At 34.3% G+C, this 288,358-nt stretch overlaps 4 protein-coding genes across 4 annotated transcripts; 1 reads left to right on the plus strand and 3 right to left on the minus strand.

Moving 5' to 3' along the window:
• Positions 1-83,587: 83,587 nt before the first annotated feature.
• Positions 83,588-85,957, plus strand: LOC124540873. The gene is made up of 3 exons (XM_047118661.1): positions 83,588-84,033; positions 84,164-84,422; positions 84,637-85,957. Exons 1-3 carry the CDS (start codon positions 83,842-83,844, stop codon positions 85,893-85,895), a joined length of 1,710 nt encoding a protein of 569 aa, XP_046974617.1. The 5' UTR covers positions 83,588-83,841; the 3' UTR covers positions 85,896-85,957.
• LOC124540874 lies at positions 85,940-87,701 on the minus strand. The gene is made up of 2 exons (XM_047118662.1): positions 87,248-87,701; positions 85,940-87,098 (listed from the first exon to the last, which is right to left on the minus strand). The coding sequence occupies exons 1-2, from the start codon at positions 87,373-87,375 to the stop codon at positions 85,940-85,942; spliced, it is 1,287 nt and encodes a 428-aa protein (XP_046974618.1). The 5' UTR covers positions 87,376-87,701.
• Positions 87,702-89,623: 1,922 nt separating this feature from the next.
• Positions 89,624-208,655, minus strand: LOC124540666 (nephrin-like). The gene is made up of 22 exons (XM_047118333.1): positions 208,472-208,655; positions 166,077-166,389; positions 135,981-136,113; positions 127,804-127,917; positions 124,676-124,761; positions 123,530-123,643; positions 121,183-121,304; positions 120,794-120,851; positions 108,500-108,651; positions 104,326-104,470; positions 103,365-103,495; positions 102,037-102,190; positions 99,438-99,532; positions 98,478-98,568; positions 95,406-95,519; positions 94,659-94,771; positions 94,107-94,284; positions 93,406-93,534; positions 92,548-92,637; positions 91,635-92,008; positions 90,801-91,023; positions 89,624-89,715 (listed from the first exon to the last, which is right to left on the minus strand). The coding sequence occupies exons 2-22, from the start codon at positions 166,171-166,173 to the stop codon at positions 89,624-89,626; spliced, it is 2,805 nt and encodes a 934-aa protein (XP_046974289.1). The 5' UTR covers positions 166,174-166,389; positions 208,472-208,655.
• LOC124540667 lies at positions 188,942-189,817 on the minus strand. The gene has a single exon (XM_047118335.1). It carries the CDS (start codon positions 189,815-189,817, stop codon positions 188,942-188,944), a length of 876 nt encoding a protein of 291 aa, XP_046974291.1.
• Positions 208,656-288,358: the final 79,703 nt, after the last annotated feature.

The following is a 288,358-nucleotide window of genomic DNA, read 5'->3' on the forward strand; positions in this document are numbered from 1 at the left end:
AAAATCGTCTAAATTTATTCGTTTTATTTTCTTTTTTCTAGACTTTTGTGGTGAATTAAAAAATGAAGGGACCACGACGTGAAATAGTTGAAGCCGTGGCATTATAAGTAGTAAAATCAACAGCTGAACTAGTAGAAGACAAGGCATCGTCATGCTTCTTTAACACACTTATTGTTCTACGAGACACACTAGTTGCTTTCACAGTTTTCTCTTAAATATTTTAAAAGTGATCTTTGCCTTTCGTCTCATAAATTGATAAACATTACAAATTATTTCCCGACTCTGCCTATTATATAGCTTACCTCGTTTCAACGATGTCATATTAGAAAATATACCACCATTACATTAAATTGTCATGCAGTGTACAAAATGATTCACGCGCGTGCATCCACTTTGCTGTCACGAGTTGAACTGAAACAGGAATCTATAGCGTCCAATAGCATTGAATAGCGCGATAGAGAGCTATTTCTATTGGTTGTAAATCGTAAATAATCGGTTTTATTGAATTTAGCGATACTACTTTTAAATTGTTTCTTATTAAATACGTAAATTTGTAGACTCTATCTACAATTTGTGCTACAATATATTACGTACTTTAAGATTATTTTATCTTTGAATAACTGAAAATTAGGTATCCTAAAATACGAGTATGTTAAGCAAACTTCACGCGGGAGACTCCGCAGAGAAACTCCTGGGAGCTCCTGGAATAAACTAACGTACAAAATGTCCTACATTAGTTTTTACATTGCACTATCTAGTCATAAAGAAGGTGAAATATATGTCGTGTTTCCATCTCAGTACGGAGAATAACTTACACAAGTTACGTTTAGTAGAGAATTTCATCGATTCAGTTCAGGATATAACCAAGTTTGAACTGGAATCTTGTCAAACTTCCTATTTACCAAATTCAGCACAAACCCTACCGAATATCTAAGAAACTTAGTATGATAGAGTTTTATGTTTGTAATCTAAGATATGGTATCTATATTAATATTATAAATGAGAAAGTATGTCTGGCTGTTGCCTCTTTACGTTTTAATCGCTGTACTTGACGTTGCACATGAACTTTGATATAGAGATAATTTGGGTCCCGGTTAAGGAGATAGGCAGTCTTTTTTAATTTTCCCCCGAGAAGGAGGTAATTTTTGTAAGTAATAGAATTTCTAGATCTTAACAAGATTTTTCAAATCTGGGCAAACAACTTAGCTTTAATTTTATGTGTAGCTTGTGGTTATAGTTCACCTGTATATTCAGCATACTTTTCTTCATTGTAAATGCTGAAGTGTGATGAAGTTATGCCACGCCTTGCTTAACAATAATATGTCAAGTATTTAATGTAATTGAAAAAAAAAATAAAATAAAATACAACATAATAAATTGACTGATGAAATAAATACATTTCATTTTCTTGAATCGAAAACAAAATCTTTCAATATGTAAGAGAACTATTACTATATAACTATTTGCTGGTAGTAATGTAAATGAAAAAGGCATGTTTTAATTTACATAACTACGGGCAAAAATATTTTTTTACTTTGATGGAAGTCGTAACCTCAAATAACGTCCAGATTACCCGGCCAGCCTTTGTGTTAAAAATAGTTTTCTAAGCAATTCTGTAGTTGGGCAATACTATAATCAAACGAAACATCGACCCTTTATTGATAGTTTTTGAATATATTTCAAAAAAAATCTTTCTGTACATTTACATACACCGTAGTTCTTATTTTCTGATACTATATCAGTATCAAAGATATAAATTAGTGCACGTCATAAAATCTTAAATGACAAAATCCCTTCGTTTCGTATAAATGCTTATTATTTAAATTTTGAATTGGAAAGCAATCGAATAAATGCCAAATTGCCAAATTTTTCCCACCTATATACTAAAAAATATATTAAGTCTCTCCTAATACACCACACAGGAGATGTTTTTATATCTTCTCCCTGTAATTACATAAACCCACTCAAATGCCTATTTAATGCTTTAAAAGCCCGTAATCTGCAGTTGCAAAATACCAAATGTTGCTATCCGAGAGTAGAATATTTGACGAGAAAAAAAAACACAAAGCTACCATTGGTGAAAAATCCATTTACAATATTGTATTTTTTTTCCGCAACGCTACATTTTTATTAGTCAATAAACTTTCGAAACAAAACATTGGAAAATTGAAGTCCACCAGTCAATTGGTGAACAAAAAAAAATCCATTATCAAGTCAAAGGGAAATGTGTCGATCTACGTCGAACCAATTAAAAATGTATTCGAAAAACCGTCTGCATTTTGATTGATCATGATAGTAGTCGTACTAGTAGCTATGTCAACTGGGATTTAAAATGAAGCCATAAAAATGTTTGTTCATTTCCGTTATCGTTCTAATATCAAATCAAACGAATAATTTGTTTCTATTTTTTTTAATAACAAAAAAGAAAATATATTATACAGCCAAGAAAAGTTGGCTTTTATTTTTAATAATGAATCCTAAAAAATTTCGAGCTATAATACCATCATCATCATCAACAGCCTGTAAAGTTCCCACTACTGGGTTAAGACCTCCTCTCCCTTTGAGGAGAAGATTTGTAACATATCCACCGAGCTGTTCCAAGGCGGGTTGGTAGAATGCACGTGTGGCAGGATTTCGATGAAATTTGACACATGCAGATGTCCTCACGATGTTTTCCTTCATCGTCATCATCCACATCCACAAATTAAGCACATGAATATTCAGTGGTGCTTGCCTGGGTTTGAACCCGTAATCATCGGTTAAGATGCACGCATTCTAACCACTGGGCCATCTCAGCTCAACTACTGAATTTACTATGAGCTCAGTTTTTGCTTCTAATCTCGAAGCGAATTGTGACATGGATAAAGTTATATGAGATATTGTTACAGTCAAAAAACACGTCTAAATTTTGGTACATAGCGTATTTTTAGAGAATAACTTTGCAGATCTCCATCGATCAATCTTCGTGTATCGAGACATCCTAGACATTGACAAAACTCTGACAAAATGACCGAAATTATTCAAGAAAAATATACTGTATAAAGATGATTACAAAACCTCAACGACAATGTATTATACACGACAAGAGCTCGTACTAATTGGACGTACAGTTCTACTAATTGGTAACAATGATATAAATTTATGAATTGTATTGGAGTCAACATCAGTTCTTAAGTCTGGGTTACAATGACAGGGGAATGGCGATAGTGGTGTAAAGCGATATTCATTATAGGGTTCTGGATTACAACTTGACCCGAGTTATAGTACGACACAATTTAGATGTAGCATCGGCAAAATTCGCTTTCCCAAATCATCAATATTTATTTCTTATCGAAAGACTTTTCGTAGTAATACGACAAATCGTTTCTGACATCATTCTAATTTCAAGTCCATAATTTTCGAAATTTTGTTAAAATTTTAATTGAATATTCATTCTGTACTATTATAATATATTCGGAGATTTTTTTCTGATTTATACGATACGAGATCAAAACGGAAATTATTGACCAAGATAACAATATTTCAACCTATCCAAACATTTTTCACGGGGATTACCAATTCAGATGATATTTTGTTTAAGCTATTAACATGTACTATAAACACTTTGGAGAATTGTAATCAAATGAAACCCAAATAACTCGACGATACACGAGCCCCCAAACGTCATACAAGCTGCAGCTTCAATCGTGACGCCTAAGGTATTTGTCATTACCATTAATTATTATGATAATAATAGTGAATTCCTAAATGATGGGGCTAAAACCGGTGATATACTAGAAACTCCTGAGCAAAGAGTTTGATATAAAAAGTTTTTAATATTTCCTATTGCAAGTCATACTTTTTTGTATCTAGAACAGTAAGGAAGAATAGTAAATATGCCCAAAATCAACCAAATAAAAGGAAAACTGTTCGCAATTCAAATACATTCCATTAATGAGGCTACGATTTTCCTTGATCCTATTTCTCTAGTGATTGATTGGCGTCTATCAATAATCGCTGATTGGTCTACACACAGACGCCATTTTGATTTCATTTGCGTCTATTATATATATCAGTGGTGTAACGTAATTACTATAATGACTTGAATACAATTGATTATTGCAGAAGTCGCATACATAAGTATAAAGCTGTAAGTTCCATGTCTGTCGTTTCATCTGGCCGTCCTTCTAAACTAAACCCTAAAACCGATTTTAGTACAATTTCACCAGGAATTGCTAGCGGTACATTTACATTATCCGCGAGTTCTGACTAAATGGTGCGTTATGGAAAAATACTACTTATGATCTTTGGGAAAATTGGCCTTGAGTAGAGCCAAAAGAATGTGTAAATAAAATATTCGCAAAATATCAAACTTATAATTTTATTTAAAAAAAAATCTGTGAATCTCACCAATTTTAGTGCAATTCTTAACCACTAAAATGTGCTATGACCGTCGGATCGAATCGGAAGATCCCGGTGTTGTATTATGTCCATGGGCGATGGTAGTCACTTTCCATCCGGTAAGCTAGGAAGCTTTCCACTTTCCACTTCACTCTCCACTTTGTCTGCTTAACTCTGAATAGCCAAGAGAGTCTCAAAAAGATAGGAGCATCACCGGCATGATTGCTTGCAGGAAGAGATTAAAAAAAACAACATGTTATCTAAATTACATACTTCATTTAACAATTATTATCCGTATCAAGTAAATACGTATACAATTTTTGAAATAAATTAAGATACCATCAAGTATTGTATTAAAACCAATGACAATCTTTAAAATAAATTTATGAAGCTTTCATTTGTAACCGTCAACGATCATATCAAGTTCTATAAAACAGTTTATTACAAACTCAGTTAATCCAATCGTGTGTCTAGACATTTTGTTATAGAAAACGTTCAAACAATTTCCTAGTAATAAATATTGCATCAATAGAAGTGCGTTGTAATAAATTGTTGTAATAACAATTTAGTTATCAGCGTCTGCGCTTCCTAGAGTGTTTGCAGAACAAATTACTCGTGATTTATTGGTATTCATAGCGATTGTGCACTATGTGATTTTATTTCTTATATAATATATTTCCATTTAATCATATCTTAGCCTGACAAAGAACTGATCGCTGCAATATTTATTATATATAATGTCATACTGTTGAGAAAAGATATCTCCTCTATGTGGTTTATGGCTTTGAAGATTTACTTTATAGTGTTTTGGACTAAACTGTATGTCTAGTTAAGTCAAATAAATAAATAAAAAAATATTGGACAACATCACATACATTACTCGGATCCCAATATAAATAGCTAAAGCATTTGTGTTATGGAAAATCAGAAGTAACGACGGTATCACAAACACCCAGACCCATGACAACTTATAAAACTAATTGAATTGTCTTTGTCGACTCTGCTGGGAATCAAACCCTCGGATTGGGGCACCCATGAAAACTGGTGTACACACTACCCGACCACGGAATTCGTCCAAATTGAAAGAATTGCGTCGTGCTCGTGTGTCAATCAATCAATCGATCAACTGTATTAGTTAAATCCAATTATGTCGTGTTTAGGTATCAATCGTTATGGCGATCAACTGCACGGTATAGATATTGGCACAAGCATCGAGTTACATGACTTAAATAGTATAAAAACCAAAACATACATAAGCATTCTTGCCACCATTCCACGCGGTCAAGATTTATACAGTAACTAGTTTTAGTTCATATTTTTATATATTTAAGCATTTAATGTTGTTAATTCTTATGTTAATAAATGTTTATGCCCACAACATAAACTTGTGTGTGAAATAAATAAATAAATAAAAAAAAAAAAAAAAAAATTTCACAGTGATTGATCAAACGGCATGTGTACCAATATGAATTTCTACCTTTATGAGTAAATAAACTGAGTTATTTAGCAATTTTTTTCGTTTAAATTTTAAATATCAAATACCGCAACGACGCAATGTTTCCGTCATTTTGAATTTAGGCTACCATTGACTTTCATTCTAGTCGAATGATTGATTGCTGTATATTTATAGTTGAGATTTTAAAAACAATTTATTTTTGAAAAGAAATGGATAAAAAATGATCCAGAAAATAATCGCGATTCCTGGAATAGGTTGTCAAATTAACAGACCACCATTTTTTAACCAGCACCATCTCGATGTCCGAAAATCCACAACAGCGCGATTTTTAAGACATTTTCTTTCGCACAACCACTGTGGAACGCTGGTTAGCTCTCGCCAACGGTTTATCCAAACCAATATGACTTGGGAACCTTGTCTTAAGAAAAAAATGCACTCTTTCCTTAAAGGCCGGCAACGCACGTGCAAGCCCCTGTGTTACAGATGTCCATGGGCGGTGGAAGTCACTTTCCATCAGGTGAGTCTCCTGTTTATTTGCTCCTATATTGACTCAAAGAAAATGGTGCAATCCAATTGCGGAAAACAGTGAGCTGGTAGATTAGTTACATTAAGAGAGGCCAATGTCTATCACTGGATAACGATCGATTAATGATAATGATGATGATTACTGAGGTGTTTAATTTTATTTATTCCAAACTTTATTCTTAAATTTAGAAAAGAAATTCTGTACGAATTGCATTCGATTATAATATTTAAACATTATTTTCAATACATAACAATTTTCAATACATAACCTGCTTCCAACAAGTCTTATGAAACTCATTATAGAAAATGAGAAGGTAAATTTATGTAAGAATTTAGGGGTACGTTTAATCCCTGAGGAGCGTCGAAGCATTACGGCTGTTTAGAGATCCGTAAAAAAGATTTAAGAAGCACAAACCGCAATAAAAGTCGAATCCATTGAAGTCGGGCGAGATTTTATGGGTAATCATAAATCAAGATGCTATATAGATTTCGAATTCAATCGCTAAATATTTATATAGTATGATACAATATTACCATGAAAGCGTTTCATATAAACTGTTGTTTGTGTAATCATAACACATTTTCAAGGCTTCAGATTTTAAGGTTCTAGATATAAAGTTTTTCAGCTATGTCCAAAATTTGGAACTGATGGCATTTTTCATACCGTTATGCTTTGGAAAGTAAGCAATTTTTGGGTTATGAGTGTGAGTTTGGGTGTGTGTGCAATGGCCAATTTGAAGAAATTTGAAAAATTTTATACAGTAATAATAAAGAACATTTGTTTTCCAATTCACCCAAAACTCAGATGGGGTAATTTCTTCTTCTTTGTTTTTCTATTAGCTATTATTTAGAACTTAATGAATGCCGTCTAATATAAGCACATATGTTGTCCTATTTTGTAAATATAGTTTTCTAATGAAGATTAAAAATTTCCCGAACAATCATTATTTACTTTAATAAATGAAATAGACAAACAAGATTTTTTCAGGCAATCATTTATTCACCCATAATTTAAGGAACATTTTAGGGAACATAATACTTTTCTTCTGGCTTACCCTACCCTTTCCTTTGGCCGTAGAGGGTAATTACTTCCACGGAATGCCAACTATTTAATTTCAAAGAGTTTTTTGTAAATAAACGTTCTATATATTGCATGGATATTTCTCGCACCAAGGAGTGAGGATAGAACTTTTATATAACATAATTCCATATATTTTGGTGGTAGATCACCCTTCGTGCATCCCTCCTCATATAGCCTATCATCAAGCATACTTTGTATTTTTTTTATTCCGAGTTAGAGAGTGAATGGTTAGTGAGTCAGTGTAACTACAGCCATAAAGCACACACTAACTTATTTCCCAAGATTAGTTGCGCATTGGTTATGTAAGGAATGATTTAAATTTCTAATGGCACTCTTCATGGACGGTGGTGGTTACTTACCATCAGGTCACCCTTGTGCACGTTCATCTTTATATTTCATTTTAAAGAATGGTAACAAATTCATTTGTTTATTAGTTTAGAGATGATGTTGTTTTAAATCGCGTTAACTTTTGGACTTTTAAACCTATAAGCGCATTCTTGTAAATGTATAGGCTGACTGATTATTACTAATTAAATAATACGGAAAGTTGCGCGCTATGTTTTATTGAATACGAGTTCGACCACAGATCATAGAAATCTGTCAAACATTAAAGAGGACAATTAGTGACGTACTTATAAACTAGGGATGGGAAAATCGAAATAAAGGGAGCTTTTTCATTATATTTTTAATGATTTATAATCCTTTGAGGTATGACATTGACTGACAGTACGATAAAACATTTTTTTTTAATTTCCCCAACTGTTCCTAAAACGTGTTATTCAGAAAAAAAATGTATTCGATTCTCATTTATCGATTGTCTAAAATTCGAGGACGCGTGGACTTTGAACGGACGCGTTGTTAAATGTTGATTCTGTATCAGATTGGACACATCTGGTCGTTTTTTTGTATCTATAGTGATGTGATCTCCTCGGTTAATATATATCGACATTAAATTTTGTCGCTTTCAACTTGTAAAAATCTTGAAATACAATATTGCTCAAATTATTCTTACAAATATTAGTAATATTCTCGAAATAATCGTTAAATAGAAAATAAATATACAAAATACAAAAATAATAAACGCTCATTCAAAGCTGTTTATATGATATGATATAGATATTATATAAATGTATTTTATAACATATAGTAATCAAGAATACAGCTTTGCAACAGTGATAACATTTTTAGAAAGGGGACGTTGATTCTGGAGTTTGCCCTCCACATTTACCCCCACAAACAAATTTTACCTCTTTATGATATTGGTACAGCTAAAAATAATGCAAAAAAAAATTGACAGTTACTATCGATTTTACTTTTTCAACATTTTGCCAATCCTTAAGAGTAACAATCGATGTTACCAAATATCACATTCTCCGTTTATCTTTTCTTAAAAACGAATTATTCAAATGTATATTTATTTTAAAATTTATAACTGATAAAAAAAATTAAACGTTTATGCCTGGAGTACTATTAAAAAAAAACATTAACTTTTTAACGCGAAATCCAAGGGTTTATTATATTCAAGCGTTAAAATCGGCTCCGAGCGGGTCTCGATTGTGTATTGAAATCGTTGTAAAGGCTGCCTGCCTGCCATTGTGATGTGACGTGTTGAAGGGAGTGAAGTATATTCAAGGTTCACTATTGTGAGTCAAAGATTTTATCTTTGTAACTTATTTGCAGGGAAGCGATACAATATTTAAAATAAGAATTGCTAGTGACCGGCCCCCACTTCTCACTGGTGTTATGTTGCTACAAAATATACATAATGTAATACATACAAACCTACCTCTTGAATCAATCTATATATAAAAAAAAAAAACACATTAAAATCCGTTGCATAATTATAAAGATTTAAGCATGCATATAGTGTAGGACGTCCTCAGGCACGGTGGAGTGACGATATACGCAAGGCGGCAGGCAGGAGCTGGATGCGAGTAGCCGGAGAAAGACCACAGTGGCGTGCACTTGGATAGGCCTATGTCCAGCAGTGGACAAAAACGAGCTGATGATGATGATGATGATGATGAAGCATACATAAGACAGACAGCGGTGAACGACTTTGTTTTATACTATGTAATTATGATGATGATGATAACTGGTGTTGATGTCGTTTTGGACGACGGTCACCACATAGGACGTAGAAAGAGACCATGTAGGATCTAATAGTGCACAAAGAATGTTAGCAGTATTTGCTCGTTGAATCGAAATTTCGATCCTTTGTGGAAAAAACGAACCAGCTTATCACTATTATATATTTAGCACTAAAGCTCCAAGGTAAGCAGCAGTATTTCAACAGTAAACAATAAGTACAAAAATAATTTGTTTGTTTGTATACGAAATAGTTTATTATTTTCCAAAAATATAATCCTATAAATAATTCCTCTAAAAATCGCACGAAACAGTATTATTTGTATAAAGTCATTATTTTTTTTTTTATGAAAACAAATATTCAAAACAATTTCCCTATTGTGAACTAGAAAATCAAATATTTGATATATTTGATGATCATGTTTTGATTTGATTTTTCAATTATTTTCTTTTTGTATTTTTAACCGTGTTGCTTTATAATTGGGACTTTAATGTCCAGTGGTTAGAACACTTGAATCTGTCACGATGATAGGGGATGCAAACCCACTGCACTGATGTTTCATGTGCTTGAATTGTGTTTATATTTCATCACGTATTTGCCTGCATGTGTGGAAGGAAGGAAGGAAAGAGCAGAGATGGCCCAGTGGATAGAAGGCTTGCATCTTAACCGATGATTGCGGGTTCAAACCCAGGCAAGCACCGCTGATTCATGTGCTTAATTTGTCTTTATAATTAATTTCGTGCTCAGCGGTGAAGGAAAACATCGTGACGAAACCTGCATGTGACAAATTTCATAGAAATTCTGCCACATGTGTATTCCACCAACTCGTATTGGAACAGCGTGGTGAAATATGTTCCAAACCTTCTCCTTAAAGGGAGAGGAGGCCTTTAGCCCAGCAGTGGGAATTTACAGGCTGTTGTTGTGGAAGGAATATCTGGCAAGATTGTGGAAGGCATCACATTGATGTATCGTATTGGAATAAGTTCCAAGCTTTTCAGCTTCTTCTTCGGTTATGGCAAATTGTTTTTTTATCAGGATCATGAGCGTGAATGAGTAATGGGTGGTGAGTTGAAGAAGTTCCATACTACAATAATACAGAGGATTGATTTCCAAATACTTTAGACATTGGCCAATAAAGATATATATATATTTATTCGTCCAACTACCAATGCATCACCAACCTTGGCAGTTACAAAGTTATATCAATTGTGCTGTATTTATACTGCTTGTCTTCTTCATTCAACTGATGAAAACATAATAGAATATGTGGGTAGTGGACCTACCTAACCTTGCAAGCAAATCTACGGATACTTTGTCTTAGAATAAATTCATTTTTGCAAGAGCTTCGTAGCCGAACCGTCCAATTCAGTACCATCCATTTATCAGATATTCTATCAACAATCCGTATTTTTTATTCTAGTTGGAAACGCCAGTTAGTGTAATCCCTGGCACAAGAGACATAACATCTTAGCTCACTTGGCGCTGCACCGTGCATTGATGATGTGAGGAATGTATAACATATCCTACTCTAATCCCTATGGAGGATGATGACGACTAACTATCAGATGGAACATTTGGCTGTCCACCTACCTATAGTATAAAAAGATAACCCTACTAAATACAAGAGGCACACTGGCTTAAATATAAGCGAAAGAAAATACAAAACAAATGAAGCCTATTTATTTCCTTCTAACTTTGCCCCAGTAACCATATAAATGAGGCTCAGAGTAATGTGAATGTTGACAGAAGAATGAAAAGACGGTATTGTTTCATTGAATATATTGTTACATTTCATGTGTATTCATGTTTTTAAAAACAATATGTTATTCGAGAACATACTTGGTTCGTATTTGATATACGCGCTTTTGTTTGTTCATATAATTTTGTTTTTGTTACTTCGAATAACTTTTACTGTAAGTAATATTTTATCTGTTTTGATACTATAAATGCGTGTCACAGTTGTGCGTTCACAGATAATTTATGGCAGTTTTGCGTTGACATATGATCTAGATCTAATCAATTGATTTTAAATTTGGAAACCTATCCTTGCCCGTCTTTGAAGTCTCGATAATTCAGCTTCAAAAGTGTAGTTCCACACCCTCTGAGGGTATAATATTGCGATAAAGGATTGTAGAGAAGCGAAGGGGGTGAAGCCGCGGCTTATGCGAATAGTAATGAATGATAATATAATTTTACTTAATGTAAGTGTTTTTACACATTATGTGTAAAGGTAATTAAATATTTTAATAAGGGGTCTACCTAATTGCGAAGCATATATATTGTACGCATGTCAGCGTAAATACGATTAAATTATTTTTTCTCCCCAAATTTTAATGGGACGGGAATCCGAGGCGACCGGATAGAGTTAAGGCAGGATCAACGGCTTTCAGAGCGACTGCGTTATAACGACAGCCAATTTTTCTGAGTTCAGACTACAGAGAAATTCTCGATGGAGCAGATCGATAAATTATTGTGACTAGAGTTTTGTTCAGAATCTCGAAGTCAACTTCCTAACAAGCTATTCTGATGTACTTCAGACAAATTGTTAGTGAGGTATACCCTTTGACTGCGTGGTTGGTTAAGTCTCATATCGCAAAGTCTTGGGTTCAAGCTCCAGGTACGACGGATAAAAAAATATCGGATTTTTCGGTTGAAAATTCTTGAACGGAATTTAATAGTGTACTACCGTTCCTCGGAATGAACGTGATACCATTCTAAGTCTTAATAGTTGCCTGTTGAGTCTAAATTGCTGTGCCATCATCAGAGCGGATTTATGCAGAAATCAGTTACGTCAGCCCTAGGAAATAACGTGTTTTTTTAATTTTCTATCCGCCCCCGCATCCCACGGATGCAATGCTGATACTAAATATACTACAGAATTTTACGACATTTCATCAGAGTCTTCTAAAATTATCAGTGTTTATTTACTATATTGTTCATGTATTACATATAAAAACCTTCGTCACGAATCACTCTATCTACAAAAGAAAACCGCATGAAAATCCATTGCATAATTTTAAAGATCAAAGCATACATAGATACAGACAGCGGTAAGCGACTTTGTTTTATACTACGTAATGATTCTACCTCCACGTAGTTAAACTACGTACTTATTCCACACGAACGAAGCAGTAAAAACTTTTTGGACATTTTATTTGTTTTAAAATAAATAAATAAACAATTAAACCGAAACGCTTTCATGGTTGCTCTCGCAATCGAAAACAATATTCGTACTTCACATTTAGTGTTAAATAATATTCGAAATGAAAAACTCTTTATTTATATTCAAGCAGGATTCCGAGATATCGGAATGAATAAACCATGAAAATCATGAGCTCAATTAAGCATCGCTGAATTTCTATCTGATGTTTTGTATCAGACTCGTGAACGCGTGGGAGGGGAGGGGGTCGTGTCGTAGATTAGATTCGTATTATTTATCTTTTAATAGCACAATTAGAACCAATACGTCTATATAAGATTACTAAATAGATATGTGGCAAAAACTATGAATATATACACATATATTCCTGATATTATTATTTATTGTTTGGTGGTAAGGCTTTGTGCAAACCCGACTGTATTAGTACAAATGAACATGTCTTAGTATTGTTGTTTAAAGAGAAAGTAAGCCAGTGTAACTTCAGATACAAGAGACAACATCTAACATCTTACTTTTTGTGTTTGATAGCGCATTGGTGATCAGTATTTTATTGTTGTAACTATATTTACAAGAATAACTGTATTTATATTTACGATATAATTATGAGACAGCATCACATACGTTACTCTGATTCCAATGTAAGTAGCTAAAGTAATTGTGTTATGGAAAATCAGATGGAACGATATCACAAACACCCAGACCCAAGACGACATACAAAACTAATGATAATCTATATCGACTCAGCCAGGAATCAAACCTGCGACCTCGGAGTGGCATACCCATGAAAACCGGCGTGCACTCCACTCGACCACGGAGGTCGTTAACGTGTTTGAAAAGTGAGTGACCCAGTATAACTACAGGTATATGCGAAAAATACCTTAGCTTTCGTGGTTTTATTGGGGATTAATATTTTACCAGATATGTAAAAATAGATATCGGTCTGAGGATTTTTAAGAGTTACTTACAGGATATAAATACAATACAGGATTACGGAAAAAAAATCAAGGGAATTTGCCTGAAAGAGACCGCACTTTGAAGATTTCGACGAGATTTATGGATCAAATATTATAAGAAAATCAGTTTTCTGCTTAAAGTCAATTTCTTTCAACGTTTTCCTTTTACGGCGTCCACCGAGCTTGCACTGGTTTGAACACGCTACTTTCGTATAAGATGTAAAGCCACTGAGCCATATATTAGATTACATCAAAATGATTTTATGTATTAGAATAATATACCACCAACTTCTAACAAGGACACAAAATTAATTTTAGAGGCGAGATAACTTAGTGGTTAGAACACATATATTTTAACCGACGATTGCGGGTTCAAAGCCAGATAAACATCACTGTATTTTCACGTGTTTATAATACATCTCGAGTTCGATGGCAAAAGAAAACTTAAGGAAAGCCGCATAAGTCTAACATCAAGGAAATTCTGCCATATGTGGAATATGCTCCTAACTTTCTTTTCAAAGGGAGAGAAGGCTTTAACCTAGCATCGGGAAATTCACACGCTGTACATGTCGCTATATTTATTGTAAACTTTTAAATTTACATTATGTAAAGCAAAAGTAAAGTAACAGCCTGTAAATTACCCACTGCTGGGCTAAAGCCTCCTCTCCCATTAAGGAGAGAGTTTGGAACATATTCCACCACGCTGTTCCAATGCGGGTTGGTAAAAGCACATGGGTAGAATTTCGATGAAATAAGACACATGCAGGTTTCCTCAAGATGTTTTCCTTCACCGCTGAGATGAATTATAAACACAAATTAAGCACATATATATAGTGGTGCTTGCCTGGGTTTGAACCCGAAATCATCGATTAAGATGCACGCGTTCTAAGGCCCAAAGACAGATTTCATTAGAAAGAAACAAAATACTATTTACTTCGTCGAAAACAAATTTCGCACGCGAAAATTCAAGAGAGCTTCAAGAGTCCAAACCGCAAATCTTGAGGTGAAGATCGAAATATCGAAACCGTAATTCTTCTTCACGTCACAAGTATACGAACTCACTTTATAAAGTATGGCATGCCAGAAATGATTCGTATAATTTTAAAGAGATTTCATTTAATTTATGCAAACATTTAACCAGCCTCCGTAATTTAAGAACTTTTAATTCCCTATTGTTTTGTTTTTGAAATTTGCATTTACACCGCGACTCTGACAGACGGTACGCTTATGGAATCAACTTTTTCCTTTTCCACCTTTTTAATTTAGACCGTGAAATATTATTGGAATCTAATTGGTCACGACTTTTTAGGAGGTCGTAAGTATAAATAAATTATAAGAAGTTTATGTAATTCCATTTTTTATATAAGAGTCGAGATGACCCAGTGGTTAGAACGCGTGCATCTTAACCGATGATTGCGGGTTCGAACCCAGGCAAGCACCGCTGATTCATGTGCTTAATTTGTCTTTATAATTCATCTCGTGCTCAGTGGTGAAGGAAAACATCTTGAGGAAACCTGCATGTGACAAATTTCATAGAAATTCTGCCACATGTGTATTCCACCAACCCGCATTGGAACAGCGTGGTAGAATATGTTCCAAATCTTCTCCTCAAAGGGAGAGGAGGCCTTTAGCCCAGCAGTGGGAATTTAAAGGCTGTTGTTGTTGTTTATATTATATAGGTAGGTGCATGAGCAAATCTGATGGTAAGTGGTCACCACCGCCGTCAGACATTGACGCTGTAAGAAATATCAAGTCCATCTTTTATATCCTTTCATTCCGGTCGCGTCTGTCTGTCTGTATGTTCGCGATAAACTTCAAAACCAATGAACGGATTTTAATGCGGTTGTCACTTATAGACAAAGGGATGCATAAATAAGTAGGTATTTAATTAATTAAGGTGTTTGTGTCAATAAGTTGAAACAAAATGATAATTGTTAAACACGTCAGAAGAAAGCAACAAAATACAACAACAGTGTATAATCCGATGATATGGTCCTTTTAAATCATACATAAATCAAAAACCGATTTATTCTTTAAAACAGTATAATCAACTATTTCCAAATTCAAAATCTTCAACAATAACCGTCGTGATCTTAATGTGATCTAAGGAACGAGACCGCTATTTAAAAATTGTATTTCGTCACGAAAACAATTCTATTACTCACATTACCAGGTATAACAGTTCCGTCGTGATACATAACTTTTGTGAACTGTCAATTAAGATATTATTTCGTCCGAAAATGTTTTCGTTCAAAGGGACCGATCATATCAAAATAACCTATCTCCAAGATTTACGAACGCTAATCATAGCTGCTTCAATATCAAATCCCATAATTTTCGAATCATCGAGAAATGCGTCACCTCCACGTGAAGTGGTGGGGGAGACTCATCAATACCCAGAGCACCTACCTTATATACCGGAACACCTACTAAAACCAGTTGTATCATGTCCGGCTCTTCTTTGCTGCTGTGACTTACTATAACATCCTGCTCCTTTCTTTAGTAAAATATTTATTTAATCCTGTACTATTTATTACCATACTTAATATTCAATTATTAATCAACAATAAAAATCAATCTGCGCATTTTATCACGAATTTATTTAAATATCATAATAAATTAATTGCCAAGGAAGATTTAATATAAATATAATATGTATTTTAATAAGAATTAAAACTTTTTAACAAATAAACCATAAAAATTTGTTTATATGATGTTAACTGTTGACTTTTATAGGTATTAACAAATAATTAATTTTGTATGTGTAGTGTTTTCTTTTGCTATTTTTAAGCTTAAACTTAAGGCTATATCAGTCCTAAAACTACATATAATTTAAAAATAACATGAAAGTTATATTCTAATCATATCAGTAATTTTGAGGAAATATTAAAAAAAAAAAACAAAACGTACCTCTTTATAATTATATCTATAATATTAGTATGTTAAAACCTTTTTCAAACAACTTCAACTTCATTTGATGTAAATAAGAAAGTAAATTTATATTTCGTCTGTTGGTACTGTCTAAAAATAATCACTTGAAATTATAACGTAGGCCGTGGGCTCTTCCCGGAAGGCCAAATTGGCTGCAGCTCTCGAGGTTTGCCGGTATACTCGAGTATTTTCTCACATCAGCCCTACTTAATACCAAGTAATTGGTTACCAAATTAGGTTCATGAAAATACAGAAACTGTGTTGACCGGGTTGAACTCGCAATATATGTTGATAATATATTCTAAACATTGGGCTGTTACGGTTCATAGGATTTTATCCAATGATGTTTTAGTAAACAGATATGTTATTAACGCGCAAAAAGTGAAGACTAGAAAACGTCCTAATTGGGACGTTTTCCTTTAGTCGTTTTACGTAGTAATACGTTATAATACATCATAATTACGTAGTAATACGTTTGGCGTAATTAAAACATCTAGTTATCCCTTTTACTTATTGTTTTTATCAAGCTATCATTTTTACTTCTAACGAAATGTGAAATTAAACTAAAATAAACGGTCCCCGGCGCGGCACACTTTCTTCTGTTGTTTAGTATGGATATAACATATCTGTTTATTAGAATATCATTGATTTTACCTCTCAAAGTTTCATAATTTAGTATTAATTGTCTGATATTTTAGGCTTAGGTTGGCGGATAAACGAATTAACCTCTTGATGGTAAGTCAACACCGCACATAGATAATGACACTGACAATGTAAGAAATTGTAAACATCTATATCGCTGCCAATCTTAGGAACTAAATTATTATGTCCACTGACTCACTCACCCTTCAATCCGGAACACAACAATACTGTTTGGCAGAAAAATATCTGTTTAGTGGGTGGCTGGGTGGTACCTACCCAAATTGCCTTGCATAAAGCCCTACCATCAAGGGAAATGTGCAATCAATACGAAAGTTAAAACACAGCGCTGATATATAATATATAATAATTAATACTAATTGAATACCTCTTGTAACCAAAACATAATATGTAATTTTCCAAAGCATTTATATAATACAAACAGCGAATCATGCCATCGCGATATAGAAATATCAAAGATTTGACATAACGCCATCTAGTATTCAGAAGTAAAGTCCTTAATTACATGTACTATTTTCAACCGACTTCCAAAAGGAGGAGGTTATCAATTCGTCTGTATTTTTTTTTTTTATGTTTGTTACCTCATAACTTTTCACTGGGTGGACCGATTTGGATAATTTTTTTTTTGTTTGAAAGGTAGTGCTTCCCTGGGGTCCTATTTTTTTTTTTTTTCTGATGATGGTATCCATATGAAAACGACATAAGTCTTAAATTTGCATTATGTATATGCGCGACAAATAGGTGAATAACTGAAAATCACGTTAACCAATTTTGATAATTCTTTTTTTATTATAAAATATATACTTTAAGGGAAATTTGGTGGAAGTTTGGTAAGGTTCTGAGCACAGGATCCATGACAAAGTAACGGAACGGAAGGGAACGGAACAATTTTGAGGAGCACGTTAGCGATACTCAGTCGAATCTTTTATTTATAGGTTATTTGGATATTTGAGTCACCTTCCGTAATGTGGTTATGTTTATGTAATTATCATAGTCGAATATTATAATCAACTAGCTACCCACCCCGGCTTCGCACGGGTGCAATACTGATACTAAATATACTACAGAATTTGTTTATTTACGACATCACATCGCAAACTTCTAAAATTATCAGTGTTTCTTTACTATATTGTTCATGTATTATATACACAAACCTTCCCCTTGAATCACACTATCTTTTAAAAAAAACCGCATCAAAATCCGTTGCGTAGATTTAAAGATATAGGGACAGAGAAAGCGACTTTGTTTTATACTACCACCGGCACCGGCACCGGCTCCAAATATACCAATAACTATAACTACAAGATATAATCGTTAATCGACTTTTAAGTAGTCTAATATTTTTCATTTCATTTAACTTAGGAAGACTCTAAAAAATATGTCGAATACGCAATTATTTTTATTACTTTTTCGTGCATATTCATTGGTTTTAAAATAGTGTTTTGTTTGAAGTCGGTTTTTCTTTTTGTTAAAATTTTTATTTATTTTTAATGTGATTGATGGCAAACGAGCAGGAGGCTCACCTGATGGAAAGTGCCTACCACCGCCCATGGACATCTGCAGCACCAGGGGGCTTGCAGGTGCGCTGCCGGCCTTTGAGGAAGGAGTACGCTCTTTTTTTGAAGGTTTCCATGTCGTATCGGTTCGGAAAAACCGACGGCGAAAGCTGGTTGCACAAAGTGGTTGTACAAGGCAGAAAATAATACTAATATATTTTGTTTTCTTATATCATCATCATCATCCTCATCATATCATTTTTTTTCTTGTAACATATTTTAATGTGTATCATATGGTGTACAATAAAGTATAAATAAATATCAGCCGTAAGATGTCCACTGCTGAACATAGGCCTCTCCTAATGACTTCCACCTAGACCAATCAGTAGCGGCTTGCAGCCTGCGATACCCCGAAATCTTGACCAGATCTTAATATAGATACTTAGTTGACTATTTATTTTAAAATAGAATGACGTTTTATTTGTCGCTGTTTTTGTCGTAAATATATTATTATAATAATAACATTTTAAAATAAAATTATGGAATAGAATGCGGACATTAATAATAAAATGTTTTTAATTAATACGCGGGCAACTTTTTTACAAAATAAGTCCAATTTAAGGTCTCGTGTAGACCCTTGAGCCATTCATAAAAACCTTTAATTAAATTTATGTCAAAGCACTTCCATTTATGATTTATTATTTTTTAAACTGCCAATTTTATTAACTCAAATATTTTCTTAAAAAAACATGATGAACAAGCATGGAGCTATACTTGTTGACTTTCAGGCAGGTTATCTGCACTAATATTACATCTTCATGTTTAAATCACTGAACCAATTAAGATGAAATTTGATATTTAAATAGTTTAAGTAAACTTACATAAAACGAAAGTATGCAATGCCGATGCTAAATACACTACAGAGTTTTTCTTCTTTCTTTACTAAATAGTCCACGTATTATATACATATTTACAAACAAAAACCTTCCTCTCGAACCACTCTATCTATTTGATAAAAACACATCCAAATCCGTTGCGTAATTTTAAAGATATATGTACGCATACATATAGCGATATGCGACTTTGTTTTATACTATGTATTGATGATAAGGTAAATTTAATAGCTATAATAATAAGATATTATTAATGATATAAAATCAAATGACCCAACACCGTATTGGAGACTAGGGTTACTCGCTAACACTTGATTTTAAAAAGAAAAGCACACAAATATATAAACGACCTCCGTGGTCCAGTAGTGTGTACAGTGTACACCGGTTTACATGGCTACGCTACTCCGAGGTCCCGGGTTCAATGCCCGGCAGACTCGATGTAGAAAATCCATTAGTTTTCTTTGTTGTCTTGGGTCTGGTTGTTTGTGGTACCGTTGTTGCTTCTGATTTTCCATAACACAAGTGAATAAAACACCACTCGTTCCCAACACAAAGACAGTTAATTAATTGGAATTTTCCAGTCTTATATATTTTCCTTTGGCAAAAGATATCGTGATTTAGAAAATCAAACTTTTTGAACAACGACATCTATTGACAAATGTTTAAAAATTATACAACAAGTACTTTTCTTACATTGGGATCAGAGTAATGTGCGTGATGTTGTCCAATATTATATTATTATTATTATAAGTGTAATATAGCGTGATAAAGCCCTACATTCCAATTGTATAGGGTTAGGAGTTCGTTGTGTTGTTACGGCAACGTTTTTAAGCTCGTTTTGTAAGAAGAAAATTCTTGAAAACAAAGGATTCTATACAATCGAGATTTTACCAAAGATTTATTTACTGAAGTAAAAGTTCCACTTAAATATTGTAAAAGAAATCTTAGTGCTATCATTTTAAAGTGTAATTTGCGTTGTACTTATAAGTGTTACGAGTTTTTAATTGATTTACAAGTGGCACAATACAGCATTTCACAGTTATTATATTTATCTGTAAAGATGGTCTTCAGAACTATATAATATGGTGTTTGTAAAGTAACGACTTTTAAACTGTTTTTAACAGCCTATATATCGGGGCTGCATGAAATATGATATACAACAACAGCCTGTAAATATCCTACTGCTGGGCTAAGGCCTCGTAACCATTCGGAAAGAAGGTTTGGATCATATTTTACCACGCTGTTCCAATGTGGGTTGGTGGCATACGTATGTGGCAGAATTTCTATGAAATTAGACACATGCATGTTTCCTTACGATGTTTTCACCATCGAGCAAGAGATGAATTATAAACACAAATTAAGCACATGAAAATTGAGCGGTGCTTGCCCGGGTTTGAACCCGCAATCATCGGTTAAGATGCACGCGTTCTAACCACCGGGCCAACGCGTCACCAACCTATGGAACTATGATATTATACTTTGGGCAAGAATTTACACTGAATCCATATGGACATCTGGATGTAATGGACAATACAGTAATTAATAAGGCATTTTATTCAATACGAGATTATACAGACTATAAAAAAGGCGTGGTATCAATACTTATGAACTCCCAGGCAGGATATATTACACACATATATAATTGTATTTAACTAACGTAACTGTATATTTAAATGCTGAAATTTAACTACTAAATTTCTTGCCAGTTCTTCTCTTTAGAATCCGCTTTCCGAACCAGTGGTAGCTTCACTTAATACAGTTTACCAGCTGTGCCCGCGACCTTGTATCCGTTTGAATTTAACAAAAAAAAAATATTATTGTAGTCTCAGTTAGTCCTTGTTATATTGTCAGTGAAATTTCCGTCAAAATCGGTCTAGCCGTTCGATTATCCGTAGCAAAAAGACATACAGACAGACAAAAATTATAAAAAAATGTTATTTTGGTATATGTATCGAGCATACATATGTATATACATTGAGTATAAATGGGTTTTTTGATATTACAAACAGACACTCCTATTTTATTATTTTTATAGATTAAATGACGATCCAAAAGTTCTTGTAAATGCCTTAAAAAAAGTATAATTTGATTTGATTATAACACTAAACAACTTAAATTATAACGCAAGAAAATATTAGCAAGCGTATTTAGGTTAATACTCATACTGAATCGTTAATTGAAACTCGGTCAGATATAAATAATTTAAACGTCTGTTTTGCGGTTTGAACGATGAATAACCTATTGCGGAGGTACATAAAATCTTTTAGCGCATTGATTGTAAATAGATAGATAAAAACTAGACCGCCATCTATAACATTTTTCGTAAAAATAGATAATAAATTGCAAGTAATGTCAGCGTTATCACTATTAGAGGTCTCGTGTATGATACGCCTTTCAAAGTCTGGGGGTAATTCTACTATTAAATTGTTAGTACCACTTGGTGGTAAGGCTTGGTACTTGGCACTCAACAAATCTACTATCGCGAAACAGCGGTACTCAGTATTGTAGTGTTCTGGTTTGAAGGGTGAGTGAGCTTGTGTCACTACAGGCACAAGGATCATAACATCTTAGTTCCCAAGTTTGGTTACGCATTGACAGGAATTAATTAAATACGCAAGGATAGGAATGGTTAATTTTTTCACAGCACTAACTATATCATAAAAAAAAAAATCGAATCGAAAAGTTACCGTTTACCTATCCCTAACGTTTCACTACACTAACCACAAACCGAGAACTAATGGTTCCGTATTAGACCAAACAGGATTGATCCAGTTGGAACGGACAAGAATTGAGGGCGGATCCTTATAAGCTGATGAAAATTATCGGGAACGTATACAACGTTATTGATTCGTAGAATTGCCCAGGTAACAATTTGAATATCGAACAGTGTTAATTTTTTGAGTGACCAATCAAATGGTTATTTCAGTTTTTGATGTTAATCAAATCAAAATATATTTTATTCAGGTCGACATTTACTTTTAAATAGTCATTTAACAACTGTATTAAGTGAAGCTACCGCCGGTTCGATTTCGTTCGTTCGTTTCTACCGAGAAGAACCGGCAAGAAACGGCCAGTTTTAATACAATTATATAATATATATGAAACGGTAAAAATTACTGCGGAATTTTATCATAGAAACGGATACCTTGCCCACAGGAGGATTATATGTGGCTTTCCATTTGACTTACATTATTAAAGGCTGTATCAATAACTTACAGATAACACATTAAACAAATCGTTCTTGAACTTTGCTATACTGTCGTTGATTTTTAATTACAAGTGACTAATAAAACAGTTCCTAAATACAAAACGACATTAACGATACGTTTTTTCAGTATTACGCCTCATATAACGTCTGTAAGCAAGGAAAATTGCATACATAGACAGATTTACACACTAGTATAAAATGTAAATTTTATTTGAATTCTTGGAAGTACCGTCAGCAAAATTAAACGAGTTGAAATTACGCAGTCACTAAGACCGCGAAATCGCCAGCGGCATCGAGGGGCTAATAATTTAGAAGCATAAGAATAATAATTTGAAGAGAGCCTAAAATTAAACCGGAATTTGGGCAAATTAATCATTTATATTGCAGATTAATTCCTCCTTATCACCCAATTAGGAAAACGAGGATAATGCTTTAAACTCACCTTTAGCTATAATATATATTATAACACACGAGGATGCTATGCTTTAATATATATTTTTTTAACACAATTTATGTTAGGTCCAGATATAGCAAGCTTCTTGTAATAATGTTCTAATTTCAAAATACAGTTACTGTGAATTCGACAAGTCTTGCTATACCATAATATACATTCATATATAAATTACTGTAATTATATAAAATTAAATCAATTTTGTTCAAGTAAACTTCACAATGAAGCGTTTTTGAATCGTCGATAATGAAATACTACCACCGTTTCGGAAAGCAGCCTATGGCGAGAAGAAACGACAAGAAACTCGCATAGTTGCTCTTATAAAACATGGAATACCTACTTAGAAATAATCTTTATCTAAAAACTACCACTCTTTAAATTTATCAAGTAACCTTTCCATTTTATTATTAATTGATATAAAAGTATTTGGAAAAAAGGTAATAAATGCCATCTTATGTAACATTTTTATGTAATTGGTTTACCTTATTTTGTGCCGGTCCGTCCCGAATGATTACGCCGTTTATTTCCTGTCCCGACCCCTTTTGATCTTTGTAGAAATTTAATGAGTAATAAAGGAATTTATTTTTATAGTCTTATTTGAAGGTTACTGAAAAAAATGAACTAATGACAAAGCTTGTAAAATTAACATGTCTAGAGATCAATGGTTAGGTGAAGTGAAGATCGTGGTTCAGCAAAGGGAGTTAGCAGTTCCATACGGGTTAGTGGATCGATGAACTAAATAAATGGAGAGTCAGACTTATCTTTTATGGATTGAAATAAATGTCATAAGGATGATGCCTTCTTTGAAGTTGCAGGTTCAATAGATTTGCAAGACTTTTATATAATAATGCAGGAGACCACTTGGTAGTAGAGCTTTGTTCTATCCCGCCTGGGTAGACACCACTTATCAGATATTCTACCGCCAAACAACAGTACTTCGTATCGTTGTGTTCCAGTTTGAAGAGTGAGTGGGCTAGTGCAACTACAGGTAGAAGGGACGTAACATCTTAGTTCCCAAGTTTGGTGGCACATTTGTAATGCAAGGAATGGTCAATATTTCTTACAGCGCCATTGTCTATGGGCGGTAGTGACCATTTACCATCAAGTGGCCCATATGCACTTTCAACCTATACCATAAAATAAATAAAAATGACCTTGTGATACAAGAGCAGCGTTAGCCTTAAAGCTCCTTAAACCTCCACAAGAGAACTGTCAGCCCAACTGTGGGAAATTTTATTTAAATCGTTTATAGTTCAGTTACAACATTTGACCCAAACACGCACATCTTTCGAACTAAGTGATGACTTCTTACATCTCCAAAGTGCTACTAACCTTGAGGTCTAAGAACTTATGTCCCTTGTGCTGTGTTATTCGAATATATCGAGAACAGGAACTCCTCATAATATGTCAATTTAAATGCAATTGTGTAAAAACGCTCGTGTTCTTAATTCATTCAATTAGCTAAATATGGAATTTTTTCGTTCCCCGCTGGGACAGTTCATTGCTGCTACACCTATTTAATATCTTAACAGCCGATAAAAATAATTAACACGAACCATTAATTCATAATTAAACACCGGTCATAAATTAAACATATATATACAAAGCTAATAAAAATACACAAATGAGGTTATAAATTATGAATTAATTAAAATATATAAAACCTTCTTTTTTATTTTTGAGATGACAAGCTATAAAAAATATTAATTATCAGCCAGCGGAACGACCTAACGCCCTCTTCTGATCCTGGCACCCGGATAGACGTGGAATGTAATTTATTATGAAGAACTATGATCCCGTTCTTATCTCATAACAATCTGGATTTAATGGAGGAAAGATTATTATTTATGGCTGTCTAAGTCAAGATTTGTGTTGGCATGATACCTCTCCTACAATTTTTATATTTGGTTTTATGATATAATTACTACATTACACGATTTACAGATAGATTACTAATTGTTATAAAAGGCTAACATTATTATTTTTACAATAACGTAAAATTCATTACAGACAATGAAAATTTTTATGATAAAGGTAGACTAGGAAATGGGTCACCTGATGGTAAGTGGTCACCACCGCCCATAAATAAATTGTAAATGTTATGTCCTTTGTGCTTGTAATGATAGGCTTAATCGCTCTTCAAATCGAGACACAACAAAACTGATTTACCCGTGTAGTGGTAGAATATGTGATAGGTGGGGTGGTACCATCCCTAATGGATTTAAAGTACGTTTTTTTCAATTAGGTTTTACAATTAAATAGCCTGCAAAACTTCCTTTCATTCTAATATTTTCTTAAGAAATTTCGAAACCTATGACATGGTTTTTGTTTTTATTTCATTTCATTTTCACACAGACAATATTTAAAAGATTTCTTTAATATCAAATAATACGGAAAATTTGGTTTTTCAACCATTAATATAAAAATTCTATGTACCCTTGTAAAGACCCAGTTCAATATAGCTAACGATTTTATAATCTCGCATAAAAATCAACAAATTTACTATAACATATATTAATACGCCCACAGCCTTATAATTTAAGGTTGCGTGTAAGCTATATGGTTTAGTATATGCAATGAATATGCGTATTTCACCCCCTTAAATGTGTTTAATGAAGCGAGAGTTGCTATTTTAGGGTTCGGGAATACATTACCGTCAACGCTACATTAGTAGTCAATAAAGACCATTATAATATACGTTATGGCTTATTTTATAGGCATCCATACTGAAAGGTTTGAAGCGACCCGTTCTATTTTTGAAAAAAATGATGATAGTTTTATGAGAGGCTTTTTAGGGTTCCGTGCTCAAAGGTTACAACGGGGCTTTATTACTAAGATTTCGGTGTCTTTCCGTCTGTCTGTCTGTATTTTCACAGATAATGTATATTTGTTTGCCGATACCAAATCGTCGTAGTGTGCGCACATGCTTACATCTGCGTACTGATTAAGCCAACCAAACTATCGGCCGATAAGTCGGTGACCTGCGGGGGCTCCAAAACGTTATAAAATAAATACTTAATGGGGCAATTTACAACGTAGGGTCCTAACCACTAGACGATCACGGATCCATGAGTCGAGATGGCCCAGTGGTAAGAACGCGTGCATCTTAACCGATGATTGCGGGTTCAAACCCAGGCAGGCACCACTGATTCATGTGCTTAATGTGTCTTTATAATTCATCTCGTGCTCAGCGGTGAAGGAAAACATCGTGAGGAAACCTGCATGTGACAAATTTCATAGAAATTCTGCCACATGTGTATTCCACCAACCCGCATTAGAACAGCGTGGTGGAATATGTTCCAAACCTTCTCCTCAAACGGAGAGGAGGCCTATAGCCCAGCAGTGGGTATTTACAGGCTGTTGTTGTTGTTGTTGGGGCAATTTATAATGGTACGGAACTCTTCGTGAATGAGTCCAACTCGCGCTTGGGTGATTTATTTATTTCCGATACTAACTAATATGACTTGATATCAATTATATTGAAGCACAAATATGCGACTTCACCGGCAAACTTCGAATAATTCGTCAAAGTTTAATTACTCTCTCATCTCATCAATAATTATATAATTAATGAACGCATCGAAAACTAATTCATAAAAGACATTTTTAACTTTGCCGTTTAGTAAATTCAAATCGTTTGTAAAAATACATTGGTAGAATAAACATATTATTCGATATAAGATTTTATAGATGACAAAAGTGCGTGGAGTTAATACCTGTTGACTTCCAAGCAGGATATATTAATTTAAATAATTGTATTGAACTACCATGACTTTGTATTTTTTAAATGTTAAAAAAGAATAACTACTGAGTTTCTTGCCGGTTCTTCTCGGCAGAGTCTACTTTCCGAACCGGTGGTAGCTTCACTTAATTGTAAAATGACGAAGTGCTTGTGAAGGCCTACTTGAATACAGTTTATTTTGATTTGATTTGATTTGATTAATTTTCATGCAGACAGACTTCTCTTTAATGTTATAGGGGGGGGGGGGGGACAAATGATTATTAGGATCACCTGATGGAAAGTGTTTGTCAGCGCCCATTGACATCTTCATATAGTAAATGGTGATTACCCCATACACATTAAGGTTGTAAGAAACAGTAATCCTTATCATTGCGAACACAATCCAATCTTGGAAACTAAGATGTTGTGTCCATCCTGTCTGGACCCTTCAAACATGTCTGCTGTTTTGCCGTAGTATATCTGAAAAGTGCATGACCTATCCAGGAGAGCACAAAGCCCTACCCGATAGTTCCTGTGACTGGATACTCTTGGTTATCTTACATTCATAGGATGACGCTCCAAGGAAAAAAAAAGAAAAAAAAAAATTTAATTTCTGATAAAAGCAACACATATCGACAGTTAGGAATTAATGGCATATTACAAAATATGGACCCAAATTTCACCACGGTACTTATTTTTTTTGTATAATAAAAAAAAAAATTAGCGACAGTCCTCGGTTTCGAACGCGTGCAATGCTGATTCTAAATATACTACAGAATGTTTCTTATTACTTTACTATATCGACCAATGACCATGTATTATGTGCACAAATCTTCCTCTCAAACCACTCTATTAAAAAAACCGCCTGAAAACCCGTTGCGTAATTTTAAAGATCAAAGCGTACATAGAGACAGACAGCGTAAGCGACTTTGCTTTATACTCGTATTATATTGGACAATATCACATACATTTCTCTGATCCCAATGTAAGTAGCTGAAGCATTTGTGTTATGGAAAATCAGAAGTAACGACGGTACTACAAACAGACCCAAGACAACATAGAAAAGTAATGAACTATTTCTACATCGGCTAAGAATCGAAACGGAAACCCCGGAGTGACGTACCCATAAAAACCTGTGTACACATTACTCGACCACGGTGGTCGTCAAAATTAATTATTAAAATATTTTAATGAGCCATGTGCAATTTTGCACTCTGAGCTAATTTTAATCGAAGCTCAATTGAACGCAATAATTTGCTCGCTTCATTATTAATGAAATACAGAGCGTCTTTATGTTTTGATGGTATTAACGCGTTACGGCTGAATGTTAAGTGAATTGGGGGTGACGGCGTGCGATAAGCAAATAGTTCACAGCGCTGTTCTTCACTGAAGCTCTTATATGACATACATATATAACGGAGCAGCATGTCCGAACCCGTTTTTTAAAAAAAGGACGTCAGCATTGTTGACGTCACGAGTGTCGGGGCTTCGATCTTTAATCATTCTCGGTGGTAAGAAATAAAACTCAGGAAATAATCCTCTCTGATTTATTCCAATATGAGGCGGTCCGATCGCTCCGACGGCTCGACCAAGCCTGTCGATACCGGCGGGCGCTTGGTCTTTTATAACAAAAATAGGTGGGTAGACTTATTCACTCAACATAACAGCTGTTTACCGACACTAGAATATTTCAGACTAATTTAACATTTCAAACTTCACTAGAAATTATTAATTTAACAATCAAACAGTTTTAAATTATTAAAATAATCATTTCTGGACACGTGTTTTTCTTAAATTCGTGGTTTCGCGCCGACATATATATTTGACATATACATATATAATATTGAAAAAGAGTAACTGGTGAGTTTCTTGGCGGACCTTCTTGGTAGAATCTATGTTCAGAAGCATCATTTTATATAGCTTGTAAAATTATATTTGAATTTTGATTTTATGGTTCATCTATATTAATATTATAAATGTGAAAGTAACTCTGTATGTTTATCTGTCTGTCGTTCATTCACGACCAAACCGCTGAACAGAATTTGATGAATTTTATTACGAAGCAAACTTTATTACTTAGTGGTAGGGCTTTGTGCAAGCCCGCCTGGGTAGGTACCACCCACTCATCAGTAATTCTACCGCTAAACAACAGTATTATTGAGTTTCCGGTTTGAAGGGTGAGTGAGCCAGTGTAACTACAGGCACAAGGGACCTAGCATCTTCCCCAAATTGACGATGTAAGAAATAGTTAATATTTCTAACAGCGTCATTGTCTATGGGCGATGGTGACCACTTAACATCAGGTGGCCCATATGCTCGTCCGCCAACCTATACCATAAAAAAAAACTTGAACTCCAAGAAAGGACATAGGCTACTTTTTAGTGGACACGTGACAACCAACGCCCTAAAACACGAGCGAAGCCGCGCGCAACTACTAGTCGAATGTAAAAGAGTTTCTTGTTTTTTTTTTTTCAGAGAATTTCCTCCAAGACAGTTACATTAATTTTTAAGTAAACTGTACTTAGCCTTACTATTACAACTGAATAATGTATTAACCATTCCATTTCCGTCATAATCAAATTATATGTTAGCTAAACGATAATTATTATTTATCAGTAGAATAATTAATAATAGCTTGATACGAACCCAAATATTATTACTATAAAAAGAAATACTAGCAATTATTATGTCTAACACAAAGTAAAGTAACAACCTGTAAATTTCCCACTGCTGGGATTAGGCCTCCTCTTCCATTAAGGAGAGGGTTTGGAACATATTCCACCACGATATTCCAATGCGGGTTGGTGAAATGCACACGTGGCAGAATTTCAAAGAAATTAGACACATGCAGGTTTTCTCTCGATGTTTTCCTTCACCGCCGAGCACAAGATGAATTATAAACACAAATTAAGCACATATATATAGTGGTGCTTGCCTGGATTTGAATCCGCAATTATCGGTTAAGATGCCCGCGTTCTAACATAGCATTTGACGAAATAATACGTGTAGACTCGAATGTCTATAACGACGTATGTCTCTCACGGACTGAAGTGATGCTTGAAGCAAATTTTTGCCACGGTTGACCCCTAACACGAGTATTCAGAGTATTATATTTTAATACCGGGTATCGCTAGATGCAGGCCGCTACACACTGGTCAAGGTGGAGGACATTGGGAGAGGCCTATGTTCAGCAGTGGACGTTTTACAGCTGACTTGATGACGATGACTGGTCGAGCAGTGTGTACACCGGTTTTCATGAATATGCCACTTCGAGGCCCCAGGTTCGATCCCCGGCCGAGTCGATTTAGAAAAAGTTCGCTAGTTTTCTATGCTGTATAGGGTCTGGTGTTCGTGGTGCCGTCGTTACTTCAGATTTTCCATAACACAAGTGTTTTAGCTAATGTAGCTAACATAGGGATCAGAGTAATGTATGTGATGTTGTCCAATATTTATTTATAAGAATAATATTATATAATTTTTTTTATTAAATTTCAATGAACACTAGCCTTTTTTTGCGAAGTTACTTTTTAAAATTGTAATTTCTTTAATTGCTTGGATACTTTTTTTACTGTCTTCAAGATTTTTGGTAACGGAAGAAATTTGAATGATGATTCAAGAGGAATAATATTCCTCAGAAAAAGAATGTATTCACCATAATATTCACCAGTTCAGTTTCATTCAGAAGTCGAAAATCCAGAGGACTCATGAACCATAAGTTGATATACTTATATTTGTTATAACTTTTTCTATATCTTTTAATATCCGTTTGAGTAACTAGGTAATTGTTAGCAATGATATCTGAAAATTACAACGTAGACTGAAATGGAAAAGATGAAAAATATACCTCGTTTTAGGTTAGGTAAATGCTTGCATGTAGAAAAAGGTCGTGAATATCGTTGACGACCTCCGTGGTCGAGTGGTGTGTACACCGGTTTTCATAGGTACGCAACTCCGAGGTCCCGGGTTCGATTCCCGACCGAGTCAATATAGATTATCATTAGTTTTCTATATTGTTTTGGGTCTGGGTGTTCGTGGTACCGTCGTTACTTCTGATTTTCCAGAACACAAATGCTTTAGCTACTTACATTGGGATCAGAGTAATGTATGTGATGTTGTCTCATATATATATTTATTTATTAATATTCTTCCAAAAAAAATCTTTTTTATTTTAGTACTGCAATGCGGCATGTAGCAACCATGCCTAACATATTATGTACCTATATCACCAAGCAGTAATACTTAGTATTGTATTGCCAGTGTAGCTACAGGCACATGAGACATAACATTTGTTACCAAGGTTAGTGAAATAGCGATGTTTGGTTAACAAAATTACGGTACCCATTTTTTATAATTCGACCATAAAAAATATGCAAACTCAAATATGCGTCTGCATAGGATGATGATGAGTCTTCATCACCATCCTCCTATCAAGTCAGGTATGGTCTTCTTCCATACTTCTATATCCGACGTAATCTCACAAGACTTCTTTCCAGCCATAATATCTTTCACACAATCAATCCATTGTTTCATTGGTCCTCCCCTACCTCGACAAAAAGATTATAATATATGTAAAAGTGAATGTATTATCTATGGAAAAATAAAAATGTCATACCATATAAGAAATCGTAGTAGGGGCGATTTATCTCTTGACGCTCAATAGGATTCATCTTGATCCTATGTGGATACATGTTTCAGTGACTGAAGGGCGCTCTCAACTTTGTCTCCCACTTTTCCATCAAGTAGGGGTCACCTCTGCGACGATCACATTTCATGATAAAACTGTATTTCCTTTTATTTCTACTCATGGTAAATGGGATGTAGAAGTCTTGTTTCAACATTAAATATCTATTGGAACATAATAATAAATATACCCAGTACAAAGAATATTTATTTATTCTTTGTTTACATTACATAGTACAAAATGAAGTCGCTTACGTCCCTATGTATGCTTACAACAACAACATCAGCCTGTAAATTTCCCACTGCTGGGTTAAGGCCATCCTCTCTCTTTGAGAAGAACGTTCGGAACATGTCCACCACGCTGTTCCAATGCGGGTTAGTGGAATACACATGTGGCAGAATCTGTATGAAATTAGACACATGCAAGTTTCCTCACGATGTTTTCCTTCACCGCCGAACACGAGATGATTTATAAACACAAATATGTATGTTTAGATCTTGAAAATTATGAAACGGATTTTGATGTGGTTTTATTAGATAGAGTGTTTAGAGAGGAATGTTTTTATATATCATACATGAACAATATACATAACAAACACCGATAATTTGAGAAGTGTGGGTAAATTCTGTAGTACATTTTAAATTTCTGTATTACGATTCAAATTATTAGTTTGCGCGAGAGAACATCTTGTATTATTTTTTAAAGCTAACGAAACGAAACGACGTTCTAAAATCAATAACACTTTTATGATATCGGATACACTGAAAAAATATGAGTTTATTAAATATTTAATTATAATAAAAGCTAAATATGTGATCACTAATAAGGTCTTTGAGTAAATGTTTTTAGTAGGATATTTACGTATTGGCGTATCTTATAAACTACTTACCCGAAGTTAACTAGTTAGTTATCCTCATAAAATATTTTTTCTAAAAAATAACACCGACTTCAAAGCGATCATTAAAAAGTCATAATATAATTTGATTTACACACGTAATTTGAAATCGGCCGATCGTATGTAAACATTTCTACATTTTGTTTTTCACTCAAAATCGTCCGACTACGTCAAATACGTCCTATTTCAATAAAATTTATACGGTACCACTTCTGGAGCATGATATACCAAATAATAACATAACAAAAGAAATGTTTAGTGAACCTGTACTTCTCTTCATAAAAGCTACGAAGAGGAGTATAAATCCATATATTAATGTTCAAAGAACTATTTCCTAACTCCTAGTAATTGAGGACTTACACCTTCCATCATCAGCTCAGCGGTAGAACATTATGATTGCCAGAAGCAAATGTCAATATAACTTCAGAAAATATGTAAAGCACGGTACATGTGCCTATAAAGTTTGAGGGTTCCCTCAATTTCCCCAGGATCACATCATCAGACTTTGATATCCTCATCATGGTACCATTCCAGGAGTATCTTCTTTCTAACTAAAAAAAAATCATCAAAATCGGGTAAAAAATATAATATATATATATATATATATACCTGTCGAATTGAGAAAACTCCTTTTTTTGAAGTCGCTTAAAAAGCGTTCAAATCGTTTGTTTGTTATAGAACAAAACAACTTTAATGATGTTAAACAAAATTCAATATGGCGGCTAAAAGCCAAAATGTCCTGTATTCAAAAATACAGTTTAAAAATCCTGAATTCCGAATGAAAACAATAACCTAGAAATAATTTAATTATAGATTATAATTTTCTAGCTATAGTCGTTTTTATGACATAAGTTGGCGAAAGAGCATATGCGCCACCTGACAGTAAGTGGTCACCATCACCCATAGACAATGACACTGTAAGAAATATTAACTATTCCTTACATCGTCAATGTGCCACCAACCTGAGGAACTGAGATGTTATGTCCCTTGTGCCTGTAGTTACACTGGCTCACTCACCCTTCAAGCTGGAACACAACAATACTGAGTACTGTTATTTGGCCGTAGAATAACTGATGAGCGGGTGGTACATACCCAGAAGCTTGCATAATGCCCTACCAACAATTAATAGTTCGATGGTTTGTATAAAGAAACTAGATAATATCGTATGCTAATTCTAAATATATACGTTAGTGATTTGCTCTGCGGTTTTGGTATTCATCAAACAATAAATGTTTATCCCGTGCAGTATATTTTACAGACCAGGATTAATGTAACGCTGTGTACTAACATATGCTAACAAGAGTTAGATTAAACAAATACTGATGACGTTGTATCAATGTAATAGATACAGCGATGGTTGTTGATTGTGAATCAAAACGTTCTAATTCTATTTGGGAATGTTGAACGTATTTGTTTTAAATTTAGAACACCGTGGTTCTATTTTTAATTTTGCCAACGGATATTTTCGGATTGACATTATTTTAAAAATAGAAGATAACATTTTTTTTTAATAATGGCAAAGGGTTTTTGTTGAACTAAGATTATTTTAAAAATAGAATGTCCGTAATCATTATAAATGTAAGAAGGGTTTGATTTGAGAACTTATAAAAAGCATTTGAACACTGATAAAAAACAAATTGACAAAAAAAAAATTATTGAAATTAATTACTTAGATTATTTTTTTTTTTTTTTGTTTAATATTATTATAATAAGAAACAATAATGTACCTAAAACCTGATAAGGAATAGACTTCCGAAACTCAGCGAAAGCTAGCTCGGAATTCATAGCTTGTATTAAAAATATAAACAGAACTTGGTTATAATCAATTAAAAAAAATTAGACGATAACGGCGTATCCCAAGACTAGCTAGCACTGCACACGTGTGTGCGCAAACACAGATGCACTTTCTATCCCTCTCATTTTTAAAATCAAATGGTACAGCATATCAAACAAGATCAGAAAGACATTAAGACTGGCACTAAGGGCGTATCGTGCTTTCCAAGTTTGAGTTTGAGTCTAACCTGAGGTTTGAACCCAGGACTTTGAAATGAGCCATATAACAAGTAGACTAATGAGACAGCGACTATCACATTACATAATATACTAGCTGTGCCCTCGATTTCGCGTTTCAATTTAACAAAAAACTAATTATTGCAGGTTAAATTACTGCTTATTACATTAGCTCTATGCCAGTGAAAGTCACATCAAAATCAGTCCAGCCGTTCCAGAGGTTAGCCGGAACAAACAGACAAACAGAAAAGGTCTATTTTAATATCACAAACAGACACTCCAATTTTATTATATGTATAGATGTATGATTTGGACGTATGACGTACTCCCCTATATCTCGCGACGACGGAGTGCTTTGAGGTTAGCTAGTTAGCTAGTGTAACGAACTATTATCCTTCTCCTTTCTTACAAATACACCCATACCTTGTCTCGTGTTCTTCCAGTACGTGAAGACCATGGAAGCTCTACCGTGAAGAAAGTGTCCTCGAGAGTAAGTGCTGCGGTTTCAAGGTCGACAAACCCGCTCTCTATTCTACCCTTCATTATCTCTCTCTCTATTTTTTGTTTTCATGGTATAGATTGGCGGACGAGCATATGGGCCACTCATAGTAAGTGGTCACCATTACCCATAGACAATGACGCTGTAAGAAATATTAACAATTCCTTAAATCGTCAATGCGCCATTAACATTGGGAACTAAGATATTATGTATCTTGTTTCTGTAGTTACACTGGCTCACTCACCCTTCAAACCGGAAAACAACAATATTGAGTATTGTTGTTTAGCGGTAGAACAACCGATGAGTGGGATGTACCTAGACACCCAGACGGGCTTGCACAAAGCCCAAAGTATAATGTTATTTATATCAAAACAATTAATTAGAGTTAACAAAATGGAATAATAACAACTGCAATTTTAATTAAAACGTAAGTTCATTAAATTATTCAAATATTGTTTGCAGTTAAGTGTCATTTATTTGACTTTTAATCACCGGCTCACGTAACTAATGTTAATTATAACACAATATTAGCTTACGAATTATATAAATGATTATTTTAATCCAATATCATTAATTATTTCATTATAACGCCTTTTATAATTAATCCTATTATATATTATGATAATGTTTATGTATAAAACGTTACTTTAATTTATTTAGTATCATATAAATGATAATATAGGCATTTATTAAAACTATAAATACAATTGAATAACATTATTATTTAAAGTAATTTGTAATGATATTTGTTATCCCAATTGTTTGGAATTGAATAGATCATTTAAATATAACACCTCAGCCAGACTTACGTGGAATCGGGGAAGCAGCGAGGGTAATTACAAACGCGCATGTCTGGCTGACAAAATAATAAAATTAGTTGAACAGTGAGATAAATAAAAAAACATTCATTGATTAATCACGAGCCGAGATGGTCTAGTGGTTAAAATGCGTGCATCGTAACCGATGATTGCTGGTTCAAAACCAAGCATGCACCATTGAATATTCATGTACTTAATTTGTGTTAAGAATTCATCGCGTGCTAGCAGTGAAGGAAAACATCGTGAGGAAACATGCATGTTTCTAATTTCATAGAAATTCTGCCATATGTATTGTTGGAATAATACAAAAACTCTCCTCACAATCAATACTTTATCTCTCCTGAAGTGGTTCACGATCCTTCCAATTCGACGATTAAAGTAAGAATGACTATTTCTAGGCTTACTCCTAGCATTAAATGTTTACACGCCCCTCTTCCGACTGTAGCAACATCCGGTTTCGATCCATTTAAATTATTTTTAATTTATTTTAGTCAGAACCGGATGTTGACAATCAACGCAAATTGTAACAACTATTTAAATCGAATTATTTATGCTGATAATACTTTAATACATTAAAACAATAAAATATGATCATATTAAAATAAATATGCTAACAGTATATTCCAACAGCGTGGTGGAACATGTTCCGAAAGCCTTCTTTTCAAAGGGGGAAGAGGCTTTAGCCCAGCAGTGGGAAATTGTTGTTCTTGTTGTTGTTTGTTGTTGTTGGTTAATCATGAAATCTCAGAAACAATTTATAATACCCATAAACTTGAAATTTGGCGGATTTTACTAAATTCCACTTCCACTCACACAGTAAACACGGGTAGTACACCATTCAGCTAGTAAGAGAATAAGCATTAGAATTATTAAAAAAAACTTTAATCTTATGAAAATAAGAATTAAAAACAGTTACCGTACAAATCACAAGCGATAGACAATAATACTAGACTGCTAGTAGCAGTTTCGGTTTGAACTAATGGGCCATCTGATAGAAAGTGGTCACTACCCCCAAAGCAACAGCGCTGTAAGGAATATTAACTATTCCTTACATCACCAATGCGCCAACAAACTTGGGAACTAAGATGCTATGTCCCTTGTGTCTGTAGCTACACTGGCTTACTCTTTTTTAAGATTTAATTTAACAAAATCCACGCTTAAAATAGCTCGTGCCTTTTTCGACATTCTTCTTTAATACATTTGGCGTTTTATATTTTAAACTTTCAACTTTTATGTTGGACCACTGTAAATGTATGAAATACCTTTTTTAACCCATATTCGAGCAAATAAACTATTATTATTATTATTATTAAAAAAAAATGAACAACAGCAGATCTTCGCTGAACTTCAAGATAGTCCTCTGGAAGTCGAGGCCCACACAGATTTTATTAAATTATTTTATATACAACAACAACAACAAACAACAACGGCCTGTAAATTCCCACTGCTGAGCTAAAGGCCTCCTCTCCCTTTGAGGAGAAGGTTTGGAACATATTCCACCACGCTGTTCCAATGCGGGTTGGTGGAATACACATGTGGCAGAATTTCTATGAAATTTCTCACATGCAGGTTTCCTCACGATGTTTTCCTTCACCGTTGAGCACGAGATGAATTATGAAGACAAATTAACCACTTGAATATTCAGTGGTGCTTGCCCGGGTTTGAACCCGCAATCATCGGTTAAGATGCACGCGTTCTAACCACTGGGCCATCTCGACTTATTTTATATAATAAATAGATAAGTGTTATATATATACACATATTTAGTCTCACAAATTGAACGCTTGGGATAAGATAGTAGCTTTTTAATCCTATTAAAAGCTTTAGTGTAATCTAGCGAGGCCCTGCTCTGCGCTCGATCAAAGATAGTCCAGCCTTTGCAACTGTGGCTTATTCACCCTTCAAACCGGAACACAACAATACTGAATACTGCTGTTTAACAGTAGGATATTTAATCATTTTCCAGGCAAAATATATTACATACATATATTATTGTATTGAAGTAACATGACTGGATTTATAAATGTTGAAAAAGAATAACTACTTTTTTTCTTGTCGGATCCTCCCCTTTCCCCTTGTAGAGTATGTTTTCGAACCGGTGGTAGCTTCACTTAATGTTGTTGTTAAATGACGTTTCAAAAGTGCTTGTAGAAGTATACTTGAATAAAATTAATTTTGATTTTGATTTAAAGAATGGTACCCATAGAGGGTAGGTCAAAGTCCTACCACCGAGTCATATCACTACATAGTATAAAACAAAGTCGCTTACTTTGTCCCTATATCCCTTTGTATACTTAAATTTTGAAAACTACGATTTTGATACGGTTTTTTTAATAGATAGAGTGATTCTAGAAACACTGTTAATTTTAGAAGTTTGTAATGTAATTTAATAACCCGTGCGAAGGCGAGACGGGTTGCTTGTATAATAATAATAAAATTAATTATTATTATCATTTATAATTAGCCAATATGAAAGGAGAACATAAATATACATTAAATTCCAAGGTCATTAGTTACTAACGTAAAACGTTCGTGATAGATTCATAATGTCATCATTCAAAAGGGCTTTTAAAAGCCTACTTGAATAAAATATAATATGAATTTGAAACAAGACAATGATTGCAAATTATTTTGGTCATTGTTTTACATTTAATATTGTTACTAGTAACCGCTAACATTCCATTACTGGGCAAATACTTTCTCTGTTTGGAGAAAGTTAAGAGCTTACTCCACTACGCCATTCCAATGCGAGTTAATGAATACCCGTAGCTGATTCAGGTTTCCTCTAGATATTTTCCTCCATCACCAATCATGAGATTAATTTAAAGTACACACGCGCTTTCACCAATTCTTTGGTGTTTACTCCGGGTTTGCCCTCAGAATGATTGGTTAAGATTCTCGTCTCGTATCTACAGGGCCTCAATATACTAATTTATTATCTTATTAAATAAGGAGACACAGCACAATAGCCTGTAAGAGTTGTTTGCTTTCAACCCGCACGTGGGATCCTATGCTACCCGCTGAAAAAACGGATAGGGTAACGCTGATTTTTAGTGATAGATAGATTTTCCGATGTATGCCGTAGATCATACTAGGTACCGATGTGTAAACTCCCCCGCCCCTACTTCATATAGGAAAAAAGGGCGAAAAAACAGCCTTTTATCCACTGAACACAAGTGACAAAAATCCAAAACAGCGCGATTTTCAAGACATTTTCTATCTCGCATAACCACTCTGTGGAACCATATTTCGCTGGTGGTTTTTCCGAACCGATACGATTTGGGAACCTTCCTTAAAGGCCAGCAACGCACCTGCAAGCGCCCCGGTGTTGCAGATGTCCATGGGCGGTGGTAATCACTTTCCATCAGGTAAGCGTGCTGCTCGCTTGCCAAAATAAAGAAAATTTGGGACGAAACATTACAAATTACGCACGTAAAAGCTGATGTATTTGCTCCGGTATGAATCCGCAATATTTGTTTAAGAACCTCGATATCCAACCAGACCATTATAGTCTCATTACTTTTATTAAACAAAGCCTATTACAGATCACCAAACAACATACAATAAGGATAAATAAAGGGACCTTTTATGTCTAGGGATCTGTAACTAAGCGTGCATTAACATTCATTGTGGTTTGTCTAATTCTTTTATCTTATGTTCACCTAGTACTATTAATTGTTTCGGGACGGTTTGTATTTAGCTGTTAAGTATAGTACACAATTTAGTTGTAGCATCGGCAAATTGATTACTGCCGATTTATACAACCAATAGAAGTAGCTCCCTATTGCGCCATTCGACGCTATTCGACGCCATAGATTCTCGAGTCAGTTCAACCCGACAAAGCAAGTGCATGTAAATCAACAAGTCTGTTTGATAAATATATTACGTCATATGATATTACAAGTTATAACGTTTGTGAAAAGATCATATTCGCATAAACTGAAGCAAAAAAAGAACTAAATATTCGTGTGTTATATCAAATTACTTTTTTGTTCCATTTGCTGTCGAAACGCTTCGCCCTTGGAGTAGTGGTGCAAAAAGCTTCATCAAATGTATAACACCTCGCCTCATTGCCTCCACTGGTGAAAGGACGGCTGGTTCGTTTTTTGACCTGGGGATTGGAATTGCGATTCAACGAGGAAATGCTGCTAGCATTCTTGCCACCATTCCACGCCTTCAAGATTTATACAGTAACTAGTTTTAGTTCATATTTGTATATATTTAAGCATTTTTAACTTTATTACATGAGAAATAAATATTGATAATTTGGGATAGCGTACTTAATTCGGATGTGATCGGTTTCACGAGTTTTGCTGATGCTACATCTAAGCTGTGTCGTACTATAATTGTCACGACTTTATTAATTATATTAAAACCTCAATAGCTATCACGGATCAATGAGCTATATAGACTTTCATTTAGGCTTTTCGATAGATACAAATTAACGCTTAGTTGGAGAAGAAATTTAAGGTTCAGTAATGTTCAAAGGTAAACTCTCAAGAGACTTATACCCAGGAGACATGTCCTTTGGTATTCCATCGAATCATTTAGAAATGTTTCTAGAGTGAATAAAATAATCGATTAATAGTTTTTTTTTTTAAGTTCAAGTAAATTATTTCATTATGATAAAGAAAAAAATGTTCTTTGGTGGCAAGCATTCTGGCTAATAAGACAGCTGATAGTAGCGATGGTTCATAATTATGGGTGGTCTTTGTGTCAATTGACTACCACCTCCTATTGACTTTTCTAACACCTTTTGCAGAATACACAGAGTGGTTGTGCGAGGCAAAAATATTTTAATAATTTTTTTTTACATCTAGGTGGAAAATGTAGGTTGATCAAACGTGAACTTTCAATATTTATCAGTGATAACTTTCTGCAATTCTATTTTAATCGGTATTGCCTATTCATCTGAATACCGACAAATTTCAATAATCAATGCTGTCGAAACGCTTGGCCCTTGGAGCAATGGTGCAAATAGCTTCATCAAAAGTATAACACCTCGCCTCATTGCCTCCACTGGTGGCAGGACGGCTGGTTCGTTTTTTGCCCAGAGGATCGGAATTGAGATTAAGCGGGGAAATGCTGCTAGCATTCTTGCCACCATTCCGCGCGGTCAAGATTTATACAGTAACTAGTTTTAGTTCATATTTGTACATATTTAAATAAATAATCAGTTCTGTTACGCTTTGAAGTAAAGCAGACTAAATACTTACTAGATAATTCGTAGTCAAGAAAATATTTCTCTAAGCTGAAATCTTCTTTATAAGCATGTTTATTGCGAACCCATAAATACAGCATCACAAGTATCATTACAGTATATCCGTTCATGGATCCTGTCGCCATTAAAAATCTATTTTCAATGGGACTTAGTATGCGTAAGAGAGGTTTACTATTCATAGTTATTTGAATGGCCGTACCATAATGAGGCTTCATCGATGTCTTATCACCACCAATGAGGTTTTATATTTGATATATAATAATAGTTCGTTTTTTAAAAATAGGAGTTTCTTTGTGAGTGACTCAAACACAACATAGGAGGTTTTCTGAATCTAGAAGACTCGGGAATCTTCAAGAAAAGATACTACTACGGCTACTTATATGTTCTAAGCTAGGAATGCACTTATAAGCCTACAGTTGTTGCAGATGATGACTGACGATTGCGGGTTCAAACCCCGGCAAGCACTACTGAATATACATATGCTTAAATCGTGTTTATAATTGATCTCGTGCTTAGCGGTAATGGAAAACATCGTGAGGAAACTTGCATGTGTCTAATTTCAAAGAAATTCCGCCACATGTGAATCCACCAACCCGCATTGGAACAGCGTGACAGAATATGTTTCAAACATTCTCCTGAAAAGGAAGAGGAAGCCTTAACCCAGCAATGGGAAATTTATAGGCTGTTGTTTAGTGTTGCAGATGTCCATAGTAGTCATATTCAATCAAGCGAGGCTCATTGGCCATATATTCAAATAAAAATTTTGACATATTTAGACATATTTCTATTTACGTATACATCGTTATGTTTATAATATAACTGTTACATGTCCATTTCAATCAATCAATCAAAATAAACTTTATTCAAGTAGGCTATTACAAGCTCTTTTGAATCGTCATATAACAATTAAGTGAAGCTACCACCGGTACGGAAATACATTTATATATGTATGTTATGTTGCCTGGAAGTCAACAGGTATTAATTTGATCAATGAAATTAGAAAAATACATATCCTATAACATCTACGGAAAATTCCCGTTAATTGGTCATAGTCTGATACAGATGCGAATAATAGTTTACATGAAATGTACACAAAGACAAGGTATATTATATTGAAGGTACATTAATATTCACGAATTCAATATGACGCTTATAAGCGGAACCCTATTCAAAGTCAATATATTTTGGGGTCGTAACCATTAAATGTCAAGTCATTACCGATTCACTATGAATATAGACATAGACATAGAGTCGAGATGGCCCAGTGGTTAGAACGCGTGCATCTTAACCAATGACTGCGGGTTCAAACCCAGGCAAGCACCGCTGATTAATGTGCTTAATTTGTCTTTATAATACATCTCGTGCTAAGCGGTGAAGGAAAACATCGTGAGGAAACCTGCATGTGACAAATTTCATAGAAATTCTGCCACATGTGTATTCCACCAACCCGCATTGGGCAATATGAGAGAGAGACCTTTAGCCCAGCAGTGGGAATTTACAGGCTGTTGTTGGTGTTGTATGAATATGTATTAAATGGAACATTGCTTGTTTCTTAAGGTGATTTTTATGACAAAATAAATGTGTATTAATATTGTCGTCATCATCATCAGCCTGTTTTGGTCTATAGCTGGATATAGGCCTCTCCAAGTGCACGCCACTGTAGTCTTTCTCCGGCTACTCGCATCCAGCTCCTGCTCCTCAGACAATATTGCCTGTGTGCTTCCTTCATCTGCAGCACACACGCAATATTGCCTTACAGTTTAGATTAGCTAATATAGATTATGGAATATCTTCAAACTTTAGACATTTGTCGTTAAGGAGGAATCAAAAATCAATATAAACTTCATTCGAGTTGTAAAAGCTTTTTTACAAGCACTTTTGAATCGCTATTTAACAAACTATATTAGGTGAAACTATCACCGGTTCGTAATGAAGATTATACTGAGAAAAAAACGTCAAGAACCTCAGTTTTTTAAATAAAATTATTTATGTGTATAATATATCCTGCCTAGAAATCAACAAGTATTAACTCCACGCTTTTTTATATGTATAATATTTTATTGCATAATATGTCTTCTTTACCGATGTACTTTTTACAAATGTTTTGAATTTATGAAACGGTAAAATTAAAAATGGTTAAGATTTATCTGTGATTTCAAAATAACTGTCCCTTTATAGGTTACTAGGTTATTGGCGAGTGACGAAAACCAAAACCATTGCTACCTAATAATTTAAATAATTTACATCCATAATTCAAATTGTCATTAAATACATTAAAATGTCGGATTTTACAGGATTTCCGTCGCAAACTAAATTCCACGCTAGCGTAGCCGCTAATTCTATTGGTTTACGCGGCACGCCAGTAAAACTTCCGACATATTTCAACCAATTATACACCTCTTCATGATTCCGTCTATTTTCAAAAACAACATGAAAAACGTTCGATACATTTTTTTTTAAATATAAATAATAATAATAATAAGGGGTGTAAGGGAGTCTAATTAGGGGGGATAGACTCCAAGCCAACCTCACCTGCTCGTGGTGCACCCTGCTATAAACTAACGAGGCAATGGCGACCGATCGATGGCGGTATATCCATCAGGGGAACTATCTAAAGCTTTTAGGCGTGAACGTCTTACTAAGGTTTGGATAGTACAACTGGCATCAGCACAGGATGTCGGTTACAGGACGGCGGCGGAAGAGTATAAAGTATACCAACGGCGGCGTCCATGGGCTCAGTTAGGAAGCCTACTGTGCACTCATCAAATTTGGACTAGTATGATGAGTTATCTTCGTCCAAAAGAATAAAACTATGAATAATAATCCTTTAAATAAGCCCCTAGTTCCCGGTAGCTCCATGGGGGATGCCGATGATAGTAGGCTGTTAACCCGTGGCGCCAGGGGCAAGATGAATCTCCGGGTGGGAATCCTTAACTATCAGACGACCGACGCTAGTCTCTCGGACTCCGATACCACTGAATCGATATCGTCGTTATTAGCTACGGATGTTGTGCAGAAGGCAAGCGCCGAAACGTCTGCACCCGCCAAAGCTAGCAAACGTGCACGTAGGAAATGGACAGAACCTATGAATATCTTTATCCTACGCACATATTTCATTCTAACATCCATGGAAACTAATACAAGATCGTACCTTCCCGAACTTCATTCTAGATTCACTGAAAAATTCCCGGATATGCAGGCCAGCAGGCAACATGTAGGAGGCCAGCGCCGGGCTATAGTACGAAATAACTTATTAACTACTGAACAAATTCAAATGATACGTGAAGAGGCGGGTGAATACTTAAAAAAGCATTCTGGCCCGATCAGAAATAACGTAAGCGGTAGCCAAAGAATGCGCTGGGATAACGATTTAAATGAGTTTATTATGAGAAGCTATTACAGAATTACTAAAGTTGAAACAAATAAAACCGCGTACAGACGACTATTACATCAAAGCTTTATTTTAGAATACCCTAACCTTTCTCACGTATCTGAACAACGCGTAGCGGACCAACGTAGAATAATTATAAATAATAAACTTATAAACACCGATAGGCTCCAAGAATTAAAAGATGAAATTGCAATAGAATTAGCGAGTCATATCAATAATAACACAAATCTTTCTGAACGTAACACACCTGTGCAAATATCACAATTACAGAATTTTGCTTTAGATAATACCCAGATAGCAACAGCAGCAACTCCAAACAATTTACTTACTCTTAACCCTATAAGTCCACCGATTATATCTGAAAACACTCAACTACTACATGATGCCAGCCATAACACTGTACAAGATTCTGAACATAGCAACAACTTACAACATTTACCTAATCTAACTAGTGATATGCAAAATCAAATTAAAGATACGTTCTTGCTACTTTTAAATAAATATAAAAACTTAGATCCCACTACTAGACCCAGTATTCCCAAACAAAAGACCTCCAAAAAATTTGCTAGTATAGTACAATATATAAACCTATCCGTTCTCCCTGCTCATATATCACCAGAATCCGATTTTAGTGAAATTCAAAATGCTATATATTGTGGCGGCGTTACAGCTTCTATATGTAATGGATGTAAAATTAGTGATCACCAACCTATACACAGGACAAGGCCTACTCCTAAATGGCAAAAAAGATTGGAGGATAAAGTTGCGGCCCTTAGAATAAAAATTGGAAGACTGACAGAATACATTAACGGTAATACGAGTAGGAAAATAAAACTCGAAGTAGACAAAATTAAAGAAGCTTACAAAATTCATTCACGACATGAAAATGCTAATACAGAACTAACTCACTTTCTCGATACTCTGAAACAAAAACTAACCGCTCTCTGCAATCGCTTACGTAGATATAAAGAAACCACTCTTAGAAAACAACAAAATGGCTTATTTAATAACAATGAGAAATTATTTTATAGAAACCTTAACAGTAATATACAAGATAGTAATGTCGTAACTGTAACAGATATGCCAGAAGCAAAAAAATTACATCAATTTTGGTCTAACATATGGTCTAATACTAAAACACACCATGAAACCGATTGGATTAAACGGGATAGGGAATTATTAGTAGATTTACCTGAAATGAAGTTTGATGAAATTAATATTGATATTCTGAAACAAGTTATAAACAAAACACATAATTGGAAAGCTACTGGATCTGATAAAATACATAACTACTGGTACAAAAAATTTACATATTTACATCCGTTTTTGCTTTGCCATATAAATGCCTTTATTAAAAAACCCGAAATAATGCCTCACTACGTCACATTAGGGTCAACATATATGATATCCAAAGACCGAACTGATTTAAAAAATCCTGCTAAATATAGGCCTATAACTTGTCTCCAGAGCATATATAAGATCATTACATCTTGTCTTAGCCAATTAATTTATAGTCATGTGATTTCACAAAATATCTTAGCGGAACAGCAAAAAGGATGCAGGAAGGGTAGTTTAGGCTGCAAGGAACAGCTGACTATTGATGCAGTTGTTTCTAAGTAAGCAATCACCAAAAAAAGAAATATATACACTATGTACATTGACTATAAGAAAGCGTTTGACTCTGTACCTCATAGCTGGCTCATATACATACTTGAACATTATAAAATTCACCCGCATATTATAGAATTTCTAAAGAATACAATGCTTCATTGGAGAACCATTCTTAAAATGTTTAATGGCAACCATAGTTTAGAAACAGAAATAATAGAAATCCGGCGTGGAATATTCCAGGGCGATGCGTTGAGCCCCCTCTGGTTTTGCTTGGCTTTAAACCCACTATCTACACTTCTTAACAATTCCAATATGGGCTACAGACTTACATACAATAGTGAGGCTTACACTCTTTCACACCTCCTCTACATGGACGACATCAAATTATATGGAAATAGTTTAAGTGAAATAAACAATCTTGCCGATCTTACAGAAAACTTCTCAACAGATATTCATATGGAATTTGGCATAGATAAATGTAGTATACAATCAATTAACAAAGGAAAAATAGAACAAAACTCGTACCGCCTTCAAACAGGTGAAATAATAGAACCCGTAGATGAAGTATCTGGTTATAAATATTTGGGCTTTAATCAAACTAAACAAATCCATGAGAAACAAACAAAGAAAATATTAGAAAAACAATTTAAATCACGATTGCATAAAATACTTAAAACACATCTTAACGCCCGAAACACAATAAAAGCAATAAATACCTTCGTCATTCCAACATTAACATATTCATTTGGCATAATACACTGGTCTAAAAGTAATCTTATTAAGTTCCAACGTCTTATAAACACAACACTCACAAAGTACAGAAAGTACCACCCACGATCCTGTATTGAACGGCTAACGCTACCAACACAAGAAGGTGGTAGAGGCCTTATTGATATTAAAAATCTCCACAACTCACAAGTTACCTCTATCCGAGCATTCTTTCATCACCAAGCCACTAAGATCCCACTCCATTGTGCTGTAGTTCATGCAGACGTAAAACTGACTCCTCTCAATCTAAAAGACAACACAAAACAGAAAAATGAAGCAGTATTCTCCGCACAAGAAAAAATTAATATCTGGCTACAAAAATCACTTCATGGAAGACACCGCCGCGATCTGATGAACCCAATTGTAGACAAGATAGCGTCTAACACGTGGCTCAAACGCGGTGATCTTTTTCCTGAAACAGAGGGTTTCATGATGGCAATCCAGGATCAAATTATACATACCAGAAACTATAGAAAACACATCATCAAAGACCACACACTACAATCAGACCTTTGTCGACACTGCCACAATAGCTCAGAAACTATACAGCACATCACAGGAGCATGTAGTACATTAACACAGACGGACTATAAACATAGACACGATCAAATAGCTGCAATTGTTCACCAATACCTAGCATTCAAATACAAACTTGTCAATGACAAAACTGCTTATTATAAATACAAACCAGACATCATCCTCGAGTCACGTGAATTTAAGCTTTATTGGGATAGGACTGTAATAACTGATAAAACTGTACATTTTAATAGACCGGACATTATGTTACATGATAAGAAAAAGGAGACCGTTTACCTTATAGATATCGCTGTACCAAATACTCATAACATAGCCTCAACTTTCACCGAAAAAATTGCCAAGTATACTGATTTGTCCATCGAAATTAAATCTCAGTGGAAAGTAAAAAACGTAAAAACTATACCCATTATTATTTCATCAACCGGAGTCATTCCTCACTCACTGTTTTCCAGCTTACAAGCACTTGGCATACACAAACTCACTTTTATTTTATTACAGAAAGCAGTCATTCTGAATACATGTAGGATTGTGCGGAAATTTTTATCAAGTGATTAGGTAGTCCGTTTTTGTTTGGATAGAATCCCGCAAAAACGGAGAATATAACCTCGTTAAAACGAGAGCATGAAAAAAGTTAAAAAAATAAATAATAATAATAATAATAATCATTTATTTCAGACCATAATTTACATAGATCCATATAGTGTTAGTAAAAATAAATTAATTAATCTTAATACCTAAATTTGGTTAGTAAGTTCACACAAGCAATTTTACTTAATTATTTATGTATGACATATATAAATAATATGTGACAACATCACATACATTACTCTGATCCCAATGTAAGTAGCTAAAGCACTTGTGTAATGGAAAATCAGAAGTAACGACGGTACCACAAACAGCCAGACCCAAGACAACATAGAAAACTAATGATAATCTACATCGACTAAGCCGGGAATCGAACCCAGGACCTCGGAGTGGCGTACCCATGAAAACCGGTGTAAACACCACTCGACCACGGAGGTCGTCGATCGATATAATGGGCTCGGCAGTCTGCATGTCGATGAATACAAACGATGCACCTTGCGAATCAAGGCGGAAAGGGGAGAAGCGGTCCCACACTGGGGATAGTCTCGGACTCCGAGACGTAAGCGCGTATCTTAGCCTCGCAGAACTCTCGGAGCCATCAGTCAAATGGCTGAAACCCTCCAGTTAGAGAGGGCAGACCACAGACGCATGGGATGTTTGTTAGGCTCGGCAAGTCACAAGCAGAGCTCAGCACCCAAAAAACAAAGGAACAGCGCTTCCAAACTGATGATGCTGTGGACGCACACCGATGTAACCAAGGTGGCAATCGAACAGAGTATAGATATCGTAAAGAATTTTTTGAATAATTATTACCGATATTGTTAATTTTATCATTCACTTACCGGTTTGTCTTTGGAAGAATTTTTAGTATTTTGAAACCTATAATAAGTTTTGTTTTGATTTCATTTTAAAATGCAAATCATATAGCGTAAGATCCCAGGGCCGCCAGACGTCACGTATTTTCTGACGAAGGAAATGTCGACGATTAAGTAGTGTTAGTATGTACTAATAACGCATGCCTACCTGCTAGTTTTCTTAGACGGCCAATTTTCAGATATCAGGTAACCAAGGTACGTAAAAACATTACTTACCTCACGTAAATTCTCCAAGCTGATTTTTACGTATATTTTAGGCAATATATAAGTATATAAGTCAATAAGTCGCAATGCTCCCAGACACTTTGCGTCGGTCGTTTTGCTTTGCAGACGCTTTAAAGCTGCCAAAATAATGACTTAACTTCACGTAAATTCTGATGCTTCATTTTTATGTATGTCCACCAGACAACTATTTTAAAACCTTTTACAAGAAGCCAGATCTATCCAAGGGGCCAATCATCTTCGTCAGAAAATACGTGACGTCTGGCGGCCCTGGGATCTTGGACAAATAGTTTATGTCAAAATTATGAAACATTTTCCAAATGAAATTTTTAATATCAAATAGTATAAGTTCAGTTGGCATTGGAGTTTGTTGACAAAAAAATATTTTAATTTTGATTACGTCTATAATTTTTTTTCTTATACAGCCGTAGTAGTTAGTATCACTCTTAAGCCAGCCAGTAACTTTGAGAGAAATTTGCAAAACCCGTACAGCATTCATTTGGTTGAGAACTAATCTTCAAGTGTTTTGCTTAATACCTTCTGAGTGTTTGGCCATAGCTGACCTCGGTCAGGACAACTTCATCAGTACTTAACTATGCTCAGCGTAGCAAATCTGCAACACAATTTTCGGTAGTGCATAGATATTGTGAGTGGAGTGTTTTAGTTTATAAAATTATGCAGGTAACCTGGCACCTGGTCTAGATTTGCTTCGATGTATTTTTATGCATACTTTTACTTTTTTGTAATGGCACACCTTTCCAACAATATTCAAATGCTTCTCTGCCGAAAGTTTTTCTGAAGAGGATCGGATACGGTAAAGATGATAATATGAGTGATGGTTAATATGGTGGTAATAAAATTCAGCAGATATTTTTAACTTTGCCGTTTCGTAAATTCAAATCGTTAAAAAATACATTGGTAAAAAAGGCATATTATTCGATACATGATTTTGTAGATGATAAAAAAGCGTGGAATTAATACCTGTTGATTTCCAGGCAGGATATATTAGATACATATATAATTGTATTTAATGAATATGATTGTATTTTTGATTGATAGCGGTGAAGGAAAACATCGTGAGAAAACCCTCATGTGTGTAATTTCATCGAAATTTCTTGATGGTAGGGCCTTGTGTAAGCCCGTCTGGGTAGGTACCACCCACTCATCAGTTATTCTACCGCCAAATAACAGTACTCAGTATTGTTGTGTTCCAGTTTGAAGGGTGAGTGTAACTACAGGCACAAGGGACATAACATCTTACCATGAGATGGCCCATGTGCTCGTCCGACAACCTATACCATATAAAATGTGCATTCCACCGACCCGCATTGGAACAGCGTGGTGAAATATGTACCAAACCCTCTCCTTAATGGGAGAGGAGGCCTTAGCCCAGCAATGGGAAATTTACAGCCTGTTACTTTACTTCCGGTCTTATTTAGTTTTATGATTCACTCACTGTTACGTCTTTTCTTATTTAGCCTCCGTATGATAAAACCTTATCTAAATAAAGTATCTTGACTGTCAAATTCGAATCCCAATTTAAAGTACGACTACCATTAAAAACTTTTTACTATTTCTAGTTCGTAGTATAAAAAATACTCCAATTCAACCCACGTGCACTTTACTTGATTTCCACGTGGTTACCAGGTGCAAATTAATTACCGGTGCCCGATGTTGGCGCCGCGCCACACGTACAGGCATGCCGGTGATCCATTCGCGAGTTTTAATTATGCCATTTTTTTGCGGAACAATTGAACAACTACTGCTACTGTTAATTTAATTACGTGTTAATTGAAATGTATATTAGATGAGTACGGTGTTATTTCTTTTTGTAATTGGTAACTAGAAAATCTTAACAACTTAGATCATACGATGCAATAAGGATGCATCACGACCAGTGGGGTAGCTAGGAAGGGCCCCGGTGCATAGAAAAAGAATCGGGCCCTCACCCCCATCCCTCTTTAACTGATATTTACCCTTTAAAATTATAGATATCATATAAGAAATCTTGTGCGGAGGGTCGTGTTTTTCTAGATTCAGAAGCTTAAAGTTTAGTTTAGAGGGCCCCCTGTACTCCGGGGCCCTGGTGCACTGCACCACCTGCCCACGATAGCTACGCCACGACACTGTTGTTTAATAGTATAACACTAAGGTGCCACTTATTTTTTATTTATGCTAACAATTTCGTGCTGGTGTATAAAATTTCAATCCTAAAATAGATAATAAAAAAATAATATGTTTTTTAGTCGACAACCGCAAAATAAAATTTTTAAAATAAAAGGTTTTTAAAATCCATTTTATACTATTTAGTGGAGGCTAAGGAACCCAGTAAAAGTTGTTTTTTATTTTATTTCTTAAAAATTACATATTTAAATAGCGCGTGAAAACGCTACTTGAACAATTATAGGCTGCAATGGGGTCGGTGACGTCACTTGTCTGTATTTTAATCTGTGGTACATATAGAAAGAAAACGAGGTTAAAAAACAAGTGACTTCATCATAAGCCCGGCCAATCAAGAGCGTTTTGTGTCACCTGAAAAACGTTTAAAATAATGCATTTTTAGTATTAATTTCAACTTTCGTTAATAAATATTTTTAAACTCATAATATATACTAAATACAATATTTGCCATTTTATTTTTCGCATTGTCAAATAGCCTATCATAATCGAATTTTTAAAATCGTTCGTTGTATAAATTCTGTAAAATTCAATGATATGACAATGACAGTTCAACGGGCGGGCGGCCATGTTTGACGTTTACGGGTGCGTTCAGAAAGCGTGTTCCAAGTAATAATTTCGTAGAGAAGAAAAGTTTTATTTTACCCGAGTGAAGCCTAGTTTTTATCTAGTATTATTATAATCACATTTACACCAATTATATGATTATAAACAAAAACATAGTCTGTTTTAAATACAGTCCTCTGGGAACTTACCGTTGAGGTTTAATAAAATCATTTTCAATAATAAAAGTTTGAATATAAATTAAGAGAGATATCAACGGAGAAAAATTCTTTCAGAACTTATTTATCAAGATATCCCTCGAGGTGATGAAAAAAAAATAATCTTGGAGACGACAGAGATGAATTGAAGGGAACTAAAAATTAAAACATGCTTCACGTTCAATAAGATAATAATTTGTATGATAATGTAGCAAACATTTTTATTCATCGATACAAGTTTATGTTTCGTGGCTTTCAATGTGTTGCGGGTTCATTCCAAAATCATATATGACAATACTAGTTGTCACCCACTGCTTCACTTGCTCTTTAGGGATTTGAATTAAGCAAAAAAAATCCAATGAATTTGCTCATGAAGCTACTATAGACCCAGCTTCAGATAAACAGGAACATCAAATAATTAACAATAATTAATACGGTTTACGATATTTATTTTTGCAGTTTTCTTTACAATCATCCATTATCTTCCGTAATTAAAGACAGATTTACAATTCCCATGTCAAATTGAATAATATTCTATTTCTACTTTTATTTATAAAAATGTAAAATCAAAAGTATTCATTACATTCATATAATTCTGTGACTGAATATAGCTCAACAGCTAGATGTTATATAACCTGATGATTATTTATAAATATTATTTATAAAGCTTACACTACGATACATTAAACTTCAAATTTTAGCGTTTCAACTCAATAAAACTTGAAGATTACATCTTAGATAAGTATTGTGAGTATCGACCCCAAATCGTACCAACAGTTTGGAAATGCAGGTCCATATAATCCCTTTCTGATTGGTATTCGATGAACGATATCACACACGTAGCTATTATACACAGATTTCTATGCACTAGATTGATCATTGTAAACACCCAATGACGACGCACTATTGAATAGGTAAAACGAATTACGTTCCCTACTAAGATATTCCTCCAATCGTATCCTATTATGCCAGCAAATTCCCTAACATATATGCATAATACCAATTATTTTTATAAATAGTACATTTATAAATCAATATATACATATACTACATACTTCCGCCGGCGGTTTTTCCGAACCGATACGACATGGGAACCTTCAAGAAAAGAGCGTACTCCTTTCTTAAAGGCCGGCAACGCACCTGCAAGCCCCCTGGTGTTGCAGATGTCCATGGGCGGTGGTAGTCACTTTCCATCAGGTGAGCCTCCTGCTCGTTCGCCACTTATCTCATAAAAAACTGTAAAGTAAAGTATAAGTATGTAAAGTCAATGACATAGCCCACCGGATTAGTAAGCGAAGTGGCAGTGGGCTGGCTATTTGTCATAGAACAGACGACCGTTGGGGAAAACGCGTTCTAGAGTGAAGACAGTGTCTCGGCAAACGTAGTGTAGGACGTCCTCAGGTACGGTGGAGTGACGATATACGCAAGGCGGCAGGCAGGAGCTGGATGCGAGTAGCCGGAAAAAGATCACAGTGGCTTGCACTTGGAGAGGCTTATGTCCAGCAGTGGATAAAAACGGGCTGATGATGTGATGTGATAATGATGTGATATACTAGTACTAATTAATATGATAAATCTGAAAGTTTGTGAGGATGGATGTATGTATGTTTGTTTCTTTCACGAAAAATTTACTAAACAGAATTGGATGAAATTTTACAGTAATATAGATTATACAGCAGTGTTATTCTGCTGCATAGGCTACAATTTATAATGATTTTATGTAATTTAATCGATTCGAACTTGACCGCTTTTTTGTTGTCTGTCTAAGTTTATAATACGACAATATAGCGAAAAATAATACGTTAAATTGCAATCATATTTTACGGTTCACAATATTTCGTTAGATTTCAATCTATCTCGTCAGATTGTAATCTAACAAATTTTGTAATCATACGGTGACATATACAAACCTCTAAACCGATAAGGCAGTTGAAAGAAATTATGTAACAATTATTCAAACAGCATCAATTATTCGCAGCGAATGCAAACAATAACATTGTTTCAGTAATTTTAAGCCCTTGGCTAATGTAGTTCGAGCTAATCTTGATATGAAAACTCCTTGATTCGTGGAACGAAATTATTATTTAAAATGTAAAAAAGTAAAGAAACAGCTTGTAAATTACCCACGGCTGGACTAAGGCCTCTTCTGCCATTAAGGACAGGGTTTGGAACGTATTCCACCAAGCTGTTCTAATGCGAGTTGGTGGAATACACATGTGGCAGATTTTCTATGAAATTAGACACATGCAGGTTTCCTCACGATGTTTTCCTTCACCGTCAAGCACGAGATGAATTATAAACACAAATTAATATATATAGTGGTGCTAGACTGCGTTTGAACCACTGGGCCATCTCGGCTCTATAAATACTTTAATATAAATAAAAATAAATAAATTACCTATTATTTACAAAATAAAAATAAAAAACTAGAACATTCTCTTTTTAAAAAAAGATATAACGAGCAAATATAACCGTTGGCAAGTCAAGTCAAGGTCATATTTGGGTCTCCCTTGCTATATATATACATATATATATGTATATCTAGCAAGATAAGACACTCCTTATGCCTGTAGTTACAATGAAACACTCACCCTTCAAACCGCAACACAACAATACTAAGTTTGCTGCTTGACATTGGAATATATGATGAATGGGGTAAGACCTGCGATGGCACATTGTTAGAATGTGTGCATCTTAACCAATGCTTGCGGATTCAAATCCAGGCACGTTATCAAATCAAAATTAACTTTATTCAAGTAGGCTTTTACAAGCACTTTTGAATCGTCATTTTACAATTAAGTGAAGCTACCACCGGTTCGGAAAGTAGATTCTGCCGAGAAAAACCGGTAAGAAACTCAGTAGTTACTCTTTTTTAACATTTAAAAATAATTAATTTTTGTTTATATTTGTGGTCGGCGGTGAAGGGTAACATTTTGAGAAAACCTAAATGTGTATTAGATGTCGCAATTCTGCCATTTATCGTGTATTCCACCAACCCGCATTGGAAAAGCAAGATGAGATATGATCCAAACCTTCTCCTCAAAAGGGAGAAGGGCTTAGCCAAGCAGTGGTAAATTTACAGGCTGTTGTTCGGTGGTACCTACCAAGACGTGCTTGAACAAACCGCTACCACCAAGTAGGATTAGTTATGTTAATATTAACTATTCCTGTTTTAAATATAACAAAACATACATATCACTTGAGTACCTATATTTAGTTTTAAAAATCACATTTTAACATAATACGGTAATAATTATAATCAGTACAAAAGTCTTACCTTTAATTGATTTCGCCATCAACGCTGATCTATTCACTCATTTATTTTAAAATCTTTACCCGTACTACAAATAATATTTTTATTTATCGCCCGCCTTATTGATTTTCTTACATTTGAATAAATGTAGTAAAACTAGTTATCGCCCGCGACTGCGCTCGCGCTTTAGGGGGCGATTGTTATGTGTAAGGCAAAAAGAGTTGCTTATGTCCTTCCTAGGAGTTTAGTTTGCTTTAAATCAAATTTCATCAAATTCGGTTTATTGGTTTGGTCGTCAAAGAGCGACAGATAGACACACAGAGTTAATCTCACATTTATAATATAAGTATGGATTAAAACCATATTTATGTACAAGACATCTTACATCTTATTACACAGCATTTACAATCTGTAACAGATTTCTGCACCTACCTTTCTCATTCCACAGATTATAAAACACAGTTCCCACAGAGTACAGAATAGATATAATTAAAGTTAAAAGCATCCAGTATGCCGACACATCAAATACTCTCTTACCTTTATCTTACTTCATATGGTAAATACTTTCCGGGCTTTTATTACATATAAGGTTACACAGTTTCATTTGAACCCTTTAAAATCTCTCATTCAAGTAGATTATCTTATTTCTAATTATCGTAAAGGTTAATGTTATCTTCCTAAGAATAAAACGTATTATTGTAAGGGCTGAAGTTCATCGAACGAAGCATGTTCCTGCACGAATTTCACTAATAATCACTACATATTATAAAACAAATTCATGTGTGTGTGTCTGTCTGTATGTTCCCCATATACTCCAAAACTAATGAACGGATTTTAATGCGGTTGTCCCTTATAGACAAAGGGATGCATAAATAAGTAGGTATTTAATTAATGAAGGTTTTTGTGTAAATATGTTGAAATAGAACCACAATTGTTAAACACGTCAGAATAAATACTGAACAGATTTTCATGGGTTTTCACTAAAATACAGTGATTCATAGGGAAGATTTAGATTAATAATTTATTATGGTTTTTGTGTAAATAAGTTGAAATAGAACGAAAATTGTTTATCAAATTGAACAAAAAACATAAAAAAATATAAATTAAAGATAAAAATATAAATAAATAATATTACGTACACAAAACAACATATTAAAGCATCGTATGAAAGCGGATAATCGCGCAAACGGTAGCGCGCTTCGTCGCGTTTACGCAAACAAACGCGCAACTTTGCACGATGTAACTATTACATATGAATCAATAGATTTCGCGTTATTTTGCTCATGAATGCGATTTCTTCTGCTACAATGTGCGCCATCCTTAAAGGTAATCTGTCCTTTTAATCTGATAATGCTGTTGTAGTTATCTTAAATTATATTTTACGATGTCGTAAATGATAATTTGTGAGCATATTACATTTTTCTATTAAATTAAGTACAAAGGTATTAGACATTTAGTAATATCAACCATCTGAGTATGTACAGTTAAATCATAAAATAATTATTTTATATACAGATATATTAGGATTTTATGTCCTATATCTTTACATATAAAATCGGCAATTTTTTTCTTAAGACGGCTGAGGCATTTATGAATTGTGTATACCAACCTTGGAAACTAAGATTTGATATCCCTTGAACTTGTAATAGCGCACTTATTCTTCAAACCGAAGTATGGCAATACTTAATATCACTATTTGGTAGAATAATTGGTGGTACCCAATTACTTCTAAAAAGCTCGACAGCCAAATTAAAATTTCCTTTATTTGCTTAACAAAAAATATTCTGTTTTCTATGTACGTATCTCTTCAAAATAATGAATAGCTAATATATAGAACTGTGTGTGATATATGATTATATATCATAACAATTACAAAGGGCATACATCATGTGTACATATATGTAATATAACGTAGACAAATGAGGCGTCATAGTGAACTGACATGTTAATATGTGCTTCCTGACGTTCCGACAACAGTATCTACTAATAATAAACAGATATAAATATATTTATTTACATAACAATTATTAACATTAAGCCCTTAAATATATAAAAAGCGGAAAAAAATGAAGTAAGAAAACCGTTCCAAATATTTATTAAGCAAAAAGCTTCATCAAAAGTATAAGACCTCGCCTCATTGCCTCCACTGGTGACAGGAGGGCTGGTTCGGTTTTTGCCCAGAAGATCGGAATTACGATTCAACGGGGAAATGCTGCTAGTATTCTTGCCACCATTGCACGCGGTCAACATTTATACAGTAACTAGCAAAAGTAGGAAACAAATTCTTATACTGTGTGAATTTTTTTTGATGATTTTTCAAGTGATTGAAGCTCCTTATAGACACTCTGGCATTTTTACATTTAAGCTACGATATAACTTTGTGATAAAGAAAAATTGTTATTGCTTGTTAGGTTATTGATAAAATTTAATGAATTGTTTATTTCAATTTCAATTATCAAGATACAAAGTTAGTATTTATGTAATTGGTATTAATATAAATATTAACTTATACAATATTATTGTTACTAGAACTATTATAATAGTTTTTTTTTATGTGATAGGTGACAAACAAGCAGAAGGCCTGATGGAAAGTGACTACCACCGCCCATGGGCATCTGCAACACCAGGGGCTAGCAGGTGCGTTGCCGGCCTTTGAGGAAGGAGTACGCTTTTTCCTTGAAGATTCCCATGTCGTTCGGTTGGGAAAAACCGCCGGCGAAAGCTGGAAATGTCTTAGAAATCGGACATCGAGGTGGTGAAGGTGAAACTTTGAATTTCGACGAGATGTCTGAAGGTGAAATTCATCAGCCGAGATTAATTCGAACAATTCCTCGTAACATTCCCCATGAAAGATTCGGTTGAAGATGCAGAGATTTTTAGGGTTGAAATGGACTAGATTTAGCCGGCTTCGTTAAGCGAAGACTCGATTTCAAATACAAGATTGAACTAAAAACTAAGAAATTTTTCCACATCGACTCGACGGAAATCGAACCCGGGACGTCGGACTGTTGTACACATGTTAACCACTGCACGCACTGCTCGACCATGGAGGAGATTTAGATTGAAATACTCCCATTGAATTAACGTTTTCAGCGGAAACATAGCATGCGGCTTTTTCCAATTACCTAAATGCCGCGCGATGTATCGAAACCGATGCTGAAAGTTAATTTATTTATATGTCGACCGACATTATTTGCGCTCCTCTAAATATACATGAATCAATTTGATTAATGGCGTTTTGTACGGCGTCGTATGCATGACCAGATGCCCTCGGCCGTTGCTAATAAAATAGTAGAGATTTTTATTTTTAAATACTTATCTTTTCATCTATTGATACTGATATTGTTGGAAATAAACCTTAGTGTTATATGTAGGTAACATTTAAATAAACTACTGGGTTTCGGGCGAAACATTAAATTAAAAAAGAAATTAAATTTCGAATTTATAATAGGTTTTTTTTTATTTTATTGTAAACTGCAAATTACTCGTCTACATTTGGCGCCCAAATTATGAATCCTCTTTTGAATTTAATATAAAAATAATATCGGTTAAGCTACAATAAGAGTTCTTTTTATTTATTTTCATTCAATTATATATATTTACATTTTTAAATGTAAAATACAAACATAAAATATATTTAAAAATATAAAATACAGAGGCCAACCAGTGGCGGGAACAGGGTCCAAGCCACCGGTGGTCAGGGCTCCAGCGAGAGGAACTTCCTCACAATACGCGCCGTGCCGAGGAATACTGCCTTCTGCATCAGGCCCTTGACCCAGCTGCCTAACGAGAGCCTCTTAAGGTGTTGGTCGAGGCTCTTGGCCATTAGGCCATTCGCTGAAACAACTATCGGCACAATAACTGCTGTATCCACATCCCATATGTCGACAACCTCGTGAGCTAAGTCAAGATATTTCAATAAGATTTTATTATTATTAAAATCAAATCCCAGCAATTGAATAAATTAAGCGTATTAATGCGTGTTAGTGGATTCACATATAACAGAAATTCGTTGAAATTAAACACATGCAGGTTTCCTCACTCGACTTAAATTTTAAACACATATCAAGCACATGGGAAGTCAGTGGTGCTTGTCCGGTATTGAACCTGCAATCATCGGTTAAGATGTACGCGCTCTCAGCTCTGGGCCATATCGGCTTCAGTGTTTTATCTGTGAAAGAGCAACAGACATACATACTTATAAATAATAATCTTTTCAGATATTTTTCATATATATCACGTATATAAACGTGATAATCTATTATTGGGTTATCAGGCTGAAACTGATATAGACACTTTTTCTATAGAAGCAGTTTCTTGTCTTAAATAATCAAATCTCAATATACGTGTTCGTCATAGTCATATAAATCTAATTATATATGAGTACCTTCCACCCACGCTCAGTCACATATAAGGGAGGTTGTCTAGCGTCAAGTACCATATTTCCTGTTTAGTTCCCCTGACTATGTATGCTGAATTTTCATGACAATAGGATGACTGATTAAGACTTTATAACAATAGCTATCTATCCCGAGATCACACAGATACCATAATGTAAGGTTATATATAACACAACTTTTAAATTTATGGTCAGAATAATAAAAAATAGTTTCCTTTTTCTAGCTAGGAAAATTCAAGTACTATACATCAAAAATATAATACATGTATATGGTATAACACATATATCTTAAAATGTAATTTATTTTGAACTAGAAATAAAAAAGCACTTTTTCAATGTATAAATATTTTTACTTTTTTTTTAATTTTGCTGGCAACAGAAAATTAAACAACGTAGTTGTTCTTTTTTTAAACTAGCACTTATTTAAACTTTACACAGATTATATTTAGTCTATTATGTTTTTTAAATGTTTTCTTTCAAAACAGGTCAAGTGAGATCGGGTTATAGTCGCGAGGTTAACGCACTATTACGAACACAGACTTACAGTAGATGACAAACACAATTCGACCACACACATGCACACACTTGGAACTACTTTGTTTGTATTTGTATAATTGTGTTGCTTTAAATTGTAAAAACTCTTCTCCAATTGTAACTTGGGTAGTAGGTCGCTTCAAAATAATTCTCTACAACTGATCACGTGGCGCCCGCAGAAGAATTGATAGATTACAACCGGTTGTTTAGTAGTTATTACCGTGTTCTTGTCACTCCAGACAGCATCAAGTGCCACTTATCCCCATTTCACGTGGAGAAATGCGTAAGGCGTTTAAAAGCGGTTCCTACAATCGGTAAGCAATTTTGTTGCTCAAATAGCCGTAGCTATTTTTTTAAATATTTGCTTAGATGTCCGAGCATGATGACGTGACGTCATCGGAGACATAAAGAGAAGACTCAGTTTTATTAACATGCGATATCTAGCCTACTCTAAATCTGTGTATATTATAGAACTATTTTCTGTAGTATTCACAGATAAGAAAAAAATATTACAGTTACCAATTATGGTAATATATATGATTGAAAAGAAGCAAAAATAATAAAATATAATTATGACATTTTACATTAAAAATTTCAGTTATAAAATTAGAAACAAAACTGATAAATTTAAAAGTAAGTACATATAATGGAAGGAAATAAAACATTACTTTCTGTCTGTTCTCGCAGTTGCTTAAAAACTCTCCTGCTGTAAAATAAACCGTTGCGCGTACGTGATTCAATTTACTTTTCAAATAACACTATAATAATAAAAAGATAAAGTGTATGAAAGTTTTTGCTCTTTTAAAGAATAGCCAAGCGAGCGTGCTACGTTCGCATACAATAATAATTAGCAGATTTTTGTAGTGATGAAGTGATAACTTCTTATGGGAGGGTAAGTCGCTTGAAGCGACTCGCTTCGTTACGTAACGCGTTACGGCGCCAGTCTATCTGGCGTCCCTTTCTCTCACGCATACGCCAGCGAAGCCAGGCTCATTCTCTCTCTCTCTAATCCATAGCGCTAACCGTATATCAGAGGGTTTATGTTGTCATCTCTGATAGGCGTCCCGAGATGCACACGTATTTCTTTTAGTGCAAAATATAACAAGCGAATCTTATCTCAGTACAAAATTTGTGTCGTAATAGTTATTTCAAAAATACCCTAATATACAATTAATCACAGACAGACAATGACGATAAACAGATCGAATTTACGGTAGCATTACAATTATTTATCATACAATATTAATCAAGAGACATACTAACTCTACACCTGTATGATCATATCAAATCTTATAGTCGTTGTCTATAGGTGGTGCCTTCAAATACTTATCTTTATTAATAACTAGTAGACGCCCGCGGCTTAGTTCGCGTTTCGGTGGTCGGTTCTCATGTCAGACAAAAAATAGCCTATGTCTTGGAGTTAAATTTTCCTTCACACCAAATTTCATTAAAATCGGTTCATTGTTTTGGTCGTGAAAGACAGACAGACAGAGTTACTTTCACATTTATATTATATAGATATAGTTTTATTGATGGAAGATATTTGAATTACAACACCTATATTTAGATCAAACGTTTTCGAGTATGCAGAGCGGTTAAATCAATCTGTGACGATGTAATTAACACCAAAAAATATTTCTCGTACTGTCTGCATCGACCAGACGCTATGTTTATAGGAAAATATATGTTAAGCGTGAGCCATAAGGGTCATTATAGTATGTGGCAGTGCCGTAAACGTGTACCAGTAACCACTAACTTTGAACTGAAATTATTTTTTGATCTAATTTTTTGTGTATTTTAGTGGTCGCGCTAGTACTTAAACTAGGCCAATCCTGTACTATATACTAACTCCTTTGTAATATCTTTTTTTTTTATGGAATAGGTTGACGGACGAGCATATGGGCCACCTGATGGTAAGTCACCACCACCCATAGATAATGACGCTGTTTGAAATATTAACTATTCTATACATCGTCAATGCACCACCAACCTTGGGAATTAAGATGCTATGTCCCTTGTGCCTGTAATTACACTGGTTATCTTATTTAGTGCTGAGTTAAGGAAATTTCTTCATCACACAGTATAAAACAAAGTGGCTTACCGCTGTCTGTTCCTATGTATGCTTACATCTTTAAAATTACGCAACGGATTTTGATGCTGTTTTTGTTATAGATAGAGTGATTCGAGAAGAAGGTTTTTGGATATCATACATGGACAATATAGTAAAGAAACATGAAAAAATCTGTCGTATATTTAGTATCAGCATTGCACCCTGGCGGGTTGATGGTATATAATAAGTAAATAATAATAAATGTCAATAATAAGTATGCAATGTATTTGATTCTAGAAAAGGTATGTTTTAAGGTACAATTGTTTTGTCCACACCGGTTAAGATGCACTCAGTGTGGACTATAATTGAATATGTTCCAAGCCTTCTCCTCAAAGGGAGAGGAGGCCTTTAGCCCAGCAGTGGGATTTTACAGGCTGTTGTTGTAGTAGTCCACACCTTACAACCACCTAACCGGTACTCATGGTTGCAAATATAATTAAAATTTCCGTTAATTGGAAAATATGTTTAAAGTTTGTTTATTCTATGGAATACAACTTGATCAATAAAAGGCTGAAACTAATCAATGAAAGCAGTAGTACCTTCCATCAATACCAGCATGCCTTGTAGAAATCACTAACATACATAAAACAAAGTCGCTTCATCTGTCCCTATATCCCTTGGTATGCTTAAATCTTCAAAAGTATGCAATGAATTTTAATAGAAAATAAAGTTTTTTTTAATAGATAGAGTGATTTGAGAGAAAGGTTTTTGTATACGGTACATGGACAATTTAGGAAAGAAACACTGATAATATTATAATGTGATGTCGTAAAAAAACAAATTCTGTAGTATATGTAGTATTAGTATTGCATTCGTGCGATGCGATAAGTCGTAATAAAAATACGACATGTTGCAATTTTACTAGAGAAAGTAGTACTAAAGTTACGCTTATTACTTTAAAGTGAAACAAGGTATTGAATGCTTATATCGAGAATAAATTCTACTTTAACACGCCTGGCGCGAAGTTACTAGAGATTCTATAAATACTTATTGCACAAAAATATATTTAAAAAAGAGTAAATTATAGCACTGAAATAGCCTGGTAATTATAATATGACTTAACTCATAAAACACATACATATAACCTCCTCTCAACCACACAGACTTTTTTTTTTTTTTTTTAATACTAAAGTAACCGCTTTTTACTAAATGTATGCTTATGTATACACGGTATATATATATATACGGTATATATACACGGTATAAAAACGTCGTGAGGAAATCTGCATGTGAATCTACTGACCTGCATTGGAGCAGCGTGGTGAAATATGGGCCTAACTTTCACCACAGAGGCAGAGGAGGCTGTAGCCAGCAGTGGAAAATTTACTGTTACTATTATATTTACTTATTAATCAGAATATTACCTCTATAATAACATACACAATAATGCAAGATATAATGTCTGTAAATGTCTGATGCTGGAAAAATCTCTTTTTGTTTTGAAAAGATCTGGGAATGACATAATCCCTTTTTCAACTGGCGCTGTGGGCAAAGCTTACATCTTTTCCAACAGCGTACACTTTAGGGTTCGATATGACGAATTACAAACAAAAATTCAGTTTTGAACCCTTTACTATCATAGTCAAGTTTTAACCACTGTGCCATATCGGTTTCTCAAAGCGATATTCTTCGATAGTTTATCTTAATCAAGACTTTTAAAACTACTCCGGAGCTAACTGTCCCCCGACCGCACTTGGAGACTAACAATGTTAGAAAAGTTCGCCTTAATATCGGATTTCTGATAACTTCTAAAGATTTCAAACGATAAATAAAGATATCGATGACAGTTGCTTAATAATATCAAAACTGAAATACAAGAAGAAAGAATATTAGGTACATATATCTTAACATTTATGTATCACTAGCTATTGCCAGCGGTTATGCTCGTGTGCAAGGTTATATCATACCAAGCCCTATACCTATAAATTTTGTGCGGTTTCGCCGTGAAAGAGCAACGGGCAGACATACTTTGCATTTATTATATTAGTACAGATGAAAGAAAAGATTACTCTACAAATCATCACTCTACAATGCATTATGAGTTAAAAAAAGGTATATTAATCCGTAAAAAATGAAGTAAATTTTGTAGAGAAATTTTGTTTTCTGAATCACGCTAACGTTTGGTTCGCCCGATAAACCTATAATAAGGTTGTAAATTTTGGGAACAATGTTCGCGAGGACCGACGGAGCGCGATCCCAGCACAAGCAGAGTATTGCGCCATATCGGCGATCACCAAGAGGATTACGATGCGATTTCATTCAGCCAGGACCACTTCCTCGACAGGGGCTCGTTAGGATCCACTGACGAACTACGGGTAAGGCCATCACATGGACGCACCATAGCGGGATTCGCCACAGCTCGCCGAGCGCCGAGGCTCGATCGCTCTGTAGCCATTAAGGTAAGTAATCCACCCAGAGACCTATCGTTGCCGCAACTGTAGGAGGCCAACGCCTCGACCAGTTACCCCGTGGCCCATGTGGACCAGCGTGGAGTTCCTTCGAGTCGATTTGTTTCATTGCATTATCATGTAATGGTAGCAAGTGCCGACTATGAAAGTGGTTCTTTAATCTTGAGATATACTGCTCCTCCTCCTCAGTACTAAAACCTTGGCACATGTCATCCTTGGCACAAATCGGACAAGCTTTAGAATGAATAATTCATCCAAACCCCTTCTGTTTGAAAAGCGATCTTCCATTCCTAAAGGTCATACTGGTATTTTCCGTTACAATCAATTAATTACGCGAGGCAGATATTCATTAATTATTTAATATCTTGAACAGTTTTAGAACGTTAATATTTGACATTCAACTTAGGTTGGTTTATCAATTTAATTATTCAGTATCCAAGGTAAGTCGATACACACGAACAACCACAAAAACACTACTGACACCGTTCTTGAAAACTTACGTACAATTTTTTTTGTCTACAAACATGTTCGTATAGGTCCAAGTTTTCCAAATTATTAATTAAATTTTCCTCTGATTGAAAAGTTCACAAAACACAGCAATTCTTACGTACTGGTTCACCGGCGTCTAATACAAATTATGTTATATATAAGTTCATATTCTTTGTTTCTCTTACATTTCTGCAATCATTTTATCATTGATAACAATTACTATTAAGAGCAGAAATGGATAACGTACAACGCGGGCTTCACGATTTAATTACCTCGTTCTTTGTTTCGAGATAATTCTTCAGTTGGGCTTCTACTAGGGCAGAATATGAAACGTTATTTTAGTACTTTATAAATTGCAAGTATTTCTTGTATCCTTTGTATGTAGAATTTATAAAGTACTCGGTACAACGACGCTATCGTATACATCATTCAAGTCACCTGTGACCCGGCTGTTTCAAACACATTGGGCTATAATCCATCAAGGCTATTCACTAAAGGTTAACCAATATTATACACGAATCGAAATTTCTTACGATGTTTTTGATGGAAAACCTACACATATTATAGTCTGTTTGTTATATTAAAATAGCCCTTTTTACTCTATGTATATGTATGTATACAGTACGTATACCAAAATAACATTTTTTACAATTTTTGTCTGTCTGTCTGTTTGTTCCGACTAATCTCTGGAACGTCTTGACCGATTTGACGGGACTTTCACTGGCAGATAACTGCTATAATAATGAGTAACTTTGCGGGCACAGCTAGTATAATATAAAATGGCTACTGTTTTTGTTTGATTGAAGATCGTTATATAAGATACTATCATTATAACGTTTCTTGTTGGGAAAGATTCATTAATTATTAGGTGACCAGTATTTGTACTGTGATTATGAACAAAAGAAACAATTTATCCTCAACTGGCAATTCTCGCCTACCTCAGCTAAATATATAAATTCATTCAAATAACATGTCTGACAAATCCATCATTTTGATAAGGCGTTGCGACAATCTATGGCATAATTCCTCGAATTTCAAGGTCAAATTACCAAAATTCAAAGGCTCATCGAACCACTACCAACCAGGAGCCTCTCCGCATCTTATGAAGTCTGCATTTCCAAAAAAAAGGCCTAATGACTTCACAGAAGATAATATGTACAGCCGGGGTAAGAAAAGGTTCAGTCCTTTAGGTCTATTTTCGTGTGCTCAGTATAACCAATAATCAATCTGCTTTACCGATTGAGAATGTTATATTGCGTCGCAATGATTTGGTGTTTAGATTCAAAAGTTACTAAGAGTTTAAGACTTGGTAAAGGAATTAATTTGAAAACGGACGAAGGTTTTCTTAATGACTGTACATGTGACAGAATTTTAATGATTTCCTTCAACGTACCACAATATTAATTATAAATACATATTGTATTAGTATATGGACTTGAAAATGCGATCGAAAGTTTAAATATAATTGTATCGATCATTGCATTATACTCACTGAAATATCGCAGTTCACAAAAAAGAATGCCAATCCTATATTTCCATTTTCCAGCTAGTCTCATCCTAGTCTCCTTAGCTCTTGCAAAAGCCAAAAATATGTAGTATTTTGAAATTCGAATTTTTATTTCTGGCTCCAGAAAAATTGTAAGTTGGAATAGATAGAATGAAATACGCTTATAAGCGGCTTGGATCAATAGTGGACTACCGTGTCACGTAACAGTACTGTAGTTTGTTCAAAATGAAAACTATCGAAGAATTTGTGTGGACATTTTAAGGATGAACTTTTTTGTGTTTTTGGAATATAACTTTTATTTAAATGAGAAAGTTACCAGAACATAAACAGTGACTAGCCTAGACTTTGCATACATGCAATTTATTTCAATAATAATTATTAATAATTTACCTTATTAAACCATTTTTGTTTTCAATGAAAAATTGCGACATCCACTCCGTATTTTTGGGGGCGTTACAGGATAAATATACTAACATGCACATACTTTATTAAATCTCTCAGAAATAATATAATTTATTATTATAACTTTTTTTAATAATTAGCTAAATCACAAAATGTGTGTGCGCAAACATGTACTTCAGCCCTTTTAGTATCAGGCCCCAGAATAATACGAAATTAAAGCAAAGTCACTTCTCGATTCACACGTAATTGTCATAACGACACGGATTTGCGTAATAAATGACATTTGTTATGATAATCAGTTACGAACAGCTGATATTAATGAGCGGCTTCATTTTAATGGTAACAATTATTTATTTAATTTGCACCACGATTTAGAAAAACATACATGATACATGTATGCTTAAAAATATCAATGTTTTAACATACTTAAGATTATAAAGAACTATACGAATTCATTATATATTATGTTATAGGGAAAGTTCTGTCGTATTTTAAGTAAGCGGCTTATTTTCTTGTAAATAAAAAAAAAAAACATCTGGCTTGTAAATAATTGGGATACTTGCCTGAAACGAGGCAACAAGTTATAGCAAACTAGCGGCCGACCGCGGCTTCGCTCGCGTATTATTATTTAAAATATAAAATATAAAAAATAGAGATATGGTATCCCGGACTGATTTTGTAGAAATAATTAAGACGAACCAGCCTTACATTGTTTATAATTTTAAGCAACTGTTTAGGCAGCGCACGCTAGTAATTCTGTCTTATGAGGTATTTTTTTCTTTATAATATTAGCATAGATAAAGCAGCATATAATTGATTAATATTAAATATTTTTATGATTAAACTCAAATATGTTCTTTAAAATATGACAGATTTTTCTTTCCAGCCTATTATTAATTACATCGAATCCCGGATCTAGTACGGGCTACAAAACACTTTGGTGCATCTATGTAGCGCTTAGCTTCTCTAAATATATTTGTAACTACCCACATTTTTTTTTTACTTTATAAATATAATTTTTGTCTCTTTTCATTATACAATTGCGATCTCGGTATAATCATGTAATTCGTATAAGAACAATAATTCTTTAACAATAAAAATCCAAATTTATTTCTTATTTCGTTGACATATTTATGTTCGGGTAATACAATTATATTTGCAAGTGAAATTCGTTCATTGTTCACATCTGTATATAAATTCGTTTCTAGACAGCATATCAAGCTAATTAATGTTTTTTATACTTTTCGTTCAAGCTGAAGACCGATTTCGTTTAATCGTTCAAAACGAGTTTCATTCATTCATTCAACATTCAGTACACGATCTTTGTGTGGTTATTTAATGGGAGAAAAAGTCGCAAGTTCAATTCATGTATCGAAAGAAAATAATTTTAAAATAAGAACGGAATTTTTAGTCGCATAATAATGTGTTTTTTTTTTTAAGGATTGATAAAGTTATTAACGATGTAGAAAAAAGGTTATAGTGCAATTTTTTTTTCTGATCCCAATGTAAGTATCTAAAGCACATGTGTTGTGGAAAATCAGTAGTAACGACGGTACCACAAACACCCAGACCCAAGACAACATAGAAAACTAATGGTAATTTACATCGACTCGGCCGAGATTCGAACCCGGGACCTTGGAGTGGCGTACCCATGAAAACCGGTGTACACACCAATCGACCACGGAGGTCGTCAAACCAAAGAACTGAATTTGATGAAATTTGGTAAGAAGCAAACTTGAACTCTGAGGAAGGACATAACATACTTTTTTGGCCTAACACATGACAACCAAACCCCATAAAGCGCGAGCGAAGCCGCGGGCAAAAACTAGTCTATAATATTTCTTATCGCCGCTACGGATGATAAATCAGAATCTATCAGTACAATTTTTTTTTTAATAGTTGTCGATGTGTGTTGATGTGGCCCAGTGGTTAGAACGCGTGCATCTTAACCGATGATTGCGGGTTTAAACCCAGGCAAGCACCGCTGATTCATGTCCTTAATTTGTCTTTATAATTCATCTCGTGCTCAGCGGTGAAGGAAAACATCGTGAGGAAACCTGTGACAAATTTCATAGAAATTCTGCCACATGTATATTCCACCAACCCGCATTGGAACAGCGTGGTGGAATATGTTCCAAACCTTCTCCTCAAAGGGAGAGGAGGCCTTTAGCCCAGCAGTGGGAATTAGCAGGCTGTTGTTCTTGTTGTTGATTGTTGATGTTGATACTCTTCATAATTTGAATACCATATTGTGCTAAATACCTTACTACCAGGCGAGTATCTTCGCTATAATTTCTCCGTAACTAACAGAATTAAACAGGTAGCTGGTGTAAGGGTTTCCTCTGTAATTAACGTTCTCTGAAATTGTAAGTCAATTCATTACTTCAAGTGCCCTTATATCCATTAAAATGTCTAATATTCGTAATTACAATATTATATATTTAATAAAATTTTAGAATTTCTGAATTAATTATAGCCTATTTACGAGCTGAGATGGCCCAGTGGTTAGAGCGCGTACGTTTTAACCGATAATCGTGGCTTCAATCCCAGGCACTGAATATTTAAAGAGCTGGATGCGAGTAGCCGAAGATCGATAACAGTGGCGTGCTATTGGAGAGGCCTATGTCCAGCAGTGGACGAAAAAAGGCTGTTGATGATAATGATGATCATGAATATTTAATATTTTCAGTATCAGTATGGCAGCCGTGCGAAGACAGCAGGGCGCTAGTATAGTATCGAAGAAAATTGATCCATAAAAACATTTCATCAAAATTTATTGAATTTAAAAAAATAATACATATTTTAATACACGTTAAAAGCGGGTAAGACAGTTAAATTAATTTATAACGGCTGATGGAAGTGTTCACATTACTCATAAATTCGACAATCAGATAACGCAATTTATTGTTATTGTTATGTAAGAAAGGTTATATAAGCCGTCGGTGGAATACGTTGTCTTAACCCTTTTGCTCTTGGCAGACGCCGTGTAAACTTATCCTTAACGATTTAGCCGATATCGCTATGTGATCTGGGTGTTAACTTGGCTTTATTTATAACTCAGGAAAGGGTTGACAGGGTTTTTGATGTTATGCTTTTTTAGGCGTTGAGAACTCCAAAAAAATCAAGATCAAATTATTCAAGTAGGCTTTTACAAGCACTTTTGAATCGTCATTTTTTTATTGTGTAAGTTGGCGGACGAGCATATGGGCCACCTGATGGTAAGTGGTCACCATCACCCATAGACAATGACGCTGTAAGAAATATTAACTATTCCTTACATCGTACATGTGCCACCAACCTTGGGAACTAAGATGTTATGTCCTTTGTGCCTGTAGTTACACTGGCTCACTCACCCTTCAAACCGGAACACAACAATACTTAGTACTGTTGTTTGGCGGTAGAATAACTGATGAGTAGGTGGTACCTACCCAGACGGGCTTGCAAAAAGCCCTACCACCAATCTTAGAGCTCGTTGGTAACATATAGTAGATGTTCTGGTAGTTATCTTCAGTTTTTCGGGAATAGATTTGTTGGTTCTTTTTGCTGTCCACGGTATCTTTATAATATTAGTAGGATTAAATGTAATCCTATTGAAATATAGAGTTCGTACTACGAAGAATTACTTTTAACTCATATACATGTGCCTTAACAGAAATTAAATATATCTTTACATGGCAGCTTTTTAAAACAGTCTAGTTAGGTACCACTGAGTTATACTCCGGTTCGAAGGTTAAGTAAGTCAGTATAACAATGAACAAGAAACATTTGACGACGTCTGTGGTTGATGGTGTGCCCGCCGGTTTTCATCGTTACGCCACTCCGAGGTCTCATGTTGTTTATGTGTGTTTGTGGTACCTTCGTTACTTCTGATTTTCCATTACACAAGTGCTTTAGCTACTTACATTGGTATCAGAGTAATGTATGTGACGTTGTCCAATATTTATGTATTTACATAAAGTCTTAGTTCCCAAGGTCGGTGGCGCATTGGAGACATAATAAATAATGCCTACAGAAATACAAACGATCAGATAACCTAATTGCCTAACAATATTATTAAAAAAATATTTTCTTAAAATACACAAGTACTACAATTAATATAAAAGATACTTAGACCCTCGTTAAAGTAACTTATTTCGCCCTGTCCGACTTTTAACAGAAATTTTCCCCAAAAGTCTAAGCGTTATGCGCGTTTTATTATACACTTAAGATGTCGTGCCTGAACTTTTCTAGCTCAAGTTTAGACAAAATACCGAGTAGTCTTTTCGTGTCGCGTCGAAACTCGTAAACAGTTTTGATCCTTGAAGTGAATAAAATATATACCTCCCGTGGAATATTTATTTTTGTATTTAACTAACGTGACTATATTTTTAAATGTTGAGAAAGAGTAACTTCTGTGTTCCTTGCCAGTTCTTCTTGGTAGAATCTTTCCGAACCGGTAGTAGTACTTAACTGCACTTAATTATCATCATCCTCCTTCCCTTATTCCAATTTACTCGGTGTCAGCGAAGCATGTCTTCTTCCTTACTCCCCAATCTGACGTCATCTCACAAGGAACATTATTTTCAGCTATAACATCTTAGACACATCGTTCCCTTCCTCAATATCCATCCACATTCATGCTCAAGACCTTCCTCACAATATGTTCCTCATTCCTCCAATCAATATAGTAGTAGAGGTAGCTTCACTTATTATAGTTGATAAACGACGATTCAAAATTTCTTGTAACAGCCTGCTTGAATGAAGCAAATTTTGATTTAAATATTTAGAAGATCCACTCTTAGATTATAGTTCAATACGGGTTGAATATAAATATACCATATTTTTATGGATACATACTATTTCCCTTAGGGGTTGTTTAAGTACGAGATGAATTATAAACAAAAATTAAACATGAAATTTCTGTATTTGAATTTGTAGTCTTCGGTGAAGATTCTATTACTATTGGGCAGTCATTACAAGTTACGTAACTGACATACTTCCCTAGAATCTTACTTAATTGTGCAGGACTTATCTTAGTGACATCTGATATTCTGAGAACATCTGATTTTAGATGTAATTGTGCGGCATCTTCAGGATGACCTACGATTTGAATTAGGAATCAAAACCAAAAACCCATTCTCTAGACCTAGGCTTCAGTTAATTTAAAATATTTCTTTTCCCTTGGTGCTTTTTGCAAACTCATCTGGGTAGATACCACCTAATTATCAGATATTCTATCACCAAACAACATATTTAACAACAGTACTCAGTATTATTGAGTTCCGGTTTGAAGGGTGAGTAAGCCAGTGCAACTATAAACACAAGGAACATAACATTTTACTTCTCAAAGTTAGTGGCGCATTGGTAATACAAGGAATGATTAATATTTCTCACAGCACCATTGTCTATAAGCGGTGACCACTTACCATCCGGTGACCCATATGCTCGTCCATAAATCTATACCATAAAAAAACTATAACCACAAATGTTATTATATCATAAAGATATAAGCTTCCGTTTTTTAATGGGTTAATGATATAGTCGTCAAACTGTTTATATATCGGTTTTACGTCCCACAGATGATTAATAGCATTATTAATTATCATATATTCATTAATGCGTTTCATTCAGAACGATAAACAGCTATTGTTCGATGATATGAGGTTTTATATAGAGGATGGAAAATATATTTTTGGACTATAAATAATTTCAAGAGACATATTTCTAATGATTGTTCATTTGGTTGTAGGGCTTTAAGCATTTTTGGGTAGGTGTGACCTAATATACTTCTCATATATATGTTGTTGTGTTTCGCTTGAAGGGTGAGTGAGCCAGTGTAACTACAGTTATGCTTGTCTAGGGACAACACTGATACTGACACTGGTAAGGCATTGATGATGTGAGAAATGATTAATACTTACAGTAGCTATGGAAAGTGGTGATCACTAACTATCTTAACAGATTTTGACAAACTTTCTTCCATAGTTAGAACATGGAAATACACAATAGTTTAAGATTTAACAATAAATATATTGGCAATATAATAAATTTCTTGTAAAATAAATTAGTTGATTTGTTCGATATTTTTTTGTAGTGGAGTTACCAAGATGGATGATGGAATTTCCGAATGGTGAACGCGATATATTTGAATATGTAAATTTTTAACAAACCGCTTACATACATTTTGCTATTGTTCACTTGACATTTGTTTACTACCGTTTTGAAATGACATTAACAAAGTCTTGTTTTATAATTTATTTCTATTTGTCTGTCTTTCCTTTTTTAAAGATTGATATTTAAACTGTTCTCATAAAGAGTCACACAAAAGAGCACGGCAAGTAAAACTATCAAGATCCCAGTACAAGTGTGTCGTTTTTATTGGTCTTGTAGTTGGATTTTTATGCTATAGGTAGCAAAGGAGCAGAAACTTACCTGGTGGAAAGCGACTACCTCAGTTCATGGACATCAGCAACACCGGGAATTTGCAGGTGTATTGCTGGATATTTGTGCCATAGTTCGAGATCCTAATTAAAGTTTTTCCGTCAAAGATTAGCAGCAACCGAAGTCTAGTTGTTGAAGACGTTGACAGTACCTAACTGTAAAGTACGTAAAGCCGATAATGCCTGAGCTCTTTCTCATTGGATTATGATGACAGGCAAAACCTAGATACCACTGTGGTATAAATTGCTTTGAGCAGTAATTCGTTCAGGCCGATAAAACCGGGTTCTATGAAAACGTTGTTACAGAAAGAGGGCGCGGAGGGGGAGTGTAAGAACAGTACTGCTGACCCGCTCCATCGAAGAAGAAGAAGAAAGCGTATTCGCTATCCACGCCTCCCCCTCCCGCCAAAGGTGTCGCCGGGGCTAGGGGTCTCGGTACCCTGAGAACCCCCTAGGAATTGGAGCTCCGTAGAGGTGGACTTACCGCCAGGACGTCACGGTAGTATGCGTAAGTAGGCCCCGCTGGTTCTTAAGTGGGTATACCGGGCCACTCAGCGCGAGCCCCACATACCAAAGTGTAGTTTAGTATACAAATGTATTAAGTGTTCATCACATATCAATGAAACATTTGCAACACAATGGACGTGTCTAATAATTTTATACAGAGTTATTAAAACATTTACGATAAGAATTATACATGATCATAAAATTTGCGTAATTTAAAGGTGATTTCGGCTAGAGCGTTTTTGTGAAGAATAGACATTCTATAGTGGAGTAGTAGGTATGGTTCAAGGATCAGGGACCATTCATTTATAAGGTAAGATTATTTTCTCTATTAAATCAATTAACTTTTTATAATTATCGTTTTCACAATGTTGACTTATATTAAAATTTCTAAGTATTTTTTAATAACCTGTAAAGAAGTAGACTGACTTTTGATTTATTGTATATGTCGGCGCGAAACCACGAATTTAAGAAAAACACGTGTCCAGAAATGATTATTTTAATAATTTAAAATTTTTTGATTGTTAAAGTAATAATTTTTAAGTGAATTTTGAAATGTTTTTGTAATGCTATATTTGGTGTCGGTGTCAGCCAAGAAAACCCTATAGTATATCCCTATAATATATTTCTTACAAATTACCTTTCATACTATAATATACTGGGTTAATCAAGGGGCTCGTATCGCTTCTTTCTTTTGATTGTTGAGGCTTGTGCCCGTGGCTGACGCCGGCTCCAAATATAACAATAACTATAACTGCATTATATAATCGTAAATTGACTTTTAAGTAGTGTAATATTTTTCATTTCATTTTACCTAGGAGGACTCTAAAAAATATGTTAAATAGGCAATTATTATTATTACTTTTTAGTGCATTTTTATTTGTTTTAAAATAGTGTTTTGTTTGAAGTCGGTTTTTTTTTTGTTAAAATTTTTATTTATTGTTATAAAAGATCAAGCGCCCGCCGGTATCGACAGGCTTGGTCGAGCCGTCGGAGCGATCGGACCGCCTCATATTGGAATAAATCAGAGAAGAATATTCCCTGAGTTTAATTTCAAACCTCCGAGGATGGATAAAGATCGAAACCCTGACACTCGTTAAAAAAAACCGAGCCTATTTTTTAAAAACGGGCTCGGACATGCCGCTCCGTTATATATTATTATCGAACTACTTATTGGTGTTATCCAATACATGACTTACATAATTAATCTGTAAATTTTGTACCAATTTATTTCACTTTTACAGTCTAATATTACAAGCGTACTATTTGCAATGTTCGTGTAACGTATTGTCACGATGGCAACTTATAACACCACGCGAATGCCGCAATGAATTCCCCCCTTAAGGTCCGGCATTCTTCAACTTGCTTTTTTATTTCCTTGCAAACATTTTTCGGTCTCGTAAAATGAAAAACGATTATAAAATTAAGAAATATATTTATGTACGGTCTTACAAGCATCATTTTCTTGAGTTACGAGTCAAGAATGAAATTTGCATATAAAATTGCTACCAAATCGTTCCGATGTATCGGTACGGTGACGTTTATAGTTATTCTGATATATTTACGATCGCTAAATGGACTAATTGGTATTATTTATTAATTTTTGCCTCGAGCTACAACACTGTTTTGGATAAAATCTCGATTTATCTTAAACTTTTTGAATTTAAAATAAATAGTTTAGGGTATTTGTGCAATTTTAATAATAAAAGTAAGAATTTTTGTATATAGCTGTGATTAATATAGGCATAAAGCCATATCAATTAATTTAACAGGAAAATCTTTACTCAGAAAGAAATATATATTACAAACGATTTACTAAATATCAATTTACATCTAATATTATAAAAGTGAAAGTATCTCGGTCTGTCTGTATCTTGCTCTTTCAAGGCTAAACAGCTGTACCGATTTTGATGTAATTTTATGTATCGCATTATATATAAGCATCTGACGACCAAATGAATGACGAAACCGCGTATGTAATGATGATTTATTGACAAAAACATATAATATACACAATGTAACATATATAACGAATATGAAACAAAGAAATGCTTGCACAAAGCCCTACCACCAATTACTTGGTGGTAGGGCTTTGTGCAAGCCCGTCTGGATAGGTACCACCCACTCATCAGTTATTCTACCGCCAAATAACAGTACTCAGAATTGTTGTGTTCCGTTTTGAAGGTTGAGTGAGTCAGTGTAACTACAGGCACAAGGGACGTAACACCTTAGTTCCCAAGGTTGGGGGCACATTGACGATGTAAGGAATAGTTAATATTTCTTACAGCGTCATTGTCTATGGGTGATGGTGACCACTTACCATCAGGTGGCCCATATGCTCGTCCGCCAACCCATACCATAAAAAAAATGGTATGCAGATAGTTTAAGACCCAAGGGGACATATGCCTCTTTGAAATGGGGGTGTCTGTTTGTGTGCCATGAGTATATATTATAAATTTCGTATGGACAAAGCCACAGCTTTAGCTAGTGTTAAATTCGAATAGTAGATCCGTTTATTAAAAATGATAGTAATAAATTTTATATGACATATTTTTTAATTAATTTTTAATTTTATGTTTTAATATATTCATACGGAATTCCATATTATTCACGTGAAAAATTAAATGGAATTATTTTTTATTCTTCTAGATATTTACAAGTATACGAGTACGTTTGAGTAATGAAGGTAGATTTTGTCTTTTATTAAGTGGGTCATTTATGGAATGACTTGTGTCGTCAGACTTCATCTTACTGACATTTCACTTTGTCTAATTTGTTGAAAAATGCTAATTAAAAATATATATATTATTGTAATTGATTACAAATGTGATCTGAGAAATCATTGTCTCGATTTTGGAATAAAAATCTGCAAACATTGTTGAGTGGTACAGTGGTAAGACAAAAAAGGGATCGTGAGATCAAAAATGCATTTTCAAATGCCTAATTTGTCCTTGTAAATGATCTCATTACAAAGTAAAGTAACAGCCTGTAAATTACCCACTGCTGGGCTAAGGCCTCCTCTTCCATTAAGGAGAGGGTTTGGAACATATTCCACCACGCTGTTCAATGCAGGTTGGTGGAACGCACATGTGGCAGAATTTCGATGAAATTAGACACATGCAGGTTTCCCCACGATGTTTTCCTTCACCGCCGAGCACGACATGAATTATAAAAACAAATTAAGCACATATATACAGTGGTGCTTGCCTGGGTTTGAATCCGAAATTGTTGGTTAAGGTACACGCGTTCTAACCACTGGGCCATTTCAGCTCTCCTTATTATTACTTCTTATAAAGCAAAGTCGCTTACAGCTGTCTGTCCTTTTGTATACTTAGATTTTCATATTTACACAATGGATTTTGATGCGGTGTTTTTTAAATATATAGAGAGATTCAAGAGGAAGATATACATATATGCATTATATGCACAATATAGTAAAGAAATACTGATAGGTTTCTCATGTCACTGGCTGAATCCTACAAGATATATCAAAATAATATGTATGTAGCGGTTTGTAGTGTCTAATGACACAAAGCTATGGATTTTGTATGTAATGATATTCTGTACTATATTTAGTATGAGTAGTACTATACGTAAACTAGCTTGTGGAATGCATGAGTTAGATGAAATTCTGCCATAAATGTATCTACCCACTAAAGCAGTTTAGTGTTATAGGCTCGAAAACTATTTAAAAGGAGTTGCTTTATAAATATTCCAGGAATATCCAGTCTTTCGATTACGAAACCATCAACCAATAATATATATTTGAGTTTCACTCGAACTCATATATATTAATTTAAAACCTTGTGAACGGCCTGAGATCCAGTTGGATATTTTTAATCTGTGTTATAAAAAGTCGCCTATCCGGTTGTTTATAATCCTGAGATTAATACACCTATAAGTAAATAAAACAGGAATGATAATATCATGTAAGGGTTCCGGAGTTATAACAGAAATAAAATTGTTGTGTCTGACATTTTCAATGTTATCATATTTTTATTTGAAGTAGACAGTTACTTGTACTACCTGATGGTAAGGTTACTAGCGAACCTGGGCACTGTTATAAATAATAACCATCGCTTAAGTCAGAACAGAGATGGCCCAGTGGTTAGAACGCATGCATCTTAACCGATGATTGCGGGTTCAAACCCAGGCAAGCACCGCTGATTCATGTGCTTAATTTGTCTTTGTAATTCATCTCGTGCTCAGCGGTGAGGGAAAACATCGTGAGGAAACCTGCATGTGACAAATTTCATAGAAATTCTGCCACATGTGTATTCCACCAATCCGCATTGGAACAGCGTGGTGGAATATGTTCCAAACCTTCTCTTTAAAGGTAGAGTAGGCCTTTAGCCCAGCTGTGGGAATTTACAGGCTGTTGTTGTTGTTGTTTGTTAAGTCAGAACACGTGCATCTAACCGATGATTACGGGTTCAAACCCACAAGCATTACAAAATTTTCGTGAGCTTAATTTGTGTTTATACATATGTGCAGCGGTCAACTATAAGGAAACGTTCATGTGACTGATTTTAAGGAAATACTGCCACATTAGAGCAGAGTGGTGGAATGACTCCAATTCTATTTTTTTCAAAGGCGAAGGAGGCCTTAGCTGTTCAGTGGATCATTTAAAGCATATTATACGTCAGTAATACGTCACCAATCTAACGAACTAAGGCGTGGCGTTTCTTGTGCCTGATCTTGGCTAAAATGTCAAAAAATATATCAAACACAGCAATACTAATGTACAATCGTTCTAAGTGTGCAATTATATAAACGATATCACAAGGGAACCATAAAAAATAAATCAAAATAAAGTGACGTACTTCAAAACCGGTTTCGTTGAAAAGAGACAAAAACTACGCTACTGGGATCGGAGCACCATGTATAGTTGTCGGATATCATCAATTTCCATATTTAATGCGAAGAATACACGCTTTACAACCTGTATAACTTTATTTGCTTAATGATTAAGAATTCTTTAATAACTTAATTTTACTAACCAGTATGTGCTAGGGATGTCAGTTTTGGATTTTGACGAATAATAGTAAATGTGTTGTTAACAACATTTTTTTATGGAATAGGTTGGCGGACGAGCTTATGGGCCACCTGATGGTAAGTGGTCACCATCACCCATAGCCAATGACGCTGTAAGAAATATTAACTATTCCTTACATCGTCAATGCGCCACCAACCTTGGGAACTAAGATGCTACGTCCCTTGTGCCTGTAGTTATACTGGGTCACTCATCCTTCAAACCGGACAATATTGCGTACTGTTGTTTAGCGGTAGAATATCTGATGAGTGGGTGGTACCTACCCAGGAGGGCTTGCACAAAGCCCTACCATCAAGGAAAGCCCTATCACCAAGGAAAGCCCTACTACTAATACATATATGTAGTTCTATACTAATATTATAAAATGCGAAAGTAAATCTGTCTATTGCTAAACTGCTTTCACGGCTAAACTGCCTAACCAATTTCTATGCTTACATTTTTAGGACTAATATGCCTACCTAATACCAGCCTATACACGTAATCGAAGCTCCGGGCTAAAACTAGTCACTACATATTACAAAACAAAGTGTATTCTCGCTGACTGCTGATACATTTAGAGGTTCCTAATCATATGTTGTAAATTAATACATTATTGTGTGTTTAAATTGGAAACGCTAGCTAAACCCTAGGAGATAGATAAAAAAATGTTCCACAAGTATTTTACACCTTTAAAAGGTTTACAAAAAAGTCAGCGATATGTCTATATCGTAGTATATATGCCACCCACCCACACACAATTATCAAAAAAAAAACAAATTTCTATCATTTTCTTTTTACTAACGAGAAATAATTGGTTCTCTACGAGGCGATTTTAAGCAGTACAATAGTAAAAATTATCCAATTTATATCAGTGTGGTTCTTTACAGCATTCAAATAAATGAATATTTCGGAAGATATTAAAGATTTAAAACGGGAGGGAGGGACATAGCTGTTTGTATTGTTTAATAACTGTAAAACTGTATACGAGATCTCGAAACTCGTATAAAGATATTCTGTAGTATATTTAGTATCAGCTTTGCATCCGTCCGAAGCCGGGGCGGGTTGCTAGTATTGTGTAATATGAATATAAATAAAATACCGCTATCCTTACTAATATTATAAAGGCGAAAGTTTGTACGTATGGATGTTTGTTATTCTCAAAATATACAATAATGTAGCTTACACATCAGAATAATACATTGTCTATAATTTATAAATATACACATCAACATCGTCTAGGGATATTCTGTATAAAATTCTTAAACTCAAAAAATCATAGCAAGTTTTAAAATCTTTTGATGAAAGACTATTTTGTAAACCTTCTTGGACGTTTCTAAATTTGAATTTGAAAAAAATAAACAAAAATAAAACATTTACGCGACATAATCGTTTACTACAGTCATATTGAGATATTTTTTTGTGTCAAATTTAAGTTTTATAACAAGTTATCGATTAATTTCGAGTTAAACCTATTGTGTGTATCATGCAGCGGCGCCATTTAACGAAAGAAGAAATGCTAAGGGCAGTAGGCATGCTCCGAGCTGGGGCTACTCAACGAAGTATTGCTGAAAAGATTGGAACAAGACAAAACGTTATATATAGGTTATGGTCACGCTACCGTGCTACTGGTGAAATGACGGAAAGATCCAGGTGGGAAGCGCATAACCACTCAACGACAAGACCGATATTTGCAAGTTATCGCGAAAAGAGAACCAAATGTAACGGCACTGCAATTGGTTCACAGGCTCCAGCCAGAGGACCAGTTGCTTGTGAGTGACCAAACTGTAAGGAAAAGGCTGCATGAAGCTAACCTTCATTCTCGCAGACCGCTTCGTCCTCCAGCACTACGCCGAGGAAATCGTGGGCGACGACTAGAGTGGATTCATGTAAATTTGCTCTCGGAAGATAACCAGTGGTCTGTAGTGCTGCTTACCGATGAGTCCCGGTTCGGTTCCATCCCGATACACGTAGAGTACGTGTTTGGCGATTCCCTGGTCATGATAGCCGTCTGCAACATCTTCAGAAAGTCCATTCATACCACGGCGGGATAATTACGGTTTGGGCGAAAAATCATCTTGTTGGAAGAACAGACCTCGTTTGTATCAGAAACACCATGGCGGCTGAAAAATAGCGTAACGAGATGGTTGTGCCAATAATTTAGCCATATAGACTAAAAATGGGCCAAGAATTCACGCTCATGCACGACAACGCCCGTTCGCACTCAGTGAGAGTGGTGACGAGATGGTTGCAGGAACAAGACGTATCGGTCTAAGGCTGGCCCGCTCAATCATCTGACCTAAACCCCATAGAGCATGCATGGGACATACTCCAAAGAACGGCTTTGAGAAATTTCTTTGCAAATATTGCGACGGAAGAGCAACTTTTTTTGCATCTTAGTCGGACCTGGGACAATATACCGCAGCAAGACTTGGATAACTTAATCGAAAGTATGAAACATTTTTGCAGGACCGTTATAATTGTCCTAGGTAGTTTTACAGACTACTGATTTTTCATATGACTGTTAAAAACAATAACTTTTCTATATTTTTCACATTTTCTTGAGACAAACATTAATTGTTAGTTTTACCATTATTTTACGTTTTTTTCTTTATTTCATTATAAATTTGTTTACGCAAAGTAATAAGGTTTATTTTTAAATAAAACTAATTATAACGGATGAATCGCGTATATTAATTATTTTTTTTAAACATCCCGACGTTTCGAGCACTTTGCAGTGTTCGTGGTCACGGGTAGATGTCTACCCGTGACCACGAACACTGCAAAGTGCTCGAAACGTCGGGATGTTTAAAAATAATTAATATACGCGATTCATCCGTTATAATTAGTTTTATTTAAATGTGTAATAATCGCGAAAATTTAAGACAACATTAGGTTTATTTTTTATTCTGGAGTATAGTCAGATAAATAGGCTATATAAAAATATAGACATGTTGCATGTTATTTCTAATAAATTTTGAAATAATTGAGTACACGACTACAGCCACTTTTTATGCGTAATACCTGATAAGCAACCCCTTCAACCAGTAAATTAAAAAACTAAATCCTCCCGCCATTTCCTTGTCATCGGAGAAGGATTCAAGATGGCCGATTCCTTCACCAATAAAACCCTTTGCACCATAGACCAAAGAACGTGATTACATTTAAATATATATGAAACCAGGAAGTTACCAGTCACGCCGTTCCTGTGAAACATCAATGCGGATCTAATATTAAATTCTTTAGTCCTTTGAACAAAAATAGAATGGAATTTAGCGATGTACTGAACCAATGGGAATACAAACAGCATTCAAAGAATAGGAGGTCGTAAAAGGTTTTTAAAATAAATGCATTTCGCATCGAACGCAAAAGCTTTGACCGCATGCTATGGGGATGAATATTGGTGAAAGTATTTGGGAAATGAGCTGAAAGTGACTTTCTAACAAAGTAGCTTATACTGACCCGACATGGCCCCGTGATTAGAACGCGGGCATCTTAACCGATGATTGCCGCCTCAAACCCAGGCAAACACCACTGAATATTATTGTGCTTAATTTGTGTTTATAATTCATCTCGTGCTCGGTGTTGAAAGAAAACATACATGTGCCTAATTCCATAGAAATTCTGCCACATGTGCATTCCACAAACCCGTATCGGAACAGCGTAGTGGAATAAGATCCAAGCCTTCTCATTAAAGGGAGAGAAGGTTTTAGTCCGGCAGTGGGTAATTTACAGGCTATTGTTGCTGTGGAATGGTTTTAGTGGATTATTTCTTTATAGGATTTTTTATGTAACATACATGCACACCACTAATGCAATGAGGCAGATTTTCTCAATCCACACAAGATCAGATGTTACCTTTTGGAACGGAGATACGCAGTTCGCCTTTTAATTGTAGCGTCGGCATTATCGAGTCGGTGTTCTTGACAACCGCTTGTTAGTGTGGATTTTTCTTCTGGACTTCAACATTGTAGAGATCTCATCGCACGAATATTTTTCAAGTCAACCATGAAATATTATACGGAAAAGTAAAAACATGTGCATGTATCGATAGCCTTTCATAAACGCACTTTACATTATTTACTTGGTAGGACTTTGTGGAATCCTGTCTGGGATGAGACCACAGTCATCAGATATTTGCAAACCGCATTATTTAGTATTATTGTGGTCCAATTTGAAGGGTAAGTTAGCCAGTATACTTACAACGACAAGGGACGTAACATCTTGGATCCAAGGTTGGCACATTGGCGATGCAAAGAATGGTTTATATTCATTAATGTGCCTATGTTTTTGTTCGATAGTCTATACCGTAATGTTTTCAATTTCAATTAACTTTTAAAAGAGCTCACTTAAATTATAGATTTGAATTGATTTATTTTATTCAGCTGGGTGTCAAGTGGTATATTTCAATTTTAATACTAACTGTCAATTGTACAACTATCTATTAATTTTGGAATAATTTATTAATTGCAATAGGCATGACGACAAATTTTGAAAAACTACACTACCGTGTTTTTACGTTATTACTTTATACAAAATAAATCTTAATTCTGCAAAAAAGTAAATTTTATTAGGAAAAAATGATCATTTAAAAATAAATTTTAAATTTTGTACAAAAACACTAGAATACAAATGGCGTCTGTTTATGACGTCACGCTTTCGTAAACATTTGTCAGTTCGCATGTTAAATGTTTATTTAGATCCGTAATTTAATTATTTGATACGAAAATTATGAATTCTAACGTGTATCGATGGTGTGCGGTTCCTCAATGTAACAATACATCTATAAAAACTCCGAACAAGTTATTTATTAATGTTCCTTTGAAGAAAAAAGTTAGAAATATGTGGCTAAACCTTGCAAGACGAGACCCAACAGCTATATCTTCAACTTCTGTACTTTATTTCTGCGAAGACCATTTCGACGTAAGTATATCTCTTATTTACTGTATAATAATTAACTAAACTAGAGATCATTAGAATTTTCTCTAATAGTCAATAATATTGGCGATCACGTTTCCATTCCTCTATTACTAAACTTTTATTCTTGTTTCAGTTACCAAACGATATGGAAAATTATATTCAGTATCTTGTAATGGGTTCAGTTTCGCAAATGCGCATGAAGTCCGGGTGTATGCCCACAAGATTTGAATGCCAATTGGACAGAAGAAAACGAACTTCCAATACCATAGAGCGACCCTATGTTCTTAAGAAACAAAGAAGGATACTAATTGAAGAAAGTGAAAAAGATTTTGCAGAGAAAAGTACACCTACAAAACAATTAGAACCTACAATAATTTCATCAGAAAGTTCAGGTACTCATCAACACTATAATGTCAGCGAATAAGTTTCCGTTTTAACGGGTTAAAGTGTATAGTGATTGAATTTGCCTATTACATTTATCAATAACAAAGAACATATAACAATTCTATCATAACCAAGTTTGTTACAAAATTTTTGTATAACTATACATACATACATTAGGCACTGATTTATATATTTTTTTAAGTATTTTTTTTTATATTTTAGTTTTACACACAAGTGAAGAACATCATGAAGGGCCTACTACTACCTATCCAAAATCAGTGGATAAATCTGTACAAGTACATATAACACATAAATTTAGAAGCAAAGCTGTCCAGACCAAAATTAAGCTAGTAAGCCAGTTAACATCACCCTTAAAACCCTATTCCTGCTCAATCGCTACATCTCCATTTAAAATTGAAAGCTATAGTAAACCAGTGATATCAAGCAGTGGTGTCAAACATGTTATCAAGAATAAAATTAGTATAGAAGATCAGTCTGACAGTGATATTTCATATGTACCATCTGTGAGTCAGCGAGAAACATCACCATCAATACAATCTCTTATAATAAAATCAACATCAGACTGCAGTGAATTAACTGAGGAGACAAAGAAAGAAGAAAGATTAAACATTCTCAAATATACATTACTTAAGATAATGAAAAACCCAAGGTCTTACTTAGGTCTTCCAAAAAGCTGTTGCTATTTATTAGAATTAATTGAAGAACAAACAAGAATCCCTCATAACCATTTACTGCTTTGTTTAAAAAAAATACGATTAAATAATCCATTTAGAGAGCTTGCTGATGATTTTGCCATGACTACTACATATGCAAGCAAAATATTTTTTAAATGTATACCAGTGATAGCCAGTGTAATGCAACCCTTTATTGTCAAATTAAACAAAGATTTGATAAAACGTACTTTGCCCATGGCTTTCAGACATAAATTTCATCACACAAGTTGCATAATTGACTGTTTTGAAATTGAAGTACAAAAGCCTTCAAAAAGTGTTAATCAAGCACTATCATGGTCAGAATACAAAAAGGCTAATACCATTAAATATTTAGTGTCATGTACACCAAATGGTTTAGTAAACTATGTTTCACCAGGCTATGGAGGAAGAGTAACAGACACACGTTTGGTTGAGACTTGTGATTTTATCAACTGTTTAGAACCTGGTATGTGTGTGATGGCTGACAGAGGGTTCAAGCATGTAGAACAATACTTGCGTAAGAAGAGAGTACAACTTGTACGGCCCCCAAGTGTTGTCACTGGAGCCAAGCTATCTAAAAGTGAAGTGAAGGAAACAAAGCAGATAGCTAGTTTAAGGATTCATGTTGAGAGGTTAATTAGACGTTTAAGAGAATTTAATATGTTAAAGCCCCATGCATGTCTTAACACAAATTTTGTAAAAGTACTTGATGATATTATTGTAATTGCATGTGCTTTTATAAATTTGCAAGACTCTCTACTTAAATAAAACTACAAAATTATTATTTGTGCATTTTATATTTATAATAAAGATTACAATGTACTTTCGTACAATATTGGATATATTTTTTCTTTCCACAGACCCGCTAAATGTTTAAGAAAATCAGACATATATGTGGCATCAAACTTCACACTTACAATTTCCACATTTTTATTCACACTGAAGTTGCTATCAGCTACACAAAAGTAACCCTTTTGTAGCCCTGTCAAATGCATTTGCATCTGTATCTGTGCATTACATTTGTCAGTTGGTTTGCCATTATTTAGATAATTTTTATATGATTTTACGCTTGTGGGGCACTTGATCTCAATGACAGCATCCTCACAGATCCCATCTGGTGATCCTGCTATCATTGGGTACTCTTTTGACAGCATGAGTCCACATTTTCTAATCTTTTTGCCAAGTTTAATGCTGACAGTTTTTCGCACTTCACCCTCTAATAATCTACCATGTTTCATGGCTGGTGTGTCAGGTATAGTCCCTCCCATTATTAACGCTATTAGACTTCCATCATTCTTTTTACACCGACTAAATTCAAATGCTTTTGATGCTGTGATTCGACCATAGCGCAATTCAAACCAAAGGCTGTTTTGGTGCTGTTCTCTGGTCTCTTCCTCTATTTGAGCAATAGTTTGATTAGACAGCACAATCTTTTTTAAAAATGTGTCATAGGATTGTTCCTTATATTTAAGCATAAGCTGGTGCATGGATAAACTTTTAATATTGTTATAAATATAACTAGGTTGATATTTTAATAACTCGCAGTTATCAATATTTCTTTTTCGGCCAATATCCAAAAACTTATCAAGAACTTTACTATTTGATAGCAAGCTAGGTGCACCATTTGACAAGTCCTTTGCTGTCATGTACTTCAGGCTAGTTCCAACCCTGGACAGTTTGGATTTAATCCAGTAACACTCTACAGCTGTGCAGGATGGCTGTTCACTCCTCCGATGGATCCACATAAGGAATGCAATAGCATGTTTGCAGCCTCCTTTAGAAGCGACACAATCGTTACATTGTACGGAAATAACAGCTTCCTCTTCTTCATCTACTATTACTGTGACAGCATATAACCTTGCATGTACCTTATGTTCTGGACAAATTTTGCCCCTCACTGTGCACATGTTCCCACTACGTTTAAGATGAACATAGCTGACAGCGTCATCACCATACGATGGTCGAGAGGATCTAAAATAAATAAAAATATATTTAAGTGGTATTTTCATAACATAACCTTAAACATGATTACACACAATAGAAATAATATAAGTATGTACTTTAGGGAAGTTTGACTACTATACTGTGTTTTAATGCTTATTATTACACATAATACTTACATAGAAGTTTTAACATTTCGGAATTCAGCGGAGCAGAAGTCGTTGTTTGATGCAAAATATCCACCCAGCATCAACAAGTCGATTCTCGGCAAATTAGAGCTATTTGCCTTGATAAATCCTTGTTCCATTGCTAACGTTCCTTTGCTGGTCTTTTTTAAACTGTGATAATAATATTTAACAACGCAATATCAAATAATCGGTGACGTTAATATCAAAACGAGTAAACACAAGGTAATTTCGAACGATATACAATTGTCAAAACAATTTTACGAAAGCGTGACGTCACGCGATTCTGATTGGTGTTTGACCTAATATGGCGGATTCTTATGTTTTGTATTTTTATTTTTATTAAAATAAATAGAATCACACATGTAATTTAAAAATAAGTTACTTACTTAGAGTCTCTCTATCCTATATTATTATTTAAAATTATAATTTCAGTGATTCTTAGTTACTGTCATCATGCCTATTATTACAAACAATTAACATTAAAACAATTCGACAACTGGTAAACCAATGCACTTCAGTTCCCACCAAAACACTTCTCTCAGACTCAACAAATATACAAATAAATATAACACAAGTGTAACGCTGCGTTTATAGAATAACTATCTCTTTTCTTAAATACTTAAGGTTGGTTTTTGCTTGTCAGAGGTTATCAGAAAATTTGACAAAAATTAAAAACATTACATTATATATATTATTTCATTAATGTTATATTATTTAGTTTTTTTGAAGCGAATTTGGCTTTGCCTTCCAATTGACCGCGGAACTGAACGAGGCTCGAAATATCAACGCCAAGTATTCCGATACTACCTGTAGCGGCTATCGGGATGTTCTCAAATCGTGGAGATACGACAAATGGTGTTTTGTTAGCGGTTAACGCGAGGTTCGATTCCCGGCCGAGTCGATGTAGATTACCATTAGTTTTCTATGTTGTGTTGGGTCTGGGTGTTTGTGGTACCGTCGTTACTTCTGATTATCCATAACACAAGTGCTTCAGCTACTTACTTTGGGATCAGAGTATGGACTAGATTAAGCTGGCCCCAGTTCGATACTTCGTAAAACTATGAGTCGATTCCAGATACAAGTTTGTTCCAATTGATAAATAAATTATAGGCGTATATTATTGTGGATATCAAAAATTAAACATATATTAAAAAATCAAATCTTTTATTACAATAAACTAAACATTGTGATATTATTTTTAACAGTTATTTTTATTGATTTTATATAATTGTAACATTAAATCTTAATTTACATATGGCAACATTTATTTCTCTTAATAAAAATTAAACTATTTAACCTCTAATTACTCCCAGTATTATTCGTAATAATTAACAATTCGTAATACGTCAAAAATTAATCATTTATTTTCTTTTGACATATTAACAAAACATGTTTCTTTGTATTCGTCCTTATAGCTTCACTATAACGCGTTCCATATTTATTCCATAATCTGTGGTATTTACATTAGAATTTATTTACATAGCAACATTGATAGGTTAAAAATTTACTTTTAATTACAATTTTTAGTCCTAAATTTGGAATTACAATATTAATTTAATTAATATTTTAAATCAGTCTCAATAATTTAGGGCGGAAAAAATAAACTAAAAAGAAAAGTTATGTATCAGTATTAACAATAATTATCACATGATAATAAAGAGGTCACACTTCTGGAATCTGAAAGGTCTAGCTTGTTACACTGGCTCACCAAGCCATTGTATAGAAACATAATTGTTATGGCTTAAAATATTTGGAACGATTTTTAGGGCGTAGGGCGGTGTGCAAGTCCATTTGGGTAGTTTCGACTAAATTCTACCGACAATCAGCAATACCTAATATTATTGTGTTCCGGTTTTAGCGGTGAGTTAGTGTAACTACAGGCACAAGGGACATAACATCACCAAGGTTGGTGGCACATTGGCGGTGTAAGGAATAGTTAATATTTCTTACAGCGTCAATAAGGAGACCCATTTATATTTAGTTAGAGAAAATTTAAGTGTATAACCCAGTGGTATACAGTCTGTTAAGACATGTTAACATCGATTTCACGATACCTAAAACTTAAATAAACATCTAATGATTTATTACAAGTCAAAAGAAAAGTTATAATGGAAATTTAATCATTCCAAAAAAAACCGTTCAAATTTTTCATGTGACAATAATTGTTAACAAAAAAAAAAAAAAAAAAAAAAAACAATATTTCGTTTCACTTACAGATAATAAACAAATCATTGATCTTATCTTAAATTTGAACACATTAATGAATCAACCAATTCGCCCCACTTTCACTAAAAATCACGTAGAATCTTTCACTAAGTCAATTTTAATTCCTTAAAACTTTGTCTCGAGACTATCGTTACTCGTGCCTCATCTGCATTCCGAATCGCTGACTATAATTTTAACGTTGCTCACTTCAGACCTCATCGCCGGTCGGTTCATATTTAATTGTGTGCAGCTACCTGTTAAGCGAACAGATTAAGAAGTAGTTTTAATTACAAAGAAGGATATTGAAGTTGCACTACGATTATTTAGCAGGATTATATATGCAGCCTTTTTAAAATGAGGTAAAAATAAATAAAATAGGTATAGTACAACTCAACTTAGAAGTAGCATCGGCAAAATTCGTTAAACCGATCACATTCGAATTAAGAACGCTATCCCAAATTACCAATAATTATTTCTCATGTGAATATGATCTTTACACAAACGTAGTAACTTGTAACATTATACGACCCTACATAATCGTCAATTTGACACGTCGATTTACAAGCACTTGTTTTCTCGGGTTGAACTGACGCGAGAATCTATAGCGACGAATAGCGTCGAATGGCGCGATAGGGAGCTATTTATATTGGTTGTGTAAATCGGCAGTAATCGGTTTTATTTTCATTTCATAGCATTTTCCGATGCTACATCTAATTTGTGTCGTACTATACAGTCTTTCTTATATGTCATATTTGACATAATGTATATGATAAAAAAAGATTGTCTCTTGATATAAATAATAGTATCGCACGTGACATTGGCGAAATAATCTGTGTCTTATTGGCACAAATAAAAGCCACAAAAATACTAGTATTTGAAAGTTTGAAAATTTTAAAAGATAAAATTAATTGTATTAAATTACACAAGTAAATCTTGATACCCATATGTAGGATCGTATTAAAAATAATCGGTCCGCCATCTTGATTACGCCATTTTGCATTTAAATGACGTCACTGAGTCAAGCATACCAACTGAACGTGCATACAAAATTTCACTCGAACAATGGATATTACAAGTTAAATAAATTAATTTATTAATTTATTCATAAATAAATTAAGATTTAAGTAAGTTAATTTAAGTTAAACGTTTGAGAGTAATTCCATGAAATAAAAATAATGTAGTAACCTCAACTAATGACTGATTAACTTTTTTTTATAAGAAAAAGGAGAATTTGTAGGAAAAGGAGGGGGCGGAAGAGTACGCTAATGACAAAAAAAAACGTGATATTATACGATATACGTTGATTGGTATTTTCTGGATGTTTCTTAAAACAACTCACCAGTATTACGTTCTAGAAAGTTTTTGCTGAAGTAAGCACTGTTGCTGTCAGCGTTGACCCGCACTGGGGGCGACGCGCCGCGATTATTTGACACGAGTGAACGAGATTCCGATCTAAAGGACTCCCGTTCAGATTTCTGCCAGGAACAGAGGGGGTTTCTTGTGATGGAACCGTAAAACGCCGGTGGATATGGTTCTAGGGGCATACATTGCTCCATTGGTAACTGAAAAGGTCCACCTTTTAGTAAAAGCCTGGATGTTGAGTGAGCCGAGATGGTCCAATGGTTAGAAGACGTGCATCTTAACCGATGTTTGCGGGTTCAAACCCAAGCACCACTTTCATGGTTAAGTTGTGTTATAATTCATCTCGTGCTCGGCGGTGAAGGGAATCAATGTGAGGAATCCTGCATGTGGCTAATTTCATTAAGAGTATCATTAAGAGTAGTGTAATATGCTCCAAACTATCTCCTCAAAGGGAGAGGAGGTCTTAGCCCAGCAGTGGGAAATTTACAGGCTGTTAATGTTTAATGTAGTTTGTACAAATATCATAAAATGTGTTCACTGTGAACAGTTGAGTTTTGAAACCAATACATAATATATTTGCATACTAACATTTTTTAATTATTCATTATGTTTTATGATATTTATTTTCATATCAAGATGAAACAAAATATGTTACAAACGGCAGTCTTATCGCATCTTCCAGGCAACTTTATGACAGAGGAAATGGTCCAATGGGAATATCTGTATGAGTTCTATAATATAATTATGACCAAGATATATATCTAAATGAATATCACCAGTATGTATGTTTATGTAATAAAAAAATACTCACCAAACCGCTCGTGTTTAAGGGTAAAGAGTTCTTATATTTCAACCAGTTTTCGTAAACTTTATCACACGGCGTATGGCATTCGTTACCAACATTTGGCATTGTAGCCAAAGTTGGCCGAAAGCTGTGTGTAGTTGGGCTGATGTTGGGCATGTTTATGCCATGATATTGGTGCCCTCGGAAGTCCATTGGACGGACTTGGACGTATTGTCCGCAAGGTTCATTGTGCTCATAATGCCGTTCGTAATTCATGTCAAAATTTTCGGTATCTGTCTTTGAAAGTAAAGGTCTTATTGCGCTATAATCTGTGGCGGATGATTTTGTGGAACAATTGTCACTTATTTTACTTTCCACTGGTATTATATCTGGATTTTTATCTGAAATACATCAAGATATATTAAACACATATACATATATGGCACAGGGAACTGTTGGGGAAGTTATTTTTTTGATGAAACATGATTTGCATCTAAAATCAATTAGATCTTTATCAAGGAGAGCTGAAGTCGGTGAAATGTTTTTTAATGATATTTGTGTTATTGGAATCATCACCAAACCAACTGCTCTAAAAGAGACCTTAGCCCAAGAACTTTGACAGGCTGATACTCTTCTTTTATATACAAACTAGATGAAAACCCAGCTCGGATACTCGGATCATTTACTTTGATATAACAGAACGTTCGGAACGTAGTGATGATCGAACATTATAATATCATCTGTAAACGTCAAACAAGATCTATCTAACTATAACACCTACAAACTTCAAATTTGGCAGGTGGGTTCCTTAGGGTGTAGATATCCACTGAGAAATGAAACTCCCCTTAAAAGAAGTGGGATTAGAATTTCTCACGACTTAATCCAGCAGGTTCAGCTAGTGATTATCACAATTAATTATTATTTTCACTAAAGTACTCACCTAGACTATCAATGCTTTCACACTCCTTGGAGTCTGTAAGCGGTGTGTCCAGTATCGAATCCTGTTTCCGTCTTTTCTTCTCATTTTCATCTACAAACGATACATATTTATACTAATATTATAAATGTTTAACCATTGAATGTACAATTTTTTTTTATTAGAAGGGCTTTGTGCAGGTCCGTATGGGTAGGTACCACCCACTCATCAGATATTCTACCGCTAAACAACAGTACGCAGTATTGTTGTGTTCTGGTTTGAAGGGTGAGTGAGTCAGTGTAACTACAGACACAAGGGACATAGCATCTAAGTTCCCAAGGTTGGTGGCGCATTGACGATGTAAGGAATAGTTAATATTGCTTACAGCTTCATTGTTTATGGGTGATGGTGACCACTTACCATCAGGTGGCCAATATGCCGTCAACCTATTAAATAAAATAACTTAATTTTTATAGCGACGAGCAAAACCGCGACAAAAATTGAATATCTATACCTTGTATTCAATAGAACATTTTCACATCTTTACATATAATAAAATTGGAGTGTCTGTTTGCAATATTAAAATAGCCCTATTTTACTCAATGCATATGTATTTATATATATCCACGGTACATATGACGAAATAACATTTTTTTACAATTTTGGTCAGTCTGCCTGTTTGTTCCGACTAATCTCTGGAACGGCTAGACCGATTTTGACGGGACTGTCACTGGCAGATAACTGATACAATAAGGAGTAACTTAGTCTTCAATATTTTTGTTCAATTCAAACGCGTACAAGGTCGCGGGCACAGCTTGTATGTATTATTATTAGGAGGATTAAGTCGAGAAGATCAGCTGGTTTTAACGAAAGTTTATTTACCGTTATTTTTGTTGCAGTATTTCCAGCAGAAGACGAAAGCAGACACAGCTGTGAGCGCTGCAATGCCGGCAACAGTGCAGAGCACCGTGACTAAAATGGTCGTTAATTCCACGCGAACTGGTAATGTTGCTAAAATAAAATGTTACCAGTATAAAATAATCTATTTAATAAAAAATTTAATTAGTTCTTGCGAAATCTTTTAATTTCATCTCAACTAGGTATGTTATGTAATTTTCTGCAACGGTTTAGATTAAAATCTCTCTATTGATTGTCTAATTAACCTTAAGGCCTTTCGTACACTGTAATTAGTTCGAAGCTGTTTTCTATAACATTTTCATAAATTATTCATCATTCAAACACCAGGTAAAGCCTATATAAAATATGCACCCGTGCCTCTAAAATTGCGTAAAGTACTCGTTCCTGAGATTCTCATCGAAAATCTAAATATGACAAGGATGTAACTTCACATATTGGAAAAACTGGAATATGGAAGAGAGAGAAAAGAGTGTTTTGTAACTTTGTGCAAGTGAAAATTACATGACAAAATCTAGTTGGGTTGTTTTGTCAAGAAATTTTGTTAGCTCAACCCTGTGTTTGAAATCAATACTGCGAAATCTACAACCTTATAGGCTAATCACCAAATAAATGTGACCAAATACACATTTTTGTGATATAAATTTTGAAATTGTAAACATATTAACCCGTTTGCCGCTGTGGGTGTTTCAGCAAACTCGATGAAAGCGTAAAGGGCTCACTAGGCCCCTTGCTGTTATACGCTCGTACGGTCATGTCTACATCGCTGGAAAGACCCCAAACCGCAAATTGTGGTTCCTCGCTGCTCATGTTGCGGAGTAGGGAGCCTGTCACCATGTCAAATACCTGACGAGGGTAATTTTTTTTTAATTACTGACAAAATGAAACGTGTTTTATACATCAAAGACTAAGTCCCCAAAGCTCCGCGGAAGGTTTTTTTTTAATTAATTTCGAATTAGGTAAAGGAATACAATGTTAAAACCTTTTATGAAATGTAACAAAAAAGGTTTATTGTGTAACTTAGTTAGTGTTACTATTCGGAAGCAGGAATTTAGGAATTATTATTGTTGTAATGGCTTAAAAACTTCAGAATGATAAAATTGACCTAAAAATAGTTCTCGTGTCAAAATAATAAATTGTCCAGCAACATAACCCTTCCTTGGACTTTTGACAAGTAGATATAAATTTATACGTTGTACATTTTATTTGAAATTACTTACCTGCAGTAGAAAATCTTGCTTCAATCCACCATCGTGCCCAGCCTCGCAAATCAGAAGCAAGGATTCGTGCGTTACGTTACTGATTACACAGTTCTTTACTGGAGAAGGTTTTTCTACAAAAAAAAAATTATTATATATTGTATACATTATATAATAATTATAAGTACATAATATATGATAGCGCATATAATTGTGTCATCATTTTAAAGTTGCCTAAGGTGCAATCCAACCAAAATCAAACTACTTGCGTTATTTATTACGTTTGTTTGAGAACGTCTTTTTTTCCTTCTATCATAATTGATCGATTCGAAGAAAGAGTATAGTCATATAAGAAAACAATAAAAACACAGCTTATCTCAAAGGAAACCACTTGACATAGGATTAACTATAGTGCAAAAGGTGTGCAAATACAGATGCACTCTCTATATCCCCCTCATACGGCTTTGAGAGTGCACCAAAGCACAAGCGCAGAAATGTTGACGCCGGCTTCCAGATAGCTGTTACTGAAAAATTTTCTGCAGACAAAGCCCATAACTTATTCGGTCTGGGGGTTTGAACTCACAACCTCTGAATCTTTGGCTATGATGATATAACATTGAATAACTAATCGCCTCTTATACAACACTTTAAGTAAAGTCATAAATATTTAACAAAATTACGATATCAAATGAAATATTCTTCACAAGGCTAAAACAGTATATTAAGTACTTTGATCTTGTTTCTACATGTATATGAACGTATACAAACCTGCTGGTACGATGTGAAACAAGCAAGTCGTTGCCTGTTGACCCACTGAGTTGGTCCCGGCACATTGTACCCACCCGTAGTCAGTCGAAGTGTTAACCATGTACACGTATCTACCTAAACATTGACATTGTTATAGGCGAGCTTTTTATACGTTGTGTTAGAACTAGCGCGCACTGGTAACTTTTGTCACGGTGACTGTTTCGTCACTCTTGTCGAGTCCGTGAATATGTATGGAGTCGCGCGCACGTTACGACGTGACAATTGACCGCCGACCGGCGAACAAGCCCGTAACGAAACTGTCAGCGTCTTAACGTTCTTTCATAGAGATGCGCGCACTAGTGACAAATTTGTCACTCTCGTCGTTAGTATCACGAATTCACAGAGAACCACCGTCTCTTCAAAATCCATAGTGGCAAATGACACTTCGATTTCGAGAATGTTTTGTCACAGTCTCTATTAATGAGCGCACTCCACTTTGGAAACCTGACGTGACAATGACAAACACTTTAAAATCACCGTGACAAAAGTTGCCGGTGATCGCTAGTTCTTATTTTTAAAGAAAGGTAATGAGTCTTGATGGACATGCTGTGATAATTACATATAGTTGCTACAACCTTAAAAATAATTATTTATATTTCATCATTTATTCTACCATATTTATAATGATTTATAGATGAATATTTTTGGACTCAAGCTACACTTCCCATTCCTTTTGGTGGCATCGGCGTGAGAAAAATATCAAGTGTTGCCCTCCCGGCCTTTCTCTCTTCTGTACATAGCATTTCAGACCTTTGTTCAGAAATTTTAAAATCAAAATCTGTAAAAATCATGAATGTTACTGAGGCGATAGAGACCTGGAAGGTAAAGTGCCCTAATGATGATATCCCTAAGGAAGTTACAAAACAAAAACTTTGGGATTCTTCATTGGTTCACGCTACACTACACAGTTTGACACAAAATTTAACAAGTGCTCAAGACCGTGCCAGGCTTCTAGCGTTATCATCTAAAGAGTCTAGTCACTGGTTGAATTCATTACCCTCTAAAAATCTCGGGACACTTTTAGATAATAAATGTTTTCGCATATCGATTGGTCTCCGATTGGGAACACCTCTGTGTTCTGAACACAGATGCCCGTGTGGAAAGGAGGTAGACTCTTTCGGTTTACATGGTCTCTCTTGCCCAAGGAGTTCAGGTAGGCTTTTCCGCCACGGTTTTCTTAATGATATAATAAAAAGGGCTCTTGCCACCATCGACGTTCCTGCTCTTACTGAGCCTCGTGGAATTAGTCGTGATGATGGTAAGAGACCTGATGGATTAACATTGGTTCCCTGGGAACGAGGTCGGGCCCTTGTGTAGGACGCTACATGTGTTGACACGTTGGCCCCATCTCATATCCGAGAAACAATGTTAAGAGCCGGTGCCGCTGCGGAAAAAGCTGAAGCCAAAAAAATAACTAAATATTCGTGTATTATATCTAATTACTTTTTTGTTCCATTTGCTGTCGAAACGCTTGGCCCTTGGAGTAGTGGTGCAAAAAGCTTCATCGAAAGTATAACACCTCGCCTCATTGCCTCCACTGGTGACAGGAGCCCTCCTGTTCGTTTTTTGCCCAGAGGATCGGAATTGCGATTCAACGGGGAAATGCTGCTAGCATTCTTGCCACCATTCCACGCGGTCAAGATTTATACAGTAACTAGTTTTAGTTCATATTTGTATATATATATTTAAGCATTTAATGTTGTTAATTCTTATGTTAATAAAAAATTCTTTCTACCATCAATTAGGTTAGTGTTATTGTGTTTCGGTTTGAAGAGTGAAATAGCCAGTGTAGCTACAATACAGTACGTAAAGACTACTACCGCCAAATAACAGTACTCAGTATAGTTGTGTTCCGGTTTGAAGGGTGAGTGAGCCAGTGTAACTACAGGCACAAGGGACATAACATCTTAGTTCCCAAGGTTGGTGGCGCATTGACGATGTAAGGAATAGTTAATCGGCTTTTACATTTTGTACATTTGGTGTACTAAATTTCACAATTTTTGTTTTATTAATATAAAGGCAAGTAAATTAAATTTATATTAATAATTGCTATAATGACATAGATTTATGAATTGAATTTCGAATGAGTGTATTTCAACCACACGCGATACAAGCACGTTTTAAAGTATTAAATCACAATAAATTTTAATCAAGTAGACTTTAAAAAACAATGATGTATGTACATCACGCTTTAACAAAGGGTGACCCTGATTTATAACACTTTTTCTAAATATCAGCTTTACTTATTGCATAGTAAGAAGTCATTTAAAAAAAAAACAACGTTTACTATATTTTATTTATTTGTTGTTGAAACTAATTTTGTCGTTTCCTAAATAGTGAATATAATTTGTAAGTATATATATTTTTGACTCTACGTCAATTTTATCACAAATATAACTACTATTATTACTATTTTATGTTAAATCTAATATCATATCTTAGAAAGAAATATTAACTTAATATTTTCAATAAATGTAAATAGATAATATGATTATTATGATGTGGTCGGAAAAGATCTTAGTTAGTTGTAATATTACTGAAAACGATACGTCAAATAGAGCAAATTGGAAGCAAAAGACTAGGAACGCAGACCCCACCAAAACACGGGAATAATAAATGCACAGGAGAGAGAGAGAGAAAGTAAATTTATAAAATTTTATAATGAATAAATGAAATAATACCTACACAATTCATTCCACTTTTTAGCTTAGTCATTATTTCATTATACACGATGATATATGAGTTCCTTTACTTTATACACTTCAGCATAGTACCGTCGAAAAACAATAGATGGCGTTAGTTTGACAGAATATATTTTTAAACAAACGATTTAAAGATTTTGCAATATATACTATTAGTTATTTGTTTACTTATAAAATTAAATTCTGCATGTGTAATATACCATTGTTGAAGATTGAATAAACGTTATTAAATTACTTTGGAGGTTGTAGCAGCTCTATGTTATTCTAATCTTTACTTTAGGTAAATTAGATGTGCTTATTTAGATCACCGGTTATTAGTGTAATGGCTCACCAAGGCTGCCTTGTTCCTGAGCGCTGTATGTATTAAGCTCATGCTTCGTGTGAGTCGTACTGTTGAACCACCATTTGTACGTTATGGGCTCCTGGTAACAATAAAACATTTTTAACATATAAAATTATTTAATATTTTGAATTAAGGAATATTCATCTATATTAATATATAACATAAATGTGAAAGTAACTCTGTATGTCTGTCGCTCTTTCACGACCAAACCGCTGAACCGAATTTGATGAAATTTGTTATGAAATATCCCTAAACGCAAGCGAAACTTAAAAAAAAACCATTGGTTTAAACTAATCAGTTTCTTTCTAAGTAACTAATAACTAACTATGAACGTTGAGACAACTTTGTCCACATAGCCCAAATAAATCGAGAAATTATTAGGTTGATTGTTATGTGTCAGGCAAAAATTAGCCCATGTCCTTTCTTAGATTTTAAGTTTGCTTCATACCTAATTTCAGAAATAACAATCATTAATTCTGGCTTAGTAGAATATACTAGTTGTTGTCCGCGGCTTCGCTCACGTTGGTGTTGGTTGTCACGTGGCAAAAAAGTAGACTATGTCCTTTCTCGGAGTTTGTTTTATTTGCACCTCCATAGTCGAGTGGTGTGTAAACCGGTTTTCATGGGTACGCCACTCTGAGGTCCCGGGTTTGATTGGTCCCGGCCGAGTCGATGTAGATTACCATTAGTTTTCTATGTTGTGTTGGGTCTGGGTGTTTGTGGTGCCGTCGTTACTTCTGATTTCCATAACACAAGTGCTTCAGCTACTTACATTGGGATCAGAGTAATGTATGTGATGTTGTCTCATATATATTACAAATTCGGTTCAGCGGTTTCGTCATGAAAGAGCTACAGACAGACAAGAGTTACTTTCAAATTTATATTAATATAATTTACGTATTATTTTGATCAATCAAATAAAGTACCCTTTGAATTAATTATACCTACCCTGGGGTTAGCGTCAAGGTCACACGCGATTTCAACAGTCTCCCCGCGCCCTGCTCGTATCGTCACTGTTTTATCTGACTTACATTTTGGGCTATCTGTGAATTCAAGATTTTATTAAGATATATTTACACTAACATCCTTAAAATTTCCCACAACTGGACTAAAGCCTTCTCTCCTTTTTGAGAAGGTTAGGAATTCCATCACGCTGTTCCAATGCGGGTGTAGAATACACATCTGGCAGAATTTTTATGAAGAACACATGCAGGTTTCCTTACGATGTTTTCTTTCAAATGCAAATTAAGGACATGAATATTCAGTGGGTTTGAACCCGCAATCATCGGTTGATCATTGGGCCATCTCGGCTCAAGAGAACACTACTCAATATGTAATAATTATCAAATATTTTAATGATTTAATAAATTTTCGAACGATATAAAACCTTTATAGATTCACATGATATTCGAATTTGGAACACGTATAGTATGACACAACTTAGATGTAGCATCGGCAAAATTCGTAAAACCGATCACATCCGTATTGACTACGCTATCCCAAATCATCAATATTTAATTATTATGTGAATATGATCTTAACACTAACGTGATAGCGTGTAATAATCATATGACCTGATATATTCGTCAATTTGACACGTCGATTTACATGCACTTGCTTTCTCGGGTTGAACTGACGCGGGAATCTATAGCGACTAATGTAAATCGGCAGTAATCGGTTTTATTGAATTTGCCGATGCTACATCTAAGTTGTGTACTATACGTACTTTTTGGCATCACAAAATCATTTCGTATCCACGACACGTGCAGCTCTGTCCAATATAAAATTAATCAATAATTCAACCTAACATATACGGCATTTTGTATTTTATAGTGAGAATGTTGACTGGCCTGCATATATAATAGCTAGGCTATACAACTGCAGCTCAATACCGTACTGGATTCAATAAAATTGGAAATAATTTATAAAAAAAAAACCGACTTCCGAATATATGTATATTTTTGAAACTACTAGGCCGATTTTAGTGGAACTTACACTTTTTCCTAAGTTGAAATGTACCTTGGATTACAAATTATCATCTCAATACGACTTTTAGTTTTCGAGAAATTCGTGAACAGACATACAATAACGAAATTAAGCACAGGTGCTTGGAGGCGTAAATGGATCATTATACGCAAATATAATTAAATTCTAATCAAAAATTAATATGAAATGGAATATGGTGGAATATGTTCCAAACCCTTTCCTCCATGAGAGAGTAGGAATTAGCCCAGCAGTGGGAAATTTACAGGCCGTAACTGTTACTGTTACTAATAAAAAAATCCCCTTAATGAGAGAGGAGGCCTTAGCCCAGCAGTGGGAAATTTACAGGCCGTAACTGTTACTGTTACTATAAAAAAATCCCCTTAATGAGAGAGGAGGCCTTAGCCCAGCAGTGGGAAATTTACAGGCCGTAACTGTTACTGTTACTAATAAAAAAATCCCCTTAATGAGAGAGGAGGCCTTAGCCCAGCAGTGGGAAATTTACAGGCTGTTACTGTACTGAAGCAAATTCATGTATCCTTACCCTTAAATTCAACCTTGAAATCTCAACAAAAGAGGTTTTATTTAAAAAAAGAACAGCTAAAGAATCTTTCATTTACAGAGATGTAATAGCTCTCAAAGGGAACTCAAGTGCGACCAGGGTTATATTAGGTTTACATGAGGCCACTCTAAGAGTAAAGGGAAGTTGTCACGAGCGACAAGTAAACAGCCATTGACTTCGACGATGCAATAAAAGCATTTTGGAAGTAAATACGACGAAAGGAACGATACGTGAATGTGAACTCGGCTTTATGTATCTGGTTTAGACGGTATTCTTTTTTCGAAAACTTTCTTCGGTTTTTCGAATTTGGAATTACAATTTTTAACTAACCGTTGGAGTTTTGTTTGATTATGCAGCTTCAGATAGACCGATGTTTATGTATTTTTGTTTACTTTTTAATCTGTACGGATTATATTTAGTGCTGTTAGGAAAATACGTTGTCGTCTTTCAGCAATAGAACCATTTCAATATGGTTGTATTATGGGAATAGTTTTTATAGTTCGTAAATAAAAACAATACGTTTTTTTTTTTAATTTTCCGCATTTGAAAATAGCTGTAAGCTGTGATGGCTCAGTGGCTAGAATGAGTGCATCCAATGATTGCAAGTTAAAATCAGGGCTGTCAACTCTGAACTTCATGTACTTAAATTCTCATGCTTAACAGTTAAGAAAAACCTAGGAAACCTGCATGTCTAACATCAATGAAATTGTTTCACAAATGTATCCAATGTGGAATTATCCAGTTGTGGAATAAACTCCAAAACTTCTCAAAAGGAAGAGGAGGCTTTAGCCCAGCTGTGGAGTAATACTATTTAAAAATAAAACCTAACTAAAAGAACAATATTGTGATGATATTTTTTAACCTTTATAAATCGGGATGATGAAAGAAATCTATCATACCTTATATAAGTACATTCACCTTTGTTTACTCATTTAATTAAGGAGGAATAAAAAACTCACTCACACATATGAACCTTGAAATTTCTTCTATATTGATACTTACACTTGACATCCAGCACGAGAGCCTTGCTGGAGCCTTCCCCCAGCGCGTTGCGAGCCACGCACACATAAGCACCCGCGGCCCGGCGCGACACGCGCTGCAGTACCAGGCTCTGATTGGCCACCACGATCCCAGGCCCACCGCGGACCGTCTGACCCTGACACACACATCGAAACGTCGAATGTATTGGACAATTGGTATGTGTTCATTAACAACAACAACAGCCTGTAAATTTCCTTTGAGGAGTAGATTTCGAACATATTCCAACACTTTGTTCCAATGCGGGTTGGTGGAGTTCATATGTGGCAGAATTTCTAAGAAACTTGAACAATACAGGCTGGTATCCTCACGATATTTTCCTTCACCACCGAGAACGAGGTGAATTATAAACACAAATTAAGCACATGAATATTCAGTGGTGCGTTTGGGTTTGAACTCGCAATCATCGGTTAAGATGCACGCGTTCTACTGCGCCATCTCGCCTTTCATGTTCATTAACAGAATAATTAAATTATGATTGTACTGTAATCGTATTAATTATTCAAATAGGGCACTAAGTGCTATGTAATATAATAAACTGCATACGAAATGGGAACGTTTCAAGTTAATCCTTAACAGCTGGTATTTTTATTTTACGTTAAGGTTTCCTCACGTAATGTTTTCCTACACCACCGAAGACGAGATGAGTTATTGAATTTAAATTAGCTGAATACCTATCGGGTTAGAAATATATATGATATTATGAAAGCAAAGAGGATTGTAAATAAAAATAAGTAAGTTAGCCTAAAATATATGGAACAATGTTAAGGTATGGCTTTGTGTAAGCCCGTTTGGATAGGTTCCATATATTTTACTGACAAACAGCAATAGCCAATATTATGGTGTTCTAGTGGTGAGTGAGCCAGTGGACGTAATATCTTAGTGGTACATAATAACAAGGGACATAATACCTTGGTTTCCAAGGTTAACAAAGGTAAGCAGGGAGAATAATAAATAGTTATTACAGTACCAATATCTATAGGCCCATTTGACGTATAAAAATCAGACGCCTTTGAATTGATTAGAACCCGCTATTTAACATTGAGCTGAGATAGCGCAGTGGTTAGAACATGTGCATCAACCGATGCTTGCGGGTTCAAATCCAGGCAAGCACCACTATATATATGTGCTTGATTTGTGTTTATAATTCATCTCGTGCTCGGCGGTGAAGATAACATCGTGGAGGTTTCATCCCACCAATGGTAAATTTACAGGTTGTTACTTTATTTTTTTTATCTAACATTTACGCACACACAGCTGATACTAGAAGATGGTTCAATTTCTGCACTCACATTATGCGTGAAATAAACTTGTGTGTGCCAGGGATTGGCGCGGACCATGCAATCCAAGTAAACATCGGAACCTTCCACCACTTTCGACGCGTCCAAATTTGCACCAAGCACCAACTTGACCACGGGCAAATCTAGGAAAAATAAATTGTTTTCATTAAACCTGCAATATAATTATTGTTGGATATTACTTTATTAAATTGAAAATTGTTAATTATTATGACTATTCTGCCGTCAAGCAGACAACACTAAACATCACAACAACAATAGCACAAACTTGTTTCTGACTTGTTTTTGACTCGACTGCGTAGAGTAAGTAACTCTTTTGTGGAGCAATTTATAGATTCTACAACAGGATTGCAGAAAGCCTTCAAAATGTCCCTGTTGTGTGCGAAAGGAAAGCACACCTTGGCAATGAAACAATTGTCTCGTGAATATTCATTTTCATATTGATTTGTAAATTATAAAATTGGCTAAATAAAACCCACTGAGTTTCTTACGTTGGTTCTTTTCAGGTCAAATTATTTTCCGAACCGGTGGTGGTGTTTACTTGACAATCAATAATTAATTGTAACGCTTCTTTATTGAATAAATGAATTTGAGTTTGAGTTGAGTTTGACCTTTTCTTGGTGAGGGGGCTATGTGCAAATCCATCTGGATAGGTACCACCCAGTCATCAAATATTCTACCTTCAAACAACAGTACTAATTATTATTGTGTTCCGGTTTGAAATGTGAGTGAGCCAGTGTAACAGGCGCAATGGACATAACATCTTAATTCCCTAGGTTGGTTCGCATCGCATCGCACTGGCGATGAAAGGAACGGTTAATATTTCTTATAATGCCATTGTCTATGGTGGTGACCACTTATTATCAGATGGCCCATATGCTAGTCCTGATTGTAGATTGGTTTTTCAAATGTTAATGAAATATATATCTCAAACGTTTTAGTAAAGAACACTTACGTTGTATTTCAAGCTGGAAGCCATCCTCTCTAACAGCGCGTAGTTGACCCGCCTGGGTGGCGCGGCACGAGATCACCCTCCCCGCATCCTCTACACTGGGCACGAAGCTGAGTGTACTACTCGTCACATTCCTGTCTGGAGATGTCTGGTAGAACATAATGAAAAATATTAATAACAGCTTGTACATGTTTCATTACTTAAATTGTAATAGTACTATTACTTTATATTTTACTAGCGACCGTCAAAGGCTATACAGGGGTGCAATGCTGATACTAAATACTAAATATACTACAGATTTTTTCTTGTTTCCTTACTATATTATACTTGTATTATATAAAACCTTCCTCACAAATCACTCTATCTATTAAAAAAACTGCATCAAAATACGTTACGTAATTTAAAGATCTAAGCATACATAAGGAAAGACAGTGGTAAGCGACTTTGTTTTATACTATGTACGTAGTGATAATGATTGTACACGACACAAAAAATTCCAAGTTGGTGGCTTATTGGTAATGTAAGAAATGGTTAATATTTCTATTATAACAGCACCATTATCTACGAGTACTGACTACTTACCATCAGATTTTCTATATTTTCTGTTTCCCCTAATTACATGATAAAAAAGCTTTCTCCGATTTGTAACAGCAATCTTTCAACCACTATACTATCTAAGCAAATATTGCCATTTAAAAAAAATAATATTTTAATTAACCTACAAGATTATGATTAGAAACTCACAAGTCTGTAACGACAGAAAAACATTAATTAAAAAAAAAATAACAATTTAATATAACAAAAAAACATTTTTCTCGAGTTAAATTGAATCAAGAAAGAGACTAATTATACAAGTCATTTCAATACGAAATGCAATCAAAAGTTTTAATGTACAGTGAACCGGCAGTAATTGTTTCGAACGATAACAAAACAACACGCAAATGATGTTATAAGCGAAAATTATCGGAAATTTGTATTGCAAATGTATATCGTTAATTTTAGATGTCAACGGTACTAATACGTATGTAAGAGTAAATTGTGTCACATATATTTGTCTCGTTCTTTCATTAGTTTCATTATATCCGGTTGAAAAGGACGGAGCCGTTTATGCAAAGTACGTAAACGTCTCGAGATGAAAGTAAGTTGAATTATTTCAAATTGAATTTGTTTAACTAGAGAATCATAATATGATAATGTAAGAAAAGGTTTGGTTTTATGGATAAGATCTTTTATCTCATTAGAATGTTGTGTATGTACATACAATTGTACATATGCAAGAATTGTAACAAAGGATGTATAAGGTAAAGAGAAGCCAGACAAACTGGCGCCGTAACGCGTTACGTAACGAATCGGTTTACTTTCCTTACGAAGTTGTCACTTCAAAGACCTAAAAATTAGTAAGGAGACGTTTTTTAAATATTTTTTAAAGGAAGATCAAAGAAACGATGGGTGGACTGTGTGAAAGATATGGTAAGAAAGAATGTTACTTGTGAGATGACGTCAGATAGAGAAGTATGGAAGGAGAGGACATGCTGCGCCGACCCCAAATAAAATAGGGATAAGGAGGATGATGTGTACATATTTTGTGATAATGACTTTAGTATTGCAAACAGGACAATGTCCTTCGAGTAATGTATTTCGGATCAATGTCAACCATTTTCAAGAGAAACCAGCCAAATCCTACCAATATTATAAATGCAAAAGTGAGGATGGATGTATGTTTGTTACTCTTTCTCTAAAAACTACTGAACGGATATCAACGAAATTTTCCAGTAATATATGTCAAAATAACACATAGGCTACATAGGATTATAATAATTTTATGTTATTTGGTCATAATACATAGATAATAATAACATTAAATAAATATGAGACAACATCTTGCTATGTTATCAGAAGTAACAACGGTACCACAAACACCCAGACCCAAGACAACATAGAAAACTAATGATAATCTACATTGACTCAGCCGAAGTCGAAGTGGCGTACCCATGAAAACCGGTGTACACACTACTCGACCACGGAGGTCGTCTTAGATACATATCAAGTACCCGTGCGAAGCTGGTGCGGGTCGCTATTACTCTATAATTAGAATAATCTCGTCCAGTACAGTAAATACGATAAGACCGAAAACTAATCCACCGCAGGATTAACGGCCTTACATACTTTAAAAGCCAGAGGCTTGCAAACACAGCCATGCCAACTCCGGGCTACTACTGAAAATTTCTTGACTCGAAAACATTTTTTTTAACTCGGTATTCGATTAAAGATATTATGATTCTAGTATGTTTCAACGAGCACCTTTGAATGGCCATTTTACAGAACTGTACTAAACATAGATTATATCGAGGAGAATGGGCAAGAACTGAATAATTAATCTTTTCCAACATTTTAAACACAAAATCATATCAGTTCCTTGGTGGTGGGGCAAGCCCGTCTGGGTAGGTACCACCCATTCATCAGTTATTCTAGCGCCAAATAACTGTACGCAGTATTGTTGTGTTCCGGTTTTAATGGTGATTGAGCCAGTGTAACTACAGGCAAAAGGGTCCTAGCATCTTAGTTCCCAAGGTTGGTGGCACATTGACGATGTAAGAAATTGTAATATTTCTTACAGTGTCATTGTCTATGGGTGATGGTGACTACTTACCATCAGGTGGCCCATATGCTCGTCCGCCAAACTATATCATAAAAAAAGTTAAATACCACGCTTTTCTATCATTTATATAATATTGTGTTGAATAATGTGCCTTATTTATAATTGCTTTTTTAAAACAAATGATTTAAATTTATGAATCGGCAACGTTAAATATATAGTTGAAATACAGTCTCTATTCAAGGCACACCACCACATACCAACAATACGCTATGCACAAAATTGGTATAGTTACAGACTTCTGGAAGTAACACCTTTAATTTTTCCTCTCTTTCGTACTTCATATTACAATATGAGACAAAAAACATTCATAACTATAAAAATGTATTTACTATAGTCAGTAACTGTGTATGATACGGAAAATATAATGAGACAAAACAATTTACCATTTACAAATTTTAAAAGTTTATTATGACTAAATAATACTTAATAAATCTTACCTATTATTCATCATTAAAAAAATCTTTTTGGAAAAACCGCCTCCATTTAGGCTCGGGTTCCATCACTGGACACTAATTATTGTAAAAGAACAACTATGCGCGTGTCTTGCCGTTTCTTCTCGCTAGAGGCTGCTTTCCGAAATGGTGGTAGTATTTAATTATCGACTATTCAAAAACGCTTTATTGTGAAGTTAACTTGAATGAAATTAATTAGATTTTATTTGACATTTAAAGCTACGTGGAATTTGAAAATTTCAATCTTCAACATGAACTAGAATAGGTCGAAAGTATCAAAGAAATAGAAACTAAAATAGGACACTTCTGAGGATTCTGTAAACATGCCACACGAATATATTGGAAATATTTCAGAGAATGGAACACATGTACCATTATTTTAATGAGAACAATGATGAGAGTGGTCGAAACTACGCAGGGTATACAACACAAGGATATGTATGTATGTACATACATATATAGGATACTAGTTGGCGCGCGCGAGTTCGCTCGTGTTTTAAGGGGCTGATTTCATGTGTAAAGCAAAAAAGTAGCCTGTGTCTTACCTTGAAGTTCAAGTTTGCTTAATATCAATTTTCATCAAATTCAAGTCATTGATTTGGTCGTGAAAGAGAGACAGACACACAGACATACAGAGGTACTTCATATTTATAATATTAGTATAGAAGTATAGATTTATGTTTGTATGTTTTAAGAGCCCAGATGACCGAGATTACGGTTTTACGTCTAGGCAAGTTTTGTTTATAATTCATTTCGTGTAAACATCGTAAGGTATGTAGGTTATATATTAATCATTATATATTATAAAACAAAGTCCCTCGGTCGCGTCTGTCTGCCTGTATGTTTGCGTTAAACTCCAGAAGTACTAAACGGATTTTCATGTGGTACAGAGGGATTCATAAGGAAGGTTTAGGTATATAATTTGTTAAGGTTTTTGCGCAAATTAGTTGAAATAGAATGACAATTGTAAAACATGTTGGAAAAAGGCAACCACCACCACCAGTGCGAATCCGGGGCGGGTCGCTAGTTAAATATAACATACATTGAATTAAAATTAATAACTTACTGTTGCTCTAACACTCGTAAGCCTGACGCCCCCTTTCCACCAGGATATGTTAGGTGGTGGTCGCGCGCCGACCGCTTGGCACACCAACTCAGCTCGTCGTCCGGCCACCAGGGGTCGCTTACCCCCTAACAATCTCACCCATAACGGACGAACTGAAAAAGATTCATATTTAGCGTTTTGTTTGAATGAAATTTACTGATACAAGTAGTAAAACTTTTATGGATTACACACGATTAAACAATTATCTTAAAAACAATATTTATAACCATTAAACAGATTTCACACGCCCAAATACAAAATAAAAATAAAAATTTTTTCGAGTAGGTTCATAAAAATCACTATAGTCTTGATACGTGTTTTTCTTTCACTAGCAGATAGCTGATCTCATAAGGAGTAACTTAGGCTACAATTAAACGAACAATGAACACACGAAGTCACGATCAGAGCTAGTTCTTTATAATATTAATCATCGTCAAACTCAAACTCAAATTCCTTTGTGCAACATAGAAGCATTACGTTTACTTATTGATGGTCAAATTAAACACTACCACCGGTTCGGCCTGAGTACAACCGGCGAAAGAAAATCAGCGGGTCTGTTTTTTGTCAAATTAATAAGATACATAATTGTATATGAATCGAAATAGCGATCGTTTCATTCCCAAGGTGTGCTATCAAACATAAACTCACTAATTGTATAGTAACCTTTCACACAAAAGCGTTCCAGAACATTTATTAAAATTTGACAACAGAAGCATTTTAAACGCTATCTGGGATCCTGCTGTAGAAGCGTATACATTGCCCTACACAAAAGTTACTGACTCTATGCAGTTTAGTAACAGGAGTAACAAGATTGGGTTTGTTCCTTGTAACAATGTTATGAGAATCACATTTTCTTATGAAAACATTAATATTTTCCATACGCACAAACAATAACATCGAACAAGAACGTCGATACAATAACCTCGATTTCGCCATAAAGTAGATTATTTAACTGAAGAATTTGCCAGTGGTGAGTGGCCACTCATACACATTGGCACTGTAAGAAATAGTAAGCGTACATTACACCACCAATGTGCCAATTGGAAACTAAGAACTTATGTCCCAGGTGCCTGTAGCTCATTTATTATTGAAACTGGAATACAACAATACTATATATTGTTATTTGTAGGTAGGATATATAATGAGTGGAACATATCTAAATGGACATGACCCAGACTTAAAAGCCATACGTACATTTACATATGTTTATTGAATCATCTTTTACGATATCATATATCTTCCTAACCGGATGGGTATTGAGAGAATTTGTGGTACGCGCGTGCCTTCCGACATTCTGATAAGAAAAATTTCAGACGTCCGATTGGCGTGCATCCGGCAACTTCAGCGGATGCATGGTCTGACAAATTCCTGACCATCCCCGCGTAGTACAAAATATATGCACGGATTTACTTCCGGTGTGGTTCGAATTTTTCCAATAGTTTATGAAATATTTGTGCTTGATCGTAGATCTAATTTTTCTCATTTTTTTTCGATGTTTTATAGAAATATTTCCAAATAAAAAATTTTAAAAATATCTTTAATTAAAGCGACACTGCAGTGACGTCACACAGACATGATTACATTTTGAATTGTTTTGATACAGATATTGTTTTTAATTGAAGCTTAACCTTTGACCTTGTTGAAGTATAGATATAACAGATATGAACCGTGTTTAATAAAACCTATTTTCGTTGTTATTTTTTTTTAGAATTTATATTTAAAAGTGCTTCTGCGCTCAATTTTTTTTTTGTTTTCTACTACTATTTTTATGCTGCAATGTTACAATAGTTTTTTTATAAGAAAATATTTTTTAACAGACCAAGCACCTCATACAACCTTATATATTAAAAGCGTTAGTCAATTTTTGTCACAGCGGTTATGAGACGATCGCTGCACATAAAAAAATGACTATGGTCTCATTTTGAAGAGCTCCAGTCGTAGATGTACAGAAAACAGAAAGAATTCCTAATTGCAATTTCCTCAATGGTTACGACTTAACAAAGAATTAATTTTGGAGAGCGGAAAAATGTTACTGGCCGAATAGAGAGCGGCAATACGGCTGTATAAGAAAAAAAGTGAATAACGTAAACATAATTAAAGTTAATTGTTTTCGAGTCTATTTGATAATTAATAATTCATTTATATGAAGTTACGTCATTTTGGCGCCAAATGTAGATGACTGACTTGCTGTTTACAATGAAATGAAATGAAAGCAAAACCTGTCCTATGTTTCGAAACCCAAAAAAATATCTTTTAAATAAACGCGATGAAAACACCAGTAAACAGAATATTATTTACTGTTTGTTAATTTTTTTAAATCTGATAATATTGAGGTTAAAGTTAAATCCAATTGACTGAAATTTTCTATTTATATTAAATTGGTGACCGCCATTTTATACTTCTACTTTGGCGCTGATCTGTTATTATTTTTCAAAGCCATACAAATAGTTTTCAAATCGACTTATTTTTATTAAATCAAATAAAAACCAAAATATTTTTTTTCAAGTTTTCCTCACGATGTTTTCCGTAGCCACCGAGTGTGAGATGAATTATAAACACAAATTAAGCACATGAAAATCCAGTGGTGCTTGCCTGGGTTTGAACCCGCAATCATCGTTTAAGATGCACGCGTTCTAACCACTGGACTATCTGCGTCATCTTTCTTAGTTATTCCGTGTAACGCCTTTTATATGAATGGCGGGTTAAAGAACTAAGGTGGAAATATGGGCATCGTATGAACTTGATGAGAACCAATGGCATCGCCGAGTCTGGTGTAATTTTGCTAAATCGGCATTCAGCGGACACTTCTTGAATGGGGTGATTTACAATCGAGTGATCAAAATGCCGAATATTTCCGGTAATAGTGGAAATGCTCTTTCTCTACTTTTCACTACGGGTATTTTTGTTAAACCTTTCTAATCGAGCTAAGAAACTCATTGAGAACTGATGCCCATTTCGTCAGTTTGAACATTTTCAAGGCTAAGGTAAGTCCGGTTGTAAGTCATGATTACGTTTTTTTTTTTTTATGAAACGGTACGGTTCATCGCAATGACTAATCTATTTTTGTTTCTAAAAACTACTCTTATGATTCAACTAGAACATAATTTTTCCCGACTTTTGGAAGCCTTGGACAATAATTACTGACGCAGTATGAAAATATAATAATATAATAAAAAAGAGCTCAGCTGGCCCTGTGGTTGGGACAAGTGCAAATTAACCGATGATTGCGGATTCAAACCCAGGTAAGAACAAGTGAATTTTCATAATTAAATAAATTAAATCACATATTAAATTTGTGTTTGTAATTCATCTCGTACTTGACGTTAAAGGAAAACGTAAGAAAACGCATGTGTCTCATTTCAACGAAATGCTGCCACATGTGTATTCACCAAGCCGCATTTGAGCAGCGTGGTAGAAGGTTTTTCCCGGCAGTGGGAAAATTACAGACTGTTAATGTTGTATGTTATTATTATATTATACCCTCATAAAATGCAAATGATAATAAGCAATATATGCCCACCCTTTCTTACAGGATAATACGTTAAACTCCGAGGGACAGTAAAAAACGCCCTAAGGGTAATCATCGATTACCTCCTTCGGGATTATTTAGTAGAGGCATTTCGTTTGAGATGACAAATATGGCCAATTATTGTTTTACTTTTATATCAAGAAGGTATAATGTTATCATAATTATATCTTCGACAAATATTGCCGTAAGGTATAAGGCATGTTGCCATAAAAATAAATCTTCTTTTATTAGCAAGGAAATTACTACTTATATTCTTAATTGGAGGATATGGTGCTTTGTTATTATATCCGGAAAAAAATTAATCACGATCTGATACTACTTTAAGAAATGAACTTAAATCTTAAACCTTTAAATGTAATTTCATGCCACGGCTTAACATAACTTGGTATGAGTGTATAACTTCGTGGTAGGGTTTTATGCAAACCCGCCTTGATAGTACCACCCACTCATCAGATATTCTACCGCTAAACAACAGCACATAATATTGTTGTGTTCCAGTTTGAAGGGTGAGTGAGCCAGTGTAACTACAGGCACAAGGGACATAAAATCTCAGTTCCCATGGTTGGTGGCACATTGACGATCTAAGGAATAGTTAATATTTCTTATAGCGTCATTGTCTATGGGTGATGGTGACCACTTACCATCAGGTGGCCCATATGCACGTCCGCCAACCTATTCCATAAAAAAATGAGTATAAATTATTTGAATTTATTATTGTGGAAGAAAAACTGCTTCCACAAGCTTGATATCAGGTTCATTAACCCTATGAAATAAATATTCAAATGTCCTGACCTCGTTCAGAATTCTCAGTAGCAATCAGGAGTGAGGAAGTTGACGGTGTCACGCTTTTTATTTCATTTTATAACCGCCGCCATTGTACAAAAGGCGAGATCGGGCGATGGACGGTGAAATTGGTTGAAATTATGTATATATCAAGATTTTACTCGCCTATAGATCTGTCTGTGGGTATAATCTCATAATTTTATTTAGTTGTAGGACTTTATGCAAGTTTGGGTAGGTATTACCCACTGATCATCTGATCTGTTCCGGTTTTAAGTTGACGAGCGACTAATAATAGGCACAAGGGACATACCAAGTGCCTAAATTTTTAGGAGCATTAGCGATGTAAATAATGATCAATATCTTTTACAACTCCAGTGTTTGAGTGCTGCCCACTTACCACCAGATGGCCCATTTGCTCATCCAGCTACCTATAGAATAAAAATAAATGTTTTCACGAAGTCTACAAATATAGATAATAAAATGCCGGGAAATATAATCGTTTACAAAAATTAAAAAGTTTATTAAGACTAAATTAATGAATAATTTATAATATGTATATCATATTATTCATTAAAAGAGTAATGTTAAGAACAAAAAGCCTGGAGTGAGGCTAGAATTGTAAATCTGTTTATTTGAAAGGAGCAACTATGCGAGTTTCTTGCCGTTTCTTCTCGCTAGAGACTGCTTTCCGAATAAAATTGTTTTGATTTGATTGTTATAAACTTTTTCGAATTAACCTAACGTAACTTATCGTCGTGTTTGTAGACTCAAGTGCTCACAAGAGCCTATTTGTATTAAGTTGGGTCGCAGGTCGATGGTGCCCCAAAAAGCAACGCATCTCGTAATTATTGTTTGAATAAGCGTCGTATAGGCTATTTCACCAGGGTGATAACATTTTGTGATTTAAAGTTTAATATATTATATAGGTCGGGTTTTCGGGTATAGTTGATATATTAAGCAATTTTCTGTCTAATACTTCAGAATAATATATCTACAAACCTTAGTGGTGGAAAACGACACGAACTTGTCTGTGTAATATCTCGTAGGATCGTATGTGTGTGTGAGTTTTTGTTTGTGTGTGTGTGTGTGTGTGTGTGTGTGTGTGTGTGTGTGTGTGTGTGTGAGAGAGAGAGAGAGAGAGAGAGTTTTTGTTTGTGTTTGTGATGAAATTTATTTTTAAAGAAATTTTCTTTTCCAAAGACCTTTTACTTTTTTAAATTCAAATATAGTCAACAACATCTTAAAATAACACTCATCACATCTGTTAAAACAAGTTGCAACTTCGTAAACAATTTTTTTTGTACGTTCATTGTTTAAGTATTTATTTTTAGATATGCACGCAGAAATACCTAACCCATATATTGGTCTAGATTAAAGAAACTATTTGACTACTCATTAAAAAGTTGTGCTTGTGTAAAGGTGAGCTTTTAACACATAGTTTCCAACTTCGCAAAGTCAATACATTCTTGCTCGGGAATGGTATTCGTTTCCATAAAAAGGTTCTACAGTTATTTTAACTTGGTTTAGTAATCTATACTTAATATTATAAATGTGAAAGTAACTGTCTGTCTGTCTGATGCTCTTTTACAACCAAACCAATGAACCGAATTTGATAAAAATTAAAGTAAAACGTAAAGTAACAGCCTGTAAATTTTCACTGCTGGGATAAGGCCTCCTCTTCCATTAAGGAGAGGGTTTGGAGCATATTCCGAACCGCCGAGCACGAGATGAATTATAAACACAAATTAAGCATATATATAATGGTGCTTGTCTGGGTTTGAACCGTCAATAATCGTTTAAGATGCTCGCATTCTAACCACTAGGCCATCTTCAATATTTTTTTTTCAAATGATGAAATTTGGTGTGACGCAAACTTGGAATCCAAGGTACTTGATTACCTCTAAAACGCAAGCGAAGCCACGGGCAACGACTATTTAAAATACGTTAAAATAAAGGTTGATAATAGATGCTCATTACTAAGTATATATTTGCTTATAAGGGTTTTGTGAAAGTTCATCTGGGTGCCAGCTGTTCATAATATATTGCACCACCAAGTTGTTCGATACTTTGAGTTGTTGTTTTAGAGTGTGATGGGTGAGTGAGTGAGTCAGTGTAATTATAGGCACAAGGGACATCAGTTGCAATGATTGGTAGTGCATTGATGAAGTAAGGAATAATTAAAATTTCAAATGCCGCTAATGTCTGTAGGCAGTGGTTATCGCTTACCATCAGGTGGCACATTTACCCATATTTCTTGAAAAAAGATTAAAGGCTATATGTTAAATTTATCTATGGGAGAAGAGTATCAAACAAATAACTTTGACTAATCTATAGTACATTTCAAACTGATCGTAACTTTACTTTTAATGCAATAATTCTCAGTGTGTAGTGACAAATTAAAATAAACTTTATGAGCTTACTTGAATAAAGATCGTTTTGATTAAAATAATAAAGCTAATGTATGACCTTTTGATTCTAAGAAACTTTTTTATTAAATTAACTATATCTTATAAAATTGGAGTGTCTGTTTGTATTAAAAAAAATGCACATGACTCATAAACCAAAATTTTGGTCCGTCTGTCTGTCTGTTTGTTCCAGCTAGTCTCTATAACGGCTGAACCTATTTTGATGGGACATTCACTGGCATATTGCTGATATAATAAGCAGTAACTTAGGCTACAAATATTTTTTTTTTGTTAAATTCAAAAGCGCATGAAGTCGCGTGCAAAACTAGTTCTTTATAATATTAATCATCTTCGATACAATAACCTCGATTCCTTTACATAAAAACCCGTTTTTTTATAACGCTATGTACATTTATAGAAATTCAATTAAACTTAATGGATTCATTTTCGCATCGCTCATTATAATTCAATTTATAATCATTTCACGTCAAGACTTTTGAGTTTAATGTAACGAACTTTAATTTTAATATACATATAATAATGATTATTTGTACGTTTGTACGCTAAGCCATAAACCATTCGGTCGATTATGATGAAACTTTTTGGAAGTTGTTTTGTGCGGGGCCGTGAACACCACAATAACAGCGGAGGCGATCCTGTGGCGCCCACTAAAAAGGCGGAGAGGTTACCGCTGGTTTTTTAGTTGGTGTTCCAGCGCATCCCTAGGCATCAACGAGTCTCACATACCCCACGTGGGGAACACGTGTAATGCGTTTGTCAAGAAAATAGTAAAGTATAGTGATAGCCTGTAAATTACCCACTGCTGGGCTAAGTCCTCCTCTCTCATTAAGGAGAAGGTTTGGAGCATGTGGCAGACAATGAGGGGTGGAATGCACATATGGCAGCATTTCGATGAAATTACATACATGCAGGTTTTCTCACGATGTTTTCCTTCACCGCCAAGCACGAGGTGAATTATAAAACACAATTTAAGCACATATATAATTAAGCACAAGAAAATAAGGCTCATTAAACTCCCAGTAATTAGAATTTGACAAATGAAAGTTTTACATGTATTCAATCATTGTGAAGTCAGGTTTGATAGCTAGTATGAAAAATAATTATATCAAAATATTTTTATGACAAGACTGTAAGTATATTTTAATTATATAAAGACACTCGAGTCACATGTAAGTTTCCTCGCGATTATTTCCATCACCCACACACATAATGCAAGCTAAAAAAAACATTATCATTATCAGTACATAGTATAAAACAAAGTCGCTAGCCGCAAACCGCTTTCTGTCCCTATTCTAGAGGAAGGTTTTTGTATATAATATAAGAAAAATATAGTAAAAAATCAAGAAAAATTCTGTAGTATATTTAGTATAAGCATTGTACACGAAGCCAGGGCATATGTGTGTTTAATTAGTGAATACGTGTCTTTGGAGCTGAGATGGTCCAATGGTTAGAATGCGTGCATCTTAATCGATGATTTCGGGTTCAACCCCAGACAAGCACCAGGAAACCTGCATGTGTCGAATTACATCGAAATTCTGCCACATATGCATTCCACCAAGCCGCATTGGAACAGCGTGGTGGAATATGTTCCAAACCCTCTCCTTAATGGAAGAGGAGGCCTTAACCCAGCAGTGGGTAATTTACAGGCTGTTACTTAACTTTTTTTACTTTACGTGTCTTTGAAGATTGAACCCGCAATGATTGGCAATAATTCACGACTACACCACAGTGGGTGTTTTGAGAAAAACAAATGCTTAGAATTAGCCGCGATAAACGCTAATCCCAGCTGTAACTACAGAACCACACATAAAATGTGTACCTTATCTGTCCGTCTGTACGCAGTGGCCTCGTGATTTACTGCTATCCCTGTTTATCTTCGCGAATAAATAAAATTGTCCATCTATACGTCCCCAGGATACAATTAGCTTTATATTAAACTAGCACTGCGCCCCGGATTTGCACGGGAGCAATTTATTATCTTAGATACCTAGATATTAAAAAATTAAGTACCAGGTTTTTTTTAATTGAAACAGTAATTTCGGAGAACATCCTATAAATAAACATTGTTTTCTCTGCATTTTTTTATGATAATTGGTATAGGTTATTTAACTTATATAATTGTAACAGTGGTCGGGTGGGGCACTTGGTGGTAAGTGGTCACCTCCAAACATAAGAACTAACATAACAACCTGTTTGTTGTCGTTGTATTCCTTACACTAAGATGTTACTAAGATCATGTTCCTTATGCCTGTAGATACACGTAACTATCAACAGCTACTCTTTCGAATCACAACATACCATGTATTACTCTTTGGCGGTGGAATAACTGACGAGGGGTACCTACTTGGTGGTAGCTTTTCTTTTTATTCTCACTGGGATAACGCATTACGCGTATCCCTTATAAGTGAAGTGGGAGACGATCTAGTGCACCCTAGTATACTGGAGTACCTACTGAACCCTATCAGCGGCCGTTACACGATCACTTGCGTATGCTACCGTGGCGTACCCAAAGGATTTACACAGATAGGTGACAACGCTAAAATTATGTAAACCCCTATTCAATGATTACGATAATAGTCAGAATCGAACATGATTTTGACGTCTCTGCTATGCTAAAGGAGCCGAAATAGCCCAGTGGTTAGAATCCTTGCATCTTAACCGATGATTGCGGGTTCAAACCCAGGTAAGCACCACTATATATATATGTGCTTAATTTGTGTTTATAATTCATCTCGTGCTCATCGTGAGGAATTGTCTAATTTCATAGAGATTTTGCCACATGTGTATTTCACCAACCCGCATTGGAACAGCGTGTTGGAATATGTTCCAAACCTTCTCCTCAAAAAGGGGCCTTAGCCCAGCAGTGGAATATTTACAGACTGTTGTTGTTATTGTGATAAATTATATCATTTAGCATTGACGCTACAATAGGAGACGAAACTGGTTTCTTACACTCAGTAAGATAATGACCCATAAAAGTACATCTTTACCCAATCCTACGTCGGCCTTAGCACGAAAGTTACTTCGAAATGGTCTTTAAATATCGCAATCGCGTTCGCCCAAACTTACTTTTAATGGCATTTTAAAAACAGTTTATGACGCATAAAAATTTTAACTGGGATAGACTTGTGGTCTTTAAGACCTTTTTGCTTTTGAAAAATAATTGCAAGCTTTCATAAAACTCATCAGATTTAGACTAAATATATATAATAAAATATATATAATATATATATTCGTTGAAAAATGTATCTTAATGTTCAAATCTCAGGGTTGACTTTTAATTACTAAAATAACAAAAAATTAAACTTAAACCATTTCGTCGTGACGCCTTATGATCGACGGAACTTCCCTTATTGGCAATTATAATTGAAAATACAATGAAATCAATAACTAATATTTTAAAATAACTTGAATTAACATTTGAACCTATAGCTTGTATATTAATGGAAATAACATGTTAGCTCAATGGAACTTCATGCAAATATATTCAACGTCTGTCATTCCAGTGTCAACATTCTAAGAGTAACTAAAATAATTATAATACATATGTTGACACTATAATTATTTTACGTCACATTGCTGAAGCGAGCGGGAAGTACGTGGCAAAATTTGTGGGGCACATCGAATTCCCTAAGGCTGGAACATTATGCCAGAAAAATAACACGCAATACAAATTAGTAACTATTAAAGTACATACTCAGTAAATTTGTGAGAATTTACATTATTTTACTGACTTGTATTTGGAAAGACTTCAAATATACCGAAATCTTTGATAGGCATTTAATATTGTACTGATAGGAAATGCCCTTTTCTCATTTTTAAGAAAAGGCTTGAAGCTAAAAAGAGCTGCTCTAAAGAAGTTGAAATACACATGTAGAATTTTATAAGACTCGAGGCATTTTTACACAATGTTTACTTCTCTACTGAGACGAAGTGAATTTCAAACATAAATTTAACTTAGTTCACTATTTCCAACCATTAAAGCAATTCGGTTGTATATAAGGAATAGAGACTGGAATAAAAAGTATAAATTTATGTGATTTCTTTCAATATAAGCCACACGCGAGATATAATAAGTAGAAAAAAATATACTTCCATACTTTTTTGTGTTAATTAATTATAAAGAAGCCATTTGAAGTTCATACTTGAAAATACTTTTGTTCAACAACAGTACGATTCTGTAAGAATTAGCTTCGTAACTCACTGTGAAATGTCCACAAATGACTTACGATGATAACCCATTTTGATTCTTGCGACGTCTTATGGTGTATGGTATTTGTGTATTGTATCGTCAAAGTCGCATATTACCTTATAATAATTCAGTTTTGTATGCTGTGGACACTTTTTTCTCACACAATACCTCAATTTTAAAGTATGAATAATGTAATCATTTGGCAAAATTTGACGCCCGTATTTTGCCACTTGTAGATGTATCATACTTATCAGCAATTCCTTATACTTAAAGTCTGAGACAGCCTTTGGGATACTCCACCAAGATTACGATTTAGTATGAGAAGTACTATAACTAAAACGTAAGCACCAGTGTGTGCTGCATCAAAAGAACTGTATCGATCAGGCACTGGATCAACGTATTTACGTGCTTTCCATAATACTTGAGTGTATCGTTGCCAATTTCCTAAGCCTTACTACTGGCCTCTATCTATTCGTCTCAATCCAATTTTTAAATCCAAGATATTTTTATAAACTATCCAAAATACCAACGAGACAGTTTCATCCAAGTCCTATTTACTAGATCTATAAAATAGTGAAAATCCAGTCCATCAAACAAATAGGCACTTTTGTGTAATTTGCTGAATTATTAAGACGAAATCCCGTTTGTATTATGATAAATCTCATTGTTAAGGATCCGTCTTACATTTTGAACAAAACAAGATTAATCACTATACAAAATTTCGTTTTCTATTCTTGTATCATTTAATCCTTTACGCCCGACTTTGTTTGCGCGAAAATTCTCGAAAGTTTGGTAAAAAGGTACGCTCCACGGCGAGTTTAAATGGATAAGTTTATATCGGGCACTGCGAAACTAAAAAGGGTAATGCATTTTCTTTCTTTTACGTTCTTTAGAGGGTGTTTAGTTAAATACTGCTATCTCTTTCTGTCATCGATGATTTCACATTCGAAAGAAGGAGATGGCATTTAACTTCTAACCCAAGCAATTCTCAATAGCTGGCGGGAGTTTGGAAAATGTCAGTGTTTGCACTTTCGTTCCTCAGAGGACTTTGGTCTTACGACTGATCTCTCACCTGCGGTAATATCTAGTGCAGAGCTATTTAAACTTTATTCAAAATGGTTGTTTGATGGAAATCAGTCAAGGGAATCATCCCTGAATCCCTATCACAAACAAAGGGTATCTTTTCTTGCTTACTCGTTTCTTAGTCTATCCCACACTCAACACAATCAACATCCTCATCTCTGCTACATCCCCTTTCATCCTTCTTCTTCAAGGATTTCATAACATAACTTATAACATAAGGTAGTTAAATGTAATGAACTCACGGTTAACGTTGATCGTCAGTGTTTCAGACAGCGGCGTTAGGGTGGGGTCTGTCACGGCCTGTTTGAAAACAAAAAAGTATTAAATCCACATACAAATGTTTTTTCATAAGTTCTTTTGAAAGCAAAGGTTTTAGGGTGTTGGTTGTCACCAAATTTGTTATTATACGACAGAACTTAGATGCAGCATCAGAAAAATCGTAATTCCTACCTCTGAATTAAGTACTCTATCCCAAATTATAATTATTTATTTCTTATGTGAATATGATCTTAACACAAACGTAATAACTTGTAATATTATATGACCTGATATAACCCTCAATTTGACACGTCGATTAACATGCATTTGCTGTCTCGGGTTGAACTGAACTAAAAAAAATGTAAATCACAACCTGACAAGTGACTTCAGTTCCGTAGTCAGCTCGCCGCAGTGTGAAGGAGACGGTGGCTCGCGCCTCCGAGTTGGCGAGCAGTGCGTGCGACTTCCACCAGGAAACCCTTGCTGATGGACGACCTAACCAAAAAGTTTATTTTAAAATAATATTCATTATAATATTAACAGTGACGTGTACTTGGAGAGGCCTATGTCCAGCAGTGGAGAAGATCAGGCTGATAATGATGTTTTGTTTTTATGGAATAGGTTGGCGGACAAGCATATGGGCCACCTGATGGTAAGTGGTCACCATCACCCATAGACAATGACGCTGTAAGAAATATTAACTATTCCTTCCATCGTAAATGTGCCACCAACCTTGGGAACTAAGATGTTATGTCCCATGTACCTGTAGTTACACTGGCTCACTCACCCTTCAAACCGGAACACAACAATACTGAGTACTGTTATTTGGCGGTAGAATGGTGAGTGGGTGGTACCTAACCAGACGGGCTTGCACAGAGCCCTACCACCAAGAAAGATGATGGCGATGATAATATTAAAAACTAATGTCAGAAATGATACATATATAACTGGATGAAATGCTTATTGCGTTAAAGTAATTATGGAACTAAACAACTCCTAGTTTCAGACTATGCAAATTTTAAGTTATTTTTAACTTGGCCAATTAAAAATGTATCGATGTCTGTGGCAATGACAGGATGTATAAAAAATAACTTAACTGCCACACTGTGTAATTAAAATGGTGAAAATTTAAACTTTTTGCCTGTGAATTTCTTGCCGGTTTTTTTAGTTAAAATCTACGTTCCGAACCTACTCGGATAAAAAAATTGATACTGATTTTTGATTTTGCACAACTATTTCCAAATCTTAGTTAGGTAAATACATTTGGTTTGCTCTTTCCGAGAGCCAATTACTGTCCAAGATATGTGATTCAATAGCTGTGTAACTTCATCTGTCTGTAATACGTAATACATATCATGGAGTACAATTTTGAAACGGTATCACTTAACATTTGATCCTGAACTATTAAGTGATATTGTTCTAATACTGAAGGCTAAAGGCTGAATATTTGAAGCATTATAATTAAAAGTAATAATAGGAATTGTTTTTTTTTATAAGCGACGCTAAATGATGTTTATGAAATAAGAAAATATTTTTTAATATTGGACAACATCACACACATTACTCTGATCTCAATGTAAGTAGCTAAAGCACTTGTGTTATCGAAAATTTAGTTAAGTCAGTGTTTGCATTGTAAGAGAAATAAATTGTCTATTTACGACCTCACTTAAGTAACCTCTAAAAAAATCAATTTTTCTCTTCTATATTGTACATGTTTTATACATATAAACCTTCCCCTTGAATCAATATATCTATTGAAAAAACCACATCAAAATCAGTTATATAATTTTAGATCTGAGCATACACAGGAACAGACAGCGGTAAGTTTGATACTATGTAAAGAATATCGTAACTAACATTTCACATAGCAAACACAACTTTGTACCTACATAAACTCAACTCTACAATTTTCCAAAATACACAGCCAGGGTAGTTAAAACTACCCCCATTACTCAAAAAGTGCACCGGAAGGTTAATTAATTGGTAATTATCATTAAACAACCCTTGAAACTACGAGGGACACGCAACAAAGGTGCATAACCTTTATTAAGGGTAAGTTGAAAATACCACTTGAGTTTAATTCATAAGGGTGGTTATTTTAACAAAAGGGATGTGTTTCGAAGCTAAGCTATAAAGTTTTGAATTGTTTATTGTGATTTGAAGTAATATATACTAATATTATTAATATTAAAATAACTTTGTCTGTATTCCACCAACCAGCATTGGAACAGCGTGGTGGAATACGTTCCAAGCCTTCACCTCAAAAGGAGAGGAGGCCTTTAGCCCAGCAGTGGGAATTTACAGGCTGTTGTTGTTTGTCTGTATATCTCTTTGTTTCTTATTCGTATACCACTGAACTAAATTTTTATTAAATTTTGTATGAAGCTTAAACTCTAAGGAAGGCATACATATATAGGCTACTTTTTTAAACCTACTAGTAGATATAGTGTTTTATTTATTTTTGAAAAATATTGTATCTTCTCTTTCTATAATTTAAATTTCAAAATAATTTTCGTACACAAGCAATATAATCAGTAAGAGAAAAAGTTTAATCATAAACTATAAGCATATAATATTATGTACTGTATTATATATTCTACTAAATAAATTTGACCGTATTTCGTTTAATAAATGGACACAGATATTAAAGACAAATAAATCTATTAAAAATTAACGATTCAAAGAACAAATTAACATGGCGTTAATAACAGGCAACTTACCTCCCACAGCGACGCAGGTGAGATTGACGTCAGTACCTTCGTCGTAAGGGCCAATCACGCCGCCCTTGATTTCATCGCCTTCCTGATCTAGGACCAGCAGCCTCTCGGGAGGTACTGTTAATCATAATTAAATTTACAAGTGCGAATTAAGCGTTAGTAGAACGGTGGTTTAAGGACGGAAAAAAGTCTCGGGTTCGATTCCAATCCCTTAAAGAATTATTGTTCTAACTCTTAACACAAGCTGAGAGCCTAATTGGAGAAGTAAATACAAATATTAGTACTTCATACTAGGGCTTTGCTGCTTATCTTAAAAGTGACTGTTTGTTGTTTGTTACGCTTAACTATTTAAACGATCGTCGCGAAATAGTTTATATACCTTTCCAGATATACATAAGAATGTATATATTTGATTTAAGTTACGTTTAAATTAGACATAAAATTATCTTTTCAAATACGCTGGTTTAAGCAATTTTGAACTTTCATCGCAAGGGATAAGATTGAATTTACAAAGATACAAGTTAACAAGAAACTCCATTGTAGTTTCGTCCTATACAGAACACATATTTTATCTAAATAAATACAATGAAGTCAATGTGAGGTAGCCTTACATTTAAGAAAAAAATATTTACATTTCCATTTGGATTTAGTCGTTAAACAGTTAATTAAATTGAGTATTACTTTAATTCGAAGCACATAATATATTTCGGATTAGCCTAACGATTATGAAAATATATATTAATGTAGATTTAACAATGTAAAGAACAGAAATTCAAGACATCGATACAAGACTTTGTAGGTGATAAAAAAGCGTGGAATTAATACTTGTTGACTTCCACGCAGGATACATTACATACATATATAATTTATTTAACTAATATGACTATATTTTGTAAATGTTGAAAAAGAGTAACTACTGAGTTTCTTGCCGGTTCTTCTCGGTAGAATCCACTTTCCGAACCGACGGTAGCTTCACTTAGTTGTTAAATGACGATTCAAAAGTGCTTGTAAAAGCTTACTTGAATAAAGTTTCATTTATAAAGTTTGGATCACCAATAGTTGCCATACCAAAAAACTTCATAGAAATGGAAACAATTAACAGTTGATATAGTCTACTTATAACATAATTGAAAATTTTGTGATACTTACTGAGTATTGTAAGATTCAGCCGAGTATTCTTCGTGGGTGACCTGATGAAGTCCACTCGGCATCTGTACTGGCCATCGTCTTCAGCTCTGTAAAATAAATAGCTTTACAATTTTGGTAATCCAGTCTGGATTTGATTGTTTTTGTTCTTTTTCTAGGACATTGCAAAAATAATCATCATTCTTGCCTCAAACTTTGGAACTAACACTCAACCCTTGAGAGAGCATTGACAATTGTACTTTTGTGGTAGAATAAATAAATGGCGGCTACAGACAGACAGATAGACAAAAATTGAATTTAATTTAATGTGTATGTATATATGTCACCGTAACATTACAAAATTCGTTAAATTACAATCTGACGAGACAGATTATAATCTGTAGAAATATTGTGAACCGTCAAATATGACTGCAATTTAACGTTTTATTTTTCTCTATATTGTAATCTATCGATGGGAAGCTGTCAAATAGTGCACTGGTTTAAAACGGATGCATGACGCGTGCTGATTGGTTGAACGTTATGTGCTCCCCGCCGGCCTGAAATCCGCCATATTATTTCACCGTAAACTTGCAAATACCGTCATATACCCTGCTCCTCCGCCAGTTATGTAAATAAAAATAACATAATTTTTCTTTTTTTTTAAATTAACATGGCTATTTTTATTACAAAAGTTGTTCAAGAGAACAAGACATTCGTAGAAAATGTCGAAATATCGAGCTCCACCGAAGAAAAATGAAAAACATGGTTAATAACCCGAAATCAATAACTTTAGTTATAACATAATCTATCAATGAGAATTGCTTTAAATTTGAACGCCATTGTGATCGATGCAAACATTAAAATAAATAATAAATAACGCCTGTGAAATGTTAACGCCGTTATTTTAACAAGTATCGCGTTTCGTGTCCCACAATTCAAACAAATATAAAAAAAAAACACAAACTATGTTCGAAACTTGGCTTTTTAAATAAATAAGGCTGCTTATAGAATGTACGAATATATTAAATTTTAATTTATTTTCGTAAATAAATATTAAAATATTTTACTAATTCGATCTGTGTAATTGATGACTAATTGAAAATCAGTCTCGGAATATCTTAGAAGTTAAATGGATACACCTATTTCTGATATGGTTACTGCCATTGCTTACCAAATATATTTTCATTCTGCGTTCGTGCATTTTGTTTATAATTTAAACGACGCCGTGTTTTAAATGAACTTCCTATCTTAATATTAACTATCCTATAAATTATTTTACTGCCCTATAAATTATCAAGGCAATAGTCCTACTACTTATAGGTAGTTTCACCGAGCATAATAATTAAAAATAGGAAATATAATACAATTTTAAACTATTATATAATAAATAACAATTCATAAAACCATACGATTAAAATTGAGCACAAATATGTTTTTTGATTGAATTGAGGGCGACTATCGTTACTTATAAATCTTTTACTTTAATACTAATCGTAAAACATACTAGCGACCCGCCCCGGCTTCAATGTGGTGAAAAGGTGCAATGCTGATAAATAATTATTAATTCAACTTAATATATCAAACCAGCGTGTGTCCACAGCTTAAGAGCGGCGTTGTTTGATCTCGTCTACAATTGACATAACAAGTAATCCCATCTCTGTGTTTGTTTTATATTATGTTACAAAGTAACTCGAAAACTGTCGTTGTGAAATTTTTTTTTAGTAAGACATTTATTATTATTTATTTATTTTAATGTAATATAAATATTTTTTTACAATGTTTACTGAATTTTGCATTATATTATTATTTGGATTATTGAATTATTTTTTATTTTTAATTAGTAATATAACGGTTCATATTTGACGGTTCACATTTTTATTTTTTAATTAGTTATTGGATTTTATAAATTGATATATGTTCTGAAATTAAATGTTAACTGCGGAATTATTAATAATGTTTTTATAGTCAAGTAACGCATTGTATTTCTATAGTATTATACATAAGTTTTTCTTTGTAAATAAATACATTTTTAAAGTGATTTTTGTGCAAGCGAGTATTTATTCTTGTAATGAAACGCATTCATTAATCACACGGTGTAATTACTAGAACATGTTCATCATGACATATTGCCTCTCGCGATTGAAAGAGCTTAAAGCACATATTAAAGAGATAATATTTATAAAGTTATAGTCCAACTAATTAATTCATTTTCGTAATGAATGAATCCAAACGCTAGAGGTCGATGAACTTTAATAGCCCGAGGATTGAACCTTGAATCAATAGATTTAACCATTGAACCACTAGATGAATGAATCAGTCACGTGACATCTCTATTCGATCATTAATCAAGAGATCTAATGATGTTTGTGATTAATTATACAAAAAAAATACTTTGTGTAGTACTAGTAGGCTTTTGTGCAAGCCCACCTAGATAGGTACCACCCACTATGAAAATGAGAAACTACTATTTTTTCTGATTTTGCTATTGGTTGGTGGACATGCATATGGGCCACCTGATGGTAAGTGGTCACCAACACCCATAGACAATGGCGCTGTAAGAAACAGTAACCATTTCTTTCATCGCCAATGTGCCACCAACCTTGGGAACTACGATGTTATGTCCCATGTGTCTGTAGTACTTTTCAACCGACTTCAAAAAGGAGGATATTATCAATTCGTCTGTATTTTTTTTTATGTGTTACCTCATAACTTTTCACTGGGTGGACCGATTTTGATATTTTTTTTTTGTTTGAAAGGTAGTGCTTCCCGTGGGTTCCCATTTTAATTTTATTTTTTTCCGATGATAGTATCCCTATGATAAATAAAATTTTAACAAAAAGAAAAACCGACTTCAAACAAAACACTATTTTAAAACAAATAAAAATGCACTGAAAAGTAATAAAAATAATTGCATATTTAACATATTTTTTAGAGTCCTCCTAGGTGAAATGAAATGAAAAATATTAGACTACTTAAAAGTCGATTTACGATTATATAACGTAGTTATAGTTATTGTTATATTTGGAGCATTTTTGAAGTCGGTTGAAAAAACCAGTAACTTCTCATTCTCCTTATATCAAGAGGCAAAATACACACACAGTCACAGAGTTCACACACACATATGTAAATAATAAATGAAAGTTTTGTATTACCTTAGTTTGGTGAGTAATAACACTGCTGGCTCTGTGTTGGTGCGGAATGTGGCTCGCGTGGACAGCGTCGAGGGATCAGACCAGTGTGACGTCACACCCTCCCGTTTGTCATATCTAATTAATTGAAAAGAAAATAGATTAGTTTATTATTAAGATTAAATTTAAAACAATTACGTTCTAGAATTACATATGCTAGTGTAATTATTTATAGTACAGTCGGGGTAAGAAAAGCTTCGTCACCTTAAGATCTATTTTCGTGTGCTCAGTATGGGCGATAATCTGCTTTACCGATCGAGAATGACATATTGCGTCGCAATGATTTGATGTTTAGATTCAAAAGGTACTAAGAGTTTACAACTTGATAAAGGAATCAATTTGAAAACTGACAAAGGTTTTCTTACTGTACTTACTGTACTTACATGATTAAATAATGTACTTAAGAGTTGTCATACAACAACAACAACAACAGCCTGTAAATTCCCACTGCTGGGCTAAAGGCCTCCTCTCCCTTTGAGGAGAAGGTTTGGAACATATTCCACCACGCTGTTCCAATGCGGGTTGGTGGAATACACATGTGGCAGAATTTCTATGAAATTTGTCACATGCAGGTTTCCTCACGATGTTTTCCTTCACCGCCGAGCACGAGATGAATTAAAAAGACAAATTAAGTGCATGAATCAGCGGTGCTTGCCTGGGTTTGAATCCGCAATCATCGGTTAAGACGCACGCGTTCTAACCACTGGGCCATCTCGACTCATCGCGTTATCATACATTTGCCTATAAATTAATTAATAACTAATTTTAAGACAGAGACGAGTCGTGGGACTCTCATTTCGAACAAAGTTGCTTTCGCTGTATATTGTATAAAAGTAGCATAGGGGAAGGTTGCTATGATTGGACCACTTAACTTTATGACATCATATCTCATGAAATATCATCGACAAACAGAAACCAGATGTTTTAATGTAATGCTATTTATGTAAATTAATGATAATTAAATTATTGGCAATGAAAGTTGGGAGATTTTAAAAATATACTAAAATAACTTTTCAATGAGGAGTTTCTTTCTTTGGACCACCGTCACCTTGAATGGACCACTAAGTTGCCATCATTGGACTTAGAAACATTTGTATTAACGGTCCAATGAAGGTGACTCGAGTGAAATACAAAATAAGAATTACTTTTTTATTCAAAAGTTTTTATAATGATCATATATATTTTTTTCTTTGTAAACGAATATTATAAATATCTGTTTAGGAAATTTTCACGAGATCAACAAGTTTTATCGGTCATTATGTATTGTTATAATGACTGATAACAGTGACTTTAATTTCGAGTAGGGACTTTCATAGAAAAAAAATCATATTTATTTAATTTCACACAAATTTTCATTCGGAAAATTCATACACACAAAAACATTTCTTAGAACTATATTAAGTGAAAATAAGTAATTCGATGAGTTTCTTTGATTGGACTGGTCCAATAATGGCGTCACCATAGTGGTCCATTGATGGCAACTAGGTATGTCCACAGAACGAATGCGGGTATTTAAAAATATGTAAAATAAGGTAAAAAACTTCATCATCTCTGTAAAAGCAGATAAATTTGCTATCCTGATCTATTACAATTATCAAACATAAATAAATACAACGCTATTTACATCAGTTTGTTGATGGCTCGGTTTTTATATTACGGTGGCCGCTGGCACAAGTGTAAGCTACGAGCGACACGTCGCAAGCGCAATGAAGTTTGGCTGGTGGGCAACGGGTGCGGTACTGCTGCCTAGCATGGTATTGAACTGATCATAATACGCATAGTTTTTGAAAGAATTAGGTGGTCCAATAAAAGAGCCGGTCCAATGATAGCAACCTTCCCCTACTATGCAGTATCTTATATATACATTGGGGGACAATATAAGGAATCATAGTAGATCTAATATTTAATTTCGGCCCAATCAGTCGAATATATAAGAAGATTTATACAAAATTTCGTCCCCTTTTCTATCCCCTTAGGGGGTGGAATTTATCAAAATCTTTTTTTAAGGGAATGTCACGTCCTAACATCTAACTGCATGTCAAATTTCAGCACGTCCGTCCTGTGGTTTGGGCTGTGCGATGATAGATCACTTTATTTATTATTTCAGTCAGTCAGTCACATTTGAGTTATATATATTTAGATAAATCTATATTTAGTAGTGTTTAAATATTAACGATTCAAATACCCTTAACTGTAATATTTACTTGATTAAAATAAAATAAATTCCATTTGATTTCGAAGCGATGAGTCCACTTGAATAAATTATATTTTGATATTTTTAATTACCTACGTATCGTTTGTATACGTTACTAGTTCAGGGATCAACTGGAATAAATTATTACGGAACCACATTTAATATTTGTCATGGACTCTCAAATATACGGAACTCTAGCTATCACATTCTATCATATTGTCTGTAGCGTAAAGGCTTAAGAAGTAAAAGGTCACAAGATCTATTCTGACCCATTGAGCTATTGTCGTTCTCACTTCTAACACAAGATTTAAGCTTAATTATACCTCATATAGGAAATAGTAATTCTGTATAGTTATATTGCTACTATTATTTTTTGTATAGTCATAATAATAACTAAAACAATCATTTTTTCCAGTCAATTTACACAAAGAAATATATCTTTCAATATTCTTAATGCATCACACATCAATCAGTAAGATATTTTATTTAGTAGTTTTTTAATATATAGGGAGCACTTAATTTTATACATAGCAGTCTGTAAATTTTCACACAACTGGGCTTACACCTTCTCCCTTAGGGGAAAGATTTTTGGAACATAATTTAATTGAAATTACGTACATGCAAGTTTTCTCACGATTATTTTCTTCAAGACAAATTATAAACACATTAACATCTGAATTAAATAAAACACAACAATCAATTCTAATTATCTGAATTTGAACATGCAATAATCGGTTAAGACGCACACATTTCAACCACTGGGCCCTGTATGGTTAAAATAATTTCGTTGAATATTTGATTATAGAGATTTACCTTCATAATTACGCATCTGATCTAAGTATCCTTGTCACTCACTGTCAGTACTTAATATCTTAATCGAGCCTTAAAAGGCACCCGTGATTGGAGGCTTTTGGGTATGACGAGATGCATTTGACTTTCGCTCATTAATTGAACCTTGTGTCGTTAACTCGTGAGCTTTAATTTATGAATTTATTTTTTATGTCAGACATCTATTGGCGCCCTTAGGGAGTAAGGGCGTAACACCTATAGCGTGCATTCTTCGCCGCATTTGATAAATTGTGTGTGTGACTCGTACAATATATTCTTCGTTGCCATTATCTTAAAATAATAAGAAAATATATTTGAAAAATTATTATGCCCCCCCTTCCATTTCTTTCTTTCTGTCTCTTTCTATTGTACACATTTTTATGAAATATTATTTAAACTATTTAATCAATCTTTATTATAGCATTACACAGAAAAAAGTTTTTTCGTTACCACAGGATACATACCATATTTAAGCTTGGGTTGTTCTAGTTACCATAATAGATACTCGTGTCAGAGGGATCCATATTATCATTTAATTATTTTATTGTGTCTTAAATAACATTTAATATATAGCGAAGCTACCCATGAGAACCAGTGTACACTACTCGACCACGGAGGTCTTCGATATATATACAATGAAAACACATTTAGAATACTATTGTTATCTATTATTATTATTTACAGGGAGACATAGTGACGTCATCTCGACATTTTCGGGTGGTGTACACTCCATACGCAGAATGATTTTTATCGTACAAGTTGACCACAACTTTTAAATTAACTTTATTAAAGAAATTAAAAAAAAATTAAACTTGTTTGTACGAGGAGTCATGGTAGTCATAGTTTTAAAAGCTCGATTCCTGGAATTGCCAATATGACATTATATTGGCAATTCCAGGAATCGAGCGAAACGCAGCAGCGCATTAGAAAAAAATGTCGGACTCATCGCAAAAAAAATTCACTCACAAACTTTTAAATTTGTATGTGTTAAAAAAAAGCATTAATTTCTTGTACTGGGACCTACACCTTGTGGTTCATGTCTGTTATGCCGTTAACAGACATGGGCGGGTTTGTCATTCAGCCGCCTCACGGCGGCTGCCGCTGGTGGGGTTGCCGTTGCATGCCTTGGGCGATCCCGTTGCCACACCACTCCACGGCATGGTGGACCCGAGGATGGTTTTAGTGGGTAAGACAGGCCTTGGCACGGGGCCCTCATGGCCACGGTTGAGCCCCACATACCCGTCCTGGTGCCCCTATCGGGCGGAATGCGTAAAGCTTTTCCTCCTCGTCAAACAAAAAAAAGGGGCCTACACCTCATTCACCTGATAGCACGTTTGTTGGCTCACAAATGCATATTAAATTAGTTCGATACAACCGATTAAGATGTATGTATATTTGGTGACAAACGACAATACAATCTTCTATAATATATTCTATACGTCGAATGGCTTTAAAAAAGGCCTTGTTTTCAAAATGTTCTTTTTTAACTTGATAATTTATTACGTTGTAAAAATGCCAGCGTAATCGATTTATGAAACGCTATTTATCTTTAGTTTTATTATCAACTAGTTTCCGGTTTCGGCTTCGCCCGCCCTTTATAAGAGGTCAAGTGTATGCTACCTCTTTGGCTGTACCAAAGGGACAAGTATTTTGTGAAGTATGGTTGCGTCAGTTACTTTCGAAATTGTAATATTAGAGTCAGGATTACAATGGAGAAGAGTTTCAAATCCAATACTGTTTTCTGTTTTCATAATACCTTGTATATAAAATGTCGCGCTACTGGGTTAGTTGTTATTAAGCAAATTGTAGTAAAGTAAGTAAAGTAACAGCCCGTAAATTTCCCACTGCTGGGATAAGGCTTCCTCTTCCGTTAAGGAGAGGGTTTGGAACATATTCACCACGCTGTTTCAATGCGGGTTGGTGGAATGCACACGTGGCAGAATTTCGATAAAATTAGACACATGCAGATTTCTTCACGATGTTTTGCTTCACCGCTAGCACGAGATGAACGAAAATAAACACAAATTAAGCACACATATATATAGTTGCTTGCCTGGGTTTGAACTCGCGATCATCCGTTAAGATGCACGCGTTTTAACCACTGAGCCATCTCGGCTCTATCTACTATAGTGTCAAAACAAAACAGCAAACTTTGTGTCAAAGTTAAACTTCATCTATGTATATTGTAGTTTCATGTCACACTGAGCGCGCGCATCATAAGAAATAAATCATATTTTTTCAGAACGCACCTAAATTAAAACTTCAAAAATATAATCTATACATATAATAAAATTGGAGTGTCTGTATGTAATATTAAGATTTTTACTCAATGCATATGTATCTATACACGGTACATAAGTATATCAACATAACATTTTTTTCAACTTTTTCGGTCTGTCTGTCTGTTTGTTCCGCCTAATCTCTGGAACGGCTGGGCCGTAGGCCGGATATAATAGGGAGTAACTTAGGATACAATAATTTCTTGGTAAATTCAAACGCGTAAGGTCGTGGGCACAGCTAGTAATTAAATATATGACGTGGATACATGAGAATACAGAAACTTCCTTCAACACTAGAAGCTACCATACAATGTATTCTAATTAACACATGAAAATACATTGGTGTATGTGTCTTAAGCCACCTCAGTGTTTCCTCGAATTCATTAGCATCCCAATACAATGTTGCAATTCAATTCAACTTCAGACCACTTCAGCTGAAACTGATTCGGTTGTAAATTTTATAACGAATAAAAACACACAATTAACGACTCCTCGCGGAGTTCGTCTGGTTACTACAAGTTTTATAGATTTGCGTTAAATTTTAATGAGCGTTGAAAATCCGGAAGTAAAGTTTTATTTGCGTTTTAAAAGACGCTCGTTTATTAGATACTAGTGATCCGCCACGGCTTCGCACGCACAATACTGATACTAATACTATACTATACTACAAAATTTGTTTTTTTACGACATCAGAATACAATTTTCTAAAATTATCAGTGTTTATTTACTATAGACTATGAGAGCTGAGATGGCCCAGTGGTTAGAACGCGTGCATCTTAACCGATGATTACGGGTTCAAACCCAGGCAAGCACCACTATATATATGTGCTTAATTGTGTTTACAATTCATCTCGTGCTCGGCGGTGAAGGAAAACATCGTGAGGAAACCTGCATGTGTCTAATTTCATCGAATTTTGACGACCTCCATGGTCGAGTGGTGTGTAACCGGGTTTCATGGGTACGCCACTCTGAGGTCCCGGGTTTGATTCCCGGTCGCGTCAATGTAGATTACCATTAGTTTTCTATGTTGTCTTGGGTCTGGGTGTATGTGGTACCGTCGTTACTTCTGATTTCCATAACACAAGTGCTTCAGCTACTTAGATTGGGATCAGAGTAATGTATGTGATGTTGTCTCATATTTATTTATTAAATTCTGCCACATGTGCAATACACCAACCCGTATTGGAACAGCGTGGTGGAATATGTTCCAAACCCTCTCCTTAAATGGAAGAGGGGGCCTTATCCCAGCAGTAGGATGTTTGCAGGCTGTTACTTTATTACAATTTTCTAAAATTATCAGTGTTTCTTTACTATATTGTCAATGTATTATGTACATAAACCTTTCTCTCGAATCACTCTATCTATTAAACAAAATTGTTGCGTAGTAAAAAATTTAAGCATACAAATACATAGGGATAGAAAAAGCGTCTTTGTTTTATACTATGTAGTGACTAGTATCCGCCCGCGGCTTCGTTCTCGTTTTAGTGCGTTGGTTGTCATGTATCAAACAAAAAAGTAGCCTATGTCTTTCTTGGAGTTTAAGTTTGCTTCATACCAAGTTTTATGAATTTCGGTTGAGCGGTTTGGTCGTGAAAGAGCAACAGATAGAGAGACAGACACAATTACTTTCACATTTATAATATAGAATAGATAGATAGCGCTATTTGAATATTTTATGTAGAGTAAAAATTTTTAATCTGTGGTACAAAGAACAATGCTCCTCGAAGCCGTAGAAAGTATTCCAGGAAAAAATAACAAGAGTATTTATATTGGGAAACTTTATAAAATGTAAGAAATATTAAATCAAACAGTTTGTTTAATAAAATGGACACTTTCGTATGGATAGCTTATTAACTGGATAATGGACGAAGGGCTCAAGGGTACACATGTAGAATTTAAGGATAGCCAGGAGATCTGCATGAGTCGGTTAACTTACTAATTGTAAAAGTAAAAGTATTCAGTTAGTAAGTTTTATCAAACAACCGTACTCAGTATTGTTGTGCTGTTTGAAGGATGAGTAAGCTAGTGTAACAGGCACAACGGACATAACATCTTAGTTCTCAAGATTGGTGGCACATTGGCCTTAAGAGGAATTATTAATATTTCTTACAGCGCCATTATCAATGAGTAACGATGCCCACTAAATATTAGATACCAAACTATAACACAATAAAAGCACTGTACCGAAAAGTACGTATTCAATACGCCAGTAGAATGTATAGTATTTATTTATAGTCGGTTTTATTTTTACATTATTGCCCTGAAATTAACAAATAGAATTTTACAATAATTTTTAAATGTCGTTCCATGCGCCACCCTCTTTTGTTTTTTTTAATAATCCGTTTGCGCGGGAAAACATCATGTATTATTTTATACAGCCATACCAATATTCTAAAATCGATTACGCTTACGATACACTAAGAAAATATGAGTTTATTATAATATAAACGTATTAGCATAAAGAAGTATTTTTATTGTTATGTTAATTTAAATAATTGTATTAAGTAACATGACTTTGAATTTTTTAAATGTTGAAAAAGAGTAACTACTGAAGTTCTTGCCGGTTCTTCTCGGTAGAATCTATTTTCCGAACCGATGGTAGCTTCTCTTAATTGTTAATTGACGATTCTAATAAAAGTGCTTGTAGAAGCCCACTTGAATAAAGATTATTTTGATTTTGATTTTTGAACATACGTAAAGCAATTGGCTTGTCCTATCGTACCGAATATCCATCCAATCAGATGCTATCATTTAAATAATAGACTTTGGATCCACGATTCTGATTGGAGGATATATCCTTTTAGACATGACTTCAGCCCTTTCAATAGTATAATACTCACGTGTATATCGGCGTGTCGTGCCCTTGCTTGTACCAGATGACAAGGCCCATGCTGTCGTTGGGGAGCGTGGGTGTGACGTCACAAGGCAGCTCAACCGAGGCTCCTACGCCCGCGTGTAATGTCTCAATTGACGCTGTAAGCAAACATATGGAAATTATTATGAAATACTAGTAGTTGTCCGCAGCTTCACTCCCCGCAAGGCAAAAAAATTTATATATAAAAACTCTTTTCAATTTCAAACCTCTTTTTAGAATGCGCAAACTTAAATCGATAATTCCATTTTTAAACAATTTAAAACCAACCTTTGTGGTATTTTTTTCTTTTAAATTTGCAGTTTTATTGAAACCACGGAATGCTTTTGTACTATTTTATGAGCGGTCGCGCACTGATTGAATTATGTGATGCTCCGAAACTTGTATTATATTATCGATATCGATATTATTTATTGTAATTAATGTTAATAAATATACGTAATTACTGTTTTATTTGCTGGTTTGTTTAATCTTTGATCGTTAAAATTAATTTGTTTTATTATAAATATTCTTAATAATTTAACAATACACAATTAATTACTATATATTCTGCTGTCATTATCTAATGCTAACCTCATTTATCCACCAAAACAAAACACTAACGTTATATGTAATCTTAAGAAGAAACACCTATTTTGTATTCATAAAAATTTATATCGATAAAATTACAAATAATAACGCCCGAACACAGCACTAATTCTAAACAAAATTAAATAATACAAAATTCCATCGCAGGTAACACACATTCACAACACTATAACAAAAAAAAGCCGTACGCCAGGTGTTCCCAATCTGATCCAGAATCAACATTTAACAACGCGTCCGTTCATAATCCGAGCGTTCTCGAATCTTAGATAATCGAGACACGGGAATCGAACGAATCATTAGGAATAATAACGAGATGCCTTTGACGCGGATACGGCCATAAAAAAAAAACGAAGCGGGTCTTTTGAGCGTTCTATTTTTGAAAACGGAAATTTACATTTTATAAATCATTCGGTCATAATTTAAAGGCCTTTCAACATACACAAAAGCTTGCTTTTTAAATTGACTTGACGTATATATTATGTTGTTTTATGTCTTAAATTAAATGCCGTGATTGCTCAGTGGTAAGTCGAATGTGGGTTCTAATCCGGGCACGTGAATGTGTCGTATGAAATTATGACGTGATGAAAAACGCTATAAAAGTGTCGCCTCAAAAGGAGAGCATAGCAATGCGATATTAAAAATCTATGAATTTAACTTTACTTAAAGTAATTGTACAAAAAAATACTTTTTTTGGCTATTCCTTGGCGGACGAGCATATAAGCTACCTGATGGTAAGTGGTCTCCACCGCCCATAGACAAAGGCGCTGTAAGAAACATTAACCATTCCTTACATCACCAATGCGCTACCAAACTGTGTGTACTTACACTGGCTCACTCACCCTTCAAACCGGAACACAACATAGAATATCTAATGTCTAAATAATCTATCTAATAAACCTACCCAGACGGGCTTGCACAAAGCCCTACCACCAAGTAATCTATTCAGTTATTAACAATTCAACTTTACAGTATTATACGATCGCAGTGTTAGAAATGGAATCATTTTTACGTTCGTTGCACACTCGAGATTACTTGAAGTTGAGGTAAAACGAATAAGACCTCCTTTGTTTGTGTGCGTGTGTGTGTGTGTGTGTGTATCGTCCTTTATTTTTAACCGATATAAAAAAGAAGTATCCCAATTCGGCTTTGTTATACGTCAGTCGAATTATAATTATCAATTTGATTTATTCTTACATCCTAACTAATTATTAAATGTACTTGTTATTATTTTAAAATGTAGGAAATTATTTAAGTTGTTTAAAATTTATTATTAGTGTCTTCATTTGGTTTTTACCCGATAAATTAATGTGTCGATTATTGGATGTTAATTTGACTAAATTTGCGATAGCATATCAGAAGCTTTTGCCAATCACAGCGACTACTTGATAGTTGATAACGGCAGGCACTCTGGTTTGGGCACTCAACGAACGCACTACCAAAAAGTATTATAATATACTAGCGACCCGCCCCTGCTTCACACGGCTACAATACTAAACATAATTTGTTTATTTACGACATCACATTACGAACTTCTAAAATTATCAGTATTTCTTTACTACAGCGTCCATTGTAATATATACAAAAACCTTCCTCTTGGATCACTATACCTATTAAAAAAAACCGCATCATAATTTATTGAGTTTTAACCACGTTGTACTAAATGCATATATGTAAAATAACATATTTTTTAATGCCTGTACGATTATTAAAGTTATTAATTTCGGGATATTTACCATGTTTTTTATTTTTGTTCGGTGGAGCTCGATACTTTACGAATGTCTTGTTCACGAGACTGAAGTTTGCGGGTTGATATTGATAATTTTAGAAGTGTCCAAATCAAATCAAAAGAAACTTTATTCAAGTAAGCTTTTACAAGCACTTTTGGATCGTTATTTTACAATTAAGTGAAGCTACCACCGGTTCGGAAAGTAGATTCTACCGAGAAGAACCGCCAAGAAACTCAATAGTTACTCTTTTTTAACATATAAAAAATCCGAAGTCAAATATCGGAGTACCTCCTTTCTCGTACGTTTCCGGCGACAATAGTAGTGGCGACCGGTGTTTATCCCGAAATTTATAACTTTAATAATAAAAATAACCATGTTAATTTAAAATCGTATATAAATCCTACGATATATTTATTTCTCAAATGTATTTTGAATTTGTTCCTGATTTCCAGCGAACCACCTTACATTTGTGAAGGCATTTTACGAAGCCGTACAACTGTTTGTAGGAATGGTTTGTTCCATTTCTTGTTACTATTGAAAGGCATCGGTCAGGAGGTAAAGATCACGTGACTGTGTTTCTCGCTATTTGTAAAAGGGTTGCGTACATCGACTTACTTTCATTTGAAACTAATTTTCGCTTGCGACTTTGCTCTCGTGAACTAAGTTTTTTTTTATGTTATAGGGGGCAAAACGAGAAGGAGCAGCTCTGGAGCTCACCTAATGGAAAGATATCACCACCGCCCGTGAACATCTCCAACACGGGCGCTGCCGGCCTTTAAGTAAACAGTACGCTCTTTTCTTGAAGGTTCCCAAATCCTACCGGTTCGTAATGACCGCCTGCGAAAGCTGGTTCCACAGAACACTGGACATAATATTTTAATTTTATTTACATAACGCTCAATTATGATCAGACCTGCTGTCCTGTATGGATCGGAGTGTTGGGCTACAAAAGGGATGACTGAAAGACAATTGCATGTTGCGGAGATGAGAATGCTGAGAGGAATGTGTGGTGTTACGCGAATGGATAGAGTAAGGAATGAGTATATAAGAGGAAGTTTGAAAGTGATACCGATAGCCGAGAAGTTATGTGGAAGGCGGCTATCATGGTATGGGCATGTAATGCGGAGGAATGAGGAACACATTGTGAGGAAGGCCTTGAGCATGGATGTGGATGGATATAGAGGTAGAGGACGACCAAGGAAACGATGGATGGATTGTGTGAAAGATGATATGGCTAGAAAGAATGTTACTTGTGAGATGACGTCTGACAGAGAAGTATGGAAGGAGAAGACATGCTGTGCCGACCCCAAATAAAATTGGGATAAGGGCAGGAGAATGATGATGATGATAACGCTCAATTGATCAGATGATTGAAGTTCTTTCCTTACTTTAAAGTACTCGCAAATTTGGAGAACGATTAAAAGGGACATTGAGCTTAATATAAATTGTTTTTAACCGACTTCAAATAGGGGGGAGGTTATCAATTTTCTTTGTGTTTTTTGATTTTTTTTTTGTTGCCTCATAATATAACAATAACTACGTTATATAAACGTAAATCGGCTTTTAAGTAGTCTAATATTTTTCATTTCATTTTACTCTGAGAGACTCGGAAGTATGTTGAATATGCAATTATTTTTGTTACTTTTTAGTGCATATTTATTTGTTTTAAAATAGTGTTTTGTTTGAAGTCGGTTTTTCATTTTGTTAATTTTTTTATTTATTACCGGTTAAAAACTTACTTTTAGGTCTTGGTAATTACCAAGAAATTATTAGATATGGACAAGCTAAGCTGTATTTGTTTTGTTGGTGAAATAGTGGTTGAATATATGATGCAGGAAATATAATAAATTAGCCGTTGCACGTGGCTTTGCCTATATTTGTATTTTTTTTTGAAGAACGGCTGCAACCTTTCGACGTTCGGATATTCAAACGTTCGGATACACTAAGTCAGCATTCGGATACGTGAGGGTTCGGACAATCGAGGTTCTATTAAATATGTACTATATTTTAAGCTACCAAATGCTAAATAATGCAAAATAAATGTCACTTACCGAATAGTTAGTATCGCCATTAATATTGTAAGTTTTATAGGCAATTACAAGCAGTTAGAAAGTGGCACGTGAAAACTTTGTAGAGGCATAAAAATGTTTTATGGTACCGAGTTTAGGGGCTCGTAAATATAACCGCCCTTCAAACTTGGTAATGTATGATTCAAGTGTGTCGGTTTATATTCCTTTTTGTGTATGATGTTATATAACATACAATTTTTTTTTATTATCCTGTAAAAAATCTATATCGAACATGATATATTTCTTTTGTTTTTTTTTTGAATTGGTTGACATTTTGTTTTAAAATCACTCACGAGTCCTTATTTTATACAATAGACAGGGTGTGCCACCTGATGTAAGTGACCATCACAAACCATAGATACTGACCTTGAAAAAACTCCTTGGTAGCAATGATGTTATGACTCTTGTACCTGCAGTTACACTGACTGTTTCCTGTCAGCCCATTTTAAAAAAAAACATGACGTCAGCATTGCTGACGTCACGAGTGTCAGGGTTTCGATCTTTAACCATCTTCGGTGGTATGAAATTTAACTCGGGAAATAATCTTCTCTGATTTATTCCAATATGAGGCGGTCCGATCGCTCCGACGACTCGACCAAGCCTGTCGGTACCGACGGGCGCTTGATCTTTTATAACAAAAATAGGTGGCTAGACTATTCATTCAACATAACAGCTGTTTACCAATACTAAAATATTCCAGGCTAATTTAACATTTTTTCTTACGCTATTTTCACAATTCACTAAAAATATCAATTTAAAAATCAAGCAGTTTTAAATTATTAAAATAATCATTTCTGGACACGTAATTCGTGATTTCGCGCCGACATATATTATATACCTTGGCAATAGAATATCTGATAACTATGATATGTCAATAGTAAGTATATAAACTGGGATTGCACAAAAACCAAGTATATAATGGTACAAATTTAACGTCATAATATTCAGTAGTACTTGCATGATGCGCGTTAAAAATAAACAGCGATATTTCTATAGACATAGCTGAATAAGTAATTGTTGTATCTCGCTACCCGCTCAGCGGTGTTCGATCCTTAATGGTGACCACGTAGAGCTCATAAATTCACGTCGACGTAACGACCCCTCGTTACCACCGACCGGACGGGATCGCCGTCAGATTATTAAGAAAATAATATAAAAAATATTTACGACGTTTTGAATAACTTAATTAAGATATTTTTCGAAATATTCTGTAAGCAACGTCTGAGCAAATATTGCTATCCTTTTTAAAAACCACACGTAAGAAAGAGATAAGGAATGTGCTATTTTTTTCATGATGTCTAATTCATCAATTCTCAATAGCAACTTATTGAGATACAAAAACAGCCTGTAAATTTAGCACTACTGGGCTAAGATCGGCATATTACACCGCGTTGTTTCAATGTTGGTTGGTGGAAGACATATCTGGTAAATTTCTATGAAATTAGACATATGCAGGTTTCTTTACGATGTTTTCCTACACCAACAAGCCCGAGATGAAATATAAACACAAACTAAGCACATGAATATTCATTAATGCTTGCGTGGGTTTGAACCGCAATCATCGGTATTTATGTATTATCGGTATTGCATTCTAAACACTGGGCCATTTCAGATCAACTCTTTTATGATACGGCATTTCGATAAGCGTATTGTTGTTTTCTACATATTTTCCAATACTTCAAAATCGCGTTTACCAATGAGTTTCTCTATCCAGTATTATCTAACTATAGATTTAGTAGATATGATAAAATCTCTCCAGTATCTGTTCTAGCGTTGGTCATTATCTTCCTTTCTTTGATGATAGGGTAATATTTCGTATGAATTACGCAATTAATTTAAAAAAAATAAGGCATTTTCTTTCTACCTGAGACCGGTACGACGGGACCAATTTAAATAATTGACATCACACAACGCATAATGCTACCTGAACCAAATTCGGTGAAACTTATGCGTCAAACTTTCCTGGGGCGTTTTCATCTCCTGAGACATTTGCTTGGATAAAGAGTTAGTGACAGCCTCTTTATATCCCACTGCTGGGATGCCTTCTTATTTTTGAGGTTTGGAGATTATTCTATCTTTCTGTTCCAACATGTGTTACACATAGTATGGTATATGGTAGATTTACACTCGATACATATATGTTGTATAACGATGTTTTCCTTCGCCACGAAATGAAATTTAAACAAAAAAAAAGAACTCAAATAAGCGCCACTGAAACTCTAACTGAGTATCAAACCCAATCATCACCAACTTAAGATACAAGTGATCCAAGCACTGGGTCAGATCTACTCTTACAACACACTTTCTTGCACTAGCAAAATATAGTGCAATAGTGTTTCAGTAGTATTATATGTATGTTATTAAATATATAAAAATCTATTTTAGGAGCATACATTTTTTTATAGTATAGGTTGGTGGACTAGCATATGGGCCACCTGATAGTAAGTAGTCACCATCACCCATAGACAATGACGCTGTGAGAAATACTAACTATTCCTTACATTGTCAATATGCCACCAACCTTGGGAACTAAGATGTTATGTCCCTTGTGCCTGAAGTTACACTGGCTCACTCACCAAAAATACTGAGTACCTACTGTTATTTGGCGGTAGAATAACTGATGGAAGTACCTACCCAGACGGCTTGCATAAAGCCCTACCATCAAGTAGAATAACAATACGTACTACAAAATATGTGTAACATATTAATCTTATTAATCTTAAAACAATTGAGTGTTATAAATATACAGTCATAAATATACCAAACAAGTTTAAAAAAAGAACATTAGCTTTCGAAATAAAAATTAAAACTTCCCTAAAGGCACAGATAGCAGATCTCTGCCTCTGGTCTAATAATGGAGTACACAAAGCATATTAAATTTATATTACAATATATAACACAAAATAAATTTCGATAGCGAGCATATTACATTGCAATTTAAAGCGTGCACATAAAATTATATATATTACAGGTATTAAATAAATAAAGTCACTAAGTATGTATAAATTATGCATTTTCATTACTATGACGTTACAGGGTATAAAAATCAAAGAATTTTATAATACGGTCGTACAGCAACAGACATGTCTATTAACTGACGGCGAGGTTCTACACCATAAAGGTTTTACTGCTCACAATCTTGAATAAAAAAACGTTGTTACAATCAGTGTAGGAGACAATTTATGAACCCTTAACTTCGATGGTTGGGAACATATTTTTTATGATACTAGTTAATCGTGCGTCTTGCTGATACGATTAAAAGTTTATTAATAAAACTATATCCTTGGTATTGTTTCCTTTGCCTTTTATGGGAGATTATATTATCTATACTAATGTTATAAATGAGATAGTAAGTTTATATGTTTGTGCTACTCTGCCGTTGCCAAAACTACTGTAACGTACTTCGGAAAACTGTATATGTACTAAGTTAGCTCTTAAAGAAGCATAGAGGCTATTTTTTGAAACTAAGACCTGACCACCAAACCCTAAAATGTACCCTGTAATGTAAACGAAGACACAGACAGCAAGAATATATATAAACTAGCGACCCGACTTCGCACGGATGCAATACTGACACTAAATATAGTACATAATTATTCTTGTTTCTTTACTACATTATCCATGTATTATATACAAAAACCTGCCTCTCAAATCACTCTATTTATTTAAATAAAACGCATCAAAAATCCGTAGGGTAATTTGAAAGATCTAAGCATACATAGGAACAGACAACGGTAAGCAACTTTATTTTATACTATGTAATCATTAGTTTTCTATGTTGTCTTGGGTCTGGGTGTTTGTGGTACTTCTGATTTCCATAACACAAGTGCTTTAGCTACTTACATTGGGATCAAAGTAATGTATGTGATGTTGTCTCATAAAAAAAAAAAAAAAAAAAAAAATGAGAAAAATGAGAAATGATAGTAAAGTAAAAACAGTTTAGTATCTTTTTCTTCTTTGTTTTCCAATCGATTTTGTGTATTTATTATCTGTTGTTAATCTTTAATATAATATTGGAAATAAAACTCAGTGTTAGGGCTTCATATACATTTGGGTAGGTACAACACACTCATCAAATATTCTACGGCCAAGAAGATCAAATCTGTATTGTAGTGTTCCATAGGCCGGTGTAACTACAGGCACTAGGGACATAACATCCTAGTTTCTAAGGTTATGGCGCATTGGCGATGCAATGATGGCTCATATTTACTATAGTACTGTACACGGTGGTGACCACTCAATCAATTGGCTTTTTTAGAATTATATCATTCATACAAACAAACACATTTACTTGGTTATAATATTATTGTTGATAATGCATGATCCAAAAGTGAACCATTTAACGATTTTAAGCTTTTTTCAAAATTTGTCAAAAATACAACTTCAAATGTATACTAACAATGTATTTTTTCTTCTGATTAAAAAAAAAACGAATAATCAGTGGATATTTGTGAATATTTAAACAATCATTATCAGCCCAAATTAAAAATGGGAGTCGGAAAACGATATTATTTTAATTTATTTTTCTCAAAAATGCCTTAAAAGTTTTTAAGGCATTTTTGAGAAAAATAAATTAAAATAATATCCTTTCCAAAAATGTATAAAAACTAGGAATTTATTTCAACTCAAAAATGGTTAACTTTTGGATCATGCATATGGGGTTAAAATTATTGCAAATAGTCACCCCTATCACCTCCTAGCGGATGTACGTCGTATTACCAATAACCCTGTATATCTACTTAAATTAATTAATTTGTGTTTATAATTCATCTCGTGATTGAAGGCGATTAAAATCACTAATCTGCAAGCGCTCATTTCCGATTCGATTTGACGTTTAAAATCGATTTACGATGATATAGTACGATACGACTTATATGTAGCATCGGCAAAATTCGTAAAACCGATCACAGCCGATTTAAAAACGCTAATCCCAATTATCAATATTTATTTCTTATTATTATCAATATGACCTATACACAAACGTAATAGCTTGTAATATCACATGACCTTATATATTCGTCAATTTGACACGACGATTTAAATGTATTGAGTTGAACTGACGCGAGAATCTATAGCGACGAATAGCGTCGAATGGCGCGATAGGGACCTATTTCTATTGGTTGTATAAATAGGTAGTAATCGCTTTTATTCAATTTGCCGATGCAACATTTAAGTTGTATCGTATTATACGCCATTTTGTCCATTCAAACTTTGCAGTTATCATAATCAATGTTAAATATCACGTTTTATCTTTTATGCTCTGCGCTGTATTACTAGCTTAGCAATATGCCCTTCAGGCGACTTTCCCTCTCTTTCTGATTCTCTCTATCTCTTACTATTGCATACGGTATAATATATTATTATTTCAATTCATTGCTATTGTTTTAATTCATAAGGGATTTTTCCTCAAATGTTAATCATATATTTAATTGTATCTGTAAGTAATTTATATGTACATCCACAAGAACGGAAATCCCGAAGCTCTATCCCTAAGGGGGTAAAACAGGAAGCTTTTTTCTACAAATTTCGCACGAATAAAGCCGCAGGTTTAACTAGTATATAATATATATCGAAAGCAACGTCGTCCCAATCGTATGTCCCACGAAAGATCAGTTCTTTTTCTATTTCAAATGATATAAAGATAATGTATACTACTGCTGAACATTTGTTGATTTTATCTCCAAACGATTGCTCGTTCTTGATATCTTTGAAACAAACTCTGGGACTGATTCATTAAAGTAAATTGACTTAAAGTAAAGTAACAGCGTGTAAATTTCACACTGCTGGGTTGAGGCCTCTTCTCCCATTGAGAAGAGAGTTTGGAACATATTCCACCACGCTGTTCCAACGCGGGTTGGTGGCATGCACATGTGGCAGAATTTTGATGAAGTTTGACACATGTAGGTTTCCTAACGTCGTTTTCCTTCACCGCCGAGCACGAGATGAATTATAAACACAAATTGAGTACATATATATATAGTGGTGCTTGCAAGGGTTTGACCTCGAAATCATCGGTTAAGATGCACGCGTTCTAACCACTGGGCCATCTCGGCTCTCTCAAATTGACTTAATTTTTTTTAATGTACCTCAATACCATAACTTGAATTACATGATAATAAATATATTTCAACACGCGTTGAAATCACACTACTGTTTATGAGATATTTTATAACACATATTAAATATGTATATGTCAAATGTTTGATTTACAGTTACAGTTTGAACAGAATTCGGAAATTCAAGTGATCACAAAGTTTTGCGTTCAGTGTGATTCAGAACTTCTTTTGTTGACGAAATAAATGGAAAGCTATTATTATTATTAATTTGGCAATACTTAGTATTACTGTGAAGGCTGTAGGCTGAGTGAGCTAGTGTAACTACAGGCATAAGGGATCTTGGGTTCCATTCCCGGCCAAGTAGATGTAGAAAATTCATTAGTTTTCTGCGTTGTCTTGGGTCTGGGTGTTTGTGGTACCGTCCTTACTTCTGATTTTCCAAAACACAAGTGCTTTCATCAGGGATCAGAGTAATGTGTGTGATGTTGTCCAATATTTATTTATTTATTTATTTATTTATTTATGTATATATCATCACGCTGCCCCAGTGCAGAACCCACAAACATTGGCTAATATGCACGTGTGTGGCTAATACCACTGGGCCATGTTGGTTCTTGCATGCAAATAAACACAAATAAAGCTATTTAAAGACCGTCCATAGTTTAAACGTACGGTGCTTACTTACGTTAAGTTTATGGGTTGATTTAAAAGATAAAAATAAACCAGCGGGATTCTTTTTATCTATCTATTCTATTATAAGATCCTATGGGTGCTTTAAATTGTTCTTCGAATGTTTCCAGTAGGGACACATACTGATTTTAAATCGTGTCATTACTTTTAGATTAAATTGTTCTAATAGATCGTAATGAGATAAAACAGAGGTTTTTGGTGTTTACGCATTAATAACTCTAACTGTCCCGTGGATGTGTTGGCTTGTTATAGCCTTGAGTTCATTTTAGGAGTATAGAGGGGCGGGGTTACATTAGCCCCTTGAGGAGACTACCGCCATCAAAATACCATGAGCGTAGTACAACCGGGAAATCAAGAGAAGAGGCAGTCAAATTATCATCAACATTATATAGTATAAAACAAACCCGTTTATCACTATCTGTCCCTATGTTAGCTTAGATCTTTAAAATTACACAACGGACTATGATGCGTTATTTTCTTAATAGATAGAGTGAGTTTAGAGGAAGGTATAATATATGTCGGACGAATTTAAGAAAAACGCGTGTCCAGAAATGATTATTTTAAAAATTTAAAACTGTTTGATTATTAAATTAATAACTTTTAATGAATTGTGAAATGGTTAATTAGTCTGAAATATTCTAGTGTTGGTAAACGGGTGTTATGTTGAGTGAATAAGTCTACCCACCTATTTTTGTGATATAAATAAAAAATTTAACAAAAAGAAAACCGACTTCAAACAAAGCACTATTTTAAAACCAAATTAATGTGCACTAAAAAGTAATAAAAATAATTGCGTATTCAACATATTTTTTAGACTCCTCCTTAGTAAGATAAAATGAAAAATATTAGACTGCTTAAATGTCGATTTACGATTATATAACGTAGTTACAGTTATTGTTATATTTGGAGCCGGTGTCTGACGTGATGTTTTTTAAAAACGGGTACGGACATGCTACTATGTTACATATAATACATGGACAATATAGTAAAGAAACAATGATAATTTTAGAAGTTTATAATGTGATGTCTTAAATAAACGAATTCTGTAGTATGTTTAGTCATCAGTATTGAACACGTGTGAAGCCGGGTCGCTAGTAATTAATACAATACAATTAATATAATATCTGCTTAATCAAAACATACTTACAAAAGTATTTCAAACATGTACGATATAATTAACATGTCAGCCAAATTAATTAGATCTAAAGGATTTAATTAATATCCAAAATGGATCTAAAATTGACTGTATTTAATTATTATCCGTAATAAGCTTCGACATTTTAATATTTCCTATGTGTGTGTACCTTATCAATATATTTAATATATGTGTATAGTATAGTATTGTTCGCTTAGGTGTTCGAAATTCGATAGTGAAATCTTGAAAGTTTTAGAAAAATATGTATTTTCGATTTGAATTATAACTATAATATTTATATAAATTATAAATTATTATTATATAAATATAATATTCGTTGGAGAAGCTTATGTCCAGCAGTGGACGAATATGAGCTGCCGATGATGATGAGTTTGAATGTTTCAAGCATATTTATGTACTTTTATTTCTAAGTTTTCTTTATTGATGATGCTGCAACTCTTAAATACACAAGACAAAAATAAAATCGATTGAGAAGCAGAGAAGAAAACGTACGGAATTATTTTGTTTTTGTCTGATGCTGCTATTTTTAATTGACATGTTGATGGTCTAATGCAGCGGTCGGCTTACGCGGCCCGCGAACATCTTCCTTGCGGCCAGTGTTTTGTAAAAAGTTGACAAATATATTAAACATACAATAAATAGCGTCCCAAATGCAACCTCAGACATCACACTAAAATCTAGTAGTATATTTTAAGAATTTTCAATAGCATTCTTTTTTCTATGGAATGTGACTAATTAACACCAATCATGCACAGGCTTCTATGGTTAGTATCATGACTGTGGCCCGACTATGGTTATGGCTATCTTGTGGCTCTTGCCTACCAAAAGGTTGCCGACCGCTGATCTAGTAATATGTAAGGCTAACTGCAGATTTCGAGGTTTTCTTGTCAAATAATTGTCATCAAAAAAATGACATTGTGTGTCAAAGTCTATACGTACCTCAAAATCAAAATATATGTATATTTAACCAAGCGGGAAAACCTTTAAGTGTCTTGCCGGTTTTTTTGTTTTTGATAGAATCTACTTTCCGAACCGGTGATAAATTAACGATTAAGTAATTTGTTAATATCATTTACAATGGATGTGAAAAAATATTCGAACTTACGACCTTTTAACGATCAAAACTACTAACGAACTACCTCATAAAAAATTATTCAGATCACCCACTAATAGATCAACGCTTGAACTCGAAATGATTAATCAAACACGATCTGTTTTGATTGTAAACAGAACTAGCGCACAGAACGAAGATTTATTACTCCACAGAGATGAGAACGACAGGAAATCTGCCTTGATACACTCAGATAGCCTTACATAACTGACTGATAACCTACCTTTTCTGTTTATTTAAGCTATAGTTTTGCGGACGAGCATATGGGCCTTATGGTAAGTGATCGAAAAAGCCGAGATGGCCCAGTGGTTAGAATGCGTGCATCTTAACCGATGATTGCGGGTTCAAGTGTTTATAATTCATCTCGTGCTCAGCGGTGAAGGAAAACATCGTGAGGAAACCTGCATGTGACAAATTTCATAGAAATTGTGCCACATGTGTATTCCACCAACCCGCATTGGGACAGCGTGGTGGAATATGTTTCAAACCTTCTCCTCAAAGGGAGAGGAGGCCTTTAGCTCAGCAGCGGGAATTTACAGGCTGTTGTTGTTGTTGTTGAATAAAAGGTAAAAATGTTAAGTCCACCGGTGCGTTGCTGGGACGGACCGCTGGTTTTTCATAGTGTTATCTGCTTCATATCGTATTCTATTTATACATGTTTACAATAAAGTTACTGAAACATGTGAAGCTTATCCTTCAAACCACTATAAACCAGAGCAATCCAAAGCAAATACTTCATAATTGTTTGGCGGAAAATGTATCATTTAGTCGGATATAATTCTCCAATATCTGTATCCATAATTGGAGGTCAATGCCCAGCAGTGGGTTATTTACGAGCTGTTACTTAAACCTATTATTATTATTCACGTAGTTTTATATACATAACAGTTACTGTAGTACAGATTAAAGCAATATTTTTAATAAGATTTTCATCGAATTTAAAGGGATTGGTCTCAAAAAGATTTGATAATTTCTGGTCTAGAAGCCAAGTAATATATATGAGACAATATCACACACATGATGATGCCAATGTAAGTAGCTAAAGCACTTGTGTTATGGAAAATCAGAAGCAACGACGGCACCACAAATACCTAGACCCAAGACAATATAGAAAACTAATGATAATCTACATCGACTCAGCCGGGAATCGAACCCAGGACCACGGAGTGGCGTACATAGAAAACCGGTGTACACACCACTCGACCACGGAGGTCGTCAATAATAATATCACTCGTACCAAATACCCATTTCATTGCTTGATAATAATGGAGAAATATCTAAAGAAATAATATAAAAACCGCCGATATAGATACATATTTCCTCATTAATAAACCCTCGTCTATAAAAATATGAAAAAATTCTGAGATACGAAGCTTAAGCCATGTAAATTATAAGCTCGTGTAAGCTTCAGCTTATATTGACACCTCATTTATCATTTATATTACGGGTTTAAAAGAGGCGAGAATAAGGAAACATTATATAGAAATGTATAATACTAGCTGAACCTGTAGCTTTACCCGCGCGAAATTTATAAAACACAAACTTCCACGTTTTACCCCCTTAGGGATGGAATGTCGTAAAATCAATTTTTAGTGGATAGTCTGTTACTGATAAACTCGCTGACTGATTCATCATCAAGGAGCGTAAACTGTTAACGTTAAAGATATGAGTTTTTGTTAAGTAGGATCGATTTATTGAAGAGATTATGACTAAGGAAGGAATTTTGAAAATTCTACCCCTTAGGGGGTGAAATAGAGGTTGAAAAAATGTGTGAATGTTTTGGAACATGAACCTTTATTATTGGTCTACTGATTAAAAATGACTAGAGTAATACCTTCTAAAACCTGTTACATAATCTTGTGCAGCCGAACTACATCTCCTTACTTTCAAACAAACCGCCTCCAAAAGAAACACAACAATTCTCCGCAATAGGAGAGTTGTTGCTTTAACCCAGCAGTGAGAAATATACAGGATGTTATATTTATATGTATCGTTGCATAATAATTTCTGACTTTTCATAATCGTGTGCGTCGAACCCCAAAATAGTTCTCACAGAGAGCTCTATAGTTCTTATCGTAATATCATAAGATGTTTGAAAGGGGGCTTATAATAAAGACCGGGCTTTAGGGTAAGACGTTTAAGCTCAGTACAGGCGGATAGATTGCTGGCTGCCATATTTATTTCGCATTAAATAAAACTTAAATGAATTATTATTATTTATAGCAAATGGTTTCAACCTTCGTTAAAATAAAAACTTCCTTGAAGTAAAGCCAAATATTAAGTATTCTATACAAACAATAAATCAAAATATACTTCATTCAAGTAGGCTTTTACAAGCACTTCTGAATCGTCATTTAACAACTCATTTAACAGCTCTCACTGGTTCGGAATTAAGATTCAATAGAGCAGAACCGGCTAGTAACTCAGGAGGTATCTCAAGTACAAGGAACTATAATTTTTTTGACACATACAAATGTAAAACTTTGTGGGTGCCGTTTTTGCGATGAATTCGGTGATTTTTCCTGATGCGAAAAGTTTCAGCGCTGCAGCGTTTTCATCATAATTTTTATTCCAAAAGACATAATAATAATAATAATATTCTTTATTCAAGTTACCAGTGACTAATAATGGTTAGTACAAAATATATCTTACAGACTATGTTAGTTATATTAACATTTTTTTTTTTAATATTATACACAAGAATCACCGCTGCACCATCCCGTTTGCAACGGAACACCAACGATTCATGCATATGCAATCCAGTCTATTAGCTATCAAGCTCAGAATTCTGTTGGAACTACCTCGTACCCAACGCACCAGGGACCCGCATCGTTTTCTCACGAGGGCGTAAAAACAGTCTACAAGCGCTTCAGCGAACATACCTGGGGCTCTCGAGGTAGCCCCCACAGCACCCTGAACGCGTTATTGTAATGAGCGCGGAGAGCATTATAAGATTTTTGAGTATATTCCGCCCACAGGCTGCACGTGTAAAAACATGTACAATATGCTCTTAATAATGTTATTTTAACGTTGGGTGAACATGAAAACCTACGAGCCAGCATATTCGCCCTCACCGACAATGCCCTCCGTTCTCGTTCAATATCAGTATCGTCTTTACATTCAGAAGTAAGATAGTGTCCAAGATATTTAAAACTGTCGACCCTATCCAATATACAATTATTTAGGAATACCGGTTACCACCGGTATACCATTCTCTGCTACACTTACCTCGGACATTAAACAATAATTCACTCTTCATCAGAATTACTAGCTACTAGAGCATATTGCTTTTTTTCAACATTTAAAAATAGAAAATCCTACCTGGAAGTCAACAAGTACTAACGCCTTGCTTTTTTTATTATATGTATAATCTTGTATTGAATCATTCACAAAGTCTGTCAAATAAGTCAAATGCCTTCTTTAACAAAGTATTCTTTATAAATGATTTGATTTTACGTCGCAAAGTTAAACGGCTAGTTGTCTGTATATATCTATACTAGTATATATACTTTTATACAAATATAATTAATGGGAAAGTATTTCTTTGTCTGTTGCTGTTTTACATTCAAACCCCTAAGGAAATATATAGACTAATCTTTAATCCCTATCACCTGACAACCCCCTCTAAAACGGGCAGCCGCGCGTAAACTAGTATAAAACAAAAATTAAACGTCACTCGAAGTACAGAAATCAAAATTTAAATTTCGAACGCACATTTAAAAAAAGTTTTATATAACTATGAGAATAATAATTCTTGCACTGCGGGAGGTCACCTCAATAGAGTCTTGATAATACGATTCCAAATAAAAAATGAACAGCCAGAACAAAAGGCAGTTTTAAGAAAGACCCTATTTGGAATGAAGCATTGCACTGCGCATGCGTGGGCCGTTATTAATCTGTGGGACTATTCTGTAATAACAAACTCGAAACTCGAAGCAGATTTCAATTGTTGAAATTCGAAAGTGATTCGCGACATTGATTGCGAGAATACGCGGCGTTGACCGACTTTTTTAATTATAAGTTAAATAAATATATTTTACGTACATGAAAATGTATTTTTTTTTTTTAATTTTTAATTCAAAATTTACTCAATCCTATCTATCAGTTTGTTGCTCTATTTATCTAGTAGTTTCATAGATAATTTTTTTTAGTTCACTAGCTGTTTCTAATTTTGTAGCCTGTATATTTTTTTTTATAAATTATTTACAAAACTATTAAGAGACACCACGAGCCAATGACATGTATTTGAAAAACAGATTAGTTATATTATTGCTAGTTGTCACCTGTAGCTTGCTAGGTATCATATATTAGGCAAAAAGTATGTCTTTTCTTTTAGTTCAAGTTTACATCATACCAAATTTCATCAAAATCGGTTCAGTAATTTGGCCGTCTAAGAGCGAAAAACAGACAGTTACTTTCACATTGTTAATATTAATATAGATTTACAAAAATATTAAGTAAAAGATTCGTTATATGTTTTTGCAATAATTGTATCACATGCTGAAATTTATCGATCGAGTTCTATCACATTTCGAATTTGATCTCACAGAATAGCACCCCAGAATAGATTTGCTGTTCATCCAAATAAACATTGTGATTCAGACTAGATATGACATTTGAAGAATAGCTTCCAAATCAGTGGTGTGAAACATATCGTCCTCAGTATAATATTTATCATACGATATAGTTTGAATAATAACTGCTATTATTTATACGTTTTGAAATTCAAAATATTTAGTCTGTATTAGTTTTTGCCCGTGACTTCGTTCGCCTTTGGGGGGGGGGCGGCTGTTAGGTATAATACCTAGGTGTAGGTTATATGACAAGACACCACAGAATATCTTTATAAATTATATAGACTATTTATTATTCTGATGTAAGTAACAGCCTGTACATTTGCCACTGCTAAGATAAAGCCTCCTCTTCCATCAAGGAGAGTTGGTGGAATGCACATGTGGCAGAATAATAATGAATCAGCAGTATTCATATTTCGCAGTAAAATATCTGATGAGTGAGTGATACCTAAATAAATAAATATTTGATAAAATATTATAACGTAAATATCCGCTGCGAAAATTCCATTTTTAGACCGAGACCCACTTCCCTTTGTGAGAGAAAGGATACTGACCTTAATCCACTTTCCTGTTCTATTTCGGATTGGAAGATATACATTAAACATGTTGCAGAACACTTAGCATGCAGCGTTCGTATCGATCTCTTTTTCTTAACCGTGATTTAGCATTTGGAACACATTTATGCCAGACGGTTAATATTCAACTCCTCATTGTATACAATCGAGTTTAATTAGGGACTGATTATGATCGTTCACCATTTTCTGTAGATATTCGTACCGTAATATATACGAACACTTAACCCGATGACTGCTGGTTCAAACCCAGGCAAGCAGCACTGAATTTTCATATATATATGTTATAGGTTGGCGGACGAGCATATGAGCCACCTGTTGGTATGGAGTGGTCACCATCACCCATAGATAATGACGCTGTAAGAAATATTAACTATTCCATACATCGTCAATGCGCCACCAACCTTGGGAACTAAGATGTTATGTCCCTTGTGCCTGTAGTTACACTGGCTCACTCACCCTTCAAACGGGAACACAACAATACTGCGTACTGTTTTTTGGCGGTAAAATAACTGATGAGTGGGTGGTACCTACCCAGACGGGCTTGCACAAAGCCCTACCACCAAGTAAAGTTTCATATGCTTAATTTGTTTAAAATTTTGGAATTGTAAAATATGCTCCTAACTTTCTCCTCAAAGGGAGGGGAGGCCTTTGGCCAGCAGTTGGGAATTTACAAGAATACAGAATGTGACAAGCGAAAATAACTATAATAATTACGCGATACACGTATCAAAATGGCATATCACTATTGTCTACATGTATACAAAAAGAACGTCACAGCGGAACTCAATTATGGTCAATTATGAAACTGTATTACTGACAAATCGTTATATATAGCACTAGCTTCTGCCCGCGACTTCCTCCGCGAAAATTTCGGATTTGTGACAGGATTGCAAAATAAAAAAAAAAAAAAATAGAAGTACGAAGATGATTCTAGTCGATTTTTTACACATTGTATACAAAAAACTGAAATATCTTACGGAACCCTATTTGTTCCAAATAAAAATTTAGCCTATGCTACTCGTGAATAATGTAGCTTTCAAATAGTGAAAGATTTTTTTTTAAATCGGTCCAGTAGTTTTTGGGCCTATTCATTACAAACAAACAAACAAAGTTTTACTCTTTATAATATATAGATATTCTAAAATAAATACAAAGTCAATGACCCCAGGAAAGTGGCAGCGAATCAATTCAATTGTTCATGTTTATAATTAATCGCATTAGAGCAGTATGGTTAGACATGCTTCCTTCTCCTTCTTCTCCTCAAACTTCTCTCTATACTTATTGAGCTGGTTGTAAACTCTGCTCGCCAGTGCGAACACACCCTAGGGGGAAGCTTTGCCTTCATCTTCATCATCATAAGCCCATGTTAGTCCACTGCTGGACATAGGCCTCACCAAATTGCAAGGCACTATGGTCTTTCTTCGGTTACACGCATCCAGCTCCTGCCTGGCTGGCGTAAATCGTCACTCCACCGTGCCTGAAGACGTCCTACGCTACGTTTGCCGAGACGCGGTCTCCACCCTAGAACACGTTTTCCCCAACGATTGTCGGTTCTACGACAAATATAGTCAGCCCACTGCCACTTCACCTCACTAATCCCTTTGCCCTGTTATTTCAAATAATATTTTTAATATTTACCAACATTTTTAAACGTCGGTACGAGAAATTCGTTATGCAACCCCTTTATCGCCTAATAAATAAGTGCAGGACGAGACGTAGGGCTGTAGGAGCGATGACACTATCCTCAGCAAATACAGAACATAGGGGTGAGGTCACCGCGCGGCATAATCGGCAACGCCCTATCTCGCAAGGTCAGCCACGTATTCCCTCGTCAGCATTTTTAGTTAAATTCAATTATCGCTATTGTCAAACATATTGACTGATAATATAATTAGTAAGGTTTACAAAAACATAAAATAGATCCTATTTGTTTTGTTATTGGCAGTTTGGAATTTTAATGTGTTTTTTTTTCTTTTTTTTTTAATTATTTAGGTAGCAAACAATGAGGTTCAGTTGATGGAATGTGAGTACCACCGAAAATCTACAACTCAATGCGGCTTGCAAGTGCGTTGCCTTTAATAATTCCTATGCTCTTTTCTTGCAGCGATATAGTCATATCGTATATAGTCGTATTCGGAAAAATAATAGGCAAAAGCTGCTTTCACTACTGAGCGGTGGTCCGAAGCAAAAAAGCCTTAAAAAAATCACGCTGTTACAGGATTATTATTTTTTTATGACATAGGTGGCAAACGAGCAGGAGGGTCACGTGATGGAACGTGACTACCACCGCCCATGGACATCTGCAACACCAGAGGGCTTGCAGGTGCGTTGCCGAAAATTAATTAACATAAATCTAAAATCGTATCGTATAATTTTGCACGGCAAAACCACACTCTGTGTCGTCTTAACCACCAATTAAATTAAGAACAATTAAACGAACATAAATTTATTCGACGTTTTATCTCGTAAAGTTTGACTGACAAAAAAAAATTGTTTTAGTGTTCCATTGTTACGTTTGCGTCGAAAAAATAATCTGTTATGCAAAAATTTCTATGAAAACAATTAAGAGCCAGTTTGAAATTCTCTGTTAATTGCATGTCTGACGAGCAACTGTTTCCGTTTTGATTTTATTCACAGCAACACAATCAAAGGTAAAATTCCGAATATTTTCCTCTTTGATAGTTGAAGTTTAATTTCTGAACGTTGGTGGATTTAAAACAACAAGAAACGTCGGTATAGTTACGTAACTTTATTCTGTTATAACAATAATAAAATAAATGCTTATAGATTAAATAGTATAAAACAAAGTCGCTTACAGCTGTCTATTCCTATACAACAACAAACAACAACAGCAGCCTGTATATTTCCCACTGATGGGCTAAGGCCAGATCTCCCTTTTGAGGAGAAGGTTCGGAACATATTCCACCACGCTGTTCATTAGAACAGCGGGTTGCTGGAATACACATGTAACAGAATTTCTATGAAATTAGACACATGCAGGTTTCCTCACGATGTTTACCTGGGTTTGAACCGCAATCATTTGTAGCCTTTCTAACCACTGGGCCATCTCGGCTTATTACTATATTAGTGAGTTAATTAATTACCATATCAGTTAATCCTACTGATAGACAGATACTCTTTCCTGGGTGAAAGTAGGAACATGCCGATAAAGGTGGTGTGATGTCGTTCTTACCGATTATCAGCAATAGCGGCAAATTTCAAGAAACTAACAAACTCAACAAAGCCGTGCCTATGTATACTTAGATCTTGAAAATCGCGCAACTTATTTTATGCGAATATTTTTTATTAGATAGAGTAGATTCGACAGGATGGTGTTTTGTATTGTATCTAGTAAATTAGTAGTAATAGACCATATAGTAGATTTTTGCCTAGAGTACAAGATAAATTATAATATAAACACAAATTAAGCACATTAATATACAGTGGTGTCTGCCTGGGTTTGAATCCGCAAACATCAGTAAGATGCACGCGTTCTAACCACTGGGCCAGTTCGCCGAATAATAACCCCATAACAATAAAAAATATGAGAACCATAACACAAATCGTATACATAAGATATCTTATCGTATAAGTAATTTATAATAATACTGAACGTATAAATAATTCATTACAATACTAATATCGCAAAGTCAGCAGAGTCACATCGATTTCAGACGAGAACCACGATATGGCGGCCAGCCAGATATAGAGAGTACTTATCACTTAGTAAGTTCCAATAATTAATACGGACCGCAACTTTATCAACAAGCCTCTCAATCAGTAATTTATTTCTATATCAGCGTATTTTATTGAAAGCCGTTTTGACCCTGTCGAATCACGAGAATCTTAATTCCATAATGAAGATTGTGAGTTAATTAATTATTAGTTTATATTTTTTTGATATTGAGTTATATCTTTGACATTTTCTGCCTCGCACAACGTTGTGGAACCAGCTTTCGCCGGCGGTTTTTCCAAACCGATACGACTTTGGAACCTGGGAAGAAAAGAGCGTACTCCTTCCTTACAGGCTGGCAACGTATCTGCTAGCCCCCGGTTTTGCAGATGTCCATGGGCGGTGGTAACCACTTTTCATCAGGTGAGCCTCCTGCTCGTTTACCCCCTATAACATTAATAATTAATTGCTGCTGTGCAGGGTAAAGGGAGCACCAACACCGTTCTGAGGGTGGTTGCCGGTAAGCGTCATTGCTCAGGCATTGGATACACACTCATGTTCATGTAGTTGGTGCCTGTGCGGTATCGATGGTATTTAAATTAATTGTACCTTTCTTATTACTAAATTAAATGAAATAAAATGTGCATACTAAGATAGTTTTAAGATGTTTTGTTACTAATAATTTTTTATGTTCCTAAATGACCAGAAATAAAAAGATTTTATTTTATTTTAACAAAAAAAATAAATAAAGAAAAATTACTATATCAGCTAATCCTACTGATAGAGGCAAATACTCTTTTCTCGTGGAAAGTAGGAACATACCGATAATAATTAATAGTGGTTTGATGTCGTTCTTACCGATTATCAGCTACGGCGTCAAATTTCAATAGACTAACCAGCTCAACATGACACATTACAAGGCACAAATGTTTGTGCAACCCAGATGCACTAATTCCTCACTTCCCAACTTCCAGAATAGCTGTTAATTATTTCAACAGAAAAACCTAATAGCTTTTTGGCGTGATAGACTAGGATTGGAACCGAGGACTTCAAAATCTGCTACCTTATAGACCAGGCATACGGTCAAACATGGAAGGATCATAATTATGTCATATATCATCAAATTAAGGTACTTAATTTGATGATTACAAAATTCCTCCTGTGCAATTTTCTTAAGCATGACTAAACGATGTTTTTACTGGTGTACAAAAAAGAATATTTTTTGATTTGAACACCAAGATGGAACCTATTTACATCAGCCCATTCTGTTTCATTAGAAAGTTTTAATTCAATTAAGTTAAAGTTCAATTAGACAAAACGATTTCAAAAAACACATCAAGTCTTATCGTTTATTTCAAAACGTATCGTTCCGTTACATTAAAAATATTATATCTACTTGGAAAATATTTCATTTTAGATAAGAAAGGGTAGGAAATTGAAGGCAACATTTGATGTATACTCAAATCGAATTTAAAACGCGGCCGTACAAATCATAGCCGCGTCATACTTGTCAAGTGTGATACCAGCATTTTGCGATTCTGTCGCAATTCTGATTTAATGGGGGACAAATGACCCAAACCTCATGATTTACATATTGAATCTTTACGGTCTTAAAATATTAAACACTACAGCTGTTTATGGGATATAATAAACACAAATTATATTCTCATATAATAACACAACTTGCCCAATTTGAAGCGTGAATCTTCGGGTAAAATAATCGTGTTATAAAACGCAAGAATCTTGGGAACTTTATGTAATAAGAATATAATATGTATGTTGGAATGAAGGATTTTGTGGGTGAGCGATGGAAAATTTATGAGACGGGAAATGAAAGTAATTACTAATTTTAAAATAGCTGATGACGACAAAAACAGAGCATGATAATATTAAAAATTAAAACAAAGATGTTTCACGAATTATCTTTTTTACGTAATCACTCTAAATAGAGTCCGCTTTCCGAACCAATATTTATAGCTTTACATTAAATTCAAAACTAACCTTAGCCTACTTTAATATACAAAAATTTTAGAAGCACATGGTGGTAGGGCTTTGTGCAAGCCCGTCTGGGTAGGTACCACCCACTCATCAGTTAATCTACCGCCAAAAAACAGTACTCAGTATTGTTGTGTTCATAAAATCTCAGTTCCCAAGGTTGGCGGCACATTGACGATCTAAGGAAGAGTTACTATTTCTTACAGCGACATTGTCTATGGGTGATGGTGACCACTTACCATCAGGTGGCCCACATGCTCGTCCGCCAAACAACGCAATAAAAAAAAGCTTTGTAAGATAATCTTCAACGCACGCAAATATTTGAACCCAAACCGAACTTACGATTTATCAATAACGATCAAGATAACTAAAGAATAATGCCTCATAAATAATAGATCATCAGTAGAACTTGAAATTATTAATCAAACACAATTTGTGGCCACAAAATAGGTATATTTGAACCAAACAAGCACCGCTATATATATGTGCTTAATTTGTGTTTATAATTCATCTCGTGCTCGGCGGTGAAGGAAAACATCGTGAGGAAACCTGAATGAGTCTAATTTCATCGAAATTCTGCCACATGTGCATTCCAACAACCAGCATTGGAACAGCGTGGTGGAATATGTTCCAAACCCTCTTCTTAATGGAAGAGGCCTTATCCCAGCAGTGGAAAATTTACAGTTTTTTACTTTACTATTTGAATAAAGAATATTTTGATTGATAGTAAAAATAACATTTACATTTCTTAACAGTTAACGTTGAAAATTATTTAATATGTTATTAATTTTTTTTTATTTGAATGAAACATCTAAGCTCCATATATTCAATTGAATGTTCCCTAGTTAACAACGGACGCGACCAGCAGATTACATCATTGCATTTAATTCTCTCAATTAACGTGCAAGCGTCGAGCCATTTATAATTGTACGCTGTTAAATTATTTTATCGTTTATATTAACGGAGTACACATTGTTTAAATGTATTTATAATTATCATAATCCTTTTATCTTGTTAACTTATGAACAACGCGAAAAACTACATAACAATCGACTGTAATTTTGTTCGCGCAGAAATTGGGAGTGATGTTGCTAATTTTGAGGATTAATTTTGGATTTTGGAAGAGGTTTATGATTTTTTATGCATCTCGATGGTGAACCCACTTTGAAAGAGGTAATAGTGCACAAGTGTGAACGACAACATACTTTAATTTTTAGTAGGGCTTTTGTGCATCACCAAAAGCCCTACTACGAACTAGTTTGGTGTCCCCTCATCAGGTAGTCCACCGTATAGCAATACTAAGAATTTTTGTGTTCCGGTTGAAACGATGAGAGTCAGGGTATCTACAGGCACAAGGGACATGACATCTTAGTTCCCAAGGTTGATGGTACACTGACGATGCAAGGAATGGTTAATATTGGTTACAACGCCATTTATTATTATCAGACAGTCCATTTGCACGGTCACTTAAAAAATGCTTATTGGCTGTCTATAAACTTACCAATATAAGTCTGGTATTGCTAACATATTCATTTAAGGTCTCACGAGTCCCTAAAATAAAAGACCCCCCTGAGAACCATACAAGCTACAAGTAAGATAACAGTCCAAACACCAAAAAAAAAAAGGCATTCGACAAAGCCCATACGAGATGGCCCAGTGGTTATAACGCGTGCATTTTAACCAATGATTGCGGGTTCAATTCCAGGCAAGCACCACTATATATATATGCTTAATTTGTAATTATAATTCATCTCGTGCTCGGCGGTGGAGGAAAACATCGTGAGGAAACCTGCATGTGACTAATTTCATTGAAATTTTGCCACGTGTGCATTCCACCAACCCGCATTGGAACAGCGTGGTGGAATATGTTCCAAACCCTCTCCTTAATGAAGGAGGCCTTATCCCAGCACTGGGAAATTTACAGGTTGTTCCTTGACTTTACTTTATTCGACAAAGTAAATTACGAACACGAATTAGGTAAATAAAGACTCCGTGGTTCTTGCCCTTATTTAAACTTGCAATGTTCGATACTATTCAAGTGGGCAATCTTAACTTGAATACTTGAAGGCATGTTGTATTCACAGCTAAAGAAGTTAATAAATTTTGAGAGTGGAAACTTCTAGATTGTCTAATATTCAGGCTTACTACAAAAAAGTCCGTATCTTAGTATTTTAATCATATTATAATCTATACTTATAATAAATCTGTAGGGAGGTCAATTCTGTACATGAAATATTTTTCCAAAAAAACTATCACAGGTTGAAGAGGGGTCGATACTGATGACAAAAATGCAATCAGTAAAATTTTTGTCTGTCTGTCTGTCCGTATAACCGTTATAGAAACAAAAACTACTCGACGGATTTTAACGAAACTTGGTACAATTATTTTTCATACTCCTGAGCAGGTTATAGTATACTTTTCATCACGCTACAGTCAATAGGAGCAGAGCAGTGAAGGGAAATATCGGGAAAACGGGAGAAGTTACTCCATATTTTAAGCTTCCGTCGCGTGTACAACCTTATTGGTTAAAGCTACATAGAAATTGTGTATTACGGAAATGTTCTCCTTAAAATAAAGTAAAAAATATCCTATAGCAGCCTTTGTCTATCTTTTATGGTTGACTCACAATAACACGTGTCACTCCCAATAGCTTAGTAGTTCGAAGCTTTCTGATTATATTTGTCTATTCCTGTGTTTATAACACTCTCAATCATCCCAAATTAAAAAAGTTAACAGTATCAACTATTCCATAAAAAGAAGCATAGAAGTCGGTACAGAAAAACCAAAGTTATACAATAAATACGCTAATAATAAATCTAACGCACGTGAATACAAAATCTATACTACAATATAAATCTCTAGAGTCTGTCTGTGCACTTATTTTTGTCGTAATTCGTCATAAGTATTCTTTTTTGATTGACTGACATAATTTTTACGATTTTTGACATTTCTGTCTGTCTGTATGTTCTGCTATAACTCGAGAACAGATGCACCGACCTTTATAAAAATTGGTATACAGGAAAAACATGTGCTTGCGCAAATGATAGAATATCTATGTACAAAAATGGATGTGTTTGTATGTATGTCATCGATAAACTCAGAAACTATTTGATCGGTCATTAAGATTAAATGAATAAAGAGATTATGCTAGCCCCATTGATGTAACTCGCCGCCAGGTAGCGCTGAGATATAAATATATCTGCACCGTTCAACCGATATTATTTCGCGTGTATTTTTTCACGGAGAAATTAATTATTTCATCCGTATCATTAAAAATAAGCAACAGATGGCCCTTACGAGTATCACGTTGCATTTCTATGCCGATCAACCGATAAGTATAAAATATGAAACAATAAATGCAAATCACTGATCATCATTGAATCAAATAATTTATATAAATAGAAAATACCATGCCATTGAAGAAACAAAATATCGGAACATCAGCAATATAATATGAGCAGCGTCATCCAAAAGAGCTACGGAAACAACACACCAACAAGAAATACGTTTAAAAACAAATAGAATCCGAATTTCTACTTTGAGAGTTGCCAAAACAGTTAGTCAACGTAATGATCAAGTTCCAGATCTTCGAACAAGCATCTTCATCAAGAGATACTGAAAAACCTGAGGAGCGAGCCCAACGACTGGATGATCAACGATTAAAATAGACTAAGTCAAGAACTAGAACCAATCTCAATAAATCCCGATGTGATCATTGGTTCAATAAATATAGTATGCCCATATTGTCACGCTATAATGTTTAAAATAAACTGCTTAGTGCTACTCCACTTGCAAAATGTATTTACCACCACTGTTTGAACCACCAGAACTTCTTCTTATCTACGTTACGGGAACTACTGAGGAGTCTGATTTTTTTCTTCTGCATATTAGAAATTACAATTCTTGCTTTGAAATGACATTATTTGGCGCAACAAATATTGTGCAATACAATAATTTCGTGTCAAAGTTTAAAGTGTATCATATTATTGGTTCACTTCTTCCAGTATATAAATAAAATCTCCAGTTTCTGGACATTTATTCCTTGGACAACGTAGAAAAAGATTGATCTTCGATGCATGATCAGTACCACAACTAATCGAGAAATCATCGCTAAATTTAGGATTATGCTTTATGAAAATAAATGTTTAGTTAAAGATTTTAAAACTGCTTTAGAAGGTGAAACGACAAATAATTCAAAGTCATTATCAATGCAGATAGAACGCCATTGAATGCAGAACATGAAAGTCGTTTTAATGCTACCGTAGCTCCTGAAGTCACAGCTGTAATTGTTCGTACAGAAATTACAAAACGAGGTATTGTTATCACTAAGCGACACAAAAACAATCACGGTGTCGCTGAAACACATCAATCGTATGACAATTATTACGATTATCCAATGATGTTTATGCAAGCAGAAGATGGATATCATCTCGGACTGTATGAAAATATTCTCACGACAGGCTCTGTGAAATCGAAGAGTTAGTTGCATGGATTTTTTTTGCGTATCGTAGAATAATTAAAGATAATAATCAATCTAACCATATTCTGAAGTGTCGTCAATTGTTTTAACAATTCATTGTTGACATGTACGCTATGAATTCGTTCTTGACGAACGAACGATTAAAATACATTCGATACAAACAATCAAAACTCTGAGCGAGAGTTCATTTATTTACGAGATACAATTTCGAATGATAAAGTAGCTGCTGATATTGGACAAAGATGTTCGTACAGTGGAAGTCCAAGACATATGCACGAATACGCTCAGGATGCTTTGACGTACGTTCGCAAGTATTGACAAGGTGGTAAATGTAATAACATCGATATTCGATAGAACCGGATAAAAGGACATGTTTGTTTGAAGCAGACTTTTACAGAATATAGAAATTTAATTAAAAATTTCATCGTACCTATAGAACATCGTATATCGTGTATATCCTATATGAGTTGATGGGTGCTATGACCAATCTGCAGCCTATCGAGAACACCATTGAAGAAGATGAAATAGATGGCGAATATTAATTTTTTTTTTTAAGAATTTGATTAGATCTCGCGTGTTTTTATCTCTTATTTGTTTCTTTATTATTTGTACATTGTTGATGATCAGTAATTAAGTACAAAATTAAAAATTTATTTTTCGGCGACTAATGCCCAGCGAAGCGGGCGGGTATAGCTAGTCTTACTAATATAATAAATGCTAAAGTTTGGATGGATGGATGATACTCAAGAAAAGCTGACGGGTCTGAATAAAATGGAACAAAGATAAATTATAGTCAAGAATAGAACATAGGATACATTTTACTTCGGAATAATACACCTAACACTTCTCCCGTTCACGTGAAGGCCGCGTCGAAATCTAATAATTATGTCATAATAAAAATTGGAAATAGCTCTTGTAAGAACACCTTCTTCAGTTTTCGAATTCACTCCTTTTTTTATGGTATAGGTTGGCGGACGAGCATATGGGCCACCTGATGGAAAGTGGTCACCATCACCCATAGATAATGACGCTGTAAGAAATATTAACTATTCCTTACATCGTCAATGTGCCACCAACCTTGGGAACTAGGATTTTATGCCCCATGTGCCTGTAATTACACTGGCTCACTCACCCTTCAAACCGGAACACAACAATACTGAGTACTGTTATTTGGCGGTAGAATAACTGATGAGTGATGGGTGGTACCTATCCAGACGGGCTTGCACAAAGCCCTACCACCGAGTAGTTTTTGTTCGCCAAGGGATCTTTTATTAAAACTAATGATTCTAGGTACTGTATAGCGAGTGAACAATTCATAGTTTTGCAATTTATTTTATACTTGTTGAATAAGACACAACGACAATACTTACATGATTCCTCGATAAGAACTTCTTGGTGTGTCTGCACGCAGCACAAAACAACGCATATCGCGACTTCAAGAACGTAATCTATTCGTAAAAAATGCATCGTTGATAAACACTTCAATTCACCGGCACTACATTGATTTGATTCAAATAATCACATCACGAACACTTGATAATTAATTTGATTACTTTGACGAACTTAAATATAATGACGGTTCTACACTTCCGCTTATAAATACACAATAGTAGAAATATATGAATTTATTTTGTAATTAATTAATAGTTACTGATTTATAAGTTTTGACGCAGTAGCCACGACCTGAAACAAAAAAAATAACAAATTTAATTTTGTATGAGTCAACGACGATACTAATATCTATATACAGATGTATGTATGTATGTGTAATATATGTTTTCAAGATTTTTTTATACCCATAATTTAAGGATATGTTGTATTAAATTGGCAACCTGAAGTATATTGGTAACCATCATTCATAGACATTGGTGTTTAAGAAACACTATCAATTTCTATACCACCAATTTACCAATATATCAACCTACCAACCATGGAAACTAAGATTGGAACAAGCATTTGCTAAATACATTTTCACAATTAACGACCCTATAAAGTCTGTTTATATTTCATCTCATGTTTGGCTATGAAGCAAAACATCGTGAGCCAGCCTGACAGAATATAATATATTTATCCACCAATATGTAGTCTACCAGCGCCGTAAAATGGACATCAACTCCCCCCTCTTTTACGCCTGTTATTTAAGCCCCCGTTTTTTAGCGTTCCGAATTTATTTTCCGAAATTAATTTCCGAAACAGTGGACGTTTCTCGTTACCAAAGCTTTACTAATGTATGTTTGGGCTTAATTAAAAAAGCATGAAATCACAAAGAGGCGATTGCTTAAAATATCGTCTAACTAGTTTTGTCCTCGGATTCGCTCGCCTATATTACGTGCTAATTGTCGACCTCGCCTTCGTTCGCGTTTAAGAGGTTCGGTTGTTATATGTTAGGCAAAAATGTGTCCTTTCTTAAGTTCAAGTTTGCTTCATACAATTTTTTTTCAAATTCGGGTCATTGGTTGGGTCGTGAAAGAACGACCGACAGACAGACAAGAGTTACTTATTTATAATATTAATATGGATCGGTTGAGTTGTTAAAACTTGAAACAAAGAAACTAAGCCACTTATAATATTAGTGTTAGTAAATCTTTGCCTCTATTTTCAGAACCCATTTTTGCGACTGTACCTTTTTGTTGTCTTTTTTCCTTCTGAGGGCAATTCCTGGCCAAGGATATTAATTTAACATGGGACGCGAGACGCTTCGAGAGTGATTAACACATATGAACTGCTTCGTATCGAGATTATATCTAGATGTTTTTTTTTTTTTTTGTTTTTATGGTATAGGTTGGCGGACGAGCATATGGGCCACCTGATGGTAAGTGGTCGCCATCACCCATAGACAATGACGCTGTAAGAAATATTAACTATTCCTTACATCGTCAATGCGCCACCAACCTTGGGAACTAAGATGCTATGTCCCCCCTTGTGCCTGTAGTTACACTGGCTCACTCACCCTTCAAACCGGAACGCAACAATACTGAGTACTGTTATTTGGCGGTAGAATAACTGATGAGTGGGTGGTACCTACCCAGACGAGCTTGCACAAAGCCCTACCACCAAGACTAAGATACTAGACCAATGAGGCAACGTGACTTTAGCTTCAGATCCCGAGGTTCTAGATTCAAACCATAGATCAGGCTGATTAAATGATATGGGATTTTTGTAATGAAACATTTTCAGTAGCAAGGCAGAGTCAACAAGTTCTGTACACTATCGTGCCTCGGAAAGCACGTTAAGGTTAGTTCTGCATTTGAACTCTTTCTGGTAAAATATTTTCTTCGAATTGTGATAGCTATGTTTTTGCACATACTCAAGGAATAATATATCGTGTTTAGTTGTTTATTCTCCCTTGAAAATCTTAAGGGAGAATAAACAAGTAATAATAAAAAACACGATATATTTGTTGTGACCGATTTCGGTTACAACATCATCAATACATATTACTAAAGGTAATTTACATAATATTGTTACATGATTACTTTGATGAAACCTTTAACAACAATATGTAACTGACTTAAAATTATTTTCAATCGCAAAGCAACAAAAACAATTTTTATTAATTAAACCCAGCTCATAAAAAAAAAAGTTCAACAGTAAAACACAACAGACATTAAAACAAACATACATTCAGAAAGGAGGAAGATATTAATGATAACTATCGTTGAATAAACAAGGCTTAAAGTGGAGTAATATTTTTAGTAATAAACGTGTTTGGAGGTCTGTAAAAGTAATGGACCACCCAAGTACAATAGATAAACTTACATACAATGCTGCCAACTTAAAAAAAGATACGTCCAAGGAACGTAAAATCATTTGTCAAGTAAACTGATAATGGAATATGCAGTGCAATGTTGCAAGGAATAAAAAGTATTTACTCTATTTTTTTGTGTGGATCTTTAAATATACTTTTTACTTCGAAATTTAGGCACAAATATTTTTTTATTGTTCTAATTTATTCCAGGGTCTGTCGTCTTAAAGGCGACTCTTAACTAACAAGACGACGAAAAAACTCAGTATATTATAGACCATTCAGTTTCAGTCTAAGATTTTTTTTGTTACATAACTAGTAAAAATACAAGATTTATGATTACCCGGTTGGAACGACGCTTACTTTCGCTTTATATTATGTAGAATATTATTTATATATAAGAAATAAATTCACAATATTTTAAAACAATTAAATATGAAACAACATCACATACATTACTCTGATCCCAATCTAAGTAGCTAAAGCACTTGTGTTATGGAAAATCAGAAGTAACGAAGGTACCACAAACACCCAGACACAAGACAACATAGAAAACTTATGGTAATCTAAATCGACTCGGCCGGGAATCGAACCCGGGACCTCAGAATGGCGTACCCATCAAAACCGGTGTATACAACACTCGACCACGGTGGTCGTCATAATTAAATATCAAGAAATGAAATTCAGCTACTTTACTACACAGTGCGCTTCGTAAAAGAATTTCTTCTTAAAAAAATGTCCATTAAGCAATTGAACTAACTGCCGAATAAAAATTATTTGTAATTATAAGTAAATGGCAACATTTCGCTATTAGGTAATAATTTTAGTTCATAAAGCAAGTATCAAATAAATTTTAGTTCATACACACCATCTCGCCACTAAACTAACTTTGGACAGAATGATTTAAGCTTCTAAAGCAATTAAGGTATGAACTACGTCCGTAAATTTTTGGTATAAACTTAGCAGTAGACATCCTAGGCGTAATTTAATTATATACATGCAAATGTTTGTAGCTTGTTCAACGGATTGTTCGAAATTCAAAATACATTTGAATTTGGAATATTACAAAATAAACAGTGTGATAGGATTTGAAGACTGATCGTGTATTAATATCCAGCTCACCATTAATCTGATTATTTTTTTTATATCTTTATAATTTTGTACGAATATTAATATGGGAATATGAAATGTTCTACCAGCGTCTGTGTTTCCTGCTGACATTAATTCAAGGATCTTTAATAGGGAACTGCTGGACAGGTGTGTTTGTCTGTATCTATATGAACCATCAGATATGTTTTGGGTTAAGCGAGAATAAGGCAACAAAATATACACTTTTATGACATATAGGTAAGGTGTCCTGACGAATAGGCCAAACCACCAAGCAAGCAAGCCCTGCCACTGACTAAATTTTGTACACGTAAACATCGGTAGGAAACTTGCCTGCATTGCATAATATCTAACAATATCATGGCATATATGTAATCCTCATTAGTATTCGCTTCGTATACCATACATATATAAGCACAAGATCAGTCCTTCGATCAATCAAACTTTGTCCTTTGACATTGAAAGGTCATCCTTCAGCAAATATTATGTTAGAGATTTGTTCACTAACGAAGGCGCGTCCCTTAAATTTATTTGCTTTCTCTATTCTTACACGAGTATTATACTTTTCTCACTCACACTAAGATATCTTAGGCATAGACATCACTCACACTGATACAAGTCGATAATTAAACATACAGCACGCATTTGTGATTGAGTAGACCGATATTAATGAGAGTACCCAATTCCCAATTTTTCGGAAATTTCAGCAAAAACTTTAGCAATATTTGAAAGAACATGATTCCAGTATTTTTTTAATTTGATTAAATTTCGTCTAGTCGGTATTGTATGTTTAGAATTGATTAATATATTAAGTAAACGGTTCTTTAGCTAGCAAAATATATTACCGATCCTTTCAATCAGTCTGAGTAGAAATTCTTTAAGATTGCAAGTTTATAAGATTAATTTTGGTGGATTAAATCTTTTGTTATATTAAATTCTATACCCGTTATAGGTACCACCCACTCATCATATTTTCTAACGGCAAGTAGCAACACTAAGTATTTTTACTGAGTGAAGTGGTGAGTGAGCCAGTGTAACTATCGTCACATAAAAAATCTTAGCTCGCCAAGCTGGTGGCACAGCGACTATAAAAGGAATGGTTGGCCTACTTGCCCGCCCACATACGTACAGCTAATATGTACATGTTAAATAAATATAATTGTGATATATAATCTGATTGGTGCGAAGTGAGTGCCGGCGTTCCTCAAGGTGGCATATTATCTCCTCTGTTATTTTCTGTTTTTATAAACGCCATCACTAAAATTTTAACTTCGCACTACCATCTGTATGCCGATGACTTGCAGCTCTACGAACACTCTGCTGTCAATGATCTTGCCGCGGCTATTAACTCCATAAATGACAATCTCCACCGCATTTCTCTTTGGTCCGCTAAATATGGTATCACTGTTAATCCATCCAAGTGTCAAGCCATCATTATAGGCAGCAGGAGACAGCTAGCTAAGCTAGATGTTCTGACTCTGCCCAGCCTAAGATATAATAATATACCGATAGAGTTCAGTAGTAGTGTTAAAGACCTCGGCATTATCATTGACAGTAAACTCACTGGGGGGGAATATATTAAAGAAGTTTCTCGTAGGTTCTACGCTACTATGCATTCCATGATGCGTTTAAAAAATTTTTTGCCCATGGAAACTAAAATCCAGCTCGTTACTACCCTCTTGGTTCCAATTCTTGATTACGGTGACTCCTGCTATCTCGATCTGTCGGAAGAACACCTGCATAAACTTAATCGTCTCCTTAACACTGGCATTCGCTTCATCTTTAGCTTACGTAAATTCGACCACGTTTCTCGTTTTAGGAAACAGTTACACTGGCTTCCTATACGGGAACGTAGATATACTCGGCTTCTATGTCTTCTCTACTCTATTCTTACCGACCCTAATGCTCCCACTTACCTATCCTCTAAATTTTCTCTTCTATCCTCTACTCATAATAAGCCCTTACGATCCTCTCAATTCCTTACCCTTTTCATACCTTCCCATAAATCTGGCTTTGTTTCCAACTCTTTCTCTCTAGTTGCAGCCCGGCTTTGGAACACTTTGCCTGATTCTATTCGTAGAGCTCCATCGCGCGATTCCTTCAAGCGCCAAGTAAAAGAATTTTATCTGTCGTCTATCAACACTGTGTGATGTCTTTTCATCAATACCATTCTCATAATTGGATTCATATATGAATATATATATATATATATATTTATGTATATATTTTAAATATTTATGTACTTATATATGTATATGTTTGTGCATATTTATGTATATTATGTATATGTATATTTATGTATTTTATATTGTGTATAACATCGATTTAATTAATTTACTGTATTATTATTATATATATGTATAAGGGTCTATAGCTATGTATATATTTTAAATTTTTCTTTAACTTCTGTGCACACCCTACTGACTTCTCTCCTGCACTATTCTGGGTTGGCTGGTAGAAAATGCTGTAATAGCGTTAAGTCCGCCCTTTGTACATCTTTGATCTGTGCAATAAAGAATAATAAAATAAAAAATAAAAAAAATAATTGTTTATTTAAACTTATTTGCATAGTACTCTCATTTATATATAAATAATAACATATTAACTATGTTGTTTTGCTATACGAACATTTTGCAAATATAACTTCCGATTCTGATACTCTATCTGCACTAATAATAGATGTGCGAAATATTTCTTCCTGTTATATCATCACAACTGACCGTAATGGTATCTTTCATTAATTAAGCTTAGACTCGGATAAGTTAGAGGGTATATAAATTAATATAAATTACGGGTTTAGAAACAATTAATCAAAAAGCAAAATATACTTTATTCAAGTTGGTTATTTCAAGCACTTTTGAATCGTCATTTAACAACTATTAAGTGAAGCTACCACCGGTTTGGAATGCAAGTTCTACCGATGAATACCGAATGCAGTTAAAGTATTATTTCTAAGTAATATTTGAATGTAAATAACAATTACATGTATTTAAATAAAAAACGTTAACTGAATACACTCTTACTACAGATATCTTATTAAAATATACCTAATACCAGCTAACTTATCAGAAAATAAACATCTGACTTTCTTGCCATAAAGTCTACATTCTAAGCTAGCTAGTAAGGCTTTGTGCAAGTCCGTCTGGGTAGGTACCACCCACTCATTATATATTCGACCGCCAAAAAAAACAGTATTCAGTATTGTTATGTTCTGATTTGAAGGTGAGTGAGCCAGTGCAACTACGTTAATATTTCTTACGCCATTGTCTATGGACGGTGGTAACCACTTACCAGATAGCCCATATGTTCGTCCGTCAACCTATTCCATAAAAATATAATGGAATCTGCTTAAGATATTAAAATTTGAATAATACATTGCCTTGCACGCGTGAAGCTGTTGCTCTTAAAAATAGATTCACTTATAACCAAGAGACGAGGCGGGCTTAGATTTAAATTGAATTCGTGTCAACCACTCAAGGCACCTTCTTCACAGTCACAACTGATCCTTTTAAAAGATAAATCGTAATGACGTACAGACAGAGTGAAAAAATAACAATAAGTCTGTTTTGGTTACGTATACCAAAGTATTTCTTACCCTAAAAAATGACAGATGATTATGTTTTGAATTTTTAACGTTTAATTTGCGTTTATAATTTGTCTCTAGCTTTATAATGATGTCATGTACATTACATTACATTTTATGGTATAGTTTAGTGGACGAGCTAATGGGCCACCTGATTGTAGGTGGTGACCATCACCCATAGACCTCACACCGTTAATGCGCCACCAACATTGAAAACTAAGATGTTACGTCCCTTGTGCCTGTTAGCACAAGTATGTACGCAAATAATGATGTTCTTACTTATCGATAGGACGCCAAATCCAATAAGAAGGATCAATAGCTTTACATGTTTTCCAAGCCAAAGACAAACCTTTCCATCCTTCAAACTCCGAGATGTTACCGATAAAAATTTTCGATAGAAAAACACAACTTTTTAACGGCACGACCTCAGGTTCGATCCTATAACTGCGATCGCCTTACTATCTCACCACAAGACCAACAAGGAATTTGAAGTGCATATGCCAAAAGTGTATCTACCTTCTCAAGACGGAAAAAGCTCATCTGCCTAGAAGAACATAAACTATTCCCACTTTTACCAGCGTTGTAGAAACAAGACATATGTTATGTAGTAAAATCAAGCTTATACGAAGCCAAGCGTGCAAGCGAGTGTCCAAGATACTTTAATACCTAGTAGGTACCAGCAACGTTAGGTTAGCCTTCATATTAGACGTCCAATTTCACCGCAAAGTCCTGACCTATATCGCTTTAAGACAAAGGCATTCTGCGGATAAATTCCGACCACTTTAAAATGAAAATGAAGCAATTTCATTTAAAAACTGGAAATTATTCTATTTCTGATTAGATATTCTTATCTGATTACTATCTTAATACCTCTTTGGGATACACACGGGATTCAAGGAGAATTTTTATTTCATTAAAGTTAAGTAAAGAGATTTCTTGGTAGTAGGGCTTTGTGCAGGCCCACCTTGATAGGTTGTTATTGTTGTGTTCCGGTTTGAAGGTTGAGTGAGCCAGTGTAACAGGCACAAGGGATATATCATCTTAGTTCCGTTGGTGGCGCATTGGCGATGTAAGGAATGGTTAATGTTTCTTACAGCGACATTATCTATGGGCGGTGGTGACTGACCATCAGGTAGCTAATATGCTCGCCCGACAACGTCTAGCAAAAAAAAGAATGGGCTACCTAAAGGTAAGCTATCACGCAAATACATGGGCACTGTAAACTGTGTTCTATGTCACTAACGCCTGTGTTTCCTTACTCGTCCTTCAAATTGAAAGACAATTATACCAAGTATTTGGAAGAACATGTGAATAGAAGGGGAAAGCACTAACCCTGAGAGCTTACACAAAACCCATATCCAAGCCAAAAAACCCTTACATATAGAACGTCTATATTGAAAGACAAATGTACAAAAAAAAGATCGAGTAACTTTTGATCTGATGATTTGAAGAATTTCGAAGTTAAGAACTAAGGCTTGCAAACATTCCGAGTACAAAATTATTATATATTGTGAACTGTGAAATATAATTGCAATTTAACGTATTATTTTTCGTTTTTTTAATTTAACGTATTTGTGAATTACAATCAGTGTTTCTTTACTATATTGTGCATATGTATTATATACAAAAATCTGCTACTCGAATAACTCTATCTTTTAAAAAATCTGCATCAAAATCCTTTCCGTAATTTTAAATATATAAACATACATAGAGACAGACCCGCTGTATGCCTCTATGTATGTTTAGATATTTAAGCGCCTTTGTTTTATACTATGTTATGATTAATACTAGAGCTTTATATGCTATAGATTTATTACCCATATAAATGAATATTTTCAATAGATAGATAAATAAGTTTGTACCAACTTAGATATACTTCAATAAAGATATTTGCTTTATATAATAGATTAATCATTTGTAACATGAAATATAAGACATTGAAACAATAATCTTACGATAGTTGTTTGTGAATCAGGTTGCGGTTTCGCTTTGTGATATCTTCATTTGAGATGAAATCTTGTAAATTCAAATCCTATCCTTTATTCAGATACGTTGGGTATCTTATCCGTTTATGGAGACTAGGAGTCTTGAATTCTGAACTACGTCTGATAAATAAATCTTGACCATTTTCCAAATAGATATTGCAAAATGTTTAGATGAAATTCTGAAATTATATGATTTAAAAAAAGAAGTGTCGTATGAAACCCATTTGTAACGAATATATACATTTGTCGGAGGAGGGGAGTTCTTTTTTTAAAAAACTAACGTCAGCATTGCTGACGTCATGAGTGTTAGGTTTCGTTCTCTATCCATCCTCGAATGTATGAAATTAAACTCAGGAAATATTCTTCTCTGATTGATTCCAAACTGAGGAGGTCCGATCGCTCCGACGGCTCGAACAAGCCTGTCGATACCGGCGGCCGCTCGGCCTTTTATAACAAAAATGGGTGGGTAGACATTTCACTCAATATCAAATTTTTAAGAATGCTAAAATATTTCAGACTAATTTAACATATCACAGTTCACTAAATATTATTAATTTAAAAATCAATCCACCCGTAAACTTCAGCCTCGTGAACAAGACATTCGTAGATAATGTCAAAATATCGAGCTCCACCGAACAAAAATAAAAAACGTGGTAAATATCCCGAAATTAATAATATTAATTAGGGTACAAAGTTCCTGGGTTAACATTTAACAATTAAAATACGACTCAGCTACAGAATAGCATAGACCAAAGATACTAAGGTTCCACGAAAGGAGTAAATAAAATATACTTCCAAGAATAATTTTATACTTTTGAAGTTTCAAATGCCTGAAAATAACTGATTAAATATCTTTTTCCTCGTGAAAAAATTGAAATTACGTCACGTGAAAGATTGAAAAGGAAGGTTACTTTAAATATTTAACAACAAACAACAGCAGACTGTAAACATCCCACTGCTGGGCTATTGCCTCCTTCCCTTTGAGGAGAAGGTTTGGTTCCAATGCTGGTTGGTGTAATACATATGTGGCAGAATTTCTATGAAATTAGGCACGTGCCGGTTTCTCACGATGTTTTCCCTCACCGCCGAGCACGAGATAAATTGTAGACACAAATTAAACACATGAGTATTCAGTGGTGCCTGCCTGAATTTGAACCAGAAATCATCGGTTAAGATGCACGCTTTCTAATCGCGGTAATCGTGGCTCTAAATATATCGCATTCAAATAGTTTAAAAGATTTTTTTTTAAGGTCACCTGATGATAAGTGGTCACCATCACTCATAGACAATGACGCTGTAAGAAATATTAACTATTCTTTACATCGTCAATGTGCCACAAACCTTGGGAACCAAGATGTCATGTCCCTGGTGCCTGAAGTTACACTGGCTCAGTCACCCTTCAAACCGGAATACAACAATACTGAGTACTGTTATTTGGCGGTAGAATAACTGATGAGTGGGTGGTACCTACCTAGGCGGGCTTGCACAAAGTCCTACCACCAAGAAATTTAAAAGCTTGGAAATATCCCATTGCTGAACTTTTCTTTATTAAATACACATCGCAGGTTTTCATTTGACGAAAGCAGGTTTCCTCACGATGTTTGCCCTCACCGTGAAAACTATTTGAATTATAAACACAAATGAAGCACATTTAAATTCAGTGGAGCTTGTGGCCTTGATCTAACTGAACTTTAAACTGCCTTGTTAGTCTAGTGTCTAGTTTAAATCTTTAGTTTCTACATACAAACGGATAGGTCCATGAATATTTATTGACTTTACAGCTCGGAGTCCAAAAATTTAGAGTCGAGATGGCCCAGCGGTTAGAACGCGTGCATCTTCATCGATGATTGCGGGTTCAACCCCAGGCAAGCACCGCTGATTCGTGTGCTTAATTTGTCTTTATAATTCATTTCGTGCTCGGCGGTGAAGGAAAACATCGTGAGGAAACCTGCATGTGACAGATTTCATAGAAATTCTGCCACATGTGTATTCCACCAACCCGCATTGGAACAGCGTGGTGGAATATGTTCCAAACCTTCTCCTCAAAAAGGAGAGGAGGCCTTTAACCCAGCAGTGGGAATTTACAGGCTGTTGTTGTTGTTGTCCAAAAATTCGTATAGTTTGGACTTCCATACTTGCAAATTCACTTGCAGATTTTTTGCGTCTAAAGTCTTTCTCGTCACTGAGTGCACACTTATGTTTATACTCGAGTAAATCCAAAGTTAATTAGTGGTAGCAAATTAAATTGTAATTATGCATAAGAATAATACATTACTCAGAAATATAATCATTAACTAACAGAAGTGGAGAACAAGGAATAGAAATTATTTAAACAAACAAAAAAATCTACATTTAATATTATTAATATGAAAGTAAATCTGTCTGTCTGTTTGTCGCCCTTTCACGATCAAAGCGCTGAACCGAATTTGATGAAATTTTGTATGAAGCAAATAAGGCTCCAAGAAAGGACATGGACTACTTTTTGTGGCTAACACATAACAACCAATCTCTTAAAACGCGAGGGAAGCCGTGGGCGATTCCTAGTTGAAAAGATCGTATTCGAATTGTGATCACCCACAAAAGCCTATGCCATTCTATACTGTGGTGTGACTTTGTGAAAGCGTGCTTGGATAGATACCCAACACTTACATACATTACCACCTAACAGCAATACTTACTACTAAGTACATATTAGGTGAGTGAGTCAGAGTAACTAAAGGCTGATATAACATCTTCGTTCCCAACTGTGATGGCTTATTGGAGATGTGGAACGGTCAAAATTTTAAGTCTCTATATCTATAGGCATCAAATTTCATAAAGGTGGATTTGTTCCCCTATCTATAAGTTTAAATTTAGGGCCACGAAACTTGCAAACTTATAACGTAGCCACTAAACCAACTATTAATCACTTACGGTAAATAACATTTCTAGTAACCCAGTAACTTCGCACGTAATAGATTGTTTAGAAAGCCCTAATACCGAACAATAATGTTTTTGTGTTTAATTATTCAGTGGAAGCGTATTACAGGAACGGTTTGTTAGTAATGGCTTTCACGAGCGAAAGTAATTACTGGGATATGTATAATCCTATAATGTTCCTAAAATAGGAAATAGGTGACAAATTTGTTTTTTTAATTTTTGATTTGAAATTCATTGAAGAGATTTGGGAATGAGACTCCATGACACTCGACAAAATCCATGTTGGTTTATTCGTCCTATTCTCTAAAAAGGCTGATGTAACCCAGTGGTTACACCACGGGTACCTTAGTCAATGATTGCGGGCTCAAACCCAGATAAGCACCACTGAATTTTCATGTGCTTAATTTGTGTTTGTAATTCAACTTAAGGTTGTGAAGGAAAACACCAAGAAGAAACTTGCGAGTGTCGAATTTCAATGAAATTCTGTTACATGTTTGATCACCAATCTGCATTGAAGCAGTTGTCGAATTAGGTCCAAACATTCTCCTCAAAAGGCAAGTCCAACACGGGGTATTTACAGGCTGTTACATACTTACATCTCTTTCTCTCTTTCTCTTTCTCTCTCTCCCTCTCTCTATTCCTTGTATCTTGCAACTATAATTGTATCAAGCTCATTGCAAAAATAATAAAAATAAAAACATATCAACGTAATTCTATTAATTTTACGCAATTTTTATTAATTGGTATTCATAAATTCTTTAAAATCTTAAATTAATATAATATTAATAAATTATTTCAATAACCATAAATTAAGATAGTTTAAATCATTCATATCTTAATGGTATTACATTTATATAGGCACTTTAAAACCAAGTAATAAATTACTTACTTTATTTCTAATTAATAACAACACAACCGACTTTATTTCATGATGTATTTATTTCTTGATTTTCTTTAATTATATGTCTTCAATTGTTTATAGGTAGATAGATACATACACACACACACTACAAAAAAACTGAAACAATCGAGCTAAGTTTATTACATTAGTTTATTACATTGGTGTGTGTGACATTACGGTTAAAATTTACCAAACGCCATACAACTTTACTAGTATACATAGTGACCAATATTAGGTTACCATTACTTTACGCATTCTTAAATTAAATAATATATGGAAGAAATTCAGCCAGCATTCATTAAATTTGACGCAAAAAAAGGACTTATATAATAAGAAGAAAAAAAACGTCTAAGCTACGATTCCATTATTTTCTTCCACTAGATGTAACTTGGACAATTCTTCTCATTTTCCAACGTTATCGCCCGAACATACCTCTATCTGAATATATTACCCAAGTCGGGATGAAAGTGTCGTGAGCGGCTGCAAGGAATTTCAATTAAAAATACATTCGTTTACAAGGGAAATAGTTTACGTGAAATAAAGCAATAAAATACAACATTATCTATTTTACGAAGCAATTGAGAAAGGTTTTTTTTTATTCAATCGATAGCTGGATATGTTATATTTGATCTTACAAGATCTTAACCCGAGGTCGTAAGAAATACTTGATCGAATCACGTGCCCATTTTTTGATGACGTATTAATTTTTACATTTGAAAGTCACTTTTTCTTCAGGAGTTTGATCATTTTTAAGTTTGGCTGATTTGTCCATTATTCATAGTTTACATTTGTTATCATAATTATATGTATACATATAAATGATTATCAGGATAAAAACATGGTAAAAAAATCTACTGGCGTTGAATATAACTTGCCACATAACGCTCTGAAGATCCAAGACGCTGCGTCTTGGAATGAGCACCTAAAATTTATTTATTTTATTTTATTTGGTTCTTCAATAAAGCTAAAGCACTTGTGTTATGGAAAATCTGAAGCAACGATGGCACCACAAACACCAAGACCCACAAAAACAATACAGAAAACCAATGAACCCCTTTTACATCGACTAGGCCGGGAATCGAAACCTGGAACCTCAAAGTAACGAGGTCGTCAAAACTAAGAAAAGTAACTTGTCAGTAAAAACAGTAAGGTCTCCTTTCCGTTTAAAAAAAAAGTTAAAACTAATCACAATCGAAGAAAAGAAGTAAAGCAAGTTGTTTTTAATTCAATGGATAAATTATTACATAAAATAATGTACGTAAAAATGTACCGGTATTACAGAAACCTCGGTTGAAATTCAGACGCTATATCCACTGGGATATTGAAATATTACAGAGTTTTTAAGATAACTATTAAAGTATTAACGATCTACAATTTATAGGACCTTATCAAAATAAGGATGATACTCTAAGTGATAATGATATTATTAAAACCGACGATTCTGAATTCAAGTTTAAATGTATAAATATAAGGTTGATTTTTGTATAAACCGATATTACGTCATTTATCCTTTCATTCAGAAGGAGGAATCGGATTTGTTCTCGACCTGCGGTGAAAATTATTCGTATAAATCATACTGTATACAAGTAGACGTTTTAGATTCGTCATTTTACAATTTGATTAATTCTACCAAAATTCTACTAGGTACGGCTTTTGTAAACCAGTTTAGAAACGTACCACCCACTCATCAGATATTCTACCGCTGAACAGGAATACTAGGTATTGTATTATTATTTATCATACATTTAATTATTCTAATTTCTTATTTGCTTATGTGTTTACTCATAATATAGTGTGTCAGACAAAGCAATGTCAAATTCCCACTGCTGAGCTAAGGTCTCCTCTCCCTTTAAGGAGGTTTGGAACACCTACGCTGTTTCAATGCGTGTTGGTGGAATACACATGTGGCAGAATTTCTATGAAATTAGACACATGCAGGTTTTTAGCTATTCAAGTTTAAAAATTTACCTGCATTTGTTCAAATCAAATCAAATCAAATCAAATCAAATCAAATCAAATCAAATCAAATCAAATCAAATCAAATCAATTTTATTCAAGTAAACTTCATAATGAAGCGTTTTTGAATCGTCAATAATCAAATACTACCACCGTTTCGGAAAGCAGCTTCTAGCGAGAAGAAACGGCAAGAAACTCGCATAGTTGCTCTTTTCAAATAAACACATTTACAATGCTGTTATTGACAGTAATTAGCGTCCTATGATGGAACCCGAGCCTAACTCCAGGCGTTTCTTTCTAAAAAGTACTCTTTTAATGAATAGTATGATTTATTTATTAATTTAGTCTTAATAATATTTTTAAATTTTGAAAATGGTAAATTGATTATATTTTCCGGTATCTTATTATATATGCGTATACAATTGCCCAAAAACGTTCTATTTACCGTATGCAAACGGAAACTGGGGGTTACAAGTTTATTCTTATTTCTTGTATTAATAGTATGTACATCAGCATTGATAGAATAATTTTTAATATTCTTTTGTATAAAGATTATATTATCATAAATATATTGTGAAACAGCCGTTAATACACCTATTTCTTTAAATTTTTCGCGTAATGATGTCCTGGAGCTAATATTGTAAATAGATCGGATAGCTCTTTTCTGTAGAATAAAAACAACAGTTCATAGTTGTGTCCTCAATTAAATAAAATATTTATTATTAAATCATATGCGAGTGAATAGACCAATTAAAAAATTGAATTTTCCTGTAACGTTAATAATGCAGACCTTCCCGGAAAACCGTCACCGTGATATAACGTGCGCCATAAGCAATGTCATATTTTGAAAAATTGTCAACTCCACAGGCACTGTCATCGTGTTGTAATTATTATCTGTCCAGTGTTGGTTTCGAACCTATCGACGTTGTTAAACGACGTTGATGAACTATTCGATATTTTGTTATGAAATAATGATGTTCTTTATACAGTTATATGAAATCAATATCGATAATCGTATCGATATCTCTTTCAGAGCGTGAAGTAATGGTACGTATGTGTCTAATAAAGTATTTTGTTGTATTATGTTAATTAGTAAGAAATAAACCGTTGAATAAAATATTTTATGTTATTCAACAATACTTTGATAAGTATTCCTATGCATGCAAAACTCGACTTAGTATTGAATACTAATCACAAAAACACAAAGCGCAATTTTATCTTTAAGAAATATCTCTTATAGAAAACATTTGATTGATTTGATTAAAGAACATATTTATACATATATTTTTTTAAATTACGTTTAACATTATTAATATAATACAATGTATTTAACAACAAAAATACATGATTAATTAAAAAAAAAAACGAATATAAAATCTTTTTAAAGCAACTTTGTTTTAAACGACTTCACCTCAAATGCTTCCATCATTCTTCCTAACTTTATTGTTCTATTTTAAAACCAGGGACTTCTCTCAGCTCGAGAGAACAGTTAGAAAAACCTTCAAACATTTCAAATGGAATTGTAGCTAATTGCAATAATACTGTACGAAATGAAACGAAAAAAAAATCACTTAAGCAATGGCTGAATGAAATAAATCTTATGCCATATGTCAAAATCACAGAAAAAAAAAATTTGGCGCGAAACATTAACATTTGGAGAAATGCCAAAATAATTTCATAAAGAAAGATAAATTATGTTACGGATATAAGGAAAAAGGAGATTTTTTTATTCCTTATAAATATAAATAAAGTAAAACAATGAAATCGTATATATTTTTTTGAAGATAAACAAAACCATCACACACGATTACTCTGTGTTAGGTGTGGCATTGATAAAAATAATATATCTATATTTTATAATCTGTATTTTTTTCTCTAACATATAGAATTTTAAAATTGCATAAATATATGTGTTATATTTTTATTACATTTTATATCGTACCAAGAATTATCATTTAAGTTAGCTTAATTCATTTTGTTAATCGATTTTTAAACGAGCTTATTTTTTTACCTTTACTCCACAGATTAAAAATAATAATGGAATACAGGAGTCATTTTTGTGGACTTTGATATTTATTTTTTTTTTTTTTTTTTTATTCTCTCCCACATTACATATATTACAGTTTAAACGTATCTTAATAATAAGTACAATAATGTGTGGGAGACAGGAGCCCAAACTAGGTTGCCCTGTGCTAAGGGTCTCCTGGCTCCACCTCTAGGATATCAACAATTTGTTATATAAAATTACATGTAATATGAAAAAGACCAAACATGATATAGACATTGTAAATTATGAAATAAAGACAAGTAAAATGAAAAGTAATTTATGTTCGTGACTTTGTTGTATGTGTGCGCGCATCTGCGAATTTCCGTGTATGTGTGTGTGTGTGTGTGTGTGCGTGCGTGTGTGTGTGAGCGTGCGTGTGTGTGCGTGTGTGTGTGTGTGTGTGCGAGAGTGTGCGTGTGTGTGTGTGTGTGTGTGTGAGTTAGTCGGATCGTGGTTATGTATAGCCATTACATTATTATTTTTTCTGTCTCATCATAGTCAAGTGTTAATAGCCAATCAGTTAGTTTTTTCTTACATGAGAATTTAATTAAATTTGAGATTGTAAGTATTCTATTTATCTTATTATACAGCCTTCCTACTTTAAAATTATAAAATTTTTGGGCAAAAAAAGTTTGAACTCTTTGAGTTTCACAGACCTCATAAGATCTTCTTGAGTCAACTGTATCTATTTGTGATGTATTTATCATTGAGTGTTTTTTTAAAATCATATTTTGTATGTAAAGTTTTCTGACAGATAGAACATTTGCCTCCTTATATACATTTACAGTTGGGAATAAGCGAGGCTTAGAGAGAGCTACTTTAAGCAACATTCTTTGAGCTCTTTCCACCTCAATTATGAATGAATGAATGAATGAAATGAATGAATGAAATATACTTTATTGTACACCAAGCAAAGTACATAAAATTTTAAAACAGAATAAAATAAACAATGTTATACAGTATACAATCGGCGGCCTTATCGCTAAAAGAGCGATCTCTTCCAGGCAACCGGTTGGCATAGGACATTATAATAAATAAATAAATTTAGGGTGGAGGTGTACTATAATACAAACATAATAAAGTAGTAAAAATAATACATACATATATAATGAGAAAATACACACATAACTAGTAAGAAAAACATACACACAATTTTAAAATAAATGAGGATTGGAGGAGGAGAAAGGTAAGGGATGAAAATACGATTTCAAGTATCAATATAATATTCGAAAATGCGACGTTTAAATATTTCAAGGGATTTAGCTCGACGTACCGCTAAGGGCAAGGAGTTCCATAAGCGTGCTGCGTTAATTGTAAAAGATTTTGAGTAACAAATTGAAGAGTGAGAAGGGATACTCAAAATTAAATTATCCTCGGAGCGCAGAGAGCGACAATGAGAAGCGCCAAGGAACTTAAATCTCTCTTTTAAATAAAGAGGAACTTTTGGATTGAATAGGATACAGTAAAGAAATGATAGAATACGAGTATTCCTGCGAAGGCGGACTGGAAGCCACTTGAGCTTTTTGCGAAATTCAGAAACATGGTCATATTTGCGAAGCCCAAATATGAACCGTATACAGAGATTTTGAATGCGCTCAAGTTTATTTAGTTGCTCCTCGTTTAAATCGAGATAACATACGTCGGCATAATCTAAGATTGGTAATAGGAGAGTTTGTGCTAACGTAATTTTGGTAGGTATGGGCAAAAAGTATTGTAACCTACGCAGAGAACCAATCGCCGAAAACATCTTTCTACTCACTTCGGTAACCTGCGGAATCCATGATAACGTTTTATCAAAGATTATGCCCAAGTTTTTGACCTTGTCTTCAAAAGGAATAAGAACTCCATCAAATTTCACAGGTGGTAGATTAGTCCAATCAATTTTCGGTAATAACTTTTGACTACCAATTATAATGGCCTGCGACTTAGTTGGATTAACTGTTAGACCATGAGTTTTACTCCAATGAGAAATGTGTGCTAAGTCATTGTTGATTATGCTTATTGAGTTTGGTAAGTCATTTACATGCGACGTTAGGTATAGCTGAAGATCATCAGCATACAGGTGGTAGAGAGAAGATAGATGTTTAGTTATGGAGTTAATAAATATTGAAAATAAAAGAGGGGACAACACGCCACCTTGGGGGACGCCAGCATTTAGTACACACCAGTTGGAATAATTATCGTTAACACGTATACGTTGCCGACGCCCATCCAAGTAACAATGAAACCAGTCAATTACTTTAGGAGATATGTTAAGAGACCTTAAGAAAGCCAGCAGAATATCATAGTCAACACTGTTAAACGCATTGCTGAAGTCCAACAATGTCAACACAGTCACCCGCTGCTTATCCATACCAAAACGAATGTCATCGGTAATTTTGACTAATGCAGTAGTCGTGCTGTGACCATGACGAAAGCCGGATTGGAAAGGATTTAAAAGATTATTTTTGGAAAGGTATAAGCTTAACTGTTGATGTACCAGTCGCTCTAGGACTTTGGAGAGGAAAGGGAGAATAGATATTGGACGATAATCAGTAACACAGGAAGGGTTGGGTTTTTTAGGTATAGGAATCACTTGAGCATCTTTCCATGCAGAGGGAAATTTACCCGTGGTTATAGAGTGATTAAGAATGGACGTGATTATAGGTGTCAAAAGGTCAAGGATAGGAATGATCATCTTGCGACTAATGCAGTCAGAACCAACAGCATTAGAGTTGATACTTAAGATGTTTCTCTTAACATCACTTTCAGTAATTAGACTAAAAACAAAAGGAGAGAAATCTGGAGTGGATGAAGCAAGAATTTGATTTATTGTACTTAATTTCGTGGCTCCATCTATAACAGCCGAGGATGAGAAATGCTGATTAAGCTGATCGAGGTCACAGTATTGAGAGTAATTTTCTTGACTAGCTTTCCCAACTCCAAGTGATTTAAGGAATTTCCAGACTTTACTTGTGTCATCTTCCTCTAAAATAGATTTATGAATGTGGCGTCGTTGTTCGTCTCTACAAATCCTGTTGCAGTGATTTCTAGCTTTCTTATATTTTTCCAGATTTACGTCGCTCGCATTACACTTATATTTAGCTTTAGCGGCGTTCTTTTTATTTTGCAAGGATTTTACGTCATCTGTAAGCCAATTATGAGCGTTTTATTCGAGCCGCCCCAAACTGATATGCAATATGCTATTAAAGATTGGCATAATGATATATAAACAGTCTTGACGAGTCTCCAGTCAGCGATATTTCTTAAATTTTTAAAGATATAAGTGAGTTTTCTAATTTTTTGACTTATTTGCATTAAATGCCCTTTAAAGGTGAGGTTCTGATCGATTGTAACACCTAAGTATTTAGTTTGATCGGTTCTGTTAATCATGGGACAGTTACATGTAATGTGATTTTTTTGATTGCAGGAATGAGCTATTAATTCATGTAGAATTTTATTACGGTAGGTGTTGCGTATAAAGAAGGTTATGTATTGAGTTTTTTGTGGATTAAGCGTGAGAGTGTTTAAAGCCATCCAGTGATTAACCGTATTAAAACCCTCTTGTGCTAATAAAAATACCTCATTCCATGTTTTACCATGAAATGTAAGAGTGGTGTCATCGGCGTATGATATTATTTTACACTTGCTTAGATTAAGGTTACAAAGCTCATTTATATAGCACAGAAATAGAGTTGGGCCTAAAATGCTGCCTTGGGGAATCCCATAGGTGATAGGACTCTCATTGCTAATCACATCACCTATTTTAACCTGCTGGGAGCGATCTTGCAAGTAATTTTCAAAAAGTTGTAGCTGTTTACCTCTTATACCTAAAACTTCTAACTTCTGAACCATTTTATTAAAAGACACCGTATCGAAGGCCTTTTGAAGATCTATAAAAATTGTAAGGCATTTTTCTTTATTGTCTAATTTATCTACAATGTAATTTGTGAGGGAATGAACTGCATCTGATGTTGATTTTCCTTTCCTAAAGCCATATTGTGAATCAGATAGTAATTTTTTATCTTCCAAATATTTCAGAAGCCTATTATTTATAATTTTTTCAAGTAGTTTAGAGAGGGAAGGTAATATCAAAATAGGGCGATAGTTTGATACTATGTTTCTGTCTCCGGATTTGAAAATTGGTTTAACGATGGATTTTTTAAGAGAAATGGGGAATACACCTTCGGATAAACATCTATTAAATATGTAGGTCAGTGGGGTCACAATAAATTCATTTAAACATTTGAGTACTTTAGAGGAGATGCCATCCCAGCCAGGACTACAGTCTGTTTTTAGGTTGATGATATAACTCCGTATTTCATCTTCAGTAGTATCTAAGAGAACAAATGAACTCTTTTTGGTTGATGTACTATGGACGTTGGTTATTGCGGGTGGAAGGTTTAGGGTTATTTTTATTGCCAGATCTGCACCTATATTCGCAAAGAAAGAATTTATTGAGTTTACTGATTCAAGGGGTGTTTTATTTATATTTAGTAGTTCAAATGGTGGGTTTGTCGTTTTGTTTAAGTGATTAATATTTTTTATTACATTCCAAATTTTTTTATTATTATTTCCAGCTGCTTTAATTTCGTTTCTTTCGTAGTCCCGTTTACATTTTTTTAAAATTTGATTACAGAAATTTCTATAACGTTTGTATGTTATTCTTAGAGTCTCATTATTTACTTCTTTCTTTAATTTGTAGTGCATTCTATCCCTCGTTCTTATACATTTCAGCAAACCTATGGTTATCCAGGGTTTTTTTATGATTTTACTTCGTGGAAGTTTTTTTGTGAGAGTATTTTTCAAAATAATAGTTTGTAAGAGATCTATAAATATCTTCATGCACTGATCTGGATTTTTATTAATATCATATATACCACTTAAATCTAAGTTTTTGCAATCATTTTTTAATGTTTCAATATTTAATTTATGAGAGTGTTTTATTTTATTATTAATATTATTCGTATTTTTCTTCAAACAAAATAAAATTGGTTCATGATCAGTAATAGCTGTTTTTAAAATAAATGTAAAAGAGGGTAGTTTTGATTTAACAATTGTGTGATCTAAGCAACTGTTCATTCGAGTAGGTTTGTAATATGCCGGGATTAAACCAAAAAATGACAAGATTTCAAGATAATTTGAAGTGTCCTGGGTTAATTCAGCAATATTAATATTAATGTCTCCCATTAATAATATATTTTTATAAGACGAAAGCTGCTTGAGCAAGTTGTGTAGGGATTGGATGAAGTTATCTAGCTGGTGGAAACTAGGGAGCTGTATATAGCAATTATCACCGTATCTTCATTTATTCCTATCGTTAGGCAATTTGCCTCTAACATGATGGGCTCCTCAACTTTGAAAACAATATTATTGTTTAAAATTACAATGACACCATCATTTTGATTGTAATTAACTGAAGTACTAAAGCTCGTGTAACCCGGGATATTTGGAAGATTTGTGACGTTAGAAAGCCAGCATTCAGATAATATAATAATGTCACAGTTGAGATTTAATCTCGATAGTAACACATTTAGGCTATTAAATTTTTTATATACGCTTCTGATGTTTTGTTGCAATATTTTAAGATAAGCATTAGGATTCGAAAATTAAGGTATTACAATATTCTGGTTCACAACATATTAAGTCTGTTAATTCAAAACTATCAATATTATTTATATTATGTAAATCTGCCATTGTGCTTTAAAAAATAATATTTTAAGATAATTTAGGGAATTTATGGTGTATCTTAAATTATACTCACAGTAAGCCCGTTTGCGTTGAGTACGAATATAACTGAACAAATTAATTATGAGCATAGACATAAAAGCTGTATATCTACTTACTATAGTATACATTTTTAATATCGATTGACCGTATTGTGTGAATGTGTTAAATAGGTAGAATGAGCATTGTGTTTGTGATATGTTTGTGTGAGTGTGAAATGTGTACATATTCATAAGATTAGTAATAATTAAAATAAAAAGATACAACATTAAGGACCGCGAGTCGCTTAAGTAGTTTGCAAGCGTTTGAGATCTAGTTCGTTTTTTAAAGGAATTGAGGGTTCATTTTCTTTTTTGCGTAAACATATACTACCTGGAGTGGCCCAACAGAACTTGTAATTATTTTTCGCAGCGAAATCTCTAGCCATGAAATGCAGTCTTTTCATGCTCGGTGTAAGGAAGTCTGATATATAAATTGTTGTTTGAGGTCCATCGAGGCCCAGGTGCATGGTGTTCAGTCTGACACCGTTATTGTCCTTCGTGAGTTGTTTTATCGATCGCAATATTTTATCCTTCGTGCTTACCGTTGAAAATTCCACAATTACGGGTTTAGATGTTTCATTCTTTGAATATCCCCTGTGAATGTTTCGAATTTCCTGAGGGTCGATGTCGACCTTGAGTACATTTCCAAGTGATTTCACAATATCATGCAATTCCTGCGCTTGTTCTGTTTTTGAATTTGGAATATTTCGGATTTCTACACAGGTGGCGCGACTTCTTCTTTCCAGTAATTCAACCTTTCCCTCCAAATTTCTTATTTGTGCTTTGACTTCTAATTTTTCTTGCAGTAGTGAGTCATATTTAATTTTTAATTCATCATATTTTTGGCTCATGAATTCAATTGATGTGGAAATTTGTGAGTTTTGATCTTTGATCATGTTAATAGTACTCAGCAGTGATTCATACTTAGCGTCTTGTGTGGCTGTCCAAGTGGAGAACATATTTTCAAATTTTTTTATAAAATATTCCAAGTCATCTCCCTGCTTACGCTTTAATCTCTGTGATCTTGTTGTTACATTCTGGTCTACAGTTATATCCGGAGAGGATTGAGAATGCTGCAGCATAGTAGTAGGTGTTTTTGGTGGAGAATGTTCAATTGGCATTTTTCAAGTTAATGAATAAATATATAAATAATACCTCGTATTTTTCGTTCAAGAGGAGGTCCAAGTACCAGGGCAACAGGATTTCGGAAGCGGTACAAGCAAACGATAGAATCTCGTTGCGCTTGCAGATACTTCGTAGCGTGGTAGGCGTGGCCTTATAAGTTGTAATTCCGAAGCGTAGTGCACAAAAGTACTAGGCGCAGTAATGAGTGTGTACCTCTTGTTTGGTCATGCGCTCCTATTTATTGATCGGATTTATAATGTTTAGTATATGAATATATAAAATTTAACACAATTCACAGTCACAGACACGTGCACTCAGTAAGCTATCCAAAGAGGAAGAGGATAGGTTCTCAATTATAATTTTAACATTGATATTCAGTACTAATAATAATAATAATATGAGACAACATCACATACATCACTCTGATCCCAATGTAAGTAGCTGAAGCACTTGTGTTATGGAAATCAGCAGTAACGACGGTACCACAAACACCCAGACCCAAGACAACATAGAAAACTAATGGTAATCTACATCGACTCGGCCGGGAATCGAACCCGGGACCTCAGAGTGGCGTACCCATGAAAACCGGTGTACACACAACTCGATCATGGAGGTCGTCCAAGTGCTATATATTTTGAAGTTATCTTTTTTTTATTACACTTACAATGAAAAAAAAACAATATTAAAATTCGTATTTATGTCAAATCTAGCGTCAAATTTACCAACAAGAACGAGACTAATCATTAGTATTATTTATATGTAACTGAATCAATAATATTACACAATTTGCCCAATTAGATTAAAATTAAAAGGAAATATGTCCATAAGATTATAGTCACTGAATATACAATTATAATGTTACCAGTGAAAAAAAAATATCACCGATTTTACGATCACCTAACGTACCTAATAAAAGGCCAGCTATCGGTTACAACGTCAACGATGCTTACTTCTTAATTTGTAACGTTAATCTCGCCCGTATCGACCAATCTCCTTTTATTTTACGTCGTAAAATAAATGTGGTAAATTAAGCACAACATAAGCCTTTGTTTTGACGTTTGCATATTATAATTTAGCCGTTTGGGTACTAAGTTATACGATCGACTAATTAAGGATTTTATTTTAAAATCCTTGGTAATTAAAATAATTAATGATTACTATATTCGTATTTCTTAGAAAATATGTATTCTTGGAAGAGTGAGTCCCCAGTGATTACAAGACGTGTATCTAAACTAATAATTTTAAGCACAAACCCGGAGTAAGCACCATTTAAATCGTGAGCTTAATTCGTGTACTGTAATTCACCTTGTACGCTACGGTGAAAACATCGATCACGCATTCAAATAATGTAAAAGTAAAGTAACAGCCTGTAAATTTCCCACTGCTGGGATAAGGCCTCCTCTTCCGTTAAGGAGAGGTTTTGGAACATATACCACCACGCTGATCCAATGCGGTTTGGTGGAATGCACACGTGGCAGAATTTCGATGAAATTAAACACATGCAGGTTTCCTTCACCGCAGAGCACGAGATAAATTATAAACACAAATTAAGCATATATATATATATATATATAGTGGTGCTTGCCTGGCTTTGAACTCGCGATCATCGGTTAAGATGCACGCGTTCTAACCACTGGGTCATCTCATCAATAATGTGCCAAGTTAAAAAAAAAAAGAGATGAGGATTTTGCCCGGAACTAGAAACTCCAATTATGATAAATTAATTACGATAGAACTTACCGACAGGTGACAGAAATTAAACCGGCAATCATCCTTAAAGACAAATGTGTTACCGACAAAAAATTGATTCTGAAAATGACCCACTTAGGCTATTTTAATATTACACACAAAATATATAAAAATCAAATCAAAATCAAAATATACTTTATTCAAGAAGGCTTTTACAATCACATTTGAATCGTCATTTGAAGCTACCACCGGTTCGAAAAGTAGATTCTACCGAGAAGAGCCAGCAAGAAAATCAGTCATGTATAACAAGCATTTATGTTACGAAATTGCCCTAAGTACCCTAAACTAGCTTTTTGATTCTTAATAAGTAGTTTCTAAGGGTATAAATGGGTCAATTGGTATAATTTGAATATAGTTTCAACTTTTGTAATATTTGTCTCACGCTATAAACTCAGCGCACGGAACATTGGAGCTACGCAACAAAATCGAATACAAACTCAAAATTTAATAATTTGTTACTATGAGGACTAGTCCTTAAATTTTATGGATAAAATTGGAAATGAAATCATTCGGAGAAGAACCGCAGCTACCGACATAGTTTGCATTACTGACATGCTGAAGTGGCAGTGGGCTGGTGCCAAATGGATCACCTGAAGAGGATAATGGGAGCTGACTGGATGCAGATAGCGGAGAGGACCTTTGTCGCAGTTTGAGAAAGGCTTATGTCCAACTGTAATTGGATAATGATAATGACGATTTGATTTTGTATTCTCTTTCGTTTTACCACTATAGTGTTCAAAGCATATGGCTTTTGTTTTATAAATCTGTGCTATATGAATGTAAATTTTATATAACGTTTAAAATAAATATGACCTACATTTTAGCTTATTCCTGTTTCATTCAGATACAACCCGCCTATTGTTCGCTCAACCAAGTTGTTAGGAATTTATTTCATAACATTTTATACAGTTTAGGTTACAAAAAAAATTTTTTTTTCGCATCAAAACGCAAGCTTTATTGACAGTTTGATATTTCTAATATGTAACACTGAACAGCAAGTAGCTTGCAGCATTTCTCAGTTGAATCGTGATGCTGATCCACTGGGCAAAAATTAACGAGCCCTCCTGTCACCAGCAGAGGCAATAGACCTAGATCTTATACTTTTAATGAAGGAAAAATATGTGTGATAAATATATGACAGCTAACTATATAGAATACTCGTCTACGAACCAGAGCACGGTGTCGTTTGCTGCGTTTCATACGAGATACTTTCACAGAAGTTCTGCTAACTACTAATATATAATAATAATAACTGACCATTACTCGCAAAGACGGGGTTATATAAAGCCGTATCACAAGTTTGATTTCAGTAAATGAAACTCCATTGAAGTTGATTTCATGTAGATGTTACGTAAGATTTTCCAAAAGTTTGTTCCCTTTTCAAAGTTCCACATATTCATTCAGTACTGAGAACCGATATGCTGTTGGAACTCACTTCGTATCGCATACGAAAACCGACTTTCAGTGAGCTAATTTGATATATCCTTCAAATGTTATAATTATTAGTATTGCCAATGTCGCTTACCACTTTCTGACATTTCAAGGTAGGTTTCTGACGTATTATAGAAATGAGTTTTCATCGTATCAATACGACATCAGTATCCAGTGGTCCGGAAACATGTAACACTGTTATTATTATGACGACTTCGTGGTCCAGTAGTGTGTATATTGGTTTTCTTCGGTATACCACTATGAGGTTCCGGGTTCGATTCGTGGTCGAGACGATGAAAAAAAAGTGTTTGTGTTACAGTCATTACTTCTGATTGTCCATAAGACTTTAGCTTTAGCTACTTACATTGGGATCAGGAATGTATGTGATGTTGTCAAATATTTATTTATTGGATTTCGTACAGAACGATAAAGTCATTAAGTGTTTTTGGGATGAAAGGAATAATTGGTTAAAAAAAATCCATTTAACCAGTACCCACGCAAACTTAATAGTTAGTGTTGGAATAAACAAGCAACATCTGCGTAATGTCACACAACTTCCCTTAAAAAAAAAAAGAGTCGGGTGATTTGCGGCTGACACATTAAGATCGCCTTTATGATTACTAACTGGTTTTCTTTTGTGGTAGGTTGATTGTTATTGCAAATTAAAGACAATTGTTTTAGAGGTTAGCCTACATCCTACTTCTGGTTCTAAAATTAGCTTTTTACTACGCTATTTTGAGTCAGTATAATTTCCAAGATATCTTAGTAATGTCGTAAGAATTTATGGTATCACTCGCTAGACAAGCTAATCAATCAAGTTGCATGAAAAAGCAAACGGTATTATATCTAATACGGTAAGTATTTTCATTTAATAACTTTAGCAAAATAGAAAATCTATTCAGATATTTATCTTCTAATAAAACGCTGAAACATTTTTAATATTGCTCACTGCTTATTGGAATCATTTTAGACTAGATTGTCATCAAGAAATTGCAATCTTAATAAATTAAGTATTAATTTAAATAAAAAGCATTTCGCTATAAAATTATCGACTTTTAAATAATTAAATTGGTAGGGCTTTGTACATACCTACCCAAACCCGGTATTCTTCCGGTATTAACGATACTTTAGTATAATTTTGTTCAAGTTTTGTGGTGCTGTAACTATAAATCAATTAAAATATACTTTATATTCAAGTAGGCTTTTACAAGCACTTTTGAATCTCTTTCCGCTGTCTGTCCCTATGTATGCGTAGATCTAGAGAATAAAAAAATATGTAACGAATTTTTATGCCGCTTTTTTAATAGATATTGATTTAAAGGAAGATTATTGTATATAATACTTGGACAATATATGTAGTAAAGAAACACTGATAATTTTAAGAGTTTCAAATGTGATGTTATTAATAGACAAATTCTCTAGTACATTTAGTTATTAGTAACAGCATTGCACCCATGCAAAGCTGGGGCGGGTCGCCAGTTTAACAAAAATATTATTTATGGTCTTTATTTGTTTTAGTATCACAGTTATCATTTATTAGGTGAAAAAATTGATATTTACAAAGTCTACAACCAAGTGTCTCAGTAACAATTATAAAAAAGTAACAGCCTTTAAATTTCCCACTGCTGGGCTAAGGCCTCCTCTTCTATTAAGGAAAGGGATTGGAAATATTCCACTACGCTGCTCCAATGCGGGTTGGTGGCAGAATTTCGATGAAATTAGACACATGCAGTTTTCCTCGCGATGTTTTCTTCACCGCCGAGCACGAGATGAATTATAAACACAAATTAAGCACATAATATATTTTGTGGTGCTTGCCTGGGCTGGAACCCGAAATCATCGGTTAAGATGCACGCGTTCTAACCATTAGACCATCTCAGGTTTCCAACAATTATACAGTTTCATGTTAATAACATTAATACAAATACGAATTACGAGATACTTTATGTACATCGTATAAAACCTTTTGATTAGTAAAGTGCGCGCAACTGCCATCCTTAACCCGATTCTGTAAATTTCACTCGGTAAAATCTCTTACCTTATTTCGCCGAGATGTGATAAAGTTAAAGGTACAGAATAAAATACTTTTAATGTATCTTTGCTTGAAACCGATGTGCTTTATTTTTGTTTGTGTAAATACTTGGTGAAGTAAGTTGGGTGATCTTCATCTACACCAATTATCGGTCCATTGATCTGCATTCGAGCTGCTACCAAGCATCAATTGCTCAACCATAAGTCTGTATTGGATCTTCTTTTTAAAATTAAAAAGGCTAAACGAAGGAGATCAGTATGAAATTTTCTGTTCCACGAAATTGAAGTACTCTGAGACTACAGAAAATTAGAATAAATATAATCTATTGTAATAAAACTACTCACATAACATTAATTTATGTCACTTATATTATTTATCCGCTTATTGTATATAATTATATCCTTTTACCGCCCATCCATCAATCTAGCTTTCTTCTGCCCTGCCCGTTCAAAATCCACCGCCTTTTGTTTTTCTCGTGCCAGGCAGTACCAGCTCGCCGCACCACGCCACGAGAGGAAGTGACGGGAGTCCCACAATACGGTGCCGATAACCGAATCAATAATCATACTAATAAATGTTATTTCAATTAAGAAAACGTTGTTAAAAATCAAAACTTTGTCTGTCTGTCTGTATGTCACTGTTTTACTATCAAACCACCGAACCGAATTTGATGAAATTTGGTATGCATCAAACATGAACTCCATGAAAATACATTGGCTAATCTTTGCCTAACATATGACAACCACATCCCCAAAACGCGAACAAAGCCGCGGAGAGACAACTAGTATTAAATAAATCTTGCGATATATGTATATATCCCAGTTCCAGGAAATCTTAAATTTTTAACATAAATCCCCGCTCATTATAATTGATTGCATATTTATGTCTGTTTTAATAGCGGAATTAATATATCGTGGATAAAATTACTTGTTGTTATTATACCCCTTTAGAGCATTTTAATTATACAAATATACAACAACCTTCCCACATGTATCCACTTTAGTTGAAATTTCCAGAAATCATATTTTTAATGAGTGCTTACGTCACTACATACAGCAGCGCATTGGACATATGTCCAAAATCTTCCAAAAAGGAATGAAGGTTTACGATAGCAGTGGTATTAACAGACTGATACTTTAATAATTTAATAGTTGATTGTATTTTCGTGCCCATAGTCTGAAAAATTCAATAATAAGTATCCCAGCAGTTGCCTCCATGATTAAAGTAGATGAAAACTACGTCACGCACAGGCCTGTGGTTATTATACGTTCACAATTTAAACCTTGAAATGGCTTTTCAACGAAGTAAATTATCATCTTCTTTATATATAAAATAATATGTCTTTACTGACTGATACATGATCACCGAGTAGAATATCAAAGTTAGGGGTATGAAATTTGGTGAGTAAGATCGTTTTTTTTGGTGAGCTGAGATGGCCCAGTGGTTAGAACGCGAGCATCTTAACCGATGATTGCGGGTTCAAACCCAGGCAAGCACCACTATATATATGTGCTTAATTTGTGTGTATCATTCATCTCGAGCTCGGCGGTGAAGGAAAACATCGTGAGGAAACCTGCATGTGTCAAATTTTCATCAAAATTCTGCCACATGTGCATTCTACCAACCCGCATTGGAACAGCGTGGTGGAATATGTTCCAAACCCTCTCCTTAATGGAAGAGCCCTTATGCCAGCAGTAGGGAATTTACAGGCTGTTACTAAGATCGTTTTATTGAGTTGACCGCGAGGAATTTGGGAGATTTTTGAAAACACTCCATCGTAATGTCAGAGAGGCTACAGTTATCGTTGGATTTGCTATAGGAGAAACATTCTGTATCCCACGAATATCTTTGATACCATTAGAATAGCCCTTTAAGTTCAAGAAAGTACAGTCGTACGCTTCGCCATGACAATCAATAAAGCACAAGGTCAAATCTTTGACCTGAAAGAGAAAACTGTTATTTGCTTGGACAATTCTAAATGACCTGTTCATATGCGTCTATCCCACGAAAATCGAACCACAAATGTGGTACATACAAAGAGTTTTTACATTAATATTGTAAATTATTTTGCAATTTAACCAATTTTCATACGAGCGAAGCCGCCTTAAACAAATAGTATATCATATGTGAACTATTTTCGTACGGAAAATATTTCATTACATGATGGAATATTAATGAGTTACCGAATATAGTGTACATAAAAAAATGTTATATCGTGAAAACTTTCCTAGAAGCTGTGAGTAAATTTATTATTCCTTGCAAAGTTCCTTCCTTCTCTTAACTCAGTTTGAAGTTGATTTATATTCACGTAAGTGAACCGCATCTAATGATAACATCATTTAGAAAGTATCTTTGCCTGTCCCTAGTTCGGGATATGGGCCACCGCTCATCAGCAATGACACTAGAATAATCCTATTTGTCATCAACCTTGGTTATTAAGATATGACCCTTCAAATGGAAACACAAGATTACTAAGTTTGACAGTACTATAAGTCATTAGTCATAAGTTATTGAGCCGAGATTGCCCAGTAATTCGAACGCATGCATCTTAACCGATGATTGCGAGTTCAAATTTGCATACGCTTAATTTGTATAAGTATGTATAATTATGTATGAGCAGCGTAGTGGTGTATATTTTAAACCTTCTCAAAGGGAGAGGAGGACTTAACCCAGCGGTGGGAAATTTACAGGCTGTTACTGTATAAGTCATTAGTAAATTGTAGCTATACAGACGGATTTACACAAATGCGTATGTATGCGTAGTGTGTAAGAAAACGTAACGCGTTACTTAACGAACCTTCCCATAATATCACTTCAAAAACATTTAGTTATTTTATAAACTTAACAGATAACGTGAAAACAAACGTTTTTTCATTGACATCGTAGTTGCCAAGCCTGTTACAAAATTATATTGTAGATTTAATTTAAAAAGGGATTAAGGTTTAATCCTTTCATTTACAAAAAATAACTTTTATATTTTGACCAAAAATATAAGCTGCACTACGCTGAATTTAATTAAAACTCCATCTGGTTTCCGCGTGACAGACTGACAGCCATTATGTGTTTTCGGTTTGTATGGGTTCATGTTGGGTATTTTATATTGTATAGCCTATCCAACCACAATGGGTGTATACAAATAAACATCATTCAGATTGAAATGACGCGATATCATTGGTCGAAATATTGTCTCGTCATAAATTATTATTACGAAAAGAGTAACTACAGGCACAAGGGATATAGCATCTTAGTTTCCAAGGTTGGTGGCGCATTGAAGATTTAAGGAATAGTTAATATTTCTTACAGCGTCATTGTCTATGGGTGATGGTGACCATCAGGTGGCCCATATGCTCGTCCGCCAACCTATTCCATTAAAAAAAAATATTTTCCTATTCCGTTTTATAAGATTAAGTAGTAAAATAGTTTGTTTTTTTAAAACACTTTTTAATTGCGCTGTGTCCTAAATAAACTTTTCTCTCTTCCTTTCTTTATCAAATTCTGACATTTCATACTCGTGATATAACTACGAGTTTCAAGTTACTTCTTACATAATACCTGTACTGAATTCTGTTGTACTCGTATTTTAAATAAAGATATATTAATCAAGCACTGTTTGTGGTGCATAATACAGCAGAGCTATTAGTAAATCGCATGCATATGTAAATCCAAGGTTTATCTTACCCCCTATTAAGTCAGAATAAGCTATACCATCCATTAAATAAGACAGGTTTTGGCTAGTAATCGTAATCCAACGTAAATTGTATTTTAGATATATTTACTTGTATTAATGTTATAAATAAATACGTCAAGTCGATTAAACATGAGAGAGTACCATCGAAATTAAAGCTTCACGAAATCATCAAAATATGGAACTTTGTCAAATTATTGTCTGAATGTGGTTATATTGAAATTTAGAAGCCCGGAGCACGGAGGTCGGCTATGTTAACACTCCCGTGCCTCGTAGAGCATTTCAAGCCTTTGGTTTTGCGCCTGCACCCTTTTCGGTCTATTGGATTACCATGTGACCTGAGAGACAGGTAAGAAAGTGTGCACTTATGTTTGGCAATACGTAAAACGTTTCTGCTAAATAAATGAACGTCAACACCAACACTTTGGCAACACGTAAAAAAAAAGGTTTCTACTAAAAATTACAATATCAACAGTAACACATCGCTATGTTACCGAAGTAGAACTATAGCAAACTAAAAGCAAAGAGAATCATTGTAATCGGTTCATACACAAAAATTGGGAATGAACTTTATTAAAAATAAGTATCGTGAAATTCAAAACCCGTTTAGAACCAAGTTCACCCTTCAAACCGGAACACAACAATACTGAGTATTTACTATTGATAAGCGGTAGAATATCTAAGTATCAGGCAACCCTTTGCTCTAGTAATACCATTTATTTTGCTACACACATACATTACATAGATTATACACAAGAAAATAATTAAATTTAAAGAACACAGTGTAGGTAGCAAGGGGTTCATCTCAGTATAAGCTGTGCTAATGCACAGCACTGATTTTCAGATGGACCCTGACTATTGGGTAAACATAAACAAATGCGCGCACAAGAAAATAAATAAATGAAATTATAAGATCAAAAAACTAAAAAGTCCTTATCCTTGAGAGAAAAAAAAACATATTATATAAACAGAAAAAATAATAGAGGAAAGGGTCGCCTGATAAGTCTTTTTCTTCACGTGTCATGCCAGTTCGCCTTACTACAAGCCGTGTAAGAGAACTTCGTTTCAAAAATATATACGAAATGTCAATTTGCACCTTTTTTGAAATCGCTAAAAAAATAAACAAAGTCTGACAGTCGTATTTGGCTTTACTAAACACACATTGGCTGTCATAATATCACGAAACTTTGACAGCGGAAATCTCTTCAGCTGAGACGGCTCAATTTCGATACATTGTCATCGTTATGATCTATTATTTGGGTCATTATTCGGTTTGTGTTGATTTTATTAATAAATAATTCAACTATCAATTAATGCTAATGTTATCGAGATTTGAATGGTATTATGATCGTGACGTGTGACGTACTGATATGACGTTTTGGAATTATTTTAATTAGGTATTGGTGTTATTGTATTGACTTGTTTTTTTTTTAAATTTCATTTATTATCTCTTTAACGGGCCGTCTGAGCCTAGGCATATAAAGTCAATTTCCAACATTAAACTGTAAATTTGCTTAATACTAAAATTTCATCAAATTTGGGTCAGTTAGTGGAAGAATAACAGACAGATTAAATAATTATTTTCACATTAATATTAATATAATTTCTTATCAAACTGAAAAAAAACTACGTCTAAATAGGTCTAGATCAAACACGTGGATTTTAAGCAATGTTAAAAAAAATATTAATCATGCTTTAGAAGGACATGGTCAGTGGGGCACAATTATGGGAATTCACGTTCCTTGTACCTGTGGTCACTCAAGCGCATTTAAATTAACTCAACAATTATTATCGAGACCAATTAAAACATCAACACTTAATATCTACATACATTATTTGAATCCATTCAAATTCAATTAAATGCAGAAATAAACTAAACTTAAAGTACATAAATGTGTCCAGCAACACAAAGCATTGGGTTTTATTCAACTTTGACGTATCCAAGTTTCTTCATTCATGTCAGCACAAAGGAATATTTCAAGACTTTTTTTTAAATATTTTTTTGAAGTTCGCATAGGAAATGTGAATACATATTTGGTGTTATAATTTAATGTTTGGCATGGAAGAGGCATTGATGATTCTGTTATATGGTAACAGCTTTGCTTGCGTTTTAAGGGTGTGCTGTAAGTGATAGACATAAAAAAAGGTTATCTCCCTTGGGTTACAAGCTTGCTTCACATCAAATTTTGTTTTAAATTTGTGCATTGGTTTGAAGGACGAGCTACAGATATAATTTCTTTCACATTTCTCATACTAATACTTTTACATGTAGATGTTTTCACCTACGTGTTGAGAAGCAGATTTTAGGCATTCTTGGTGTTTATCTTAGATACTCTTAAAGTGAAAGCAGGCCTGAACTATCAGCGGTGGGAAATTTACAAGCTGTGTTACCTTTATTTTAAGTTTACACTAGCTTTTTCTTATTTTGAAGGACGTATTACCTCTATGTACTTTTTCTTTTTCATAAATTAAAAAGTACAGAGAGATTACCTGAGAACAAAAATCAAAATTACAAATAGACTTTTAGTGAAAAAACAAAAAATCTTTAACAATTATAAATGAGTTATCAATTATTCCACGGATAATATGCATGCTTTAAAACATGACCTCATTTTTAGCGTGGCTGAATGAATGTGGATCATTAGCTTTTATAAATATAGAAAGAAAAGAAAAAAACTCTAATCAGAAGAAACCTAATAAATCCGTCCAACGATAAATTCTACCCTTAAGTCGGTCATGTGTCAAGTCGCGTCTCAACACATCCCCAGAGTTATCTATGGGGGGTTGGTGTTGATATTTAGGGTATTAAGGGCATTGGGTTTCAGGAAACGAATGTCTTTCGCCCTTAGAAATTCCGAATACGCAAGATTCGTACATATTCGAGAATATAATGCAAACACATATTACTAAAGTTGCTGAATTTATTATAAGTTTTTGGAGGCAGTTAGTCCACATTAAGTAATAAATATAAGGGTTTATAATAATAACTTTCTGCTTTATTTTTTTAAATATTTTCATATACTGGATTGTAATGTAAGCCTCCTTGCTATTTCTTTTGATATTTAATATTTGTAAATAATACCAAGTATCGCGGGTTCTTTTTTGTTATAGGGGGCAAACGAGCAGGAGGCTCACCTGATGGAAAGCGATCACCACCGCCCATGGACATCTGCAAAACCGGCGTTGCCGGCCTTTACGGAAGGAGTACGCTCTTTTTTGAAGGTTCCCAAACCGTATCGGTTCGGAAAAATCGCCGGCGAAAGCTGGTTCCACAAAGAGGTTGTTATCTTCTCAGATAAATGTCTGTCTGTTTGTCGTTCTTACACGACAACACCAATGAAGCGAACCAATGAACAAAAGCCGCGGGCGTCAACTGGTATTTAATAAAGAAATTTACTTTGATTGAAAAAAAAAACGTAATATTAGTTTTTATTTATACATTTTTTATTACTCTAATGATAATTCTTATGATCATTATTTAATCTACTGAATCCAAAAGCTCACATTGTATTTCCCTTCAATACTCCACGATGGTTAGATGTTTCCGACGTATCCGAAAAAGGCCAAGCCCTGTCACATGCCCCTCGCACGTGACGCAAACCCTTTTTCTGGTTCATGTTATAATATCCAAGATTTTTTCAAGTGAAGGCAGAAATTAGTTGGTGTTATGTGCCCAATATCATAATCGTTTCCAAGGTTGGTGACCAACTTTGAAAAGGGAATTTCAGACAGCTAACTATGTACACCAAATTATCCAAGTGTATTGTATTATATGTGTATAAACAAGCTGTGCCCGCGACCTTGTTCGCGTTTGAATTAAAAAAAATATATATATTATTGTAGCCTAAGTTAGGTACCCCTTATTATATCAGTTACCTGCCAGTGAAAGTCCCGTCAGAATCGGTTTGCCGTTCCAGAGATTAGCCGGAACAAACCGAACCAAATGTAAGGTAAACCGTTTTTACATTCCAACTTTTTGGTTCCAAGTTGCTATTGATCTCTCTATTGAAAAACCTAATTACCCATTTCTATGATGTTGTCTTAGATTTTCGCGAGATATTAGATATTACACATTGAAATAAAACTACCCGTGACCACGAACGCTGCAAAGTGCTCGAAACGTCGGGATGATAAAAATAATTAATGTACGAGATTTAAATCCGTTATAACTAGTTTTATTTCAATATCCATTTATATTGGCCAGAGCCGAGGTTGAACGTAACACTTTTAGACTTAGTATAAGGTAATCGCCCAAGGCCCAGGGGTTAGAGCGCGTACATGTTAACCGAGGATTGTGGGTTTAAAACCAGGCAAGCAACACTGAATTTTCACGTGTTTAATTTGTCTTTCTAAATCATCGCCAGCTCGGCGGTGAAGGAAAACATTGCCAAGTAATCTTTACATTTCTAATTTCATCGAAATTCTGCTACATGTGAATCCACCACAGTGGAGCAACGTGGCTATGCTCTTATCCTTCTCCTCGAAGGGAAAGGGGGGATAAGCCCAGCAGTGGGAAATTTACAGGCTGTTACTAATCGTCCAACGAGTCAGTTATCCACTATACGAAATTTAAATAAAACTCCAAATAAAGTTAGACTAAGCTCTTCTCTGAATAATACGCAGCCGAGAAACAAAGTTTTATTTGAACGCTACGGGGAATTTTCGTTGAATTTAAGATGAGGTTGAGGACTCCCAAAAATTTACCTTTATTTAACGTAACGTTGCCAGGAGTTTGAGAATAACTTTTAATAATGTGTTAGCGTGACATACACGCTGAAATTACATAGTGGAATTATGTGTATACAGTAAAGCAGCCCTACTTTAGTAGGGCTGCTTTACTGTACAAACAAATATACCTCATAATATATATCAGCGACTTCGTTTTATACTATATGTATAAAACGAAGTCGCTTACCGCTATCTGCCCCTATGTATGCTTAGATCTTTAAAATTACGCAATGGATTTTGATGCGGTTTTTTTAACAGAAAGAGTGATTCGAGAGGAAGGTTTTTGTATATTATACATAAACAATATAGTAAAGATATATATATCAGTATCAGCATTGCATCCGTGCGAAGCCAGGGCGGATCTCTAGTACTTATGACATTATTTTTTTTGGAAAGGTGACAAGAACATGGATGGAAAGGGCCAAAGATGGCACAGTGAACCGCCTTGGTTGAGGCCTTCTTTTATGGTATAGTTTGGCGGACGAGCATATGGGCCACCTGATGGTAAGTGGTCACCATCGCCCATAGACAATGACGCTGTAAGAAATATTAACTATTCCTTACATCGTCAATGTGCCACCAACCTTGGGAACTAAGATGTTATGTCCCTTGTACCTGTAGTTACACTGGCTCACTCGCCCTTCAGACCGGAACACAACACTACTGAGTACTGTTATTTGGCGGTAGAATAACTGATGAGTGGGCGGTACCTACACAGACGGGCTTGCGCAAAGCCCTACCACCAAGAAAATGTTCAGCAGTGGAATAATACAGGCTAATCATGATGATGTTTTTTTGGATATACATAGCCAAGACGAGCAAATAGGTCTGATGTGGATGTTAATACCATTTCTTACATCGCCAATGCCACCTACATTGCTACTATCGGTTTGAAAAGTAGATTCTACTGACAACAACCGACAAGCGACTCATATAAGATCCAGATAGTATCTCGCATAGAAGTAAAATAAAAAACAACCTGACATTTCTCCCTAACAAGGAAAACCTGCGTCACAGTCCGGAAACATGTACAAACACATCTGTATGGCCTAAGCAATTATTTGCCAAGAGCGGGAACTAAAACACTCAAATTAATTATTGCTTCCCACCTTATCTGATATTTCGAGTATCCCCTCGTTTTTTTATACACCTGATAACCTTATAGAACTGAGATGGCCCAGTGGCTAGAACGCGTGTATCTTAATCGATGATTTCGGGCTCAAACCCAAGCAAGCACCACTATATATGTGCTTAATTTGTGTTTATAATTCATCTCGTGCTCGGCGGTGAAGGAAAAGGAAAAGGTTTTATATTTTAAACATTTGTTTTAACATAAATGTTAAAAAAGAGTAACTACTGAGTTTCTTGCCGGTGGTAGCTTCACTTAATTGTAAAATTAACTATTCAAAAGTGCTTGTAAAAGCCTACTTAAATAAAGCTTATTATGATTTGATTTGATGGTCTGTGGTACCTAATCAGCGAAAGTCAGAGAAATTAATTTAAATTACATACTGTGAAGGGCAATATTGGTGTATATTAAAAGCACAGTGTATTTAAGGTCCTTCATTGGATGAGTATTAAAGCTATATAGCTTAAATGTAAACAGCGTTTGAGAAGCATTTAATGACGATGTCAAATAATCTATAGTAATATAATAAATTTGAAAGTAACTCTGTCAATCTGTCTATGTGTCGCTCTTTCACGACCAAACCGCTGAACCGAATTTGATGGAACTTGTTAAAAAACAAACTTGAACAAGAAAAAAGGGTAATAGGCTTTCTTGCAGCGAAGCCGCTCGCGAGTACTAGTATTAAATAAAACCGTACATAACGTAGTACACAATAAACATACAATACTATATATAAATAGGTACTGATATTCAACCGCTAAACAACAGTACTCAGTGTTGTTGTGTTCCGGTTTGAAGGGTGAGTGAGCCAGTGTAACTACAGGCACAGGGACATAGCATATTAGTTCCCAAGGTTGGTGGCGCATTGACGATATAAGGAATAGTTAACATTTCTTACAGCACCATTGTCTATGGGTGATGGTGACCACTTACCATCAGGTGGCACAGTCCGCCAACCTATTGCATAAAATAAAAAATACATAAATAAAATACTAAATAGCCAATATTTGGCCGATGTTACGATCTGATGATACCACACATCAAAATCTGTTCAGTAACTTAAAAATCAATGTGTGATAAAGAAACACACACATGAAACCTAAATAAAAACATTACGATCCTTCTTAGAACAATCGTGTAAAAAGGACGTATTTACACATCGATAATCCTCGAAAATCTATTTAAAATAAGTCTTTAATTCGTCATCAATTATTACAAATTGAATTTCACTTAGGACGTTTTCGACTTGAGCGTGCAGAATAACAGAACCCATTCACAAAAATAACTCGAGCAACCGAACGCTCAGTAAAGGTTCGCTAATAGCATTTTTAACGGCATCACGGCTGAGATCTACGAGTATTTCAACCCTGCTGTTAAATCGCGTTAAATATCAGGCATTAAGAGTGAAATTGCCTTGAAGCTATCCCAGAAATACACGAGATAAGCGGTACGTTAATAGATGTATTGATAAGGCTAGGGTTGTCAACTTTAAATTTTAGAAAATATATAAATTTGTTATGAACGAGGATTATTAGGGTTCCGTACCTAAAAGTTAAAATGGGATGTCTCACATCCAACATACATACATACATAAAGCCACAGCCACAAGCTTAAACTGAATCTTAAACTAAGACGAATTCGCTGAAACCCGAATTTGTAGTAATTAAGTCAAACTTTGTTGGGGTTACCACATCGAAGTGTTGTTAAAACTTAGACAAGATAACAATTTTAAGACATGTTAACATATACTATGTAGTTGCCTAATGGGCCAGTAGTTAGAACGCGTGCATCTTAACCGATGATTGCAGGTTCAAACCCAGGCAAGCACCGCTGATTCATGTGCTTAATTTGTCTTTATAATGCATCTCGTACTCAGCGGTGAAGGAAAACATCGTGAGGAAACCTGCATGTGTCTAATTTCATCGAATTTCTGCCACATTGTATTCCACCAACCTGTTTTATAACAACGTGGTGGAATATGTTCCAAGCTTTTTCGTCAAAGGGAGAGGAGGCCTTAGCCCAGCAGTGGGAAATTTACAGGCTGTTGTTTTACGGTGATATATTATATACAATTTACGAGCCCCGGCTACGCACGGATATTATTAATAAAGAAAATTAATATCAGTTATTTGTACCCTATAACACAAAGGAATTATGTAGAATAAATCAGTGAAAAATATAATTAAAATTTTATATATAATACTGTAGTATGTACCCCTACATACAAACAATTTTTATCTCTTTATAATGTTAGTAAAGATTTAATTTAAATATTGTATACGCGGCTAAAACTTTTAGCGTAAGGAATTTTGTTTAAAAGTATAACTTTTTAAAAAAAAATAAAACCGACTTTAATAATCGTTCAAATTGGTTCATAATCGGCGGAGATAATGCGTATAAAAAAGTTCATCCGGAATTTTCCACCCTTAGGGGTGAAATATTTTCTTCAAATTCGCATGAAACTACCCTTTTGATAATACTTATTCAACAAAAAAATAATCGTTCAAATCGATTCATAATTGGCGGAGTTATCGCGTAACATACATAAAAAAAACATACGGGTCGAATTGAGAACCCTTTTTTTGAAGTCGGTTGAAAATTAACTTGACTAAGTCCCAATTTTGAATTTCCCAATGATATTCATAGTAATTATTGCATGTAAATCTCGCTGGTAACAATCACATTACTAATTGCCGAATTTTTGTTACGCGTCTAACATAATTGTTAAACCTACCTACCTACTAATCGATGATATTTTTAAGTTCCTGATAATACGAGGCCTTACATACTTCGCTTTCTCGCTGAGAAATGTAACGGCTGAATTTTGAATTTCGAAGTATCGAACTCATTCATAATTTGATTTTCTGTTTATTTCCCCAAATGATTGATTCCACGCATCGGATACAGTGGCCAACAGTCTGCCAAAATACACTCACACCAGTAAAGTAGTATTAAGTTTGGCGAGTGAGACGCACACCAAGATAATAAAGTTGGCTCGTGTGCTAGTTCTTTTGTAGTGTGACACCATCTTGATATGTATTAATAATCTTAGAATCAAGACACATGAAGCACGTGACTTTCCTACGTTAAAACCCACAATGTTTGTTTACGATTCTCATATTCCAAGTTTCTAACCCAGTGGCCCAGTGGCTACTTTGGTGCTATTAACTCGTATTACGGTTAAATATTTATACCGTTTATTTGTATTGCAAAACAACATATATTATCTGTGTGATCAGTTTTCCATGTAGTCATTAAATCAGCAAGCATTGGGAGAAACAAAAGATCAAATTATTAACATGTTCGATTCTTCGAAATTCAAATCCCAGCCGTTAACATTTCTCAATTAGAGAAGTAGGAGTATCAAAGTTAAGGCCTTATATCGTCAGAAAAAAAAACAATAAGTAAGGAGGTAGGTAAGGTTTGACAATATTATTAAATGTGTAATATAAACACGGCATCTTATCATGGAATAGATGACGTCACTGTCGAGGATGCAATAATTACAAAAATATTTCCTTAAAGTCATTTGTTAATAAAAACCGTTATAATCTTAGTAATAGTTGTCCTTCCATCGTCGAATGAATAAAAAATACATATTACGTTTATGTAAACCAAAAAATCAATAATTATATTCAAAAATCATATTCAATTCATCAATGATAATCTAGAATTTGATAGCAGTTTTATTTTACAAAATCGTTCTACGTTCTATCAAAATACTTAAAAATAATGTAGTATACTAATAAATATATAACACGAACGTTATAATATTATTTGTTATTAATTCCGTTCAGTAATAAAAAAAGAACTTGATAAAATAAAGTCAACTTGCAAAGTAATAATAGTAATAATCAAAATATTATAATAGATAAAAATAGTATTTACGAACGTACCTTTAATATAATATACACGCAATCCTTAATTTATTAATTTTCATTTACAGTCACAAGATATAACATAAATCACAAGCACATCCACTACACATTAGCTAAGTATTTAATAACAAATATTACGACTCGCGTAACCACGACGTATAGGAAATCAATACATCCGTAACACATCCAAACCTGACGGTCGTCGACGCGCAACTGAGTACGACCGACGGGCGACGCTTGTTTAAACGTTTATTCTGTCGTTCGAAATTCGAATTCATTCTAATTTGAAATAATACGTTTCAGAATTAATTTATTGCCAGTTTTCATGGAATTTGAATTTTTAAATTAAACAAAGAAATTAACGTGTACAAAAATTATTCAAATAAGATTTAACTTAAGCTATATGTTATGAAAAATGTTTTTGTAGGTAATTTTCACAAAGCTAAGAAGCTTGTATGTCGCAATTTCTATAAATTCACCTTATATTTCATATATTGTTCATACAATATAACATAGCAATATTATTTCTTAATTTTTTTTTATGTCTAATAAGACAGCTAAAAAAAAGTCGACATGCCAGTTTTTTTTTAATTAACATTAGCGTACTTAAATATAAATTATAATTCGTTCCTTTGACATAAAATTAATAAAATGAAAACTTCTGTAAATATTATTCAGAGAATACTGAAAGAACGTTATTTTTAGTTCTCTTTTTACACACCCACCATTGCTCAGAATAAAGCATGATTATATTCAATCAATCATTTGGAATTATATATTTATAGAAAATAAATATGATTTATTTATTTAATATTGAAGTATAATTATTTTATTGAGACAGGATGTAAGCAAAGTGTTCTATTTTTGAATTATTAATATCATATAGCAGCGCTATAATGCAAATGTAAATCGGACGATAATATTAAAACAAGATCTAATATAACCTTAATATGTGCATATTAAATAGTAATTAAATCTACGGGTGGTAATAATATATTAATAGATAAAAATAACTATATTACAAAGGCCTTAAAAAGTAAAGAAAGTAGAAGGAGGGTTTGGAACATATTCCACCACACTGTTCCACTGCCGGTTGATGGAATGCAGATGTGACAGAATTTCGATGAAATTAGACACATGCAGGATTAACATTTTTTTAAATTTAATTTAAAATAAAAACATCATTTACTCGTGCCTATTTTACATTTAACATTTATATATTTTAACGTTTTGTATTTTATATCTTTACTTAACATCAACAGTAACCAGGACTTAAAGCTCGTCGTCTTTTTTGAAGAAATTACCTGCATTGACTTTTTTATTTTAAAGTAATTTATTTAAAATCTATAATAAATAATATCTAAGTAACACTTCACATTCTATTTGCTACAATTCAGCTGACCATACTCCTGGCTGTTTAACATATTACATTAGCTCAATAATTAATTTAATGTCCGATATTAAAAAAAATAGATAAAGTCTAATCCAAACGAAAAAGGAATGAATATAAACGAACCATAGGCTTAAGTACGCCACGCGATTTCCTAATAGCTCAAATATATCGTGTACCACTAACAGTTCTTGAATAATTTATATTTATTTATATTAAAATGCTATTCCACTAAACTACTTATAACCACTTTAACTTCCAGAGTTCCGATAAGTTTTCCCGCGCCATTTTTTGACAAATCCATAGTGAATAACATAGAGTACGCAAGCTCTCGACCAATAGCAACGCGTCAATTTGACGTCAAATGTTATATTGCTTTATTCTCATATGAATGGAACAGACTATAAACAAAATGGCGTAGGTATGCTGTTATAAGGTTATATAGATGATGAAATACGTGTATGTTTTTTTATGGATTTTAAATACAAGAATTTCCCACTGCTGGGCTTAGGTTTCCTCTCTCTTTGATAAGGTTTTTAACATATGGGGGAATACAAACGTGGCAAAATTTCTATGAAATTAGATTTGTGTAGATTTTCTCACGATGTTTTCCCTCACCGCTGAGCACGAGATGAATTATAAGCACATTAATATTCAGTGGTGCTTGCCTGGGTTTGAACCCGGAATTATCGGTTAAGATACACGTGTTTTAACCACTGGTCCTGGTGAGATCCTTTTATAGATTCTAAAATACAAATTAATGATGAATTTAATATAGTATCACTATAGATCGTTCGTTAGTATTCACTATTGGTACCGTTGTATCAAATTATTTTAAATAAAAACTTAAAACTTAACATCAAACTTAAGGCTTAAAAAGTTCTAATTTTAAATTTCGATAATTTGTTAAAGGCTGAAATTTATTAAGTCCAAAAATAGTTTATTTCTTTTCTCGGCAAATTATAGAATTTCAGGGAATAGTGCAAAGGCTGTTTATGCGTGTTAAGCGTGGACAAGAAGAAAAATATTGCCACTTGTATACAAAGAAACCATTCAAGTTGCGAGGAAAAAAAATAAGGAATAAATATTTTGCCGTCGCATAAGATTCAAGAAACATAAAGGGTCGTCCTCACAAGATTGGCAACTGCTTAACTCTTAAACAGCGAAGCATATTACTTTTTATCTAATCATAAAGGAAGGCAGATGAGCTGATGGGCGACCTGATGGTAAGTGGACACCACCATCAATAGACAATAGCGCCCAAAAAAAATGAATCATTCCCTATACGGCCTATACAAACTGTAGTTACATTGGCTCACTCAACCTTCAAACGACAACACAACAGTACTGAGTACTGCTGTTTGATAGTGGAGTTTGTGATGAATCTCTACATCCAAGCTTTACAATAAAGTGCGTGTACAATATTGCCAACCATTACAGTGTAGACGCACCTTTACACGTTATCGTAAACAGTAAATGGCTGGTACCGTCAATTACCATTCGCGAACAGAAAAAATATACTCGTGTAAAATAAACTGAGTCAGTACTGAAGGTCAAAAACGTACACCTACGAAATTTATTTCGTTTTTAGATCTGTTACATTTATTTTTTATCTGTTTTTGTCATAGTATGACATAGACGCAATACTTTTTTATAATCTACGTTACATTTTATCTGTTTTTTTAATTATTATTAAACATTAACATATTCTTTCTCACCAGTAATTAATCGAATTATAATGATAATAACATATTTATTTGAATAAGATCACTTTTCTACTATTACAGAATGATATAACATTTTTTTAAGGCAAATAACAAAAAAAGGATTTAAAATTTTTTTTAATCTTTAATCTACGAATTGCAACATGAAGCTTACGCAGAATTACGAATAGGGCTAGAATTATAACACTAAATAATTTAAACAGCGAAAGAGTGGGCGAAAATTCCTCAGAACCTAGGCCTAATGTTACGTTTAAGTTTAATGTTATGTTATTTTTAGGGCACACTATAGATGTCTCAAAAATAAAATTATTAGACTCATGTTACATAATAATATTTTCTTATGGCAAGAAATTTCTAGAACATACTACGATATTAAATAACATAAGATTTAAAGAATTATTCAAAATACAGAACAGTCCCTAATACATCAGCAGCAGCAGACATAATAATTTTATTTCTGATCAATTTATTTAAATATACAAATAACTGCCTTTAAGTTATCTGGCAACATTGAACACTGCCTCAAAATAAGAGAATATACTAGAAAACCACCATGCCACCCACGCGGTTATGATTTGTACAGTAACTATTTAATTCTTTTTATTTTTATATATTTTAATCTAAGTGTCAATAATTGCTATGTAAATAACATTTGTTATTTTTTTATTATATACAATAGTTGTATATATAAATAATAAAAGAGTAGAATACATAAAATCGGAAAATATTTTTATGGAAGTTTTGTCACTGTAAAAGTCTTGACCTACATTTGCTCGCTTTTTCGGAGGCATAAATGTAAAAAAATTAAGTGAAATAAATATTCGTTCTATTTTGCTTTTCTCGTTATTGTTTTTATCTGTAGAAATAATATTTTTTGATATGATAACTTCTTATGGGAGAGTAAACCCCTCCGTTACGTAACGCGTTACGGCACCAGGCTTGCCTTCCTTTTACACAATTTAAATTATCACTTCTTTCGGGAGTCCTGAGACGCACATGTATTTTTAGCGTCGTGATTAGAATGAAAATAAAAAATCATTTATAATTTCCGAGCCATTCAAACTTTCAGCGTTCACTCATAAACTTGCCCATAATCCTTTCTATTAAGATACGACGTCTGTGGCACACACTGTTCTGTCATCAGTTACGGTCGGTGTTAGTCGTACTTTTGTTTCGCTTTGTTTCTTAAATTGTTAATAGTGGTATAAAGTTGAGCAGATTAAAAGTTAAATGGTAACAGACGGACAGACTTAATATTTACACTATTAGCAGGGATTTCATTGAGATATTCTTTCTTCTTTACTGAGAATACTTTGTATCCAAGAATTTGTGATTCTTTTTAGATAGCTGTGTGTATGTGCAGTTCATTTTATTTCAGCTATGTCGTCTATTTTATCAAAGGCTAGTGCACTGTACTAGAAACCAAGTAGTCCTTCCAATTTTAGCGTATTCACTGATGTTGAAGGTTACAGAATCTATTTGTTGAAAATTGGTTCACAAAATCATACCTGAATACCAAATTTGGAGTACTACTGATTTGAGGCTAGTTTGAGACAAATTTAATATTTTTAATTTACTCGCCAAGCAGTTCAAACCATGGACTTGATATGCCGTACTTACTAGTTACTAAACCAACGAGGTAGTTAAAGGGGTTTGAAAAAAGGCTCCACGCTAGTTTTCTACTATCAGACGTTTCCTCTTCTCGTTTTCACGAAAGCAATTCCTCACTCGTGTGTATTCAATACAATTACACTGAAAGGTTCGGTCGTAAGTAAACATCAGTCGGATTTCCGTCTCTCGGAGCGCGTCTATACTCCCAACGATTTCCCATTTGGTTTGTGCTCACATTTATAAATAATTCAACCGGCATCGTTACTTCAACACGTATTTATACACGATTTTTGACCATGCTGCAATTTTCTTTGGAATTTTTCGATCATTTCATAAAATTTCGAAAACGGTTACGAATTCCAATTCTAATTTCATGACTAAATTAAAAAATAAAACTTATTATATATTAAAAGAGTACGTTTAGAAAACGCCTGGATTTAGGCTCGGGTTCCATCACAGGACACTAATTACTGTAAATAATTGTAAATCTGTTTATTTGAAAAAAGCAACTATGCGAGTTTTTTTGCCATTTCTTCTCGCTAGAGGCTGCTTTCCGAAACGGTGGTCGTATTTAATTACTGACGATTCAAAAATGCTTCATTGTGAATTTCACTTAAATAAAATTGATGTGATTTGAAAAATATCGAACAGTTAACAATTTGTAAAATGTTATTAGAACGTTAAAACGTTAGAACACGTGCATTTTAACCGATGATTGCGGGTTCAAATCAAAAAGTTTTATGTGCTTCATTTGTACTTATAATTCATCTCGTACTCTGCGATGAAGGAAAACATCGTGAGGAAACCTGCATGTATCTAATTTCATAAAAATTCTGCTACATGTGTATTCTACCAACCTGCATTGGAACAGCGTGTTGGAATATGTTCCAAACCTTCATCTCAAAAAGGGAGAGGAAGGCTTAGCCCAGCTGTGGGTAATTTACAGGCTGTGGTTGTTGTTGGGCAAAATACTTCTCTTCTTGTAACAAGAAAAAATATAATAATTATTGATAGTCAGAATAAATGAATCAATCCAAAAGTGCAGGCATGAGCAAAACGGATGATCATTCTATCCCCTTTCAGTATACTAAGGAAGGTTGTATAACTCCCGTTGTGTAACCTTTTGCAACAATGTTTCTTTACTAATAAAGTTAGGTGTTTGCACTATGTTGATTGAGAGCTTCTCTAAGAAGTTTTAATGTGGATATCAAGTTTCTAAATAATACGTAGTTATTACAAATTGTCTTTTTCCAAGTTCCAAGTAATATGTGCACCAGTTTTCAAGAACAAGCTACTCCGAGGTCCCCTATTAGATGAAGAAAAAGTTCATTAGTTTTGTATGTTGTCTTGAGTCTGGGTGATTGTGGTACCGTTACTTCTGATTTTTCATAAACTTGCTTTAGCTACTTACATTGGGATCAGGGTAATGTGTGATGTTTTCTAATAATTAAAAACAAAAAATGTATATTCAGAGTAAAAATCGCCAAAGCTTTTCTAAGCATATTTGTGCATTAGCTTAGTTTGTGTCGCAAATGGACCTGCCATTTGTGTAAGTACGGCTCACCTCTCCAGCGTTGAATAGAAGTGCTTTGTATTGCTATACTCCGTGTTCTGGTTTGAATGTTGAGTGAACCAGTAATTACCGGTAAAGGAAATACGTCTTAGATCCTACTAGTGACGCGGCCGGGTTTTACATGAGTGCAATTTGTTAATAAACGTAAATTAGATGTATGCTTAGTAGGGAAATATCAACATTGTGTATTTATTATTCTAAACTTGTTGTCGCCGGCGGCTTTGATCGCGTTTTAGGGTGTTGGTTGTCATGTGTTGGGAAAAAAAAGTAGTCTATATCCTTTCTCGGAGTTCAAGTTTGCTTCATACGAAATTTCATCTAATTCGATTCAGCGGTTTGGTCATGAAAGAGCGACAGACAGACTGACAGAGAAATATATATATATTCATATTATAAATGTGAAAGTCATAACAAACAGATGAGAAATATTAATATCTTAACTTTATCGAGTTGTATGTCGACTAAGGTCAACGGTTATATGAGCCACCATAGTAGGTCACCACCAGACGTAGACTTATTCATACAATATATTTTTAATCCTCACATTTGTAGTGCTTTGTAGTAGTGAAAACCGTAACAAAATATGATGATATTGTGGTACCTACAAAGCCCTACCACCAAGAAAATACTTACTTGACGTATATAATAAGAGTATAATTATTGTAAAGTTTACCACTCAAAACATAAAATCAACAAGAAATGCTTAAAATGTAACCTTCTGTGACATAATGGCGAAATTTTTAGGTATTTCCTAGATATCTGATGAACTTAAGACTTTAACAAACTGGGCTATCCAATAATTCCGAGCGTGGGCGTCTCGATTTGACTGCGGAGGAATTCGTTGAAAATTATAAATAAGTTAAGAAAATATCCAATGCTGAGCTATTTCGTAAAAGCCTGTGATTAATTATACCCTAAAATTAATATTTTGAGAACTTCGCGTGGAACTGAAATACAATTTAAATTGTAACGTAAGGAAGTCATTATAGCTTTCTTCGAAATCTATTTGATAAATACAATTGCGATTATTTGTTGGTCTATTGAGTCTATATTTGTATAAGCATCTTCTATACATAGTATAAAGCAAAGTTTCTTACCGCTGTCTCTCTCTATGTATGTGTATAATTCGATATAAATTATACTTTATTGCACACCACAAACAAAAAAGAAAAAAAAAAGAAAGTAACACAAAATTAATAAAATGCAAAAATAGAATATAAAAAAAGAAGTAGACAGTAGAAAAGTGTCGTACAAAGGACGGTCTTATGGCTTTTTAGCCATCTCTTCCAGACAACCCAATCAGAGGGAGATTTTAAAACCATGGAATTGGATTTTAAAAACATTAACCAGGCGTAGGATAATTATAGTAAAGAAACGCTGACAATTTTAGAAGTTTCTAATGTGATGTTATATATAAACTATTTTTGTAGTGTATTTAGTATCAGGATTGCATCCTTACGCAGCTGGGGTGTACCGTTAGTAGATTATAAATTCGAAAATAACTCGGTATGGTTGTCGCAACATTTTTCAAGGCCACAGAACCAAATTTCATGACATGATATTTGATATATAGTAACCTCAACCCCAAGAACGGAATAGGCTTTTTGTGCCTAAAACCATACGATCAACCTCTAAACGGGAGTTAACGGCGATAGCTAAAAGCTTATAAGGTACACCATAAGGGGATTGGTTCAAATCCAAGTGATAATTAGGTTTATCTGTGAAAAAAAATATATAAGTGCTTTGAAAACATATGTTTAATGTACATATTTTACAAAAAAGTTGAGGAAAATCATGGTCTTCCTAGGAGGAAATAAAAGAAGGAACAAGAGAAACGTTCAACGACTAATATACCACACTATTTTAATGAGGGTTTGTGGATGACTCGGTATGTGATTCCCACCTACCTAGAGCAGGCAGGTCCTAACAATGTTCACAAAATGCCAAGCGCAAATGCATTTTCAATACAAAATAAGGACATAATTTTACTGGTTTTGAACTTGAACTTAGAAGCATCTCTCTAGATTCACGTTTTCTTACTAAGCCATCACGGTTCACCAAGCTATTATTTTTACAAGCTTCTATTTAGCTTTCAATATTTGTTATTTTCCTTAGGTCAAATCTTGTCCAGAGCGTCACGGTAGCATGCCATAGCGATCCTGTGACGCCTCCGAAGAGACGGGAAGGGTACTGCTGGTTTGTTAGTGTATATCTAGTGAACTAAGGTGAACTAGGCATCCGGGGCACCGGCAAGTTCCACATACAAGTTAATTTTTTTCTTGTTGGTTCAGTTCGGATGAAAATGCATTTTGTGGAAAGCACAACATGAGTATATTCCCATAATTGTCTCCATAAAATATCTTACACAATCAACAGCACTAAAAATATATTGACCAAAACGTTTTCTAAACATCTGACATGGATATATTTGAATGAAACTGTCCTGGTTATACCAACTTTCCTTGTTGTTTAGAACATATTCCATTCGTTCAAATGAAAAGATTTCCAGAGCATATTAAAACCGTTCCTCAATGCCAAAACATTTTACACGAGCTTAACTAGCGGCCTTTGTAAATATTACAGTGTTTTTTATTTAATATGCGGTTAGGTGGTTAGATTTACTGCAGATATCTATATTTGTAATTCTATACAAAGCCGGCATAGCCTTGTGCATAACATGTGGGCTAACGCGAAGGACGTGTAATAAAGCAGCTCCCTGATGGAGAAATATGGATGCTATAAGTTGACTGGTGTTTCTGTGGCATCTTAACACCTAAAGTAACAGTCTGGATTGCTTCACTGCTTCTGAGCATTTTTAACTTTGCCGTTTCATCAATTCAAGTCATTTGTAAAAAATACTATAATGGGGAAGAACGCATACAATTCAATACTGTATTATACAGACGATAAAAAAGCGTGGAATCAGTACTTTTTGACTTCCAGACTATATCCTATATTACGTACATATATAATTGTATTTATCTAACATGACTGTATTTGTAAATGTTGAAAAAGAATAACTACTGAGTTTCTTACCGGTTCTTCTTAATAGCATCTACTTTCCGAACGGGTGGTAGTTTCACTTACTATAGTTGTTGAATGACCATTCAAAAGTGTTTGAAAAAGCTTATTAAAAAAAAACAATCAAAATATACTAATATATATATTTTTTGCTTATTTCGTCCCGCGGCTTCAATGCGGGCTGGTGGATTTAAAAGTAACAAAATTTCATTCAAATTAGATAAATGCAGGTCACCTCACGATGTTTTCGTTCACCGCCTCTAATTCATCACGTGCTTACGATTAATTACGGACCCAAATTAAGCATATGAAAATTTAATGATACTTATCTTGGTTTTAAATATAATTTATAGCTGCTGTCATCGATCAAGACGCCCACGTTCTAACCACTTATCCAGAAACGGATGGACAAATTTGATCTAATCTGTTTAGGAAAATTTTGTTAAAGGGATGAGATCAACTATTTCTGGTCTTTTCGATTAAAGATTAAGTGCCTCTTGACCTTAAAGATGCCCTTACACTGACATGGTAACCATGGCAACCCTAATCTGTGGAATCAGTGAAATACCCAACTCTCCACTTACTACATTACGGCAGAGGTATCGTATTTGTGCCCATTGGAATGTTCTCAATGAGTGAGTTATATGTAGGGGATTTTAGGGGATTATTCAAGTTGTTGGATTTTAATATCGCTAATAATAATAAGAATGATTATAAAATAATGTAGTAAGTGTTCTTTTTGTGCGGATCAATTAGTGAACAATAATCTTTTAGTAGGTTAAATTTTGAAACATTTCTCAAAAGATACATCTGTATTTAATAATATGAAAAATAAAACCGAATCATGGAAATTCGTTTTTTGCAAATTTTCCACCACTGACAATAGTTTCATTGCTTACGTTTTCTTCTTAATACGCATATAAATAAAAATTTTAACAAAAAGAAAAACCGACTTCAAACAAAACACTATTTTAAAATAAATAAATATGCACTAAAAAGTAATAAAAATAATTGCGTATTCAACATACTTTTTAGAGTCCTCCTAAGTAAAATGAAATGATAAATATTAGACTACTTAAAAGTCGATTTACGATTATATTACGTACTTATAATTATTGCTATATTTGGAGTCGGTGTCAGCTAAGAAAACCCTACAGTATATCTATCAAAAAACAATACGAGAATACTTTATGAAATGTGTTTTTTACAAATTACCTTCTAAACTATAATATACTAGGTATAATTAGGTAGGTATCCGCCAGTCGGTTACAAGATTTCATGAGAAGATACGTAAGTAACCATGCTTTGTAATCACTGGGCGTGTCGATATGGTTCTATCTATTGTGGCTTTATATGGAACTACAGACCCTTAAAGAACCCTTTCGCATTAAACAGCCTATTTATTATTGTAGACTATATTATGACGTCATTCTATAAATCTATTCAGACTCGCACCTCTATGTAAATTATTATTATTATTGGCGTCCATTAGTATGAGTGTTACACGCGTGCTTACAATATATCATAGTGTGCGTGAGAGAAATACTCCTTACTCTTCGTAAGGAGTATTTCTCATTCAAAAACGTAATCAAAACCCCTAAAGGTTTATATTATGTATTGCGACTCATTGAACTAGAATCATTACGTTTATCGAGAAACAATATTTTGTAGCTATTACAAATAAATAAGAGAGAGATGGCCTAGTGGTAAGAATATGTGCATCTTAACCGATGATTTCGGGTTCAAACCCATCCAAGCACCACTATATATATGTGCTTAATTTGTGTTTATAATTCATCTCGTGCTCGGCAGTGAAGGAAAACATTGTGAGGAAACCTGTATGTGTCTAATTTCATTGAAATTCTGTAACATATGCATTCCACCAACCCGCATTGGAACAGCGTGGTGGAATATGTTCCAAACCCTCTCCTTAATGGGAGAGGAGGCCATTAGCCCAGCTGTGGGAAATTTACAGAATGTTACTTTACTTTACAAATAAATAAAGTATTGTACGGAACCCTCAGTGCACGAGTCCGAATCACACATGCCCACTTTTTTTAATTTAATTTACACTGCAACACTTTAAAAAAAAGGTATCAATGCATTTATTAATATAAGTAGCGTAAAATGTACGTCAATTTATATAATGCAACTGAGAATCAGAGTTGGTCCTAGAGAGCTCGATGTATCTATATCGGCTTTTAGCGCTGCCAACGTAAGTTCTCCTGTTTGTGACGTCACGCTTCTGGACAAATAAACCTGGTCTCGTCATAACTTACTAGCTTAATATATTTTTAATGTGTTTGCGTTACCAAATCAACACCAGAGATATTTTGTGCCTCACATAACTACTTTGTGGAACAAGGTTTTGCCAGCGGTTTTTTCGAACTGAAACGACATGGGAACCATCAAAAATAGAGCGTACTTCTCCTTAAATGCCGGCAACGCACCTGCAAGCTCCCTGGTGCTGCAGATGTCCATGTTCGGTGGTAGTGACTTTCCATCAGATGAGCATTCTGCTCGTTTACTCCGTATATCATAAAAAAAAAACAAAATAAAGATATTGTTTTTTTCATACTTACAACAACAACAGCCTGTAAATTTCCCACTGCTGAGTTAAGGCCACCTCTACCTTTGAGGTTTGGAGTGCTATCCGCGGGTTTGAGGAATACACATATGGCAGAATTTCTACGAAATTGGACACATGCATGTTTCCTCACGATGTTTTCCTCCACCGTCGAGCTCGTGATGAATTATAAACACAAATTAAGCACATGAAAATTCAGTAGTGATGCCTGGGTTTGAACCCGCAATCATCGGTTAAATACACGCGTTCGAACCACTGCGCCATCGTGGCTCATACTTGCTCCATTTTAAAAGAACTTCTCATAATACAAATGCAAAACTAACGAATGGAAATCCTTTGCGGCGCTAAGTATGCCGTTCATGAATATTTAAATGCGTTTTCCTGCAAATTCGGTCGCATTATGTCACATTGTGGAATAAAAGTCGTATGTCGTATTTAATTGACATTATCTTGACTTGTAACTTGTGTGCTTTTATTACCACATAATCCCATTGTTCTTTTAAAGAGCAATATCAGCGGTAATAAGTTGTACTTTTATTTCAAGATGTTTTATACATTCTTGGTACTTTTAAATTGTGTCGTGTTATCTTTTGATGGTGGATATTTGTTTAAACCTTACTAGAAAGGTGAATGAACTTTCATATTTCTCTCATATGTTTTTTGACCATTGTCCAGTATTTGTATAAAATAAGTGGTCTGGTCGTACCTCTACAAACAAATGTATGTAATACAAAATTTTGCAAGAAAGGTTTTGTTTGATTGAAATTTGTTTAGTTCCATTTTATTTTCTACTGTTTTTTTGGGTACTGTTTCTTGACGTACCTAACGAGTTTCTAAAGCAGCAGATCTCTTAATGTTCAAATCGAGCCAATAAGCTAATATAAGTTTAAATAACGGAAACATTTTCAGAACTGGTCCGATGTTTCGAAGTTGTCAAGAAATTCGAAGACTGCGTTCAAAATTATTTGGATTTGCCGTCCATACAATTTGTATGAAACTTGCACTTATATTCAGTATCTTGTATTCACCTATATATATAATAGGTTGGGGAAAAAGTTTCTTCGTATTTTATATGAAAATTCAAAAAGTTTTTTTTTATAGTTTATTTACATTTGACTAAAGTATGTAGGTGCCATTTTGTTCCATAACTTTTTGCCATCTTGTTGGTAGTACATGATCCCATTGCTGTAAAAATTTTGGGGCTTCTGATCGAAAAACTGCGACAAGTGGTTTTGGCAGTCCTCTCGTGATGTTAACCTGACACTGCCTAAGGAATTCTGCAGAAACCGAAACAGATGAAAATCTGAAGGTGCAAGGTCAGGACTATACGGCGGATGCATTAATACCTCCCAGCCAAACTCTCGTAATTTTTGTTGAGTGGCTAAAGATGTGTGAGGTCTAGCGTTGTCATGGTGAAAAACCACACCCCTTCTGTTGATCAATTCTGGCCGCTTTCTCTCAATTTCTTGCTTCAATCTCATCAATTGTTCGCAATACAGTTCTGAATCGATGGTCCTGCCGGGCGGTAACAGCTCATAATGAATGATGCCCTTCCAATCCCACCATACACACAGCATTACCTTGTTGCGAGTTAATCCGGGTTTTGCCACAGTCTGTGAAGCTTGACCGGCCTTTGACCACGATCTTTTTCGCACGTTCTTGTCGTATGTGATCCACTTTTCATTACCAGTTATCAGCTTCTTCAAAAATGGTTCGGTTTCATTACGTCGTAATAAAGAATCACAAATGAGTACACGGTTCATTAGGTTTCTTTCAGTGAGTTCATGAGGCACCCATATATCGAGCTTTTTTGTGTACCCAGCTTTATTCAAATGAGTCAAAACTGTTTTGTGATCAATTGCCAGTTCTTCAGCTACATCGTAACTACTAATATGCCGATCTTGCTCCATTTTTACAAAAATGGCATCAATTTTGTCCGTAACAGGGCGACCAGAGCGAGATGCATCTTTGATATCAAAATTTCCGGCTTGAAAACGCTTAAACCAAACTTGCGCTACTCTCACAGATACCGCATTAGGTCCATAAACATCACAATTTTTTTTCGCGGCTTGAGTTGCATTTTTACCTTTTTTATAGTAAAATTTTAAAATGTATCGAATTTCTTCTTTAGATTCACTCATTTTAACAACAACAAAAACAAATGAAAATCACACAAATTCCTAATTTGAATTTGGAAGTGCCTTCTTTAAAATTAAAACTTTTTAATGATACCAAAACCAGCCAGATACAAATGGTATAGCCAAAGAGATTTTATTACAAGTTCATACATACTATATGCGAAAAGACTTTTTCCCCAACCTAATATGTGTGCCTGCATACAGAACAATTGTCTTATATTGATCTATTATATAATTGTAAATAAATATAAATATTGGACAACATCACATACATTACTCTGATCCCATTGTAGCTAAAGCACTTGTGCTATGAAAAATCAGAACTAACGACGGTATTACAAACACCCAGACCTAAGACGACATAGAAAACCAATAAACCTTCTACATCGATTCGGCCGTTAATCGAACCCGGGACCTCAAAATGGCGTACACATGAAAACCGGTGTACACACCACTCGAGCGCAGAGATCGTCAAATTGTATTCTATTGTATTATAAAAATATTAAGAAAAAGTCATATTTATTTTATATTATATCGTTTTTTTTCTGTAGCACTATTATTTGTAAGGTGGATATTGAAAATAAGCACTTTGCTTTCTTACACTTTGGGGTCCTTGTATGATCTTCTAGATTCAACTCAGTTTAACCTTCCTTTTTAAGTGCACGCTGTATAGTCATCTTACTATATAGTATGGCGTGTCGTGTTCACTAATATAGTAGATGATAAAAAAGCGTGGAACTAATACCTCTTGACTTCCAGGCAGGATACATTACATACATATATAATTGTACTTAAATCATATGACTGTATTTTTTAAATGTTGAAAAAGAGTAACTACTGTCTTTCTTGTAGGTCGGTAGAATCTACTTTCCGAACCGGCGGTAGCTTCACTTAATTCTTAAATTAATTGACGATATAAAAGTGCTTGTAAAAAGCCCACTTGAATAAAGTTTGTTTTCTGTGGCAGGGTCAGACATAACGTTACCAATATCAAATATATCCAAATTTGATAAGAACGCGAACATCACAATTATCCGTAGAGTCATATTACATTCTGAGTTACCTGATATTACTTAGTGAGCGTCTACATCGCGAAAATATAATTGTATTAAGTTTCAAGTCAATAGTATATTTTCAAAGGTATCGTGATGTGTGGATTTGCCTGGTTTTAATTTTCAACACCATTTATAAACACGTTTCGAGTTTATTTGTTTTCTATTGCGTCATACTGTTATATATTTTAAGTACTTCAAGATGGGAGCTGAAATGGCCCAGTGATTAGAACGCGTGCATCTTAGCCGATGATTGCGGGCTCATAGCCAGGCAAGCACCACTACACTACGCATACATATACATATATGTTCATTTGTGTGTTTATAATTCATCTCGTGCTCGGCGGTGAAGGAAAACATCGTGAGGAAACCTGCATGTGACAAATTTCATAGAAATTCTGCCACATGTGTATTCCACCAACCCGCATTGGAACAGCGTAGTGGAATATGTTCCAAACCCTTTCCTTAGTGGAAGAGGAGGCCTTATATCAGCAGTGGGAAATTTTCAGGCTGTTACTTTACTTTAAGTTCACTTTTACTTCAAGATGATTTAGATATAATTTTTTTTTAACGGAGCAGTAATAAAACAAAAGCAAAAATGTTTTTATGTAAAAGTTAGCCGGACTAGATGACAGATCATAGATTCCTTACTTCACCAATGCGCCACCAACCTTCAGAACTAAGGTGTTAAGTTCCCTCGTGCCTGTAGTCACACTACTTTACAAACCAAACACAACAATATCAAGTATTTCTGCTTGGCGGTAGAATATCTGATGAGTGGGTACCTACCACTGGCTGGCACAAAGTAAAGTTAAAAGCGAATTATGAAGTTTTCGAGGTAGTGTCTAACATTTATATTTTGTTATTTGTTTATACGTCAATAACTAAAATTATAGCTATTTTGACAACAATAATAATAAACAAAAATAAATAAAAAACAATAATAAACAACAAGGCGTCATTTAGTAATAATCGGGAATTTGCTATATTTTTGACCGCATATGTAATATGTTCCAAACCTCAAAGGAGAGGAGAGGATGCCATAGCCACTCCCAAATCTGGGAAATTTACAGGCTGTTGTTGTTGTTGGCCACAAAGCCGCTTTATTGCTTCCACCCCGTCTGATATTATATCATAGAACATTTTTTTTATTCTGATTCTGGTGATTCTTTACCCAAATCCATTTCGGTGTATCTGATATTCGTGTACACATTTAGCCTAAACAAATTTAAACTTATTTTATTCCGATCTCAATCTGGTTGCGTGTTAAACTTTATTTATTGGTGATAAATGCTCCAATATATTTTTATCTCCCGCCACGCCACTGAGATTTGTTAGCCTTTTATCTTTTTGATGTCCTTTATTAAATTTTATAACACAAGCTAACGTCGTATATCACCGTTGCGAATTAGACCACAACGTAACGAAGCCTTATCTCGAGGATTTATCGGTATTATGTATTTTCGGTACACCAGTGCTGTTGTACTTTATTTATTTTATTCGTTCATACAAGAAACACGATCACACGATCCACAAAATAAACAAAGGTATTTCGACAATACTGGGCAGTTCAGTGTGATACGGCTTTTAAAACAATACATTCAATGGAGGCTTCATCTGCCTTTTGTTTCGTGATTTGACGGCACTCGACTCAACTTACTTAATTAAGGAACGAAATAACGAACATACAATAAACTAAATAGATAAAAACATTACGGATACCATGGCTAATTAAATGTCTTCAGGAAAAATCTTAAAGCGAGTGTAAAAGGTTATATTTAGTGAGTTAGAGAATGAGTTGATAATAAATAGTGAAATATTACAAAATAAAAAATTTGGGATTCATCATTAGTTCACGCTACACTACACACTGGACACAAAATTTAACAAGTGCTCAAGACCGTGCCAGGCTTCTAGCGTTATCATCTAAAGAGTCAAGTCACTGGTTGAATTCATTACCATCTAAAAATCTTGGGACACTTTTAGATGCGTTCGCCTCATTGCCTCCACTGGTGACAGGAGGGCTGGTTCATTTTTTGCCCAGAGGATCGGAATTGCGATTCAACGGGGAAATGCTACTAGCATTCTTGCCACCATTCCACGCGATCAAGATTTATACAGTAACTAGTTTTATTTAATATTTGTATATGTTTAAGCATTTAATGTTTTTAATTATTATGTTAATAAATCCTTTGTCATTAAAGATATATATTGATTTTACTTGATACTAATTGTCGTCCGCGGTTTCGCTCGCGTTTGAGGGGTTGGTTCTCATGTGTTAGGCAGTTCCATTTTACTGTCTAGATAAATTTTATCAAAGTCAGTCCCTTGGTTAAGTAGTGAATAAGCGGCAGCCAGACAGACCGAGTTCCTTCCACATTTATAATATAAGTATAGTGTTCGCGCCTACAATTTTATTTTAATTATATCTATATTATATAAACATCTAAGTTTATTTAATTTGAATTAACATTATTTTGCCATATATAAAACCTTTTTTTTACAACATTCAAAAAGAAAAAGTAAACTGTAAAATTGAATGTTCTGTGATCTGCTTTTGATTCTCTTTATTAACTTCCTAACTATTAATGACAACGTAACAATGTATTATATTACAAGAATATCAAGATTAAACTAGTTCTAAAGCAATTTTTTATTTAATTGAGTTCGGATTATTTGAGTTCGGACTCCAGTGTCTAAGTAATAGATATAGATTTACTTGGTGGTAAGGCTCCGTGCAAGCCCGTCTAGGATACCATCCACTCATCAGATATTCTACCGTCAAACAGCAATACCCAGTATTGTGATGTTCGAGTTTGAACGTGTGAGGCAGTATAGTTACAGGCACCGGGGACATAACTCACTTACCATTAGACGATTGTGTCCACTTACCATCAGATGGCCCATTAGATAAACCACCAAGTACTTAATATAAAAAATATAGGTCAAAATAAAACCTATTTCTTTTGTTGATACCGGGAAATACAAACAATTTACCATTTACAGAATTATATAGTCTAGTTCAGTGCAGTATAAGAACAATAGTACAGTATTCAATTAAATCGACGTTTCAAAAAAGGCTTAATTGTGAAGTTTACTTGAATAAAAATTATTTAATTTTTATTTGATTTAATCAACAAGGTTCCTTTCCAAACTTTTTGGTGCTTTTTTATTTCGACTATCAATCAGCAAGTGTAAGGCTTCTATTTAAAATGAATTAGCTTCAATTATGGAAGCATGGAACCATTTATATCTGAGAATTACCTATATCTGTATTATGTCTAGGAATCTAAAAGTACGGTATCGGAAGAGACAGCGTGTTCCCGGAACCTCAAGGAAGATTAGAGAAAGCGGCTTTGATCAATTTTACAGCGGATTAAGTTATACAAAGGCATTATATTACTAATAGACCGATATACAAGGTATAAAATATACTAAGCACAATAATAATCTGCATAATAAGACATTTTTTTTATTTTTTATTTATTTTACAACATCCACAGACTCGCAGATGCCCGTGCCTTTTTATTCACTTTATTTTTAAACATTTGGAGTTTTATATTTTATACTAAACATCAGCAGATCTTTGATGTGATTTGAATATTTGTTATTATTATTAGTTTATTAGTAGTCAAAATTGCATTAGTTCAAAAATGCTTTACAACGAATTTCACCAAATTCGATTTAAAAGCTTGGTTTTAATAGCAACGTATAGTAAGTACAACACAAGTTAGATGTCGCAACGGCAAAATTCGTAAAACCGATCACATCCGAATTAAGTACGCTATCCCAAATTACCAATATTTATTTCTCACGCGAATATGATATTTGCATAAACGTAATAACTTGTAATATCATATGACCTAATATATTCGTCAATTTGACGCGTGGATTAACATGCACTTGCTTTCTCTGACGCGTGAATCAATAGCGACGAATAGCGTCGAATGGCGCGATAGGGAGCTATTTCTATTGGTTGTGTAAATCGGCAGTAATCGGTTTTATTTTCATTCCATTGCATTTCCCGATGCTACATCTAATTTGTGTCTTACTATACTGTATGTTCAAAAAATTGGAACCGATTTTCTTGAAATACTGTAATAATATACTCTCTCTATAAACACAATCTTGTTTAAATCAAAGTCGTTGTTAAGTTGGATATATATGTCGTCGATTACGAATTATTATTAACTCAGATGATTTTGTGGTATCTGTATGGTGTGAACGCCGTGACATAAACAGTCACGTGATCGGAGTCGTTTGAAGGGACAAATGTCACATTCTATTAATTCTTTTCGAGAGCGACGAGTCGGAAGCTTTTTCCTTCGGTTTTCACTAATAGACAGGGCAATTTTGGAAGGTTTAGCTTTATAATTTATTAAAGTTTTTTGTGTAAATAATTTAAATGGAACGACCATTGTTAAACATAAAAAATATTATAAAAAAAATTATGTCCACCCGTGAGAAGCCGAGACGTACATTTGTTTTTTTTCTTATGCTTTTGGTTGATGGACGAGCATATGGACCACCTGATAATATGTGGTCACCACCGCCCATAGGCAAGCATTCCTTTCAGCGCCAATGCGCACCCACCCTTGGGGACTAAGATGGTATGTCCCTTGTACCTGTAGTTACACTGGCTCACTCACACTTCAAATCGGAACACAACAATACCAATCGTTGTTTGGCAGTCGAATATCTGATAATAGACAATGTTTTCGTGACATTTCACGATCGCGTTCTTCCGAGTTTGGATTTTATTCTTAGAGAACACTACAGATCATAAACAATGGAAATACTTCGAAAACATCAATGCATCAACGAGTTATCGAAATCGTTAAAACTTTTCCAACTGCAAATACAAGCTAAGTGTATTTATGTTACTTCGAACTTCTCGGCAAACAAGCTTAAATTTAATAATTTGAGCGAGTTTCCGACAGAGAATGCATAGTCATGTTAGTAACAAATAAACTTATTACTTGTCACCTGCAAACTGTTTATAATATTTATAACTAGTTCTAGCCATCGGCTTTGTTCGCATTTGAGAGCCCTGATAATATAAACGCACAATTGAGATGCTGACCATAATAAGTGACTAAACAAATGTATTTTCGCATTAATAGGATTAGTCAGGATGAGCAAAAAATAGTTGACAACTCAATGGTTAAAGATTAACAAAGGTCACGGGTTTGATTTCAGTTTTAGGACATCATACGAGGAAATGTCCATAAATCCAATAAATCTTGCTACGCCGTTACTATGCTTGTTATCTAATACAAAATAATATGTCAAAGCCAAAGTTTTTAATTTGTATTTAAGTATGAGAGAATTAAGGAAGAATGACTTCTCCTGGCACGATAGCATACTGCACTCGAAAGGAGAAGTCAACCTTTGTAAAGCTAATGAGGTGTTTTCTTACTGATGAAATTATTTTATTTTATTTTTCTTTATTTCATTACATCAGTTATCAGACAGTGAAAGTCCCGTCAAAATCGGTCCAGCCGCTCTAGAAATAAATCAAATCAAATCAAATCAAATCAAATCAAATCAATTTTATTCAAGTAAACTTCACAATGAAGCGTTTTTGAATCGTAAATAATCAAATACTACCACCGTTTCGGAAAGCAGCTTCTAGCGAGAAGAAACGGCAAGAAACTCGCATAGTTGCTCTTTTCAAATAAACACATTTACAATGCTGTTATTGACAGTAATTAGCGTCCTATGATGGAACCCGAGCCTAACTCCAGGCGTTTCTTTCTAAAAAGTACTCTTTTAATGAATAGTATGATTTATTTATTAATTTAGTCTTAATAATATTTTTAAATAATAAATAAGACGGAACAAACAGATGGACAAACAGGCGAAATGTTATTTTAGCACATGTACCGTGTATGCACATATAACACAGACACCAATCAATCCAACTTCATTATATGTAGAGATGTTGTGTTCCAGGTCAGGACTTACCATCATCCTCAACTTAAGAATGACCATCCTTAAATGAGATCTGCCAGCTGTGCAAGATATTTTATAGTGTCTAAGTCTGTGCAAACACAAAGAGCACTCTGTGTTCTTTCAATATCAAAATGCGATGGGACCGCAAATGGGATAGATTTGACACAATGCAAATCCTTTTTTTGGCCAGGGGTTTGCTATATAAGCTATCTAGACGATGAGATACAAGAATATAATTTAACATATTATAAACGTATTATATATTTTGCTGAAATTATTTAAATATATGTTAATTAAATATTCTAATTTCATTAACTTTTACATTCACTTAATGCCAAAATAGTATACTAATTACCCTGCTTGGGTAATTAGTATACTATTTCAGGTCCAAAATTTTAGATCCTAAGTTTGATAGTTATGTAATAAGAGTAAAAAAGTAAAGTAACAGCCTGTAAATTTCTCACTGCTGGGCTAATGGCCTCCTCTCCCATTAAGGAGAGGGCTTGGAACATATTCCACTACGCTGTTCCAATGTAGGTTAGTGGAATGCACATGTAGCAGAATTTCAATGAAATTAGACACATGCAGGTGTCACAACATTCCTCACGATGTTTTCCTTCACCGCCGAGCACGAGATGAATTATAAACACAAATTAAGTACATATATATAGTGGTGCTTACCTGAGTTTGAACCCGATGTCATCGGTTAAGATGCACGTGTTCTAACCACTGGGCCATCTCGGCTTTTAGTGATCAGTGATGTAATGAATGGTGAATATTTCTTGCAGCGCTATTGCCCTTGGTGATGGTGACCTTAAAATTCCTCGCCCACCAATCTATACCAAATAAAATACAAGATTACAAAACACAGTCCATACATGTGGATAATCCATACACGTGTTTATAAAATATATAATCATTTTATATGTTCAAACCTTTGAAGATAAAATAATTGACTGAGTCTTCGTTAAATTCGTCAAGACTTCATAACTCAATACTCAATGACTTAATGAAATATTGTAATTAATAATAAGCAATTCATCAATGAATGATACGTAGTCAAATTAATTGGCGTGAAAACGTTTATAAAGTGTTAATGCAATGAAAAATTCATCTCCGCCGATCTGTGAACTCGTGATCACCGGTGGACTTCAGCGAGCGCGTGTTATTTGGCGAATTTCCAAACGGGCAACATTAAAAGCCAAACCAATGACAATCCTTTACATTTTTCGCTTAACATTCTTCAGGTTCTCCAGAATGTTCTCGAATGAATGGAAGATTAAATTATTTAATTTAAAAATCGAACAATTATTTTGTTTCGTTATTTTTTTTAATGGCACGATAGCCTGTTGTAAACTTGTTTTCTTGTTGCTTTGATGGAAAGGAAAGTGAATTTTTTTCATCATCAGGATCTAATGGTAATAAACATTTGTGTCATGTTTGCTTTACTATAGTTTTATACTAAACAAATCATTATTATGTAACATTAAAACCAAATTTAAGCCGAGGTGGCCTAGAACGCTTAGAACGCTAGTATCTTCACCGATGATTAAGGGTTCAAAACCAGGCAAGCACCTCTAGATTTTCATGTGCTTAATTTGTGTCTGTAATTCATCTAGAGACTCTCTTCGGGATGTTTTTAACAAAGGGGGAATACTCACTGTTGCGTCGCAATATATTTACAACACTATTATGTATATTTACAGTAACATTGATCACTTTGATAAAATCAGTGATAATCATTGTATGTGAACTAGGAGTAAGGATAAGCTTATAACGCCAAGGTTCCGACTCCGCAAAGTCAATAAATCCTTCTTGGGGCAAGGCATCCGTTTCTATAATAAAATTCCGCAGACATTTTTAACTTTGCGGTTTAGTAAATTCAAATCGTTTGTAAAAAATACATTGGTAGAAAAAGCATATTAATCGATACAAGATTTTATAGATGACAAAAAAGCGTGGAGTTAATACCTGTTGACTTTCAAGCGGGATACATTAATTTAAATAATTGTATTTAATTAACATGACTATTATTTTATACGGACTCGTAAGTATGGTTTATGAATATATTGCGTAAAAAGAATCAGATATTTAGCTTAAATGGTAATCTTATTGATTGCAGCACTTAGTGTTACGTATTACAAGAGAAATAATTCGGGTAAAGATCGCAGTATTTTTCTAAATTTATGAAGTCGGTTAAAAATAAATATTCATGTTAATATGAGCTGAGATGGCCCAGAGGTTAGAACGCGTGCATCTTAATCAATGATTTCGGGTTGAAACCCAGGCAAGCACCACTATAATTATATTTATGTGCTTAATTTGTGTTTATAATTCATTTCTTGCTCGGTAGTGAAGGTAAACATCGTGAGGAAACCCGCACGTGTCTAATTTCATCGTAATTCTGCCACATGTACATTCTACCAACCCGCAAACCAAACCCTCTCCTTAATGGAAGAGGAGGTCTTAGCCCAGCAGTGGGTAATTTACAGGCTGTTACTTTACTTTTTTTACTTTTATGGATACTATAACCAGAATTGGACCAAACTTAAATGGGACCTTAATTAAAATCGGTTCATCAGTCAAGAGTTACGAGGCAACAAAAATTAAAAAATATACAGGCGAATTGAGAATCTCCTCCTTTTTTTGAAGTCAGTTAAAAAGAACCAAAATTCCACCACAATCCCATGTAAATTAAAATCGTCAAAAAATAATATCCATATACAATAATTAATGTTAAGTACAGTACAGTAAATAGGAGGTATTGGCAAGTTTATCCGTGATTTGTATTGAAACCTATAAATCTTCACAATCACTGGGAAACTGCCCAGTCAGACAAATGACAGGAAGGTATTCTTTTTAAGAAAATCCCTAAAGAACTTCACCTCTAGTTTTTTGTGACATGACATTGAACAGCTCTAACGATCGCGTCGGCAATCTATCATCAAATAAGTTGAAGACGAAGACATTACTATAGAGCGAAGTTTAAGATAAGCGTCTTAAATCATAGTTTTGGCTTAAAACTTATTTGCGGATATGTTGGATAACAGTATTTTTTATATATATGGCTTTTATTTGTGCCAAGAGAGCACAGATTATTTCGCCAATGTCACGTGCGAGATAACAGTATTTAATCCCTTTTAAATCTTGCCCTTAATATTCTCGACAGACGCAAATAACGTCATTTCAGATTTATTTTGCACGTCAAGATTATCCTGAGTATTTCTCGGAGTATTCTGAGTTTTCAGATTTCGCATGTAAAGTTGACCTCTTTCAACTCTGACAAATATTTAAAAAAAATATAGTAAGGTGTGATGCATATGTTACAGGAGACTGGTGTTCTTAAACATACGTTAATATACATTGGTGTTCTTAAACATAGTTTTTTATCGCTAATTCCTAGAATTTGAACTATAACAATTTTTAGTAAGCTTATTGTAAGAAGCACAGCCTATATGAGCCGTAGGTAGGCGGCACTCAGGGACATTCGTTTTTTAGTCGTCGAAGTGTTCACTTGATTGTCAATTTATTGATTATTATCATACTATCCACACTGTTCTGTAAAAGATATCTGCTGCATAGTAGTACTAACAGTCTTTAAATTTCTCACTGCTAAGGGCTAAGGCCATATTCCACCACATTGCTCCAGTGCTGGTTAGTGGATTCACAATCACATGGCAGGTTTCCTTACGATGTTTTCCTTCACCTCCGATCTCAAAATGAATTATAAATAAAAATTAAGCACGTGAAAATTCAGTGGCGCTGGATTTAAATCCGCAATCATCAGTTAGGATGTACGCGCTCCAACCTCTGGACCATCTCGGTTCACCTGTCGCATATGTTGTAGAAATTAAAAGGTTAAGGTTAATTGCTTATTAAACAATTACATATATTTTTGAAATAAACTTTATTGAAAAGTTAAGTCAAAATAAGCTTTCCTAAATAGTGATAGGATTCCTTCCTCTGGTTATGTCCTGGGATATAAATGATTCGATTCCCGCGAATGGTTTACGACCCACGTGACAGATGATCGAACCCGACCAATGGATTACTTACAATTTTATCTCTTATTACTATGTTTTTCTTATTTTCTACCATTTTTTATTACTATGACACATTTCACTGGTATGTAGATTGTATTAGCCTTTGTACAATAACCATAATATCATAATATAAATATGAGTATAGTTATTTTGTGCAATTAGTTTTGGAAACGCAGATTCTTCTAATTTGCTATTCGTAAAAATACCAAGCCTTACTATAAGATAGGTCTTTTTGAACTTTTATTTGTTTTTAATCAAATCGAAACGAATAGAGTCAATATCAGTCAGCATTCAAATTTCCGGTTAGTAAAAATAATATCCTGAAAGGAAATCCCTATTTAGCTTGTTGTTCAAATCCTTACGATTCACAACAATCAGACTAACGAAGCCTAAAATAAATATTATTTTAATAAAATTTTTTTGCTAAACTCCTTGACTTGACGACCTCCATGGTCGAGTGGTGTGTACACCGGTTTTCATGGGTACGTCACTCTGACGTCCCGGGTTCGATTCCTGGCTGAGTCGATGTAGATTACCATTAGTTTTCTATGTTGTCTTGGGTCTGGGTGTTTTAGTACCGTCGCTACTTCTGATTTCCATAACACAAGTGCTTCAGCTACTTACATTGGGATCAGAGTAATGTATGTGATGTTGTCTCATATTTAAAAAAAAAAATTAAGTAACATTTCATTACCTTCATAGTCTTTCAAATTTGATGGCATTTCCTTTATATTCTGATATGTACTTCGTTCCTGTGTCCTGTAAATAATTGAGCGTTACATTCAATCGTATCAGAATTAACGAAGGCCCTTTAATGAATACGTAACAGATGAGGCCGCATTAATATCTCATTAAGAAATTCGTGTGACCCGACCGTTTTATTCGGTGAACGTTTCGCTCGTTCTACCAATTATCGTCACGATTCATCACTGTCAGGAGACAAAAGAAACCGTTGACAATATTTGTCTGTGTCTAAATTTTTTCTATCTTAACTGTTGATTAGATTAAATTAAGTAAATTAAGAATTTTTTGTACTCAAAAATGTATCATCATTATCATCAACAGCCTTTTTTCGCTCACTGCTGGACATAGGCCTCTCCAAATGCACGCCACTGTGATCGATCTTCCGCTACTCGCATCCAGCTCCTGCCAGCCTTCTTGCTTAAATCGTCACTCCACCGTGCCCGAGGAAGTCCTACACTACATATGCCGATATGCATAATGATCGTATGTGTGATATTGATGCAATTGAGTTTTGAAGAACTGGTCAGCTGATTTACAGGATACCTTATGTAGAACTTGTATCCGCAAATAATATTTAATATATTATATGGTAACTAGTACCTGCCCCAGCTTTGCATGGGTGCATTGCTGATACTAAATATACTACAGAATTTTGTTTATTTACGACATTACATTGAAAACTTCTAAAATTCTTTGAAAAAATCTATGAAAAAAGCATCAAAATCCGTTGCGTAATTATAAGATCTAAGCATACATAGGGAGATTGCGGTAAGCGACTTTGTTTTATACTTTGTAAAGATGATATATCTAGCTGATAAGGCTAATTTATTTCTGTATTCTATAGAGAAAATAAATAAATACATTCGTTAAAATGTCTACAAAAAATAGATCATGAAATTTTTGGATAACTTTTCTAATTTATCTTATCAGATCATAAACGAGAACAACCGTTTTACAAGCAAGTACCGCTTTATTTTCATGTGCTAATTTGGTTTTATGACTTATATTACACTGGTTGAAAAATATCGCGAGGAAACCTGAAAACATATCGAATGAATGTGATGTCATTTCCACATTCTCCTTAACTCAAAAAGTCGGGTTGTCTCATAATGAGAGATATGTAATCAATATATGCCTTCGTAATTTGGATCTTTAATGTTTATTATATAATTTAAAGTCATCGACATAACCCACCGGTTTAGTAAGCTGAAGTGGCAGTGGGCTGGTCATATTTGTCGTAGAACCGACAACCGTTGGGGAAAACGTGTTCTAGAGTGGAGACCACGACTCGACAAACGTGGTGTAGGACGTCCTCAGGCACAGTGGAGTGACGATATACGCAAGGCGGCAGGCAGACCACAGTGAAAGACCACAATGGCGTGCGCTTGGAGATGCCTATGTCCAACAGTGGACAAAAACGGGCTGATGATAATGATAGAATTTATTTAATTTGTGAAAATTTCATTACTTTCATATAATATTATAAACCGGCTTTTTGGTTAGTTTTTTCATAAGGCAGGAGTTATATCATTGATTTTAGGTAAACTCTAAAGCTTCTTTACACCACCAGCTAAAAAACCGATAACAATCGCTTAAGTTTTTAATTTAAATATAGTATGTAAAAAGTTGTTATTCTTATCCAATATCTGTATCAAATCTTAGTAGGAAAAGTTACTTAAAACCTCCTTTATCCTAACTTTATCAGTCGTTAAGACCTTGGAACGTTTGAATAGCTAGTGATTTACAAAATGTTGCCAAAAAGATACACTCAATTCCAGTTGGTTGCCAAAAACTTTGCCAATCGTGAAAATATTCAAGAGCAACCTTGAATTTTTTATACTAACTGATATTGTGTTACGGCATTTGTCTTTTATGACTTATCATAAATGGAGAATTATTATGATTTAAGCGTAAGTAACTTATTACATTACGTTGTGAGAAATCGTAGTTGTTTTTTGTTTTCAAAGTAATATTTATTCTAACCTCGCCTCTCTTCTGAGAATAGTTCTGTTTTCACCGATTATTTATTTAAAGATATCGATTTGACGATCAGCAAATAGGCTGATGCCAAGTGTCCAACACGACCCATAAATATGGGCATCTTAAGAAATATTCTTTATATATATATATATATAGCGTTTTAAGGAATGGTTCCTTAAAACGCTACCGTTCCTGGGAACTAAGATGTTAATACCCTTGTGTATATAGTTACACTGGTTTACTCACCCTCGAATTCTATATAGCAATACTTAGTATCACGGTTTGCGCTAGAATATGTTATGAATACCCAAATGGATTTTTTGATGAGATTGTTCTTGCCACTAGACCTTAGCTCTCAGCAGATTTATCTAAAGCAGTCTTTTTATATTTGGGGTGTTAAAGGCATCTGCATTCATGAATTATCTCGTATTTAAATGCACCTGCTCATGGACAATTAATCGCTTTAGAACTAGCGCTTAAGCACTTTAAGCGCTGCAGGAAATTACGAGATTATTTTACGAAGAGGAAATGAAACTACCCATTTTCAGTTTTGATAAAAAAAGCATCATTTGTTATAATCAACTTGGTTACAGTAATTGATTTAATCGTGGGACTTCACGTCATGTTTCGTGCATTCGGTACGTGTATATGGGTCAAGTGTCACGTTGCTTAATAAATATTATCATTGACATTCGATAACTCTGCAATACCTATATTCAACTGCCTCTATTGCTAGATAAAAATCTACAGATGATGATGACTTGGGTTAAAAGACCAGGTCGGGCCGATAAAAATTTTATAGGATTCGTTTGTTCTTTTATCAGTAGCAGTGTACAGTCTGGAAAATGACAGACACAACAACAACAGCCTGTAAATTTCCCACTGCTGGGTTAAGGCCGTTGTTTCCACGCAGGATATGTTAATTTTAATAATTGTATTAACTAACATGACTTTGTATTTTTTAAATGTTGAAAGAGAGTAACTACTGAGTTTCTTGCCGGTTCTTCTCGGTAGAATCTACTTTCCGAACCGGTGGTAGCTTTACTTAATTGTTAATTGACGATTCAAAAGTGCTTGTAAAAGCCCACTTGAATAAAGATTATTTTGATGATTTTTTATTTAGATTTTTTCCTTTGAGGTTCGGAACATATTCGACCACGCTTTTCCAATGCGGGTTGGTGGAATAAACATGTGGAAGAATTTCTTTGAAATTAGACACATGCAAGTTTTCTCACGATGTTTTCCTTCATCGCCAAGCACGAGATGAATTATAAACACAAATTAAGCACATGAACATATAGTGGTGCCTGCCTGGGTTTGAACCCGCGATCATCGGTTAAGATGCAAGCGCCATCTCAGCTCATAGTATGTACACTCCCGGAAAATCTACTCTAAATCTACTGTCTGTCTGGTAAACGCATGTCCCGGCTTTCCAAAACTTTACTGTTTTAAAGGTAGCCGTAGGTAGTAGTGGGGTTCAGTACAAAGTATATAAATGTTCTTATTTTTTTTTAACTAATTCATTGTCTACTTTTGTTTAGTATTCTATGTTTTGTTCTTTAAGACCTGGGTGATGATATAATTTTACCCTGATCCTTTTTTGATACACATTGTTTGTATTACTTTTAAAATTATGATCCCGTATTTGTACAATTTTATTTGGGTACGATTCATCAATAAAGAAAATCATCTATATAAATATCATTTATAGAACTCAAGCTCCAAATAGCGGTTAACAATCGAAAAAAGTTTTAGAATTAATCACTAGTCTCGAAAATTACCCTCTACATAAAAATGTAAAAAAAATCTCTTTATTAATTTTATCAAGGCCAAAGCAAATATCAAATATTTGCCTCATTCGATTACTTTGACGTATCGCTAAAGACAGACAAATAAGCAATTCACTCAATATACTGAAATACGCGAACATATTATCCGTGTAACAAATTGGTAAAATAAATACTACAGGTAAATATTAATAAACTTGATAACATTTGAGAAAAATGAAATTAACCCAGTTATATGGGGCAACCGAAATTAACTTCGATTTATTTATTTATTTAGAACTACCAACAAAAGATACAATAATTCGTGTACAGCAGTAATTTTTAGTAATACATTTCAATTGTTCTTTTACTTACAGGTAATTAATTAGGTATTGACACTGGTGATGCTGTTTTTGATATAAATTTATTAATTAACATAAGAATTAACAACATTAAATGCTTAAATATATATATATATATATATATATATATATATATATATATATATATTTAAGCATTTAATGTTGTTAATTCTTATGTTAATATATATATATATATATATATATATATATATATATATATATACATCCTACAACCTTTTTGGCGTCATGCACGTGGTGCATCATTACCACGTCCCCAAGTTCCCCTTAATTTACTTAACATGTCTTAATGAATACTGCTTAATTTTTTGATTTCCAGGTCCTTGGGATACGTTGTTTTCCGATATAAAAAAATTCCACGATATTCGTCTTTCAGTCAGGCCCAAACACTTTTGAACCCCTAACCACGATGATACATTTAAGGTATCCTAGATATATTGATCATAATTTACCTATGGCATCGATTATTTAGCGTCCTCACAGGATGGACTGTATTTGGAAGTGCGACGTTGCCAGCTTTAGGTTTGTTGTCTCTTTCTTTTCCTATCGCTGTTCTGTTCAAACAGTTCAACGTTTATTTTGTTCCAATATTCGTAAGGCTTATACATATACGGATGTCCGATATGTTATAATGTGTAAATACGAATCTTTTACTTTAACTTAACCCATGATTACGCCGACGACTGTTATCCAGATCTCACGGAGGATCAGCGAAAAACTTGAGCGATTTCAAATTTTTTATATTAGATTCATATTTGGTTTGCGCAAATATGATCTCGATGTCTCTCATTTTCACTCTTAGCACAAGTGGCTCTGCCCATAAAACTTCATCGGAATAATTATGACTTCTCTATCATATTACTTTGTTGTTGCATTTGTTATCGCCTGTGTTTTATTTTTCCTGTATGTCATAAAAATCTACCTACCAAATTTTATATTTACGATAATAAAATGATAGTATTTATAATAAAATGAAATTACTGGGAACAGTGCTTTCATTTTAAAGTTGGTAGCATACAGCCACATAGTACCACCTAAAATTGTACTGTATGCTTCAAGATCACGATCTATCGGCTATTGTACAAGGTTCAATTTTGGGTCCCTTTCTATTTCTGGTATATATAAATGATCCTTTTTATGTTAAAGGTATTTGTGATATAGTGTTGTTTGCTGACAATACTTCACTGATTTTTAGGGTTGACAAAAAAAACTGACTATGACGATGTGAACGGTGCATTATCACAGATACACAATTGGTTTACAGTAAATAATTTAGTTTTGATTGCTCAAAAAACAAAATGTGTAGCTTTTACCCTACCCAATGTTAGAAAGCATAATTATAAGATATCTATAAACGGTGACCGTCTTGATGTAGCCGATACTACGGTGTTCTCAGGAATAGAATTGGATTCCAAACTTTAGTGGAGTCCTCATTTATCATCCCTAACAGGAAGACTCAGCTTTGCAACATACGCGTTTAGAAAAGTTAGACAACTAACTGAGGTTGATACCGCTCGTCTAGTATATTTTGTTTTTTTTTTCACAGTATTTGTCATATGGCATATTACTTTGAGGTAACGCTGTAGGTATTTAATCTGTCTTTATTTTACAAAAGAGAGCAATCCGGTTTATTTATAATCTTGGACCTAGATAATCTCTTCGGGATGTTTTTAAAAAAGTAGGAATACTCACTGTTGCGTCTCAGTATATTTACAACGATATTATGTATATTCACAGTAACATTGATCACTTTGATAAAATCAGTGATCATCATTGTTTGTGCACTAAAAGTAAGGATAAGCTTATAACACCAAGTTTCCTACTCCGCAAAGTCAATAAATCCTTCTTGGGGCAAGGTATCCGATTCTATAGTAAAATTCGGCAGAAATTTTTAACTTTGCCATTTCGTATTTTGGTAAAAAAGGCATATTATTCGAAACAAGATTGAATAGATGATAAAAAAGCGTGGAGGTATCTGTTGACTTCCAAGCTGAATATATTCATTTAAATAATTGTATTTAATTAACATGACTTTGTATTTTTTAAGTGTTGAAAAAGAGTAACTACTGAGTTTTTTGGCGGTTCTTCTCCGTAGAATCTACTTTCCGAACCGGTGGTAGTTTCACTTAATTGTAAAATGACGATTCAAAAGTGCTTGTTAAAGCCTATTTGAATAAATTTTATTTTGATTTCTGTTTTTTTTTTTTTTGATTGAGCGTCCGTATGCAGCTATTAGGCGTCCGTATAAAGCTATTGGGCGTCCGTATACAGCTATTAGGCGTCCGTATACAGCTATTGGGCGTCCGTATACAGCTATTGGGCGTCCGTATACAGCTATTGGGCGTCCGTATACAGCTATTGGGCGTCCGTATATGGCTATTTGGCCTCTGCACCAAGTTACTAAGCTTTACGCCGGTTTGTTTACACCGAATAATAAAAACTACCAATCACAGATAACAGAAGATTTAACAGTACAAATACCAATCACGATTGATATAGATGTTGTACAAACTTTCACCCCCTTTTATGGAAACTATCCTATCTTCATACTAAATTTAATTTAAATCAGTTTATCGGATATAGACTCCCTGTACAAACTTCTACTTTCCTTTTTTATCTCGTTAGGGTATAATTTTGTCTCCAAAATTATCCTATGTTCTTTTCTACAAAATCCCCATACTAAATTTCATCTAAACCGGTTCAGCAGCTTAAGCGTATAAAGAAAGATAACAGACAGACAGACATACTTTATATTATTATTATGAATAATTAATATAAATATCAATTATTGTAATATATTTAAAAAAAACTTCCACGAAGTCCTCGGGGATTCATATATTCATTATTAATATATTTTATAAACATTAAATGACTGATGTAAAACAAACAATAATCAAGCACCGAATAGGTATTATGTAACGCGTAAGTAATGAGCGAGATGGCAACGTCGCAATTTTGGACGCCAAATACGCGAATCCGTAGTCAGGAATTCCCCTCGATATACAGTGTGCGATATACGCGCTGCGGCAGCGCCTCACCTGCGCGGTGATTTCTTCGGGAACTTTTCAATATTTTATTGCAACTATTTAGAGTGATTTTTAGCTTCCGTCGATTTTTGTACTACGGCTAGCTAGGATGAATAGGACCTCAATGCCACCGGCTAAAAAAGTGGCGTCCGGTATACGGACGCCAAAAGCAGGTGGACGCCAGTTTAAATGCATTTTCGCCTTCAGTGGACGTCCAATTGTTTGCGGGATAAATATATATATATATATATATATATATATATATATATATATATATATATATATATATATATATATGTATATATATATATTATATACAAATATGAACTAAAACTAGTTACTGTATAAATCTTGACCGTGTGGAATGGTGGCAAGAATGCTAGCAGCATTTCCCCATTGAATCGCATTTCCGATCCTCTGGGCAAAAAACGAACCAGACCTCCTGTCACCAGTGGAGGCAATGAGGCGAGCTGTTATACTTTTCATGAAGCTTTTTGTACCACTATTCCAAAGGCCAAGCGTTTCGACAGCAAATGGAACAAATCAATAAAATTTTAACATAAAAAAAACCGACTTCAAACAAAACACTATTTTAAAACAATTAAAAATGCACTAAAAGTAATAAAAATAATTGCATATTTAACATATTTTAGAGAGTCCTCCTAGGTAAAATGAAATGAAAAATATTAGACTACTTAAAAGTCGATTTACGATTATGTAACGTAGTTATTGTTATATTTGTTTGAAAAGTTATGAGGTAACAAAAAAAAACGAAAAAAGACAGGCGAATTGATAACCTCCTTCTTTTTGAAGTCGGTTGAAAAGCAAACATGGTAATCATGTCAAAGGATTTTATTATTATACTAACTTATTCGAGATCATTCTAGAATACAACTAAAATGTGTGAAACGAAAAAGAAAAAACCTATATAGCCAGTAAACATTATTAAAGACCTAATAATTGATAAGTCATTTTGTAAGACCCAATGACTTATGGCATTGTTTATATTAGACAGCTCTAATACTTTTAATTAACAATGTCTCTGACTCGAAATAAAATCATAATGAACTTTATTCAAGTAGGCGTTTACTAGTTTGTAAATGATTAACAGGATTGTATTAAATGTAATGCTATCGGTGCACAATGGTTCGGAATGTAGATTGTAGTTTGTAGAATCGGCGAGACTCTTGTAATTTATTTAAAGTAATGAAATTAAATTCATTTAAATTAAAATTTTACATCAAAGTATAAAATTTACAATATATTTGTATTGAGTATGACCTATTACTTGTTTTGTCTCAGTAAATAAATATAATAAATTCGCAAACTTTGGTTTTGGATATTGTCACGACATGTTATTGAAAACATCTTTAGAAGATTTATTGAAAGTTTGTTATCAGTCTTGAAATTATAATGAATTTATTTAAGCGAATAGTCTCAAATAGGAGGCAGAATATCTAACCTCTGGATTTAAAGATTTTTCGGAGTATAAAATTTGCGATCAGTTATTTGAAATAGTTAATATCATTAAAATGTAATGTAATATATCAAGAAATATATGGCTTCATACACGGTTATAAGAAAAACAAAATATGAGCGAAACTACCGGTAACCGCTTTGAACCGGTTTTATCTGATTTAAACAAAAACTTTACAAAATAAAATTGATTTGTATCAAATTCAAGTGCAATAAATCAGAATACAAGTATATGTGGTAACATCGAGAACCCTACTTCTGAACGCTGAAAACAGCTGAAATATAGACTAGTGTGGCGAGGTGTGGTGCAGGTGTTGAATGGTGAACGTTTTCTGGTTTAAAAAACGTTACGAGTTGCATGTGATGGAATGTGACTACCACCACCCATGGACCGGAAGGCTGACAGGTGTATTGCAAGTCGATAGGAAATGAATACTCTTTTCTTGAAGGTTTCGTATTTATTCGGATATTGAGACGGTCTCCTTATTTCTTTTATATGGTTGTTACGTTAATTAAATATCGAAATCAACAAGTAAATAATCCATCTATCCATATCTGTATTAAAAAAAAAAGATCTGATGTCGAATTTATCATATCTAAATTTGTGTTGTAATTACGTTCATACCAAATTTTGGTTAATTCATAAATTATAATAAGGATTTGTGTGACTTCGTCTTTACAGAGGTCAAGATGAAGCTGTAACCCTATAGTGTTGCAATAGCTTAGCCCAACCCTTTACTCCTCCAAGTACTTCCTGCGGTCCTTACAAGATCATCCGTTCACTTTGTATGAAGAATGCTGTTACGTTTTTCACGGTAGTCACTCAAAAACTTCTGTCCTCACAGTAAATGGTAGGTGACTCTAAACGAATCGTAATTTACAGTAACTGCTTGCAATTGCATTAAGGGAGATTTAGATATAAATGCTCGTATACGCTGCTTGGGAGATATCATATATTATTGACGTGTTCTATGCTTTATCTAAAGCTTTTGACTGAATGGAGCATGAAACTCTTTATAAAAGTTAAAACATTGCGGTGTTCATGGTATACTTCCTGATCTCAATGCTTGATACTTTTGTCATAATAATTTACAGGAATCTATTAATAGAATATTTTTTCTATATTTGTAAGGAGATTGGGCATTCCACAAGGATCCATTTTTAGTCCTTTTCGGTATTTGTTTTATATAATCATTTATATTAATATATATATCTTCGCTGTTATGTTTTTGATATTATATTGTCTTTTAATGAAACTTCCTTGCTTACTAAAGTTGACACACAGCAATGCATTATCGCTGATACAAAGTTCGAGTATAAAAATAATTTACTTTTAAATGCAAATAGACAAAATGTATACTTAAAACTTACACAATAGTGGTCTAAATGTATCCGACACTACAGTATTTCTAGGAATCAGTAAGACTGAAAACTTTAGTGTAATCCTCATTTATCGTCCCTGACAGGAAGACACAGCAACATACGCGGTTTGGAAAGTTAGACATCTGACGGATGGTGATACTGCTCGATTAAGTATACCTTGGTTACTTCCAGAATGTCTTACAGTATTTTGCTTTTGGTAACGCTGCAGATACTGCATTGTTTCTATAATACAATAAAGAGCTGTCTTGTCTATTTGTAAGCTTGGAGCCCGAGATTCCTTATAGGATTATGAATTGGTTATGCTAGAAGTTGCTTCAAAATATATATTCACATAAATAAAGACTTTTTGAAATTACAATGGAATAGAGACGAAAAGGTAAGGTAAACTAAATTACTATTATATTACATTCTCATCCTCTCTGTATTTGTTTCTATAATAAGATTAAACAATTAGTTTTAACTTAGACTATTAAAAAATGTAAAGCATATGCTTCATAAACATAGAAAAATATGGCATATTATTCAATACTAGTGGATTTAGTATTTAATGACCTTAGGAAGCATATATACAAATTAAAACTTTGTTGTATTGTGGAAAAGAGTAATTAATGAGTTTTTGCCGATTCCTCTCAGTAAAATTTACATTTCGAAACAGTGGTCGCTTTATATTTATCTATAAGCTGTAACATGATTATTCAAAGGTGCTTTTATGAACCTACTGCTTTTATGACTAAGTTACTGTGTTGTAATTAAGATTAATTAATTTTTTGACATATTATAGAAAACTTAATGAATTATTGTAAATCGCTTAAGCTTATGAATTGTTGAGTGTACACGGGATAGCGTTTCTTTTTATAATGTGTGTTAGGAAGAATTGTTAAATTGCTTTGGAGTTCAAAGAAGAAGAATGTAGTTCGCCGTGAAACAATAAAATACTAATGTGTTTCTTTAAAGAAACGAGAAAAGCATGATAAGAATTCAATGCTTATCGAGAGAGCAAGTTTTAGCTCTTTACTTTTGAGGATAAAGTAAAAAGTAAATTAAAGTAAAAGTAACAGTCTGCTACATTTTCTTAATTTAACTTTTAGAGAGGGTAAACTCGGAATTTCCCTAGGAGACCAAGTCCGAAATTATGAAGTGGCTGTGGACGCCCACGTAAAACTGACCACCGTTGGGTCAGAAAAGTTTTCAAGATGTGACCACGAAACGGAAAACGCAGCGTGGGCAGGCAACAGATGTGAGTAGCGAAGATCAGCGTTTGTAGAGATGATTGGGCAAGGTCGTCCAGCAGTGAACCTCTTCCGGCAAAATATGATGTGAATCAAAATTTTCTGGTTACTTACGTTTGAAACCGCAACCATGAGATCCAAATTTTTTTAATTTGAAAAAAAAATGCTTGTGATCATAGAGATTCCAATGAGCAAAATGTATACTGTTTGTAAAGTCATTAAAATTCAAATGAAGCCTTTGCATCTTCTCATATTTATTCAGCGCATAATAAAATCAATAGTCACACAAATAACACCATAACTCAATTCCTTATCGCACGATTTCTCATAAACTAAGGGACACATTTGCCGCAAGGCGAGCAGTAACTCAACGTAACGGCGGCACGCTTGACAAATATTGGCGCCAATATTTGATTAATTGTGGCCAGGTACAAGGTACTAACTGCCAATAATTGCGCTATTAGTATCGTCATACACAATATTATCGGTCATTTTGATAAACGTCCTAATGATTTAAATTGAATGAGCCATTATGGTGAAGCTCGTGATTCTAAAAATAAGGCTAACGTTTCATGTTCTCTGCGAAGCGAAAAATCGCGAGGAAACCTACATGCATCTGATAAATGACTGTGACAAATATTTTACACAGTCATACAAACCTTCTGAAAAGAGTATTAGGACTTAGTGAAGACTGCCCTGCACTGTGCACTTATATACTTGTAATAAGGAAATGAATATAGATGTTAATGTCCAAGAACAGTTATCTTTAGATGATCTTTTATATAAATAATCAAAGTATACGATATTAATCCATAGAAAAAATCCAAGAGAAGTTGATTTAATTGTAATTTGTTTACAGGTAAGGATTTACCAATTAGGTCTCCAAAAAACGTGCAGTAAAAAATAAGTTACAAAGTTGTTTGCATGTAAAATATTAAAGCGATAAAAATACAACAACAACAACAGCCTGTAAATTCCCACTGCTGGTCTAAAGGCCTCTTCTCCCTGTGAGGAGAAGGTTTGGAACATACAATTAAAATACACTTTAATTAAATTGATGAAATGATAATATGACGAAAGAAGTGAAGTGAAGAAGAATTTCATTGAAATTACACACATGGAGGTTTCCTCTTGAAGTTTTACTTCTTATTAATTATTAATACAAGTTACACACATAATAATTCATTATACTAGTCTGGGTTTGATCCCGTAATCATCGGTTAAGATGCACATTCTCCCCACTGAGCCATCACATCTCAATTTTCGCAATAATTTTATAAAATTCCTAACACGTGCTAAGTATAAGTTTAATCTTAAGTGGGAGGTGTAAAATGAAATGATGATAAATATGACCCCAGGGAGTAACATTCTACGTAATACGAACTAAATGACTGTCTGCGATAATGAGATGTTGTTACTTCGCCTTTTATAAATCTAAGAACTCGGTTTAGTTGGAATTTCACTTTGTTCTATGTAAGTGTGTTATTAAATTGTTTTATATTATGTATTTTCTTTTATCAACTAATGTTTTCTATGTACTCCCTAAAGGGGTATAACTAATTTTTATGTTTTCATTGCAATAAAAATAATGATATTGTTTTAAAGAAGCGACGCCCCGATTTAGCACGGGTGCAATACTGATACTATATATATTACAGAATTTTTTTATTTACAACATCACATTAGAAACTTCTGAAATTATTAGCGTTCTAGAATCCTCTAGAATCACTCTGTCTATTAAGAAAAACCGCATCAAAATCCGTTGCGTTATTTTAAAGATGTTAGCATGCATAGGGATAGACAGCTATGTAATGATAATGATACTAAGGTTTTTTGGCTCGTGGTGTATATTATACCACCGCCTATGAGCCATAGTGTGTATTGTTGTGTTCCGGTTTGAAGGATGAGTGAGCTTCAAAGGTTTGCTGTGCATTAGTGTGATGAGCATGCGCGATCTTACAGCGCCAATCTCAGTCATCAGTCTTTTCCCATTTGCTTGCCTACATGATTACTTACTTCATAGCATAAATTGAAGTCGCTTATAATTGAACTCGACCGGGAATCGCACCCAGGACCGAGTGGCATACCGACATATTACACACTAATCGACCACGGAGGACGTCGAACGTACAACTCAAAACTTAAACTCAAATTGCTTTATTCTATATAGAAGTATTACACTTTCTTATTGATTGTCAATTGAAACAGTACATTGGTTCGGAAAAGAAAATACCCTGACCTGAGAAGAACCGGCGAAAGAAACACAGCGGGTTTTTTTTTGTCTCATGTTTTATATAAATAATTTAAATACGATATAGTAGTTACGAATTTTGTTTATTTTTTCAATATTTTCGTAATATAACAGTTTGTTCAAGAAAATTAAAAAAAAAACATATCCAGTATAGTGATGAATTGAACAATTTGTTGAATTGACAAGAGATACGAGGCGTTGGAAGCCGAGACATGTTCAATATCGTGAGTTATTACGGCTTAGGACCTACAGCATTATAGACATATTGTTTGATTAGCATTAAGCTCAAACTGTGTTTGCCAATTCATTAGAAATATCAAGCGTGTTACGTAACAATCGAAATAGGTATATTTGTGGGTAGTCACAAATTTTTTTTGACAGATTAAATAACGCGAGCGTTCTATATTTAAAAAAATAAATAAACTGAACATTCTCGCCGACAACAGATTAAATTACAGATAGTAACAAGCAAGTGTTCTATATTTAAAAATTAAATAAAATATTGCCACATTCAAAATAATTCGTTCTAAATATTATTATAATAACATATTTGGGTGAGTGAATACGAAATTATTTTATTGTGTTATTATTTAACTTTAGTTAATAATATATGTATATAATAAATTAGTCCGTAAATGGGCCAAGGCCTCCTATATTATATGAAAACGAAATCGCTTCTATGTAATTAAATTTGTATTTTATAATTAATCAATGACAACATGGCCACCTTCTTTGGTGTTGCCAAGCTTTAAATAAATAATTTAGAAAAAAATTAACCGACTTCTAAGTTAAAAACAGCTAGTATTTTTTTTGTATTTTATAATATAGTTTATTAACATAAAAATCAATAACATTAAATGCTTAAATATATACAAATATGAATTAAAACTAGTTATTGTATAAATCTTGAAAAAAGTAAAATAAAAATATTTATGAAACTACAAGACCGATTTGGATTGAACATAAACTATTCCCTTAGTTAAAGTGCACCTAACTTAAATTAAAAATGATCATCTTCATACGACTTTTAGCTTTTGAGAAATTCGTAGACAAACAAACATACAAAAAAATTACGAAGGTTTCCAGGCACGTATGCTACGTGCTTGGAAACCTAAACGGATCAACAACAGCCTGTAAAATCCCACTGTTGTGCTAAAGGCCTCCTCTCTCTTTAAGGAGAGGTTTGGAACATATTCCACCACGTTGTACCAAAACGGGTTGTTGGAATACACATTTGGCAGAATTTCTATGAAATTTGTCACATGCAAGTTTCCTCACGATGTTTTCCTTCACCGCTGAGCACGAGATGAATTATATAGGCCAATTAAGCACACGAATCAGCGGTGCTTGCCTGGGTTTCAACCCAGCAATCATCGGTTAAGATGCACGTTTTAACCACTGGGCCATCTCGACTCTCTAATCTTATGTTAGAATGATCCGTTTAGATCAGACTCAAATATAATTCAATTCTAACAGTGTTACACACATACATATCGAACTGATAACCTCCTTTTTTAAAAGTCGGTAAAAAAATAATTCTATTTCTTTTTAAATAAATATGACCTAATTTTATTTAACTTACGAAGAATCTGTACGCTTTACCGATTACTTAGAATTATATTCTCTTATTTAAATACCTTTTATAAATAAGTCTAAATAAGTTTATTTATTTATTTGCTAGCGATTTGTCATTCTAACATAAATGTACAATTAGGTAATACAAATACATAGATCATGTACAATCAGCAGGGAGAGAAAGTAGCCCAGTGGTGACATCATCTTAACCGATGATCACGGGTTCAAATCCAGGCATGCACCACTGAATATTCATGTGCTTAATTTGTGTTTACAATTTATATCGGTGAAGGAAAAAATCGTGAGGAAAATCGACGTGGCTAATTTCAAAGAAGTTCTGTCACATGTGTATTCCACCATCCCGCATTGGAACAGCGTGGTGGATATGTTCCAAACCTTCTCCTCAATGGGAGAGGAGGCCTTAGCCCAGCAGTGGGTTATTGACAGGCTATTGTTGTTCTTGTTTGTTGAGGTTTGAACCCAGGACATTGGATGAGATTTGTGGATTTATATTCAGACCATTAGCTACTAGACCAATGAGGCAACTAAGTTAATAATGAATAAATAAATTTTTTTAATGAGTTTTGTGTTCTAACTCTTAAAAAAGTGGAACAGAAAATTTCATACCTTTACATAAGCAATGACTTTAGGGCAGTTTTTTTCTCGATCCAACGCCGGCGGGGTTTTATCCGCCTAGCTACGGCACTGTCCTTAAACAGATTATTATACAGTAAGCTGGCTTATCCTACTGAAATGATTTCGTACTCCTAATCTGATAAGGATTAACAATTAACAAAAATATTCCGTGTAACCTCTGGGTTAAATATATTAACCGACGATTATGGGGTCAAACCCGATCAAGCATCGTTAACATTTTATATGTTTTGATTAATGTTGTATGTTGACTCATGTGCAGATATTGATAATCCGTAAAATTAAAATACAATATTATTATATAGCTGTGCCCACGACTTTGTCAACATACAATTTATTCTTGTAACCTAAGATACCCCTTATTACATAAGATCTGCCTTTGAAAATCTCACTAAAATCGGTCCAGCCGCTCCAGAGAATAGCTGGAATAAACAGACAGACAGACACAAATAAAAAAAAACGTTACTTTGGTATATGTACCGTCTATATATACATACGCATTTAGCAGTTATTATTTTAATACGAGTATTACAAACATACACTCTAAATTTATTATTATTATTATTATTAAATTTATCGAATATTATAAAGCTATTTCAGAGTGTGATTCTGTAGCTGGTGAAATAATTTAGATATTTAACTGTTCTATCGGCTTAGGTGTAAAAAGTAATAACTTACTTTTATGAAGTTATCGAGTTTTTATTTCATCAAAAAGTTTCCCTTGAAGGAAATTCTTTGTAATCCTCGTAGTTTCGTAATTGATAACATTTAGAGTGAGCTGAGATGGCCCAGTGGTATACGTGCGACTTAACCGACGATTGCGGGTTCAAACCCAGGCAAGCACCACTATATATTTGTGCTTAATTTGTGTTTATGGAAAACATCATGAGGAAACCTGCATGTGTCCAATTTCATCGAAATTTTGCCACATGTGCATTCCACCAACCCGCATTGGAACAGCGTTATAGAATATGTTCCAAACCCTCTCCTTAATTGAAGAGGAGGCCTTATCTCAGCAGTGGGAAATTTACAGGCTGTTACTTTACTTTTTACTTTAACATTTAGAGTTTCCAGTTTCAGAAAGCATTGAGAACTGTTCAATTCACTGCCCTAATTAATTGTGCATTTGCACACACACTTGCGCTATTCGGCTAACCTCTTAGAAAGCGCCGTGGCTAAATTCTGTCAGGAGGGCCATTCGATTTCCTCAATTTGTGTTGCATATATTCCGATGACAGTTTGATTAGTTAAGTTTCGATTAGTTAATACTTCGTACACCAATCGCAAATCCATGTTATGTAATCTAAATCTTTGACATATGAAAACTAATTTGCTTTATGTAAAATATTAAAAGAAAAGAGACAAGACTTCCTTAAGGGATCATTGAGTAATTTGTTATAATGTTGATACTTTATGTTAATAGATATTATAATGAAAAATGAATTATAGATTAATTTGAATTTTGAAATTTGGATACGCCTGTAATACTAGGGCCGAGATAGTCCAGTGGTTAGAACGCGTGCATCTTAATCAATGGTTTCGGGTTCAAACCCAGGCAAGCACCACTATATATATGTGCTTAATTTGTGTTTATATATTCATCTCGTGCTCGGCTTTGAAGAAAATCATCGTGAGGAAACCGGCATGTGTCTAATTTCATCAAAATTCTGCAACATGTGCATTCAACCAACCCGCAGGAACAGCGTGGTGGAATAACCTTCAAATGTTAGGAGGACAAATGACTTAAAACCAGTATAAGTAAAATATATTAATTTACACACACACACACACATACATACACAGCTCTACATTAACTTAATAATAACATTTCAAGTTAAGCCTTCTGAGTTATTCTATGAGTTTTTTAATGAAATAAAAATATTCTATTTTAATATAATTTTTCAGTGTTGCTATTAACAACATCACATCAAACCAGTTACATCTTATAATACAGATCAATTCACAAACAAAGGCGCGCCTTTCACGTTTAAATTTAACAAATATTTCTTTGTACTTTTTTCGTATCTTTACTTAATCGTCTCACTCACACTAAGACATCTTATAAGCACGAGTTTTACTCATACTTAAGCACGCTGATAATAATGATTATAATTTAACGCTACTCCGCCTTTGTGATTGAATAGATCTGTAGTGGCTTGTAAGATCATATTTCAGCTTCAAGGAATTTCTTTACGTCCTTTAATGACTAATTAGTAGAGGTCGTTTTTGGCAGGATATAAGCCCTAAAAGTTAAGTCAGTGTAGATTGATTCAGAGATCAGATATACTACCGATAAACCTTAATACTTTGTGTTTTTGGTTTCGGTTTGATGTGTGAGTAAGCTTGTATTGCAGCCATAATGGACTCAGTTCCCAAGATAGCGTTTGGTGTGTTGTAGAGAATATTGAATATTTAAAATTCCTTACAGCATCAACGTCTATGGTACTTTACTTACCATAATAGTCCATTTGGCCGTCAAACTATTTGATATGAAAACTTTTATTTTGTGTGTAGTTTTACTTTTGGCTCTAGTGGTCTTTTTCTGAGGGTAAGGGTGAGATCGCACCGCGGCTAAGAACTTAATCGGTGGGAGCTAAATTCAAATATGCTTCAGTAGTATATATAACCAGCAGCAATAATTTTACCAGCGCGATTCAGAAATTTTATAACAATTGATGAGCGCCATCTATTGACACGTGTCATAGATTACAAATTAAAATACGTACAAATTTGTACACACAATAAACTTAGTTTGATTTTATATAATTAGAATTTTGTAATTTAATTCACCACAACAAGCAATTGCGTAAATTGATTAATTCAATTCAATTTTAGATACTAATTTCATTCAATTAATTATAGTTTATTTGACAATTCAAAACATGGCGTCACGTTGGAGTAATTGGTAAATTAATTTCGTTAAATTCATGGAATGAAATCGTTCATAAACAATTCGGATGCATCTAACTGTATTTTATATATTACGTAATTAGGATATTAGTAAACATGTGACCATCACGCCTTTTGAAGTAAACTATTGAAACAAATGGTTATTAAAAGAAATCATCTTATTAATAATCAGAGAAAACGATTATTATCTAATATTAATAAATAAAATTTTAACAAAAAGAAAAACCGACTTCAAACAAAACACTATTTTAAAACAAATGAATATGCACGAAAAGGTAATAAAAATAATTGCGTATTCAACATATTTTTTAGAGTCTTCCTAAGTTAAATGAAATGAAAAATATTAGACTACTTAAAAGTCGATTTACGATTATATATATAATGTAGTTATAGTTATTGGTATATTTGGAGCCGGTGTCAGCCTCGGTGCCCTTGCCCCAACAATCAAAAGAAAGAAGCGATACGAGCCCCTTGATTGATCCAGTATATTATTGTGTAAAAGGTAATTTGTAAAAAACATATTTGTTAAAGCATTCTCGTATTGTTTTTTGATAGATATACTGTAGGGTTTTATTGGCTGACACCGACTCCAAATATAACAATAATTATAACTACATTATATAATCGTTAATCGACTTTTAAGTAGTCTAATATTTTTCATTTCATTTAACTTAGGAAGACTCTAAAAAATATGTTGAATACGCAATTATTTTTATTACCTTTTCGTGCATATTCATTTGTTTTAAAATAGTGTTTTGTTTGAAGTCGGTTTTTCTTTTTGTTAAAATTTTATTTATTTTTTGATTTTAAGTGAAGCTGATGTTGACTAACTAATTTTTTTCAATATGGATAGATTATGAGTCAGAAACTACTTCGAGGACAATTTCAAAGGAAACTTGCGAATAAAGTAAAAATAGACTTTCGAAAATGCGGATTTAATACGTCACGCGGCGTAAACTACAAGGATCCCTCGAAAGAGCTGTAATCGAACTCAGCAAAAAAACTTTGAAAAAGACCAACTATATTTCGTACATCATATGACATCACATCACATACACAAAATTTGATTAAAGATAGTAAGAAATTCTGCCCCATATCGCACCCTAACTGCGAGCCGTATAGGAGTTCCATCACTACATAGTATAAAACAAAGTCGCTTTCTCTGTCCCTATATCTTTAAATCTACGCAACGGATTTTGATGCGGTATTTTTTAAAAGATAGTGTGATTCAAGGGGAAGGTTTGTGTATATAATACATGAACAATATAGTAAAGAAACACTGATAATTTTAGAAGTTTGCGATGTGATGTCGTATATAAACAAATTCTGTAGTATATTTAGTATCAGTATTGCACCCGTGCGAAGCCGGGGTGGGTAGCTAGTTGATTATAATATTCGACTATGATAATTACATAAACATAACCACATTACGGAAGGTGACTCAAATATCCAAATAACCTATAAATAAAAGATTCGACCGAGTATCGCTAACGTGCTCCTCAGAATTGTTCCGTTCCCTTCCGTTTTATAATAAAAAAAGAATTATCAAAATTGGTTAACGTGATTTTCAGTTATTCACCTATTTGTCGCGCATATACATAATGCAAATTTAAGACTTATGTCGTTTTCACATGGATACCATCATCGGAAAAAAAAATAAAAAAAATGGGACCCCACGGGAAGCACTACCATTCAAACAAAAAAAAAAATTATCAAAATCGGTCCACCCAGTGAAAAGTTAGGAGGTAACAAACATAAAAAAAAAAAAAAAAAAAAAAAAAAAATACAGACGAATTGATAACCTTCTCCTTTTGGAAGTCGGTTGAAAATGTGAAAGTGACTCTGAATATTATGAAATTTGAAATAAATCTGACTTGAATTGAGATGGCCCAGTGGTAAGTTTAGGCTCAAAAACAGGCAAACACCTCTGAATTTACATGTACTTACTTTGTATCTATATAACATCTCGTGCTCAGCAGTAAAGGAAAATATCGTGAAGAAACCTGCATGAGTCTAATTTCAACACTCTCCTCAAATGGAGAGAAAGCCAAATAAAACTTTAAATTTTCATGTACTTACTTTATGTTTATAATTTATCTTGTGTGGTGTGGTGAATTTAAATATCGTGAGGAAACCTACATATGTCTAATTACAACAATATCTGCCATATGCTTATCCACCGACCCCAAACACTCTCCTCAAAGGGAGAGGAGGCTTTAGCCCAGCAGTGGAAAATATACAGAATGTTACTGCTTTAGCAAATGTACTACACGTAGGTTACTTTTTTATGCTTTACACTGACCAGTAACTGATAAAACTAATAGATAAATTGCCCATGCCAAAGACTCAAACCCAGGACCTGTCCGCTTGTAATATAGCCACTGTCGAGCGTACACAGCAAAGTAAGGAATACCATTATTAGTATAATACTTGCAAGTAAAATTGTTCATTCAGAGACAGACACGAGAGAGGTTTTACTAAACATTTTAATTTGTAACGATTTTATCAAGTTTCAAAGTTAAAAGGGCGCACGTGTATAATTAAAACGAATTCGACGTAAGCTCTGACAATGTAATCAAACTGATATATATGATAAAGTGAAAACCACACTTTTGTTTGTTTGTTAATATTTGAAAACGAGTCAGCTATTCTCAATTGCGTTTCGTCAAATATTCCGCAATGATCAGTTTGGTAAATAGATACAACGTGGCAGGTTTTCACCCACACCATGTATATTTTTCAACCGACTTCAAAAAGGTTATCATTATAAGGGTTATAAGGGTTTTTTTTTTATTTTGTTACCTCATAACTTTTTATTGGATGGACCGATTTTGATATTTTTTTTTTGTTTGAAAGCTAGTTAATTTAGTCCAGTTCTGATGATGGTATCCATATGAACACGATATAAGTCATAAATTTGCATTATGCATGTGCGCGATAAATAGGTGAATAACTCAAAATTGAGCCCACCAATTTCGATGATTATTTTTAATAGAAAGGATATACTTCAAAAGTAGTTTGGTGAAAGTTTGTTTAGGTTCTGAGCATATGATCCATGACAAAGTAACGGAACGGAAGGGAACAGAACAAGCTCTGAGCACAGTGGTAATAATAAATTAATCGCTGAAGTTCGTTCGTCTATGAAATTGTTATATTCTGAGCGTTGGACCAATTTTTCTAACCTTCTTAAAATGGAGAGCCTTAACCCCAACAGCGGAAAATTTAAAATCAAATCAAATCAAAATACTCTTTATTGTAGCCCAAGTAACACATCGATTAGTCACATTTAAGAATGATGCACCAAAGGCGGCCTTATCGCTAAAACAGCGATCTCTTCCAGGCAACATTGATGTAGAAGAACCTGTAACTACTGGCACAAGGGGCATAACGTAGAAGAACCTGTAACTACTCACAAGGGGCATAACATTTTAGTTCCCAAGGTTTGTGGCACATTGATGATGTAAGGAATAGTTAATATTGCTTTCAGAGTCATTCAGTCTTTCAAAAAAAAGCAGTCTACAGTCTGGAAGATGACACTACACAACAACAACAACAGCCTGTAAATTTCCCACAGCTGGGTAAGGCCGCCTCTCCCTTTGAGGAGAAGGTTCGAAACATATTCGACCACGCTGTTCCAATGCAGGTCGGAGGAATACACATGTGACAGAATTTCTTTGAAATTAGACACATGCAAGTTCACACGAGATATATTTATAGATGCAATGTACACCTAGTACATTACATCTATAAACATAATAAATAAATACATAGCAATTATTTTATTACTTTACCATGAATATTTAAATAAAATGTAAATAAGAAAGCAACTGAATCAGAGAGTCAACACTAGTTTCAAACAACGTGAGATTTACTTTCGAAACTAAAACCGTTGCGAAAAAACCTTTAGTCTTTGTTTGAGTGAATAATTTCAGTCTCAAATGCAATTCTTAAGTGAATCTTTTGTTTTCAAACTTTACTTTTCTTTTCGAACAATTGAGAAACGTCGCTCTAACAAAATAGTGGGTTTTGTTAGTTCATTTTCAGACCACGTGGTTAAGACTAAATTATCACAAGAATCACCTAGAGGTTTTTTCATGATACACAAAATGGCGCTGGAAAGAAATTTGGACAATGTCAAATACATTATTCTGATCCCAATGTAAGTAGCTAAAAAACTTGTGTTATGGAAAATCAGAAGTAACGACGGTAACACAAACACCCAAACCCAAGACAACGTAGAAAACTAATGAACTTTTTCTACATCGACTCGACCGGGAATCGAACTCGGGCGTACCCATGAAAAACGGTGTACACACTGCTATTGTCATACACTACGAACCTCGGGGACTAAGATGTAACCTTGGGGAGTAATATGGTAGAATATCTATGGGTGGTGACTACTCATATGTTCTTGCACACAGCCCTACCACCAATTTATTACTCTTGTTAAACTTCGTAAAAATTGTTTTGTGTTTTATCAAATTATGATGAGATGTTTAACTTAATACAATCTGGCATGTATGTTAAAACCCAGGCAAGCAACACTGAATTTTTGAAGCAAAATTCGTTGCAAATCAACTCGTGCTTAGCGGTAAGCAAACTTTGTGAGGAAACCTGCTTGTGCCTACTGTATATGAAATTCAGCGTTTGTATCCACCGAATCGGATTGGAGGAGTGTGGTGGAATAAGGTCACACACTTCAAGTGGCCTTAACCCAACAGTGAACCATTTGCAAATTGTTACTTGCCTTCTGGAATAATACGTAATATGATGACAAGAGAAACAGCTAAATTAATTCATATTTAATTCATATATAATTAATTAAATTCAAATATGCCTTTTCATTGGGAATGATTATTAATATCCATATTCGACGTTAAACGTAATACAGCCCGTATATGATATACACGTTTCATGAAAGTTAATAAGGCGTTTAGGCGTATAATACGAAATGAAGGCGAAAATACAGAATTCAATATGTTTCACGCAAAGTACTCTTTACACTATACGATGCGACATATTGTACTACCGGATCGACTTCGCACCGGTAGTACTGATACTTAAATATAATATGGAATGTCTTTTATTGTCTTTATATAAAAAGTTTACAGCTATGCCAGTCAGGGTTATATCGATTTATATGAAATGCACAATGTATTTAAGGTAGTTACTTCGATATAATAAATAATGTGTTATTTAAAAAAAGTCTCGATAATATAATAATTTTTTTTCGTGAAAAGAAAAGGATGAAAATGGTTATTGTGGGTTATCCCTAAGACATAGATAAATGCCATCCAGGACTTTTTTAAACCTTTTTAAAGTATGTATGGTACTACATTATTATGATGAGAGTAAGTTTATACAGAGTTCAGCTAAAAATGTGTTTATTTACGGCATCACATTAGGAACCTATAACTTTATCAATTTTTCTACTATATATTTTTTTTTAAATATGAGACAGCTAAAGCACTTGTGTTATGGAAAATCAGAAGTAACGGCGGTACCACAAACGCCCAGACCCAAGACAACATAGAAAACTAATGATAATCTATTATCGAACCCGGGACCTCGGTGTGGCGTACCAATGAAAACCGGTGTACACACCACTGGATCACGGAGGTTGACACTTTATGATTCGTATATATCCGTTGCACAGTTTTAAACACTTAAGCATACAAAGGCACAGACAGTCAGCGGGAAGGGACTTTGATTTGTACTGAGTAATGATGATTATTGTTAATTTATTCTAAGATTACTGTTTGGTGTGACATCTTTTGATATGGTGCGTATTTATGGTGAAAATGATTATATTAATATTACATACTGACACTCCAATTTTACTTGGTAGTAGGGCTTTGTGCAAGCCCGTCTGGGTAGGTACCACCCACTCATCAGTTATTCTACGGCCAAACAACAGTACTCAGTATTGTTGTGTTCCGGTTTGAAGGGTGATTGAGCCAGTGTAACTACATGCACTGGGGACATAACATCTTAGTTCCCAAGGTTGGTGGCACATTGACGATGTAAGGAATAGTTAATATTTCTTGCGTCTTTGTCTGTGGGTGATGTTGACCACTTATCATCAGGTGGTCCATATGCTCGTCCGCCAACCTTTACCATAAAAAAAACATATGTATAGACTTGGTTTGTGGACTGATTGGTGGATTGGTTTATTTATGCAATTAAATTGGTCTATATGACGTTCAACGTTCAACCATAAATCGGAATCGTCGCAGTGGTATGATATTTGTGACAGTGTCATTTAATTCCCAATGTTGGTTACTATTAGCACTAATATCTGTAACATTGACCTTACCTTCAGGTAAGTACCGTATCCAACGCAGAGCGGCTTGAATTATCGACGATGATCGAGATATTGGATCACTCTGCATCTTCTACCGAATTTTTCACGAAGAATGTTCCGAGGAATTGTTTGGATTAATCCCGGCTGCTGAATTTCACCTTCAGACATCTCGTCAAATTTCGAAATTCCACCCCCTCCACCTTGATGTCCAAAAATCCACAACAGCGCGGTTTTAACACATTTTTTACCTCGCATAACCACTCTGTGGAACCAGCTTTCGCCGGCGTTTTTCCGAACCGATACGATTTATGAACCTTCAAAAAAAGAGCGTACCTACTCCTTCCTTAAAGGCCGGCAAACGCACCTGCAAGCCCCCCGGTGTTGCAGATGTCCATGGGCGGTGGTAATCGCTTTCCATCAGGATCGCCTCATGCTCGTTTGTTTTTGGTTGTTAGGTTTCTTATGTTAGAGGGGATAACATAAAAAAGGTAGCCCATTTCGTACTACCCAATTTAAAAAAAAAAAAAAATTCCAAGGTACGGCAATGCTCCAATACCTAGGCTCTGAGCTTTCTGAGAGAAAAAAGATTCAACAATTTTTACTAGCCCAATTTGGGGCTTGAATCCAGGATAACAGCGTCGTTGTCCTCTTCAAATCAATATTAACCAGACAGTTAGGTAATGCACGATATTATATCGTCGAATATAAAAACGCTTTCAACCCATAAGGATAAAAACATCGCAATATAATATCAAAAAAACGTATTTCTCTTTTAAATACATCCATAATTTACAATATTTCTTGTGTCAAATATTATTTATGAATGTATTGTAACGGTACTTACAAGAGAATCCCTTTTCTATTCACGTATTATGTGGGTTAAATATGGGTAATTTGAAGGGTGAAACTTGGTATATTTACGTAAATAGTGGTAATTTGCTGTCCATCTCGCCCATATCACCCTTATCCTAGGTCCAGTCACTGATGGAATGCGTTAATAATGCCTATTATGTATTAATGCGTTGTCACAACAACAACAGATTATTTTATGTTTACTCGTTATGTGGATATATTATTTGCATAAATGCAATACAAAGCCGCGAGAGTCTGGTGATTAAACCATGCTAACTTATTCGAAGCCATGTTTAAAGGAAGTCTAACCACATCGTGATAAAATTTATAAGTCTTTTGATTGAAATAAGCTTACTGTTTTTCTCAAAAGACCGCCGAATGCTGTTGATACTAATCATTAGGTTTAGTTTTTAAACGACACTAAGAAAATCGTATTTTCTTAAATAATGTAAAATGTTATTAAAGGAAATAAGACTATTTTTTAAAAGAATATTAGAATAAGACTGAAATATATATAAAAAAAGTTTAAAATGTCCACCAAGATGTTCTAATGAAGTTAGCCAGTATAACTACACGCATAAAAACAACATCTTTATCAAAATCAAAATAAACTTTATTCAAGTAGGCTTTTACAAGTACTTCTGAATCGTCATTTTACAATTAATTGAAGCTACCACCGATTCGTCGAAGTAGATTCTTCCGAGAAGAATTGGCAAGAAACTCAGTAGTTACTCTTTTTTAACATTTAAAAAATACAAAGTCATGTTAGTTAAATACAATTATTTAAATTAATAAGAAGAAGATCCTGTGGACTTATTGAAGCATTTGGATCTTTGATGATGACAGTGTTCTCTTGTGGTTAAGCCGTTGATCATAACCTTTATCCAGTCGACAAATTTTCCATCCGGATTATGAGAGTGACGATGAATACCGAAAGCACTTCTGTTTTGGCACATACACTATATATTTCCTATTGACGTCGCCCGATCCGGGCTTTGAATCTAGAACCTCGGATATACGCAATAACCAAACAACAAATCACTGTTACAAATATGCTCACCTACGATCGGACGACAGATACATGCCAGCACCGAGTCTGTGGAGATATCATTCGCAGATATTGATCTCAGATATTTACGGAGATATAAATCCCCCATAATCCGGTATTTATAGGCTTTTGAGGATTTCTCACGCGAAAGAATAGGGTTAATAGAGGTTTTGGAGATGGAAGATAAATGATGAGTTTTGGGATATAACGAGATTTTCTACAATGAGTTTGTTAACTATTGGCAGATTGGCGTTTTAGATGAAATGGGTGGACCTAAAATGGAGATTGAAGCTTTAAATCTGCGTCATAACCACTAAGCTTCCATGTACATCATTCGTGTTAACAATGGATAACCATCAAGGAAATACAGAAATAAACAAAATGTAGCACTTGGGAATTTTTTGCCAAATGAGTGTTCATCTAACCACGCTTGGTCATTGTGGTGGAAAAAGTTCTTTTCCCAGTAGTGAAACATTCATAAACTTTCAAGATACATATTATATAGATACATCCAGAACTATTCATTATACATCATCAATAAAAAAAATAACATTAGATATCAATAATATTATCATTTCATAATTAAAGAAGGTCAGTGTGGATTCGTCTTTTACGAAGACAGCAAGCTTTAAGTCCAGCTTAGATCTGATATGATCTTATCAGTAAAGATATCAAATGTATTAAAGTTGAACTGTGGACCGCGGACACGATCGGCAAATAACTCAGTTTCTGGCCGATTCATCGGTAGAATCTACTTTCCGAACCGGTAGCATTACATTTACTTCAACACTGTAACATGACAAATCAAAAGTTTACAAGCTTATTTGAATAAAGAATATTCTTATTTCATAAATCAGGTCCGTGCGAAAATAAATTTGACGAAACAGCTAGTATATTAACAAAAGAGTTTTCATAATATCCTTATTTTGGAAGCCATTAACGATCAAAAGGTTTTTTATACAATGTCTCAAAAGGCTCCCTTTAAAGATGCTTTTACGTCAAAAGATAACCAGAAGAAAGCCAACAGGAGTCCATTATTAACCATCAATAACACCAATCACGTTCGACTTCATAAAGTTGATAACCAATAATAAGGAGTAATGAAAGTCGAGTCATCCAACCACGTTTCTCTATATAATTTCGTGAAATACATCTCTCGTCGCCTTAAACATGGTTAGCTCAATATCGCCGCAGGTAACGATCGAATTATATTAGGGAGTATCGTAAGGACAGCGCCAGACATTCGCGCAAAGTTATATTTTTTTTGTACGTACTTTAACTAATTCTCATTTTTTATGATACGATGATCCAATACTATAAGAAGTGTTAGTTTAATGTGTTCGTAAGGGATTTTACATTTAGAAATATTGGATCATATATTGTATTTCGAATTAAAAGTGGTATAATATTAAAATCAATGACAAATCCCCGGCTTTTTCCCTGGTTATTGAATTTATCTTTCCCAGACAAAAGTATGTATATAAGAAGGATCGGCCTTCTGCCGTGTGATTATTTTAATTTTACATATTTTTTGTAAATTAACACAAACTATGAACAGGGGAAAAATTACACATATTTGATTACTACGTATCATACATTTTATTAGATATTTATTATTAAAATGAGTTATAACATTCGTTTCTTTGCTTAAATATTTTTACAGTATAATATGCAAAAAAAAAACAAAATATTACAACTTTACGCAATTGTCTGGCACCTGCGTTTGTCTCCGCCGGATCATTCGGGATGGCACATTGAAAATTCCGGATTTCAGTAATATCGCGACAATAAGCCTTCATTTATTAGGAATTATCCTTTATCGGAATATCATATTGTAACTTTGGAATAAAATTATGACGTCACAGCTTGTTCGCAAGTAAAACGTCAGTTGGTCGAAGTATTTATGTAGAGGTCAAATAACTATTAATTATTATTTTGGAACGTAAAAAAATCGACACTTTTAAGAATCTTGATTTCCGTTTTGTGTGTGTATCACCTGTGTTATCGGTGGCATTTTGGTTATTTATTTAATGATTATTGTTTCATTTATTTGTGCGCGTTGGTGACCAATGACAGTTGCAAGGCCAATATACCAATACGTCCAGTAATCACTACATAGTATAAAATAAAGTCGCTACCCGCTGTCTGTCTGTCCCTGTGTATATTTATGTATATCTTTAAATTGAATCGAATTTCACAAGAATTTTTTTAAAAGATAGATCAAAAGAATGTATTAAAGTACTGTACACCTTAAAAAAACGCGATAATATATGTCTTGCTTTTAAGTATAATAATAATAACAACTATTTTTTATCCTTTACTTTTAAAATGTAGCGATGTAGCGGTTTGTATTGTCTAATGACAAAGATGTTTATACAGACATTTTGAAGTATATTTAGTATCAGTATTGCAACCATGCGAAATCACGGCGCGTCGCTAATTCTAAGTAAAAAAAAAAAACATTGTTGCTTTTACACGAAAAAAAAAACGGTTCAAAACGAAATAAGGTAGCAAGCTAGGACAATAGATTTGATTATTGCTAAATATTAATAACAATTAGTAGATATATTTCGGCAGATATGAAATTTGATCTATTTGGAGAAAGTAGATTAAATACATTGTAACGAAATTAATGTACAAATTAATCACTACTAATAAAGTATTAAGTTCCATTAATTACCAAATATCTAGAAAGTATTTGCGAACAATTAATTAACATAAGGCTTAGTTAGTAAATTATTAATTGTACGGGCTAATATATAATTAAGTATTATAATTAATTCGATAGCAAAATTAATTATCCTAATCTAAAGTAAGTCGGTAATGGACTACAACTGGGTTTGTTTGGTTTTTGACCAACTGGTCCTTTACAGCATCACTGGTTGTAGTTGGAGTCTTCTCGGTATCCAAATGACGTTTGTACAACTAGGTATCCTATAAGATGATATTATTTCGGATATTAACAAATAAATAATGTTTAGGATCAGCGTTGCATAACTATCGATAGTTTGACTGTCGATAGTTGACCTCGAAAACTATTCAGGATATCGATAGTGCTATCGATAGTATCGTTTTGTTCAATAATATCAATAATAAGATTGAACCCGCAATCATCGGTTAATATGTACGCGTTCTAACCACTGGGCCATCGTTATATAAATATTTATAAAAATCCAACGATGATTTTTAATATAAATCTATTTGAAAAATAACATCTCCAGCGTTGCAAAAATGTTACACAACAGGTATTCCTCAATCGGATCCCGTTTTCGAATTTAACAGCGACCATACACAAACAATTTGGATTTAAACATACAAGTTGGTGGTACCGTCCTGGAGGTAACGTTCGAAAGAAAGTCCTCCAATATTTTGACACATAGAAAAAATGGTTAGAATTATTGAATTTCTGAAAATTTTGGATCACATTTACCGAGTAGAATTACTTCATATTACAATTTATAACAGTTATTTCAAAAAGCTTTAAAGTTTAAAGTGCTCAGCGCTTCACTTATAATTCGTCTTCGGAAAGCTGCACTAAATGATAACGCTTGACAAACTTACAACTCTGTCCGGATTTTCTAGACGGTGAAATTAATTCGACATTTGATATTATTTTATACTAATTTCAACTTAAGTCGCACTTAGAATTTTGGCGTAGGTGTGACTTTGCATTATTTTGGGTCGGACTGTTTTAAAAATTTTTGTTACTCATAAATAACCTTACAGTTCACATTTACAATGAGCTATACATATAACTTATATACAAATTTGGTTTCATTGGTAGAATCTGTGGCGATACAAGTCCAAAATTACCCAAAAAAAAAAAACCAAAGTAATACATTTTAGAAAAACTCGTATTCAATTTGAGTTTTAAATATAGAATTATCTACACATGTAACAAAATTGTAGTGTCTGTTTGTAATATCAAAATAATCGCTTTTAACTAAATGTATATGTACGTAAACACGGTATATGTACCAAAATAACTTATCTTTTATTTTTGTGTATCGATTTGTCCCAGCTAATCTCTGAAACGGCTGGACAGATTTTGACGGGACTTTCGCTGGCAGAAGGCTGTTATAATCAGAAGTAGCGGGTATAGCTTGTGATTAATAATTATTACAGTGTCAACGTTTAAATGAGTTGGTGATAGATTAATTAAGGTAATGACCCCCGTTACCTTACTTCTTAAGGTTAGTGGTTTTTTTATGGTATACATAGGTTGGCGGGCGAGCATATGGGCTACCTGATGGTAAGTGGTCACGATCACCCATAGACAATGACGCTGTAAGGAATATTAACTATTCTTTACATCGTCAATGTGCGACCAACCTTGGGAACTAAGATGTTATGTCCCTTGTGCCTGTAGTTACACTGGCTCATTCATCCTTGAAACCGGAACTCAACAATACTGAGTACTGTTATTTGGCGGTAGCACAAAGCCCTACCATCAAGTAATTGGAGCATTGGTTACGTAAGGAATGGATAATATTTCTTACAGCGCTATTACACTTAGATAAAATTATATCATTAAAAAAAATATACTCGAAAAACACAATGTTAAAAAGGTTAATAAAAGATCTTTCCCTAAAACAAACGTGCTAAGCTCACGATTTGTCAAGTGAAACGTTAAAGAACGCTATAAAATGGGAAAACCAAGAACTAAAAGTATAAGGGCTTATAAAAAATTCTACACACATCCGCTGAGAGAGATAAATTAAATTTGAACTCTATGAGACTTAGCTCGTTGTATATATTTCAATTTCTTAGCAAATTACACAAAATAATAAATAGATGTAATGGAGAACACATTCACACTCGTTAAGAACAGCCTGTGAATTTCCCAATGCTGGGCTAAGGGTTTTAATTTATTCCATCAATGAAGTTAGTGGTCTACACATGTGGTAGAATTTCGCAGATATTAAACAGATGCAGGTTACCTCACGGTGTTTTCCTTTATTTATTTGAAAGAGTTTACCTTTCTTTAACATTTATCGAGTTTTTTATTTCTTTGAATCACCATCATATTCACAAAAACAATGCAATCAAAGGTACATGATCCAATATAGTGTAATGTATAATACAGTGTAGTGAACATCAGGTAGGTACAGGTAGTTAAAGCACTATTGAGTTACAATAAAAAGAAATACACTCTTAAATTAATAATAAAAACTTAAACTAGCAATGAGATAGATTATTAACACAAATTTAGCAGATGAAAATTCAATGATGCTTGCTTGGGTTTTAACCCGCAATCATCGGTTGAGATGCACACGTTCTAACCACTGGACCATCTAAGCTCAAATAGCTCAACGACTCGAAATGAACCAATTATATAACACATTAATCTCAAACGACTATGGTAGGATCAAAATCGAGCAAGCACTATTTATTTTTAATGTAATTATAAATTAATTTGTAGACTAAGTAAGCCACTATAACGACACGCATAGAAATAACATACAAAAAATGTTGAATAGTGTTTATACTAATGAATTACCCACTGATGTACGGGACCATATTTCTTCTCGTAACGTTAAGAAAACATTAAAGTCATAATTTTAATGATTTTAACATGTTAATTACACAAAATGTTCAACGGCCATTTCTGTTCTGTATAGATTTAACACTTTGCTAACGTTTGAAAACCTACATCAAACATAACAAACCTGGATTTCGTTTTTCTGATGCTAACAATAGCAATTTTGTTTTGTAAACTTTTATGTATAAATAAATTATAAATAAAACTAAGGCACATTTTTGTAGGTGACTATAATATGTGGTGTACAATCTATCTCCTTATATGATTAAAAAAAAAACATAATACTGTAAACATATTGACGACCTCCGTGGTCGAGTGGTGTGTACACCGGTTTTCATGGGTACGCCACTCCGAGGTCTCGGGTTCGATTCCCGGCCAAGTCAATGTAGATTGTCATTAGTTTTCAATATTGTCTTGGGTCTGGGTGTTTGTGGTACCGTCGTTACTTCTGATTTTCCAAAACACAAGTGCTTTAGCTACTTAAATTGGGATCAGAGTAATGTCTCATATTTATTTATTTATTTATTTATTTATATAGAGTGTTATCTTATTGATATATGTAATTGTATTATATAATAATATTATATCGAAAAGGATTACCTTACCATACAAAATATATGATACATGTGTCTCTGGATTCATTTGTGTTTGTGTGTGTAAATCTACCTAACCCACCCTATATTTGATGTGTTTAACATGATACCCCTTTTTGATGTAAATTAGATAGCGGTCAGCGCGTTCGTTATTGTTAACTCAGCTCTAAATAATTCGATCCCATACTGAGATAAACAGGTATCACTATTATTATTGTAAACTAAGATTGGTAAATAATTGAGTGTTTAATCATCAAAATAAAAAAAAATCAAAATACTCTTTATTGTGCACCAGTAAATAAACCACATATACACGGTTAGATGAAAGATGTGATGATGATGTCAGGGGCGGCCTTATCGCTAACACAGCGATCTCTTCCAGGCAACCTTAAGGTAGAGAAAAACAGATATAGAAAAAGGTAGGGGTGTACAGAGCTGCAATCATGTATCAAGTTAGGATTTAATTACATAAATCGTTTTTGAAATGAAAGCATTTTAATATTTAATCTCCCGATGACATAGCCCAGGGCATATTATTAAATTTATACTTCTATACTATTATTATAAATGCGAAAGTTAGTGAGGTTAGTTGTATTTATGTTTGTTACTCTTACACAAAAAACTACTAAACGGATTTGGATGAAATTTTACAGTAACATAGGTTATACATCAGAATAACATATAGACTACAGTTTAAAACAATTTTACGTAATTTGGTCCTAATATAACGTAACATATCAAGTACCCTTTCGACACGGGACGGGTCCCTAGTTAGTTAGTACTGGACATAGGCCTCTCCAATTGCACGCCACTATATAGTTTGTAATATAATGTAATAAAATTCCAGATATCACTTTCAATTAAAATAATATTAAAATAACAAAATTCAAACACGTAATCATCAAAACAAATCCTAGTTTTCCGTCCACTAAGCAATTGGGTATTAAAACAAAATAATAAAATTTTATTGAATCGTAAAAGTAAAATTGTCATTCTTAACAAAACAAAATCAAAACTTTTACAAAGACATTTTTAAACCCAATAAACACATTTTACACATAAGTTACAGTTAAGTTTATTGGTGACTACAGACAGACGATCGATGTAAATGGAAATGGCATCAACAGAATATTACTTTACATAAATACATTCACATCCTGTAAATTTCCCACTGCTGGGTCAAGACTTCCTCTCCCTATGAGGAGAAGGTTTGGAACATATTCCATTACGCTATTCCAATGCGTTGGTGTAATACACATATGGCAGAATTTCGATGAAATTTGTCACATGCAGGTTTTCTCACATATTCCTTCATCGCCGAGCACGAAATTAACTATAAACACAAATTAAGTACATTAATATTAATTGGTGATTGCCTGGGTTTGAACCCACAATCAACGGTTAAGATGTACACGTTCTAGCCATCGCCATCGGGGCTCTCTTAGAATGTTACGTTATACCTTTAAACAAATGCATTATCAGTTCATTAAATAAATAAAAATTTTAACAAAAAGAAAAACCGACTTCAAACAAAACACTATTTTAAAACGAATGAATATGCACGAAAAAGTAATAAAAATAATTGCGTATTCAACATATTTTTTAGAGTCTTCCTAAGTTAAATGAAATGAAAAATATTAGACTACTTAAAAGTCGACTAACGATTATATCATGTAGTTATAATTATTGGTATATATGGAGCCGGTGTCAGCCACGGTGCCCTTGCCCCAACAATCAAAAGAAAGAAGCGGTACGAGCCCCTAGATTGATCCAGTATATTATTGTGTAAAAGGTAATTTGTAAAAAACATATTTGTTAAAGTATTCTCGTATTGTTTTTTGATAGATATACTGTAGGGTTTTATTGGCTGACACCGACTCCAAATATAACAATAATTATAACTACATGATATAATCGTTAATCGACTTTTAAGTAGTCTAATATATTTCATTTCATTTAACTTAGGAAGACTCTAAAAAATATGTTGAATACGCAATTATTTTTATTACTTTTTCGTGCATATTCATTCGTTTTAAAATAGTGTTTTGTTTGAAGTCGGATTTTCTTTTTGTTAAAATTTTTACTTATTTTTTGATTTTAAGTGAAGCTGATGTTGACTAACTATTTTTTTTTAATATGGATAGATTAAACGTTTCGTTTATATGAGTCAGAAACTACTTCGAGGACAATTTCAAAGGAAACTTGCGAATAAAGCAAAAATAGACTTTCGAAAATGCGGATTTAATACGTCATGCGGCGTAAACCACAAGGATCCCTCGAAAGAGCTGTAATCGACCTCAGCAAAAAAACTTTGAAAAAGACCAACTATATTTCGTACATCATATGACATCACATCACATACACAAAAATTTATTAAAGATAGTAAGAAATTCTGCCCAATATCGCACCCTAACTGTGAGCCGTATAGGAGTTCCATCACTACATAGTATAAAACAAAGTCGCTTTTTCTGTCCCTATATCTTTAAATCTATGCAACGGATTTTGATGCGGTTTTTTTTTAAAGATAGTGTGATTCAAGGGGAAGGTTTGTGTATATAATACATGAACAATATAGTAAAGAAACACTGATAATTTTAGAAGTTTGCGATGTGATGTCGTAAATAAACAAATTCTGTAGTATATTTAGTATCAGTATTGCACCCGTGCGAAGCCGGGGTGGGTAGCTAGTTGATTATAATATTCGACAATGATAATTACATAAACATAACCACAACACGGAAGGTGACTCAAATATCCAAATAACCTAGAAATAAAAGATTCGACAGAATATCGCTAACGTGCTCCTCAGAATTGTTCCGCTCCCTTCCGTTCCGCTACTTTGTCATGGATCCTGTGCTCAGAACCTTACCAAACTTTCACCAAATCACCCTTGAAGTATATATTTTATAATAAAAAAAGATTTTTCAAAATTGGTTAACGTGATTTTCAGTTATTCACCTATTTGTCGCGCATATACATAATGCAAATTTAAGACTTATGTCGTTTTCATACGGATACCATCATCGGAAAAAAATTAAAAAAAAATGGGACCCCACGGGAAGCACTACCTTTCAAACAAAAAAAAATTATCAAAATCGGTCCACCCAGTAAAAAGTAATGAGGTAACAAACATAAAAAAAAAAATACAGATGAATTGATAACCTCCTCCTTTTTGCAGTCGGTTGATAAAAAAATAGCGGGGCCTCCTAGCATAAGTTAAGTTTATAACTTAAGAAAGGCTTCCTATTTGAATATATGACACGCGAGCTTTAAGTAAATAAACATTTATTGTGTAAATAATAATATGAAGAATAATTTTTGAATTCATACAAGCTGTATTTTGCCCAACAACAGCCTGTAAATTCCCGCTGCTGGGCTAAATGCCTCCTCTCCCTTTTAGGAGAAGGTTTGGAACATATTCCACCACGCTGTTCCAATGCGGGTTGGTGGAATACACGTGGCAGAATTTCTATGAAATTTTTCACATACAGGTTTCCTCACGATGTTTTCCTTCATCGCTGAGCACGAGATGAATTATAAACACAAATTAAGCACATATATAGTGGTGCTTGTCTGGAATTGAACCCGTAATCATCGGTTAAAATGGACGCGTTCTAACCACTGGGCCATCTCGACTCTTTTGCCCAACTTTCCGATACTGATGACTACTATGAATAAATTTATATTATAGATGTAATATAATAAAAAAGACTGAAAATCAAAATTATAATAAAAATAAGGCGAATCAACATTAAATATTAATTAAGTATTGCTATAAACGAAAATATGATTTTGAAAAACTTTAATTAGACAAGATTTAGATAAGACTTTTTTCAGGCATTCGACTCGATCAAAAAAACAAAAAACCGCGCTGAGTTTCTTTCGCCGGTTCTTCTCAGGAAATTTCTTTTCCAAACCGGTGGTACTGTTTCAATTGACCATCAATAAGAAAGTGTAATACTTCTATATCGAATAAAGCAATTTGAGTTTGAGTTTGAGTTGAGTTTGATCAATATATGTATGCGAGTATATATCATAACTAGAACGAAACATATATTGTTTATCTTAACTTTTAATATAATATATAAGTTTTTAATAAACGTTGAGCTATAATTTACTGTAGATAAGTTTCTATCTTCATCGAAATTATTATTTAGAATACAGTTTCTGAACGCACCCGTAAACGTCAAACATGGCGGCCCGTTGAACTGTCATGTCATTGAATTTTATGGATTTAATATCGAAATACGATTATACGAATTTAGCGTCTGTCATAATCCTGCTTGAAATTATTGTTATAGAAATATTACTATACAGTTATTCTTATATAATGTATAAAATTTAAAATACATACACATATGCACTACCACACGCACACACACACACACACACACATACGTACACACACCAACACTAGAAAAAATAACTGTGGATAATAATATTGAATAATTTTTCGTTCTTTTATTTTGTAAATATTTATAACGTATTCACATGTTGTACAAAATGTTTAAGAAACACTCAAAGAAAGAAAAAGGACTGTTACTCCTTATTAAAGATTATTTTATAACCTAGCGAGGAGTACACAGTACTACACCCAACTGATTGAAATAAGATGCAATTGTAAAAATCAATTATAAAACTAAACCGATTCATTATTATTATTAAATAAGATAAGAATTTGTTTAGAAATAATAAATAAATGAACCACTTCTACGATATTCCCTTATCTACGACCACCCACTCAGCATAAGTACCACAATTTACGAGCACAGATAAATGTATCTAACCCACACAAATTGAGACATAAGTTGCTTTTTCTAAATCTCCGTATCAACTAACTTTTGTTCCCGATTTCACTTGTGTTTTATCCTTATTTATTTTTACTATGCTATGGTTTTTACGAATTATTATTCTTACTTTTTAGTCCGTTTTCTTTCAATGAATTTTGACATAACTGGTCGTTATTAACAGATGTTATTAATAATATTTATTATTAGTAGATATGCATTATTATAACTCAAACTCAGACACTGTCTGTTCCTGGGGAAAAAAAGGTTAGTATCATGATTTTATAAATATTCTTTGAATTGCAATTATAAAATTTAGTACGGCTTTAATTTTTAAATATATTTTTATTTGAAATAAATAAAAATTTTAACAAAAAGAAAAATCGACTTCAAACAAAACACTATTTTAAAACAAATGAATATGCACGGAAAAGTAATAAAAATAATTGCGTATTCAACATATTTTTTAGAGTCTTCCTAAGTTAAATGAAATGAAAAATATTAGACTACTTAAAAGTCGATTAACGATTATATCATGTAGTTATAGTTATTGGTATATTTGGAGCCGGTGTCAGCCACGGTGCCCTTGCCCCAACAATCAAAAAAAGAAGCGATACGAGCCCCTTGATTGATCCAGTATATTATGGTGTAAAAGCTAATTTGTAAAAAACATATTTGTTAAAGTATTCTCGTATTGTTTTTTGATAGATATACTGTAGAGTTTTATTGGCTGACACCGACTCCAAATATAACAATACGAGAGAAAACATAAGACGGTTGATTTTGAACAGGCAGGACAGAAGAAAGCTACATTCATGGATGGACGGAAAAAAGATATCATTATATACAATAAGCGGATAAATAATATATGTATCAATTGGTAAATTAATATAGTGACATAAATTAATGTTATGTGAATAGTTTTATTACATAAGTAATCATTGGTGGATCAGGTGAATTAGGTTAAACACCTCGAGTAAAATAAACAAAAATACGGTTTCGTTAGTATAATATATATTTTTCTCTTGTTGTTATAATAATATATTTAGAAATGGAGTATATAGCATACGCGCGACGTATACACAATAGTATCTAGTTTGGAGGTTGTGAGATGGCTGAGCTGCATTAGAGGGCAATGTAGTATGTACTTTTCGTCATTGTGGTATACGTCAGGCTTACTCCCAATTCATGCAGATAAAAATCATCTTCGTGATTAGTGAACTAAGCAATGTGTATCGATCCGAGATGGCATCGAACCGAGATGGCCAGTGGTTAGAAATCGTGCATCTTAATCGATGATTACGGATTCAAGCGCTGGCAAGCACCTCTGATTGTTCCAGTGATTAATTTGTGTTTATAATTCATCTCGTGCTCGGTGGTGAAGGGATGTGTCAAAATGTTCATCCAATCCCTTAGCGGAACTGGATTAATTGTGTGTATATAAATATTATAGATATATAGATGACACCATCCTGGAGTATTAATCAGACCGATGAAGAAAAATTGGCAAAGACCTGGAACAGCCTTATAAGTCAATTATATCGTCTTTTTACTATTAATGTTTATTATTTATACTAAAATTGATTGTGATTTTTCTTGATAGAAAAACAATTTACCGAAATTTAAATTTTCTGCGGTTTAATAATATGTATATTAAATGTGGATTATATGGAATGACTAGAGCGTTTTCCAGGCCGACATGTAAAACTAGGTATACCTAAAATGAAGAAATTATGAAATCGTCGTAGTATCATCAATATTTTTACTAATCCTAAAATTGTCATTGTAATGTTACTTGATAGAAAAACCATGTACAGTACGACACAACTTAGATGTAGCATCGGCAAAATTCATAAAATCGATCACATCCGAATTAAGTATGCTATCCCAAAATGTCGATATTTATTTCTGACGCGAATATGATCTTTACACATACGTAATAACTTGTAATATACGACTCAATATATTCGTCAATTTGACATGTCGATTTACAGGCACTTGCTTTCTCGGTTTAAACTGACGCGAGAATCTATAGCGAGGACTAACGTCGAATTGCGCTATAGGGAGCTATTTCTATTGGTTGTATAAATCGGCAGTAATTAGTTTTATTGAATTAGCCGTTTTTACATCTAGTGTGTCGTACTATACACAAATTTAAATATCGCAAACTAACAAAATTGGAATTCGTTTTAATATTCTTATCACAGATAAATACGAATTAAATGTTCTGCGCCAAAATGTCCGCAGAGCGAATAAACACGCTCGAGGCTAACCAATAAAAAGTTTATAAGAACGCCGGAAGATTCCCTTGTTCAATATTTCTAAAGAATTAATGAACGCGACCTCATACCATGGTGCTTAAAAAATATCAAACTAAGCAATTTTATCTCGCAAGGTAAGCGATACTGAGATGATCTGATAATGTTCCTAGTTTATACCGGACTGAGATCAAATTATCTTAATTTTATTCAAGCGTCAAGCGGATTAAATCGCTTGACATATTTTGTCGATGATGCTACAGATTGAGAAGAATAAACAAGATATTCGAGAGGAGAAATCTGTAAACATTAATTTTATCTTTCATTTATGGTAATTGTCCCACTGATGAGTTAAAATTTATCCATAAGGAGATTAGTAGCTTATACCACCTTCTGGTTTCATGCAGCTTGGAACACAAGTGGCAAATTTTCATCCTACAAATACACTTAGCACCGTCGATATTTATACAACTTTGTTAAAATTTAAACTAGTAGTATATAACCAACAACAACAACAAAAGCCTATAAATTTCCGGTCCAGAACTAAGGCCTCCTCTGCCTTTGAGAAAAATATTACACCACGCTGTTCGAATGCGGGTTCATGGAATACACATGTGGCAGAATTTCCTTGAAATAAGACACATGCAGGTTTCCTCACGACGTCTTTCTTCATCGCCGAGCACGAGATGAATTATAAACACAAATTAAGCACGTGACTTTATAGTGGTGCTTGCCTAGGTTTGAACCCGCGAGCATCGGTTAAGATGCACGCGTTCTAACCACTGGGCCAGCCCATACCACAGGATGGACGTGCTGACATTTGGTATGCAGGTAGATATTATGACGTAGGAATCACCTAAGACTGTTTTTCGGATTTTGATAAATCCCACCCCTAAAGTGACAAAATAGGATTTGAAAGTTTGTATAAACCTTTTTAGATTGGAGGTACTATGATTCCTTATTTTATCCCCAAAATATAAGTAAGGTACTCCAGGAAAGGGGATAAGCTACTGTTTTGCCTTAAACATGACAATCAACACTAAAACGCGGGCTAAGTCAACGACTACTAGTTTATTATATTACCAAGTTATAACGATATATTCAAAAATATATATAGAGATAGATAGATATATTCAGAACAGATGCGGCTATTATACGTTGCATAATTTATGAATATTAGTAGCACGTAACAGGTTTTAATCGTGGGTTTTGCCAATGCAGCCGCAGCGTGAGGCTATCCTCCCGAGACTGGGGAGTTTCAGCCAATTTACATAACATCTTCGCTTACCATGTTTACACAGACGTGTAAACATCTTGGTGTGTATATTGGATAATTTATTCTGTTGAAAAAACGTTCAATGATCGAAACCGTTATAATCGTTGAACTGCGGTAAGGGGCGTTTAGAGCTGAGATGGCCCAGTGGTTAGAACGCGTGCATCTTAATCGATGATTTCGGGTTCAACCCAGGCAAGCACCGCTGAATATTAATGGGCTCAATTTATGATTATATACAGGGTTACAGGTTAGGTCGACCGAAATCCTTTAAGAGAGGATAGATTCCATCATTCCTAAACGATTTGACTACGGAACCCCATATCCTAAACCTAAGCCTTCTCAAGTTATTGGCATTTGAATTTATTTTATAAAAATGACAGATTTTTTGACGACTGCCCCTTTATTTTTGTTTTGTGTCCCAATTTTGTATTCTTTTTGCTATTTTTGAGTAGAAGATTAGTTGCTTTATTATTTTAAGCTACAAAACTGCCAGTAACTATACCAAATGAGTCGTAGTAGACAGTCAATTGTTAAAAAAAATAATTACATTTAAAAAATATATTTTTTATTTCTAAGATATCTTTAAAAAAGTCTATGACAGATGTACTGCAGATATGCTAAAAAATATCTACGGCTCTTCAGCTTTCCGATAAGGTAAAATAACATAGGGTATTATTAGAATCCTTGGAAAAAATCTTTAAACAAAGACGCCCGAGTAACAAACGTTAAGCCGCTCGCAGCGCCTGTTGTCCTGCAATGAGTGCGAGCGGGACATTTTTCAATGTAAATAGGTACGAGAGGCATAGGTAAAAACTATTTTGTTGTTATTGTGTGTGCTTTTTGGTAATTCCTTAATTCCTTATTCAGTCTGCTTACGCGATTCGTCCATGGTAGATGCGATACATAGTGCTCTTGGTTTTTTACTCGATTTGGCTTGTTTTCTGGACTGTTTCTTCCTATTCGTGACTGTGCTTGTTAACTGGACCTTGATTTGTATTTCTGATTTGGAACTGTTGAAAATGACGACCTCTACAAATGAAGAATATGCTGATATTCTGATTTGTTATGGGTACTGCAACTGTGTATCTTCACGAGCACGTGAAGAATACGTAGTACGTTATCCTGGCCGCCGTATACCGGATATTAGTGTCTTTGACGGAGTTTATCGGCAAATTAGAGAGACTGGCTCTGTTTCAAGATGACGAACAGACGTAGGCAGACCACGAATTCATGACGACGACGAAGAGCAAGATAATGAGATAATTCGACGATTTCGACAGGATCCCACTACGTCAACTAATGTTGTTGCTCGAGGACTTGGACTCTCACAGTGGAAAATGTGGTTTACAGTGCATACTGCTTGTCTCTACCCCTACCACTTCACGCCAGTACATATCATCGAAGAAGGAGATCCTGCGAGGAGACTAGACTTCTGTAGATTTATGCTCAACGCAGATTTAGAAGATCCGTTGTTATTTAGAAGAATCTTGTGGACTGATGAGTCAAAATTCGACAAAGACGGGATAACTAATTATCATAACACACAAATTAACAAACGTCACGAATAGGAAGAAACAGTCCAGAAAACAAGCCAAATCGAGTAAAAAACCAAGAGCACTATTTATCGCATCTACCACGGACGAATCGCGTAAGCAGACTGAATAAGGAATTAAGGAATTACCAAAAAGCACACACAATAACAACTAAATAGTTTTTACCTATGCCTCTCGTACCTATTTACATTGTAAAATGTCCCGCTCGCACTCATTGCAGGACAACAGGCGCTGCGAGCAGCTTAACGTTTGTTACTCGGGCGTCTTTGTTTAAAGATTTTTTCCAAGGATTCTAATAATACCCTATGTTATTATACCTTATCGGAAAGCTGAAGAGCCGTAGATATTTTTTAGCATATCTGCAGTACATCTGTCATAGACTTTTTTAAAGATATCTTAGAAATAAAAAATATATTTTTTAAATGTAATTATTTTTTTTAACAATTGACTGTCTACTACGACTCATTTGGTATAGTTACTGGCAGTTTTGTAGCTTAAAATAATAAAGCAACTAATCTTCTACTCAAAAATAGCAAAAAGAATACAAAATTGGGACACAAAACAAAAATAAAGGGGCAGTCGTCAAAAAATCTGTCATTTTTATAAAATAAATTCAAAGGCCAATAACTTGAGAAGGGTTAGGTTTAGGATATGGGGTTCCATAGTCAAATCGGTTAGGAATGATGGAATCTATCCTCTCTTAAAGGATTTCGGTCGACTTAACCTGTAACCCTGAATAATAACAGCGTGGTGGAATATGTTCCAAACCCTCTCCTTAATGGAAGAGGAGGCCTTATCCTAGCAGTGGGAAATTTACAACTTTTACTTTACTTTTCTACAAACATAAAACTGAACGTTTATATATATTACAAGAATAATATTTATTTATTTAAATATATACGATGTAGAGCAGTGTTTCCCAAAGTTTGTTCTACCATGGTCCGGTAATTTTCCCACAGCCCTTTCGTGACCCACTGAATACTTTTAAACCCAAGCTGGTTCCGTTAAGATTAAATAAGACACATTTATTAATAGTAAAAATATTTTATTGATACTAGGAACATAATATTTTGGTATTGTATAGTCTATTTAATCACAAAAAAAATGTAGTGCGAAGAGTATAATTGTTGCTTATTTTTGACCAAAGAATCCAAGTTCGCGGAAAATGATGACAGTTTCATTCTAAAGTCTGGTTCCACTTCAAGTCGGTTTCTGTATTTATTTTTAAGGTAAACTAGTGTTGAAAACCCAGCTTCACATTTGTAAGTTGTGACAAAAGGCATTAAAAAAGTTATTGCTTGATGAGCTAATTTTGTGTATTCTTGACGACAAGATAGTAGGTATTATTTTTTAAACAAGGAATGTTGCGACTCGGTATTTTATTTTGATGGCCCGGTACCGGGTCGCGACCCGGCAAATGGGAAACGCTGATGTAGAGTATTAGATAAATTTCTGCTATCTATTTATTTATCTTTTATAAAGTCGACTCGGTATGCTGGGACCCCAGTAGATTAATCCAGTTAAACCGCACTCCGTACTATTTAGCATTTACAAGTTCGGACTACTTTGGACGTTATTATTTAAATCCTTACTATTATTAGTTTATTGGTTTGTTTGACGTCTGTCAACTGCCTTGATGGTTTAATAGATATAAGACCAAATATCTCGAGGTATTTGGGTTCAAACCTCAGGTCTTGTAGATATATTTCTTCACGAAACCGGGTGTCAGGTATTTTAAAATATGTACATGGCGTGCCTGGCTGAGCATGTAAAGCCATTATTGCACCCGAACTCTTTTCAGTTGTGTTAAATTTGCGGCCCATCGGATTATGACAGTGAGGGCACAGAGAGTGCGTCTGTGTTTGCACACTTGTGCACAATATGTTGTACGAATTGGTCGCCGTGTTCGGAAACCATTAGGACGACATTATAATTATAACTTACTTAGAATTATTTATAAGAGAATAAAATTCTAAATACGCGGTAAAGCGTACAATAAAAACTTCGCAACTAAAATAAAAGTAGGTCATATTTAATTTAAATCGAAATAGAAATTAATATTTTAATGCTTGAGAACAAAATCAGAGAAGTAGGTCATGTTTGAAAACTGTCATTGATTTTTGGTAAAATCCAAATATTATATATGTCGGCGCGAAACCACAAATTTAAGAAAAACACGTGTCCAGAAATTATACTTATACAATAATTTTTAATAACAATAATTTAAAACTGTTTGATTGTTAAATTAATAATTTTTAGTGAATTTTGAAATGTTAAATTAGTCTTAAATATTTAAGTGTTTGTAAACAATTGTTATGTTGAGTGAATAAGTCTACCCACCTTTTTTTGTTATAAAAGACCAAGTGCCCGCCGGTATCGACAGGCTTGGTCGAGCCGTCGGAGCGATCGGACCGCCTCATATTGGAATAAATCAGAGAGGATTATTTCCTGAGCTTCATTTCATACCACTGAAGATGGTTAAATATCGAAATACGACACTCGTGACGTCAGCTATGCTGACGTCATGTTTTTTAAAAACGGGCTCGGATATGTTGCTCCGTTATATATAATCGATTTTCTCTTCATATTACAGAGGCCTTAGGCCCTAGGAGGCCCTTAGGCTATAGGAGAGCAGACAGCTACTTATATTAGCATAATATATGCATATATAAATTGGGTATGCATTTATGTTTGCGTGCACACATTCGAAAATTATCATGTTCTGCCTAGTTCGCTGGGCTCTCTTGAGATTGGCCAGCGTAACGGAAATCCGTCAGGACGTCATCACGCCACTTGTCTATTCAACCGTTCGTCATGAGATTTTGCTAACTCTATGTCAGTTGTAGTAGAAAAGGAAAAATGGACAAAATTAGAGCAATGAACTGGTTTACTGGCCATAATAAAAGGAAAAGAGGTATGTGTGGACGATAACAACTCTTGGCACATGGATGAGAGCTACTAATGGTAGAAAGGGATAGAGGAAGTTAGAAGAGGCCTTTGTCACTTATTGGGATAGAGTTTGCATCTGTATGTGTTTTTCCGAACCCATACAACTTGGGAACCTTCAACAAAGGAGCATATACCTTCCTTAAAGGTCGACATCGCACCTGCAAGCCCCCTGGTGTTGCTGATATCCATTGGCGGTGGTACTCACATTCCATCTTGTGAACCTCAAACTCGTTTGCCACCTATGACATAAAAAAAATTTTTGCAGTAATTCAACCAAAATATAAGAAATGTAACATATAAGTGTTAGATATAGAACAACAGATGTTTTGAAAGTTAAGGTCATTATTATTATTATATTAGTTGTACACATAACGACATGAGATAAAAACTAATCCTGTCCCCCTCACACCCAGAAAAAAAGGGGCGGATTAGTACTTAAAACAGGGAATGTTGAATTAAATGAATTTCGTGACGATTCGAAAAGTTAATACAGACAATTAGATTTGATTTACCTAGATGGGTATTGCACAATGTCCTACCAGTAACAAAACGAATATACAACATAAGTGTTACATGTGTGGCAATAATAGGTTAAGTAAAAAAGTTTTCTGGAAATAATTTTTGGTAGAATTAACCTGAAAATCCAATTTCCCTCGTAAATGCCTCTATTTGAATATTTTACGTTAACTAGAGCTGAAAATATTCCAACGTAAAACGTATCTTAACGTAAATGAACGCGTAAATTACAATTCCCGTATCATCCACTACGCTAGTGTATTTGTCACGTATATTTTGTGACGAGTAATTGTTTTGCGTTTTCGTAATGTGTAATAAATTAAAATTCTCTTACGATTTAGTTTTGCGAGTTACATTCTGTACGAGATCATGAAGAGCTTCAATTTTGCTTGTGTCATGAAGATAAGGATAAAAATTGAATAATTTTTTTTTGGCTCAATTTTTGTATTAGGTTTTAACTCGAGATAATCCGTTTGTGTGACTTAAAGTGACTTAAAATTGTGTTACAATACATGTAGTAAAATGAAAGTAGGTTTTATTTGGATATATTTTTATACAAAGGTAAAGGTTAGATCCTATATAAGATTAAAGAGTAAAGTAACTGCCTGTAAATGTTCCACTGCTAGGTTTAGCCCTCCTCTCCCTTTTGAGGAGAAGCTTTGGAGTTTATACCTACATGCTGCTCTCATACAGACTGGTTAATACACATGGGTCAAAATTGTATTGAAATTAGACAAAAAAAAGTGTCATATTTCCCTTAACCGTCAAGCACGAGATGAATTATACGCAATAATTAAGCACATGAAAATTCAATGCTTTTGGTTTGGTTAGTTAAGATGCACACGTTCTAAACACTTTGTCATCTCGGCTTTAGGACCAAAGACTACCCTATACTAAAATATTCACTGCATAAGGAGACTCATATTGTATCATAACTTAAATAATATATTTGGAAGAGAATGGAATAACTGCGTCTACGGAAACTAATTATATCTGGAACAACTACGTCTTGTTACTCAGACATTTAATTCGAACCGCCCACAGTTATGTGCAGCTTGAGAGGATTAATTAACAGGCCATATGATTGAGATCAAGCTGTTATAAGCGATCACTCAACTCTATTAATTTGCAGGACAGAATCATTTAAATTACAAAACAGTTCAGCAGCTCGAATGTATAGATCATCAGCATATCTGGGTGATGCGAAGGAGTTCTATTTACGTACCATATTGTTATGTACGCAACAACAACAACAACAACAGCCTGTATATTCCCACTGCTGGGCTAAAGGCCTCCTCTCCCTTTGAGGAGAAGGTTTGAAACATATTCCACCACGCTGTTCCAATGCGGTTTGGTGGAATACACATGTGGCAGAATTTCTATGAAATTTGTCACATGCAGGTTTCCTCACGATGTTTTCCTTCACCGCTGAGCACGAGATGAATTATAAAGACAAATTAAGCACATGAATCAGCGGTGCTTAAGATGTACGCGTTCTAACCACTGGGCCATCTCGACTCGTACGCAAACATATACATTTACAGACATTGTGACGTAGATTATTGACTTCCGAGTTGTGTGTATACCAATTTTTGTGGGTACGCCGCTCCGGGGGCCCGGTTTCAATTCCCGTCCGAATCGAGTTCATTCGTTTTCTATACTGTTTTGAGTCTGGGTATTTGTGGTATCGTCGTTACTTCTGATTTTCCACAACACAAATGCTTTAGCTACTTATATTTATTTATGAAAAAAAAAAGATTTTATTAATACTAAGAAAAAACTCAAACTTGATCAAGTACCCGATTACACAAAGTATATGGATTTCAGAAAAGGTTTAAAAATATTCTATTCTAAAATTCAAAAGTATCGTTTAAGAGCATTTGAATGCTAAAGGATATTACAACACTAATAAATAATAATAAATAAATAATAATAAATAGATTTTAGACTATCCATAAACAAAACTTCTATATTCAATAAAAATTTTGGACTGTGAATTAGAAAAATGAGCCTTCTCAATTCATTTGCATTTCTTGGCCTTTTATTTGTTGACTGCATATGTTTAAATATACATGTTGAATAATTTATAGCAATACTCTTAAAAAAATACAGTTTTTATTTAAAAAAAGAAAATAATTTGATGCACCAGAACATCAATATACAGCCGACTATAAAGAAAAACATTTTGCTGAAAATATTTGTCATTCTGTAGGCTACAAAGTAAATATTATGTAACATTTTTATGTCAATGCATTTTAATGTGTAATGGATTCTGTTGAAAACATTCACATTTTCGGATGATATTATTAAAAAAAATATTATTTCACTTTGCTTAGTAGAGTTACGATTATCACGTAAATAAATAATTTTGCCATTTGATTGTGTTATTAAAATAAGAAAGTTAAGTTGGAAGACATGATTTTATGTAAATGCAGTTATTATTTTATTTTTGGCTTAATTAATGGTAGGTAACTTTAGTTTTAGACAGATTGCGTAACAAGACAATGAATTATACTTGAAATATTCACGCAAGCCCGCATGGGCCCTGGTTATCTGGTCGGTGGTGGTGGGGGCAATGCCGTCTGCAACTACAGCTGGGTCACTGGCTGGATTACTATCCATCGCGTCTGATCCAGGTGGGGTTTGCGCTACAGAGCGATCAAGCCTCGATCAGCGACCAGTGGCGAATCCCACTGTGGTATGTCCGTGTCATGGCTTCGAACGTTGTGTAGCGGGGTCGAGATCGCTGGTGGATCCTGGCGAGCGCCCGTCAGCCGGCGACGACGAAGCAGTCATGGCTGAGTAAAGTCGAGCGCTATTCTCTAGTTTTAAGATAACCAAACTATAGCGTGATTCAGAACCAGAACTAGTGCCATTTAATGATAAATGAGTTTAATGAAAAATTTAAATTATATGATCAACTTCTGTTATGAATTGTTTGACACAATTCTGATATTGATACGGACGGGATTACTTATGGACGTTAATAAATTATACAGTACTTGGTAGCCAAGTGGCAAGGTCGTCATCACTATTATAGCACATGTATCACCAATCAGCAATACTTAATTGTTGTTGTGAACCAGGTTTGAAAACTGAATGAGCCAGTATAAATATAGGCATAAGAGATGTACCATCTTATTTCCAAAGTTGGTGGAGCCTTTGCGATCTAAGGAATGCGGAAGCACCATTGTCTATCAGCGGTGGTAACAATCATGTGGCCTGTAAGATCGTCCGTCAACAATACATAGTAAAAACTACAGGGTATATAATTTCTTAGTTCTCAAGGCACATTGGTTATGTAGAATAGTTAATGTTGAGTTGACCAATGGCCATATATCAATTCAATTACAATTAAGTTTTGAAACTGACTTTCGATTGAGGCACGGAACGTTATCACTAAAAGAAATATTCCAGTTCGCTTGGAAGTATTTCATTTGCGTTGCAACGTACTTAACAATCCCTTTGTACACATTACCCTCATTAAGTTTCGTTTTGAGTCGAGTCCATTTATTCTTTCATGTTACGAGCGTGTTCATTTTCGTCGTAATTATATTTAATCTATATTAATACAACAATAAAAGCGGAGATGGTCCAGTGGTTTGAACGCGTGCATCTTAACCGATTATTTCGGGTTCAAACCCGGGCAAACACCACTATATATATATATATGTGCTTAATTTGTGTTTATAATTTATCTCGTGCTCGGCGGTGAAGGAAAACATCGTGAGGAAACCTGCATGTGTCTAATTTCGTTGAAATTCTGCCACATGTGCATTCGACCAACCCGCATTGGAACAGCGTGGTGGAATATGTTCCAAACACTATCCTTAATGGGAGAGGAGGCCTTAGCCCAGCAGTGGGAAATTACAGGCTGTTACTTTGCTTTTATTAATACAATAAATGTGAAAGTAACTCTTGTCTATCTGTTGCTATTTAACTGCAAAAACAATAAACCAAATTTGATGAAATTTGCTACAAAGCAAACTTGAACTCGAATAAAGGAAGGATATAGCCTACTTTTTTGCCTTACATATGTTTTACTGTGTTTATTTCATCGCTGTTATCTTTTCTATGGTTATCTTTCTCTTCTTTTTTCCGTGCCACGTGAAAAAAACCCTTATAGCACTTCATAGGCCGTCTGTCTGTCCATCCGTCAAGGCCATATTTTGTGGGAATATAAAGTGTACTTGCACTTTATATTTATTTCTCAAAATAGACCACGTAATGTTGTCTTAAATTTTCGCGATTATAACACATTTAAATAAAACTAGTTATAACGGATTTGAATCGCGTATATTAATTTTTTAATTTTTTTTTTGAAGCTACAGACACACAACATGCCTATTGAATATGCAGAGCTGTTACATCACTGCCTCACATCTGGTTATTTATTGTGGAATGATGAATTCTATGTACAAGTTGACGGGGTAGCCATGGGTTCTCCAGTATCCCCCGTGGTCGCCGATTTATTCATGGAAGACCTGGAGGAGAGGGCTCTTCGCTCCGGACGAATAACACCTAGGTTTTTATAAACGGTACGTAGATGACACTTTCACAATATTACCTAGTGATCTGACATCTGCATTTTTAGTACATCTTAATTCTATAAATAAAAACATTCAATTTACTATGGAATTAGAGGCAAATAATTTTTTAGCTTTCCTTGACATCCTTATTATCAAGAATCCTGACAATACATTAAGTCACACAGTTTATAGGAAACCCACACACACCAACAAATACCTCAATGGTGACTCGCACCACCACCCTAGTCAGTTAGCTACCGTTGGCAAATCTTTTTTTCAGAGAGCCCACCATCTCTGCGATGCTGAACACCTAGAGGACGAGCTACGTCAGCTCAAGCTTGCACTCCACCAGAACAAGCTGCCCATGCCTCGCCAGCATCGCAGAAGCCTAATCAAGTCACGGTACCAGGGTCAAGGAACATATAGGAGATGTCAAAAATAGGCGTTCTTCAAAATCTGCAGTCTGTGAACATGCTCTGGATAAACCTAACCATTTTATCCGATTTGATAAACCACAGATCCTCGCTAAAGAATACAGATTCATTCCTAGAATGATACGCGAGGCTATTGAAATTCAAAAACATCCGAACTTCAATAGAGAAGATGGTTGGAGGCTTTCTAACACCTGGGATCCACTTATTAAAAATTTGAAATCCCAAATCCAACAGACTGCAAGACCTAAAGATATAGTCAGTGCCTTTTGCGTGCAACCGGAACGTTTTTCAAGATACCAATTGAGAAATCGTTGGCGGTAGTTGCAAATAATATTTTCTTTTGTTCTTCAAATAGACAAATGCCACCTTAGTCTACCCGTGACCACGAATGAATATGTAAAGATTTGCTATCAATGATAAATTAATGTTTTGGTTCTACTTGGAACCAAGTTAATGCTACCTTCTATAATATTGGTGAGATGGTTTTATATGATATGTTTAGTATTATAAAACTCAGTTGTACAAAATACGTTTAAAGGAACTTATGACCTTGTTTAACTAATAAAACCACACTCTTGACGTTCAAGATACGCTCACGTTCAAGTAACTTTAAAATTCTACAAATAAAATTCAACAGTTTTATTGTGTTACGTAAAAGCCCATAAACATTTTATACGAAAATTTGAAGAGTCAATAGCGAAATGGATTAAGGGCCAGCCAGCGATGTAAAAAGTCCCAGGATCGATCCTGAATCTTTTGGCTACTGACATGGGCCATTCATTTATTACGTCAGATGTTTTGGGGGAGTTCGTACGTAAGATCAAAATCATACACAAAGTTAAAATGATTTGAAAAAGCGCGAGAACCGCGTCATTGCCGAGATTTTTTTTTTGTGGAATAGGTTGGCGGACGAGCATATGTGTCACCTGATGAAAGGTGGTCACCCATAGACAATGACGCTGTAAGAAATATTAACTATTCCTTACATCGTCAATGCGCCACCAACCTTGGGAACTAAGATACTATGTCCCTTGGGCCTGTAATTACACTGGCTCACTCTCCCTTCAAACCGGAACACGACAATATTGCGTACTGTTATTTAGCGGTAGAATATCTGATGAGTGGCTGGTACCTACAAACTGGCACAAAGCCCTACCACTAAATTACAATTAAACATTTAAAAAAAATGGTACTTAGAAAAGTAAACATTAAAATTAGCCAAACCTGTATTCACTTTTTCCTATATATTCTTATGTAATAAATATTAAACAGAGAGGGGCCCGCCTTATATTTTTTTTTAATTATAGGGACAAAAACTAGCGAAAATACTCCGACGTAATAAATAAATGGTACCCATCCCTACACCAAACAAATTAAACTTAAATGAAATAATAATGTGAAATTTTTAGTAATTTCTTGCAATGGTGACTACTATACTATTCTTTATTTTTTTTAAGAAGAAATCTATTATCTTACTGTCTAGTAACAAAACATACTATAACTTAATAAAATTTAAATCTTTTAATTGTAAAGATAATAAAGATAAAAATTAGATATCGAATCATATTACTTATATAATTATAATTGACTTTATAAAGAAAAATGATACAACATCCTTGCACAACAGCAGTATTTATTAAAAAAAAAAAAAACATTTAAAAATCGAACACATTTTACACATTAACCAATCGAGTAGTTAATAATATTTATACAATTTTTCAATTTGTTGCTCGTGCAGTTTTAATGAAACGAGTGGCAAAATTAAAAAAAAGAAAAGGTCGGACTCGTGACCAGATGCAACTCAGGCGGCACGTTAGCAAAACAAATCGTCTACGATTACGCCTGCCAATGTGGTGTGTTGATAATCATCACTTAACTCGTCATAGAAAAGATATGTGTGCGTCTCGGGACGCCCAAAAGAACTGTACCTTAAACTGATCTGAGTTGGATTATTAGTTGTTTAATTTTATGTACTAAAAATATTTAAAAATATTTAACATGTTTTTAAATTTTATTTTGGTGGAAGTGGATATTTCGACATTATCTACGAATGTCTTGTTATCAAGACTGAAATTTGCGGGAAGATGTTGAAAAATAACCATGTTAAAACTGAATTCCTTCCTATTGCTATTTTATGCATCAGAGAAAGGCAACATAGATAGACTGGCGCCGTAACGCGTTACGTAACAAAGACGTTATCACTGCTATATAATATACTTGAACTAGCGAACCGCCCCGGCTGTGCACGGGTACAATGCTAAAACTAAATATACTATAGAATTTGTTCATTTATGACATCGAATTTGAAACATCTAAAATTATTAGTATTCCTTTACTATATTGTCCATGTATTATATACAAAAACCTTCCTCTTGAATCAATCTATCTACTGAAAAAAACCGCATCAAAATTCGATACGTAATTCTATAATTGCGGTAGGCGACTTTGTTTTATACTATGTAAAGATAAAGTATATAATTTTGATTTGAAATGTGTTTGTAGAACAAATTAGTGTTACGAGAGTGACCTTAGCCTTCAATACGGTGTTATGGCATTTGACTCTATATCATAATTTATATCACATTACTATTGCATATTATGAATACAGCAGGGGCTGTTGAATTTACTTTATTATATACAATTATTATAGTAATTAATTTATAAATAATTTGTAAAACTGTAATTAATATTATTTTATATGGCAAAGCATTTAATACTGGCATGTAACACTATTTCTTATTTTAAATATGATCGATCTGTCGTTATAAAACAATTTGACGACAGCGGGGCATTCTA

The sequence above is a fragment of the Vanessa cardui genome, chromosome 26, assembly GCF_905220365.1.
Source record: "Vanessa cardui chromosome 26, ilVanCard2.1, whole genome shotgun sequence".
NCBI classification, from domain to species: Eukaryota; Metazoa; Arthropoda; class Insecta; order Lepidoptera; family Nymphalidae; genus Vanessa; species Vanessa cardui.

Excerpts from the sequence above, each read along its gene's own strand:
- LOC124540667 (XM_047118335.1), bottom strand. The coding sequence starts at position 189,817 with ATGCCAATTGAACATTCTCCACCAAAAACACCTACTACTATGCTGCAG.
- LOC124540666 (XM_047118333.1), bottom strand. The coding sequence starts at position 166,173 with ATGCATTTTTTACGAATAGATTACGTTCTTGAAGTCGCGATATGCGTT. Across the intron at positions 94,285-94,658 it reads AGCAAGATTTTCTACTGCAG|GTATTTGACATGGTGACAGG; the intron begins GTAAGTAATTTC and ends TACCCTCGTCAG. Across the intron at positions 92,638-93,405 it reads ATACTGCAACAAAAATAACG|ATGAAAATGAGAAGAAAAGA; the intron begins GTAAATAAACTT and ends TATCGTTTGTAG.
- LOC124540873 (XM_047118661.1), top strand. The coding sequence starts at position 83,842 with ATGAATTCTAACGTGTATCGATGGTGTGCGGTTCCTCAATGTAACAAT. Across the intron at positions 84,034-84,163 it reads TCTGCGAAGACCATTTCGAC|TTACCAAACGATATGGAAAA; the intron begins GTAAGTATATCT and ends TTCTTGTTTCAG. Across the intron at positions 84,423-84,636 it reads AATTTCATCAGAAAGTTCAG|TTTTACACACAAGTGAAGAA; the intron begins GTACTCATCAAC and ends TTTATATTTTAG.
- LOC124540874 (XM_047118662.1), bottom strand. The coding sequence starts at position 87,375 with ATGGAACAAGGATTTATCAAGGCAAATAGCTCTAATTTGCCGAGAATC. Across the intron at positions 87,099-87,247 it reads CGAAATGTTAAAACTTCTAT|ATCCTCTCGACCATCGTATG; the intron begins GTAAGTATTATG and ends TATTTATTTTAG.